Consider the following 243,793-nt stretch of genomic DNA (forward strand, 5'->3'; position numbering starts at 1 on the left):
ACCAAAAGTGATATATGTACCTGCAATTAATAACTGCGCCATTGCCAATATGACTTCTACAAGAGCCAGGCCCTTTTCTACATCTGAGCTTTTGGCCCTGGTGGAAGTGATGGATCGTCACCTGGGGCCCAGGGGCCCATATGTATCTAATGCGGACAAGCGGCGGGCGTATAATGCTGCCCGCCGCCTGATATTTTCCACAACCGGCGTCCGCAGAAGCCTGGGCCAGGTTGAGCGGCGCTGGTCCGACCTGCGCCGGCGGCAGCCGGTTCTACTCAGCAGCCTTCGCCGCCATATTGCCCGATGTAAGTTTTGATTACTAGTATGTCAGCGTTTTTTAGCAATGTTTGGTGTACTTTTTATAAATATGTTCCTGAGTATGGGGGTGTATATGGGGTGTATATGGGGTGTATAGGGGGTGTATAGGGGGTGTATATGGGGGGTATATGGGGGGTATATGGGTGTATAGGGGGTGTATAGGGGGTGTATATGGGGTGTATATGGGGTGTATATGGGGTGTATAGGGGGTGTATATGGGTGTATAGGGGGTGTATATGGGGTGTATAGGGGGTGTATATGGGTGTATATGGGGTGTATATGGGGTGTATATGGGGGGTATATGGGGGGTATATGGGGGGTATATGGGTGTATATGGGGGTGTATATGGGTGTATAGGGGGTGTATATGGGTGTATAGGGGGTGTATAGGGGGTGTATATGGGGTGTATATGGGGTGTATATGGGGTGTATATGGGGGGTATATGGGGGGTATATGGGTGTATATGGGGGGTATATGGGTGTATATGGGGGTGTATATGGGTGTATATGGGTGTATAGGGGGTGTATAGGGGGTGTATAGGGGGTGTATATGGGGGTGTATAGGGGGGGTTTAAGTAGTTGATCAGTTTTTGGGTGTAGGATATCAAATAGTTTGCATGATAAATGTCTGAAATTTCACAGCAATGATAATTTTGAAGGTTATGAGCATGACTAATGTGAATTTTTCTTTCCCCCTTTTTTATGAAACCCAATCTTCGATTTCTATGCCATCAACATGAACATTTCAGCACGGGCAAGGGCACGCATTGAAGCCCGGGAGCAGGCAGCCCGGGACCAGGCAGCCCGGGACCAGGCAGCCGAGGAGGAGGAGGAAGAGGAGGAGGAAGAAGAGGAAGAGGAAGAGGAGGAGGAGGAAGAGGAGGAGGAGGAGGAGGAGAAGAAAGAGGAGGAGGAAGAGGAGGAGGAGGAAGAAGAGGAGGAGGAAGAAGAGGAGGAGGAAGAAGAGGAGACCCAGGGTGCAGTTTTCACCCACACAATTTCCCCATCCCCCACCCCCTCCACAACCCCCCCCCCCTCCACAACCCCCCCCCCCCCTCCCCACCCCATTTCCAACCCCCCTACACCTCTCCACCACCCACCCCCAAACCTCTCCACTCCCCAGTAACACCCAGTACCTCGGGCCAAAGACCAGGACCATCCTCCTTGCTCCTGCCTTCCCCAACCACTCCACAGCCAACCAGCGGCGCCCAGGATGGCTCAAGTAGCCGTAAGTAAATAATTTGTCTAATGTTGACCTACACATTTCTACACATAAACAATCACAACAACCACATATGTGTATCCAACATCAACATTAGTTGCAACATATCACTGCAGGGCGACCATGAGGTGTGTCCTGTCCTTCTCCAGGAACAAGGGTCCCCTTGGTGGTTTTTTTGAGTGTGGCCATGCCTCACCCCTTGAATAATTGACATAACAGTACATCCAATGAGATATCCGACATTAGTGGTGTGGTAGTTATGTGGCTCCAGGTGTTGGGTAACTCCAGTTCCCAGCATGATGTGCAACACAGGGCCAGATTATAATGGAGGCGCAAGGGGTCAGTGCCCCTGGGACCCCCTCTAGATAGGGGCCCCCTGTGGTTGTCATTTTTTTTTTTTAAAAAGACAATGTTTAAGTTATGTGTTTTTTTTTTTGCTAAATGTTTTGTGCATGGGTGGGGTAGTGCTGCAGCTTCACCTATCTGCCAATGTGACAATGATTTATGGTGCTGAGCATCGGGAGGCAAGGCACACTGATTGCACAAGTGTGCAGTGCATTTCTGGGAGTTGACTAAGTCCCATGACACTTTGCACCAGAGGACAGAGGCTGAGAAGTTTGTGCTGAGCTCTGATTGGTGGAGCTCATTACATACTTCTCAGGTCCATGGAGAACAGCAGCAGCAGCTTAGTCATAGGAGGGTTTTTAATCAGAGGCAGCACTAGGACTGTGAGGTCTCCTCCAGAGTAAGGGGCAGAGGGACAAACACAGGCTTTTCATGTGGTGTGTGTATATATATATATATATATATATATATGGTGTCTATTATTATTCCGAGTGCCGCCAACCCCCTGTCTATATATATATATATATATATATATATATATATATATATATATATATATATATCCCCTGCAGGTAACCATTGACCAAGTTTATTCTGCCTTTACTCTATGTTTTGACAGTATAATATTCGGCCATGCAGTGTGCGGCCAGTAATGACAAGTGCAAGGGGGCCCCCCGCTCTAAAGTACCCCGGGCCCCCCAAAGGCTTAATCTGCCACTGGTGCAACTTAAATGTAGAGATTGTTTTGGTAATAGTGTGTGAGGCCATGCGGATGCATGCTTTACAAACATAGCTGTAGGCCTATAATTTGTACAGCAATGTCCTAAATTTAAAATAGTAAGGAGTGCTTAAGCCACAACAATGTCATAACCCTTAAATAGCACAGGCTAATTGTGAGGTTAGAGGACAGTCCCCCAAAAACAAAGTACCAATTGGGATACAGCATACATTCATTGATGAAGGAGTAATTGAATTAATGTTATTTACTATGTACAGTATGTGTGTGTTAACATATTTTTTTTTAGTACTGTGTTTACAGCAGACCCATCTTCAATGTAGTTTAAAAATGTATGTGCCCTTCACACATAACTCACAACTTTTTATTATGTACAAATACAACAAACATTTGTGTATGTTATATATTAATTTTTTTTTTTATCCCTTCACTACAGACACTGAACAGCAGCAGGAGGAGGTGGCAGCCCTTATTCGGGAGATCTTCCTGACCCTTTTTTATTTGCAACTTCTTTTTGGCCTACTGGAGGCCCGCATTTAATTTTTTTTTTATCCTCCCCCCCCCCCCTTATTATGTTTGTAATAAATAAAAGTTTATATTGTATTATAAATTGCCTGTGTTTTTAATAATAAATATGTTAGAGGGCTTGTAAGGGTAGGTACATACAGATGTGTAATGTAAGTTATATTAGTAATTTGAGGTGAGGGGTAATGATTGATGTGTAAATGTGTGTGTTTTTGAGTAAAATAACACATAGTGAAAATGCATGAATGTTTAATGTTTTTCGATTAAAACATCACACATAACATCAGGGTAGGTATACATGTTACACATTTTGGACAAACTAATTATGGACATAATTTAGTACATATACAGAAACACCAACATAACTTGATTTAAAAGTAACAGCAATATGGGGACACATAGATAGTGATTAAAATGCCACATTAGAACATAACAAATATACATGTAATGTGGTTTAAAATGTAGTTTTATTAGGTCTTTATTAAGGTAGACAATTGAGTTAATAGAAAACAATAAGTGAATAACAAATAGATTAATTAATCAATTGTCAGATTAGTAGTTGAGAGGCAAGATTTGCAGGTCCATATATGTGAAGGGTATGCCAGCGTGCACGGACGTACGCTCACTCTCACGAGCGGTGACATAAGCTGAGTTTTCCATTGAAAACAATAGGGACCCGTCCGTGCAAGCTGGCGTACGCTCAGATCGCCGCAAGAAGGCGGTGGGGAGACGGAGGAAAGACGGCCGTAGACGGCGCCGTACGCTCAGTTGTACGCCTGTTGTCGGAGTGCAAGGGCTGGCCCGTCCGCGTACGTTGCCGTACGCTCATTTGTACACCACTCCCCTTCTACGTTATTTCTGCCCGTACGCAAGCGGCTGATTTGTGGGTGGACTTAACCCTAACGGCCGCGTACGGCTAGCGTGCGGTAATTGTGAACGTACGCACGTTTGGCCGCTCCGATCAGAATAAGGCCCCAAGTGTGGGTGTTGAGTGTGCGTGTGAGTGCTGTTGGGGCTGTCCTGTTACTTCATCATGGTTAAAAAGTTAACATGCATGGTGTGCAGCACAAAGTTCATTCCAGCTTCACAGTCACAGGTTACCTGTGAACCGTGTATGATGCCACAACCCAGTGGTGTAGCCACTCAGGTCAGTGGGGTACCCCCACAACTTGTGGATGAGTCACAGGCTGATAATACAGAGCCTGCCTGGGCCAGCAGCATAAAGACGCTAATGGACTCTGTTGCTTCCCAGCTCTCTGCAAATACACAGCAGATGCAGAGGGTGCAAAGGGAATTAGCCATGTTGTCTGCCAGGGTGGATATTCTCACCCCTCCCCCTGCTCAGCCCCCAAAGCGGCCTGCTACTGCAGTGGCCCCAGACTCCGATGATGATGACATCCGTGAAGTGGGAGATGGGGCTGATGATCAGGATGCTGTTCAGGAGCAGTCTTTAGGTCATGGTTCTGAACCTTTAATTGAGGACATTAGGGAAGTGTTAGAGCTCCCTATGGAGGAACCCTCTGAGGGAGATTCCTTCTTCATGACTCAAAGAAAACAGCCAGTCTATTTCCCAGAACAGGCTGAATTAGAAAGTACCTTTAAGAGTGCTTGGCAGAATCCTGAAAAGAGGTTTCAGCTGTCAAAGAGGTTCACAAATACATATCCCTTTGATCCTGTTGGTAGGAAGAAGCGGGAGGAACCGCCAGTGGTGGATTCCTCAGTTTCCCGCCTTTCAAAGAAGGTGCTGTTACCAGTTCCTGGGGTATCTACCCTCAAGGATGGTGCAGATAGGAGACTGGAAGCGACGCTTAAGTCCATGTTCACGGCCAGTGGGGCTTCACAGCGCCCGTTTTTGGCCAGTTGCTGGATGGCTAAGGCCATTTATGCTTGGTCCACGCAGATCCAAGAGGGTTTGTTGGGGGACATGACCGTGGCTCAGATAGGTGAAAACCTGCGTCACATTCAGGACACAGCACGGGTGCTTTGTGAGGCACAGAAGAAATTGGGCGCTATAAATGTGCGGAATTCTGCAATGGCCGTGTCGGCTAGGCGGGCCTTGTGGTTGCGCCAGTGGGTGGCTGATGTGGATTCCAAAAAGAGTGTGGAAGGCATACCTTTCACAGGGGAGAGGCTCTTTGGTAGTGAGCTGGACGATTGAATTTCTAAGGCTACGGCAGGGAAATCCACTTTCCTCCCACTCCGGCAAAACGCCCCTTCACAGGACCCTCCCAGCAGTCCTTTCGTGGGTCCAAGTTCCGCCCTAAGGCCAGAGCCGCCTCTAATGCCAGCAGAGGCACTAGAGGGAAGTTCAGGAAGCCTAACTTCTCAGGTAATCAGGACCATTCCACCGTCCCTGCCACTTCCAAGCCGGCAGCATGACGGGGTGCACCCACCACGGGACTGTCTCGAGGTGGGGGCCCGGCTGCTACACTTCAGCAAGGTGTGGGACGCCTCTTGCCTAGATCCCTGGGCCAGAAGTCTTATTTCGCTAGGTTACAGGCTGGAGTTTGCCGGGCCTCCTCCTCGACGCTACTTCAAGTCGGCCCTCCCAGCCTCAGTGGAGGATCAGTTGCTTCTTCAGGGAGCAATCCACAAGCTCCTCCTGTCCAGGGTGATTATACCTGTACCAAAACAGGAGCAAGGCCAGGGTTACTATTCAAACCTGTTCCTTGTCCCCAAGCCGGACGGCTCAGTGAGGCCCATTTTGAATCTGAAATCACTGAACCCCTTCCTGCAGGTGTTCAAATTCAAAATGGAGTCACTCAGGTCGGTGATTGCCTCCCTGGAAAAGGGGGAATTTCTGGCCTCTGTCGACGTCAAAGACGCCTATTTACACGTCCCAATTTGGCCTCCCCATCAAGTCTTTCTAAGATTTGCGGTGGGAGATTGCCATTATCAATTTCAGGCGCTGCCCTTCGGGCTATCAACTGCCCCGCGCGTCTTTACCAAGCTCATGGCAGAAATGATGGTCCTTCTCAGGCTCCAGTGGGTAAATGTCATACCCTACCTGGACGACCTGCTGATAAAGGCAGGATCGGAGGAAGCCCTGGTGAGTGCGTTAGACCTGACCATGCAGGTGTTGAGAGACCACGGGTGGATTTTAAACATCCCAAAATCCTCGCTGCTCCCGAGCCGCAGAATGGTGTTCCTGGGTATGACTCTGGACACAGTAGAGCGGAAGGTGTTCCTGCCGGCCGAAAAGGCATCAGACTTACAGGAATTGGTAAGAGAGGTCCTATCAAGCCCCTGGGTCTCGGTGCACCTCTGCCTCAGGCTCCTGGGCAAGATGGTGGCCTCATTCGAAGCCATCCAGTACGCCAGGTTCCACTCCAGGACCTTTCAGCTGGATATCCTCACGAAGTGGTCAGGATCTCCCCGCCAGATGCACAGAAGGATTTGCCTGTCTGCAAAGACCAAACTCTCCCTGCAGTGGTGGCTAGATTCGCCAAATCTATTGGCGGGTCGCTGCTTCCAGATACAGGACTGGCTTCTGATTACCACGGATGCCAGTCTCAGAGGCTGGGGTGCTGTGATACAGGGAGTCCACCTGCAGGGCCGTTGGTCTCCAATGGAATCCACGCTGCACATAAACAACCTCGAACTGAGGGCTGTTCACTATGCACTTTTACAGGCGAGCCTATGCTGCGGGGCAGGGCGGTGCAAGTCCAGTCGGACAATGCAACTACGGTTGCCTACATCAACCGCCAAGGAGGGACAAGGAGCATGCCCTGTATGAGGGAAACCACCAGAATATTCTCCTGGGCGGAACGCCATGTAAAAGCCCTGTCGGCCATCTTTATACCTGGAGTCGATAATTGGGAAGCGGATTTCCTTAGCCGTCACGATCTCCACCCCGGGGAGTGTGGACTTCACCCCCAGGTGTTCCAGGACATAGTAGATCTTTGGGGGCTCCCTCAGATCGACCTTATGGCCTCACGGTTGAACCACAAGCTGGACAGGTACTGTGCCCGGACCAGGGATCCAGGGGCAACAGCAGTAGATGCCCTGACTTGGACGTGGGATTTTCAGCTGGTGTATCTGTTCCCACCACTCCCATTGCTGGCCCGAGTGCTAAAAAGGATCCGACACCAGAGAGTAGAAGCCATCCTAGTGGCCCCAGACTGGCCTCGAAGGGCCTGGTACGTGGTTTTCTGCAAGGAGTGCTGAGGATTCAGCCTCCGTTTGTACCACCCACCGCGCCTTGGGACTTGGATGTGGTCCTCACCTTCCTTAAGTCCTCTTGGTTCGTTCCATTGGAACAATCAGAGTTAAAACATCTTACATGGAAGACTGTTGTCCTACTGGCCTTAGCTTCAGCCAGGCGGGTGTCTGAGCTGGGGGCTTTGTCTTGTAAAAGCCCTTACTTGGTATTCCACGAGGATCGGGCAGAGCTTAGGACCAGGCCGCAGTTTCTGCCAAAGGTTGTGTCCGCATTCCATCTGAACCAGCCTATTGTGGTCCCTTCCAGCGCGGTACATCCTGATATTCCTCTCTCTTTGTATATGGTACATACCCTCAAGGTGTATGTAAAACGTACGGCTAGAATCCGGAAGTCGGATAGTTTGTTTGTATTGTATGATGCACAAAAGAGGGGCTCTCCTGCATCTACAAGAACCATAGCCCGGTGGATTCGATGCACGATACAACAGTCCTATGCATCGGCTGGTTTGTCCCTTCCTCCAGCGTTGAAGGCCCATTCCACAAGATCTGTTGGGACTTCTTGGACGGCTGCCCGAGGGGTTTCGGCTCTGCAGCTGTGCAGGGCCGCAACTTGGTCAGGGAGTAACACGTTTGTCAAGTTCTACAGATTTGACACTCTGGCCAGGGAGGATTCCCAGTTCGGACAAGCGGTTCTACAGCAAACTCTGCACGTTCCCGCCCGTTCTGGTAGCTTTGGGACCTCCCCATAGTATAACCCAGTATCCCATTGGACGGTAGAGAAAATAGGATTTTGGGTACCTACCGGTAAATCCTTTTCTCGTAGTCCATATGGGATACTGGGAGCCCGCCTCAGTGCGGCTTTCTGCTGTTACTAACACAGTTAGGGCTTGTTGCCCTGTTGTCATATATTGACCTTCTTCAAGAATTGTGGTGAACTCAGAAGTTGTTATGATTCACCTCTTTGTTGTGTTCTGTTTATTATTTTGGTTTGGGTGTGCTGTGAGAATCTCACCACATATTGTTCACATACCTCCTCACATAGCTCTCCTTCGGCACAGTTTTTCATTAACTGACTAGTGGAGGGAGATAGAGGGGAGGAGCCAGTGCACCCACACTGAAAACTTTAATGTGCCTGTCTCTCCTGCGGAGGATCTCTATCCCCATAGTATAACCCAGTATCCCATATGGACTGCGAGAAAAGGATTTACGTGTAGGTACCCAAAATCCTATTTTTGTCTATAACGGTTCAATTGGCAATAATTGAATTTAAGTGGCAGCAGAACTTTGACTGATAAATTAGAGTTTAATTTTTGAGTGGAGTCTCCAGCGCTTGGATTTGTTTTCCATTACAGAAGCGAAAATACTAATTTTTGTGTAACCATTTTGTTTATCTGTGCGCAATTCTGAGTTGGACTTGTAATCAGGCCCTATAGGATTGCCGGTACTTGTGTACTAGCACGGCGCCCATCGCATCGCAGACCATAAGGCATGGGATGGTATGCGATGCGATGTTGCGCGATGGCAGCCGATGTTATACAATTTTAAATTGTACACCATCAAATTGTATGGCATTGTATCGCATATACAATGGTATGCGATTTAAAATTGTATAAGCACCCTAAAGGGGTTTCCCATGTTAAAAGTGGCCCCTATAAGTTAATTAAACGTGTTGGGTGCTTACTATGTTAAAAGCACCCCCAATGGGACCCCCACTATCAACGCCAACCCGAAGAATGGCGAGCTGCGGCGGTATGCGTCCTACGACCTTTTCATACCCCTGCTATCCAGTGTAGTGTGTACATAGTGTGGCAAGCGCAGCGAGCCCGAAGCGTGGCGAGCGGACGTGTAAAGTATACACGTGCGCTCGCCACGCTTCGGGCTCGGTGGCTCGCCACACTGTATAAAATCAACTCCACGCCGACGTGGATAGTGGGGGTATGAAAAAAGGTCGTAGGACGCGTACCGCCGCCCTGCACCGGCTCGATGCGCTCGCCACGCTTTGGGTTGGCGTTCATAGTGGGGGTGGCGTGGGGATGCATTTAACATTGTAAGCCCCCATTAGGGTGCTTATACAATTAAACATCGTATAGGGGGCTTATACAATTTAATATCACATCGCATCGCAGTGTATCGGATGCGATTATATGTAGTGCGACCTATTATCGTGGGCATCGGGCTAGTACACAAGTACCGGATTGCCATATATGTGGGTGTGTGATAGGAATATATGTGAAATAGTCACTAATACTGGAGAGCCTGTGATGATGTCAGATGTGCCACATGGCTCAGTTTGGATTACTGGATGAGTGGAATGTATACCTGACAGTGAAGTAAGGTGCACCTGGATAAGAGAAGTGCCTCATACACACAGCCGGCTTTGTTTCAAGCTGAAACTCGCATGTTATATACAATAATGTACCAAAGCTGTATTTTACAAGAAGTGGTTGATATCGCTTCTTAACAAGCACCCTGTGATGTGTGGCCCTTCAACCAAGTTTGGGCCTGTTTTAGATTTACGCGGTCCCCTGCCAATTTGCTGCGGGGACCGATGTTTCGGGTCTGCACATGTGTATCAGTGAATATACGCCTTTGGTGACTATCACAGTTGTCAAGGTATTGGCACACAGCAGGGTGGGTAGTGGGAGGGCAGGGGGCTGTCGTATAAGGACGCCCAGCATTTCCTTAGTGTGCCCACAAAAAATGGTTGGTGTGTCCAGGAAAATGCTGGTCGCCCCCATGCGAAGGCGAGTGGCTGACATCACATGACTTCAGCGCCCGCCCCCTTCTCAGCCATTCCCAAGGCAAATCGATGTCAGTTTAGACTGACTCTTATGTGCGAGCAGAGGTAAAATAATTTGATCGTCAGCGATAAGCTCATGAGCCCGCATGCAAATGGATGTGTAAGTGTACACAGCCAGTCAGATGCCGGTGCAGACAGTCGCATGCCAGCACAGCGGTGGAGGGGCGGGCATTTGCTTGCCCGGTGGGCAATGTTTACCAGCTTGCTAAGCTCGAAAGAACACTGCTTAGCGAGCGGGTCTGAATCAGGCCATTTGTGCAGACTTGGGCGAAGGCAGGGGCTACCCTTTTATCTGCAGCAATTTCCACAATGCGGTCACAGTTAGATAGCGATTGCAGGTCAGGACTTTACATGTTGGACGGCCTTGCCCAGAGCAGGATTAAGGCTCTGGAGGACCCAGGGTACTTAAGACAGAGGAGCCCTTAGGTAATGTGATATCAATTTAGATTTAGTCCCTCCTTCCCTGCAACTCTACTTCCACCTGTTACCACTGCACCACTCACTCCTTCATCTCTCCATCCCCCTGTCACCCCTGCACCTCTCTGCCCCACTACCACTGCTGCACTTCCCAGTCCCTCCTCCTCTCCGTCCCCATCACCCCTGCATCGCTCATTCCCTCCACCTCTCTGTCCACCTGTCACCCCTGCATCTCTCACTCCCTTCAATACTTCGTACCCATCACCCCTGCATCTCTCACTCCCTCCACCTCTACATCCCGTCATCCTGCATCTCTCCGTCCCATTGTCACCTCTGCACCTCTCCGTCCCCCTGTCACCCTGTAACTCTGGTGGCTGGGTCCAGTCTAATGCCCAGCAGCCTGCGTACCTGGCACATAGAGGGTTACTCTGGTTGATTCACAAGGCTGCAAATTCGCAGCCTTGCAAGTCCACCAAACCCCGCCTTGCCAATGGTGGCCTGGCCTTCGCCCATTCACAGCATGTGTTCACACGTACTGGATGCAAATGGATGTTTTACATAAACATCCATTTGCAGGCTGTGGGGGAACACCCGCATCATTCTATGGTCGCTGACAATCGAATGATGTGGAAGGCACACGCACATCTGAAGTAACCTTAGATGTGTGTGGGCATTCTGAAGGAAGTGGGCGGGCAGCTGACATCCCCGCATGCTTCTGCACATGCACAGAAATGGGTCTGCCCATGCACAGGCGCAAAACATCGGCGAACGAAGGGGTTGGTGCAAATGTACCTGAATAAGGTCCATAGTGCTGAAGTCAGCCATCACAGCCAGTGCTCACTCTGAACACTGCAGTTCTTATTAACTATACATTTCTATGGATAGTGGCAGATGTTCAATAAGTTTAATAATATCACTCAGGTGTGTGAGAGGGAGGGGTTAATACTGAGTAAGCAAAACAAAAAACATGGTTTCCCCCCAGCTCAATAAATGGTATTAGTAACCAGTCTTGGACACTACATGATAATAGAATTCAGAGATATTGGTTACATATATTTGCACAAATGTTTAAGCCCCCAAGCCATCATCAAGGCTTCTCTGTATATTGGGGGTCCCTAGCGCTATATCTAGGTGCAGGGTGCGGCACCTCAAAAAACAGCATAAGCCAGAAGGCCCAGAGCAGCACACCAGTGAAAAAACTTTAGTGTTAATAAATATTAGTGATAGGAAGCCGAAGCTATATACTGTATAAGAGTGAAAAGGATGATGAAATGTAATTAAATATTAAAGGGATAGTGTTAGTGAAAAGGAAAAAAAATAAAGAAAAAAAAGGTACCTGTGTATTAGCAGGGCACCCAATTAGCACACGTACGCTAGCGCATGGGCCGTTTTAGTGCCGTGCGATGCGATTTTCCTATGTAATTTATTCACTGCTCTCGCATGCGGTTTGATAGGGTGCGATGCCATTAAATTTACTATACACTTGTATGGGATGCAGTTAAGATCCCGTCGGTCGGGATCCCGGCGTTCAGAATCCCGACGCCGGAATCCCGACCGCCGAAATGCCGACACTTTCTCCCTCCTGGGGTGTCCACGACACCCCTGGAGGGAGAATAAAATAGCGTGCCGAGCGTAGCGAGGCACCGGGCCCGCTGCGTGGCGAGCGCAGCGAGCCCGCAAGGGGGGGCGATCCACGTCCCCCCTTGTCGGCATTTCGGCTGTCGGGATTCCGGCGTCGGGATTCTGAACGCCGGGATCCCGACCGCCGGGATTCAATACTGAATCCACTTGTATGACATGCAATGAGGTTTTAGGCACCCACTATCCATGCCATCCTGAAGCGTGGTGAGCGCAGCGAGCCCCGCAAAGGGCGGCGGAACGCATCCTCCCGTCCTTTTCATACCCCCACTATCCACGTCGGCGTGGAGTTGATTTTATATAGTGTAACGAGCGGACGCGGATTACTTTACATGTATTCTGCATCCACTCACCACGCTTCGGGCTCGGTAGCTCGCTGCGTTCGCCACACTATATAAAATCAACTCCACGCCGATGTGGATAGTGGGGGTATGAAAAGGTCGGGAGGACACGTTCAGCCTCCGCTCGCCACGCTTCGCTTCGGGGTGGCGTGAATAGTGGGGGCTGCAGCGCCCATTTTTTCGGAGATCTGGACATGCACAGTAGTATCTGAGCTCCAGAGCGGCTGTGCACTAGAGCGGCACTGTCTAGTAAGAGATCCAGTCACTAGGTCGATCCTATGGATGCCAACCACTGAAGGTCGACATCTTAAATAGTTTGACATGGCTAAGGTCAACAGGGTCGGAAGGTCAACACAAGCATTAGGTCGACAATGGGAAGGTCGACAGTCAAAATGGTGTTTGATGAAGATTTATTTGAGACAGGAGGAGGGCTGCACTGTGGTGGGCGGGCAGTGCGGGAGGAGGGCTGCACTGTGGAGGGCGGGCAGTGCGGGAGGAGGGCTGCACTGTGGAGGGCGGGCAGTGCGGGAGGAGGGCTGCACTGTGGAGGGCGGGCAGTGCGGGAGGAGAGGGCTGAGCTGTGGAGGGCGGCCAGTACCATAGAAGAGGGCTGAGCTGTGGAGGGCGGCCAGTACCATAGAAGAGGGCTGAGCTGCGGAGGGCGGGGCAGTGCCGAAGGAGGGGGCTGAGCTGTGGAGGGTCGGTAGTGCAGCCGGGGGTCTGAGCGGCCTGCTGAGTCGCACAGTCATGGACGGCAGAAGAGGGGCAGTGTCTGGGCGAGTGCTCAGGCGCTGCCCGCCATTAGACTATGCATGTTCAGTCTTATCCCTGTATTAGAAAATCCAATCTCGGGATTGAAATCCCGGCAATTTTGGCCCTAAATCCTGGGATTCCACCGATCCTGGGATTTGCCACCCTAATGGCCACCAGCTCCATTCCCCCAAGAAACGACCCTGCATAGATCAAAAATCATCCGAGATGTGTAAACCTAATTTACAGAAACCTCTGAATAAGGCCCTCAATCCATAACTTGAGTCACATTTAATTAGTCTGATGTGAAAATAAATAAAATTGCTTAAAATCCTCCCATTAAAAGAAGACCTTGCGTTGTTAGGATGGATAAGTAATCAGTATCCAACACAAGCTAGTGCCACGTGTGTAAGAAATGTGTCACGCAGTTACATACTGTGTAAGTAAACTGAAAGAAAGTTTCCAGGATTTTCCAGTGAATAGCATTGTACCTGCCCAGAAATGCCTTTAGTGAATGGAATATACTAGAACGAAGTCTCATTACTGATGCAGCACACTTATGGCCCATAATTGTACCCTATGTAGAAAATAATTAACACCTGGAGGATTGCAAACAAATACCAAATGCTAGACCTCTTCATACAGGATTCACGTTTATTCCATCCAGAGATGACAGTAATGCTCTCAGAATCCCCTTAGACTTCCCCTTTTTCTCCCAATTCCCAGTTGGAGTAATTAAGCTATTCTATATCTTAACTAGAGAGGGAGCCATAAGTTCCCTACCAACAGGTTCAGCATCTGGGCCAGATGGTCTCTAAAACACATAGTGCCAGAGCATTCTACATCTTATTGGTTCCATACTTCACAAATCTATTTCACTTTATGAACAAATCAGAAGCATACTTGCCTACTCTCCCAGAAATTTCAGAAGGGAACCTGCACATCTCCTGCATCCTGCCCACACCTCAGTGAAGCGGCGCATACTGGCAGGGAGAGGGCAGGGCTAAAATATCATTTGCATAATTTTAGCTCCGCACCTCCCACAGACCTTCGAATCACATCATTTTTTCCAAGGTGGTGGTGAGGCTTGATGGTGCCAGAGGTCCAGCCCCCCCCCCCCCCCCCCCCCCCCCCCCAAAAGTTCCCTGCAGATGGTTTATCCGGGCTTCTCCCAAAGTGGAAAACATTAAAAATTAGGTAAGTATCATCAGATGTACTGCATACAAAGACAAGGTTGCAGGTGCACAATTCAAACTCCAAATGTATTAATAATTATTGCACTAACATTTTGCATTTTGAGCGAGGATCTTCGCATAATTATGGCGATAAGTGATGGCTTGCCCACCGCAAGCAGGTGACCTCATTAGTTGGGCAAGTCCCTAACATTTTTTTTTTGGAGGGGTACACATCTAGGGCAAGGGGCAACCCAATGTGAAGCAGCTGAGTGACCCCAGGGCAACACAAAAGTGGAAAAATATATAGTGAAAAAAGTGAGGATAGGTTAGTGAGACAGGCTGCTGAAAATAGCAGGGGTAAACTAGTGAGAGGTAACAAAAGTGCTCTCACGTGATCTCCTCTTCCCGGTGTCGCTGCCTCGGTGGCGTCGGCAGTCCCAGCAGGCACTGCTGCTCCCACAGTTCCCAGAAGAGACCTCATCCCCAACTCCAGTGGCACCAGGAAGCGATCCCACCAGAGGCGGATTTACCGCTAGGCAGCCCAGCAGAGTTATTTTTTCTCTACTGAACACCGGCCAGGTTCCTGCAGGCTGTCAGCCATCAAATAGAGAGCAGGGAGACCGGAGTAGAGGCAGCCTGCAGAACTGATCTAATAGTGAATCTCAGCCATTATACAATAGCTCATACTTACCGACTTTTAAAGTTGCCTCTCCGGGAGAAGCCTGGAGAGGAGACCCAATGCTGCACATCGGGGGGCGGGGACAAGGCTGATGTCACAAAGCCTCTACCCAACCAATACACATAAACTCCGTGATTCGCCGGTCCGTTAGGGGAGGAGGTGAGGCTAAATTATGCAAAATGATGGGAATAGTATAATTCAGGGGGGGGGGGGGGGTTTGCTGGGCTTTGAGGCACATTCCAGGACAGTAGGCAGGTATGCTATAGTTGCATGTTTGGGTGTGAGAGTGCTGCCCGCTGATGTGCTGAACGGCAGGGTGGGGGGTGCGGAATGCGGCCTGCTTATGTGATGACCTGCGTGTGTAGGGGTGGTGCAGGAGTGCGTCCCACTGATGTGCTCCTGAACTGCAGGGTCAGGGGCAATGTTCCCTCTAATTTTATGAAGGCTGTGTGCAGCAAAAGATTTTGGCTGTGCAACTTTGGAAGTTATATATAACTGGAAAACTGGAAAACTGGAAAATGACATTCGGCATTTGTGTTAACTGTGCTTCAAAATGATATTAAACATTTAAACATTCAAAACACAATACACAATGTAGTTAATGGGTGAAACACACATTAATTGTGTCCACAACTGCAAAAAGGGACCACTGCTGCTTTGAGCGCTCTGTTGTAATGTCTGTGCGCACGCTCGTCGAGTTGTGTGCGCACGCACGCGCGCACAGCTGAGAGGGAACACTGGTCAGGGGTGCGGGAGTGCAGCCCGTTGATGTGCTTACCTACGAGGTCAAAATGGGTTTTGTCCATGCCAACTTAGGGCATGTCAACATTTTGTCATTGTCGACGTTGTGCATGTTAATCTATTGACTGTTGACCTAGACACTGTTTATCCTATGATCCGTACCTGAGGGCGTGCGCTGTCCCTTTATTGCACATGGAAGGGAAGAAGGGAGCAAATTTATTGTTTGCAGGTGGGAACCAAACACACGAGCACTAATACTAACATGCCAAAAGCACCGGCCCTGCCTATTGAAAAGGATCTAGGAGTCCAAATAGACAGCAATCTAGGATGTAGTGCCCATTGTAATGTAGCTACAAAAAAGGCCAACAAAATTCTGGCATGTATTAAGAGGGGAATGGAAACTAGGGACTCAAGGGTAATTATGCCACTATAGAAAGCATTGGTGAGACCTCACCTCGAGTACAGAGTACAGTTCTGGGCCCCACACTATAAAAAGGACATCATAGAATTAGAAGAAATCCAAAGGCGAGCAACAAAGCTTATTAGGGGAATGGAGAATTTAAGCTACAGGGAGAGATTAAGCAATTTGGGACTATTTACATTAGAAAAGAGACGTTTAAGGGGGGACATGCTCAACATGTACAAGTATATCAAGGGCCAATATAAGGAACTGTCACACACCCTATTTTCTACTAGAAAGTAATCTAGGACGCGAGGGCATGAGTATAGATTAGAAGAAAAAAGATTTCATTCAGCTAGTAGAAAGAATTTCTTTACGGTCAGAACAGTCAAACTCTGGAACTCTCTTCCCAGAGAGGTGGTAACGGCTGGCTCATTAAATGCGTTCAAGGCAAAGTTGGACAAACATTTACTGGAGAAAAACATCCATGGGTACAAATAAGAAATATAATTTGTCTGTAAAATACCAGAACCTACCAAATCAGCAATGGATATCTATACCAGGTTGAACTAGATGGACGCAAGTCTTTTTTCAGCCTTACCTACTATGTAACTATGTAACTATACTAACATGCCAAGAGCACCGGCCCTGCCTATACTAACATGCCAAGAGCACCGGCCCTCCCTATTCTAACATGCCAAAAGCACCGACCCTGCCTATACTAACATGCCAAGAGCACCATCCCTGCCTATACTAGCTTGCCAAGAGCACTGGCCCTGCCTATACTAACATGCCAAAAGCCCCGTCCTTGCCTATACTAACATGCCAAAAGCCCCGTCCTTGCCTATACTAACATGCCAAAAGCCCCGTCCCTCCCTAGTATAACATGCCAAGAGCACTGACCCTGCCTATACTAACATGCCAAGAGCACCGTCCCTGCCTATACTAGCATGCCAAGAGCACCGTCCCTGCCTATACTAGCATGCCAAGAGCACCGTCCCTGCCTATACTAGCATGCCAAGAGCACCGTCCCTGCCTATACTAGCATACCAAGAGCACCGTCCCTGCCTATACTAGCATGCCAAGAGCACCGTCCCTGCCTATACTAGCATGCCAAGAGCACCGGCCCTGCCTATACTAGCATGCCAAGAGCATCGGCCCTGCCTAAACTAACATGGCAAGAGCACCGGCCCTGGCTATACTAACATGACAAGAGCACCGGCCCTGGCTATACTAACATCCCAGGAGCACCGGCCCTGCCTATACTAGCATGCCAGGAGCACCGGCCCTGCCTATACTAGCATGCCAGGAGCACCGGCCCTGCCTATACTAGCATGCCAAGAGCACCGGCCCTGCCTATACGACCATGCCAAGAGCAATGGCCCTGCCTATACGAGCATGCCAAGAGCAATGGCCCTGCCTATATGAGCATGCCAAGAGCAATGGCCCTGCCTATACGAGCATGCCAAGAGCAATGGCCCTGCCTATACGAGCATGCCGGAGCACCATCCCTGCCTATACGAGTATGCCAAGAGCACAGTCCCTGCCTATACTAGCATGCCAAGAGCACCATCCCTGCCTATACTAACATGCCAAGAGCACCGTCCCTGCCTATACTAGTGTAGAAGTACGCCCGGTGCAGTAGTACCGGGACGGAAGGGGCAGTGCCGCCGCCGGATGGCGCCGCCCCCTGCAGCCAGGGCCAGTGTACTTGTGCGGTCACTGGCCCTGCTGCTGGTGGGCGCCTGCTTCCTGGCCTGGGGTGGCCTGACGCCACCCCAGGGAGCCGGAAGCAGACCCTCCAATGATGCCGGGTGTGGGGGCAGCGGCGAGCCTTCGCCGCTGATCCCCACGAACAAAGGGAATTCAAATGTTACGCCAAAGGAGAGCCAATCATGGCTCTCGCTCTGGCGCCCAATCCTGGCTCGCCACGTCACGAGCCTCGCCCCCGGGCGCTGGTTTGAACTAACCAGCGCCGGGAGCGGAGAGGAAAGTTCGGCGACGGAGGAGGACGAGAGCGGAGAGCCCTGGACCGAGAAAGAGCAGCCGCCGGAAGCCCCGGGAGGCGGCAGCTGTGTGCGCAGGACTGCTACACGCTGCCGCCCGCCGGGCGAAGGACACAGTGCTGGGGACAGCCGGCGAAGACGGAAGAAGCCCGGGTGCGGCGGGGTGCAACGCAAAAGAGCTTGCCCCGGCGCCCGCTGCCCTGGTGAAGACTCCAGGAAGCCCGAAGGTGGTGGGAAGCATCCCACCTCTGGTGAAGACGGACCACCGACGTGACTGGACCAGGCTTGGTCCATCGGAAGTCCCTAGGACGGGTAAGTCCGCATGTGGGCCCCCCAGGTGTTCGGGCAGTAGGCCCATGGGCCCAATTCAGGCACTAGGCCTGCAAGACCATAGTCAGGCTCTAGGCCCGTTGGGGGCCTCAAGTTGGTGACGTTGGGCATTAGGCCCCTTTTTGTGCGTTGGGCCTTAGGCCCCTTTTGTGTGTCGGGCATTAGGCCCAGTTGTGCTCTGGGCTTTAGGCCCCTATATAGTTGGCCCTCAGGCCCAATTGCGTTGTTGGGCCCCAGGCCCATCTGTGTTACTGGGCACCAAGCCCATATGTGTTACTGGGCACCAAGCCCATATGTGTTACTGGGCACCAAGCCCATCTGTGTTACTGGGCCCCAGGCCCATCTGTGTAACTGGGCTCGAGGCCCTGGTTGTGTACGAGGCCCAGACCCTCCTAGGACTGAGGCCCCCCGAAGAAGTAACAGGCCTGTATCGACAGGCCGCGAATTCAGGTAACGCCACAAGGGTTATTGTGGTATGGCTGGGAGCAGCCGGAGGGAGGTAGGCCCTCGCTAGGTGTTGGTGCAGTGTTGTCTATTTACATTGTACTGTTTTACTTGACACCGTGTACTGTATGCTGTATTTGGGTCGACCGATTGTGGCCCTGTGCAGATTGTGTTCCTTCAGGTTGTGCGTGCGTCAAGCCGCAGGTTGCGTGACGCTAGGCCGTGGCATCGGAAGATCCGGCGCTAGGTCACCGGTTGCGCGGGCATTAGGTGCAAGGTTGCGCGACGCTAGGCTGTGGCATCTAGGGATCCAGCACTAGGTCGCGAGTTACGTAAGACGGCTTCAGGCCGCAGGGTGCGCGGGCGTTAAGCCGCAGGCGCGTTGGTGTATTGCCCTGCCCTAGGGAGCAGGAGGTTACATGAGTTCATTTTCAGGTGCCGATATCCGCATTGGAAGCGTGACGGCGGACCAGTAAACGACTGGTGAGTAGAAATTGTATTGCATCTGTTGCCGTGTTGTTTGTGCTCCTTCCCCTCCCGGGAGTGTTCCCCCACCCCAGTTACACCTGCCGTGTTCCACAAGCGGGTGTAACCATTCTGAGGCCAATAGTGCCTGTGATGAGCATCCCCTCCCCCCCTTAGGGGGTTTTCCCCTTTGCTTCCCTTACAGGTGCAGTCGCTTCCGGAAACTATTGGAGCAAGAGGAAGGTACCGGGACCGTCGTAGGCCCCAAGGTGAGAGACGGAGTCTGCGCAGCGAGCGATAGCGTGGGCGCGCGCGCGTCCCCGCGCCTCCCACACTAACATGCCAAGAGCACCGTCCCTGCCTATACTAGCATGCCAAGAGCACCGTTCCTGCCTATACTAGCATGCCAAGAGCACCGTCCCTGCCTATACTAGCATGCCAAGAGCACCGTCCATGCCTATACTAGCATGCCAAGAGCACCGTCCCTGCCTATACTAGCATGCAAAGAGCACCGGCCCTGCCTATACTAACATGCCAAGAGCTTCATCCCTGCCTAAACTAACATGACAAGAGCACCGGCCCTGGCTATACTAACATCCCAGGAGCACCTGCCCTGCCTATACTAGCATGCCAGGAGCACCGGCCCTGCCTATACTAGCATGCCAAGAGCACCGGCCCTGCCTATACTAGCATGCCAAGAGCACCGGCACTGCCTATACTAGCATGTCAAGAGCACCGGCCCTGCTTATACTAGCATGCCAAAAGCACAGGCCCTGCCTATACTAACATGCCAAGAGCACCGGTCCTGCCTATACTAACATGCCAAGGGCACTGGCCTTGCCTATACTAACATTTCTGAACCTACCCCAAAAACAGTAACTTGTTTTGCTATAGTCACCATTTATCAAACTATCTCTTATCTTCATGTTTGTCTTGAATAAATCATCTAGATTTGTACACTAATCCTTTTTTTTCATTTGTAACCTGATTTCCCAAATGTATGTAAAAATTTAAAGAAAAAAGAAAAATGGAGCAAAGACATGAAGGTACTGCAAATGAAAAATACTAACTTTTGAAACTTTTCACAAGAACATTGTAGTCTTGTACTATGGCGCCACCTAGTGCTTAATTAAAGGAATTTCTAGGCATACAAAATGGTCAACAATAATCCTCTAATTCTAGTGAAAGGCAATATTACTATTTAATCCAGAGTTGTTCTAATGTTGGATTTAAAATATAGTACTATAATTCCTCAGACAGTATGCAACATTTATATATATATATATATATATATATATAGATAGATAGATAGATAGATAGATAGATAGATAGATAGATAGATAGATAGATAGATAGATAGATAGATAGATAGATGAGAGAGAGAGATAGATAGATAGATAGATAGATAGATAGATAGATAAACAGCACACACTTACTGATATCAACTACTGCGTGCCCGGTCCAGATATGGTAATTAGATATAGAAGGGACTGGAGACCAGCAACAACAGATTTAGTTCAAGCTAAAAAGTTTATGGCATATAAAATGCAAGAGTGACAAAAATCAACAAGAGGAGTCCATCAAACAAATTCAAATGTATCCAAAAAATAGGAATACTTAGCAGACATGGTTCTCCCCCACAGATAGGTCATTGCACGACGGCCGTTTCGGTGCCAGTATGCACCTTGCACATGATTAAGGTGCATACCCCTAACACAGCACTCCCTTTAGGACGGGCGACCCGAGCAAGAACAGGGGGAAAGCTCTGAGCCGAACTCGACGTGGGGGCCAATCGCACAGACTCCAGAAAACCGCCGACAAACAAAAAGAAAAACCAAAACTAGTCTTCAACTTGTCCTCCCATAAGTTAACATAAACAGAAGAGAAAGTATTGAACCGCGGCCTTTCATTCGTTCCAACCACTCATCACAATGATTTCAAATGGAACGTAGATCTACATAGATTTGGGAGATCGCTAAGGGTCAAAGAATGTTTCCAAAATGCGGCTAAGCCCACACCAGACATACACGAAAGCTTCTTGTTGAAACATGGACATTCATCATTCGATCCTCAATCCCATAATCCATCTGTGAAAACATTCACTCGACTGATAGACGAAACAGTAACTAGATTTGACCAAACATCCAACAAGAAATGGTCTAATTTAAACAACAAAGAGTCCAGAGCATTAAGGGGGTTATTCTAGTTCACTCTTTCTGACAAAATTCTTCTTAGATGGACAAAACCATGTACACTGCAGGTGGGGCAGATGTTACTTGTGCAGAGAGAATTAGATTTGGGTGGGTTTTACTTCAAAGTGAGATCTATATTACAGTGTAAAAATAAAGCAGCCAGTATTTACCCTGCACAGAAACAAAATAACTCACCCAAATGTAACTCTTTCTGCACATTTTACATCTGCCCCCCTGCAGTGCACATGGTTTTTCCATCTAAGAAGGATTTTGTCAGAAAGAATGAACTAGAATAAGGCCCTTAAGTGATCTTGCTAAAAATCCGATGATTACAATACGCCCCGCCGACAAAGGCGGAGGCATTGTTCTAATGGATACGGTAAAATACATCAAACAACTGGATGAATTATTATCGGATCAGATGTAAAAACATACCGAAAATTACCAGGAGATCCGACCATTAAATTAAAAAAAGAATTGGATACAGTCCTCCAGTTAGCACACCAACAAGGACATTTCAGCAAGAAAACCCTCAGTACGCTCACACAAGAAGCGTCAGTATGTCCTGTTATCTACACGTTACCAAAAATTCATAAAAATCCCAGCAACCCCCCGCAAGACCAATTATCTCAGCCCGTCAATCTCTTTTTCAACCCATCTCTCAGTTTCTGGACACTTTGCTACAAATTTACATCACAACACAAAAAGTGGTACTTGTGTACTTTCACGGCTCCCATCGCATGCCAAATGTAGTGGCATGCGATTTTTTGCAGTTTTTAAGCATTTTTTAAAAAAATCGCATGCGATTTTTAACAGAAATGCATCCAAATGCATTGAAATTAGTATCAAACATGTTCAATGGCCCCCAAATTTCATTTTTGAGGCTGAACCACCCCCACTATCAACGCGAACCCGAGCGTGGCGAGCGCAGCGAGCCCGCGAGGGGCGGCGGTACGCGTCCTACAACCTTTTCATACCCCCACTATCCACGACGGCGTGGAGTTGAGAATAGAAAGTGTGGCGAGCGCAGCGAGCCACCGAGCCCGAAGCGTGGCGAGCGCAGCGAGCCCCGTGTGGGGACGCGGACACCTGTGAAGCCCGCGAGGGGACGCGTATACCTGTGAAGGTATCCGTGACCGCTCGCCACGCTTCGGGCTTGGTGGCTCGCTGCGCTCGCCACACTTTCTATTCTCAACTCCACACCGATGTGGATAATGGGGGTATGAAAAGGTCGTAGGACGCGTACCGCCGCCGCTCACCACGCTTCGGGTTCACGTTGATAGTGGGGGTGATACAGCCTCAAAAATTACATTTGGGGGCCATTGAACATGTTTGATACTAATTTCAATTGCATTTGGATGCATTTCTGTAAAAATTTGCATGCGATGAGATCGCATGCGATTTTTTACTATACGATGGACATCGTGGGAGCCGTGATTGTACACAAGTACCCAAAAAGCATATTTAAAGGACACCACACAATTATTAATACAACTTAAACAAATGGAACAGATACCCCAACACTCCCTGCTGTGCACAATGGACGTAAAAAACCTGTATACTGTAATACCACATGCTCAAGCCCTATCCGCAGTGAGAGCATTCTTATACAAAGTTAACTTTTCAGCATTGGACATCCCACTTTTTCTTGAACTACTACATCTAACCTTAACTAAAAATTATTTCTTACACAACGGTTGTTATTTTTTACAACTCACAGGTTGTTCAATGGGATCAGATGTTTCACCATCTCTAGCAAATATGTTTATGTTTGAGCAGGAAAATGATTTTTTCTTTACAGATCCATCCATCAGTTGTCACCTTCTTATGTACAAACGCTTTATTGATGACCTGCTCCTGATTTGGTCAGGACAGGAAAATGATCTTGTCAAAATCATCGAAGACATGAACCAGCAAGAAGGTCCTATTAAGTTTACTTACTGCATAGATAAACAACAAGTAAGTTTCTTAGATGTAAACATACAGCTAATGCCCCTTTCCCACTGCAGCTAAAAAAACGGTAAATTGCCGATTTTCAGCGCAATTTACCGTTTTAAGTGGGAAAGTGACAGAGTTGAAATACCGTTTAAAGTTAAATGGTATTTCAACAAGTTTTTAAAGCAGAGTCCTACACGTTAAAATAACGTTTAAGAGGCAGTGGGAATGCCTCTTAAACGTTATTTAGCCTCCAGGCAGTCCCAGTGCCTGATGAGACCTAGTAGTTCTCACTTTGTGCATGTGTAATGAGCGCACGTGCATAATAAAGAGCCGCTCATTACATATTAGAGATGTGCGGGCTCGGATTCCTCAGATCCGAGCCAGCACGGACGTCATCAATCCGGGCCCGGATACGAGCAGCGCTCGGCGCTTCCCGCCTTACTCGAATCCGGGCGCACGGGCAAAACGTCATCGCCCGGCGTCGGATTCTCGCGAGATCACGGAATCCTTAAATTCCGCAACCTTGCGCCGCCATCTTCACTCCAATCTCGGAGAAGGGTAGGGAAGGGTGTGCTGCTGCTGTGTGTGGTCTCTGCTGGGGCCTGTGCTGCTGTGTACTGTGTCTCTGCTCAGTGATCAAGACATCACCATTGCAAGGATGACTGGTGCTGTGTTCTGTCTCTCCTTTGTGCTGGGGCCTGCCTCTGCTGAGTCTGCTCCTGTATAGTCAGTCACAGTGTGATAGTCCACTGGTGCTGCTAGTGCCACTGCCTGCCCTGCACTGCCTAGTGTCTGCTGCAGTCTGCTCTCTGCTGTTGCCACTGACTAGTGCCTACCAGTACCTATTGCAGTATATAATTCCAGTGTGCTGTTGCCCCTGGCTATCAGTACCTATCACAGTATATAATTCCAGTTTGCTGTTGCCACTGGCAGTGGCTACCAGTATTTTATTTATTGCAGTATATAATTCTAGTCTGCTGTTGCCACTGGCTACCAGTATTTATCGCAGTATATAATTCCAGTCTGCTGTTGCCGCTGGCTACCAGTATTATTTATCACAGTATATAAAAATCCAGTCTGCTGTTTCCACTGGCTACCAGTATTTATCGCAGTATATAATTCCAGTCTGTTGCCACTGGCTACCAGTATTTTATTGCAGTATATAATTCCAATCTGCTGTTTCCACTGGCTACCAGTACTATCAGTCCAGGGGTGCCCACATGTGTGCTGTATCCATCCAGGGGTGCCCACATGTGTGCTGTATTTGTCCAGGGGAGCCCCCATGTGTCCTGTATCAGTCCTGGGGTGCCCGCATGTGTGCTGTATAATTCCAGGGGTGCCCCATGTGTCCCATATCAAACCAGTGGAGCTGCCCTTTTTTTTAATGAAAATAAAATTAAGGTGGTTTTTTTTTTTTACTGCAAGGGCTTTTAAATGCGCTGTAGTCCAGGGGTGAGCCAAGAGTTCTGTATAATTCATGGGGTGTTGCTAAGTAAGGTGTGCTGCTCTTGTTTATAATTAAAAGAATACACATTTTTATTTTTACTGCAGGAATTTGTCTGCCGTATAATTCCATGCCTGCCGCCATGTGTGCTGTAACAGTCCAGGGGTGCCGCCATCTGTGCCGTATAATTCCATGTGTGCTGTATCAGGTCAGGGGTGCCACCATCTGTGCCGTATAATTCCTGGGGTAAGCCAAGTCTGCCGTATAATTCATGGGGTGCTGCCAAGTGTGCTGTATTAGTCCAGGGGTGATGCTAAGCGTGCCATATCAGTCCAGGGGTGATGCTACTTGTGCCATATCAGACTAGAGGGGATGCTAAGTGTGCCATATCAGTCCAGGGGTGATGCTAAATGTGCCGTATCAGTCCAGGAGTGATGCTACCTGTGCCATATCAGTCCAGGGGTGATGCTAGGTGTGCCGTATCAGACTAGGGGGGATGCTAAGTGTGCCATATCAGTTCAGGGGTGATGCTAAATGTGCCGTATCAGTCCAGGGGTGATGCTACCTGTGCCATATCAGTCCAGGGGTAATTCTAGGTGTGCAGTATCAGCCTAGAGGGTATGCTAAGTGTGCCATATCAGTCTAGTAGTGTTTGTGCCGCACACTTGTGTGGCTTATCATAGTTATCCAGCTACCTCGGTGCAACCTTTTGCCCTAAAAACAATATTGTAAGGTGTGAGCTGTTCAGAATAGACTGTAAATGAGTGGAAATTAATGTTATTGAGGTTAATATAGCGTAGGAGCAAAATAAAATAAAAATTCTGCGATTTTAGCAGTTTTTATGCTTTTTTAACAAAAAAATCAGAACCCAAAACCCAAGAAATCCAAACATAAAACACTTAGGAGGTGTTTTGGCAAAACCCATTAGAACCCAAAACCTCAAGGTAATCGGAACCCAAAACCCGAAAAGTGGCCGGTGCACATCTCTATTACATATGCACATGTGTAATGTGTGCACGTGCATAATAATGAGTCGCTAATTACATATGCGCATATGTAATGAGCGGCTCATTAGTATGCACATGCACTCATTACATAGGCGCAAAGTGAGAACTACTAGGTCTCATCAGGCACTGGGACTGCCTGTATCCTGCATGGACCCTGCAATGACCCCCGCTGCCTCCCCACTGCCCACAGGTAAGTACAAGGGGAGGGGAGGTGGGGGCACAGGGCAGGTACGGGGGGGGGGGGTTAGGCACTATTTACACTGGGGGGGGGGGGAATTAGGCACTCTTTACACTGGGGGAAGGGGGGGTTAGGCACTCTACATTTTACACGGTTCACTGCAATGGGAATGGTACTTAAATGGTATTTAAAACGGTAATCTGCTGCAGTGGGTATGCTAATACCGTTTTAAATACCATTTAAGATTACCAGTACTTTAAACTGGTCTGCAGTGGGAAAGCAGCATAAAAGATGGTATAATCAGTACTACAGTCCATCAAAAAAGCACAGATAGAAACACCTTTCTGGAATACAGCAGTCGAAGGACAAAGGACAGAAAGGAACTCTATTAGTTGGGGCACTGCTTATGACTTACAAGATATAAGTATCTATATCTACGAATATTAAAATCTTTTAATTCAATTAATAAAACGAACATGAACAACATATAACATTTAATATATACAGTGTGCATTTATCATGTTAGGTTCAATGATCAAAGCACCGCGTTTTGCTGCGAAAAGTATAGCGTAATTAACAGATTATTAAGCGGTAATGTGCTAATTTCTGATATGTGAGGTATCCTTCCTTTATCTCTATAGTATTATCTAATTACTATCTCCAAATTGAGTGTCCAATTATCCAAACTACCACACAATCTGTGCTACATAGTAGTGCTCCAGTTTGTATACAATGTGATATGAGGTAGTACTGGTGTGCTTTAGAATAGAGTAGGGGAGAAAAGATATCGTATCAGGTGAAGAAATGCCTGCTGTGCAACATCTTAAAATAATTACATCAGATGTAGCATGAGTTTCTTCCAAGCACCTAATAGTCTATATAAAAGAAAAGAAAAAATGAGGTATTACAGAGAGAATAAAGTCTGAAAAGACCTGCGTAGAGCTAGCCACTTAGCACTCTTGAAAACTCTCTCTTATAAATTTTATAGAGGAGAGGGTAATTCTGGTGCCTGCACTCCGTGTCTCAGAACTCTTTGGCAGGGATAGAGAGTTACTGCTTTCGACTTATTGTATTTCTGTGGGAAGGGGATTGAAGTGAATTGCGCTGCTGGTTTAGAACATATAACACACTGGTTGGCTGAATAGAAGTGAATGCTTGGACACGCTGTAATGTTAGGTAGTTTTATATGAAAAACTGATAAAAATTAATATTACATATACATACATTTAATATATAAACAACAATGATATAAAAGCAGTGCTAACACCTGAATTGGGATCCCCAGCAGCTGGAAACTACTTCAATTAATATCCCTAGAATTAATCTAAATTTATTTTTACTGCCGAGCGCCAGGAGTTGTGTCTCGAGGTGACCCATTTGAGGGCCGCATCAAACCACACTTACCCCCCATTACTCATCCTTATTGTATTTCTGTGCCCGAAGCCGATGAGTGCACTCAAGAAATATTAGAGAGAATATATAATATTAGAGAGAATATATAATAAGATGAAAGTTAAATTGGGTACACTGTAAAATTGCACAAAAGTTATCACTAACTATTCATTAAATCAAAATGGGGTACCAATAATAGATCACAGATATCAAACAGTGTGTAACCTCTATGTGTTCCTCCTGCATCAGACTGGACCGTCTGTCTCCCAGGTCAGGATATTTAAAGATATATTCCACTGTATACAGTAAATTGTGCTTTAGTACCTACAAAGGTTCACAATTTCTCTATCACTGAATATAATAGACTGTGCTTTCAATCTCTCTAACTTGGTCTAGTATATCAGCCACTAGACATCGATAAATTGCTCTGATATGGTGGTATTGGTATACTTTAGAATAGAATATGTGAGAAAAGATATTGCATCAGGTGAAGAAATACCTGCTGTGCAACATCTTGTAATAATTACATCAGATGTAGCATGAGTTGCTTCCAAACACCTAATAGTCTATATAAAAGAGAGAATGAGGTTTTATAGAGAGAATAAAGTCTGAAAAGACCTTCATAGAGCTAGCCACTTAGCACTCTTAAAAACTCTCTCATATATAATTTATAGAGGAGAGGGTAATTCTGGTGCCTGCACTCCGTGTCTCAGAACTCTTTGGCAGGGATAGGGAGTTACTGCTTTTGGCTTATTATATTTATGTGCCCGAAGCCGATGAGTGCACTCAAAAAAATTTTTGAGAGAGAATATAATAAGATGAAGGTTGATTTGGGTACACTGCAAAAATAATAACCAACTTTTCATTAAGTCGTGTGGGGTACTAAATAATTGATCACAGATATTTAACAGTGTGTAACCTCTATGTGTTCCCCTTGCATCAGACTGGACCGTCTGTCTGCCCGGTTCAGGACACCTAGAGATATATTGCACTATATACAATAAACTGTACTTTAGTACCTACAGTTTTGGAATACAGCAGTCATCATGCCCCTGCCCTGAAACGGGGACTGCTGAAGTTCCAAATGATCAGGGTGGCTAGAATTACAAGTGTGCCCAATGAATTGGAACCAAAATTGGACGAGAGGATTGAAAAATTTGCCAGCAGGGGGTACCAGAGGCCTGTACTCATGAAACAAAAGAATGAAGGGTACTTATGTATTATCTGGGCTCCCATGTTAAATGCACCCCATTTTTTCATACCCCCACTATCCAACTACGCAGGGAGTTGATTTTATATAGTGTGGCGAGCGCAGCGAGCCACCGTGCCCGAAGCGTGGCGAGCGCAGCGAGCCCCACGAGGGGACGTGGCCTCATAAGAAAAACGGAAGCCCAGATATTACATAAGTACCGAATGAAGTATTAAATACCCCAAGGGAACAACTACTGACTAAAAACACCAAGAAAACAAATTCCAACAAAATACCCTTTGTCGCAACCTTTACATCAGCAACACAAGGGTTATCCAGGGCCACCAAGGCTCTTTGGCCTATAGTCTTGGGGGATAAAAATATTCCCATCTTCAAACAAAAAACCATCATGCCGAGCTACAAAAGAGGTAGAAACCTCAAGGACATTTTGATGAAAACAAATATTCAACCAAAAGACCCTCCCACTTTGTTTAACATCCAAAAGAAAAAACCTGGATGCTATAGGTGTCTATCATGCACGACGTGTAATTCAATGGAACCAGGGACCGACTTCAAACACCCACAAACTGGGAAAAAGTTAAAAATCTGACACGTACTGGGGTGCAAATCCCAATTTATCGTGTACATCATCATTTGCCCTTGTGGAAAATATTATGTCGGGCAAACCATCAGGACATTCCGCGAGCGAATGGCACTTCACCGGTCTGCGATCAATGCCTGCCTTAAAGGCGAGGACATTGACCAGCCGGTGGCCCGACATTTCAAAGAATGTGGCCACACTCTAGCCAGTTTGAAATGTAAGATCATAGATCATATCCCCCCCGCTGAGTAGAGGCGTTAAAAGACGTAAGCTGCCAACCCAATGGGAAACTGAATGGATATTCAGATTGAATTCCCTGAAACCTGCGGGTATAAATGAAAAAATAGACTGGAATGTCTTAATTTAAAATTTACTGTGGAAGTTGTCCCAAAATTACTGAGCTGTACTGTGATAATATGCATGATTATTCTAAACGGTTCTTGTTATGTATATATGAGGTCCAAATAGTGCTGAGCTCAACTAAGCAAACTTATTACATAGTTCAGTACATGTTTTAACCATTAACCTATCATTCTACAACTCCGGTAATACACTTTGCCTTACGATCAGCCCAGCAATGGGTTAACACTTTACTCTTTACAGTTTCACTTATGTGATTTATACTAAACATCAGACACATAGCCTGATCACAGTTTGCTTTACAATAACACGTTTTGTTCACACATCCAACTATGGCCCTTATTCTGATCGGTGCGTACTTTCCCGAATTCTTACGTAGCGGGCCGCACGCCACGCTGTGCGGACATCGTTCGTAGAAACGCCCCCACCGAGCCTCCGCATTCGGACGGACTCACTGTTTAAGAAGAGGGCGTGTCTACGGACGACATACAAACCTTGCGTGTGCGGTGGACACGCACAGATTCGGCACGGTCTTACAGCGTAAGCACGGTCTTACCACGTCAGAACGGACGGGAACCTGGCCGTACGCACCGATGCGGTGTATTTACGCACAAATCACCACTATTATCAGAACACCCAAATCTGTAACATGACCCACTTATGCAATTAGGCTACCTCATTCAAAAGGGATTGTTTTTAATGGTCATCTATTATTTATCTAATTGATAATTAAACACTTTAATACCACTTTAGATTAACCCTTTCATCATGCTAAGTTCACAACATTCTTTGTATGCATATTACATCATCAATTATTCTTCACTTGCAAACACACACATACACATCAACACACTATGTACATCTTTACATTACCCTTCACTTTCAACCACTTTTATGCACTAAACCCATCTATATATACTGTATATCCCTTTTGCACCTTACATAAATAAACACCACTATTTATACTTATATACTTATATTTATACTTATACTGTAAAATTATACAATAACACACAGACCACTTCTAACTTTTATGACAAAAATTTATTAACAACAAACAAAATAAATTAACTAAAGGCTTCAGACCAGGAGGTCGCACACATTCTGGACCTCTTCAGCCATGTGCAGAAGGTGCTGGCGCAGCCTGAGGAGGGCCCCTCTCAACCCCTCGCCTTCTTGCCTCTGGTCATCTGTGGGCATGTTAAAGGGGGATCAACATTAATTATGCTATCCAGGTCGACCTTGTACAGTCAATCCTAAGTACCTACAGCATGAGAATTCATACATACAAACAATTACATAGGCAATACTGTTTGTAATGGAAAAAAAAAAGATGGGCCCACACACACACACACAGTGGCTTACACTACACAATATGTGAGTGATAAAATTTCCAATGTATGTATCAAAATCATAACAACACTTGAGCCTCACTCACACTTGTCCTGCCTTAACACTCACCAATCTACTAGAAAGCTACATCCACTAGAACATGCCACATTTTGCCATACATATATACCTGCATGTCACTGCTTAATAGCTAAACTGCATGATAGATAGATAGATAGATAGATAGATAGATAGATAGATAGATAGATAGATAGATAGATAGATAGATAGATACATAGATACATGGATGGATGGATGGATGGATAGATACCACATTTAAAGGCTAGCCTAGTCCCTCTACCCCTTACTTCCTGAATCATTGTCACATTGCCAGATAGGTGAAAGTGCAGCACTAATCCGCTTCCATACACCAAACAATTTCTAAAGGCAATCCATCCTACAAAATAGCTTAGCAAAATTCATGGCAACAACACGGGCCAACTGGCTAGAGGGGGGCCCAGGGGAACTGGCCACTTGTGACTCCATTATAAATCACGCCTGACCATACTCCATTGATGTTTTATTTGTGCTTGTATAGAAAGGCCCTCCATAAATAAACACTCATCACCTACGTGAGCCTCCAGATTCCACGTTTTCAGCTTGGGCCTATAACCCCTAAGTGTGTCTGTTGTAACCCACTTTTGTTTATTAATTAATAATAGAGTAAAACACACTAGATTCAGCAGTGGTACCTAACAAATAGTAGTACCACCAATTATTAATGATGCCTTATGTTTACCTACCACTTCCTTCAACCTCCACCACCTCACACGCCTCCTCCTCGTCCACGACCTCCGAGGCCACCTCCTCCTGGCCCATCACCTCCGAGCCCACCTCCTCCTGGGCCGCCTCCTCCGAGCCCACCTCCTCCTGGGCCGCCTCCTCCGAGCCCACCTCCTCCTGGGCCACCTCCTCCTGGGCCGCCTCCTCCTGGGCCACCTCCTCCTGGCCCTGCTCACGGGCCTGTCTTGCACGGACACATGCTGTAAGAAAATTCAAAATGCAGAGTGTTAAATAAGGCACATGATTTGTTCATTCATCATGCTGCAAAAACAATGACATATTAGACCCACATTACAGCATGTCAAACATGAAGTACCACACATATAGTGTATGCCATGTTTAACTCGTGATCAGCCATGTTACCTTTTTGGCTTAAAAAAGGTCATGGAAGCATTAATGTACAATTGCCCATTTAATGTGTAAACACTCACATTGTGCAATGCTGGCCCTTATTTGCTGGAGCAATTCGGGCTGTCTGCGCCTCAGATCAGACCATCGCCGCTCCAGCTGTGCGATGGTCCTGCGCACCTGGGTGCGCGCGAATATGCGCCTGCGGGCCGCGGCATAGGCATGGCGCTTCTGCCGGTTGGTGATGAAAGGGCCCGCACGGCCCAGCCTGGTCTCCATAACGGAGACCAGTGCCCTCATCTCCGCAGCAGAGAATGGGGCTGCTCTCCAATAGGCTGCCATCTTAGCAATGGCACAATTCAAGCAATCATGTCCTGTAATTGGTTGTTCAGAGTGATATTTGGTATTATTTTTATTGTTCATTTTGTCATTAACAGCGTGTATGCGCCACAACAGACGGCTAAACCTTTGCATCGCAAAACAACACTTGCTGTAGCTTTGCATAGTTGAGCAGACCATGCCATTACTTAGTATCTCCAAAACAGTCAGGGTGAAAGAAGTTTGCAACCCATTATATATAATCTATTACATTCACCAAACATGGGTGAAAACAACAGGTGAAATAGTGTGCATCACTAGCCAGTTACACCTAACTCTACAAGGTACTAGATTGTAAGCTTCTCCGAGTAGGGCCCTCTTCCCTCCTGTTGTCAAAGCCCACTTCTCTTCACATTTCACTCACAGCTCTCCTTTACTCCAACACTCAGTGACCATCTTCATACTCATCTCCATCATTGGATCAAGCCTCTAGTTGTATGTTGATTGGGTCCTCACTACTTACATTTAAGCTGTAATGTGTATTGAACTGTGGTGCTCTTTATTTGTACTGTATTTTTGTTATTTATTCAATGTTATGCCAAGTTTTGTCTCCCTGTATTGTTCCTTTGTACGGCGCTGCGAAACACTTGTGGCGCCTTATAAATAAAATTATAATAATAATAATAATAAGGTACTAAACTAGACAGCTTTATTATAGTGAAAGCTATACACCAGAAACATAGCAAATAGTGCAAGACCTTTTCCCAATATTAGGCCATGGTGCCATGTGAACACTTACCTTCTACCGGCCCACACTAGAGATGTGGAATTCAATGTACCTAGCATCAAGCCAGTATTTGGAGACCTTTCACATGTGATTTGGATGCAAGCACTGATTACTATTGCCTGAGTGGTGGACTGGATTTACATATGGAATGGGTTAGTGTCATTAGTAGTACATACCAAACAAGTGCACAGTACAAATGTACATTCACATATACATTTCATGTCTGGCCACAGTTTGAGGTGTTTATTGGTGTTCAAATCTGCCATTAACTACTAAATCAGACTTAGCAAGTATGCCTGTTTTTTTTTCCGCTGGTATGGGCGTGGCCTATGCGCCGCACGGTCTATGCTGCCGCACGGAACGCAGGGTGTCGCTGATGTACGCCAATTACAAAAATAGTATATAAAGGTGTGCTAGAAAACCTAAATATTGTTGCAAACATGGCTGGACTCCAGCACCTCCTATGTGCCCCTCACCACAGACCAGCCAGTGGGAGAAGAGCAGGCTGCTGGGCCATCCACATCAGCCCAATCTGCAGCTGGCCCATCTTCTGCCTCAGCAGAATCATTGGGAACACAACAGGTGGCTTCCCAACAGAGTAGCCTGGCCAGCACTTCAAGTACAGCGACAGGTGGCCGTGGCCGAAATAGGCGAACGGAGGAACCAAGCAGCAGGAACATGGCATACGAACCGCAGGAGCTTGCCATACTGGTACCACGCGCACGGGATTGGATCGAGTGTCCACAGGACAGGTTGACACACACAAGGAGATGGAAGATTTGGGAGGACATAACTGCGGAGATTAATGCGGTGGCTCCACAAGTTCGTGAGGCGGAGCACGTTAAGAAGAGGCAAGTTCATGTGTGTTACATTTGACCAGTACAAGACCAGTAATGTTTAAAATAGATGTTAGATGGAGTTGGTAAATGGCCGGTCAAGTTGTTTGGAGCCACAGACATGATTGCCATGTCATTTAATCGGTAGTTATTGTAGGGTGAGTGTGAATGTATCTCCTAAGGGTTGTTTGTATATTTCAATAGAATGTAAGTTGTGTGTAATGAAGCACATGTTGTAATCTGTTGCAGATTGCAATGGTTGCTACAGCAAACATCAGGAATGACATGTAGTAATATGTACACTTTGATTGCAGGTGGCACGACTTTAAAACCAACCTCAAGAAGAAATTGACCAAACGGTGGGAACACAGCCACACCTCTGGGGATGGCCCCATGCCAGGCCGGCTGAAGCTCACCCCCCTGGAGGAGATGGCAGAGTGCTGCATTGCAGTAGAGGAGGTCCGGGGGGGGGGGGTGTGAGCAACATGGATAGCGAGGCCCCAGCGGAAGTCTTTGCTGCTTTTTGTTGAAGGTAATTATTTGCCATGGCATAAGTAGTTGGTACTAATTTGCTTGGAATGTGTTGTAATTGTAATTTTCTCTTTCACCAGCATCCCCACCGCTTGGTCAAGAATCTCTTGAGGAGGTGGCGGAGTCTTTGCCACCTGCCACCAGTGGCAGGCATGTGCAGCAGCCACCGGCCGACCCGGAATACGACAGGTGGGTGCAGGTGCTTGGGCAGATTCACCAGCAGGGAGACTTAGCATCAGAGCGGATGCGTAGGACCGAGGAGGTCATGCAGGGTTTGGTCAGCACCCAGCAGACAATAGCTGGGAGCCTGCAGGCTATGGCTGAGGCCCAGCAGGCCTTGGCTGCACGCCTGCAGGTGCTGGCAGATCAAGCCCTGCACCAAAATGACCTCCTCCTCCACCATAATGAGCTTATGGTGGAGCTAGTTTCCAGCAATAGGGCCCTATTGTCATCCGTTTCTGGTGCATTCCCACCAGCAGCACTACCAGCTGGCAGAGGGGGAACACCATCCCCCCCCTCACCAGCATCTGCTCCACCTGGGCCACCATCAGAACGTGGCCGTGGCCGAAGAGCTGCTGCACGTGGCAAAAAGCCTACCAGGGCCAAACGTGCCCGCAAATGAACTTGTGTCCGCATTAATCTTCACCCTTATGTCTTCCCAAATCTTTCATTGAGCTGTGTGTGTCAGCTTCCTGTGTCCAATCCCGTGCAGAGGGTACCCACATTTGCCCTCGTTTGGAATGTCTTGTTTGGTTCCCCTGTTGGCCTGTTTCGGCTACCATTACTGTCTGCTGTACTTGAAGTGTTGGTGCTATAACTTTATTTTTTAACATTCCTGCCATGGTACCTTTTAATTTTTTGCATGTGAGAAATAACATGCTTTCCATTTTATTTTTGAATTTATTGTAATAAATGTATATTTTTAACCCCAAATGTGTGGTTTAATTGTTACATGTAAAAGTGACATGTCTATTTCTATTAGTGATAGTAAGTTCTTTCTATTGGTTGCAGTGTAAATGTGTGTCCAAAGTGCAGCATATATTTGTGTGTTTAGTAATGGTCCATTTAAGCTGCAATGGTTCCAATTGAAGCACTGACAAGTGTGTAATTAATGAGTAATGAGTAAAGGAGTGGATTGTATTGTGTTCAGCTGAGGTGCGCCCGTAGTGATTAGGCGTTCCGATTGCCTAGCGCATGATCGAGTGGTGTCCCCAAAGCAATACTTGCTTATGAACCCCGCATATTTCTTGCCTTTTGGTTCGCGTGCATTCGGTGTGCTGTCCGAATGCACGCCTACCAGAAGGAGTGTACTCCCTCGTGTCCGCCCATGTTTACGCCCAGTTTAGCCCACTTTGAAACTACGCCCCTGTGTTTTTCCGAATGACGCCCATAATACGCCCACATCTCCCGAGTGATTGCGGTGCACATTTCTGTACGGTATTAGTGAGAACAAGTACGGAGACCATGCGTGGCACATGCGCATAGCGTTCCCCACGCATGCGCAGACAGCTAAAAAACGCCATCCGAAAGTATTCGGAAATTTACGCATCAACCAGAATAAGGCCCTATGTTATGTTGGTCTGATTTACAGCTGACTACACGGAGACCTGACGCGCACAGCTGGAGAGGCGTCCGGTAGTTGCTAGGAGACGGAGGTGTCCGGTGACGTCACCGGCACTTCCGGGGGCTCGACTGCGGGACGCTGAGGGAATCTGCACGCTTGCACCATTACACAGATCAGCTATTTAAGGTAAGAAAGTCTTTGCTTTCTTTTGGTCACCAGCACAGCACTGATTGCATTTTATGGTACTAGTCTTGAGGAAAAGACCTGTAGGTCTTGAAACGTCGACCATGATGTACTGTACCGAATACCTTTATGGATTAAAACACTTGTTTATATTATTGGAGTCCGGGAGTGCCGCTTTTTCCTACCTGGACCCAGCCAGGCCAGGAGGGATCGTGATTATATATATATTATATATATATTTGCTCTAAGTGTAAATTTTTAAGTGGGGGTATGGAGAAATAATGTAAGTAGTTATCGCTCCGGAAAAAAGCGTGTGGCCACTTTAATGCGTGTCTGTCTAGGTGTAATGCACCACACCACACCACATACCCCTTTTACACATTATACATCACAATAGTAGGAGACATTTTACTATCTAGTACTAGTGCCCCTTACACATTATGCCACATGGACATGGTACGAGCCAAAATTCAAGGACAGCAAAAGATAAAGAGAATGAAAGCAGGGACATAGAGGTGGGAGAGAAAAAGGCAACAGTGTATGATTACCTTACCTTAGGCTGTGATCGGCGGTGTGGAGGAGGCGGCAGTGCGGTGAAGGAGGTTGGGTAAGGCGGTGCAGAGGAGGCTGTGGTCAGTGGCAGCTGATGGGCAGAGGAGGCTGTGGTTGGCAGCAGTGGCTGAGAGAGGGGAGACACACTGGGTGGGAGAGGGGAGATGCAGACTGGGAAGGTGGGAAAGGGAAGGAACAGGGAGAGAGGTTGGGAAGCAAGGAGAGAAGGGGTCCATGGTGGGGGGGGGGGGTTGTAGGGTGTGAGAGGATGCATGGTGAGATGGGTGATGTAGGGTTGTATAAGATGCAGGCTCACAACGGTGAGGGGGGGGGGGGGTATAGTGTGCAGGATAGCCTGCCTCTGGGGGCAGCAGGGAGCAGAATCTGGCTCCCGCAGGGGCAAGCGGTGGAGCCTGACTCCGGGGTCATCAGGTAGGATAGCCGGGTTCTGGTGGTTTCCGCAGTGGCAGGCAGTAGAGCCAGTATATTCTCCCGGTGCTTTCGTGGGTTTCCTCCGGGTACTCCTGTTTTCTACCACAAAAATATACTGGTAGGCTAATTGGCTGCCAACAAAATTAACCTTAGAGTGAATGTGTGTGCGTGTACATGTGGTAGGGTATCTAGATTGTAAGCTCCATTGGGGCAGGGACTGATGTGGATGTTCTAATATTCTGTGTACAGCGCTGTGGAATATGTGTGCGCTATAGAAGAAACGGTTAATAAATAAATAAATAAATTGTGATGTGTGTCACCTCACCAGCCTAGTATATTGGAGGATACACACCCTCCAGTGGTGTGTGTGTGTAGGGATGCTATTTGTACGTGTTAATTTTTTTAACATTAATTCATTTCACTTCTAGCTTTCCTCCGGAATGCCTGTCTTCTTCCCCAACCCTATACAACAACATTCATGCACTTAACTTGTTAGTTACCACACTGTCCTTTATTACGTTTAAAGATGCTGATATACCCAGAACACGTAGCTTCTTATAGTAAGAAATCTTATTGATTTTTTGCAGGATCAAATATCTCAATGAGTAGGATGTTTAACTGGAATGCAACAGGTTAGGAGTATGGATCCTGGGTATGTAGTATAGTGAATGGTGTTATTTAGTAAAGGGTATTGTAATTTAAATATCACAACTTTGTCAATCAGGCGATGCGCCAATGGCTGACAATGCCTACCTCTCTCCATGGATGACCTAATACGAGGATTGCTGAGGTTGCATACACTGTTGACTGCTAGTTCATATAATAATATAAATGTATATCATAGGAAATATTTGTCGCCCCCATAGACTGTACAGATTGGGTTTAACGGATTATCACACTTGTCCTAGATGTGCTAGAAAAGTGGCTGACCTTTGTAATTTTTAAGAGTATCCAGTGGTCCAGGGCTTTTGAAGAAGGGTAGGTCAACCAGCTTATATTAGGCAGTCAGATGGTGTAGAAGCGGTGACAAACTGAAGACTAAGGAGTAAACTTTGCAGTGAAAGGATTTCATATAGGGCAGTATTCAATGAGAAAAGTTCTCCGTGTTTTGTGGAGAATTTGTGCTTTGTTCGCCTTGGATGGAGCATTTTGCTCTCCAAAAGCGAGCAACCCTATTCAATGTGAAATATTCTCCGTCTTTTTAAGTGATTTTCTCCGTCTCTCTCCGTGTAGCAATTCTCCATCTTTTGATGGAGAGCTGGAATGTGAACTTTTGAACGTAAAGGTTTTTTTTTTAAATTTTGGTGTAAAAAAATCAGGTTTTTTTTTCCTGTGAAGGGGCATGTTATTTTTATTCATGTGCTTATAGCACATGAATATATATTTAATTTTAAAAAAAATATTTTTTTACATTTTTTTTTTTTTTTTTACACAGTGCAGCCAGCAGGGGGCCCGAGCGCTCGAGCCGCTCATTAGATATTCATATATTCACTGCAGCCGAACGTAACTATGCACGAACGGTGCAGTGAATACTGGGTCCCCCGCTGGCTATAGGGGGGTGCAGCCTGGGTCCTGGAGAGCCCCCCTCCCCTCCACAGTCCTCTGGAGCAGCCAGGGAGACTTTAATCTCTCTGGCTGCTTCCGGCTCCCTGAAAGCTCCCTGCTCCCTGCAGGGGTTAAGACTCGCCGCGAGTGGCGGCGAGTCTTAACCACATTGAATAGAGGGAGCAGGAGTGGCAGCGAGCCCTCCGGAACACGGAGAGTGCATGGAGAGCTAAATAAAACGCTCTCCATGCACGGAGAACTTTTTCATTGAATACTGCCCAGAGTATTGCCATGAAACCGTGTCAAATGCTTTTTTCGCATCCAAACTAAGAAGCATATTTGGCTGTGTTGTATTCTACATGGTAGATGCAATTATTGCTGCAATAGCTGTTCTTATCCCATTCACAGAATGTCAACCACTCACAAATCCTAATTGATGTTCTGTCAACTATGAGGATAAGATACTATGTAAACAAGGTGCCATAAGTTTTGCTAATATCTTAAAGTCCACATTGAGGATAGTTTTTAGATGGCAGTAAGAGATTATCTCCCGGTTTTGGTATCAAAGTGGTATAAGCTTGATTAAAAGGATGAATATATTAAGCATTGCCTATGGATAGACCGATAGAATTCCAGCAGTCGGAGCCATCTCACTCTGAAGTATCTTATAATATTGATAAACCATCAGGTCCCAAGAGCTTTCTGTAAGGACATTTCTGAGAGGACACGAAAAATCTTATCTGTGATTTCTGCCTCCAGTAAATCACACAGGGGGAGGGAAAGTTCTGGAAGCCTTACCTCATCCAGTAAGTTGTCTAGACAGAGAACATGTCAACATGATAGAGTATCACCCTAAAGTCCAGGGGTCACTTAACTGGTCCTGGTGGCTGCAGAAGCTTCAGCGAATTTCTCCAGGTCCCAACAGTCATGTGTGTAGCACAACCTGTGGTGACATCTAAAGCAGGTGTGGTATTGATACGTATTATTCCCCGATCCTTAACCTCCCCGCTGCAGCACAACGGTTAACATTGTGAGAATGTCTACATGGTGCCTGTAGATATGTGTAACCATGGTGACCATGTGACCTGATCCCATATTTTTGTTATGATAATCTAGCAACTAGCTAATATAGATAAGAGGGTCTTTAGACGCAGGAGCAAATTGGCAATAGAGGCGACAGGAAAGAGCCCCGGTGGGTGGGGGCCCCATAGTGATACTTGTGAGCAAGGGAGAGTAGAGGGTGACAGACTGGTGGTTTGGGTATGTTAGGGGGGGGGGGGGGGGTAATTGTATGGAAATTTGCATAAACTGCAGGTGATGGCTGCAATTGTGTCCAACTCCACCTCAGGCCCTAAGAGGACGTATCTACCAATTTGACAGACCCCACTCGCTCAACTGACTCCGCCTCCATGAAGGCTGCTCCCAGAAATTTCCAGGGTTTGTTTTCCATCCCAATCTGCATCGTTTAGATGCTATCTATACTGCAGTATAGGCTTCTCAAAGCTGTATTTAGAACTATTAATCTTTAAAAGTATAGCAGGATGTGAAACCTCTACAAACGATAACATTTAATATTTTTCAAATGAAAAGGAAATTTCAGCTATTTAAAGTGTAATTTCATCATTAAATATTCATAGAAAAGATAATAACTGAACAACAAATGTGACATTTTCATGAGAAGCCTGCTGTAAGCCAGTACATTGTGTGTACTCTAAAAGGCCATGAATCTTTTTCCAAACACAATCCTGCTGGGGAACACAAACTGAGCAGAGATCACAGCAACCTTCTCAGGTTATAGTGAATGTAAACTGCAACCACGCCCATTCATTGCAAAGATGCATCCTTTAGCTGCAACAGAATAGGTCTCTGCTCCGTGAAGTACCCAGCAAGGTACCTGGAGTCTAGATCCATAAAAGTGGTGTTTAATTAGTACAAGAACAGGAGTGAGAAGAGGACCCAGCAGTCCCAAAGCTGAAGAGCAATGTGACCCAGACCAATCACACGGGATTTTAAGTATAGGTCAATGTCTCCTAGGTACCATGTGGTATTGACAACATTAATCATTAATGAGCGTTCCTTGTCTGGCAATGGATGTCTGTGTACCGCTCAAGTAAAACAATGTAATTCAGGAAATGAACGAAACAGACGCACACACCATTGCAAATGTAGACTTAACATTGTTTAATAGAGCAATCCAACTTCAAATACTGTACAGTCAAGTGTAATATAGTACACTATATACTATTATTATACACTATTGTTACATTACAAATAAAAAAAAGTCATTTAGCACAGCAATCACAGAACAAAATCAATGGCTGAAGAAAAGCCAGTGCAACAAATATAGTCATTGACTATCCTAGCAGTAATCACTCTAAAATGGTTTCCCTTCCACGTTATTTACATGACTTCTATGTACATATTGTGTTTTTATTCTGCATTTCCTCTCTAAAGTGCACCTCTTATAGAGGAAAAAAAAAATACCTGCCATACGACACATCTACAACGTTCTCCAAGTCCTACTGCTTTCTAAAGTGCTGAAAGCATTGTCTACATCAAACACACTTTATTGTACAGATCTATAGAAAAATGTACAGATCTATACTAACCTGCTTTTACAGGAACGTCTGTATTAGAATGCTGTAACTCACAGTATAAGGTTAAGATTTGAATGTGTATCCTATAAACCCTCCTCTTGCAGATATATCAGAACATCAGTTCAACCGACCCATGACATTGGCCACAGGAACCACTTATAATGACATCACAACTGGGTGGACAAATTTAAATGCATGTTCAGTTGCAAGGTCTGACCAGGCATTCCGCATGGTCAATTGGTAAGTGTGTATGATAACCGAAACGGTTGCTCGGTCAACCGATGGGTCAGGTCAGGTGTATGCACCCTGTCCAAGTCATGTCAGGTCCAGTGCTTTCAATAAATTGTGTGAATTCTATAGAGGGCCGATACTGGAGCCAGCCGTGAATAAAACACAGACACACGGATAAATCTCTGCCTAAAACACCACAAGAGATATGCAAGGCTTGTATGAATCTTCCCAAAAAACAGCTGGCACACTGTCACACACAAGTACGGTGCGCACAATCTTTTTTTTTTTTAAGCACAGCTTGCATAACAGATGTGGATGGAAGCATGGCATCAACCTAATACATTGAGACTATATAATGTAGAATTCGAGAAGCCAGCCATGCAAACTTAGAAGCCAACAGGATATTGTGACAGCAAAAGACAAGACCACAGCAGTAAGGTTTGTAGGCTCATTATGTAAGTTTCTGTGCAGTTCTTAAATAAAGATAACTTGCTTTGGGGTAGATGTAAGAAGCAGTGATAAGGGAGGAGAAGTGCCTGGTACATTATCACTGACCAATCAGCTTCTGACTGTTAAGTTACAGGCTGGGTTTAAAAAGGGACAGATATGAGCTGATTGGCCGGTGATCAAGTACCAGGCACTTTATCACTTCTCCTCCCTTATCACTACTTCATACATCTACTCCATAGACTGTAGATAAAGGCCAATGGGGCAGATTTATTATGCCTGGAAAAGAAATGAAATCGAAAGTTATAACGCACCAGCCAAACAGCCCCTAATTGGCATTCTGCAAATAGGTCCTGTAAACTTACAGTTAGTAGCTGACTGACTGCTGCGTTACCTTTGACTTTATCTTTTCTCCAGGCTTAATACATCTTCCCCTATACCCCAGAACAGTAGATGTACTGACAGATGAATCTCCACAGTGAATTAAAGTGGTACTGCCACCTTAAAGAATCCTCCCCTATTTATGGATGTAACCAGGATATCAAAAAGTGCTAGATATTCAAATTATAGTATTAAGTGTTAAAGCTTAAACTCTTAAGTGCTTCTACGAAGTGTGTTTATTAGCGAAACTAAAATTGCCCCAAGTTCTCATTCACAACAATACCTGGGAAAAATTAACTCGTCTGCATCTCCTAAGCCGGTATCGTCGTGCAGAAGTTTTTAATTTTTTGAATAAAAAAAATTCTATAAAGCATTTAATAACTAATAGAAGTGGGAATTTTTTTTTTAGAATATGCTTTAAGTTTTAATGGCCTTTAAGGTGCCCATACATGCTGCGATAGCAGTGAGCAATTCGCGCTCCCGCGGGCATCGCATCACACAGTACAAAAAGTATGTGCTGCCCGCGGATCGCATCAGATGCAAATCGCATGAGTTGGGATGCGATCCAGCCCATAACGTATCCCATTGCACGCGGCTATCGCAGCGTGTATGGGCACCTTAAAGAATTTATAAAAGAAAAAAGTTTTAATGGCCTAATGAAAAGCCATAATGGTGTATTCTCTGAGGAATGCAGTAAAACATATGTAGTGTTAGGCTAGAACATCAGTGAAAGTAAAAATATTCAGTACTTTTGATTATGATTATATAGGGAAGGGACTAGGGTTTTTAGGGTACCCGGGATTGTGCACAGGTGGTTTAATCACATCCAAGGTAGTAATTACGTAAACTGTGCTTAAGTATGGCAGTTCTAAAAATGATGACTATTAGCGTGCCTGAGGACTGGAGTTGGGAAACACTGTTCTAGATGGTAAAGGGGTAAGCAAAGTATTACTTCCCCTAGTAAGACAATCAAAATGAGTGTCCCTGGACAGTCTAGCAGTATGCGGTTTCCTCTCAGTTTGAAAAACAACAAAATAAAAGACTTTAAAAAACAAATTACTGTGAAGACCAAACCACAAAACATGACTCCATAACAGATAGGCTGCATTCACATGAATTCTGCTTCAGCCCATAAACTGGATGCCACTCCTGTACACTTACAGGAGGAAGAAATCTAGAACATTCTTAAATGTCATTTAATGTTCTATGCATAGGATGCAATGGTTACATAAAACTTTAAATAAAATAAATAATTTGTGCAGAGGTGTTAAATTAAATGAACTCAGATGTGTGCTTAACTTTATATTATTACAAAAATAAAAAGGGTAAAAAGCAACATTTAGGATTCTTTATTTTAAGTACACAAGTTGAGACCTAAATTCACTTTATATGATAAACGAATGGGTTTATTAAAATATTGCACATAAATGGCACAGCGTAGTTAAGGCCTGTTTAAAGGCAAATCAACAGGTTACTCCTGTCAAAGATCATTACTCCTGTTGCTCCAATTTGGCAGATATGCTCCAAGTCAACCTGATACAAGGCCAAAAGGACCAAGAGAGCTTCAGTGAGTATTAATTAAATGGTACATTTTTAAGTTCATATAGGTTACGTAAATATGTTGTGGTGTTCCACATATCCTGTAAGCAATAAAATATTTCTAGCAACATCTGTAACCAAGGAAACAAACTACGGCTAGCACTCTGTTTCTATGACTACAGCTGCAAAGACTGTACAGTTATTTAAAGTAAAAAACTGGAAGTGTGTTTCTGGGTTTATAACAGATAATTTCAGGCAGAAGCTCCATTTGTTCAAAGTCAAGTTACATTTTACATAAAGGATAAATTAAATAATTTTTTTCTTTACATCCTACAGTATGTATTTATAATAGTATAACCCAGCCCATTTCATAGGATGACAATGTAATAAACAGGAAAATGAATAGGCACCAGGTATACAGATAAAATCATGGGTCTTCAACCTATGGCCCTCCAGATGTTGTGAAACTACATGTTCCAACATGCATTGCCACATTTTTTCCTATAAGAGCATGCCAAAACTGTCAGGGCATGCTGGGACATGTAGTTCCACAACATCTGGAGGGCCACAGGTTGAAGACCTGTGAAATAGATGGTAAAACCCAGAGGCCAGATGCATCAATCTTCAAAAAGTGATCAAATGGAGAGTGATAAACCACCAGCCCCTAACTGTAATTCTTCAAACAGCCTGTAGCATGTCAGCAAGGAGCTGATTGGTTGGATGTTTATCACTCTCCATTTTATCAATTTTTGAAGCTTGATACATCTGTCCCAAAGTGTATTGTGCCAATATCACACATTAATATGGAGCTAGTTCCTATTTCTAGGCCTATGTAATAATTTATAAATTACAGCATTGTTTTGAGCATGTCTATATCAACAAATGCAACCTGAATACTGTATTTATATGTAACTGGAATGTGACAGCTGTGATATTTTATAAAGGGTTCAAAATATAGCATTTCATTCATTTCAACTACTTTACTATTAAACAAGGCAAAAACTAAAGTAACATAAAATTAGAAAAAGCAATACAATGCGCTAACATCTTAATATCCTGCGGGAGGCTGTAAACTCAACCTGTAAACAATATAACGTTCAGATTCACATTTACAAAGCTGATACTTGGTTTATAGAACGTACATGATGGTCAAATACCGAAGAAGAAAAGTTCAAAAACATCTGTTGGAAGAATAAGTAAAACCGCCTATGATGCAATATAAAGGCACCTTTACCAATACAATATATTGTATTGGTAGCAGATGTACCTAGCCTTGGAAAGTGGTAACTGGGAAAATGAAATTACCAACCAATCAGCTCCTAGCTTCAAGCTGCGTCAGTAGCTTATTGGTGGGTAGTTTAGATCTCTCAATTTAATCACCATCGAGGATTAGTACATCTGTGGCCCTTGTGTCACATTAAATACAAACTCCAAACATGGCGATAACCTTACAAAATGTTATAGTAGAAAAAAAAGACCATAAGCCAAAAACAAAACAAAAAATATTCAGTTTCGAATGTGATTTTCAGGAGTTGCTTGATTACAAGCAGTTAGACATGATTCAACCGACACGGGTAGACTAAGTTCCTAAAACGTACAATTGGGCTGATGTTGCCGATAGCAACAGAGAAATGACAGCTAGAATCTGGCTGGTTGCCATGGCTACCACTCATCTGTATAAGGAGCGTTGGTAAATCTACCCCACAGTGTTCTGGGAAAAAAAACACACACCTGACAGCCACAGGACATCGGATATCAACATTATGCATTTTGCTGAAGAATAAATGACAAAACTGTAAGATGAGATAAGAATCTAGTGTGAACAAACAATAACGCGATACAGCATCTAACGTAAGTGGATATCAGTATCTGTATGTCCATTAGAAATACAAACTCCTTACCTTATGGCTTATAGAGTTCCACTGAGTTTTGTGTTACAAATAAACCTTCTCTAGCATATGGAGACTAAAAATAAAGTTCCTATAATCACACAAACTTTATATTAAATTAGTTCAACAGGAAGCAGTAGGGGGCCCTATTCTGAAGTATGGTTACTTACATACCAAACATTCAAATTCCAAATGATTAAATGAATAAATTAAATTTGAAAAGCAGCCGCCTTAAAAAGGTGGCCAACATCCTTCTGTCTAAGAAGTGGAAAGAAACAGGGATCTATTTATCTAATAATATAAACAAATCAGGTGCAAGGAATAGAACAGTTAAAAAATATAAATATAAAATATGACCATCTAATTACCGTATATACTTGAGTATAAGTCGACCCGAATATAAGCCGAGGCACCTAATTTTACAACAAAAACCTGGCAAAACGTATTGACTCAAGTGGGACCCTCACTCGAGTATAAGCCGAGGGGGGCTTTTTCAGCATAAAAAATGTTCTGAAAAAGTAGGCTTATACTCGAGTATATATGGTAATTAATGTATATATGCAGCTCCCATTGGTAATCTGGGATATTACCAGGAATTTAAGAACAGAAGGAATACGAGAGTTAACTCTCAGAGAGCGCACTAATTCAATAGTAAATGATTTATTACAAATATGAATCAAAGTAAAAAACAGCAGAGTTAATAAGGGACAATAAAAATACACAAATACATATAAATGTAAAAATAATAATAAAATTACATATAAATTTAAAAATAAAAATAATTTGTAATTTTATTATTATTTTTACATTGATATGTATTTGTGTATTTTTATTGTCCCTTATTAACTGTGCTGTTTTTTACTTTGATTCATATTTGTAATAAATCATTTACTATTTAATGAGTGCGCTCTCAGAGTTAACGCTCGTATTCCATTTATTTATCTAGTAACATAAGAAAGTACAATTAGGGCATATAAAGGGAACATTTCAATAATCTATTTTGTTTTACTTGGATTCAAGACTACAGAGGACCAAAACGGTTAAAACTACCAAAAAAGCAGATGTAGAAGTTGTCTTTGGTACATTTTCACTTTGTATAGAGCACTCAATATTTGGATTACTCTGTGTTCTTCCTCAATTGATTATCTTATTTACGCTGCTTATCTGTTACTCTACAAGGGATTATGGAAATTATTCATGTTTGTAACTAAATCAAAAAGGCAAGCTACTGGACAAAACCATGTTACACTGCAGGTGGGGCAGATGTAACGGGCAGAGAGTTAGATTTAAGTGGGTTATATTTTTTCTGCGGATGGTACATACTCTGCTTTTGTATGTAGCTCACAATACTAGACTGCTTTATTTTACACCGCATTTTAGATTTAAGTTTGAAGATGGCCCTCCCAAATATCACTGCACCTGTTACATCTGCCCCATCTGCAGTGCAGCATGATTTTGACCCATTGCTTGTTTTTTTTTTTTTTGCTTGAGTTAAAAACACGGCTTGGGCCCTATGTGCATCCAGGCAAGGTTCCCAGGTACTTCCTCGTCTTTGCAGCCACCGCTACGCCAGTTACGTTAACCGCAACATAAGGATTTTCGGCAAGGGAAACGTTACAAATCTGCTTTAGAGGCTTTTTTGAGGTAAAAGATGTACCTTAGCAAGCACCATTGTCTCCTCGCGGGCTCGTTTCACTCAACAACTTTACTAAAGGTAACACATGGTGGCTTGGACCCAGGGTGGTGTTCCATAGCGTAAGCGGTGGCCGCAACCGTACAGCAAGTAAGTTCCGTAGCGTAAGCGTTGGCTGCAAAGATGAGGAAGTACTGGTTCCCACAGAGGAAATCATGAGTACAATCTCCAGATAAGACCTACAATTTCTATTGGTACACATGCATGTATATATGCACTAGTGCATTACGCACATATTACTGTATCACAGGTGCCTGGTACTTTCCTCCATTTTTAAGAAATAAATAAATCTGCAAAACTATTCTGTACTTTAAAAAAAACAGATTCCATAGTGAATATAGAAATGTGCTTTGTATGCGCAGTGAACATTTAGCATTATAAAAGTTACCAGTGTAATCCAGTTCAAGCTTTCAGCATCCCTTCCCACACACCATGCAAGTTATGGATACAGACATTTGCTATTTTCATATATAGAATGTCACATTTCTGTATATGGCTCAAAAGATTTGGAGGTAATCTTAAAAATAAGATAGAATGGACAATATAATTGTAAAGATCTAGGAAGACAAATCGAAGTTCCAGCTTGATCTTCTCAACTAAAGCCCACCAGATACCTGGTTGTGGCAGCAGAGAACGGTATAGTACTAGCTCAAGGTGCTAGTATAAGAACTCTAAGGAAGCACTTGAAGATGAGGTGGGAGTACCAAGGGGGATCCTGACAAGGGTGAACCCCTTTTTGGTATATGGAAAGAGTAAAGAAGGGGGTGATTAGAGATAGAACGCATTCAGTGAGATCTCGATGAATGCCAAGTAGTAATGTACATTGTGGCAATTCGGCGTCTCCATACGCCTGCCACTACAATTTCTATTTCTTAAAATGCCACACTCGAGTCTTTGAGCCAGCAGCTCCAGGTAAGTTTGTAGTCAGAATTATACAATAGTTACTGGTGATGTCCATCCCATTCATGCATTATAACCCACTTCATCTTACATGCTAAGATAGATCAGATGCCAAATTAATTAAATAAAAATAAGAAAAAAATTCTGACAACGATCGGTGTAGTTCTAATACTAGGTCATGTTTTTTGTAGGGTTCACAAGCAAAATACTAAACTATTTTTTTTTTTTCCTTTTTTTAAAATCATTGACCAGAAGTGAAGCACTATACAAACATATAAGTAGCATCTGTCAATGATGACATGGTATATAATCAACTATCAGCCTGAAATTCCCTTGTACTATTTACAGACAAAAGCTACTGCAATAAGTACCCACACATTACTTTGGTAAAACCAAGTCAGATTTGCACAGTGTTAAAGGGTAATTCTACCCAAAAGTATTTTTACTAAAATGCAGGAATGCTGCTAAGGGGATACCAATTCTCAGGGGATCTTGCATCTACAAGCGCTGCAATGCTTCTGATCCCAATGAGAAAGAGGCTTTCAAACATTGCTCAACTGTTATTGGCTTACAGATGCACGCAATGTTGTCTGAATGTCTCCTTGTCAAATCGAGGACAGGAAAGCTTTGTAGCACAGTTGAGATCTAAAGAACGTAGTCTGCGTCTTGGAATCCCTGCAGTTTTGCTAGTCATTTAAATACGTAATGTAGCATCTCTCTAAAGAGGAACAATCACTACCATTATCACTAATGACTGACTAACTTTGCTACTAAGAATACAATGCAATTAACTACAAAAAAGGGACAAAAAATCATGTTTAGAATACTGATGTATGGCAAAGTACCCAATGTAGAACACAAATGTTGGCTGCAAACAAAGATCAAATGGGTATAAATTGTGTAGCTTTCAGTTGGTCTATAAGATTGGACAGTGTATGATGAGAATTAGGCAGAATGGGAATCATGGTAAGATTATAGGTTTTCGGTATAAATGGTAGACAATGTCTAGGTCGACCATTAATGGTAGACACCTTGAAACGGTCCACATACCAAATGTTGACATTGACAAAAGGTCAACACAAGCTTATGGTCAACATGCTCAGCACACAATTATATTCCCACTCTATGTCCGCTTGGATAGTTAAGTATGAAAAAGCACCTAAAAAAAAAAAAAGCATGTGGACTATGTCTACGTCGACCACAAACTTGTGTTGACCTTTTGGGTATGTCGAACATTTCAATGCGTCAACCATTAGCGGTTGACCTAGTGACTGCTGCGGCCTAGACATTGTCTACCCAGTGACCGCATACCTAGGTTACAACCCCCACCGAATCAGCTAGAAGAATGGAACCACATATGCAACTTGGTCTATTACGTAGGAGGCCAAAATGACTACATATTGGGTTCTACAGTGATACGGCCAAATAAACGGATCTCACAGTGTGTGTGGCTCAGCATTTAATAAAGCACTTCCTTAAGATAAAGCCATGCTGTTAGTTCCCACAGCCATTGATCTGAATTGGCAGCCTACTACTACTTCACCCCATCTGCTTTATAAACAACAAGCCATATCCTGAATAAAAGATGTCCAGTAAGGTCCTGTATCACCCACTCACCAGCTGTATGTGCCAAGGAACGTTCTAGCTTATGCTACCAGATGTACAAAATATTTTTTAGATAATACTATTTCTAAAGTGTTAATTTTTTTGCATATACCATTCATAAATTCAAACAATAAGTGCAATAAAATAATTTTCCCTGCAAAAAGCAGCAACATAAAAGAGCAGCAAAAAAATAAAAATAAAAGGTCCATAGGCCTTTATTCAAAATTTACTCCGATCAAATCTTTTCTAGACATTACTTTCATTCAATGTTCAGACACCTTCTAAAGCACCAATAGAGCTGAATAGAAAATAGGGGGCAAATGGAGGCACTCTGGATTATCATTCAAGCTTTTAAAAGAGGTGCAACTCAATAGAGTTAAATGTACTATTTTGCGCCTAACTAGTATTGTGGAGCCCAGACACTTACATAGCCAGTTTACGGTAAGGATTTTCAACTTCTATAACTAAATACTGCAACTAAAGTTCTTTGTAAGCAAAGTGTATTTTCTGACAGTAAAACTGTAATTCAAATAGAAATCGAGCTCTGCCGAGACCTGTTTTTTCACAGCTTGGTGGCAGCCTCCAAAAATAATGCAGCCTATCAAACCACTGGGAGCAAGCGCCATTTCTGAGACATGAGGCTCTTTGTGCCCCAGCATATGCCAATAGTTACCAGTACAGATAGGTTTAAGATTCCACCATCACATTCATACTGTGCGTGTAGGCAAATAATCACATTGACATTCTCCTATGCATTGAAGGCAGCAAAATTGTTTTAGAATGTAAAGATCTTCATTAGCAAATTAAATCTGTCATTTAAAAGCTAAAATAACCCTGAAAGCTTTTTGTTTCCCTCACCCAAATTACACACATTTCCATGCAACGAAAAGGAGTTTAATATTCGTTTAAATGTACAAGAATTATGTAAAGGACTATCTCACACCATGGCCCAGCCATCTTATTACATATCAATATATATTTCTGATTTTTTTTTTTTTACTCTGAATCATTCACCAATCAAGAGTGATCCATGGGCTCAGTTATACTGGCTATTTGTGAGTCTTGGCTGTCCATCTCCTCTGCATCGTCTGTAGATCCGGCTGACTGAACTTTGGGCCTCACTGACAATGATGCTGCTATAGAACTTCCTACAGGCCCGGTAGTTGTGTCCCCAGTTACTCTTGAAGGACTGCTCCCAGACTTTGGGGAAAGCCATTCTCCCTTTTTGGGGGAAGTGTCGGACCCTGCTAACTGTTCAGCATTTTGATCTCGTAAGTGTTTATCCATAGAAGCCTGAATGGAAGAAACCATTTCTTGTAATTTTTTCCGCTGGGCCTCAATTAAGTTGGGGTCAAGTTGACGGCTATCTCTCATGGTGATCACACCAGGAGCCACCCTGATAAGCTCACTGTCGCTGGATGTAGACGTAAATGAGGAGGGATCGGAATAGGTTGGCAGGTTACTGAAACTAGTCGTTGTGCTTGGCTTTGACGCGGATCTTGTTCTCTGGTTATGTTCAGGAATGTTGGAGGCTGTTCCTAGTGAGTGCCCTTTGCCTTGAAAGACTGTTACGTTGTGATGTTGTTCAGATTTCTTTTTTACTACTCCGCCACTGCCCAGCTTCATCAGCCCGTGAGAGGGACTTGATTCCCTGCTTCTGGAAGCCGCCTCAGAACGCACTTGGCTTATTGCATCTTTCACCAAGTCTTCAACCTCAGGACCAATGGGAAAATGGCCGGCAGCATCCACACACAGTTCCAGCCGGTCTTCAGCCTCATTGTATACGAAGGTTTTGTTAGGCAGGTAGGGAAATGTGCAATGCTTTCCATCAACCACATCTACAAACAAATACAAAATATCTTATTCAAACGTTATTACAACTTTGTTTTATGCACACTATATAAATTATTTGAGCTTTTAGGGCCTGTTCCGGATGCATCAGTGCATACGCGAGAGAAGCGGCCATCATTTCCTGTATCATAGGATAAGTATACCTATCCTATTACAAAAACGTTTCAGAATCTGACGTCCAGAATGCATACGCAAAACAAAGCATGATAGATCTACAATGCAGTTACTGTGTCCTTTAGAATTTAAGCTCTCTCAGCAAGGTACCTCTCTCCCCTCATGTGCTTAGTACTGTGTACTAAGAGAAGTAACCTCACTTCTGCAGAATGGTCCAAAATAAGCCCTACCCTGAAAATAAGGCCTCGCTAAATACCCATTTTGCCCAGTCCCTGCGCTATACTACAGTGTATATTAGTGTATTATTCTCTCATGCACCCTGTTTTAACCTATTTTTCATTGCTTGTGTTAACTATTTATCTGGATGCTTTGCAACAGGTGTGTGGTAATTGCTCACCTTTAAAAGCATAGTCTGCTGTGAGCAACAGACCAGATAGCATGCCTGGAATCAAACATTAATGTGATAGCTATGTTTATTGCAATAATTTTAAACAATAGTGTTAGTACCTGCAGAAAAGTGGGGTCCCGTGAAGGGGGCTGCAGGCTTAAATGCATTGATCAATTCATGAACTAAATCTCCACTATTTATTATCAGTTAATTTAGTGAGTGCAGAGCCCCTACAATTCTGTTTAAACAATGTGGTCACAAGCTTTAGGGCACATCAAAACTAGGAATGGTGAGTGCCGATTGTTAGTGTATATTATATATTTGCATACATACACACACACACACACTAACCCAGGGGTGGCTATACCGGTCCTCGATATCTACCAACAGTCCACGTTTTCCAAATCACCTACAGTAGCTGGTGCACAGCTGTAGTCATTACTAACTGTCACATTTTCAAACATGCTGCATTCATTCATACTGTAGATCCAGAGGTGGCCTGAGAAACAGGAAATGTTGGTAGATCTTGAGGACAGGTTTGACCACCTCTGCACTAGCCCATCAAAAAATGGGAACAGGTCAAATTTCATATAAGAAGGTTTCACTGTACCCATGTTTTTCTTCATTATATTGTAGAATACGCCTCCTTGCTGGAACAGATGAGGGAGCCCTTTAGCGTATGACCAAACATCTTCCCCTGCAAGAGAAAGACACACAGATAAAGCATAAGTAACACTGTTACGGGCATCGGCCCATACAATACTTTAAAAAGAAAACAACAAACATACATTTAGGGCAGGCTATATAATCCAAACCAACTATATGAGGATCGTGTAATATGGAAGTGCACTTCCACTCATTCCTTCCTGGAGTCAGATCGTAATCTGTAGTCCAGGAATGGACCACTTCATAGTAGACTCTACTGCCCAATTGACTTCAGGTAGAGAAGACGGTTTCAAATGACATGAAGACAGGGCACAGCACTAATCTTGACCAAAGTCTTGAGGTGAAATGTAATGCCCTGAGAATTTAATGCACCTTTAAAAAAAATCCTGCATTGCCAACGAACTCCGAGGGCATTACTTTCTGCCCTTGGGTTTGGAAGCTGAACATCATTTCCTAATCATATCACAGTAGATGTCTTTGTACAGCTTCAGAGTCTCAAAGCCACATTACAAAACCTATTTTTACCCTAGCTTTCCCGGTCAACGCGGCAGCAATAATCAGCAAATCTAATCATGCTGACCCGGGCCTTGAAAGAAGGTGTCTCAGGAAGAAGCTAAAGGGCAAAACATTTGAGAACAAGTAAGGTTAATGACAGAATCAGTGTAACATAGTAATTAAGGCTGAAAAAAGACGCTAGTCCATCGAGTTCAACCTATCTGACTTGTAACTACTGACTTGAGTAAGTCAGTGTGATGCTCCATTATCCTCCTAGCACTCTTCATAAATGGATATCACACAGATGACTAGAACTTACTTTTGAAAGCTTAATAAGTAAATGTAACTTGAGGGCTAAAATTCTGCAGAAGGTCCCACAGCTAAATGAATCCCCCCCCCCCCCAACAGTAAGACAGTGTGGGGTGGAGCGCCCAAAAAACAGCGCTGGGGAGAACACTGCTTATATATTATTTCACCATGTCCTAAGCGACTCCGCTTTCCCCGAATGTTCTTTTTTGTGAGAACGGTATGATGAAACTAAACCACTGCACAAGTCTGCCATGATTCATTTTATTTGCAACAATTGTTTGTTTGTGTGCGACAGTGTATACTACGCGTTAGGGTGCAGCGGCTATGGCGTTTATACGCACTCAGTCTTGTTGTGCTTTGTATACACTGTGAGACTCAGTGGCACACAGATGTACGAGTGTTGCATATACATTAATTAGTGCAGTCTCCCAAAGCAGTTATGTGGTATCACATTGCAACTACGTCGCACATCCACGCAAAATAAACTACACCGTTCAACGCATCTCACTCACGTGTCATACACCGCATGACGTATTGCGGCTGGGTGCATTAAGTCACATGTGTACAGCTCTGAAGAATCAAACTAGCCTGTATAGCAATGACTGTGTAACTATATAAGGGCAAAGCAAAAGGAAACAAATGGTGAGATTTACCTTTTGTTTTTTTGCGATATATACACAGCAGTTTCCAGACTGATGCAGCATTACTTAATATAATAATACTAAAAGGCTGCAGGCGGATAATGCACCTGATAGTGATGGATCACTCTGCACAAAGCTGCACAGTCATCACGTGGACTCTAATGGGTAGAGACAATAAAACACTTTGGGCCAACTGTATTGCTGAATCCTAGATATCTATTCACTGTACAAACAGAATTGAAGTGGCTCAGAACTGGTTTATGCAAGAAATGTATATCTACAATATAGAACTTGCTTATAATATTTATTAACATTTGGGCAGAGAAAACTCCCAGAAGCCACCACTGATTTACAAAACGTAAACATTTTTCTAAACTGAAGTGAGGACAGTGGTGCACAGGTAGTAAGCTGCTGTATCCGTAAACATTTTTCTAAACTGAAGTGAGGACAGTGGTGCACAGGTAGTAAGCTGCTGTATCCATCGGTAACCTCATATTCGCTTCAACTTTCTCAATTCTTTCTGAAGACTTCTAATAGTGGGTACATTCGTGTTCATTCTAGTACCCGCCATCTTTGAAAACCGATGCAGTGCCTCTTCCCTGCCTAGTGCGTCGCTGTCTGCTTCTAGCACAGGTCTGGTTTGCATATCAGTGCTGATATACAGACCACACTGTGCTAGAAGCACTACAGCAGACAGCAACGCCCCAGGCAGGGAAGAGGAATTGCATGGGTTTACAAAGACGGCGGGTGCTAGAATGAACACTAGGTACATTTCGATTCGATTTCTGTTATATACTGAAGTCTTGGCAGGCAAAAGTCTGAAAAGTCTGTTGAATTGTCTGTTATTTTAGACTCGTCTCCACAATGCTGCCATGCATGTGCTGTCTTACTGGGGTGCTGTAATTATTTTTATTGTCTGATGGGTTCCCAGAGCAAAATAGTATGAGGACCCCTGATATAGATCAACAAATGTGTCCCACAGTGAAGATTCCAAAAAGCCAATTGAGCATGCTATGCCAGCCCCCATACTAACGCACTCCACCCCAAATGTTCCTAGTGTTCATTCTAGCACCCTCTATCTTTGAAAACCCATGCAGTTCCTCTTCCCTGCCTGGGGTGTCACTGTCTGCTGTAGTGCTTCTAGCAGTGTGGTCTGTATATCAGCACTAGGGTGGCCAATCCCAGGATCTGGATCGGCGGAATCCCGGGATTTGGCCCCCAAAACGCTGGGATTTCAATCCCAGGATTTCGGGATTAGACTGCGCATGCGCGCAGTCTAATGCCGGGCAGCATCTGAGCATCGCTCAGACACTGCCCGACTTCTCCCGGCAGCACTGCGCAGCGTGACGAGGTCAGAGGTCACGCTGCGCAGGCAGAGTTCGCGCCCGGCAGTGTGATGCCACGCCGCCCAACAAGCCCACCCAGCCAGCGCGAAGCCAGCCAGAAGCCAGCCAGCAGCATGGACGACCCGTCCCCCCACCCAGCAACCGGGCTCCTGGCAACCCTGCTGCACCCTCAAATGTAAGTAAGTAGGGTTTTTTATTAGGAAAGCCAATCCTGGGATCCCGGGATTGAGCATTTTTCAATCCTGGGATCCCGGGATTGAGCATTTTTCAATCCCAAATCCCGGGATTGAAAAAATGCCCCGGGATTGGCTTCCCTAATCAGCACTGATATGCAAACCAAACCTGTGCTAGAAACCCCACAGCAGACAGCGACACCCCAGGCAGGGAAGAGGAACAGCATGGGTTTTCTAAGATAGCGGGTGCTAAATCAACACTATGTCCCCCCATTAGGCACTTGCCTCACAAGCCTAATAAAAAATCCACAACTGCCACCATGCCAACTTTTATCAACTACAAAATTCCCTGTGGAAACATCAACCTGTCCTGTGTTACAGATATATTTTGAATAGGGGTTATTACTGCTCTTGCACAATAAAGCATGCAAAACTAGTATCGCATCAATAGTGTGACTGGTTTACATGTTCTCTTCATGTCCAAAGAAAGTAAGCTTTACTGGAACAATCAAAGAAAAAGTCCACAGCGCTTAACTGAGTGGCTGCTGACACACACTTAAATGTTTGTGTGTCTGCAGCCACTGAGATGAAGGTATGCCAGCCTCCAATTTAACAAATACACAACACTAGATCCAGTGACGCTTAAGACACAAAGCAACAATGTCTATTTAAACACATTTATAAATCAATAAAAATACACATATAAACATTAATAAATAAACATAAAAATAACCCCCACAACCACCACAAACCCCACCAAAGAATAACTCCTGGTTGACAAAGCTGCCTTGAGCACGGCGAAACACGTTCCAACAGAACCTCCTCATCCTCGTTATTGACCGGCAAACCCCCTGTGACTTTGGTTCATTTTTATGTTGAGTTATTATTTTTCTATATATTTGTGTATTTTTATTGATTAATAAATAATGTGTTTTTATTTAAAATAGGCATTGTTGCTTTGTGTCTTAAGCGCCATTGTGGCGGTACACCTGTCAAACCGTAACGCAGGTGTCCTAGGGCGAGCTCAGGGAGGACAGAAACCTCCTGTTGAGCAGGGCAAACTACTGAAACAATAGCTGATGGAATAAGGGCTAAATACTGGCTTTTATGAAAAAAGAGGAGTAATACATTGCAACTATATAAAAGTTATTAAGAATAAATAATCTATGTTCTTCTAAACTACAAACAAGGGGCGCTATTCAATTGTTCTTTTTTAACACGATGAATGTGCACCGCAATCCACTTTATGTGGCAAAACCCATCTAATATTCTGGGCACAACATGAAAAGTTCTGTTAAGGTGCCCACACAGATCACATTTCTGCTCTCAAGCATTTTCGCGCCTGAATAGAGTAACAATTGAATTACTCCGTTGGGTGTCTAGCAGGGACAGCTACTGCTGCACACAACTGAATTCCTCCCAGAAAGTATAAAATGTTTAAAACTAAAGGCCTAGACCCATGTCGACCTAATGGTGTCGACCTAATGACTGTCGACCATAATGCTGAAGACCAAATTATCCCAAACCCGGCTGGCCATACACTGCGAGAGATCGCAGTAGTGTATGGCCAGCTTAAACATACAAAGTAAGCATATCTGGCATTGTTGTACTAAGAAAAAGTAGAATATACTGTGGGGGATTATAACACTATTTAGAAAAAAATTCATGGTGATTGTTTTTAATGAGTGCACTAGAGAGTGCCAAGAAACAGCAAGGCTCTGACATGGCAGCCCTCCTTCCTGCTCCCGGCAGCTAGACCAGGGAAAGGTGCTCTGCAGAAAGAAAAGTGGCTCTGGACAGACGTTACTATGTACAGCAAGTAAGAATTGAAGCCGGCTCACACTAGGTTTCATTTCGCTCTTGTATCTTTGGAACATGGGGGAGCTGGGATTTGCAGGTGGACGGCAGCAATGAAGAGTCAGAATATACTAGCTTTACTATTTACTAAATAAGGGATAACTAGGGTACTCTCCTTGGTATTATAGAGGGATAAGAGACACAACCTTTTGCAATTCAAAACTGAATTAAAAAAAATCTCCCTGCAATCGCCAAAAATATCACAAACAATGGGTATATGAAGGTTTTTGTCAAGCTATGAAGTGCAATATCCTACTCTGATCATTGCCCCTGGGACATCATGCACTTGTAAGCACCAATATTATTTTTGTGCAGGTGGTGTAGGATCACTCCTGTCATGCAAATAACAATCGCGGCCCAGCTCCGCCCCCCTTCGCATACATAATTATCGCATATGTTCTAACATATGCGATAATTATGGCAAAGGACAGCTCTTGCATTAAGAGCTGTCCTTTGCGGTGAGAGTCGCAGGGTCCCAACGGGTCCCGGAGGCTCCCCCTCCCTCCCTTACCCGGCACTGCTGCTGCTGCACCAGGCTCTCCTCCTCCCTGCACCCGGAAAAGGATCATAGTGCAGGGAGGAGGTCACAGGTCCGGGCAGCACAGGTCTGTGCTGCCCGGACACAGGTGAGGAAGGGGGGGGTCGGTGCGGGGCAGAGGGGGGTTGCGGTAGAAGCGGGGATAGTGCATCACAAAATGCGGTAAAAACCAAGATTACTGCATTTTCAGTTTACAGAATCTCCCCGAGAGTCATAACAGGATGCGGTTAACATCCAATTGGATGGTATGTCTGCAGTCAGAATACCAATGCTCCAATCCCAACTAGCCGCCAGAAGACCAGCGCCAGATTCCCAATATCAGTTAGGATTCTGATGCCAGAATCCCGTTTGTATGTATGGAGGGCGGGCTACCGTTAGCCAAATAAGTTGGGGGTAGGGGGTATTAGGATGCAGGTTAGGAGGGTGGTTAGGCTGCAGGGTAGGAAAGCAGAACTAGCGTGGAGGGTGTTAGGGTTAGGGAAGGGCAAGGTAAGTATACATACTGGACCCATGTCAGGATTCCCCTGCATCCCGACTTCCAGTCAACCATATGTATTCCATCATAACATATTGTAAATAAACTCCAACCAGGAAACATAAATACAGGTCTCCATGCCACCACAGTAAAACTGCACAATTCTTAAGATGCCCACACGCTACAGCGTTTTTTTGGACCAATCGGACAATTTTCAACCGATTTTACCGCAAATCTTTTGCAATCGTGTACAATCACGATCCGATGCACGCTCCAGTGGATCTTTAGCTGCATCTTCTGATTTTCCCTTCTGGGGAGATCAGAAAATGCAGCTAAAGATCTTTGGGATTTAGGTGCTCGGGAGCTGAGGTGTTCAGGCAGGCTTGGGCACTCGAGTATATGGGAGTTGGGGCGCTCTGGCGATTTCAGGTGCATTCAGGCAGTTGGGTATTAGGGAGTTGGGACGCTCAGGTGTTCAGGTATGTGGGAGTTGGATTGTGCTAGGGTGTTCGGGCATCCAGACAATCAGCAGGGGGGAGTGCAGCCGACAGCATGAGAGACGTGTGTGTGCGGGGAAGCACAAAAATCTTCCAACGGCATACCACTAAATTCATATTTTTCTGAAATCTTAAAATAAATCTTTGTCAAAATGTACTTTTTTGCACAAAATCTTTCCTCTAGGACTGACGTGGAGTTCAAGGGAAATGTTAAGATCACAAATCTTTATAGTGCATGGGCACCTTTAGAAAGCAATTTAATTGCTAAGTAATGCAAAAAGTATGGCGTTTTCCTTATTAAACCCAGTACTCCAGAAGAGTTTACCAAATTTACCACAAATGATGCATTTGGACACAACAAGTGGGATAAGTAATGGGCACCCCAAAAAAAATTCAAAAGCTCCATCGGGCAGCCATTACTTACCGATGCTCAATAAATAATAAAATTACCACCTCAGAGAGCGTCGAACTGGAAACAAATAGTGTAGGCAATAGCATTCAGAGATCATTTCACATCTGTTCCACAAAATAAATGCCTTGTTCTGTATTTTGGACACATTTAGACATAAGTGTGTAATAGTGAAAGTGGAAATCATTGCATTGCTGGGACTTTGCACCCAATGTAAACTCTAACACCGCTTAGTTAGACATCTGCAAACTTTGTTCTTCTCTATTATGCAGATGTTAAATAATTATTCTTATTCTAAAAGATTCCTAATCCTTGGCTAAGTATAATAACTTGAGAGAAGCCAGAAGTGCTGAATTTTGTGCGAGTCTGTACAAAATTTTCAAAGCTGAAATCATTTACACAGAATGACCAGGTTGGTTTTGCCATGTAAAAGAACTGCCGCTCTAAAAATGTGTCCCACTTCCTGTAGGCTGTGGCATTTAGCCCTTAAGGTCGCCACCCACTAGTGCGATATGGCCACTTTTTATTCCATTCCAGATGAAAATTGACACATCGCATGTGATTTTCATGCGATGTGAGGCGCGTTACCATGCACCTCGCATCGCAGTCGTAGATCCTACGGGCTGCCATGAATATTCATGGCAGCCCTTGCTAGGCTCACAGAAGAAACTGTATGCAAAACGACCACAAACAATGTCTCATATGCGATCCTGCTGCCCAAAGCTGCCGGGTGAGTTGGCAGAGGTACTGCATGCGAGGTACCACATGCGATCCCTCGCCCTGGTAGATGGGGGTGTTTAGTGATCACCTTAAAGTGATGTTACAACGACTTAAACAACTAGACAAATTAACTTTTGACTGGTGACCCTTTATACCAGGGCTGGGCAACACCGGCCCTCCAGATGTTAATAAACTACACATCCCAGGATGCTTTGCATTAGTTTTGCTATGTGGCCATGTTGAAACTGATGCAAGGCATGCTGGTATGTGTAGTTCATCAACATCTGGAGGGCCGGTGTTGCCCAGCCCTGCTTTATACCATAACCAATTATAAGAAATGCTAATTACCGAAATTATGGTATTTGTGCGCCATATATGTGAAGTCACTGTGGGATCTTTATGTTGTACCATAGGTATTCCCAGCCTCAGTCCTTAATGCACGCAAAGGCAGATATCTTTCTAGACACATGTTTTGCATACACGTTTCTGATCAGTTATGACGGAACGAACCGGCGGTGATTGACAGTGCAACTTGGAGTGAGCAGGTAAATGCTCAGTCTGTTTTGAAAACAGGCTGGGCATTTTCCATGCGCCCGCCAAGTTGCGCTGTCAATCACCGCCGGCTCGTGCAGCTGGTATATGCACATTTGACAGATCACTATATAGACAGCATGATGCACAGATATACCTTTAGATATGATCGACCATCGGCTGTGCTGCACAACCAATACGATATGTCTAAACGACAGCGTTCACAGAAATATCGCTCGTACAATTTGGGCGGTGGACCAGAGATTTATGGGAAGTTCAATTATGACCTCAGTTATTTTTAATTTAACCATCTGAGATGAATCTGGATATCACTAAAACCTGCACTGTTATAGCACCAAGAGGACCTGCACTGTTATAGCACCAAGAGGACCTGCACTGTTATAGCACCAATAATGCACGGAAGTTGGAACGGGTCCTGGCAGATTCTGCTCACAGTCTACGGAGGTTCAAGCCAAATCCACTTAAGGTCACACATCAGCAAGGTGCAATCTGCAGACCTACTGGAAACGTTGACAGGATGTGCCGGGCACCGGATATCGACAATCATCGATCCATTGGCAGATATGAGGGAAATGAAGCATGTTGAAAATGTCCCATTTCTGCGATCCAATCCAGGATTGGGTTTTTCAAACATGTTTAATATCTCCAAGCCCCTGATGCTAGACAGGAAATCAGGTATTTTCCCAATATACCGTAGATGTATGGGCACCTTCAACGCAATAGGCAGAGAAGTGTGCAAGGCAAACTAACAAAAGCAACTCGCAGCTAATTGAATCAAACCGTAGTGTTCATTCTAGTACCCGCCATCTTTGAAAACCCATGCAGTTCCTGTTCCCTGCCTGGGGTGTCGCTGTCTGCTGTGGTGTTTCTAGCACAGGTCTGGTTTGCATATCCATGCTAATGTACAGACCACACTTTGCTAGAAGCATTACAGCAGACAGCGACACCCCAGGCAGGGAAGAGCAACTGCATGTGTTTTTAAAGATGGCGGGTGCTAGAATGAACACTAAAACCATAAAACTAAAGCAAGAGTAAGCAATATGTGTACGTTCCGCTGTTATCAGTGTTCCGTGATAGAGGTGAACTTTACATCTTAAGCACAGTTATCTATACCAGTTGCTTCCTGGAGATACACAGTAGACAGCATATATATTGAAATGTAAATACTTTTCTTAAACTCAAGAAAACATTAAGCATATTAGAACTTATTTTCTTACCCATAAGAGTTGCCAGTAAACACAAGGAGTACATTTCCTTATCAATCTGGTCTTGGAGCTCCTTGGAAACAGCATTTGCAGACTCTGAGGAATCGCCAGCTGTGATAGCGAAGGCAGAGTGAGAAGAAGGTTGCTGGACGGGTTTATCTTTGGCCTTCAAGATCTCCACAGTCACACGGTCACCATGTTGTAGTGGTACAGGCTCATTTTCCATGCCAGGTTTTGGCGGCTGAAGCTCTTTTGGCGGGAAACCATAACGAATGGACTGTAAGTAAGGAGGGATGTCTAACTCTTTGGCTATCCCTTCCTGAAGCTCAGAAAACGTGGTCGAGAATTTTAATGTGAGCATGGCCTGGCGTCCATCATTAGTCGTTATACGGATTTTCTTCTCTTTAGAAGATGTTGGGGAATAAGGCGTTCTTGTGGGAGTTGAAGAGCCAGACGATGGACTATCTCTGACAGTGCCAGGGGAGGACGCTCTTGCTTGCCCTTTCTGTTCTTGTTTTATCTGATCTGATTTGCGTTTTTGCATGAGAGAGGCTTGTTCCGCTATGTTCTGCTGGAGCTTCCTTTCTGTTTTGCTCATGTTTAATTCCTCTTTGTGTAAAGTCTTAGCCTTCTGGCCCGTGAGAATGATTTTTGTTGGGAGGTTTGAGTCAGAGTCCTGCTCCAGTTTAATATCTTCCATTCGTTGTACATGGGCTCCATCAATGGCTACGGGAGTATAGTCATCTGGATTCTTTTTGGCAGTCTGATGTAATATCGTGTTAACTACTTTCTGTATAAGAATCTCGCTACCAAACTCTCCGGGGAAATGCTTAGTGACTAGTTTCATCGCTACATCATACACATTGCTATTCAGGCTGACATCACTTTCATACTGGAACCAATATACACTTTCTCTCACTACTCTTCCTGCCCATTCCAGTGTTATAGGAAATGCTTCAGGCAAATTATCATACTCCTTACCATCCCAGTAATGTTTAAAACCACAACCACATTTGCCACCATAGGACCTGGTGTTCGTTCTGTCACCGTCCAAGTACACAATGGACGAATCGCTTCTCACTCTGCGTACAGAGTTTCCACGGCACCAATTGCAACCGGTTAAATTGCTCAGATTAAAGTCAGGTATCAAAATGTCGTTCACTGCATCATATGAGCACACAATGTTATTTAGGGGAAAACTGTAATTCTTATCTGGTTTCAGCTGACCGTGGGTTGTTTTTGCTAGGTTATACAACTTACCGCCTGGGGCTAACCACTCTGGAGGGACCAGAAGTTCTGACAGGGCCCCACATATGAGGCATTTGTAAAGGCGGTTTTCCAATACAGCTTTCTTGGCTGCAGCGGTCACTTCTTCAGGTTGAATGCCAATGACGCCAGTTCTCCTATAAAAATATTGATGTACATCTGCCACCAAACTAGGGTGGATGCCGTGCTTGGTCATGAACACCTCCTCCATTGCAGCAACCAACCGCAACAGATACTTGTCTTGTAAACTTCTGTCTCCCCCAATAACGCAACTTCCATCTTCCTCCAACTTTATGTATTTCCGTATCAAGTCTTGCGGAACCCCCCACGCCTTGGGAAGCAATTTCAAAGGAAGTTTTGGCAATGAACTGCCTTTGATACCAACCAAGGGGATGTAATGGTTGCGTCCTGAGCTACTCCAGGCAATACATATTGGCTTGTGGAGCTGTCCGTCTTTGCCCATACAACTCTCTGCCGGTATCAACCCAGGTAGGAAAGTAGCTGAATAGTCCCCAGAACTCCTCATGCCACTCAAGGAATCGAGCAATATGATAGGACGGTGAAGAACATTAGCCAGCCCAAATATGTGAATATTTCGTAGACCTAGGGGAACGCCTTCTGGCGGCACAAAGCACGGATCGCACTCATTGATGATGTCCTCCCATTCTGCCACATCAATAAAATCATGGAAGAGGGCCTTGTACGTATCCAGGTTCTCTTTCAGGTGCTTTTTTAGGTTCTCCCGTAAAGCATGCCAGAAGAGTTCCCTGCCAACCAGTGACCGCGATACAGCATGCACCAAGCAGTGCCCGTCACCATCCACATGCACAGGTATAAAGCACTCCTGGTTGCCGTTGGCCTTCTTAATGTCCTCCAAAGTGTCATGCAGGTAAAGCAGGCTACCAGAGCGGTCCTTGCCATAGCCCACCGTGTCTACATGCTCAGGCTCTATGAGGAAAGCCCTGTCCCCCAGAAGGGAGCAGTCAAACACATCCCCCTGGTTCATCTCCCTAAGCAGCTTGGCCTTGCCAGTCTGCTTGTCCATACCATAGCGGGCCAGGATGGGCGAGAGCAGCTTGCAGTGGTAGTTGGAAAGCCCCATCACCTTCACCATGTCCGCGTTTCTCCTGGGCGGCCCGGCCACGCCGAGCAGGGCGTTCCTCAGCAGGTTGTGGAGTACCACGTCTGGCTCGATCACCTCCTCCACCTCCAGCAACTTGGCCTGCTCATGCCTCTGGCCGCAGTCCGTGCACTCGATGCTGGCCGAGCCCTGGGCCGGGAAGAACAGGCGGGCCCGGCACTTGGGGTCCGGGCAGGTCCCGGAGAAGATGCGCCGATCCCTCCTCTTCTGCTGCATCTGAGACGGGGACTGAGACATGGCTGCGGGCACGGTCACCGCTGTCTCATCCTCCGGCAACTCCCCCTCTTCCTCCGCCGCGATCACAACAACGGCAAACCGGTCTCCTCCAATGCGGAAGCACTGCCCCTCCGCCGCTCGCTCGCCGCCAGCCGCAGCTCCGCCCCTTCTCTGGGACAGTCGTTGACAGACGTAACGGCCCCTTTCCACGCGGCCACGCCTATTTCTGCCGCTGTGGACCGTGGACGTCGTAGTCCTGAAAGCTTGCAAGGCAATAGAGCGGGAGGCCTTTCCAAACTACAACGTCCGTGATGCATTGCAAAGAACACCCGGAAGTCGCGGCGAGGTCTATAGTTCTCCCTAGCAATGTGGAGTAGCTCCCTGGATGTTTATGACAGCTGGAGGGAGGGGCTAGAGAGTTACCATTGGGCCAGGGAGATCAGATGTAACGGACCTTACAAAGAGGGCAAGTGAAGAAGTTGCCCTTAGCAACCAATCGGCTTTTACCTATCGTTTTATAGAACATATTAGATACATGATAGAATCTGGTTGGTGTGAGGAACTCCTCTACCTGTCCTCTGTATAAGGTCTGATACAGCTCCATATGTCACCTACATGAGCTTTATGTGAGATGGGGGTCTACTCCTAAAGCTTAGAAAACCCTGTTTTGTGGAAAACAGGGCTTTTCTCTGCTTTAAGTTATATACAGAGTGGGTCACCATGTTCCTGACTTCTCCTGCTTTGTGGCTGAATCGCACCATTGTACGTTTGTGTGGTACGTTATAGTATTCTGATCCGCTTTGGAACAATGGGCCTAGTTCAGCATATGAAGGAGTAATGAAAAAGAAGGGAGCAATTTGATTCATGGGGCGATTCAGACATACACAGTGCGGGCCGAATTCGCTACCCCGTCCGATGTTAGGGGTATGCGTACACACGAGAATATGCACATGTACAAACCCACGGAGTGAACGCCTTCGTCGAGTTTCAGACTCGCTGAGACGTTCGCTCCAGGATAGGTAAGCAGGGGGGGACACAAGGGACCCTATTTGTGGGCACGCCCAAAGAAAGGCCGGGAATACCCCTGCGATTACAGGCGTGTCAATGTCTGATTTATACTCCTTTTACACCAGAGGTTGGACCCGGGATATTGCCGCTCCAGTCCGGGGCAGGGCATGGTGTAAATGGGCTGAAAAAAAATAACACGGGTACTGTTCCCCGGGAATCTGACCCGGCAAATGTTCAGGGTAGGACGCGGGGCTTATCCGGGGCTCAGGGTGGTGTAAATGGTCATTATCCGGGTTATTTGGTGGGTAGAGGGGCGCGAAGAGCTGATTGGTGCTTCTGCGGCTCTGGCAGATGATGTCATCTGCTGGAGACCCGCACAGGGCGCATGTAGCAGCGCAGCAGCAGCAGCGTTACAAATATTGGTGTCGAGATCTAGACCTCTCAGCCAAGAATTGTGCTCTCCTCCTCCAAGTGTGAAGCAAGTAGCACAGGGTGAGAAGCTGCTTCAAACTCTCAATTGCTGAAAAGTACAGCACAAACTGCAACACAGCTACTCTGTCTGCCATCTTTGCTGCAATGCTGGGAGCAGAACCCACTCCCTCCCTTTTCCCTTTCTTGTGACCTCATCTCAAACAGCCCAAAGGTCCATTTTTAATGACACCAGCAAGGAACGACAGGGCTGATCCGTTTTCAGTGTGAAAGGGCCTTACCCGCGAATAACCCGGATTGAACTGCAGTGTAAATGGGGTCTGAGGCAGGGCATGCCCTGGCAATTTCCCGTGTTCGATTTCCCGGGTCCTACCCGGTATTCTGGTGTAAAAGTGGTATTAGGTGGATGGCTGGCGTCTCATGACATCAGCGCCCGCCCGAATTCGGCCATCTCCAGACAGAATGAAAGTCATTCTAGACTAAATTTTATTAGCGAAGGAAAAAAAAAATTAGATGGTGAGGGACCATCGAATGATTTTTCTTCCGTGCGGCTGCATGTGAGAGGATGTGTATGCAAACACATCAGTTTGCATGCTAGTGAGGGGATTTGGGCAGAGAAGGGGGTGGGGCAGCAAATATGCGCTGCCTAGTGAACGGGTCTGAATTAGGCCTCAAGTTTCCATACAATGATGACAAATGCAGTTATTTGCACACAGGGAAAAATATGTTCTGCTTTTGCACTTAGTGAACACATCCTGGTCAGCCATGGTTTTACACTGACATATAGAATCAATCCAATAATCTTCCCGACGCTAAAACATTTTAAAGTTGTCCCACCTATAGTGCAACACAGATGCCTGTAGTCAGGGCCACTGGAGGGTGGCAGTTCGCCCCCCCCCCCCCCCCCCCCGTGCAAAGGGGGTACCTGCTGCGCCATCTGGGGAGCGGGTAGGGGGGTCCATGCTGGCGTCTGACAGGAGCCTGCAGTGGTGTCCTTGCCACGCGGGTACCTGTGGCGCTGTGTATAATGCTGGCGGCGGTGGGGGGACCCTGCAGTGAATAAGAAATAACTAGCGCTATCCGCCAGGCTATGCGGCGGCGCGGGAAGCGCTGCCGGGTTTGAAAACACTGGCCGCATGCTGATTGGCTGAGATTCAGCCAATCAGCGTGCGGCCAGTGTTTTCAAAACAGAAGCGCTTCCCGCGCCGCCGCATAGCGCTAGTTATTTCTTATTCACTGCAGGGACCCCCCGCCGCCGCCAGCTTTATACACAGCGCCACAGGTAGCCATGCTGCAAGGAACTCCCTGCCCACTCCCCAAACGGCACAGCAGGTACCCCCCGCCCCCACCCCGACTCGCCTTGCACCGGCCCTGCCTGTAGTGCAACATAGATACCTGTAGTGCAACATAGATGCCTCTATTGCAACATAGATTTGCCAAAGTGTATATTTTCTCCTTTTTTATTTATTTATTTAAATGTACCCCTAACTCGGGGTTATTCAGACCTGATCGCTATTGTGTGAAATCGCAATCGGATCTATTATTGAACGACATGTGGATGTGTATGGATCATCACAACCATACGCAAAGCCAAACAGCTAAAAAAATAAGGAATTAATCTAATCGATGTCAGCTCCGGCCTCGATCAGTTTGTGTCTGTTGCACACTTGTGGAATGGTCAGAGTTACGCACACTTGCACAAACTGAGAAAATCATTCTGTGGTGAGTTGCAAATGAATTTGCAGCTGGCCGGTGATCGTCGTTATTTTAGCAAGTCTTTCGCAGACGGTGACTGTCTGATTGCAGGCTGCTGCAATTTCGCACAGCAGAGATCAGGACAGAGTAACCCCCTTCTGTTTGCACCCCCACTAAGCTACGACAATCAGGACATTTAACCTGAACAAATACACCCTATAAGGAGAAGGAAATCTAATGGGGAGATGGGGTGGGAGGGTTGCTAGGCACCTGGGAGTGAGATGCACCTAGTTACCTGTCCACCAGGTATTAACTGTGTCACTATAGAAGAGAGGAAGTAACAGATGTGAGGAGGGTAATATGTTACTAGAGATGTAAGAGGGTAATACGTTAATGTGGAGGTGACAGAAGGAATTGTATATGTAAAGTGATAAGCATTAGTATCGTACCACATAAGGGGGGATATGTTACTAAAGATGTGAGAGGGAAATGCGTTTCTACAGAGGAAATAGGGGTAAAAGTTGTTACGAAATTGTGGATTGTGTGGTAGATATATGAAGCAGTGATAAGGGAGAAGTGATAAAGTACCTGGTACATTATCACCAACCAATCAGCTCCTGACAGTCAGGGACAGGAGCTGATTGGCCGGTGATAAAGTACCAGGCACTTTATCACTTCTCCTCCCTTATCACTGCTTCATACAGCTACCCCTGTGTTACTAGAGAGATCAGAGGGGACACTGTAACTAGAGCAGTCAGAGGGGCGGATTTTTGCAGCCCTGTGATTGGTTAGCCCCGTCCCTGTCTGAGTAGGATCCTGGCCCTGTGCGCGGCAGCAAATGGCATCGCAGCCATGTGAAGAGGGGGAATTCCTTTAGTGATCACTCACTATCGGAAGGAATTCCCTCCCCCCTTCCAGTGTGCAGCACCGCGTAAGCCAATACTAATGTGGGGTACACACCAGGACAATATGGTCCAAAACGAGCCAATTTAGATACAATCTCAACCGATTGTATTTAAATCGGCCGTGTTTTGGGCCATTTCACTGCCCTTTTGATGCGATCCCGATCCGATGCGCGGCCCCGCGGGTCATTAGGTCTTTTCTGAGATCCTACCTGCTGCAGGTAGGATCTCAGAAACGACCATTGTAGTGGGTGCGGGTCGCGATCGGATTGCGATCACATCAGGGGCTTTTTCTGTACTGGTCGGCGGCTCCGTCAGCTCGTGAGTGGGTCGTACGTTCCTGTGACGACCCGCTCACGAGCAGGATTGTCCTGGTGTGTACCCAGCATTACTCGGGGCTCCGATGGCCATGGGGAGATTGAGGCCGCTGGTGACGCTCCTGACTGTGGCCACACGGAGGGCTTGTGAATCATGCACATGCACATTCCTACGGGGCAGTATGGACGGTGTAATGGTTAGCATTACTGCCTCACAGCACTGAGGTCATGGGTTCTATTCCCACCATGGCTCTAACTGTGCGGAGTTTGTATATTCTCCCCGTACTTATGTGGGTTTCCTCTGGGTACTCCGGTTTCCTCCCACAATCAAAAAACATACTGGTAGGTTAATTGGCTCCCAACAAATTACCCCTAGAATGTCTGTGTGTGCGTGTACATGTGGTAGGGAATATAGATTGTAAGCTCCACTGGGGCAGGCACTGACGTGAATGTTCTAATATTCTCTGTAAAGCGCTGCAGAATATGTGGCACTATATAAGAAACTGTAAATAAATAATAAATAAAATAAATAATTCCTCCGATAATCGCCAGGGCTGCTAATTTGATTAGAGAGAAAAAGGAGGTCAACACTAAGTGTTGCCCCTGGGAGCGCTTGTTATGAGCTGCTTGTTCAATAAGCTGCTGCTATATAAGGGGAGGGTCAGTCCCCACAAAGAGAAACAGGAAGAAAATACAAGGAATAGCAGCGCTAGATATTAATGAGTGAATCAATTATAAGGTAAAAAATACACTTATTTATTATTACCTGTTAAGGTATGATATTTCAAACATATAATAATAATGATAATAAAAATAATAAAAAAATATAATAAAAATGGACAAAAAATATATATAAAAAATGTAGATTTAAAAATAAGGTTGCCAGATCTCACGTTATAGGAGCAGTCCCAAGGCAAGGGATGGTAGGATTTGACCTGCACTGTCCTTCCAATTGGTCCCGATTATAGCTGGAGTCCCAAGAACGGCGATTTGTAATCCGAGTGTGCCACAGCGAGGGAGGAGCTGGTTGTTGAAAGCTCACCTACAACCTCGTGGCTGTGATATTTGCTTTTCTTGGAAATTGAGCCGTAGACATCCAATAAAGGGGGGGATAAGTTAGGCAGTCGATTGAGCAGGTAGATCCTCCGATGTAAGTCCTTTGATCTGGAACCCAACAGTAGCACAGCACCTACGCGTTTCGCTGGCCTTACACCAGCTTTATCAAGGTATGCTAATTTGATTAGGGATGAATCGTCCCCAGTGTGGGAAACTTTGTTATGTGAGAGGGGGAATAGATGGGAAATATATTACCACAAAGGTGAGGTGGGTATATGTTACTATAGAGCTGAGGAAGGACAGAAGCCTGATACTGAGTAACATGGGGCGGATTGGTAACAAAATCCGGGCTGGGAGAAATTCACACCCCCACACATCCCGGAAAGCGACCAGCGGCCATAGCAACACTTTAATACAGCTTACCATATTAATTAATAGTTTGAGCTAGCCTTCTAAATAAGGTCACAATTGTCCTCTGTATAGAACAAGCAGGATGTGTAAATATCACATACATTATGATTTACTGGCTTTATAGTAGTAGTGTCTTTTAGTCCACAGTGTCACCAGAATACCACAGTTAGCAAGATCCTGCTGTCAATTTAGAGACTAGTGATATGGTATGTCTCAAAGCGGTGGCTAACTGTTACCAGATTCCAGCTTCCCAAAGACTATTACAAACTTTCAATTGTCTCCTGTACCAGTTTTCATTCTATGCAATAAACATTACCCATTTGTATCCACGTGCCTCCGTCCTGTTTCCATTTGGTTGTCAGTTAGCCACCGCTTTAGGACTGCGCCAAAATTCACATCATGCCACCCAGACTGAGCCAACATGCACATCATGCCACTTAGACTGAGCCAAAATTCACATTATGCCACCCAGATTGAGCCAAGGTCACTCCCGGGTCCCAAATCCCTAGTCGTGACAGTGGACAATCTCAGGGCTATGGCTAAAAGCTCATGGGCCAATGCGAAACGTAATGGGGACATTGTTAAGCACTTGGGTGGCCGGGTCAGTGTATAGGAACCATATGAGCGAAATACATTTTTCTGGAATACCAATATCTGAGCAACGATTCAAACACATGGTACCATGTGATCAGGTCAAATGCCTTCTCCGCATCCAGAGAGAGAACAGCATTTTTCTCCCCAGTAGGATGGGATCTGGGACACTCCATAAGGGAGAACCAGCTTCAACCTGTCAGAAAGAATTCTCATAGGGATCTTATAATTGGTGTTCAGCAACGAAATAGGCCTATAAGAGCTCGGAATCTCCGGGTCTCTGCCCAGCTTTGGCAATACTCTAATAATTGCTCAGTTGAAATATATATGGGACCGGCAGTAGCGCACGCAGGGGGGGTTTCTGAGTACCCAGAAACCCCCCCAGGAGTCTAAGGAACCTAGGTTTAAAGCTGAGGGTCCCCTCTTTCCATGGGTGCAAGAATTTTAAAAATCGGCCCTTGGGAACCGGAGATATCTGACTTCAAAATAGTGGTTCCCATCCAAGCCTGTTATTTGCACTTCCCAGTCAGATATTTCAGGTTCTGTCTGACTTAAGGCCCCCATACATTAGTCCGACTTGTCCTAAGGACAAGTCGGACCTGATTTCCCCCTGCAGCTCCCCGGGAGGGGGACACACGATTTGGCACTTGATGTGCCAAGTTTTGCAAATGAAACATCGCATGCGATGAATCAGGGGAGCAACTCCCGGGGAGCTGCAATGTGGAGCGAGCAGGGGGGCCGGGGACATCGAGGTGGCGGGGGCGGGGGATGCTGCAAGGCGGCTGGGGGGGGGGACTGCTAGTAGTGCGGACGCTCAGCCAATCACAGGCTGCCCATTCATTGTATGGGCTTTTTTTTTTTCAGTGCTGACAGCTCCCGGCTCCCCCCGCCCGGCTCTATGTCACGCCGCAGCGTCTGCACTACTAGCGGCGTGTCCCCCCCTACCCGGAAGGAGCATGACAGCTCCCTGCTCCGGCTCCCCTCCCTCGCCGGCGTCTCCCGCCCCCCTCCCTCGCCGGCGTCCTCAGAGTCCTTATCTTATGTGCAGCCGGTCCGACGTCCCGACTCTGACCCGATGCGCACGGGACCGCGCATCGGGTCGGACCGGGTGTCAAAACCTGCGATTTGGTCCGATTTCACTGCCCGGTCCATCTGGATTGGGTGAAATCGGGGCCAAATCGCATAGTGTATGGCGGCCTTTAGAGTTTTTCTGAGGGTATATTACAAAAGCTGGGACTCTCCCACTTTGAAGGACACTAGTAGCTTGTCTCTACTGTTCCAAGAACCAGAGATATCAGCCTTCCAGCAGCTGGTTACTGCTCCAGCTCCACACACCTGGTATGTAGTTTTATATTCTCGTTGGCGGATTGCTCTGCCTCCTGAACTCTGATCCCCTAGTCCCCAGTAATATTTGGTAGGTGGGATTCTCTAGTTTTTAATTCCATTAAAATCTAAGAAATCTATTTCCGGGAACTGGAGATATCTGCAGTCAAGCAAGCTGTCCACCCACCAGAAAATTATGGATAATAAGCCCACTCCACTATACACCCCTCCTCTGCATATTAAACACTCTCTACCACCCTGGAAGTTATGTATCAGGCCCCCTTCATTCAGCCCAATGCCCCCTTCTCCCACCCCATCTCTCACCATCTGTGCAGTAAAGGGGTAATTAGTGGACATTACTGATCCAGGCCCTACATGCTGAGCGGTTGATATAATACCCCCTACCACCCGGCTTCCCCCACCCCTACCGCTGGAGGATCGGTAGGGGCCCCAATACATTGCTATGCCCAGGGGTCTACACCGCTGTTATATTTATATGTGTGTGTGTGTGTGTGTGTGTGTGTATATCTGTATATTTATTATTATTATTATTATTACTTATATACATTTGGTTTATCTATAATACTTTAACTGACCCGGCATATACTGGGTCACCTAAGTGTCCATCTCCGTGCTTTGCTCCGCCCCTCTGGAAACCCCCTTCTGAAAATCCTGCGTTTGCCCGCGACCGGAGCTGGAAGTCATCCAGTGAACATTTATGTCATATTTTTCTACTCTCCTGGAAGTCGCAGGAGACTCACAATATTTGTGCAGTCCCCCACTCCCATGGAAGAGAGGCCAGATCTCCCACCTGCTTCCTAATGAAGCAGACAGGTTGAGATTTTACTGGGAATTGCGGCACTGTGCAGGGTAGGGAACTAATTAGGCAAGTTTGCCTCACTTAGGAGGTTATTCTGATCGGAGCGGCCAAACGTGCGTACGTTCACTATTAGCGTACGCTCTCCATACGCGGCCGTTGGGGTTAAGTCCACCCACAAGTCAGCCGCATACGTACGGCCAGAAACAACGTCAAAGGGGAGTGGCGTACAATTGAGCGTACGCCAACGTACACGGACGGCCCAGCCCTTACACTCCGACAACTGGCGTACAACAGAGCGTCCGCCACCGTTTACGGACGTCTCTCGTCCGTCTTCCCACCGACTTCTTGCGGAAATCTGAGCGTACGCCAGCTTGCACGGACGGGTCCCTATTGTTTTCAATAGAAAACTCAGCTTATGTCACCGCTCGTGAAAGTGAGCGTACGTCCGTGCACGCTGGCATACCCTTCACATATATGGACCTGCAAATCTTGCCTTTCAACTACAAATCAGACAATTAATTAATTATTTTAATTGTTATTCAATTATTGTTTTCTATTAACTCAATTGTCTACCTTAATAAAGACCCTAATAAAACAACATTTTAACCCTCATTACATGTATATTTGTTATGTTCTAATGTGGCATTTTAATCACTATCTATGTGTCCCCATATTGCTGTTACTTTTAAATCAAGTTATGTTGGTGTTTCTGTATATGTACTAAATTATGTCCATAATTAGTTTGTCCAAAATGTGTAACATGTATACCTACCCTGATGTTATGTGTGATGTTTTAATCTAACAACATTAAACATTCATGCATTTTCACTATGTGTTATTTTACTCAAAAACACACACATTCACACATCAATCATTACCCCTCACCTCAAATTACAAATATAACTTACATTACACATCTGTATGTACCTACCCTTACAAGCCCTCTAACATATTTATTATTAAAAACACAGGCAACTTCTAACTGAACATAAACTTTTATTAAGAACAAACATAATAAGGGGGGGATAAAAATAAATTAAATGAGGGCCTCCAAACGTAAAAAAAGAAGATTTAAATAAAAAAGGGTAAGGAATATCTCCCGCAAGATGTTGTCCACCTCCTCCTGGTGCTGTTCAGTGTCTGTAGTGAAGGGATAAAAAAAATAAAATAATATATAACATACACAAATGTTTGTTGTATTTGTACATAATAAAAAGTTGTGAGTTATGTGTGAAGGCCACATACATTTTTAAACTACATTGAAGATGGGTCTGCTGTAAACACAGTACTAAAAAATAATATGTTAACACACACATACTGTACATAGTAAATAACATTAATTAAATTACTCCTTCTTGGATGAATGTATGCTGTATCCCAATTGGTAGTTTGGTTTTGGGGAACTCTCCTCTAACCTCACAATTAGGCTGTGCTATTTAAGGGTTATGACATTGTTGCGGCTTAAGCACTCCTTACTATTTGAAATTTAGGACATTGCTGTACAAATTATAGGCCTAAAGCTATGTTTGTAAAGCATGCATCCGCATGGCCTCACACACTATTAACAAAACAATCTATAAATTTATGTTGCACATCATGCTGGGAAGTGGAGTTACCCAACACCTGGACCCACATAACTACAACACCACTAATGTTGGATATCTCATTGGATGTACTGTTATGTCAATTATTCAAGTGGTGAGGCATGGCCACACTCCAAAAAACCACCAAGGGGACCCTTGTTCCTGGAGAAGGACAGGCCTCACCTCATGGTTGCCCTGCAGTGATATGTTGCAACTAATGTTGATGTTGGATACACATATGTGGTTGTTGTGATTGTTTATGTGTAGAAATGTGTAGGTAAACATGAGACACATTATTTACTTACGGCTAGTTGAGCCATCCTGCTCGCCGCTGGTTGGGTGTGCGGTGGTTGGGGGGGTCAGGAGCAAGGGGGATGGGATAGGACTTGGGATACTGGTAGTGGGTTGGAGTGGGGATTGGAGAGGTTTGGGGGTGGGTGGTGGAGAGGCGTAGGGGGGTTGGAAATGGGGTGGGGAGGGGGTGGGGGTAGGGGTGTGGGTGGGAGTTGGGGAGGGGGTGGGGGTTGGGGAGGGGGTGGGGGTTGGGGAGGGGGTGGGGGTAGTGGTGTGGGTGGGGGTTGGGGAGGGGGTAGGGGTGTGGGTGGGGGTAGGGGTGTGGGTGGGGGTTGGGGAGTGGCTGGTGGAAGGGGATGGCGAAATTTGGTGGGCCCCAGCTTGACCCATTGTCTCCTCCTCTTCCTCCTCCTCTTCCTCCTCCTCGTCTGGCTGCTCCTGGGCTGCCTGCTACTGGGCTGCCTGCTCCCGGGCTGCCTGCTCCCGGGCTTCTATGCGTGCTCTTGCCCGTGCTGAAATGTTCATGTTGATGGCATAGAAATCGAAGATTGGGTTTCATAAAAAAGGGGGAAAGAAAAATTCACATTAGTCATGCTCATAACCTTCCAAATTATCATTGCTGTTATATTTCAGACATTTATCATGCAAACTAATTGATATGCTACACCCAAAAACTGAGCAACTACTTAAACCCCCCCTATACACCCCATATACACCCCCTATACACCCCCTATACACCCCATATACACCCCCTATACACCCCCTATACACCCATATACACCCCCTATACACCCTCTATACACCCCATATACACCCCATATACACCCCCTATACACCCCATATACACCCCATATACACCCCATATACACCCCCTATACACCCCCTATACACCCCCTATACACCCCCTATACACCCCCTATACACCCCATATACACCCCCTATACACCCCATATACACCCCCTATACACCCCATATACACCCCCTATACCCCCCATATACACCCATATACACCCCATATACACCCCATATACACCCACATACTCAGGAACATATTTATAAAAAGTACAGAAAACATTGCAAAAAAACGCAGACATACTAGTAAATAAAAACTTACATCGGGCAATATGGCGGCGAAGTGTAGAAAGCAACACTGGCTGCCGCCGGCGCAGGTCAGACCAGCGCCGCTCAACTTGGGCCAGGCTTCTGCGGACGCCGGTCCGGGCGTAGATTAGCCGGCGGGCAGCATTATACGCCCGCCGCTTGTCCATGTTAGACACATATGGGCCCCTGGGCCCCAGGCGCCGGTCCATGACCTCAACCAAGGCCAACAGCTCCTGGGTAGAAAACGCCCTAGCCCTGGTTGAAGTCATAGTGGCAATGGCGCAGTTATTAATTGCAGGTACATATATCACTTTTGGTGCTTGCTGATTGGTGTAAAAAATTGTTTGTTTAGTATTAACTTTATTAATCCTTCTTACATGAACAAACTGGATGCGAATAGAAACTTACGCGGACCGTTCCGATATACACACACCATAACCAACAGCATGCATTCAATGTATAGAGAGGAACTGTATATACAGTGTGCGTAAAAGAATACACGCAACCGTCTACTAATAAATACGCTGCTAAAAGGGGCACAATGCAACATGTTGGTGTATGACAATTTCATACTCATTACATATGTAAGGAAAGCATTATAACGTGATGTTTTGAAATGTGACTCACAAAGCATACACGAACTCCAACAGATACCAGCTGACAACACTCATCATTGGAATGACAGGTGCACACATTTCACGATGTAGCACACAATGCTCCACAACCTGTGTATGTGCATATACAGGTGATTGATCAGGTGCGTTGAGACCTGCGTAATTTAAGCGGCAATTATCGGCGGGAAATATCGGCGTAAATTAGCAACTACATTGCGGGGAAAAGTATAAGCCCCCTTGTTTATGGCGGGAGATTAACATATAAATATTCAGTCAGATGCAGGCCAGAATTGCTGCAAACATGTCTAACTCAGATGATTCCGCAGCTGAGGACGCTCTACAGAGAGCTACAGCAGAATCCCTGCTTGAAGCTTTACAGAAGAGGGAACAGGAGCGGAGAAGGAGGGCTCAAGAGAGAAGTAGCCTGCAAGACCAAGCGGGCCCCTCACTAACAGGCCCTGTTCAACCTCCACCAGCTCCACAAGGGCCAAGCAACCAGCCAGAACAAGAGGTTGCATCTCTCCAAACAGGTGTGACCCAGCAGGTGCATGGTGAGAGAACTGGGGCCACCAGAAAACGAGCTGCAACATCTAGGGTGAGGACTGAGCAGGATACCACCACCAAAAAGAGAAACCCTGCATTTGTAGAGGCAGAATTAAGAATTTTAGTGCCCAGAGCACGTGAATGGATCGAATTGCCAACCAGGAAGCCGGGTGCCAGTGCAAGGAGAAACCTTTGGGACAAGATCACAGAGGAAGTGAACCAGGTGTCACCAGTGGTCAGAGATTGGCTAGCGGTGAAGAAAAGGCAAGTGTGTTTGTCCCCCTGATAATGTCATATGTGTGTACATATGTTACATGTATGTTTGGAGAATAATAGAAAGGTGTGTTTGTAGATAGTGCTACACTTCAATGTCACATGTGAACACAACCATGTCTAATAACCCACATTGATATATGAAACATGCACCATTGGTGTGATGTGAGGTCATGGGCACAGTTCTGCTCATGTGAAGTATGTGAAGTATGTGATGGGACAAGAGAAAGTGTGTTTTTGAAAGAGTTGTTGTAACATGTTCCATATGATGCTACTGAAACAAGAATGACCAAACTGTGCACATGTAGCTGGTGAGAAACTACACATCCCAGTATGCCATCCCATAGTTAAATTACTCCATAATAACCACACTGTCAAGCTATGGTGGAATGTGTAGTTTCACAACAGGTGGAGTTGCATAATTTGGCCATGGATGATGTCATTTCTGCATAGTGATCTATGTATGTGCATTTAGTGGCCTAATGAATGAGATGAGACACTGAAATGCCTCCTAATGGAGACATTAATGTGTGTGTGGGACACATATGGCTAAAAAACATAAGATCACCCACACTAGGAAATGTCACGTAGCACAGTGGTGCACATATCTCATGGTGATATTTGTATTTTTAAACTTGTAGGTGGACAGACTTCAAAACGACACTGAAGAGGAAGATGACTGACCGGTACAACCACAGCATGTCCACCGGGAGAGGTCCTATGCCTGATAATTTGGAGTATACCCCCCTGGAGCAGGACGCCTTGGACGTCATTGATGTGGCCGAGGTCAGGGGGATATCCAATATGGATAGTGAGCTCCCGGCGGAGGTCTTTGCTGCTGCTTTTGCTGGTAAGTCACAGTAATGCATTGTATTTTGAAAGATATTTTTTTGTGCGTATGTGATGGTGACATTGTTTTCAATTATTATCCTAGAAGAAGCAGAAACCCAGGATGAACCGGCAGCATCTTCCTCTGCAGAGCCACAGGTGGAGCAAGTGGTCCAGCCTCCACCAAGACGACACCCCCAGCCCCAGCCACAGGAGACATGGGATGAGAGCGTGATGGTGATGCTGGAGAGGATCGAGCAGCAAGGGGTGGATGCTGCGATCCGTCAGCAGCAGGTTGGGGAATTTCTGGCGGAGTGGAAGGCCACAAACAGGCAGCAGTGTGAGGCCTTCAACCGCATGAATGACACTCTGGCGGCTGGCATGCAAAGCATTGGCCAACACCTCAGCCGCCAGAATGAAATTCTTGCGGAGCTGCTGACCACCGCCAGGTCCCTAAGGGACAATCCCCCATCTGCTGGCCCACCCCAAGCTGCTCCCCAACCTTCCACCTCTGCTGACCCTCCTGTGTCCACTAGGGGAAGACGCCGCAAGCCATCTGAGCCAAAGGCCCCTGTCCCCAAGGCCCCATCTAAAAGGGGGAAAAAAGGGCCCAAATAATGAGACCTGGTTCACTTCCTCTGTGGTTGGACCCCAAATGTTTAAATTGCACTGGACATCCACTTCCTGAGTTGGCCATCGATCCATTTTCGTGCCATGGGCATTAAAGTTCTTATTTTGACCTCTACAAATGCAGGATAAATTTTTGGTGGTGTGTATCTTGCTTAGTATTCACCCTGGTTGTTGCAGTACGTATTCTGGTGTCCCCATTTCTTTCACCATTGCATTTGCAGGGTAACACATGTTTGGAGATATGCAACCTCTTGTTCTGGCTGTTTTTTTATTTTTGTGTCTATTTTATTTGTTTATTTGATTTATGACATTAAAGTGTCAAATAAGCTGTGATGCTGAACAGCAAATAAATTTATTTTACCAATTAAAACAAAATTGTTGTATGTGTAATTTCTTGTGTGATACAAATACTACATTTATGTGTACTTACTGACCAGGGTATTTTTGAACATTTGTTGAAGTGTGGTAGAAGTTTCCCATGTGTAACCCTCTCCATGGCCATTCCCATGTTCCTATCCAACTTTTCCCTGCTAATTAGTTTGTGTCAGCACATGTGCAGAGCAACTTAATAGGTGAGAAAGCAGTTTGTGTGCAGGTGAGGTAGCTCCTACAGTAGTAGGTAAAAGCAGGTCCAGAACAATGCTTTCCTCATGGAGTGGGTGAGGCAGACAAACAAGGGTCAAAAGGTACATTTGTGTAGGAATGCATATGTGTCCTCCCTAAAAAAAGATGTGTGAATCGGCCAAACATGAGAAAATTGCTTGTGAACAAACATGTATAACTTTTTAAATATATATGATTTTACAGTGTCATAAGCAGATGTAGGAATCCTTTGTTAGAGAGATGTGAGTGCAATAATGTGATTGGTGGCATCTTACATCCAGAGTGTAGTAAAATCCAATTCATAGCAGATCAGATAGTGGTACAGTTCTGTATTTTGGGTACTATACAAAGATTGTGTGCAAAATAGTGGGCATGGGCTTAAAACATTGCTGAAACATCCTTTGTAGGTGTTAGATGTGGTTTATGTTATTGTATCATAAATACAAAACCTATGTTTGTATTAGAGTGAACACGTTGACACATGTCGACTTGTGTAGATTGAGTGTGCTACTGTGTAAAGTCTATGAAAGCACGTAGTGAATGTGTCTAACTGTTTAACAAATACCTACCTTAGCATATATAAGCAGGTCTTAAAAAGATTCTTACCTTAAATTAAACAAACCTTTAAATGTAGAGAAGTATAGAAAGATAAGCTTCCAATGTGTTTGAGTGCTGTGTGTGGCTTGCAGGTAGTGAAATCATGGTTTGGACTTAATAGACTGCAGCATTGCTTATTACATTCAGGTGTATGTGTTTGAGTAGTAATCAGCGTAAATTAGCAAACCCAGGCGCACGCAGGCATGCGGTATCTGTAGGGGTGGTCTGAGCTGGCGGTTGGCGGCCGCCTGTTTTGTGTCCGAAATGAACGGTGCTTTAGGCGATCGTGCGGTAGTAGCACCGCTCATTTTTGGTGCACACCCCCGTGTACGCCCATATTTACGCCCATTTTCCCTCATTATTTCGACCGCTCCCCTCAACACGCCCCTATGCCGCCCCCAATGCCCGTACACTCGCGTACAGGTTTTTTCGCACGTAGAGACCCGTCCGTAAGCGTTGTGGAGTGTTCGCGCCTGCGCATTAGCGAATGTACGCATGCGCAGATCATGGAAAACCCCGGAACGTACGCGTACGGCCCGGCCGCACCAACCAGAATAAGGCCTTTAGCCCCGGTCCCTCCATGCACCCCCAAGAATTATAACATTTGGGGGGCAAGGCCTACCGAATGACAGCCCTCCCCCCGAAGTGTTAAGCAGAGTCGGTACTTATGTATTATCTGGACGCCCGATTTTTTTCATTGCATTGCATCGCATCGCATGCAATACAGTGGCATACAATGCAATGCAATGCGATTTTTCATTGTAAAGACCCAATTTTTAATTGTATAGTCACCCATGGGTGATTTCATACCCCCACTATCCAACTACGCATGGAGTTGATTTTATATAGTGTGGCGAGCGCAGCGAGCCACCGAGCCCAAAGCGTGGCGAGCGGACGCAGAATACATGTAAAGTTATCCACGTCCCCTCGCGGGGCTCGCTACACTCGCCACGCTTCGGGCTCGGTGGCTCGCTGCGCTCGCCACACTATATAGAATCAACTCGATGCGTAGTTGGATAGTGGGGGTATGAAATCACTCATGGTTGACTATACAATTAAAAATCAGGTCTTTACAATGATGCTCATCGGGAGCCAAGGGGGGCGGGGGGTGCGGGGCGCAGGTTAAATGACACGATTGCTACATTTTAGCCCGCACCCGACCGTGCAATGCCTGAAATACCGGCGGGGCCGATAGCTCTAGACACGCCCCCAATAGATCATTCTGTCCGTGGCTCCGCCTCTGAAACACCCCTTTGCCCTCCCATAGATGGGCCCCGCCCCCTGCTTCACAGACCTGGCTGCCCTCTCAGCCTAAAAGTCGGCAACTATGGGTAACATTTATCAAGTGCAGGGTCTCATTTCACCACTCTCCTCAAGGCTTCATGAATAGACCCCTCTGTTATGGAGTTGAACTTAAAAAAAAAGAAAATGAAACCATTTCCCAAGGAAACATGGATGTTATGAACCATTGGTTAGTGGTCTGCAGTTATATTGTGATGGCAAGTGATCTGAACTGGTATTTGGTGCGCATGTTTACAGCCCTCTTTTGTATGTGTCCTTTTCTTATGTAACCTATTCTTATGTAACCTATTCTTGCAAAGTATATAAGGAACATTATAGAAAAGTAAGGTAACCACCATAAGAAAGAAGAATAGTTATTTGCTTAATACCACAGTGCAGCAGCTGCATTTAGAACATTTAGGGGACCTTTCACCAAAGGATTGCATTTTCAATGCGAACTGGGCAGGATATACCGGCCAGGATCGCCTTGCAATAGGTGATCCTTTTGTGCCAATGAATGACCCTACAGATGAAGGGACAATGGCTCCGATCAGCTTTGCTGGGTGCAGGGGGTCTGCACATGCATGGCTAGCGATAACCCTCAGCTGACCCGTGCTTACCACACTGCCCCATCTCAGAATGGCGGTAGCACCAGTACCCGGTGTGATGCTGCAGGATATTGATACATCAGGCAGCATCGCCCCACCATAAAAACCTATGGGGGTTGCGGCCTCAAGCAGGGCAGGAAGGATCACAGAAGTGATTGGAGATTCCTGCTGCGGTCCCTCCTACATACATTCTGAGGATACTTAAAATTTGTGGCTATTCTCTGAAAACGGTTGTTATGGAGGAATTAGCCGCTATTATGCAATGGTAAATGGGCCCATAAGAATGAACCGTCCCAACTGATTTATTGACTGATCAGCTATTATCCAATTCAACACATTGAAGTTGGTTACACCATTATGAGTTGTGTTAGAATATAGGGCCCGATTCAGACCCAATCGCTCATCTGCAGATTTGCAGGTGACAGCCAGGGCTGGCATCAGAAATTTTGAGGCCCGGGACTCATTTCCAGTCCGGGCCCCAGGCCTCCCCTCCTCACTTGACTTACTGTAACCCGGCTCCTGCTCCCCCATCTCCTCTTCCGCTGAACTGCAACCTGGAGGTCCCGAAGTGCAGGCTTCTTCAGCTCAGGATGCCGGCGGCCAATTAAAATGCAGCACCGGCTGGAGAGCTAAGCAGAGCTCACGTATCGGTAGCCGCTCTGATTGGCTGCCAGTATGTGAGCTCTGATTGGCTCAAAAGCTGGTGCAGCATTTTAATTGACCACCGCCATTCTGGGTTGAATAAGCCTGCGTTACTGGGTCTGCTTTGTTCAGCACACTGAGTGCAGCGCAGCAGAGGCCGTCAGGGGCTAAATGAGCTGCCTGGGCCCTTCCAGAGGCTGGGGCCTGGGACAGCTGTACTCACAGTACCACCCTATTGGCAGCCCGGCCCCTGGTCACAGCAAGTGATTAGCCACCGCCCAGACAGAAAGAAAACCCAACCTGTGCAAATCTGTGAAAATAACACTATCTGCTATCCTGTCGTACATCCATATGCAAATCACAAACCATCTTAAGATTTTTACAGTCTGTGCAAATGGGGTGCCAGGTGATCTCCCGACAGTCAGGATTCTGACCGTCAGTAGGCTGACGTCAGAATCCCGACTGTTAAAAGCCTGACAGTCAAGATCCCAACTTACAGGGGCTATTCTCCCTCGGGGGTTCCACGACCGCCATTGAGGGAGACTAGAACAAGTGGTCAGGGCTGGATTATAATGGGGGCACAAGGGGTCAAGGACAGCCCCGGGCTTCAGCATGGGCAGGTAAGTTCTGGAGGGGGGAACCCTTCTTTGGGGTGGTCCCCACTTCCCCAGGACCCCAGCCCATGCTGACCAGTCAGGGTGGGGGGAATGCTTTGGCTGGGGGGACCTGTATAAAAAGTCTCCCCCCGGCTGTGGCATTACCCTGCTGGCTGGTTGGGCCCGGTGCTGGTTCTTGAAATACGGGGGACCCCTACTCATTTTGTCCCCCCCGTATTTTGGGAACCAGGACCGACCCTTGAGCCTGGTCCTGGTTTTATAAAATCCTGGGGACCCCTATTTGTTTTGCCCCGTGATTTTATGAAACCAGGACCGGCTCTTTGAGCCCGGGGCTGGTTATGCTCAGGAGGGGGGACCCCACGCCATGTTTTTTTTACATTTTTGTTTTAACTTTTTTACACCAGAACCATGCACAGATCGCAATGATCTGTGCATGTCTCTGACCAGTGGCGTGACTATAAATTTGGTACTTATGTAGTATCTGGGCTGCCGATTTTGTGATTGTATGCCTTACCTTAAGGCATACAATCAGATGCGATGCGATTCGATGCGATTTTGCATAGGATTCAATGTTAAGAAGGTCCTGTTCATTTCCCAACTATCCAAGTGGGCATAGAGTTGATTTTATATAGCGTGGCGAGCACAGCGAGCCACCGAGCCCGAAGCGTGGCGTGCGAAGCGTGCCCTGCGAGGGGACGCATATTTCTTAAAAAGTATTCTGTGTCCCCTCGCGGGGCTCGCTACGCTCGCCACGCTTCGGGCTCGGTGTCTCACTACGCTCGCCACAGGTTTATATCCAACTCCGTGCCCACTTGGATAGTGGGGAAAGGAAAAGGACCCCTTTTTCCCATTGAATTCTATGTTAAAATGGACTCAGACCATTTTAACATTGAATCCTATGGAAAAATCTTGACCATCGCATCGCATACAATTTGGTCGCATGCGATGCGATGCGATCCGATTTCTAAATCGGACGCCCAGATACTACATAAGTACCATAAATTTTGCTCGCCCCTGCCAAAAAGTTTCTGGCGTCCCCTTCCCTCCCACCCCCCCCCCCCCCTTCCCGGCTCCGCTCAAGCGTGTTTCCACAGGGTGTGACATGATTACGCCACATGCATAACGGAGAAGCTGATTGCTGATTCCCTTGGCTCCGACGCATCCCAGGCCACCCCAGAACACCCATCCGCCCACCCATCCTGTACATAGTAGCCAATAACCGGATCTGTGTACAGTCAATTGAATTAGTGGGGGGGATTTGTTGTCTCTGCCATGGCCGCACCCACGCTGCGGCTGACTCGCCTTCGGTGCCCAGCCAGTGGGCAGTGGAAGGCAGCAGCATGTCCAGTGGGTGCTGGCGCCCACATAGACCCCACTGTGGCTTGCTCCCCCAAGCGGCAGCTGGGGCTGCCTTAAAGTAGTTACGCCACTGTCTCTGACAAATTCGCCCATCAGAACCTGGTCTGAAAAGTGTGATTTTTAGACCCCTCAAAAGTGCAATTTCCATTTGCGCATGTCATTAAATAAGCGATTTGTATACTTTTCTATGCGAAAATATCTGGATGCGATAAAAATGCGAATTTATACCGGCTAATGAGAAAGTGCGAGTTATCGCCCAAAAATTGCAATTTACGGGACTTAGCGCACCCTATTAAATTGGTGATTTCAGCAAAAAATGCGAAATGTCATTTTGTTGCCTAAAAATCTCATTCTATTAAATGTCACCCTAGATCCAACCGGGCATCGCACAGACAGCTCTCTCTGCCCGGCTGTCAATTCTTTAAAAACCGGTACATTCGGTACAGGTTTAATTTGTCATTAAAAACGGTACTGTACCAGCAAATTCAGTACTATTGGAGGGTATGCAGGTTAGACCCCCCAAAACGCAGACTTCCTGTCAGAATTTTTGCTATCTTTTACGCTATTTCAGCTCACGCATATGTGCTACGATCCGTTATTCAATAATAAAACAGGTTGCGAATTTGCACAACAGCGATCAACTCTAAATCAGGACCATTGTTCTTGCTCTGATATTTATCTGAAAGTAATTATTTTTTATTGAATGTTTTGTAAAATTCTCTCTAGTGACACTAAAATAGTGTCACTAGAGGGCACTGTAGCAGTAGATTGTGTAAACGTATTCATCGCAAGTTTTATTACTGTGTTCCTGTCAGGAACTTTGGTAGAAGAGATACATGATTGAGTTGCTATAATCAAACCCTATAAGAACTAATATAGCAATACATTGCAGAGTAAAATGGTCCTACAGTACATTACTTACAAATAAAGCACACAATAAGTTGTGTTTAGTTTAAACACACAAAATTACACATAGAAACATAGAAACATAGGGGTAAATTTACTAAAGTTTTAAAAAATGAAAATAGATGATGTTGCCTATAGCAACTAAATTAAATTGTGTCTATCATTTCTATAACGCATCCTAAAAAAAAATAGACAGAATCTTATTGGTTGTTATGGGTTCTCTTTATTTTTAGAAGCTATATTAAATTTACTGCATAGAATTTAAAGGCCCAACTTAGTCTGTCCATTTTACTCTAATGGTGTGTACACACGGTACTTTTTGCCTTCCGATGTTGATGATATAGTCAACATCGGACCAGAATCGGATGCAGATCGCAAGGGTTTTAACTAGAGATGTGCACCGGCCACTTTTCGGGTTTTGGGTTTTGGGTTCTGATTACCTTGAGGTTTTGGGTTCTAATGGGTTTTGCCAAAACACCTCCTAAGTGTTTTGTGTTTGGATTTCTTGGGTTTTGGGTTCTGATTTTTTTGTTAAAAAAGCATAAAAACTCGGGGCGTGGCTACGGCGGCGAGTGAGTAGGACGTGTTGAAGCGGAGCTCCCCGGCTAGATATCCGTTACCCCATCCTGCTCCTACTGTGGCACCCGATTTCATCGCCGGACGCTGCCCGGTGCCTCACCCGTGCCCCGCACCAGCCGCCCGCCCGCCAGATCCCGATCCGGCGCGGCAGCCAGCCCGCCGGACCGAGGTGAAGACTGCGGCCTACCTCTCCTGCCGCGCAGAGTGCATCCGCCCAGACGCCAGACGCCAGACACTGCCGCACGCAGCTGAGATCGCGCCGTGGAGGTGACCCCCACGAGCGAAATACCCGCTGCCACCCTCCGCTTGTTAGCGGAGCCTGCTGAGAGGGGGACATCTACTATTTGGACACTCTTCTCCTGGTGAGTCCTGCGCTGCGGGCGCCATCTTGGGCTCCACGCAGCACACATACTGCATATAAGCCTGCAGCAGCCCATCAGAAGGGATTCACATACTCTGCCAGCTAAATCTGCTCAGGGTACTTGACAACAGGACTGCCAGTGCCTAAAAACACCTGTGGTAAGGGTGGCCCACAGCAACCCATACCTCACACCCCCACTAACAGATCCAGCACTATAATCCATACCAGCGGCGTCTGCCACTACTGAGGAGGGGGCATATATTAGACAATCACCATTCAGCATGGTGAAGCAGAATCACAGCGCCTCTGCAGCAAAGCTGGCCAAATTTGCGAGGGGGCAGGAGGCACAGGGCTCGTCGGCACCTCCCGGAGACTCCGGGCAGGGCTCTGGGGACCCAGCTGGCCCTGGGGCCCCCCCTGACGACACCTCACCTACACCCCCGTCCCTCCAACAAATCCTAGAAGCCATTGCTGGCACTGAGAAACGTCTGTCTGACAAAATGGAGAAGGTGCAGTGTGACCTATCCCTTCTCAGACAAGATGTGCAGCGCATTAGGGAACGTGTGGGGGAGGTGGAGACCCGGGTTTCAACGGTTGAAGACCACAGTTTCTACCCTGACACAGCAGGTCACAAGTATTCAGAATAAGCTAATGGACATGGAGGGCCGTTTGAGGAGAAACAATGTCCGCTTCGTCGGCCTGCCGGAAAGGGAGGAGGGCACGGCGCCAGAGGCTTTCTTGGAGGCCTGGCTGATAGAGACATTTGGCAGAGAATCCTTCACCCCTCAATTTGCTGTTGAGAGAGCCCACAGAATCCCTACCCGTCCACTCCCTCCGGGGGCCCCACCCAGAACTTTTATAGCCAAACTCCTACATTATAAAGACCGTGATACGATCCTGCGACTGAACCGCACCAAAGGCCCTATGATTAGAAATGGTGTCACCATCTCCACGTTTCCTGATTTTGCCATTGAGGTACAGAAGGAGAGGGCCTCTTTCTTCCCTGTAAAACGTAGGCTGCGAGACTTGGGCCTTCCCTATTCCATGCTCTTCCCGGCCCGGTTGCGGGTGGTGGCGGAGGGAGAGACTAAATTCTTCAGCAGCCCTCGTGAGGTGGCGGCCTGGCTCGATAGATTTGCGCCTGGTGCTCGCCAGCTGGCTCCGGCCTGATCCCCCACAAACAGCCAGGAAAAGGACTAAACTTACACCCAAATGGACATATTATTCCACTCTTTCATACGATCTTCAGGAGTTCCTGAGACGCCAGAGTGGTTTCGACGATGTCCGGTCAACGTGAATATTACTAGAAATATATTACAATTGATCTGTTTCACTATGCCTTAGCGGGAGGGGGGGGGGGCGGAGGGGGGGAATGTTACTAAACGTTGTGTATTCTATTATGTTTTTTTTTTGCATAGGTGTCGCTCTAGAAAGTCAAGGTTAATAGATAGCCGGGGGGCCCCGATGCTTGCATTGGTAGCTATTAATTGATTGCTCCCATAGTTCGTAGATATTGCTGACCTTTCTTGGTCTACATAGTTACTAGGTTAGGGTTACAAGTATGCCTAGGTTGGGGGAGGTATACAGGGAGGGGGTGTATTTTGTTGGGATTGTATTTTCTATGTCTTCTAGCTTTTCTTCTTTCTCTTTTTCTATTAGTCATGCAAGGTATACTGATTCGATATGCATACAATTGGAGGGTAAATCGTGTTTTGCAGCAATGGTTGCGGCTTACTCAGGTTCACAAGGTGACAGCACTGACATGACAGCCCTCTGCGGCCATGACGGATCTTAACATCTTAACCTGGAATGTCCAGGGGATAAATGATAGAATTAAACGTTCCCTAGTCCTAAAAATGGTTAAGCAGTACGGCTCGGACATCACCTGCCTTATTGAGACCCACCTGGAGGGAAATAGACTAATGTCCCTTCGCAGGCCCTGGGTGGGATGGGCATACCACAGCTCCCATACCACTCACTCCAGAGGGGTTTCGGTACTGATTAATAAATCAGTACAATTTGTGCTGCTAGATGTTAAAACAGACCCACTGGGTAGATACGTTTTCCTCCAGTGCAAACTATACTCCCAGCCCTTCTTTGTCCTGGCGGTCTATGTCCCCCCTCCTTTTAATTACGATGTATTAAAACAAGCGGCTGCTTACGTGGCCCAATCCCCTGACACACCAGTAGTATGCCTCGGGGATTTTAATAAGTTAATGAACCAACGGCTAGACAGATGGTTGCCCCCTGGCTCCGTCCCTGCTGTCGACCGCCCCACAGGCTTTGCAAAGTATGTGGAGTCAATTGGTTTGCGGGATGCCTGGCGGCTAAAACACCCTGTGGTCACCCAATACTCCTGCTTTTCTAAAACCCATAATTCCTTTTCGCGCATTGATCTGGCCCTAGTCACCCCCTCAGTATTGCCCAGACTTAAAAACATCTGCTACAAAGCGAGGGGTGTCTCGGACCACTCGCCTCTGATGCTGACGATGGGGATGGATTGCCAGAGGGGACAGACCTTCTGGAAACTACATCCCTCCTGGTTACTACAAATTGGAGAATCCGTAGACCTCCAGACTATGTGGGAGGGGTACTTTGATATTAATACGGGTACAGCCCCTGCCCCGGTAGTGTGGGAAGCATTCAAGGCATATATGAGGGGCACCCTCATATCTAAAATTGCTTCTATCAAACGAACACACAAAGCTAAGGGTATTGAATTGGAAGATGAATGTAGACACACTGAGATCACACACTTGGAGGAGGGCTCGGAGGAGTCCAGGGCAAAGTGGGAGTTAGCACAAAATACCTGGGTCTCCCATCTAGAGGAACGTAACGCACGCAGCCTGTTATTTAAATCCCACAAACTTTACATGAATGCTGACAAGACAGGCAGCCTTCTGGCTCACCTAGTACACTTGGATCGCCCTGCCAACACTGTGGCCCAAATCTTTGGCACCGACGGTATACTGAGGACATCCCCCCGGGAAATAGCTGACGTGTTTCTCACTTTTTATCAGGAGCTATACAGCTCACGCCTAAGATGTTCGCAGGGGGAACTCACCGACTATATAGATAGCATAGACCTGCCCACGCTGCCTGAGGAGGCGAAATCCTCCCTTGAGGCACCGCTTACAATTGTTGAAATAGAGGCTGCGATCCGATCCTTTCCTGGTGGGAAGGCTCCGGGCGTAGACGGGGTTCCAGTGGAACTATACAGGACACATTTGGACTTATTCGCCCCTAGGCTGTTGAAGCTATTTAATGATCTCCTTGAACTGAATGCCATACCGGACTCTATGTCCGAGGCTGTTATAGTCGTCATACCCAAGCCCGGCAAGGACCCTGAATATCCCGACTCATACAGACCTATCTCCCTGATTACTACTGACATAAAAATATTGGCAAAGGTCCTGGCCATTCGACTAAATAGTGTGATACTAACCATTATTCATCCGGACCAAACCGGCTTCATGCCGGGTATGTCCACCAGTATAAATTTAAGACGGCTGTATACACATATCCAGGCCACTCATGAGGAGGAAATGTACTCAGCTATTGTTTCGTTCGATGCCAATAAGGCCTTCGACTCAGTCGAGTGGCCTTATCTGTGGCAGGTAATGAGACGCATGGGCTTTGGCCCACAATACTTAAAATGGGTCCAGCTACTGTATCTCCACCCGATGGCCAGGGTCTCTGTTAATAGCCATGTCTCGCTCCCCTTTGCGCTGGGAAGGGGTACTAGACAGGGGTGCCCCCTTTCTCCTGGTCTTTTCGCTTTAGCTATCGAACCACTTGCCTGCATCCTTAGGACACACCGAGACATAATCGGGCTACAACTGGGTCAGAGGACGGACACGGTGGCACTCTATGCCGATGACCTACTTCTCTTTTTAAAAGACTATAGACTTTCAGTACCGATTGCCCTGCAGCTGATGGAGGAGTTTGGCGGTTTCTCAGGCCTCACAGTGAACTGGTCTAAATCCTCCATGATGCCCCTAAGAGGCCCACCACCGCTGGCCCAGGGCACCCCTCTTCCACTCAGCTGGGTCCCCCAATTCAAATACTTGGGGATTAATATTACTAACAACAGTCACGATTTTATTCCTAGGAACCTATACCCACTGCTGTCCGTCGTTAAGGATAAACTGTCGGTGTGGACCAAGTTGCCCCTGAATGTCATTGGCAGGGTCAACTTGGTCAAAATGATATTGCAACCTAAGATAACATATGTCTTGAATCAATCCCCGGTTTACATACCTGCCTCCTTTTTCAGACACCTAAATAGCTTACTATCCTCACTGATATGGGCTAATAAGCGCCCCAGAATCAGCATCAGCACTCTCACTAGACCACGGACTGATGGGGGTTTGGCTCTACCACAATTCAGACTGTATTATTATGCTGGCCAGTTCTCACACCTCAGGCACTGGACGCAGGACACTGACCAGAGCTCGCTCCCTACAACTCTTCTGCGCCAAATATGTCCCGACATCACACCCACGCAGCTATTGTTGGGTGGGATGATACCTAGGGGGGCCCCTCCATTAGTGGTCCAGGCCGTCAAGGTTTGGCAGGAGGCCCAATCCTTGATGGGATACACGGCTATAGATCCGGGAGCTCCCCTCTGGCATTCTACCAGGTTGTCTGAACTCGCCTGCTTGTCGGGCAGGAGTTTGTGGTCATCTGGGGGGGTGGTGACGATTGGACAACTATATGAGGCATCTCTGCTAAAAACCTTTCAACAGCTAAAGGAGGAGTACGGGTTATCTCAGATATACTTCTTTAGATACTTGCAGTTGCGCCACGCCCTCAACACCCAGTTTAATAGCTGCCCTCCTGTGCTACTATCCTCCCCGGCAAAAATATTCCTGGCCAATCTCGGACAGGTTAAAACCGTCTCTCTGGCCTATTCATTCCTGCTATCCTTTCTACATAAAGACTCGCTGCCCACCTTGAGGGCCAAGTGGGAGGTCGATGTGGGTGCCTTTGAAGAGGAGGAGTGGGAGGAGGCTCTGGCATCACCTCGGTATGCCACGGTCTCAGCAAGATTCCAACAAGTCCAACTATTTATCATACACAGAACATACCTAACACCGTGCACTATGGTTAAATTTGGTGGACGGGCCTCCCCGGCCTGCCCAAAGTGTGGCTTCACACAGGGGAACCTGTGGCATCTCCTCTGGGAGTGCCCCTTGGTTAGCTCTTTCTGGGGGACGGTTAAATCAGCTATTATATCGACTGGTATATCTGGGCAAGCTCTGACGCCCAAAATGTGCATCTTGGGAAGAAAAAAAAAAGTACATCACTGAATAATGCAGAGGGACAATATGTGACCAACCTGTGCTCTTTAGCTAAAGTTGTCATAGCCAGACATTGGATGGCTACCTCGGGACCTACGATGGCGGAGTGGAAGGCCCTGGTTAACACCACGGTACAGCATGAAAAATATGTATATATGTCCCGGGGTACTTTGCCCAAATTTGACAAGATATGGGGTAGGTGGCTGGAGTCTCCACATTCAGCACACTCCTGCTGATACATTGCTGGGCTGTGGTGTTTGACCGTAGAGGGGGATAACTATATCGCACATATACTTGTGTGAGCCGATCAACCCAAACCATGCATAGTTACATTACTCTAATTGGAAACGAACCCCATAGTATGCGCATTAATTAATGACTACTAATCTCTCTCTCTCTTCCATCTCTTATTCTTCTCTACTGTTTCTCTTAAATTCAAATAAATAAAATAAATAAAATTAAATGTTTAGATACTCAGTCAGAATAAGATGGCAATACCACTTCTCGTCATCAATTGAACTTTTTATTGTACCTTTTAATACATTGTAATAGGATGATATTGTATGTGAACTTTATGCACATTTAGATATCTAATGCCGGACTCTGATTGACTGTTCCACATGCACAGTACTTGATTGCTGTTCTGTTCTGTATTAATGACCTGTGAAATAAAAATACTCTATTTAAAAAAAAGCATAAAAACTGCTAAAATCGCAGAATTTTTTATTTTATTTTTGCTCCTACGCTATATTAACCTCAATAACATTCATTTCCACTCATTTACAGTCTATTCTGAACAGCTCACACCTTACAATATTGTTTTTAGGGCAAAAGGTTGCACCAAGGTAGCTGGATAACTATGATAAGCCACACAAGTGTGCGGCACAAACACTAGACTGATATGGCACACTTAGCATACCCTCTAGGCTGATACTGCACACCTAGAATTACCCCTGGACTGATATGGCACAGGTAGCATCACCCCTGGACTGATACGGCACATTTAGCATCACCCCTGGACTGATATGGCACACTTAGCATCCCCCCTAGTCTGATACGGCACACCCAGCATCACCCCTGGACTGATATGGCACAGGTAGCATCACCCCTGGACTGATACGGCACATTTAGCATCACCCCTGGACTGATATGGCACACTTAGCATCCCCTCTAGTCTGATACGGCACACCTAGCATCACCCCTGGACTGATATGGCACGCTTAGCATCACCCCTGGACTAATACAGCACACTTGGCAGCACCCCATGAATTATACGGCAGACTTGGCTTACCCCAGGAATTATACCATACCTCCCAACTGTCACGATTTTAGAGGGACAGTCCCGATTTTCGGGTCCTGTCCCGCTGTCCCACCCGCGGCAGGCATTGCCACGCTGCGGCGGGTGGCCGATTGGAGACCCCCCAATCTAGTAGAATAGACGCTGTGCGCATGCGCACAGCATCTATTCTCGTATAAAAATGAGGTCGCGGCTAATTAGCATAAGCCGCACCCTCATTTACATACGCCCGCCGCGCGAGTGTCCCTGTTTGTTCAGGGCAAAAGTTGGGAGGTATGTTATACGGCACAGATGGTGGCACCCCTGACCTGATACAGCACACATGGAATTATACGGCACAGATGGTGGCACCCCTGGACTGTTACGGCACACATAGCGGCAGGCATGGAATTATACAGCAGACAAATTCCTGCAGTAAAAATAAAAATGTGTATTCTTTTAATTATAAAAAAGAGCAGCACACCTTACTTAGCAACACCCCATGAATTATACAGCACTCTTGGCTCACCCCTGGACTACAGCGCATTTAACAGCCCTTGCAGTAAAAAAAAAAAAACACCTTAATTTTATTTTCATTAAAAAAAAGGGCAGCTCCCCTGGTCTGACATGGGACACATGGGGCACCCCTGGAATTATACGGCACACATGCGGGCACCCCAGGGCTGATACAGGACACATGGGGGCTCCCCTGGACAAATACAGCACACATGTGGGCACCCCTGGATGATACAGCACACATGTGGGCACCCCTGGACTGATAGTACTGGTAGCCAGTGGAAACAGCAGATTGGAATTATATACTGCAATAAAATACTGGTAGCCAGTGGCAACAGACTGGAATTATATACTGCGATAAATACTGGTAGCCAGTGGAAACAGCAGACTGGATTTTTATATACTGTGATAAATAATACTGGTAGCCAGCGGCAACAGCAGACTGGAATTATATACTGCGATAAATACTGGTAGCCAGTGGCAACAGCAGACTAGAATTATATACTGCAATAAATAAAATACTGGTAGCCACTGCCAGTGGCAACAGCTAACTGGAATTATATACTGTGATAGGTACTGATAGCCAGGGGCAACAGCACACTGGAATTATATACTGCAATAGGTACTGGTAGGCACTAGCCAGTGGCAACAGCAGACAGCAGACTGCAGCAGACACTAGGCAGTGCAGGGCAGGCAGTGGCACTAGCAGCACCAGTGGACTATCACACTGTGACTGACTATACAGGAGCAGACTCAGCAGAGGCAGGCCCCAGCACAAAGGAGAGACAGAACACAGCACCAGTCATCCTTGCAATGGTGATGTCTTGATCACTGAGCAGAGACACAGTACACAGCAGCACAGGCCCCAGCAGAGACCACACACAGCAGCAGCACACCCTTCCCTACCCTTCTCCGAGATTGGAGTGAAGATGGTGGCGCGAGGTTGCGGAATTTAAGGGTTCCGTGATCTCGCGAGAATCCAAAGCCGGGCGATGACGTTTTGCCTGTGCGCCCGGATTCTAGTAAGGTGGGAAGCGCCGAGCACTGCTCGTATCCGGGCCCGGATTGATGACGTCCGTGCTGGCTCGGATCTGAGGAATCCCGATCCGATTCCGATGCGCGTTCACGTATCGCAAGGCAGGCAGGGCAGAAAGTCTTGTCTGCCTTGACCATATAGTGCAGATCTGCACTATATAGTCAGATTTGTATGCAAATGGAATGTGCCTTAAGATACTATGCACAATCCGATCGGATCTTGGATAGTATCTTAAGGCACTTCTGACCGTTTCTACACACCGCCTTTACACCACTTTAAAGGGGGCCATACACTACTGCGTTGTATCGCAGCAGTGTATGTCCTTCCGACCCCCCCTGAGCCACCCAGGACTTAACCGGGCTGCAGGATCGCATGTGATACATTTATTTATCGCATGTCACCCTGTTAACCCGCCGCCAGGCAGCAGGTCTGACCTCAGGCTCAGGTCTGATGAGCACGGGACTGTGCTTCGGACCTGAGGGGGATGGCAAACATCTGATTTGGCCAATTTCTTGTCCCAATCAGTCGTTGAGATTCCCTCTACCGTGGTACAAACATCAATAATGTATGTGACCACCGGCAATCCCACTGCGGTAATCATTATGTATCCTGTACTCATTAACCTGTTCTTGCTGTAGAGCCACACAAACATAGTACAGCCTGTGCCTCTCTCAGGCTACCATGCAGTGCACAGCCCAGCCTAAAAATAATTTTATTTGGACTGGACTATCAACAGCAGTTGGTGTACACTGCCATTCTAGACGAGTCACATGCCACCCAGTTAAAGAACCACTGTACTAAAGGATTGCGGTGGTACAAGTACCACTGGATCCTTCTGAAATATGTCCTGTGTTCTGCATTGTGAAGCCTTCCCCCGGGAGATATGGTAAAAGCTATCTCTGGCAATGGATTTTTGGGGTTGTTTGAGATGGTGGGGCGCTCCTAAAATTCTGCTGCCTTTATTTCAATACCCTTGGATCAATCCCTATTGATCCTACAGAAGTATTTTTTGGACAAGGGGGTGGGTTTTGAAAAGATGGCGCTGAATAGGTATAAGTAATACTTATCTATCTCACACAAGACACTACTAAATCTCTTATCCATGCACTCATTATATCCCGCATTGATTATTGCAATAGTCTCCTAACTGGACTTCCCAAGAACGGACTCTCACCACTGCAATCCATTTTAAATGCTGCTGCTAGGCTGATCTTCCTTGCAAGACGCTCATCGTCTGCTGATCCGCTCTGCCAGTCCCTCCATTGGTTGCCTGTATATTACCGTATTCAATATAAAACACTTCTACTTGCATATAAAGCTATTAACCATACTGCACCAGCATATATCTCTGCACTTATCACACAATGGGGCAGATGTATTAAGCCTGGCGAAGAGATAAACTGGAGATAAAGTGGAAGGAGATAACGCACCGGCCAATCAGCTGTGTTTGAAATATGACAGTTGGAAGTTGATTGGCCGGTGCGTTATCTCCTTCCACTTTATCTCCAGTTTATCTCTTCGCCAGGCTTAATACATCTGCCCCATTATCTCCCATCTCGACCACTCCGCTCTGCACAAGATTTGCGTCTCTCATCTGAGCGGATCACTAGCTCCCATTCACTATTACAGGACTTTCATCGGGCTGCTCCCATCCTATGGAATGCCCTTCCATGCACAATTAGACTCTCCGCTAGCCTCCAAACTTTCAAGCGTTCCCTGAAAACTCACCTCTTCAGGCAAGCCTATCATATTTAAGTTCTACAGGCATAACCCTCTGAGGCACTTATGTATTATATAGCTTCCCTTCTGGACTTGTAACTTGGTGGGACTGCTATGCTATTACTGATGCCTGTCCTTGTGTTTCCCTCCTATATACCTAATAGATTGTAAGCTTGCAGCAGGGCCCTCTAATCACCAAGTCTGTCTGTTACCCAGTTTGTTTTATCACTGTCTACTATTGTAAAGCGCAACAGAATCTGCTGCGCTATATAAGAAACTGCAAATAAATAAATAAATAAATAAATATTCACGTTGCTTTCAGTGTTGGTGAAATCTCCTCCTCCTTTCCTACTTGCTGTTGGTATAGTCGATTCCGGTACAAGCGAATACCCCCTTGTCCAAAAACATCTCTGGCAATGCCCTGGATGGGGGCTTTATGATATCTTGTCTCTCCCCCCCAGGAGTCAGACTTTAACCCCTTTAGTGCCGTGAAAATTGGTCAAAAAAAAGTGTCAAAATTGCCAAGAAAACCGTTTTATTCATTATAATGACCTGTAATGTTTACCTTATATAGGAAATATCTTCTTTTTTTTTTTTTTTACACATTTTTTGTTTGATGAGCGACGCTGAAATTTTTAGCAGATATTTTGCGCATCTCTCACAGAGATGTTGGCACTCAAAGGATTAAGATTTGGATTTTGGTTTTGACCTAAAATGCAAGGAAGGCCCTCAGTGTGGGCGGTACAGTTCCTACTAATTTTCTGTATCCCCAAATCCCTATTTCTTCCCCCCTACCCAACTCCATTGTCTGCCTCTGTAAGGGATATGGTCACTGGGTTGACGTTGAAAATGCATTAGCTCGACCACGGAAGGTCAACATACCTTAGGTCGACACACTCAAAAGGTCAACATGGCTTTAGGTCTACGGGGTCATTAGGTGGACACAAGCATTAGGTCAACATGGGAAAGGTTGACAGTCAAAAGGTCGACGTGGGTTTTTCACTTTTTTTTTTTAAGCCGACATGTGCCAACAGCCGGTATCATACCCTAACATCCAATAGGGCGTGGAGGGAGAATAAAAGCTTGCCAAGCGTAGCGAGGCATCGTGCCTGAAGCATAGAGAGCGCAGCGAATGGCATTCTAGAGTACAGTGTCCATGTCAGTGTGTCTGTGTCGGACACACTCATGTGTCGTCATTCCGAACCAAAAAAAACTGGAAAAACTCATGTCGACCTTTTAACTATCGACCTTCCCCATGTTGTCCTAATGCTTGTGTCGACCTAATGACCCTGTCGACCTAACGGCATGTCGATATTTTGAGTGTGTCGACCTAAGGCGGGTCAACCTTGAGTGGTCGACCTGATGCATGTCAACCTTCCTGTGGTCGAACTAATGACCCACACCTCTCTGTATATACTGGGTATGTGCAATAAGAATCCCACGTCATAATCCTGGAAATCAGAACTTCACCAGGACAAGTCTACATTGGAAGAGCTGTCCCAGCAGGCAGAACTCTGGGAGGCAATGGAGTCATCTGCCGCCGGGCTCCTGCTCCCAAGGGGGCACCTCTCCTTCCCTGCAAGTTTAAATCAGTTAATTGAAAGCCAACAATATCACTTCTGTGGCTGAGTTCTGAGAAATATGTGTTCTCTCCTCTCTCTCTCTCTCTCTCTCTCTCTCTCTCTCTCTCTCTCTCTCTATAAATACAGACAAATATAGAGAGTGATATAGATATAAATTGAACACATATATTTCAGAACAGACATATATTTAGTGGTGGTGGTGGCAGCACAATACAGTATATATATCTTGCCTCCGGGCAACTGAAGCGATCTTACGCCACTGAGGTAAGTAATCATAAATACCGGCATTAGAAAGTTTGTGGTATGCATGCATATAGAAAAGGATGTACGGTAACACCATTTAATTGCAATACAAGATACAATACTTCCGCCCTGTATGTTTCGGCTGAAGCTTGAAGTAAGGTGACACAGAAATAAGGGGTTGTGGATTATTTAAAAAGCTGCTGACCAAACGATTAGGTCACTATTTTGCAGGAAATAGATAACATAGAAGATGTGCTGTTTGCAGGGCCTACAATCATGGTCCACACCCAATATTGACCAAGCAAATCTACTAATCTTTATGATTATTAGTTTTGGGAGATGGTCTGAGTGTCTTTGCAATGAGTAAAGGCCCATATACTCTCCTCCCCTCTGCAACAACAGCTTGCTCCTATTTCTGCATTCACTACTCCTGAGATGGCGCCGGTGGTATCACACCTGAACAGGGCCGGCGCCACCACTAGGCAAATCTAGGCATTTGCCTAGGGCGCCAGCCACTGGAGGGCGGCACTTCGCCCCTCGCCTCTCGCATGGAGGCTGTAGGGGTGTCCGTGCCGGGTACCTGCGGCGCGGTGTGATCTGGCGGCGGGGTCCCTGCAGTGATGCGCGCTATCCGGCAGCCAGGGGCCGGCGCGGGAAGCGCTGCTGGGTTTGAAAACATTCCGCATGCTGATTGGCTGAGATTCAGCCAATCAGCGTGCGGCGAGTTTTCAAACCCATCCGCCTGGCTGCCGGATAGCGCGCATCACTGCAGGGACCCCGCCGAGGTTAGGGTTAGGCTGCAGGAGGGGATGGTTAGGATTAGGCTGCAGGAGGGGGAGGTTAGGGTTAGGCTGCAGGAGGGGAGGTTAGGGTTAGGCTGCGGGAGGGGGAGGTTAGGATTAGGCTGCAGGAGGGGATGGTTAGGATTAGGCTGCAGTAGGGGATAGTAGGGTTAGGCTGCAGGAGGGGAGGTTGGGGTTAGGCTGCAGAAGGGGAGGTTAGGGTTAGGCTGCAGGAGGGAAGGATAGGGTTAGGCTGCGGGAGGGGAGGTTGGGGTTAGGCTGCAGGAGGGAAGGTTAGAGTTAGGCTGCGGGAGGGGAGGTTGGGGTTAGGCTGCAGGAGGGAAGGTTAGGGTTAGGCTGCGGGAGGGGAGGTTAGGGTTAGGCTGCAGGAAGAAGGATAGGGTTAAACTGCAGGAGGGGAGGTTAGTATTAGGCTGCAGGAGGGGAGGTTAGGGTTAGGCTGCAGGAGGGGAGGTTAGGGTTAGGCTGCAAGAGGGGAGGTTAGGGTTAGGCTGCAGGAGGGGAGGTTAGGGTTAGGCTGCAGGAGGGGAGGTTAGGGTTAGGCTGCAGAGGGGAGGTTAGGGTTAGACTGCAGGAGGGGAGGTTAGGATTAGGCTGCAGGAGGGGAGGTTAGGGTTAGGCTGCAGGAGGGAAGGTTAGGGTTTGACTGCAGGAGGGGAGGTTAGGATTAGGCTGCAGGAGGGGAGGTTAGGGTTAGGCTGCAGGAGGGGAGGTTAGTATTAGGCTGCAGAAGGGGAGGTTAGGGTTAGGCTGCAGGAGGGGAGGTTAGGATTAGGCTGCAGGAGGGGAGGTTAGGGTTAGGCTGCAGGAGAGGAGGTTAGGGTTAGGCTGCAGGAGGGGAGGTTAGGGTTAGGCTGCGGGAGGGGGAGGTTAGGGTTAGGCTGCGGGAGGGGGTGGTTAGGGTTAGGCTGCGGGAGGGGAGGTTAGGATTAGGCTGCGGGAGGGCAGGTTAGGGTTAGGCTGCAGTAGGGGAGGTTAGGTTTAGGCTGCAGGAGGGGAGGTTAGGATTAGGTTGCAGGAGGGGAGGTTAGGGTTAGGCTGCAGGAGGGGAGGTAAGGGTTAGGCTGCAGGAAAGAAAGGTTACTGTAAGGCAGCTCTGTTGGATCCTCATCATCTGGAAGAGATTGCTAGAGCCACTATACCTTAGAAACCATATTTTTCAAACCCATCCGCCTGGCTGCCGGATAGCGCGCATCACTGCAGGGACCCCGCCGAGGTTAGGGTTAGGCTGCAGGAGGGGATGGTTAGGATTAGGCTGCAGGAGGGGGAGGTTAGGGTTAGGCTGCAGGAGGGGAGGTTAGGGTTAGGCTGCGGGAGGGGGAGGTTAGGATTAGGCTGCAGGAGGGGATGGTTAGGATTAGGCTGCAGTAGGGGATAGTAGGGTTAGGCTGCAGGAGGGGAGGTTGGGGTTAGGCTGCAGAAGGGGAGGTTAGGGTTAGGCTGCAGTAGGGAAGGATAGGGTTAGGCTGCGGGAGGGGAGGTTGGGGTTAGGCTGCAGGAGGGAAGGTTAGAGTTAGGCTGCGGAAGGGGAGGTTGGGGTTAGGCTGCAGGAGGGAAGGTTAGGGTTAGGCTGCGGGAGGGGAGGTTAGGGTTAGGCTGCAGGAGGGAAGGATAGGGTTAAACTGCAGGAGGGAAGGTTAGGGTTAGGCTGCGGGAGGGGAGGTTAGGGTTAGGCTGCAGGAGGGAAGGATAGGGTTAAACTGCAGGAGGGGAGGTTAGTGTTAGGCTGCAGGAGGGGAGGTTAGGGTTAGGCTGCAGGAGGGGAGGTAAGGGTTAGGCTGCAAAAGGGGAGGTTAGGGTTAGGCTGCAGGAGGGGAGGTTAGGGTTAGGCTGCAGGAGGGGAGGTTAGGGTTAGGCTGCAGAGGGGAGGTTAGGGTTAGACTGCAGGAGGGGAGGTTAGGATTAGGCTGCAGGAGGGGAGGTTAGGGTTAGGCTGCAGGAGGGAAGGTTAGGGTTTGACTGCAGGAGGGGAGGTTAGGATTAGGCTGCAGGAGGGGAGGTTAGGGTTAGGCTGCAGGAGGGGAGGTTAGTATTAGGCTGCAGAAGGGGAGGTTAGGGTTAGGCTGCAGGAGGGGAGGTTAGGATTAGGCTGCAGGAGGGGAGGTTAGGGTTAGGCTGCAGGAGAGGAGGTTAGGGTTAGGCTGCAGGAGGGGAGGTTAGGGTTAGGCTGCGGGAGGGGGAGGTTAGGGTTAGGCTGCGGGAGGGGGTGGTTAGGGTTAGGCTGCGGGAGGGGAGGTTAGGATTAGGCTGCGGGAGGGCAGGTTAGGGTTAGGCTGCAGTAGGGGAGGTTAGGTTTAGGCTGCAGGAGGGGAGGTTAGGATTAGGTTGCAGGAGGGGAGGTTAGGGTTAGGCTGCAGGAGGGGAGGTAAGGGTTAGGCTGCAGGAAAGAAAGGTTACTGTAAGGCAGCTCTGTTGGATCCTCATCATCTGGAAGAGATTGCTAGAGCCACTATACCTTAGAAACCATATTTTTCAAACCCATCCGCCTGGCTGCCGGATAGCGCGCATCACTGCAGGGACCCCGCCGAGGTTAGGGTTAGGCTGCAGGAGGGGATGGTTAGGATTAGGCTGCAGGAGGGGGAGGTTAGGGTTAGGCTGCAGGAGGGGAGGTTAGGGTTAGGCTGCGGGAGGGGGAGGTTAGGATTAGGCTGCAGGAGGGGATGGTTAGGATTAGGCTGCAGTAGGGGATAGTAGGGTTAGGCTGCAGGAGGGGAGGTTGGGGTTAGGCTGCAGAAGGGGAGGTTAGGGTTAGGCTGCAGTAGGGAAGGATAGGGTTAGGCTGCGGGAGGGGAGGTTGGGGTTAGGCTGCAGGAGGGAAGGTTAGAGTTAGGCTGCGGAAGGGGAGGTTGGGGTTAGGCTGCAGGAGGGAAGGTTAGGGTTAGGCTGCGGGAGGGGAGGTTAGGGTTAGGCTGCAGGAGGGAAGGATAGGGTTAAACTGCAGGAGGGAAGGTTAGGGTTAGGCTGCAGGAGGGGAGGTTAGGGTTAGGCTGCAGGAGGGAAGGATAGGGTTAAACTGCAGGAGGGGAGGTTAGTGTTAGGCTGCAGGAGGGGAGGTTAGGGTTAGGCTGCAGGAGGGGAGGTAAGGGTTAGGCTGCAAAAGGGGAGGTTAGGGTTAGGCTGCAGGAGGGGAGGTTAGGGTTAGGCTGCAGGAGGGGAGGTTAGGGTTAGGCTGCAGAGGGGAGGTTAGGGTTAGACTGCAGGAGGGGAGGTTAGGATTAGGCTGCAGGAGGGGAGGTTAGGGTTAGGCTGCAGGAGGGAAGGTTAGGGTTTGACTGCAGGAGGGGAGGTTAGGATTAGGCTGCAGGAGGGGAGGTTAGGGTTAGGCTGCAGGAGGGGAGGTTAGTATTAGGCTGCAGAAGGGGAGGTTAGGGTTAGGCTGCAGGAGGGGAGGTTAGGATTAGGCTGCAGGAGGGGAGGTTAGGGTTAGGCTGCAGGAGAGGAGGTTAGGGTTAGGCTGCAGGAGGGGAGGTTAGGGTTAGGCTGCGGGAGGGGGAGGTTAGGGTTAGGCTGCGGGAGGGGGTGGTTAGGGTTAGGCTGCGGGAGGGGAGGTTAGGATTAGGCTGCGGGAGGGCAGGTTAGGGTTAGGCTGCAGTAGGGGAGGTTAGGTTTAGGCTGCAGGAGGGGAGGTTAGGATTAGGTTGCAGGAGGGGAGGTTAGGGTTAGGCTGCAGGAGGGGAGGTAAGGGTTAGGCTGCAGGAAAGAAAGGTTACTGTAAGGCAGCTCTGTTGGATCCTCATCATCTGGAAGAGATTGCTAGAGCCACTATACCTTAGAAACCATATTTTTCAAACCCATCCGCCTGGCTGCCGGATAGCGCGCATCACTGCAGGGACCCCGCCGAGGTTAGGGTTAGGCTGCAGGAGGGGATGGTTAGGATTAGGCTGCAGGAGGGGGAGGTTAGGGTTAGGCTGCAGGAGGGGAGGTTAGGGTTAGGCTGCGGGAGGGGGAGGTTAGGATTAGGCTGCAGGAGGGGATGGTTAGGATTAGGCTGCAGTAGGGGATAGTAGGGTTAGGCTGCAGGAGGGGAGGTTGGGTTAGGCTGCAGAAGGGGAGGTTAGGGTTAGGCTGCAGGAGGGAAGGATAGGGTTAGGCTGCGGGAGGGGAGGTTGGGGTTAGGCTGCAGGAGGGAAGGTTAGAGTTAGGCTGCGGAAGGGGAGGTTGGGGTTAGGCTGCAGGAGGGAAGGTTAGGGTTAGGCTGTGGGAGGGGAGGTTAGGGTTAGGCTGCAGGAGGGAAGGATAGGGTTAAACTGCAGGAGGGAAGGTTAGGGTTAGGCTGCGGGAGGGGAGGTTAGGGTTAGGCTGCAGGAGGGAAGGATAGGGTTAAACTGCAGGAGGGGAGGTTAGTGTTAGGCTGCAGGAGGGGAGGTTAGGGTTAGGCTGCAGGAGGGAAGGTAAGGGTTAGGCTGCAAAAGGGGAGGTTAGGGTTAGGCTGCAGGAGGGGAGGTTAGGGTTAGGCTGCAGGAGGGGAGGTTAGGGTTAGGCTGCAGAGGGGAGGTTAGGGTTAGACTGCAGGAGGGGAGGTTAGGGTTAGGCTGCGGGAGGGGGAGGTTAGGATTAGGCTGCAGGAGGGGATGCTTAGTATTAGGCTGCAGTAGGGGATAGTAGGGTTAGGCTGCAGGAGGGGAGGTTGGGGTTAGGCTGCAGAAGGGGAGGTTAGGGTTAGGCTGCAGGAGGGAAGGATAGGGTTAGGCTGCGGGAGGGGAGGTTGGGGTTAGGCTGCAGGAGGGAAGGTTAGAGTTAGGCTGCGGGAGGGGAGGTTGGGGTTAGGCTGCAGGAGGGAAGGTAAGGGTTAGGCTGCGGGAGGGGAGGTTAGGGTTAGGCTGCAGGAGGGAAGGATAGGGTTAAACGGCAGGAGGGGAGGTTAGTGTTAGGCTGCAGGAGGGGAGGTTAGGGTTAGGCTGCTGGAGGGGAGGTTAGGGTTAGGCTGCAAGAGGGGAGGTTAGGGTTAGGCTGCAGGAGGGGAGGTTAGGGTTAGGCTGCAGGAGGGGAGGTTAGGGTTAGGCTGCAGAGGGGAGGTTAGGGTTAGACTGCAGGAGGGGAGGTTAGGATTAGGCTGCAGGAGGGGAGGTTAGGGTTAGGCTGCAGGAGGGAAGGTTAGGGTTTGACTGCAGGAGGGGAGGTTAGGATTAGGCTGCAGGAGGGGAGGTTAGGGTTAGGCTGCAGGAGGGGAGGTTAGTATTAGGCTGCAGAAGGGGAGGTTAGGGTTAGGCTGCGGGAGGGGAGGTTGGGGTTAGGCTGCAGGAGGGAAGGTTAGAGTTAGGCTGCGGAAGGGGAGGTTGGGGTTAGGCTGCAGGAGGGAAGGTTAGGGTTAGGCTGCGGGAGGGGAGGTTAGGGTTAGGCTGCAGGAGGGAAGGATAGGGTTAAACTGCAGGAGGGAAGGTTAGGGTTAGGCTGCGGGAGGGGAGGTTAGGGTTAGGCTGCAGGAGGGAAGGATAGGGTTAAACTGCAGGAGGGGAGGTTAGTGTTAGGCTGCAGGAGGGGAGGTTAGGGTTAGGCTGCAGGAGGGGAGGTAAGGGTTAGGCTGCAAAAGGGGAGGTTAGGGTTAGGCTGCAGGAGGGGAGGTTAGGGTTAGGCTGCAGGAGGGGAGGTTAGGGTTAGGCTGCAGAGGGGAGGTTAGGGTTAGACTGCAGGAGGGGAGGTTAGGGTTAGGCTGCGGGAGGGGGAGGTTAGGATTAGGCTGCAGGAGGGGATGCTTAGTATTAGGCTGCAGTAGGGGATAGTAGGGTTAGGCTGCAGGAGGGGAGGTTGGGGTTAGGCTGCAGAAGGGGAGGTTAGGGTTAGGCTGCAGGAGGGAAGGATAGGGTTAGGCTGCGGGAGGGGAGGTTGGGGTTAGGCTGCAGGAGGGAAGGTTAGAGTTAGGCTGCGGGAGGGGAGGTTGGGGTTAGGCTGCAGGAGGGAAGGTAAGGGTTAGGCTGCGGGAGGGGAGGTTAGGGTTAGGCTGCAGGAGGGAAGGATAGGGTTAAACGGCAGGAGGGGAGGTTAGTGTTAGGCTGCAGGAGGGGAGGTTAGGGTTAGGCTGCAGGAGGGGAGGTTAGGGTTAGGCTGCAAGAGGGGAGGTTAGGGTTAGGCTGCAGGAGGGGAGGTTAGGGTTAGGCTGCAGGAGGGGAGGTTAGGGTTAGGCTGCAGAGGGGAGGTTAGGGTTAGACTGCAGGAGGGGAGGTTAGGATTAGGCTGCAGGAGGGGAGGTTAGGGTTAGGCTGCAGGAGGGAAGGTTAGGGTTTGACTGCAGGAGGGGAGGTTAGGATTAGGCTGCAGGAGGGGAGGTTAGGGTTAGGCTGCAGGAGGGGAGGTTAGGATTAGGCTGCAGAAGAGGAGGTTAGGGTTAGGCTGCAGGAGGGGAGGTTAGGATTAGGCTGCAGGAGGGGAGGTTAGGGTTAGGCTGCAGGAGAGGAGGTTAGGGTTAGGCTGCAGGAGGGGAGGTTAGGGTTAGGCTGCGGGAGGGGGAGGTTAGGGTTAGGCTGCGGGAGGGGGTGGTTAGGGTTAGGCTGCGGGAGGGGAGGTTAGGATTAGGCTGCGGGAGGGCAGGTTAGGGTTAGGCTGCAGTAGGGGAGGTTAGGTTTAGGTTGCAGAAGGGGAGGTTAGGATTAGGTTGCAGGAGGGGAGGTTAGGGTTAGGCTGCAGGAGGGGAGGTAAGGGTTAGGCTGCAGGAAAGAAAGGTTACTGTAAGGCAGCTCTGTTGGATACTCATCATCTGGAAGAGATTGCTAGAGCCACTATACCTTAGAAACCAGATAAATCACTGTTATATCTGCTGGGAAATTTTGTTGACATTCTAATGTTGCCGACATATAAATGCATGGCCAGTTGTTGTGATCATGTCAACATGATGTATCTCAACAAAATATTCCAAACTTAATCGAGCTGCTGTTTGTGGTCATTGGATGGTGTTATGGTTATGAGGTCAAGATTTCAATTCCCATTATGGCCCTAACGATGTATAGTGTATATGTTCTCCCTGTGCTTGCGTGGGTTTCCTACCACAATCATGGGTTAACTGGCTCCCTTGTGTGTGTATACATGTGTTATGGGCAGACCAGATGGGCAAAATGGTTCTTATGTGCCATCAAATTCTATTTTTCTTTCACTAATCCCAGAAGCGCATGAATAGGCACTAGAAGAACAATAGTGCATATTGGCCATCCACAAGAATGGCTGAGAGCTATGGCTGCTTTGTTATCATGCTAAATAAAAAATGTGTGCCCAGAATAAATCCTGCTCTTAAGGGAAGTATGTCCTGCTCAGTAATATTTTATTGAATATGTTCAGTTGCATCTAAGTCGTTTCTGAAAAGAGTCAAAAATATACTTGTATTGTAATACTGATAATATATACAATTCGTTATCATGTTCCCTTAAAAAAGTGGTTTTATTATTGTTATTATTATTGTATTTATAAGGCACTCCAAGTGTTTTGCAGCGCCATACAAAGGAACAGTACAGGGAGACAAACTTAACATTACAGTAAATTAATAACAAAATAGAGTACAGGTAAAATGAATGCCACAATTCAATACACATTACACATTATCTAAACACTTTACTGTCACCATCCCCATTTCTCATCATCTCCATCCCCGGTATTCCGGCACAACTATCAGCCAAGAGTGGACAAAATAACGCAGAGATCAAAATGATCATACTGTTATAGAGCCAAGGAAGATATGAAGAAGACACTGCCATCATCAGGCATACCTCACAGAAAGTAGTAGTGTTCAGGAGCATGGGGTATGAGGCTCCTCAAAGACAAATGAAGGGTGGGTTTTGGTTTCCTGGAAACCCCCCTCCTCTTATCCAGATACTGCCACCACAACATGCAATTAAAGGTACAGAGCGGAGCTGCTGCATATGCCTAGTGGAGATGCGGTCAACATCCCAGCTCTCAGGATGCCAACATTCAGTTTAGCGATGCCGGCATCGCGACTACCGCCAGAATCCCAACATCAATAAGGATATGGTGCCAGAATCCCAACATCAATAAGGATATGGCGCCAGAATCCCAACATCAATAAGGATATATACATAGTTACATAGTAGGTAAGGCTGAAAAAAAGACTTGCGTCCATCTAGTTCAACCTGGTATAGATATCCATTGCTGATTTGGTAGGTTCTGATATTTTACAGACAGATTATATTTCTTATTTGTACCCATGGATGTTTTTCTCCAGTAAATGTTTGTCCAACTTTGTCTTGAACGCATTTAATGAGCCAGCCGTTACCACCTCTCTGGGAAGAGAGTTCCAGAGTTTGACTGTTCTGACCGTAAAGAAATTCTTTCTACTAGCTGAATGAAATCTTTTTTCTTCTAATCTATACTCATGCCCTCGTGTCCTAGATTCCTTTCTAGTAGAAAAGAGGGTGTGTGACAGTTCCTTATATTGGCCCTTGATATACTTGTACATGTTGAGCATGTCCCCCCTTAAACGTCTCTTTTCCAATGTAAATAGTCCCAAATTGCTTAATCTCTCCCCATAGCTTAAATTCTCCATCCCCCTAATAAGCTTTGTTGCTCGCCTTTGGACTTTTTCTAATTCTATGATGTCCTTCCAGAACTGCACTGTGTACTCGAGGTGAGGTCTCACCAATGCTTTATACAGTGGCATAATTACCCTTGAGTCCCTAGTTTCCATTCCCCTCTTAATACATGCCAGAATTTTGTTGGCCTTTTATGTAGCTACATTACAATGGGCACTACATCCCAGTTTGCTGTCTATTTGGACTCCTAGATCCATTTCAAGTATGGAATTACCCAGTTCCTCTCCGCTAAGGTTGTAACTTGCACACTGGTTGTGTCTCCCAAGGTGCATAACCTTACATTTATCTACAGTACATTGAACCTCATCTTCCATTTTTTTGCCCACTCATCTAGAATTGCAAGATAATTTTGAAGCATGGTGACATCTTCTGATGATTTGATGACTTTGCTAAGTTTTGTATAGTCCGCAAAGATGGATAAATTGCTGAGTAACCCTATCCCAATATCGTTAATAAAAATGTTAAACAAAATGGGCCCCAAAACCGAACCCTGGGGCACTCCACTTAGTACCGGTATCGTATCTGATACAGCACCATTCACAACCACTCTTTGTTTATAGCCAATTCCCTACCCATCTGCAGATATTTTCACCCAATCCTAGGTTCTCCATTTTATTAATCAATCTCTTGTGTGGGACAGTATCAAATGCTTTAGCGAAATCTAGGAAAATCACATCTACAGCATTTCCATTATCGAGGTTTTTGCTAACCTCTTCATAAACCCTAGTAGATTAGTTTGGCATAACCGATTTGTCTTCTTCCAGGTCTGTGCTCATATTTTTCTCACATGATGTTAAGTTATTATTTACATATAGGCACACCCCCCCGCCCCTTCTATTTTCCCTGTCTTTCCTGTAGAGTGTATATCCCTCCATGTTTAATGCCCAGTCATGCGACTCATTACACCATGTTTCTGTAATACCAATGATGTCGTAGTCGTCCCTACTGATCACCGTTTCTAGCTCCCCGATTTTACTCATTAAGCTTCTTGCATTAGCCAGTAAGCATTTTAATTTATGTTTATTTTTAGAAATGGCTCTAATATTGTGATTAGTTTCATCCCAGGACCCATTTGAATTCTTTACTAGCTTCCTCTTTCCCCTCTCCCCTTCAATAGACTCTCTACAGCTCTCCCCACCATGCACATTGCCTGCCCTATTTGCCAGAATCCCAACATCAATAAGAATGAGGTGCCAGAATCCCAACATCAATAAGGATGTGGTGCCAGAATCCCAACATCAATAAGGATATGGCGCCAGAATCCCAAAATCAATAAGGATGTGGTGCCAGAATCCCAACATCAATAAGACTGTGGTGCCAGAATCCCAACATCAATAAGGATGTGGTGCCAGAATCCCAACATCAATAAGGATGTGGTGTCAGAATCCCAACATCAATAAGTATATGGCGCCAGAATCCCAACATCAATAAGGATATGGTGCCAGAATCCCAACATCAATAAGGATGTTGTGCCAGAATCCCAACATCAATAAGGATGTGGTGCCAGAATCCAAACATCAATAAGGATGTGGTGCCAGAATCCCAACATCAATACGGATGTGGTGCCAGAATCACAACTGTTGGGATTCTGAACAGTAAGTATGCAGTGAGTGTTAGCGTCAAGCCGGAAGGCTTAGGCACTAGTGAGTGCACTTAAGGTTAGGCTGCAGGAAGGGAGGGTTAGGGTTGGGCACCTGGAAGGGGTAGTTAATGTTCTGCTGTTGGGCAGGGGGGTTAGGTTTAGGTGGCAGGGTATGGGGGTTACTTACCTGTTCCTGACAGAATTCTCTCCTTCGGAATGCCAGCATTGGTATTCTGACCTCTGGCATCTTGACCATCAGTCATCCATCTTCTGACCAGTGGTAGCAGCTTTTTCTACCAAGTTTGCTTTGTGCGGATCTGAGCCTTTAATCAGTGCATGGGACCAGAGAGTAGTTGCCAGTAAGAAAAGACAGGAGCCTTAGCATGAGGTGGGAGAATGTGTGCCTAGAAAGTGCAGTTCTGTCTTCTACTGGATCTATTAGTTTGTGTATTTATTTATTTATTAAGAAAGGTTTAACCTTTTTCCTGACCACTTATTTATATTAGTTACATATGTGTTCTACAGCCTATATTATAGACTATCTATGGACTATCAATATTTCATATGGTATCCAGGGCAGAAAAAGACCAATGTGAACATTAATGTGCGGGGTCAGCACAAAGTTCGGTACTCTTTACCTAGAACGGCGCCCGTCGCGGGCATCGCGGGTACATTTATGGCTACCCGCGACGCGACCGACGCGATGCCCGCGATTTTCCCATTGAAAACCATGTTAAACCTGAAAAATCGCGTCGGTCGCGTCGCGGCCGGCCATAAATGTACCCGCGATGCCCGCGACGCGATGCCCGCGATTTCCCATAGGGAACAATGTTAAAAGGCAGATTGACCGCGATTTTACCGTTAAATGCCTCAATGACCGCGATTTTGACATAGGAAACAATGTTAAATGGGCCACAGAGCCCAAATAGTCCCCCTGAAGTCTTAAATGGCCCCCAAAATTTTTAACGCCACCCCACGATCAACGTGAACCCGAAGCGTGGCGAGCGCAGCGAGCCCCGCGAGGGGCGGCGGTACGCGTCCTACGACCTTTTCATGCCCTACTATCCACGTCGGCGTGGAGTTGAGAATAGAATAGTGTGGCGAGCGCAGCGAGCCACCGAGCCCGAAGCGTGGCGAGCGCAGCGAGCCCCGCGAGGGGACGCGGATACCTTCACAGGTAAACGCGTCCCCTCGCGGGCTTCACAGGTGTCCGTGGCGACGCGGACACCTGTGAAGCCCGCGAAGGGACGCGTTTACCTGTAAAGGTATCCGCGTCCCCTCGCGGGGCTCGCTGCGCTCGCCACGCTTCGGGCTCGGTGGCTCGCTGCGCTCGCCACACTATTCTATTCTCAACTCCACGCCGACGTGGATAGTAGGGCATGAAAAGGTCGTAGGACGCGTACCGCCGCCCCTCGCGGGCTCGCTGCGCTCGCCACGCTTCGGGTTCACGTTGATCGTGGGGTGGCGTTAAAAATTGTGGGGGCCATTTAACAATTCAGGGGGACTATTAGGGCTCTGTGGACCATTTAACATTGTTTCCTATGTAAAAATCGCGGGCATTGAGGCATTTAACGCTAAAATCGCGGTCAATCTGCCTTTTTAACATTGTTCCCTATGGGAAAATCGCGGTAATCGCGGGTACCCGATTTTGATGTACCCGCGATTTACCCGCGATTACCGCGATTGCCGCGATTTTACCCGCGATCCCGCGATTTCAATCGTGGGCGCCGTTCTAGGTAAAGAGTACCCAAAGTTCTTCTACGACTCTTCGCAGGGGAAGATATAGTGGATTATATTTAGTTAACCCCTCTATGAAGCCGCACTTATTCAACCCCTCACAGAGCCGCTAAGAGGTATGCCAGGCCCCGGCAAAATTTGGGGGGTGTCCACACTCCCAAGATGTTTAAGGTGGATAAAAAAAACCTCTAAAGTCGAGGCGGGAGCAGCAGCAGCACACACTGACAGCATGTGCTGTGCTGAAAGCAGGCTCAGCATGAGCTCTCACACTGTCAGTGACATACCTCCCAACAGTCCCGATTACCGCGGGAATGTCCCGGTTTTCATGGACATTCCCACGTCACTCTCGCGGCCGGCAGTGTCCCGTGGCGAGGGGGGGTGCTGTTGGGAGTCCCCCCTGTCGGTTGCTGAGCAGTGGGGAAAAAATGCTGTGCGCACGCACAGCATCTATTCCCGCAGCTAGGGGGCTGGGGGTATGGCTAGAGGCTCACAGAGCCTCTGGGTCATGCCCCCATAGTGGCAAAACAGGGGCGTGACCTCACGGGAGAGTCGAGAGTATAGACCACGCCCCCTTTAATTAGACAACGCCCCAAAATTTTAACCGCATTCCCCTATCCCTTCTTCATCGCTGCTCAAGTTGGGAGGTATGCAGTGAGATGCTCATGCTGAGCCTGCTGTCAGCACAGCACATGCTGCTACCCAGGAGGGACGGAGGAAGAAGGGGGGGGGGGTGGACCAGTGCCCCCGCCGGGCCCCTCCAGCAAGCCCCGGCCCGGGTAATTAGTACCCGCCCCCCCCCCCCCTCTCGGCAGCTCCTACCCCTCAGCCCACCAGAGCATTCTGTCTCGGCACGCTATTCACTGAGACAGGGACACGCCAGCATCTCACATGCAGGCGCCTCCCATTCTTGGAGGGGCTTAATGACATCACGATCAAGCCCCGCCCCAGGAACTCCAGCTGAAAGTCTCCTCTCCGGGCTTTTCCCGGGGAGAAGATTTAAAAAGTCAGCAACCCTGTCTTATATAGATTGTTACTATTTCAGGGAGTCTCCTGCAGAATTCAGGAGGGTAGGGAACTTTGTATCAAGGTTATGTGAGTGCTGCTTGTGGTAAGCCTAGATGGCTCCACTGTGCCCAAACCCTCTTAAATGTTGGGGTTTCTGACACCTATGTGTAGGATTGTGGTGTTTGCTAGAGATAGCTTATAAATGATTTGAAGCTGTGATAGGTATATTGCTAAATCAATGGGACAAATTAAAGACCATATTTAGTTATTTAGGGCTGCTATGTACATTTTTTATGAGTTAGCTTATTACAAATTGAGATAATAAATGAAGTGAGGGCTCGGGGTATTTCCCTCTAGTCTAACCCAGGGTTGCCTACTTCCTGGCTGTCCTCTCGGGGAGAGGACAGCCAGTCCAGGGGGGGGCGGGGCCACTGACAGGGTGGGATAGGGGCAGGACGGCTGGCGGATGATCAGTGTGGGGGCGTGGCCAACATGATTGCATCCTCGTTGCCACACCCCCACTGTGCAATGTCCAGCAGGTGGGTGGTGAAGTTAGGGGGAAGCAGGAGATAACTGTTGCTCTGCTCTGAGACCACATCCAGTCGGTTTCCGTCCAGGACATGCAGGAGGAGGTTCATACCACACTGGAAATTAGACCACCCCTGCCCGCCCCCCTGAACACCTCTGCGTGTCAAATTCCCCTTGAGCTCCTCCAGCAGCTCCCGGGAGGGCTCACTTACAATTTGGCACTTGATGCGCCATTTTTACATGTAAAGACTTTTGGGGAGCTGCAGCAGCGAAGGAGAGCTGGGCAGAAGTCAGCGTCCGGGTAGTCCGCAAAGGGGCAGACAGCAGCGGCAGCAGAATTTAAAAGAAACACTGTCAAAAGACTGTCCGGCACCCGCGATGTGCTGCTACATTTTATGTGAAGGCAGTATAGTCTCCAAGGTCTGACCCAATGCACACGGGACCGCACATTGGGTCGGATGGGAAGTCAAACACATCCGATTTGTGTCAATTTCTTGGCCTGATCTGTCACAATCGGGTGAAATCGGACCAAATCCTACTAGTGTACCTTTAAGCTGCATGATGTGGCCACAGTTCTAGTAATTATATACCATTGCTTTTGTGGCTAAAAATTGAGCCATTTGCCAAGAGGAGTGGGCTTCCGGGCAACTGGAAACCCCCCTGCTGCTTTCGACTATAAACTTTTGAGAGGCATAAGGTGGAGAGAAATCAAGCACAATCAGCTTCTGAACTTGTTTAAATAGGGCCTTATTCTGGTTGGTGCGGCCGGATCTGAATATGTGGCCAGGACCGAGCGTCCTAAACCCCCCCCTTTCGTACGGATCGCTCACTGCGTCCGAATGCGGTAAGCCGCTGACCGCACGGAGCACGAGTGGATTTCTCATGTATACACCTCCTCCATCTCTGGGAACCTCCCCCATCATTCGATGGTCGCAGACCATCGAATGCAGGACCGAGTGGTCAGGCAGCACCCGAGTGCTCAGACCACTCGGGCATTTCTCCGTGCAAATGAAGGGATCTGGGCGGGCAGCTGACATCCGGCAATGTCATATGTCCGCCCCCTACACGTGCGTCACGGCCGCATTACCATACGTACGCCCAGCGTTTTCATGGGAACGCCCATGAAACGCGGGGTGTATACATATGGTAATGAGCCCAAACAGCCCTTCACGCCCCTCTCCTCTCCCTGTTCGTAGTGTAAACAATTCATGCGGAATTTGGACGTATGTCCCTTTGGCACATGAGCAGATATGCGCTGCACATGCGCAAACACAAAACATCGGCGGACCGACCGCACGCGGACATAACCGCACCAACCAGAATAACCTCCATAGTCTGTGCAGTGGCAATGTGATGCTGATTGGTAGATACCTCTAAAAGTTAAGCTATAATTTCTCTGTTGCATCCTAGAAAATAATAGGCAGATTCTGATTGGTTGCTATAGGCAACATCACTGCTTTTCACTTTATCTCTCTCTCTATGCTACATGGCTAATATACACAATGTAAGCCAGGAACAAAGCAGCAAATGTTGGAGTATAGTATGTATAGTTTAATAACAAATCTTTTTTTTTTTTTGGGTAGTGAAAGAGTTAACTGAAATTCCTGATTTTTTTTCTATTTCAGCTATGAAACTTCCTGGCCAGGCAGAGAGGAGCTGTGATCAGTGTCAGGAAACGTGGGGGGACTTGGTGCAGGCAGAGGGCTGCTGTGCATGGTGTGTCTATGGCTGAGCAGCCACACAGGGGAGGAGCAGTGCTGACACGTCAGAGAGGGGACACTTGTAAACACAGCACTTCTAGCAGGCAAAGCCCAGTGAAGAGGAAGAGAGAGTTCAAACTTCATACATAGCAGCAGCAGGAGGAGGAGCAGGCTGACTGTCCTGGAGGTGCTCAGCTCTCTGGTATGTAACAAGCCCTTTTATATGATCTGATATATCTACAAGTGTGCATAGCTCCTGATATCTGCCGTTATACAACTTCATCACACTCAGCTGCCAGCTGTGAGAGCCGCTCCTCTGACCACTGCTTCCCCAGGCTGGGGTGTGCAGGGAGGGAGGTGCAGTGACTGCTTATTAAGTGGTGAATTAGTTACAATTAATAAACCTCATCTGCCGACATTCAAAAACATGCAGATCAGTATTGTGGCTGTTTGTGTTGGGAGACCGGTATTGTGTGTAGAACACTCAGCAAAGTGTATTGTATGTACTCCTGGCAGCTCTGTGCCAGAGAGGAGCACCCCTAGTGATTGCTGCTCACTATGGTATAATATTGTGGGCACATTGTGTAAGTGTTAGCAGTAATATGTGTGTGTTCCATATTTCGGATGAGTAATGGTGTAAGCACTTCCTGCAGTTCCAGTCAAACATGTGATACATATTTCATGTTCAGGTTAAGTGAGCGGTATACAAGGGGGCATCCATACCCTCTATATAATATGATCGGTATACAAGGGGGCATCCATACCCTGTATATAATATGATCGGTATACAAGGGGGCATCCATACCCTGTATGTGATGGGTATACAAGGGGGAATCCGTACCCTGTATATAATATGATCGGTATACAAGGGGGCACCCATGCCCTGCACGTGATGGGTATACAAGGGGGCACCCATGCCCTGTATGTGATGGGTATACAAGGGGGCACCCATGCCCTGTATGTGATGGGTATACAAGGGGGCACCCATGCCCTGTATGTGATGGGTATAAAAAGGGGCACCCATGCCCTGTATGTGATGGGTATACAAGGGGGCACCCATGCCCTGTATGTGATGGGTATACGAGGGGGCACCCATGCCCTGTATGTGATGGGTATACGAGGGGGCATCCATGCCCTGTATGTGATGGGTATACGAGGGGGCATCCATGCCCTGTATGTGATGGGTATACGAGGGGGCATCCATGCCCTGTATGTGATGGGTATACGAGGGGGCACCCATGCCCTGTATGTGATGGGTATACGAGGGGGCATCCATGCCCTGTATGTGATGGGTATACGAGGGGGCACCCATGCCCTGTATGTGATGGGTATACGAGGGGGCATCCATGCCCTGTATGTGATGGGTATACGAGGGGGCATCCATGCCCTGTATGTGATGGGTATACGAGGGGGCATCCATGCCCTGTATGTGATGGGTATACAAGGTACATGTATCACCTTTGAATAACTGGATTCTAGCACTTAGGTGGGGTAGTCAGTGGTGTCACTTTTGGGGGGTGGGTGAAGTTTACTCTGAATTACAGACAGATTATACAGTGAATTTGTGGAAATCTCAGTACTGCACACAAGGTAACTCCTTACTGTGGGAGAGACCAGAGTAGGACAGTGCATCAAAAATATTGTTCTTATAGAACTACCAATTTACAAAGAGAACATTCCTCTGTAATGTCAGCAGGGCCGGACTGGTCCTCAGGGTTACAGGGGAAATCTCGTGGGCCCTACTGCATTGGGGCCCACCTTATTCTCTACTTGACTGTGTACTTGAATTAGACCTATGTTACCGTATACCAGTGTTCGCCAACCCGTCGCTCGCGAGCTACCGGTAGCTCGCCTGAGCGAAAACGGGTGGCTCGACCACTGCTGCCTGCCCGGTTCGCCCGCACGCTGTTGCCGCTGGCTTGCGGCGCTATAGCCGCCGCTATAGCCACCGCCTTGCCCCGCTACAGCCGCCGTCACCTTCCCACCTGTAGTCCTCCTTGTTACGGGGACCAGAGGAGACAGCAGGCGTCTGACAGGGAGCACCGCGCTAAGCGCTCCCGGCACTTCCGGGTAACGCTGCAGCAGCGCAGCTCTGTGTTCCCAGTCATAGGCTAGAAGTCAAATATGACTTCTAGCATGGTGTGGGGGGAAGAACGGACGGACTCCAATTGCCAGCAGGGTGATGATGGAGCTGAGCTCCGAACGCACCAGCAGCCAGCAGCAATGACTAATTTATTATGCCCATGTGAAGACGGGCATGGTGGAGGGGGCAAGCAGTGACCCCCTTGTCAATGAGCATTAACCCCTGGCAACAAAAATGAACCCCTGACAGCAAGCAGGTAATTTACAATTTGTTATTTGAAGCCTTACTGTGGGACATTGTGTGCAATATGTGTAATGGGCATCATTTGTGTGGCACATGTTTAATGAGCATCAAGGTGTGTGGCATATGTATAAAAGAGCTTCACGTTGTGGGTCATAGGCATAATCGGCATCATGGTGTGTGGCATATGTATAATGGAGTATCACGGTGTGTGGCATATGTATAATGGTGCATCACTGTGTGTGGCATATGTATAATGGAGTATCACGGTGTGTGGCATATGTATAATGGAGTTTCACGGTGTGGCATATGTATAATGGTGCATCACGGTGTGTGGCATATGTATAATGGAGTATCACAGTGTGGCATATGTATAATGGTGCATCACGGTGTGGGGCATTTGTATAACGGAGTATCACGTTGTTGGGCATATGTATAATGGGCATCGTGTGTGTGTGTGTGTGTGTGTGTGTGTGTGTGTGGAAAAAAATGGGGGATGTAGCCTCGCAGGAGTTCCACGGTAGTAGCTGAACCTTCTAATTTTTGGCGCGTGCCTTCGGCACGCGCAGATGACTCTTTTACTCTGCCTCCAGTGTTGGGAGGTATGTTTTGGGGCATTGCAGTGTGTGGCATAATGTGTCAGGGGCATTACAGTTTGTGGCATGTGTAAAGGGCATTTTTTGGGATATTATGCAGATTTTTTTATTTTTTTTACTTTAGTAGCTCTTCGGGCGGTTTATTTTGTCGCGAGTAGCTCCCGACCCAAAAAAGGTTGGAAACCACTGCCTTATACCGCTTTCAGACCGCACTCCGAACACGGCATATTGCCGTGTTCGCGGGGCCTAAACACGGGTCACGGTGCGGTCTGAAAAGGGCAACACGGGTCGAGCAACACGGCTATTCAACCCTGGTAATGACCAGGGTTGAACACGGCTATGACCCGTGTCAACGGGTGCCTGGGTCGAGCGACCCGTGTCCCGTTCACAGTATGGAGGAGGCAGCACTGTCAGCTCCAAGTACTGCCTCCTCCCGAGCCCCCGATGACGCGCCGCCGCCCAGCCCCGCCCCCTGTGACGTCACCTACTCGGCAATATGCCGTGTCGGTGTGCGGAACTTTCAGACCGCATTGCCGTGTTGCTCTGGGGATGGGACCCGAGTCCTAATCCCGTGTGCGACACGGCATTTGCGGTCTGAAAGTAGTATTATACTGATCTATTGAATGGTTTTTTTTAATCTGGTACCTTATCATGCAAACACTAGTAGTATTCACTATACATTGATCAAGGGGCCGAGACTATGTACTGTCTACTGTTTAGATCAGGGATGGGGAACCTTCGATCCTCCAGCTGTTGTTGAACTGCACATCCCAGCATGCCCTGCGACAGTTTTGCTATTTGGCCATACTAAAACTGTTGCAAGGCATGCTGGAATGTATAGTTCAACAACAGCTGGAGGACCAAAGGTTCTCCATCCCTGGTTTAGATAAACCAATGCTGTGGCTGGCCACACCTCTCAACATGGGCCCCTATCACTGCATTCCCCCGTGAGCCCTCCATTCCCCAGTCCAAAACTGCATGTCAGTCCCTGCACCACTGGAACATGCAGTTCAGGATCCACAATAACCAGCCAGAATGTTTTTTGGACTTTGGGAGAAAAAGTGAGTGCATGTAAAAAAAAAAAGCCCATACAAACATTAAGACAACATACGCACTTGACACAGATGTGGTCCTGTCAGGAATTAAATTTATTACCTCAGTTCTGTGGTGCAGTAACACTATCTACTGTGTCACTGTGCTGCCTGCATGCACATTTGTCCCAATCATTGGTGTGCGTATATATGTGTGGCCATTTTTCCAGTGATTTGTGCATGCATCATAAAGAAGTCAACAGGAATGCGGCACGGGCACCATGTTTTTGGAGACCTTAGCAAGAGTAGTAGACTCTTGCACAAAGCCAGAGTTTTCTGTGCTGCCAGTTTTCTGTGCTGCCAGTGAGGAGGGGGAACTGCTCCGAGCCTGCACAAGGCCCCTTTCTGCTCTTAAACAGGCTCTGGTCCTGATTCTCCAACGTGAAAAATAGGGAGGTATGACCATGTCTTAATATTACATGTACTAGTGTTCCTTCTAGCACCCGCTATTTTTTAAAACCCATGCAGTTCCTCTTCCCTGCCTGGGGTGTCGCTGCCTGCTGTGGTGCTTCTGGCACAGTGTGGTCTGTATATCAGCACTTATATGCAAACCAGACCTGTGCTACAAACACCACAGCAGACAGTGACACCCCAGGCAGGGAACAGGAACTGCATGGGTTTCCAAATATAGCGGGTGCTAGAATGAACACTAATGTACAGTATGTCTCTTATGTCTCTTAAGTTATTTGTGTGCTGCCGATTCTCTACCACTGCAAAAGTAAATCGCTCCCTTGTAATTGAATTGATCCATATGTGTGAATTGGTTACATAGGGGCTGGGCCAAGGATGTTGCAGACACTAAAATGATTGCAGAATGATCGGCCATCAATGGCCCATGGTTTATAATAATCCATGGTTAGCCTCCGATGGCAATTGTTTGTAACCATCTATCCCTATTCTGCAAGAATGCATCTGCAATCGATAGTTTTCCGCTAATGGTAAGTTGGAGACCATTGATGGTGAGCATCCCTAAATTGTATTTTTAACAAATACTAATGATGTGGGGAGAGTTTCATCTGTTTAGTGTAATGGTGTGGTAATAACTCATATCTGGTCGACAGATCTACGATGTCTATATTGTCCATGTTATGGTTGACCACGATTAGTCGAACTCGTCTAGTTAGACGCCTAAAGATAGTTGACCATGTCTAGATCGACCAACATGAGTTTTTCACGTGTTTTTGGTGCCGAATGTCACAGGTCGAATTGGTTCATAATTTAGTTTCCAAGTGAACATAGGGTTAGATTATAATAGTGCCAAGTGTAGCGAGTGTACACGGGGATCCCTATGACAGTCGCACCAAAAAAACATGAAAAACTCATGTCGACCACTCTCCAATCGTTCTAACGCTGGCATCTAAAGGTGCCCGTACACCTCCGTCTGTCCAAGCGGCGGCGGCGGCTGGAGCATGTAGCCGCATTTTGCTGGGCGGCAGGATGCAACTGCTGAATATTTTGAAACGTAATTTCAAAATATTCGGCAGCTGCACCCCGCTGCTCGGCAAAATGCCGCTACAAGCTCCAGCCGCCACCGCTTGGACGGACCCTGCTGCCCGCCACCAGCTTGCGGGACCCCGCTGCCCTCCCCCGCCACTGCAGCAGCTCTCCAGGAGAACTACATGAAATAAATTGCATGCAATTTATTGCATGTAAAAATGGCACATCAAGCGCTAGATCGCATGTGAGCCTCCCGGGGAGCTGCCGTGATCGATCTAGACGTCTTTGATTCGCTAGACCATAACCATAATAACTATATAACCGCACTACAAGGAAATGTCAGGTCAACATAGAATGTATTTACCTTTATGGTTAATATCAAATTCTTTTTTTTTATTTTGGGAATTAGAGTTAGTTCACATTGCATTCCATTCATGACGTTTCCCTCAGGCTAGCTTTGGTTTTTGCCTCTGTACTGTATACCATTATTACACGTTACTATATCTGTATATTGTTGCTAGAAAATCCCTGTTGCGATAACTATAACCAACACGTTATACGTGGTATACGGTAACTTGTGTATTGCTGGAATGTTTCCTTCATCGTGAATTCATGGACGCCAGCGATCGTTAACCATTTCATCTACTGTCATTTCATAAACTAGAAAAGTAATAACTTCCTTTCCTGCCATCTCTAGTAGCAGCTGCGCTGACACCACCCATGTCCTTGGGTAATAGGACACGTGGTCTTAGCCTCAAACGTTACGGTATTTGTTAATGCTGGGGGGGATGCTGCCTGTTCTGTCGTGACTCAGCAAGCAGCGAGCCTGGTGTATCTGCCCATTCCTACAGCTGTGTTTTCCCAGATTACAAAGCGTTTGGTAAAACAAAACTTGTATGTTCTGTCATATTCATTTACAAATGTAGTATGCTTGAGCATTGCTAAGTCTGCACTTTGTAGGAACACCTGTATAACCCGTGGATACCTAGGGGTAAATTTACTAAAATGGAAGTTTTGGTACTCTTTACCTAGAAGGGCGCCCATCGTGGCCATCTCGGGCATTGAATGCACTAAAAAATCGGGTGCGATGCGACCGACGAGATGCCCGCGATTTCCCATAGGGAACAATGTTAAATGTCTCAATTGACCCAATTTTCCTGTTCAATGCCTCAATTGACCCGATTTTTCCATAGGAAACAATGTTAAATGGGCCACAGAGGCCAAATAGGCACCCTGAAGTGTGAAATGGCCACCCCAATTGTTAACGCCACCCCACGATCAACGTCAACCCGAAGCGTGGCGAGCGCAGCGGTACGCGTCCTACGACCTTTTCATACCCCCACTATCCACGTCGGCGTGGAGTTGAGAATAGAAAGTGTGGCGAGCGCAGCGAGCCACCGAGCCCGAAGCGTGGCGAGCGGACGCGGATACCTTCACAGGTATCCGCGTCCCCTCGCGGGCTTCACAGCTGTCCGCGTCCCCTTGCGGGGCTCGCTGCGCTCGCCACGCTTCGGGCTCGGTGGCTCGCTGCGCTCGCCACACTTTCTATTCTCAACTCCACGCTGACGTGGATAGTGGGGGTATGAAAAGGTCGTAGGACGCGTACCGCCGCCCCTCGCGGGCTCGCCACGCTTCGGGTTCACGTTGATCGTGGGGGCCATTTCACACTTCAGGGTGCCTATTTGGCCTCTGTGGGCCATTTAACATTGTTTCCTATGGAAAAATCGGGTCAATTGAGGCATTGAACAGGAAAATTGGGTCAATTGAGACATTTAACATTGTTCCCTATGGGAAATCGCGGGCATCGCGTCGGTCGCATCGCACCCGATTTTTTTTTTAGTGCATTCAATGCCCGAGATGGCCACGATTTTTTACTAACGATGCCCACGATCAAAATCGTGGGCGCCGTTCTAAGTAAAGAGTACCGAAGTTTTATTAAAGATGTCAAGTTGCCCATAGCAACCAATCAGAGCCTACATATTTATGTAGTGTATTCTAGAAGACAATAGATAGAGGGCCAGATGCACTAAGCTTCAAAAGTGATAAAACGGAAAGTGATAAACAGCGAGCCAATCAGCTCCTACCTGCCGTGTCACAGACTGTGTTTGCAAAATGTCAGGCAGGAGCTGATTGGTTGGTTATCACTCTCCATTTTATCACTTTTGAAGCTTAGTGCATCTGGCCCAGAATCTGACAGGTTGTTATGGGCAACATCCAATCCTCAATAGAACTTCCATCTTAGTGAGTTTACCACCTTCTCTCTATGGGCCAGATGTACTGAGCTTGAAAAGTGAAACAAATGGAGAGTGATAAACCACCAGCCAATCAGCTCCTAACTACCATGTTACAGGCTGGGTTTGAAAAATGACAGCTAAGAGATGATTGGCTGGTGGATTATCACTCTCCATTTTATCACTTTTCAAGCTTAAAGCATCTGGTCCTGAATCCCTACAAGTTTTTCATGTTTAGTCACCATTGTGCAAGTTACCCCCCACCCCCACCCCCACCCCTATTCCCAACGGCAGCAATTTCTCAGAACTTCTTTCACCTTGATAGACACTTGGCTTATTTATTAACCGCCTCAAGTCCTATTGGAAAAAAATTTTTTATCTTAAATAATCTACGTACACTGAATATTTGTGGAGGCAAATGTATAGTTGCTGTGTGTTACAGAATGTTTATTTAATGTTATGTCTTAGCGTGTATTCACAAAAGCATAGCGTTGTATAGAGGATATGGGGTCAGATGTATCAAGCTTCATAAAGTGATAAAGTGGAGAGTGCAAACAGTCAGCCAATCAGCTCCTACCTGCCATGTTACAGGCTGGATTTGAAAAATGGCTGGTAGGAGCTGATTGACTGGTAGTTTATCACTCTCCATTTTATCACTTTTTGAAACTTGATGCATTTGGCCCATGGTATGATAAGTACCCAGTCTTGGATATTTACAGTATGTGTCTGGACATTCTGTCTACATTGCAAGCTATCATCTCCTTGTTTTAATATATGTTCCTGAAATGTCATGGCTTGTTCTACCTACGTTTTCTAATTATGTAATGATATTACACATGAACATTTTACATCTGCCCCACCTGCAGTGCACAAGGTTTTGTCCATCTAAGAAGGATTTTGTCAGAGAGAGTGAACTAGAATAAGGCCCTACATGTCTGATGTATTGTATTACATAGACTGCTCTTTGTGTGGGGGAGACTATAGCTTGTTACATGCTACTGTAATTACACATCCTTCATGGGCTGGTGACAATCACTGTAAAATCAAAGATTTGTAAATCTCCCTCCAGAAATCGCAGACTTGCAATGGCCGCCATTGTCCGATATCACTAATGCCTCCAACTCAGGCCCATAGTGTTCTCCCACAATGCACTACTGTGGTAGAAAAGCACCAGATCATAGATCACCTCGGTGACCCCTTAATATCTAAGCAGTGTCACTGTGCAGTCCTCATGCCTAACAATGAATAATTTGGCTTGCAGGTTTCTGTGAGGCCAGTGAGTCTCCACATAGAGCTGCACAGGTCACTGCTGAGTAGACAGAAGAGCTAGCACATTTTGGAATTCACCTCCCCTATGAACATAAGGACCAATTGAATAATACATACCATCGTTATTTTGGACTAATAAATAAAGTATCAGAGACTTTACAATTCTGACTGTTCTAATGTGCAAAATGTTTTTTTTTTTCCCTTATTTTTTTTTATGAATGAATGTAGTTTACATGGTCAGCCATTGAGGGGCATTTACTAATGTTGCTCTAAAGGTGCCGATAAAGGTGCCGATACACGGTGCGATGATCGCACCAGTTATGGGCTGGATCGCATCGCAATGCATGCGTTTTGCATGCGATGCGAGGGCAGTACAAAAAGTATGGACAACACATACTTTTTGTACTGTGCGATGAGATGCCCCACGGTGCAAACATACCGTGTATGGGCACCTTTAGTTGCAAATCTATCATTAACCATAACAACCAATCAGGAAGTAGCATTTGTCTATCGCAAGTTAAGGCCCCATCCACTAGTGTGATATGGGCACTTTTCATGCGATTCCGCCAAATTGTTGTGAGGAATCGCATGAAAAGTGCCACATCGAATGTCCTTTTCCTGCGATTGTGATGCTAGGCATATTCATGAGCGTATCGCAGATCTCACGAGCTGTCAAAATAATCTATCGGATCTGGCAGCCATGACTGGGATTGCTCACAATACATCGGATACAATAGGACCGCATACGATGTATGGTATGCGGTCCAGCCGCTCTGGAGTTGCCGGGTGAGTTGGCGGGGTACCGCGTGCGATACCTCACACTAGTGGATGTGGCTTTTAGACAATGACAACCAATGTCTGATTGCTTGTTTTGGTTTTATTGCACTTTTTAAGCATTGTAAGTTAACCAATGACAGCCAACCAATGACAGCCAATCTATTAACCCTTAACGTTTGAACAATACAGTTGCTAGGGTGCTTGTGTACTAGCACGGCGCCCACGATATTTGGTTGCACACCATATCATCGCATCACATGCCATACACCCGATGCACAGCGATGCGATTTAAAATTGTATAAGCCCTCTATACGATGTTTAATTGTATAAGCACCCTAATGGGGGCTTACAATGTTAAATGCACCCGCCACGGCACCCCCAGTATGAACATGAACCCGAAACGTGGCGAGCGCAGCGAGGGGACACATGTTACTTTACATGTATTCCGCGTCCCCTCGCGGGGCTCGGTGGCTCCCTGCGCTCGCCACACTATATAAAATCAACTCCACGCCGACGTGGATAGTGGGGGTATGAAAAGGTCGTAGGACGCGTACCGCCACGACTCGCAGGCTCGCTGCGCTCGCCACGCTTCGGGTTCACGTTCATAGTTGGGGTGGCGTAGGGGTGCATTTAACATTGTAAGCCCCCATTAGGGTGCTTATACAATTTAAAATCGCATCGCATTGTATGCCATATACAATGCTATACAATTTTAACATTGTATGACATCGGGGGACATCTCGTCGCATACCATCGCATGCCTTATGGTCTGCGATGCGATGCACGCCGTGATAGTACACAAGTACCGTTGCTAGTGATGAAATTGCTTTTGCCTTTCTAAAATATGTGGTTCCTCAGCAGCAGACAAATTGCAGGATGTCTGCCTATGTAATATACTGTTTTCTTGAGAAAAGCCAGACGTAGTGCTGAACTATAAATGGCAAATCACAATATTAAATTAAAGATGACGTTTTTATTTATTGGATTAATAATTACTGGCATCATAACCTTTTAATAAGTCCTAGTAAGCTACAGTATGAGTAACCCTCGTTATTGATGTAGCTGTAACAAACCAACCCACGCTGTATTGTATAATATAAGTACGGTAGTAATCTGCACGTAATGTACGATGCCTGGCTTTCAGTTTGTTGCTCTTACTGCTGCGCTCTGATAACTGCTGCAGCAGCTGCGCTGAAGGCTCCTGCGCTAATAAATTCCCAGTCTTCCATTCCAGGCGTGTGACATGTTAGTATTTTATGCTCTGATGTTGCTATTGTCCTTTTATCTCTGGAGAGGAGGAACAGCTATTGTCTAAGGCAGTGGTTCCCAAACTGTGCGCCTAGGCTCCCTGGGGTGCCTCGGGACACTTGCAGGGGTGCCTCGGGTAGTCGTCCAGGACCAATTCAAATTATTTATGATCAATTATTTGTGGACAAAACCAGTGCTGGTGGCTGCCAATCATAAACTGTGTACAATCAGAACCAAATCTTGCCATTTACCACATAACTGAACCTAAGAAGCACATATGAACACAATCTACTTCATTTTATATATATATATTTTGGGGCCTAGGGGTGCCGTGGAAAAATTCTGATACTCTAGGGCAGTGATTTTCAACCTTTTTACCTTGCGGCACACTAAATAAGATTTTAAAATTGCCAAGGCACACCATGAGATCCCCACAGGACAAAAACATTGGCTCCCACAGGAAAAAAAACAACCTATTGGCCCCCATATAAAAAACAAACACACTGGTAACAAAATAAAATACATTGGCCCTTCACATGAAAAGTAGAGACCAGTAAATAACAGTTGAACTGGTGATTGCTGTAAACTGGTTTGGGCATCTCTAGATCTGGGGGCACACTTGAGAACAGCTCAAGGCACACTGGTGTGCCACGGCACAGTGGTTGAAAAACACTGCTCTAGGGTGCCGTGATTAGAAAAAGATTGGGAACCCCTGGTCTAAGGCCAGATATAGAAGTATTATTCAAAGAAGGAAAACATCCCTACATAATACTATACTGCTGCTCAACAAAATCTATTAAGGATCTGTTAAGAGGGCTGAAATACAATTGGTCAAGGTGAAATCAGTGTTTCTGTCCTTTCTCAAATTCTAGTATCTTCATATTTAAGTGACTAAACTGGGGGTCAGATTTTTAATTAGTGTTCATTCTAGCACCCGCCATCTTTTGAAAACCCATGCAGGTCCTCTTCCCTGCCTTTGGTGTTGCTGTCTGCTGTAGTGCTTCTAGCACAGTGTGGTCTGTATATCAGCACTGATCTGCAAACCAGGCCTGTGCTAGAAACACCACAGAAAACAGCGACACCCCAGGCAGGGAATAGGAACTGCATGGGTTTTAAAAGATGTCGGGTGCTAGAATGAACACTAATAATATTCGTTTCACTAAAATAAGATAAAAACTTTTCTTATTCTTTTAGTATCAAGTAAATGCATTAAAAGAATTTGGTGCAGTACTCTTTGGAAAAAACCCTGCAGTTAGCCAAATAATAAGGCCCCTAAGCAGAGAGAGCAGTGCAGAGACCATGACCGTGTGATCAGCTACAGTATGTGTGTCTGACACAAGCTGATCACTGTAGAGTCCTCCTCACCTTCCCAGGAACCAGTGATCAGTGCTGTGGTGTGGGCTCTCTGATGCTCCTGTGACCCCTGGTGCAGCAAAGTGCTCCTTAGCAGTTCCGGAGGTCTCAGCAGGATAGAGACCCGGAGATCGGCATACCCTCCAGGAGATCTGATCCTCAGGGTATTTGGTGGGTATGATCAAGGTTGGGTGGGTGGAGGGACTGCCATCACAATGGGGTATGCACAGCCATTATTTTCCCCCGAAATCTTATAGCCTGAGGGGGCTGGCATCACATGCACTGTCCCTGCATGCTATAATTGATACATCATGCAATGTAATCAATTATCACATTGCGGATTCGGCCGATATTATGACAGTGGATGGTAATAACTCAGCCCATAGAACTGATCCTTTTTACTGTCTTTTGAAGGCGCATTTAAACCCCAAACTGCTATTTTCGCAGACAACCATGGAGCTAAAAGAAAAGATATTTGGACGGCTGACCGATAATGTCTAGGTCGACCCCCATATGGTTAAAAGGTCGACACAAGAAGTAGGTCGACCTACATATATACCTGATCTATTGTTAACGACCAAATGACCAAACAACGTACAAAATATTGTTCTGCCGTTGCGCAGTACGGATCGTTTGTTCTGGAGGTTAAAGAAAACTGAGACGAGCAGTGCATTGTTTGCACATCATCTAGTGCAGTGGTAGCCAACCCTAGCCCTCGAGAGCTACCAACAGTTCACATTTTCCAGGCAACCTAGCTGCTGCACAGCTGCACTCATTAATCACTGACACATTTTAAAAGATACACAGATGGAGTTAATTAGCTCACTTGTGATTCTGTGAGGAGACTGCAAAACATGCACTGTTGGTAGCTCTCGAGGACTAGGGTTGGCTACCCCAGATCTAGTGTGTGCCCTGCCTAAGCCACTTGTGCTCTTTGGTCTAGGACAGTTTATGCATTTAACAATGCAAAGTTTATTTGATTTATCCTCCAATTATTTTTAAATTTTATTTATCAAAGTGGGAAAAAATAGAGCACAAATGACACAAATTGATAGTCTAGTCCGTTTTGTACCAATATAGATTTTGTTCATATTGGTATTTATGAGCTTTGCTTTGTTTTTCTTCTTGATAAACAATAAAATCTAATTGGCAATTTAGTAAAAGTCCTGTCCTCATTCATACAGTAGGTGGGAATTCAGTTTTTGCACCCAATCTTCGGTCTAGAGCGATGTGAGATTGCTGGGTGCAATTCAAATGGGTTTTTTTTCACGCTGATTACAGCCATTCCGAGCGGGTCCCGACAGTCGGGATCCCGACAAGCATTTACCCGACGTCGGGATCCCGACTGTCAAAACACAGACAGCCGGGTTATTATTATTATTATTATTAGAATTTTATTTATAAGGCGCCACAAGTGTTTCGCAGCGCCGTACAAAGGAACAGTACAGGGAGACAAAACTTGGCATAAGATTGAATAAATAACAAAAATAGAGTACAAATAAAGAGCGCCACAGTCCAATACACATTACAGCTTAAATATAAGTAGTGAGGACTCAATCAACATACAACTAGAGGCTTGAGGCCAATGATGGAGATGAGTATGCAGACGAAGATGGTCACTGAGTGTTTGAGTATAGGAGAGCTGTGAGTGAAATGTGAAGAGAAGAGGGCTATGACAACAGGAGGGAAGAGGGCCCTGCTCAGAGGAGCTTACAATCTAGTAAGAAGGGGAGACAGACAGATTACAAGAGGTGGTGGCTAGATAGCAGGATGTAAACAGGCAAGGGTTTGGAAAACCAGCTAGTTTATGCAGTGGGAGGGTATGCTATGATGAATAGGTGAGTTTTCGGGTTCCCGATGGCCGTCGGCTATTTTCCCTCGTGAGGGTCCACGACCCCCATAGAGGGAGAATAGAATAGGTGGCTCGCGTAGTGAGCCACCGTGCCCGCAGCATGGCGAGAGCAGCGTGCCCGCAAGGGACTTAGTTGCGCTCACCATGCTGTCTGGGTCCGGCCAGTCGGGATCCCGACGTCGGGCTAATGACTATCGGGATCTCGACTGTTGGACCCCTGTACCACACCCTTCCGAGTGGGTTTAGCAGGATAAAGCAGGTAGACCTGTTTAAAATTCTGGGCACGGTGTAATTGCCATTATCCCTGTTGCCGTGAACGCGTTAACCTATAGTTCTTGGGGGATGCCGATGATAGGGATGCTGATGGTTGAAATGCCAGCCCTGAAATCCCACATTACCGGTGCCGGAATTATAACATCAGTGGAGATGCCGACACTGGAATCCCAGCAGCCCGGCTTTCCCTTCAACTCCACGGGAGTGCTACATATATACGATTTGTCATTTTTTGCATGCAATACATCACAAGTGACATATCGCATGTAAAAAGGGGCTGTGGCAGGAGATTTGGCAACTCCCAGTCAAATAAATGGGCAGCCACTGATTGGCTGAGATAGCTATCTCAGCCAATCGGTGGTCTCCATTCTTTTGAATGGGAGTTTTCAAATCACCTGCCACAGCGTCACTACCGCAGCCTTTCTCCCTGGCTGCCAGTGGCAGGGGGAGGAAAGGGGGGGGGGGGGTCTCGGAGGCGTGGAGAGCATCTCCTGTCCGGTGATTCTGCAGACTGTAGGTGTGTGTCAGCGGTACGGCACCCCAAGCACGCACATACAGCCATGATTGTTTATAGTATTTGCGTTTGAACTACAGCAGAATTATTCAATTGTTTGCATGACCAGTCAAAAATGCATGGGGAAAAGTAACGCTAAGCAACTTTTAATGTGCTGGGTTTGCTCCAGTTGCAATGCGCGTGGCACACACAACCTACCACAAAGCCCCAATTTGTGGAGGTTGTGAGTCGAAATCTATGCTGAGTGCAGCTAAGCAAGGGGGGGTTGGTCACGCAAAACAAGTGACTGGCTCCTGCACAGTTCAGACGGGTGATATAAACAATTTAATCGCCCCCTTTAAGTCTTTGATGAATTGATTTAAATCTGAATTATTCTTAACATAAAGACAGGTTCATATATTACTAAAATGTATCCAGTAATGAATTTATACCTGTTTACAGCTTGTAAGGACTAGCGATGCCTCCTGCTGCATAATGCCCGTATTCTGGCCACTACATAGTGGGCAGTGTGGCTATGAAGATGCAGTTGTGAAACCACACCCCCATGACCTGTTCTGACGTGACACTCTTCCTCCCTGCCCAGTTTACCTTGTCACACCACCACATCTCCAGTTGCTTTGCCAACCTAGCTGCCCCCTGCGGGAGAAAGTCGGTAACTATGGCAGTCTATGGTATGGACTACCATAGCAACAAAAGCCACATGGCACATGATGTATTGAGCAGAGAGGCGCTGAAAAGCCTATTACAGCTCTGTTTTCTCTGTGACATCCTCTCTGACTCTTGCACCCACATCTGCCATCATGTGGCATACTGACTGAGAGCCTGTATCTGTGTGTAGTAGATTGACTTTGGCAGCATGACAATGTGTTTTGTGTCCTCTGTGTGCTGTACTCAGACCTCCTCCTACATCTTCGAACTTCTTCCATCTCTTAATATTAGATTTGACTCTGTGGCAGCCATACATTTCGGGAAGGCATGGAATAGTGATCTGTAGGACATCTGATGCATGTTTAAAAAGTTATTTCTTTAATTTAATGAGAAGAAAACTCTTCTCTTTGGGGTTGTTGCTTAAAGAATAATTTTAAATGAATCCTCACAGGCCTGAGAATTCTACTTTTAATTGTCAACATCCCTGTAAAAATCAAAGCTAGAAAAGTCTGCGTTCATGGGTCAATTTAAGATTGCTTTCAGGCAAAAGGGATGTGGCCATTGAAATCTGATGTGGTCATGCAAATGTCGGAGAGACTGTGGTTGTCCCCAAAATGTTCTTTGTCTACTCAAGCAGGAAACTTAAATACAAACCAATAAATAAAAAAAATAAACCTGGTCACCTAATACACCTAATACACTTGCTGTTTCTTCTGGGGCAGAAGATAGAAATGATATTTCCCCAGTCAGCCTTACCGTAAACTATGGGCTGACTATTTTAAACTTTATGCTTTCAATTTGTAATATTTATTACTTTTTCCAAAATAAAATTTAAGCCTTTTTTCTAAGTGTGACAGCTATGTTCTGCTTTGTTGCTAAATGGCATCTGTCATTATTCAAAGACATGCATTCATTTACTGGAAAACAAAGACCCTCTATAAAACAAATTTTGTGTTATCATTGCCAAGAATCCACAAATTATTCAACATTAATCTGAGAACAGAGACGTGCTTGTGGATATATTAGACTCGGGCAATGTTCTTTGCTTTTAGGAAAGAAAGTTTATTTTGATTTAATATCTTTCTTGTCCTGGGTTAAGAAACCTTTTGTATTTTTTTTTAGAATAGTGTGTGCGCCTTAATTTATAATCTTACATGACACTTATCACATGACCTAAAACTGTCCTGATTTACATGGAAGTGTAGCAATGGTATAAATAGCTGTAGAGAGTGCGATGTCTCGCAATAACAAATCCTGTGACTGAGCTAAGTGATCCACATGAAATAACTGAAGTGTTTAATCGAGCTAAATAGGCCTGTCACACTCTCACTAGACTCCTTAGAAAATGTACCTTGTAGGAGGGAGGTGCTTCTCTATTTAACATCATTCTGACTCAGCAGAGTGTGAGTTTCTAGCCTGTTGTGTAAGCGGTTGGATTCAAACACAGGAGCAGATATGTCAACTTTTGAATGAGACCCCACTACGCAAAGTGCAGAGGGTGCTGCACAGTTTTTGGCCAGGTGAAGGGTTGGGGTTGGCCTGGCAAATGAATCCACCCACCCCTCTTCTATTATAACTTTCAAATGTATTATTTCCTGAATTTTTGGGGACTTATAGGGTCTATACATGGGGCGACACTGCTGAGCAATGTAGATCGCAAACGCATTGCGCTGCACAGCTATGTGTCAGCGCTGTGTGCTGAGCGATCAATTGGGGCCATTGTTTGCAAGCTGGTGTTTCCCCTTGCACCAAAGTCCCAGTGGCTTAGTACGTTCAAAAAATGCGTCTGAAGTCCGAAAATTGGCTTTTGGACGCATTTTTCCTTTACCATATCCCGTCCCCACACTGGTGACTAAAGGTTGTGGAGACATGGAAACTGATACACTGGTGCCTGAGGGAGACAGAAAGACCTGTGGGCATAGGTAGAGGTGATCAGTAAGGAGGTAGAAACAGAGTGTCCATCTTCTCAGCATGGCCATCTGTGGTGGGAGGTCCAACTCCTGAATAGCAATCTCTTTCATTTACTGTACCGCTGTCCTAAGGGGTGGGGCACAACCCATAATAACTAGGACCAGCCTCTAATGCCGCTTCAGTGCTGGTGGCTTCCCTTCATGTCAGCCTGGTTCAGGTACCTTTTGATGTTTGCACACATTTCACTTCATCTGCACAAATATCTATCTTTTGATACCATTTGGAGGCTAAAGCTATTCTTAACCATTCAGACCCTTATACAGCTGTAAATTTACAAAGGCCAGTACACGGGCATTCATAATCTTTTCACAGGTGCATTTGCATTCCAGAATACATACACCATTGAAAGAATAGGAATACAAATCAGCATTCGGTCGACTGTTAATTCCAAATATACTAATTTGATCTGAAAATACTCCTCATTTTCCAGGCGTATTGGGCTGAGGCCTGCACGGATCAATCAGTCAGATCTGTGCAGGCTTCTCTGTGTAAAAAAAAAAAGAGGGAAAAAAATGAATAAATAGTTTAAAAAAAACGGCGTGGGGGTCGCGCCCCATGGCTATAACAAGTCCCGGGCTAGAAGAACCGGTTCTGGTTTTAAAAAGTCAGGGGCCAAAGAAGTTGGGATTTCCTGGTATTTCTAAAATGGCTCGAGGGCCGGTCCTGGTTCCCAAAACTCGGGGGACAAAATGAATAGGGGTCCCCCGTATGTTGACAACCAGCACTGGGCCCAAACAGCCAGAAGGGTAATGCTACAGCTGGGGGAAACTTTTTATAGAAGTTCCCCTGGCCAAAGCATTCTCCCCCTGACTGACCCTGGGGGAGTGGGGACCTCCTTAATAAATGGGTCCCCCCCTCCAGTATACCCCCTGCCTGGGCTGAAGCCCGGGGCTGTACCCGGTGCCCCAGGGCAGTGGGCACTGGGCTGATTGTATTGTTTAAAAAAAAGTAGATTAAACTATTGTGTTTTGCTGTAAAACTAAAAGTCCCAGCAAGCCTGCTCCGCATAGAGGGACTTAAAGAACCACAAGTCCCAGTATGCAGGGCATTAAATGGCCCACTGGTACTTGTAGTTCTACAACAGAACAAATAGTTAAAACACTGACACATTAAAGTAATAAAACTTTAATTCACACTACAAACATTCATACATACTCCCCTATGGATTCCAATGATGGCCCGTCCCCTTCTCCTCGAATCCTAGCGGTACCTGTGGAAGGGAATTATACTTACTGAGGCCACCAGCAAAGACTGCATCCTCTTCGGTCCATAGTAGGCATCCGCACACCTGATCCTCATTCTATTTGAACCGCAGATGTTTGTTTACAGTGACGGCTCCTCCCCCAAACTGGGATTGGCCGTCAGCTAGCCAATCAGCAGCGGAGCTCCCCCAGTTTTTTTTTTTTTTTTTTACACACAGGGCAGAATTCCTTGCAATTCTGCCGCTTCATACATATTTACAGCCACCAAATATGAATGATACGACGGCTACGACATTGGAAAATACGAATCCGGTAAAAACAGTAAATTTACACTATTCATGATTTGTACTTTCCCCGGAATACGGCCGATGCTGGTCGTATCCATTCCATTTGTACCCGGGATCGGCCGTATCCAGTGATGTTAGCAAATTTCCCCCTCTGTCTATCATTGTTCTATTGCATCCTAGAAAATTATGGACATAATCTGGTTTCTATCGACTTTCTAATCTACTGTATGTACATGTTTTTTCCCATGGGGAAGTCATAAAATTGAGAGAGAGTGTTGTCCTGATAATTCATTCTCCACTAGTGTCCACTCCACTCTCCAAGTTCCGTCCATGGGCGGTATTCAATGCCTCCATTGAGGGGGTTTGTGCGGCGAGGATGGCTTGGTTTGAAAACAAGATTTTGAAAAAGATTTCCCAGAACGGGGAGGTTCACTGCAAATTCAGCAAGCCTGCTGCATGTAGTGGTGAACCCTGCCGTTTTTACAGCCACTCTTGACGTTTCCACCTCGCTGAAAAGAACCAGCGAGGTGGAAATGGCGAATGAAGGGGCATCAGTTGAATACTGATCGCGAGCTATCGGCACTGCTTGCCGTCATAGCTCGCCTAAAGGGAATTGAATATAACTCCATATATAATCTTCTAATAATCACACTGCAGGCAGGTTGGAGATTTACACAGGCATTTGGGAATAGCAATTTGCTTGTCTAATGGTTAACTATAGGGACTTGAAAGTTTGGTACTTATATGTTAGTTGGGCGCCCAATTAGCATACGTAAGCTAACTTAGGAAAATTGCATGCGATGCGATTTTCCTATGTAATTTATTCACTGCTCTTTTAGCCCTGGGGGATCGCATTGCACCTCCCGCAAAATCGCATGCGGTCACATGCGATTTTATAGGTGTGATGCCATTACATTAGGTATACAATAATATGATTGTATGTCCTAAAAATAGCTTTTACGCACCCCCCCACACACACTATCCATGCCACTCTGAAGTGTGGCGAGCCGTGGCGGAACGCGTCCTCCGACCTTTTCATACCCGCACTATCCACGTCGGCGCGGAGTTGATTTTATATAGTGTGGAGAGCGCAGCGAGCCACTGAGCCCGAAGCATGGCGAGCGGACGGGGATTACTTTACATGTATTCCGCGTCCCCTTGCGAGGCTCGCCACGCTTCGGCTCGCCACACTATATAAAATCAACTCCACGCCAACGTGGATACTGGGGGTATGTCGGAGGACACGTTCCGCCGCCCTTCGCGGGGCTCACTGTGCTTTCCATGCTTCGGGGTGGCATGGATAGTGTGTGGGGGGGGGGTGCGTAAAAGCTATTTTTAGGACATACTGTACAATCATATTATTGTATACCTAATGTAATGGCATCGCACACCCTATAAAATCGCATGCGATTTTGCGGCAGATGCGATGTGATACCTTGGGGGCACATAGCGCAGTGAATAAATTACATTAAAAATCGCATCGCATCGAACATCGCATGTAACATGGCAGTTAGCAGGTGATTGGCTGGAAGTTTATCTCTCCTTATCACACTTGGATTTATCTCTTGTTAAGGTTTAATACATCTGCCCCATTGGGAGGTATCCCATTAGCCTTTAGGTTTGCTGGGGACTATGCAGTTAGCACTGATGTGTCTAAATCCCTGATGTTGGCATTTAAAAGTCAAGTCATTTAATGATGTTAGTATATATGTATTTGCTAGCTGTAGTACCCGTGGTGTCCAAGTATACATTTTCAAGTTCGCAATTAGTTGGATGGAACGAATTCTGTGCTGTCTTCTCTGTTCAGTTTTATGACTGCATTACCGAATTCTAGTTTAATCTGGAAGAGTAACATTGGGGTCCTTCTGTATTCACCAGTGACCCATGTAGACAAGTTTATTTTAATTTTTTTCTGTCGATCACTGTTGCCAGGCACTTTCACTTCTTCCGCAGACCTTCTGCTGCTTTCTTGCTGGTTGCCTGCTTATCTACATAAAGCACTTTACGTGCCCTTTTCAGCCAACACCATATGTCTCTGTACTGTTAGCTCTATGTATATACTCCATTATAGCATTAATATGCCTCACTGATCCCCGTAAATCTGTGGATAGGATCAGGTGGTACAGGTTGAATATCCCTTATCCAAAATGCTTGGGACCAGAAGAATTTTGGATGACGGATTATTCCGTATTTCAGAATATTTTTATATTTCAATGAGGTATCTGGAGGTATCTTGCATTTATGTTGTACAAACACATGAAATACACACAAATTTATTTTAGGTTTCAAAACCTGAAACAAAGTTTGTGTACTATCTCAGGTACTAAATTTAAATGCCAAGCAGTCATTTTCTTGCACTTATTTAGTGTCCGTTACATATCATGTCCTCAGTAGTGCTGTTACAGATGTCCTCAGTAGTGCCAGTTATGTATCTTGTCCTCAGTAGTGCTGTTACAGATGTCCTCAGTAGTGCCAGTTATGTATCATGTCATCAGTAGTGCTGTTGCAGATGTCCCCAGTAGTGCTTTTAGCAAAAAAAAAAATTTTTTTAACTTTCTGGAATGTATGGTTTTCGGAATAATTTGGATAAGAGATACTTAACATGTATACTGCTTGTACCAGTATTGGCCAGTGCCAGCTTTGCATAAACGTAGGTATCTGCTTACAAAAATGTTGCAGTTGCTTATTTCTACGACACGTTTGCTCTGTTATCAGACTTAAAATTGTGAAGTGGCTAAAACAAACTTTGCGAATGAAAGCATTTAAACAAACAAACTGTTGGGTAACCAACACTAATTCAGTTCTGCTTGGGTAAGTCCCATTTCATGCTTTCTGGTTCCCTTTTACTTTCATATCCACAAAGAACACATTCCCCGCTAATGGTGAGGGCCTATGTGACAGAATCCTGTGTACTTTCCAGTCCGATGGTCACAAATGGAGCTAAATGTAAAATCTGCTAAGACCATGGCTCTCCTCATTAGATCATGATTTCATGTTTGGTTAAATATCACACTGGTCAGATCTTATTAAATATATCTGAGAATGATCTTTTATATTTGAGGTATGTGTCACCATTAACCATTTATCTTTCAACCTTGCACAAAGATAAATAGGTATCGCTAGTTTGGGTACTTGTGTATTATCACGGCGCCCGCGAAATCGGCCACAAATCGCATGCAAAAATTTGATGCGATTTAGCGGCCTATTTTCCACGATTTTTGGCCGATTTGCATGGCCTTCTTATACTCTTGTGGGTTTCAAAGGATGCCTCCAGGGAAAGCAGGGGACTTGCCCACCTTCCTGGGGAGCTGGGAGGACCGCCTTACACCGGCCCTGTATATACACACATATATGTAATGGATGGACATAAAGGTTATTTTAAATGTTTAAAAAAATGTATTCTCTTTTTTTGTAAACACAATCACATAGGCAATATTGTGAATGTAAATGTAAACAATTAGACTATGTATTTTCAGAAATATCTGTTTGTACCACATATTACAGAAGTCATGCCCACTTTCCAAATAGGCCACACCCATTTTATGAAGCCACGCCCCCACTGTCACCATTAGGGTGAGGGGGGAAATCTCCAGGAATCGATGATGAGTGAGGTGGCAACCCTAGTTACAGGTGTCAGAAAATAATTGAAAAAGGATCTTTGGAAGTTCTAAATGTAAAAATATAGCTTTATGATATGCAAATGTACCTTGTTCCAGATATTAAAGGGTGTTTTAATCGGCTGTGGAGGAATAGGTTTATTCGTCCCCGATGGTGGGTGGGTCTGTGTATGCGCGGTGATGCTCATGTGCAAACCCCCGCAGCAAGCACCTTCGGCGAATAATGAAAATGTGGTACCGCATTTTCCTCTTAGTACATCCCGCCCTAAATACGTTGGGGTTTATATGTCTAGTCATTCTGACTCTATCCATAAACTGTTAATGGTACTTGTGTAGTACCAGGGCAGCCACTAAGCAATTTGCTTAGTGGGCTATTCTGTGTAGGGAAATCACTGTCCCGTTTTAGTGCTGTGCGATGAATGCAATCTTCCTACGTAATTTATTCACTGCTTTCTAGTCCGGTGCTTATCGCATCCGCCTGACTTTTACATAACCCCGCTATCCACGTCGACGTGGAGTTGATTTTGTATAGTGTGGAGAGCGCAAGGAGCCACCGAGCCCGAAGCGTGGCGAGCGGACGCGGATTACTTTACATGTATTGCGCTGCGCTCGCCACACTATCGACTCCACGCCGACGTGGATAGTGGGGGTATGAAAAGGTCGGGAGGACGCGTTCGCTCACCACGCTTCGGGGTGGTGTTTTTAGTAGCACATTCACACCGGCCATATCATACATCTGACACCGTAATGACAACATGTGTTGACGATTAACTTTAAATTTACTTAATAATGAATAAAAAATATAACACATTAATTAATAACATTTATAAAGAGAAATCGAGTGAAACCACAATTAAGAAAAAAATAAGAAGAATAGAGTCACTATGAAGACAGTGAATTTGCCTTCGGCAGCAGCGTCAGAGCATGGAGAATGCGGCGAAATGGATTAGTAGCGTCCAGAGTCTTTCTCCACATAAATTCCTCCAGGTAGGAATCCAAATGTTTGTGGGATGTGCCTCTTTGGCGCTTGTTTTTTCCATTTACACGTCCCCCACAGCTGCTCTATATTCTGTGTGTGAACCCCTGCCTCCGGGTCAACAAAGATATATCGATGGTTCACACGCGCGTGCTCATATCCGGCCTGCTGAAGCTGCTCCGTGTTGTAGGCCCTCCAACAATCCAAATAGATAATCGATCCAGGAGCTACAAATTCGTTGATGGCGGCCATCAATGTAGTGGCATCTCGCTTATCCACTGCAGTGACAAAGCAGGCACCAGTCTCCCTGCAGATTCCTCCAAAAATCCACTTCTGAGGCAGCATCCTTCCCACATGATTTTTGCGCTTGACGAAGAGACTTTCATCCACTTTGACCACCATGCCGGGACCACCAATTTGCCTATGGGGCTGGGAAATTAAATCCATAGTGCATGCCTCCCGCACAACGGTTTTATTCAACATGTGCAGCTCCCGGTCACAATACGCCACACTTGTCATCTCCTCTGCCCACAAGTAGATAAAGCGGACAAAGGTTGAGGAAGGGTAACCGGCACCCCGGGATCCAGTACGCCGCTCTAAAGGCTCACCTTTTTTCCGACAGGCCTTAATGTGGCAGCGCCACATGCTTTTCTTCACAGGTAGCCGCATTGGGTGCCCGTTCACACAATTTTGCGTGGCCGGCATCAACTGGTGGCTTGAAAAACATTACAGCCTCCTCCTCTGCGTACCATGACCATTAGAAGACTTTGAAATGGGTTTGTTTTTTGAAGAGCAACGTGGCACTATCTCGAGGGATCTGCCTGGTCTATGCCTTGGGTTTAAGTCCCAAAAAATACCAAAAAGACCTAAAACATATAGCAAAAAATGTCCTGGGTATAGCCAACTGGGCGCTCCCCCTCCTTTGTTTCGAACAGATTTGTATACAATAAATCAAAATATTACTTCCCTTCCCTAATTCTGTGCTGGTTCCTTGCGTGTCACTTCAGTTCTTGAATTTATGTTGTTTCTCACATGGGGGGATGGAAACAAAAAGTGGCAATGTGAAGTATTTACATCAATCATGTATAAATTTAAAAATGTGGAGGATGTGGCGTACCAAACTCACACAATTACAGGATTAATTGAGCACATTAATGCCTTGAGGTGCTTAATTAATTTTCTAATTGTGTGATAAAAATAACATACATTAGCCCTTTACATGAAAAGAGCCCAGTAAATAACAGTTGAACTGGTGGATGTAAACTGGTTTGGGCATCTCTAGATCTGGGGGCACACTTGAGAACAGCTCAAGGTGCAATAGTGTGCCATGGCACAATGGTAGAAAAACACTGTTCTACACTGTTCCCTTCATCACAAGCCCTTCACTCAACTGAAATGTTGCTTGTTCCCTTCATAAGGCTTTTCTTTTAATTGCAGGTACCCATCTCTTCTCACAATGCACAATGGCATTGTTATTGTACTTGTTAAATAGATTAACTTAACCGTTTATGGCTTTGCAGTCGTCTGGCGTGCCAGTGCATACCTCCCAACATGACCCTCTCCAGGAGGGAAAGATTGATCTATTCCTGGACTTCCCTCTGAATGTATGATTGCCATCACCTGCAGTGAAACACCTTTATTATCACTTAACCTATTCAAAACAGGTGATGGCAATCAAAAATTAAGAGGAAAGTCCAGGACCAGAGCATTGTGTCCCTCCTGAAGAGGGTCATGTTGGGAAGTACTGTGTTGAAGACTCTGTACCACTTCTGCTCGCAGTCATGTATCATTGGAAATCTTGTTCAACCATAGGGTTGCTGTAATGTCAGATTGGGCAGCCAATGGGCGGGATTCTCTAATCTAAATATACGGTAAAAACCCCTGATAACGGGGTTTTTACCGCATTTTGATATGCAGCAAAACCCGCACGGCTTTTGCTGGAGATACCCCATAGAAGCCTATGGGCTTCTTAATGCACCCAGGCCGCCCCGAACGGACTCCGGCTGCCTCGTGCCAACCACTCCAACCCCCCCTCACCTGTGTCCGTACCTGTGACCTTCTCCTCCCTGCATTGAAAATCCTCTACCGGGTGGAGCAGCAAAATAGCCGGGTAAGGGAGGGAGACAGGAGCTGCCAGGACCCGCTGGGACCCGCTGCGCATTGCTTGCTCACCGCAAAGGACAGCTCTTAACGCAAGAGCTGTCCTTTGCCATAATTATTGCATATGTAAGAGCATATGCAATAATTATGTTGGCGGTAGCCGGCGATGTACGGCAGATGGGGGGGGGCGCGGATGTTAGAGCATCCTGCCCAATGCCTGCCCTATGGTGACTATTTGCACACTGCAGCAGATTGGAGCCTCAGCCAGTGCACACCTCAGTAGACAGCTTCTATAGAAGCTAAGGGCAAGATACACTAAGCTTCAAAAGTGATTCAAATGGAGAGTGATAACCAACCAGCCAATCAGCTCATACCTGACATGTTTCAAGCACAGCCTGTGACATGTCAGTTTATTAGCTGATTGGATGACTGTTTATCACTCTCCATTTTATCACTTTTGAAGCTTAGTGCACCTAAATCTGCAGCTGTTACTGTATTACTGTCCACCTCTGTGTCAGGCCTAGAATGCTGAGGAAGTGAGTAGTGCTTACAGCATGCCTGAAGTGCATGTAAAGTCCGTGTAAGAGACCAAGACAAGTGTTTAGCTAAAGTGCCCTTTGTACTTTAGTGATGTCACTGGCTTCTGTAAAGTTGATAAGGCTGTATTCCCACACTATGGCAATCTCCGCTATGTACATACAAAAGGTATTATACATTCCATGAAAACCAGTAGATAGAGCAGGGGTCCTCAAACCCGCTCCTCAGGACCCCACACGGCTCACGTTTTCCAGGTGCATTTAGTTACTCATTGACACATTTTAAAAGATCCACAGGTGGAGCTAATTACTTCACTTGCGATTCTGTGAGGAGACCTGCAAAACGTGCACTGTGTGGGGTCCCGGGGAACGAGTTTAAGAACTTGTGAATTTGGGATGAGATGTGCTAAAGCCTTGAAAAGTGAGAAAGTGTAGAGTGATAAACCACCAACTTATCAGCTCCGACCTATCCTATTTCAAAGACAGCCTGTGACATGACAGGTAGAAGCTGATTGGCTGTTGGTTTATCACTCTCCATTTTATCAGTTTTCAAGCTTAGTACATCTGGCCCTTAGAGAGATGGGTATTATAAGAGCTGGTTAGGGATCTATCAAATACTGTATATCATCATGGCGTCAAATAGCACGCTATAAGAACCTGCTCCTTTCCTATATTCAGATTTCCTATCATAGCACAGATACGTCACCCTACAGCTGCTCAGAATGTCTTTGAACCAAGAAGCCGTAGTCAGTGAAACAAAGTCCAAAGATGGAGACACGTGCTGTGGCATGCCACAATACTGAGGTTATGGGTTTGAGTCTTACCATGGCCCTAATGGTGTGGAGTGTGTATGTTCTCTATGCTTGTACTGGTTTCCTCCAGGTGTTCTGATTTCCGCCAACAGTTGTATCCAACAAAAAGTATTCCTAGTGTGTAAGTGTGTGCGTGTACATGTGACTAGAGCAGATTAGATGGGCCAAGTGGTTCTTAGCTGCTGTCACATTCCATAAATGTATCAGCGTATTTGTCTTATTGCCACTGCACACAAGCAAGTCTGATGCCTTACATAATCACACATTCAGCCATTAGAATACAGCTGGGGAAATGTGATGACAGAACAACTAGGGACAAGTGTGGTTCTAAGGGTAAGAGCGCAGAGTATCTTCCTGTACTAAAGACCATCCCCTACACAGACACCACCATTTTGTTGGTGTAGGCACAGGAGTCACTAGGGAGGTGTAGAGGGTGTGGACTGCATGGTGGTGGAGGGGTGAACCCTAAAATGCAGACTCTTAAACAGTGACCAGAGTTGGGTGCTGGACTGTAACATTACATTATTGTGCAGTGCAGCCAGAAGTGTCTCCTGAGCAGCCCATCCTCTCCAAATATGCTGGGAACATGCCTGAAATTATAGAAAACGGGGGCACCCTGTGAAGCCACACCCCTTCCGCAAGGACACACCCCTGTTTGGACCTCCACACCCCATTCGCACTTGTGTGGGGGCATTCTTTTTTGCAAACTCTGTGTTACGATGCCCAGTATTATCTAGAAACCAGTTTCTGTAAAGGGGTGTACAGATGGTGTGATGCAGGGTGATTTTGGCTAAGACCATGGGCGATTTTGAATAAGGCTGATTTGACCATAGGCTACAGACACTGTGTAGTCAATATTGCCTTGTCTAAATGACTGGGCGATAACCACGCCACTGGGCCGTGCACCGCTATCGCCCACAGGGAGAAAAGCTGTGTACAGACTGCGCAATGCTGACTAATTTGCTAGCCAATTTTAACTATCTAGTCCAAATTGTATAGCACATTGCACCGTGTGTATACAGCTTTAAGGCCCCCATACACTGAGCCCATTTCGGCTAATTCCGACTAATCAGGCAGTCAAATCGGGTCATTTTGGTGTCCCCTCAGGTCCGATTTGCGGTCCCGTGTGCATTGGACCTGATTTGGTGTGAGACCTGCTGGCCGTCTGACCACAATCACCACAAATTGTGATGGATCGCATGTGGCTCGGGAGGTCCCGGGCGGCTTGCAGGGTATCGTGTGGCCGTACACTACTGCGCTACATCACAGCACTGCATGGCCACCTTTAGTCTTCAGCAAAATCACTGGTCTCCAGTAAATAGCTAGACTGAATTATCATAAATATTGTTAGGTCATCGTTCCTTCAAAATGGCGGTGTCTGCTTTGTTTCAGTAGCAGGTGCGTATTAAAAATGTAACATTATTATTATTTATTATTATTATTTGCTTCTATAGCGCAACCAATGTAAGCAGTACTGCACAGAGGTCATTCATCTCATTGGCTGTCTCACTGGAGCTCACAGCATTCTAGCCCTTGGAAGAATGACAGAGACATGCAGGCTTAACCCTTTGCGTGCCAATGTAAATAACTACAAATACAGCCAAGTCAATTAATTGAAGTTTAGTTAAATATTGAACCCAAAAAAAGAACACGTCGCTGTGAGCGGCACTGGCAAATTTACAGTACCGGATATTTTGAGGATCTCTCTCCGCAACGGTGGCACTCAAAGGGTTAAACATAGCCAGCCACAGAACCTGTGTATATCATAGCTTTGCCAGAGTAAAGAAAATATGTTGGCAAGCCTGCCCATAGTGCCCACTTCATTAGGAAGAAGGCAGGTTGTGGGAGAATATTATGCCAACCCTAACTATAGGGTAGGATGATGCAGTGAATCAGGGGCAGTATGACTTAAGCGGTGTACACACGGGGGGGGCGATTTCAGCACATATCGCTGGCAATATGGTCGCTGAGCGACCATATTGTCAGTGATTTGTGGGAGAGATATTGCTGTGGGAGAGATATTGCCAGTACACTGAGCAATATATTGCTGAGCGATTTTAAGCCAAAATCACTCAGCGACCAAATTGCACTGTGTGTACACAGCTTTATTGCTATAAAAAGTATCCTTGCTTGCGACCGCCAGTCATCCGTATGCATCCCCGACCTACACCACCAGTCGGCCGCAGTGCATCTCTCATCTGGGCTTCTCCTAGTTGGCATGACAGATGATCAAATGGGACTAGAAATAAAATGATATGAAACAAAATATCATTAAAATGCTAATCTACTGTATCAAATCTGAATCGTGAAAACGAGAACTTGTCACATATCGGTTTCTTTAAATCTTCCTATTAGGATTCCAAGTCTGTAGGATAATTGGGTATTTCTCAAAAGAGACGGAGAGGCTGAAAATGAAAAGACGCATTCAGCGCATTATCTTTTGACCTTTATTATCCTTAACATTTTCAAAGCTGACTCTATTTAGGAAGGGTTAATTATCTGCATGACTAATGCATGCAGACTATAATCCCATGTGACGTCCAAGTAGATGGCTCTTAAGGGGCCTACACACGGGGCGACACTGCTCAGCGATGTGAGCAATGTGGATCGCTCAGCACACAGGGCTGCACAGCGATGTGTCAGCGCTATGTGAGGAATTACCAGTAGACTGAACAGCTTTCCATAGCGTCCTGGGCAGGGGGAAGATTCAGCCCAGCGATTTTAGCGATTATCGCTGTGCATACATGCTGGGAAAAACCGCCCAGTGTGTAAGCACCTATACATTTATTTAACACTTCATTTTCTCCCTGGTGTTTTGCTCTTGACTTTCTGTTTTTTACCTTAGTGCGGAACTGTGCTTCTTATCCTTTTTGCAGTCTGGCTAAAGCTGGGTACACATATATACAATCGTCGGGCCGTTCTTCCAATCTGGGGGCAAACGGCCGTTCGATTGTATAGGTGTGTACGCTGTCCCAATTGCTGATGTGCGACCGATAAACGGCCAAAAACGCTCTTGGCCGTCCACGGTCGGTCGGTCGAAGGTTCTTTGCTGCTTAATATTTCATCCGACAGGACGGCTCCATATCGGAACAAAAGTGAAGTGTGTACGCACCTTCGATCGATATGCTTGACAGTTTGACAAAGCACGGTGGTATGCTGCATTATGAGAGACCCTGTAACCCTTTGCCTGCTGTTTTAACTAATGTGTGTATAATGCCTCACTGCCCAACACTTTAGACGCATCACTTTAAGACATTAATCAATGTTGAAGTTTTAATAGTGTGAAGCTGGTGCCCTGAAAAGAGCTTCCAGCCCACTCTATTAAAACTTCAACATTGATTAATGTCTTAAAGGGATGCGTCTAAAGTGTTGAGCCACTGCTCAACATATATACATTATATACACATTAGTTAAAACAGCAGGCAAAGGGTTACAGGGTCTCTCATATACTTCTTCTTGCGATTGTTTGGACGGGAGTACATCGGACGTCGCAAGTAAAATTGTACATATGTGTACGCGCAGAACGGTCTTATGTTTTGGACGGCCGAACGTGTATTCGGTCGATCGAACGGTCGCAAGAAAAAGGAAATTGTACATATGTGTACCCAGCTTAAATCAATTGAATCCCACACGCGGCCTCTAGGTCAACAGTCCGTAGGTTGACCACTATTAGTCAACAGGTAAATAGGTCAACATAGACAAAAGGTCAACACAAAAATAATGTCGACATGTCCAAAGGTCGTCAGGGTTCTAAGGTCGACAGACAGAATGTTGACAGGGTTCAAAGGTCGATGGGGTCAGAAGGTCGACATTGAAAATGTTTACATGGTCAATAGGTCAACATGAGTTTTTCATGAGCTCAATACCCTAGTATATCCTCCCTCCACGCAGTACCGCCTGTCGGCTCAAAATGTCGTTAAAAAACACATGTCGACCTTTTTCATGTCGGCATATTGACCATGTTGACATATTGGCTGTCAATCTTTAGACCACGTCGACCTTTTGGCTGTTGACCTTTGAACCCTGTCGACCTTTGGACCCTGTCGACCTTTTGACTGTCAACCAATAGTAGTCGACCTTATGACTGTGGACCTAGAATCTATCTATCTATCATCAGTCCGGATACCACTTACAAGGGCTATTCTTCCTCATGGGGGTCCACAACATGTACGAGCGTGGTGAGCCCACAAGGGGCTTTGTATCGCTCACCCAACTGTCGGAGTCCCACCTGTCGGCACCCGCGCTCAGAGTAGGCAAATAGGGAAGAGTGTAAGCTTGCAGCAGGGCCCTCCTACCTCCATGTCTGTCTGTTGTTACCCAGTTTGGTATCGCTGTCTACAATTGTAAAGCGCAACGGGATGCCTGTACTCTCATAGCTTCACATTAAAAGATCAGTTCTCCAGACAGTGGAGACCATTATAACCTGCCCTTTGTCCCAGCCAATAACCTTATTACAACTAGAGATGTGCGGCGGGCACTTTTTCGGGTTTTGGTTTTGGATCTGGATCTCCCTTCGTGTTTTGGATCTGGATTGGTTTTGGCAAAACCACCCTTGCGGGTTTTGGTTTTGGATCTGGATTTATTTGGAAAAATGCTAAAAATTGCTAAAATAATAGTTTTCAGGCCTGTTTTTGACCCTAAAGTGTTATTAAGCTCAATAACATTAGTTTCCACTCATTTCTAGTCAATTTTGATCACCTCACAGCTCACAAAATCGTTTTCATTTACTGTAGTAGGGCCAAAAGGTTATCCTGAGGTAGCTGGATGTCTAGGCTAGGCGACAGCAGTGGGCATCACATACAGGTGGACCTTACACTTCCAACCTGGCACATGTTAGAAGCAGAGCAGCACTGCAGGGGCAGATAGGGTGGCAGTTGAAATTGTCCTTGTAGCTGCGCTCCTCTGTTAGAAGAACCTCCACACAAGTACCAAGAGCCCAATGTGGATTGATTTTGCAGTTTGGCATGTGCAGCCAAGGAACAGTGGGCGTTTGGTGCAGCATTGACTGTGTCTGCAAGTTATTAGATATTAAACTGATACAAACAGATACTAAGACCACTATCTGGCGTGAGGTCAAGTGGTTTCTGGATGCTGGGAACAGTTGCCTGCTTATCAAGCTTGAACAGACTGGATAGGCGTGCATTCCACCACTTCACCACTTGACGTGTGTTCCTCCCGAAGCCACGCGCTTGGTCTAGTACGCTGACCATCAGCAGCTGTTGGGCCTTCTTCTTCCCAACCAACCATCCATCAATCCATCCATCATATCCCAATGATATGACCAATTCATGTGTGTTCCTCCCAAAGCCAGGCACTCGGTCTAGGAATGGATAAGACCATGGATGTGCCTGAGGACATTTTTTCATCCATTATGGATGAGGTGGAGAGCGAATCACCCATCTCCCCACCATTCATCCATCAGATGCCCAAAAAGTCTTTCTTGCTCCGAAGAGCCCAAAAAGACGAGGAAGGAAATGATTGGCGGTGGCCCCCCCACCCAATAAATATATATATATAATAATAAGAGGAATGGCGAAGACCACGGATGTCTCTGAGGACATATTGTCATTCATAATGGATGATGATGGAGAGCGAATCACCCATCTCCCCACCATTCATCCATCAGATGCTCAAAAAGTCTTTCTTGCTCCGAAGAGCCAAAAAAGACGCAAAAAGACGAGGAAGGAAATGATTGGCTGTGGCCCCCCCACCCAATAAATATATATATAATAATTAGAGGAATGGCGAAGACCACGGATGTCTCTGAGGACATATTGTCATCCATAATGGATGATGATGGAGAGTGAATCACCCATCTCCCCACCATTCATCCATCAGATGGCCAAATATTTACTCTTGCTCCGAAGAGCCAAAAGACACCAAAAGACGAGGTAGAAAAAGATTGGCTGGGGCCCTCCCACCCAGCCCGACATCCGGGACATCCCATCCAATAAATATATATGATAATTAGAGGAATGGCGAAGACCATGGATGTCTCTGCTCCAAAGAGCCAAAAGGCACCAAAAGACGAGGTAGGGCCCTACCACCCAGCCTGACATTTACATGTCCGATTGTACAAAACAGAAAGAAAAATGACCAAGCCATAGTACAGAAATGCAACAGAAAAATCTACCAAATGATCAGTCTCCCAGGAAAAGGATCTACAATGGAACCTCTGCAGAGAGTACAACTTACTCCACGCCCAAAAAGCAAAAGGTGATGAAGTCTTCAGAAAAGTCTTCCGAAAAGAAAAGTGAGGAAACCAGGGTGAAACGTCGATTAGGTGCAAAATCACCAACTGCTTTCCAACGTATCGACCAAAGTCCTGTAAAAAAGAGTCCTGCAAAAAATTCTGTACAAGAGTCCTACGAAAGACTCACCACAAAAGGAAAGCAAAGCGCTTGTCAATTCAAGTCAAAAAAATAAAAGGCGAGAATATGTAAAAGATATATTTAGTATCTGTTTGTATCACTTTAAAATCTAATAAGACCCCTATCTGGCCTGATTTTCTGATTAATTATTAATTGATAATATAATAAACTGATTGGTGTACTGGGGAACATTTCCAGTCGCCTTTTCATTTATCACCTAATTGGTGGAGGGGAGGGTGGTTGTTGCTTATTAATAAAGTTGTTGCTTATTAATACTCAGACTATTGGGAGGGAGCTCCCATTACAGTAAAATCACTTAAGTTATTGAGAACTGTTTGTAAGGTATGAATCGCTTGTCATCGCTTACTGTAGTGCAAGATGTGTTTTTTTTTGTATTGGTCACAATGATCCTACTATTAGATAGTGATGTTTAGTGCTGCAAAAGTTTGTTATTTATGTATTACATCCTCTAAAGATTAATCCGCCTCTGCTTGCAGTAAATAAGTGAGCCCCTGGACAGTGGTCACTGCAGCCCCTGCGTGGGAGCACTGCAGCACCTAGTTAGTTAAATGACTCGAGTCTACAACACAGGGCAGTGAGGGCACAGGGCAGGTCACGGAGCACAGCACAGGGCAGTGAGGGCACAGGGCAGGTCACGGAGCACAGCACAGGGCAGTGAGGGCACATGGCAGGTCACGGAGCACAGCACAGCAGGGAGCACATGGCACGGAGCACAGCACAGCACAGGGCACACGGAGCTTCCCAACCACCCTCTTCCCTCTCCAAGAGTGAAGATGGCGGGGCGCGCGTGCGTCTTTTATAAGATCCCGCGAGAATCCGACAGTGCGATTATGACGTGTGGGCTCGTTATCGGATCCCCGTTATTCTGATCTGTCGGATCTCGGGTATCAGGACCCGCTCATCTCGAGTTAGTATCTGTTTGTATCAGTTTAAAATCTAATAAGACCCCTATCTGACCTGATTTTCTGATTAGTGATTAATTAATTATCAATTGCTATAATAAACTGATCGGTGAACTCTGGGAACATTTCCAGTCGCCTCTTCATTTATCACCTAATTGGTGGAGGGGAGGGGGGTAGTTGGTGGCAGATGAACAAATTCCTCCACCTCTCTAGGACCCCAGGTTTGGAGATCTAGTCCACCCTAGACTGTGGTGTTTGTGAGGTCAATGAGTCTGCGACATCTGTCACCCAATTTACCGCTAAGGTTAATTTGTTTGGTATGGCTGGCTAGAGCCAAAAAAAGATGAAAAAAGAAGAAAAACATTTGCTGGGGCCCTCCGACCCAGCCATCCATCCGGGACATCCCATCCAAAAAGAAGTACGATAATAATAGTTAGGGTGAGTTCATGGATGTCCCCGATGACATCATTGAATCTATAATAGATGAGGTGGCGAGATAAATCGCCCATCTCCCCACCATTCATCCATCAAAGATTTTAAAATTAATGACGCTCCAAAGAGCCCACAAAACGACGCAGAAAGAGGTGCAAGATGACATTGTCCTTGGGCCCTCCCACCCACCCTTATGTTGAATACAGGACATGCACAGTTTAACAAACCAATCATTTCAGCGACAGGGACTGCAGCGGGAGGGACTGTCAACTGTGGCTGAAATGATTGGTTTGTTTGGGCCCCCACGAAAAATAAAAAGCAATGGGCATTGCACAAACTGGCTTTACAAGAGGTCATCCTCAGCGTCAGATTCCTCAGCCTCATCCTCTTCTTGACACACAATTAATTCGTCGTCGCTGGAATCAACCAATACAGGAGGACTGTGTGCAGTAGGAGGACGTAAGTGTTGGCGAAGGAGGTCCAGTTCGTGGAATTTGAAATTCATTTTTATGAAGAGCATCTTCTCCACGTTTTGTGGAAGTAACCTCCTACGCCGATCGCTAACAAGGTTCCCAGCTGCGCTGAAGACTCTCTCAGAATAGACACTGGAGGGTGGACAACTTAAATAAAGCAAAGCCAGTTTGTGCAAAGGATGCCACATTGCCTTTTTTTCCTGCCAGTAATGGAATGGACAGTCTGACATACCTATATTGATGCTATCAGCAAAGTAGTCATCCACCATTCTTTCAATGGTGATAGCATCATAGTCTGTGGCAGTCGACGTGTCCATGATGCTAGGAAGCTCCTTCAGTCCGGACCAGATGTCAAATAGATTTCCGGACTGAATAGCAGTCGGTCTTTTAGGAAAATTGAGCTTTTTCCTCGCAACCCCTGTGGTAGAAATTGAAGGAGAAGTTGTGCGCCTGCCACGTTCCGCTTCAGCTGACAATTTTTGGACCAAGAGGTCTTTGCACCTCTGCAGATTTGTTCCCATTGGTAACAAAGACACGATGTAAGACTTAAACCTAGGATCCAGCATTGTCCCCAAAATGTAAAGATCTGATTGTAAGACATCCGCGACCCTTGGATCGTTGCAAAGGGAACTAATGGCGTGATCCACTAGCCCAACATATCTAGCAGAATCAGTGTACTTCAACTCCTCCTTCAATTTCTCCAACTGCTTCTGCAAAAGACCTATCAAGGGAATGACCTGGCTCAAGCTGGCAGTGTCAGAACTAACTTCGCGTGTAGCAGCCTCAAAGGGCTGCAGGATCTTGCACACCACGGAAATTATTCTCCACTGAGCTTGGCTCAGGTGCATTCCCGTTCCTCTCCCTATGTCATAGGTCGAGGTGTAGCTTTGGATGGCCTTTTGCTGCTCCTCCATCCGCTGAAGCATATAGAGGGTGGAATTCCACCTCGTGACCACCTCTTGCTTCAGCTGATGGCAGGGCAAATTTAGCTTTTCTTGCAAGTCTTGCAATCTCCTGCACGCACTTGCAGAATGGCGAAAATGTCCACAAATTTTCCGAACAACGGACAACATCTCTTGAACACCCCTGTCCTTTTTCAAGAAATGGTGCACCACCAAATTTACTGTGTGAGAAAAACATGGGACATGTTGGAATTCGCCCACATGTAATGCACTCACAATATTGGTGGCATTGTCGGATACCACAAATCCCGAGAAGAGTCCAAGTGGGGTAAGCCATTGCGCAATGACTTCCCGTAGTTTTTCTAGGAGGTTTTCCGCTGTGTGCCTTTTACTGAAACCGGTGATACACAGTGTAGCCTGCCTCTGAATAGCAATGGGAGATGATGTTGCTGTTGCTGCTGCTGCTGTTGGTGCTGCTGCTGAAGGCAATACATCCACCCAGTGAGCAGTCACAGACATGTAGTCTTTTGTTTGCCCTGTTCCGCTTGTCCACATATCCGTGGTTAAGTGGACAGTGGGTACAGAGGCATTTTTAAGGACAGTAACAACGCTTTTTTTAATGTCCGTGTACAGCCTGGGTATTGCCTTCCTGGAGAAGTGGAACCTAGATGGAATTTGGTAACGGGGACACAGGATCTCTAGCAACTGGGTAAAACCCACAGAATTAATTGCGGATACTGGACGCACGTCTATTACCAACATAGTTGTTATGGCGTCATTAATACGCTGTGCAACGGGGTGACTGCTGGCATGCTTCATCCCCCTTTCAAAGGATTGACTTACAGTCAGTTGCTTGGCTAAGTGATCAGGACTAGCATTCCTGGTCCCTTTCCTTGAAGCAGCAGCAGCAGCAGAAGCAACAGGTGTACCTGATAAGGATGCTTCTGAGGAATCCAGGATAGGAGAGGATTCAGTCAGGATCATGACATTGGGTGCAGGACTACTTCCCAATCCCATAATCTCTGAGGATGGGGATGATGCAGTTGTTTGAGGAGATTGCAGGACCTTGGATTTAACAGAGAAAGGGGAGCAGGACGGTGACGCTGGGCGGGCTGCTACATGTTTGTTCACAGTTTCTTTTGACAAAAACTTCTGATGGATGCGCTGCAAATGCCGTAACAGTGAGGAGGTCCCAAGGTGCTGCACGTCCTTACCTCTACTTACAATAGCTTTGCAAACGCTACACACGGCTTGACAGTTGTTGTCCGGATTTGGGTAGAAATAATTCCATACATACGAGGTGGATTTTTTGGTCTTTTGCCCTGGCATGACAATGGGCTTTTCCACACCCCGGACAACAACTGTCTCCGTCGGTGCCTTAAAACAAACAACATCATCCCCAACATCGTCATCATCCGCATCCCTCTGTGTGCCAGCTTCACCAACAGAATCCACATCCAATTCCTCAGAAGCATCCTCAATAACCAGGTCAAAATCTTGACTGGGGATGCTCTTGCACACACTTGCAGAGGGCATGCAAATGGTGGAATGAACCTCCTCTTCACAAACAGTATTTGAAAGGTCCGGCTCACATATGGCATCCACGGACACACTTAGACTCTCCTCTGGGATTTGTGACATTTGTGAACTCGCCTTTGTCTTAAAAACTTTCATTCTTTTTTTTGTAGTAGCAGAAGGGCTACCATCATTCTTCTGAGACGCTGTACCATCAGTCAGAAACAAAGGCCAAGGCCGTAGCCTTTCCTTCCCACTGCGTGTGGTGAACGGCATATTGCCAATTTTATTTTTCTCCGCACGTGACTTAATTTTTTTTTATGGACCATTGTAAAATTTGATTTCTGCTTTGCTTTTACATGGCCTCTAGGCCTTTGACCATCGGCCTTGCCATCATGAATCTGACTGGTGGTAGCAGCTTCAGAAGTTCTATCAGGTTGCTGATCTCCCACTATTTCCTCCTCCATCATCCTCCCCCCCCAAAAAAATTTTTTAATACTTTTATTTATTTTTCTGATTTTTTACACTGGACACTGCCCCTGGTCACTGGACACTGCAGCACGACACAGCCCGTTACACTGGATATATGTCGTCACACTGGATATATGTCGTCACACTGGACACAGGATATATGTCGTCACACTGGACACAGGATATATGTCGTCACACTGGACACAGGATATATGTCGTCACACTGGACACTGGATATATGTCGTCACACTGGACACAGGATATATGTCGTCACACTGGACACAGGATATATGTCGTCACACTGGACACAGGATATATGTCGTCACACTGGACACAGGATATATGTCGTCACACTGGACACAGGATATATGTCGTCACACTGGACACAGGATATATGTCGTCACACTGGACACAGGATATATGTCGTCACACTGGACACAGGATATATGTCGTCACACTGGACACAGGATATATGTCGTCACACTGGACACTGGATATATGTCGTCACACTGGACACAGGATATATGTCGTCACACTGGACACAGGATATATGTCGTCACACTGGACACAGGATATATGTCGTCACACTGGACACAGGATATATGTCGTCACACTGGACACAGGATATATGTCGTCACACTGGACACAGGATATATGTCGTCACACTGGACACTGGATATATGTCGTCACACTGGACACTGGATATATGTCGTCACGCTGGACACAGGATATATGTCGTCACGCTGGACACAGGATATATGTCGTCACGCTGGACACAGGATATATGTCGTCACACTGGACACTGGATATATGTCGTCACACTGGACACTGGATATATGTCGTCACACTGGACAATGGATATATGTCACGCTGGACACAGGATATATGTCGTCACACTGGACACAGGATATATGTCGTCACACTGGACACAGGATATATGTCGTCACACTGGACAATGGATATATGTCGTCACAGTGGACACAGGATATATGTCGTCACACTGGACACAGGATATGTCGTCAGTCGTCACACAGGACAGGACACAGGATATATGTCGTGAGTGACTTGTGACACTGGACAATGGATAAGATATAGGCCGTCACACTGGACACAGCCCCTTGTATTAATGCTGCCCCTGTACACAGTGTACTACTCAGCAGCACTGCAGCCCCTGTGTGTGAGCACTGCAGCACTGAGTTAGTTAAATCACAAAAAAAAACACAGGGTTCAGGGCTAAATAAAATAAATCACAACACAGGGCTTAGGGCTAAATAAATCACATCAGGGCACGGGCCACAGGACAGCCCCTGGACAGTGGACACTGCAGCCCCTGCGTGTGAGCACTGCAGCACCTAGTTAGTTAAATCACACTACAGGGCTCAGGCCACAAGTCTACAACACAGGGCAGTGAGGGCAGGTCACGGAGCACAGCACAGCACGGAGCACATGGCACGGAGCACAGCACAGGGCAGTGAGGGCAGGTCACGGAGCACAGCACGGAGCACATGGCACGGAGCACAGCACAGGGCAGTGAGGGCACAGGTCAGGTCACGGAGCAGATGGCACAGAGCACAGCACGGAGCACACAGAGCTTCCCAACCACCCTCTTCCCTCTCCAAGATTGGAGTGAAGATGGCGGGCGCGCGTGCGTCTTTTATAAGATCCCGCTCCCGCGAGAATCCGACAGCGCGATGATGACGTTCGGCCTCGTTATTGGTCCGGAATTCAGGCGGGAACACCCGAGCCGGCTCGGATCTGGCCCGGATCCCCGATATTCGGATCTGTCGGATCTCGGGGATCCGGACCCGCTCATCTCTAATTACAACCTGTGCTTTGTAAATGCAGGGTGAAGTGGGTGTTTATAAGGGTGCTCAGATTGGGAGGACAGGCTAGTCTGACGTCTCCAAGTCTTTTCCTCATGCACATGATGCAGTATCTTTAATTCACTTCTCCCTTACATCTCTTCCTCTTCTCAGTTTCTTTGTTTTGATTTATATGTTGAGGACTTCTCTGTTGTTCTTCTGACTTCCATATATTTAGACTAAACCAGTGGTTCACCATCCCAAGACACCCCTGCAAGTGTCCCAAGGCACCCCTGCAAGTGTCCCAAGGCACCCCTGCAAGTGTCCCAAGGCACCCCAGGGTGCCACGGCACACAGTTTGGGAACCACTGGACTAAACTCTATGGTGAAAATGATGTATGTATAACTGGCTGCCTGTAACCATGTTAGAAGTATGTGAGCACTTGACAAAGGCATTTCTTGTTGTATGTCTGTATTTCATATTTTTGAAGGATGTGGAGCTGAGTTTTAATATCTTGTTACTAATGAAAATTATTTGGACGGGTCACAGAAAACTACTTTAGATCTGTTACAGTGTTTTAATTCTGGGAGATCTCAGAACAGATTAATAACCACAGATCATGTTTCTGTCTTCTGCAGGTGACAAGATGAAACGATAAAGCAGCTGGGTAAATACTGGAATTCTGGAACTCCTCCGATCAATTTGGATTTTAATATTCCAATGCAAGTTTGCTGCCAAAGCTCTGTATAAGGGCATTCTAAACAATGGACCAGAATGTAAGCTGTCCCAGTGTACATATCCCCAGCTACGATGAGCACCGAGAGAAGAAGAAGAGATTTACTGTAAGTTTATACACGGGTTTGAGAATTCACCAAACTCCAATGATAAAGACTGCAGAGATAACTTGAGATAACACGCATCCAGGGTCAGGATGAAAACACATCTAAAAAATACAGAGAACAAAGGGGCGCTCCATGGTGCACGTAAACGAGATTTAATAGAGTATACACTCATAAAACACAGATAAAAGCAGATGCTCGTACCAATGAGTACAACACTGTGGGCTGGTTACCACAAGATATAGATATAAATACCCGGGGCACACCGCTCCGATGCACTATCCACGAGCTCCAGGACAGAGGGAACCACATGCGCTGGATTGCGCTGCCAGGACTCCTGAACCACAGGCCGGGGAAGCACACGCCGGGTAACACAAGGTGCGGGTATCACTGGCCACGCCCTAACACATTTTGTCAGAGACTTTGTCAGAGGGCGTGGCTCTGAATACCCGAAGCAACTATAACAAGGATTTCCTCCAATGAGGATCTCATATCGGCAGATGACATTTTGAGGAAATCCTTGTTATAGTTGCTCCTATATATATGTGTGTGTGTGTGTGTGTGTGTGTGTGTGTGTGTGTGTGTGTGTGTGTGTGTGTGTGTGTGTGTGTGTGTGTGTGTGTGTATATATATATATATATATATATATATATATATATATATATATATATATATATATATATATATATATATATATATATATATATATATATATATATATATATATATATATATATATATATTAGGAATAAATGGAGTCACTCACCAGTCTTCAGATAAATCAAAGAGGGTTTAATCAGGCAGCATGGCAATAGCGGTGGGCATCGACGTTTTGGTCCGCCTCTGGGACCTTTTTCAAGAAAAAAGGTCCCAGAGGCGGACCGAAACGTCGATGCCCACCGCTATTGCCATGCTGCCTGATTAAACCCTCTTTGATTTACCTGAAGACTGGTGAGTGACTCCATTTATTCCTATTTATTCCTATTATGCAAAGTAGTGACCTTCTAGCAAGCTCTCTACATTGGAATCTCACCCCAGCAAGCTGTTTTTGTTTATGTGAGTGCCAGTAATATATATATATATATATATATATATATATATATATATATATATATATATATATATATATATATATATATATATATATATATATATATATATATATATATAATATATTGTAGATGGCAAAAAGGCGTCACTCGGAGACTGGATACAACTTCAAAAATTTATTGTGTGGTGACCGACACCAGTGTTTCGAGACAACAGCTCGTCCTCAGGGTTGTCTCGAAACACTGGTGTCGGTCACCACACAATAAATTTTTGAAGTTGTATCCAGTCTCCGAGTGACGCCTTTTTGCCATCTACAATATACTTGGTCTTTGACCTGGGAGGGCACCGGAGCAAGTATCGTTTATATCTAACTGTGGAGTGCCGGATTTCTTGTTTGGCTATATATATATATATATTCGCAGGGATGAGCGTCACTCCAGGGCTTGTGCAAAATATGTCCTGATGACGGGCTGAGGCCCGAAACGCCGTAGACACTAAATAAAATATTTTGCACAAGCTCTGTAGACCTCTTTTATTGCATATTAATGTTAGACAAGCGTATTTGTCGCCGAGGTGTTTGCATTGTGAGGGGTGGGTAGAGGTGGATAGTATGCTGGAGCAGGGAAACAGCCTGTGTTTCCTGGGTCTGCCCAAAGAAACGGTGGATGCGCCCTGAAAAACCGATGGGTGTCCCACTGCTTAGTGAGCATGTCTGAATCGGACCCTTAGTATCTCCAGCGAGGGAAGGAGTAGTATACGTAGATGCATGGAATGGGGTGAAAGAGGAGGATAAGGAGGAAGGGGACAGGATAGAGCACAGGTTCTCAAACCTGGTCCTCAGGACCCCACACAATGCACGTTTTGCAGGTCTCCTCACAGAATCACAAGTGAAATAATTAACTCCACCTGTGGATCTTTTAAAATGTGTCAATGACTAATGACTGCACCTGTGCACCTGCCGGTTGACCTGGGAAATGTGAACTATGTGGGGTTCGGAGGACCGAGTTTGAGAACCCCTGGGATAGAGCAAAAAAAAACGATCTTCTCTTTCCTATACACCCTACCATATTCTGAAACTATACCTGTTCCTCAAGCTCATTACCAAAGGATTTAATGTGTAAGGAAGGAACCACAACACTTGGACCTTACATAGCCTTTATTTCTGAAGCTCTGTGACCTGTAATCCAGTAAGACTTTATTGCAAGGGCAATGAAGTATCCACACACTATTTAAGAACCATCATTGATGTAATGTCAAGTGTGAACTCCGGACATCTCTTTTTCTTCAACTGAAACCCTGTGAAGTCTTGTGGTGTGCCAGACAGCAGACAGAAGGGCACTTCCATCTACTCTACACCCCCTCAATGCAAGTTCCTCTTCCATCTACCCAGCCTTAACTTCACTCACAGCAACAATAGGAGAAAGGGGAATCGCCATTCTGCTGCTGCTGCTGCTACTGCTACTACTGTCAAAAGTTTTGACTTTTCCAACCCCAGAAATTGGTATCTATTTTGGGTGAAGTTAATCAATTGCACTTTTTTAAATGTCACAAAAAAATCCATCATGGAAAAACACATCTTATATTGCTGGCAAAAAATAATGATTGCAATATTAAAATACCACAGTAAATATGAATGAAACTGGCTTTTAACAGGGGGAAATGTAATAAGATGGGAGTTCTATTTCAGATGGGATGTTGCTTCAGGGCAACCAATCAGATTTTATGTATTTTTTTTTTTTTTAAAAGTGGTTCTCAAACACAGCCCTCAGGACCCCACACAGTTAACGTTTCTTTAAGGCCACCCAACAGGTGCACGCATTACTGACTGACGCATTGTAAAAGATCCAGAGGTGGAGCTAATCATCTCATTCTGTGATTCTGTGAGGAGACCTGCAAAACATGCACCCTGAGGACCGACTTTGAGAACCTGTGTTCTAGAAGGTGCTAAACAAATAAGTAGAATATGACTACTCAGCTCTGTCCTCACATAGTAATTGCCTTTGTCATTAATAATTGTAAATGTTAAAGGCCATATAACCAAAAGTTAGCCCTAGTAACTTACTATACAGTTGTGTGCTGTACAGCCATTTATCATACTTCTTTATAAAACTATGAAATTCCATTAATTTTCTGTACCAATACTTCTAAAGCTTACACTTCACTAAATATAGCACCACAGGGCAGCACTGTGTCACAGTGATTAGCATTGCTGCCTCACAGAACTGGGTTCCAAGCCAGGGAATTCCACCACCCCCCACCCCCCCCCCCCCCCCCCCCCGGAAAGGTGGGCAAGTCTCCCGCATGCCCCCCAGAGCTCCTCCCCCCCCCCTCCCCCCCCTACTTGCAGACCCGCGAATCATGGTGTCTGCTTGGGTTGGGGGCGGGGCTTTGAGTCATCAGGCTTGTCCCCGCCCCTCGACCAGGAGATCCGGCTGTCCTCTCCGGGCTTCTCCCGGAGAGGCAAAATTTCAAAGTCGGCAAGTATGAGTTTAATCATGGTGCTCTGGTTTCTTTCCGCACTCCCAAAGCATAGTAACAACTAACAACACAAAAATACAAGTGACCACAAGAGGAAATAAATAAATAAAGTTGCTAGGTCTTTGTTTGCCATGAGATCATCAGTCAGAAAATCACCATCTTGTCAGTAACTGAACATCTTTATTTTTTACAGAACTGAAGAGATGTTTTGTTTTGACAGGTTTACAAAGTTCTAGTCACTGTAGGACGTAACGAATGGTTTGTCTTTAGACGGTATGCAGAATTTGACAAATTATATAACACGGTAAGTTCAGTAAGTGTGTTGCCTGCTTTCTACTTAGATGCTTTGTCTTACATACTGCTTACGTGCTTCATTATATATCGCCCAGGGCCATAGCAGGGCGTAAATGTGCCTTTAGCAGGCTCCGCCCCTGAATGTGTGAAATCATGATGTCATGTTAATGAACGGGGAATGCCGGAGGCTTTCCAGCAGGGACTTTGTAGGCTGCAGGGTACAGTTCCAGGCACACTACATTCCAAATACAGATGCTAGGGTGCGCTATTACTTTGTATTACGATTTGCCCAATTTTAGGCAACTTTAAAATATTGTGTTGTACATGCCAACCTGAATTGTAAAGGATGATTTATTTGTTTTGTTTTTTTGCAGTCTGATGTATGTATGTATGTATGTTTTTTTGGATCTCTTCTCATTATAATCAAAATGATTGTGTCATATAATCGTGTAATTAATGCATTGATACCATAGTAAATTGCAATTGATGTCTGTACCCTGTTGTAAGGTGTTCACTATGCAAGGATGGCTATAAGATAATAAACGTTTTCCTTATTGTTTAATGCAGTTACACAGTGGCTTACATGTAATGGGTGCAGGGTGTGTGGTTCCACCTGGGCCCATGCCACACACCCTGCACTCGTGTAATATACTTACTGGAGTCTAGCGGGGGTGGTGCTGCACGAATTACCAGGAAAATGGCATTGTGACCAACAGACCAACAGATTTGCACGTGTGCAGTAGAAATGTCACCGGGATCATGGTGCCCACCCATGTTCCCAGACACTGCACAGGCGCTGCACACTCGGTGCCAGTATTCTCCTGAACCACCCTCTCCAGAGAAGAGGGCCCCCATGTAGACTGCATATGGGCCTCTCTAATGCCACCCCTAGAGTCACGTCGCTGGTGTCAGTCATACAAACCCAAAAAAAACACCGGTACACCAACATACTTTTATATGTTTCTGGCCATAATAAATAATTGCATCTGTGCAGTCACATTAATATAATTAATTGTAATTCGTGTTCTTTTAAGAGGCATGTCTGTAGTTTGCTACCCTGAGACTGTGTTCTTATTTTAATCCTAATATGCTGCCAGAGGGTATGGATCATATGGTCGACCTAAAGATGGTCGACAGTCATTAGGTCGACATACTGCAAGGTCGACATGGGTCTAGGGCGAAAGGTCATTAGGTCGACACAAGCATTAGCTCGACAGTCAAAAGGTCTACATGGGGGTTTTCACAGTTTTTTACCCGAATGTCGACACAGGCAACACGGACACAGGATTAAGTGCACCCCATCTCCTCGCATGGCTCGCGATGCTTCGGGCACGGTGCCTCACTGAGCTCAGCAAACTATTTTATTCTCCCACCGCGCCCTGTTGGACGGTAGGGCATGAAATACCGCCTGTCGGCACATGTGGGTACAAAAACAGTAAAAAAAAAACATGTCGACTTAGACCATGCCGCCTTACAACTTTTGTCGCCCTAATGACCTGTCCACCTTGTCCCATGTCAACCTTGCAGTATGTAGTGGTGTCGACCAGCCGACGGTATTCCCTGCCAGACATGACTGCTCTGTCATATGCACACAATTTATTACCTGTTTGTAGTAGACATGGTTCTGTGGGTTTAAGATGCAGAATTGCACAATAGATGTGCTGGTGTCTATCTACAAACATTAGATTAAGCCTGATATCGTCACTAGAACACTGTCTGTACCTGTCCTGATATCTTACTACTCTTCTAGCTTAAGAAACAGTTTCCAGCTATAAATTTCAAGATTCCTGCCAAGAGGATCTTTGGAGATAATTTTGATCCAGGTAAAAAAAAATTAAATTATTATTATTTATTTATTATTATTATTATTAACATCATAAAAGCAACAGTGCTCATGCAAAACCAACCCATAATTGTATTTTTGTAATTTAGTTTATTTTATTAAATCACTTTTAGTAAATATATATTGATGGCTAGTGAAGTTCTGTTTTTATAGTTGTACTGTCTACAGCAGAGTTTTTCAACCAGTGTGCCACTAATTGTGTGACAGATTAGTGGGGTGCTAGATACACAACGACCCTCAGTTGGACCTAGTTATTACATATCCTACACACCATAGATACAGCCTTTGGTCCTGATTCAGACCTGATTACTGATCTGTAAAATTTTTGAGAAATTTGCCAATGGATCGCTATTCACTATCCACTGGCAAATCCATGCGCAGTGCACGCACCATCAAATGATTGGTACTTGTTTCCTAGCACGGCCACAACGATCATGATCGTGGGCATCGTGAGGAAAAATCGGGGGCATCGCGGCCATCGCAAGCACTAAAAAATCGGGTGCGACGGTTGCGACGCGATGCCCGCGATTTCCCCATAGGGAACAATGTTAAATGCCTTAATTTAGCCGCGATGCCCCTGATTTCCCATAGGAAACAATGTTAAATGGGTCAATTTACCCAAATCATCCTAGGGAACAATGTTAAATGGGCCATAAAGTACTTTTGGGGGGACATTTCACTGTTCTGGGGTGTTTTGGGGGCTTTCTGGCCCATTTACCATTGTTCCCTATGATGATTTGGTGAAATTGAGGTATTTAACATTGTTCCCTATGAGAAATCGGGGGCATCGCGGGTACATTGAGCCATTTAACATTGTTTCCTATGGGGAAATCGTGGGCATCGCGTCTGGACCATTTAATGCTTTTTAGCCGCATACGACGCAACCGACGCGATTTTGACTATTTTCAATGCATTTCGATTGTGGCCGTGCTAGGAAACAAGTACCAAATGATTTTCCCAGTCTGTGCAAATCTCAGTCTGACCCTCCCACATCTCTGCGACATACAGGCATTTTCGAGGTGTCACAGCCCCTTCCTTAAAACCCTTGGGCACGCCTGTGTTTTTTTGGGACTCACCCGGAAAACGGCAGGTTACCACCCACAGACACTGGCTTCCTGTCCGTCAACCACATTGTGTTTACGATCTATACACCATTCCTGGCGCTGTTTGGGCTTGCGCATACACGATGCATACCGTATACATGCGCAGTCTTTTGATAATCGCTCGGTCTGCGGATTCTTTTATCAGCAATCCACTCTGAATCAGACCCTTTTTTTTTTTTTACACTGTGCCACCAACGGTTGAGGGGAGAGGGGGATGCCACACTATACCACCAACGATTAAAACTTTTTATATGCTGGACTATGATTAAAACTTATTATGGGGGACTATGATTAAAACTTATTATGGGGGACTATGATTAAAACTTATTATGGGGGACTATGATTAAAACTTTTTATGGGGGACTGTGTATGTATATATATATACTGTGTGTATATATATATATATATATATATATATATATATATATATATATATATATATATATATATATATATATATATATATATATATATATATATATATATATATATATGTGTGTGTGTATATATGTATGTATATATATATATAGCGCAGTCTGGGCAGGCACATCCAGAGTAGCCAGCTGCAAAATGTCGTGACAGTTGTGACAGATTTGAGATCTCCCGTGCTGAATCTCCCAATTTGAATCTCTGACCCAAATCTCTCTGTATGTGACTCATTGTCTGAAATGAGCCACAAGAGTGAAATCTCTTGTGCTGAATCTCCCGTTATGTATCTCTGGCACACATCTCTGCGTATGTAGGGCCCTTAAGACCATATTTGTAACTGCTACCTATTATCCTGTACTAAAACAGCGCGAGGGGGGGGGGGGGAATTATTAAGATGGGACTTCTATTTCAAATGGAATCTTGCTATGGGCAACCAATCAGATACTATTGTGTATTATCTTCTAGAAGGTGCTAAATCAGATACTATTGTCTAATCAGATACTATTCAGATACCATTGTCTATTATCTTCTATAAGGAGGTAAATTAAATAAGTAGTAGATTGTGATTGGTTGCCCGTAGCAACATCCCATGTGAAATACAACTCCCACCTTAGTAAATGTCCCCCAGTATGTAGTACATTGGTGTTGCGCTCACACAAGCCACATAGTTACTGCAGGTGAACAACAGACTGTCAACTTTTCTTTTTCGCTGCCTTGATCTGCTCACCAAGATATCCTGTGGCGCGCACGTGGTAATTGCTGTGCAGACACACTGCTGTGTTTACCCAGCCAAGGACTTCAGATCTGTCATTCAAGGGTTCCTTTTAATAACATGTTACTGCTGTAAACACCGTCAGGGTTACGGGGCTGCAGGTTTAGGAATGGGTGCTTTCCTCAGACCCGTGAGCATTATGGCTGGGGAACCTTACAAAACAGGAAAAGTTGTCATATTGCAATAAGGTACATTGGGCCTTATTCTAGTTCACTCTTTCTGACAAAATCCTTCTTAGATGGACAAAACCATGTGCACTGCAGGTGGGGCAGATGTTACATGTGCAGAGAGAATTAGATTTGGGTGGGGTTTTATACTATATAGTGAGATCTATATTGCAGTGTAAAAATAAAGCAGTCAGTATTTACCCTGCACAGAAACAAAACTCACCCAGATCTAATTCTCTCTGCACATTTTACATCTGCCCCCCTGCAGTGCGCATGGTTTTGTCCATCTAAGAAGGATTTTGTCAGAAAAAGTGAACTAGAATAAGGCCCATTGTGAGTGTGATTGTGCTAAGATTGGGTGCCAGGCTGAAGGAACAGCAGCAGTGTACACATAAATGATTTATATCGGCCCCAAGATTACATCTGTCTGATGTGTAATGTAGGGTACACACCAGGACGACCCGCTCACGATGCACATCGTGAGCGGGTCGTCAGTGTCTCGTCCGACCCGCTCACGGTGACGCGGGGGGGAACGACCCGCTCACGATGTGCACCGTGAGCGGGTCCGATCCGATGGCGACCCGCACCTGGCTGTATGGTCGTCATTGAGATCCTACCTGCAGCAGGTAGGATCTCAATAACGACCGACCCGCGGGACCGCGCATCGGATCGGTATCGGTCCACAGCAGGTCAGAAAAGGGCCCAATCAGCACACAATCTACATCCAATTGATCGGAATTGGATCTAGATTGTGGGGATCGGGCCCTAGTCGTCCTGGTGTGTACCCAGCATATGTTGTCATTGAGGGTAGTGTTACTAATGCATGTAGTAGAGGTTTGTCATAACTTGCTATTCACTTCTACATTCCAGAATTTATTCAGCAGAGACGAGCAGGACTGAACGAATTCATCCAGAATTTACTTCAGCATTCTGAGTTATGCAGCCAGTAAGCAGGTTTTATTTACCATTTACATATTAATATTCCCGGCAGCTCTGAAGACAACGTGCAGTATTTAATGTAGAAGACTGATGTAGGAAATCTTCTCTTAAGGCCCATACACACTAGGCGACTTTGAGCTGGAAGCCGCTCAGTTTTGTCTGTTGTTTTTTGAGCTTCTTTCAACTCCAAAGCCGCCCAGTGGGGGTTATTCAGATTCAAACGGTGCTCCGTGCGTTCGCACAGGGGACTGATTGTTTGCGACTGCGCATAGGTTTTTATGCGCATGTGCAGCCGCTTGTGCGAGCGAGACACAGAAGTCCGGGTCGGGTGGCGGGGTGGGCAATTTGCATATGATGGGCGTTCCCATGAGAATGCTGTCAGCTGCCCACCCTGTCCTCGCACAGGGCACTCGCAGATCAGAGACACCATAGAAGTATCTCAGATCTGTGAGCGCTGAAGAAATCATTCGATGGTCGCTGACCTTCGAATGATTTCTCCGCCGCACCGAAGGCTGTGAATGGATGATTATTAAAATCATCCATTCGCATTCCTGCGGAGGGTCGGGGCAGGCGGCCCTTGGTGGACTCGCAAGTCTCCGAAACTCACAGCCTTGCGAGTCAACCCGAATACGGGCAGGTGTGTGTGGGGCAGCGATGAGCGCTGATGCGTGGTTCCTTAGGAAAAGCACTCAGAAGGGTGATAATCGCTCAGTGTGTATGGACTTTAACATATCTGAGCTACAGCTTCTGGTAGTGTTATTGGGCCTCAGGGCCGGCTCTACCACAAGGCAGCTTTAGGCAGCTGCCTAGGGCGCCAGGATCTAGGGGGCGCAACCAAGTCTGCCTATAAAAAAATCAAGAATGTCTGTGAGGATCCTTGTTGTACTTAATGCAGGTGGTTGCTGTGGAACCTCTACGACCTCACCTCCATACTTTCTCTTGAGGCATACGTCCCTATATTGCTGCCCTATCTTCCTGTACTCTGTTGTGGGCGGCAAAGGGGAGGGTGAAGGGGAGTTGCCAGAGAAAGCAGGGGTCTTGCCCACCTACCTGAGGGGCTGGGAGGACCACTCAATTTTGGGAGGCACCCTGCTATTCCAGAATGTTAGGCAAGTATGCATCAAAGTATTGGTAAATGGTTATTGGTGGCAGTATGGGGGGGGGGGGGGGGGGGGCGGCAGTAGGTTGATGTTGTGCCTAGGGTGCTAAGAAGCCTTACACCGGCCCTGTTGGGCCCATATGAGACTGAAGAGAGATTACAAGGGTTTGTCTCATATGTACTATTTGTATGAAATCATGTAATATTGTATACCTTTATAACGTATGCTGTAGCTAATGCAATCAGTCCCCTTCCTTCACCTTAATATAGCGCATTCAATATAATATGATCTGCCCCACCTGCAGTGATCAACCGAATCTGGCCCTATATACAGATACTGGAAGAAAGTCAGAAAAGCCTTCATATAATTTTAGGATACAGCTGTGCTTTACTGGTCAGACATGCATCCACTTTAGAGTTTTGCACAGGAGAGGGGGATTCACGCACATTCAAAGATTATCGGGAATCTGCGGTTTTGTAAGGTCCATTTTGCACATGCGCACAACGCGCCTGGTGTTGCCACCCATAGTTTCCCTTTTTCTGCGGCCTGGCGGTGTTGGATCCCAGCTTGTAGCTGCAGCCCTAGGACTGTGCAGGAGGAGTTTCTTCTACTGGGAAATCTTCGGAATTCCCAGTCCTAGAGCTCAGACGTAAATTTAATGCTGCTTTGCATATAACCTGAAACTTCCATCCAGCTCTGGTGTAGCCATATATACTCTTATTCAGAGGAGTCCCCAGATTAACAGATATGGCAGTGAGCAGCAGAAGTGTCTTCATCTGTGCTGCCGTACCATCCATAATCCTTCCTTTCCCCCAACAGTCAGTACATTAATACAGTTCCATCTCTTTGTCATATGGATTTTGCCAGTCATTGAAACCGCTGCCTTAACCAAAGGTGATGCCCATTCATAATACATTCATTCAGAATGCCAGAATGAGCAAAAGAAACCAGAGGCTGCCTTATGGCAGTTACCCCATGGCGTTACAGAGGCATCTTGTAAAACCTTGTCTGGTCCCATAAATATTCCTCAAGATGTTTTGACTATTGATCATTATTTATTTTGGGATATTTTCAATTCTGGATCCTTCTGCTGAAAGTGAAAACAGCTCTAGATAAACAGACTTATGCAATGTTCTATGCTGACTACATGCTCCCACTACAAGTATTCAAGTGGTTTGACAAGTTCTCCACAAATTCTCCACTCCTGTGGATTGCTCTAGGGCCCCGGGGACTGCAGAATATTTGGGTTATTAGGCAGTCTGTTTATAAGCCAAAGGGTTCATATGATTTACTCATTGGCAGCAGTCTGTCTCCTTTATTTTGCAGTGTTTTCTGCTTGTCCCTGCATGTAATGCATGTCCCCCTTGCCTTGATTACAGCTCTGTGACCTTATTTATAATATATTATATATATTTCTTATATAGCGCACACATATTCCGTAGCACATTACAAAGAATATTTGCACATTCACATTTGTCCCCGCCCCAGTGGAGCTTACGATCTATATTCCCTAACACAAATACACGCACACACAGACATTCTAGGGGTGATTTTTTTTTGTTGGGAGCCAATTAACCTACCGGTATATTTGGGAGGAAACCGGAGTACCCAGAGGAAACCCACGCAAGTACAGGGAGAATATACAAACTCCACACAGTTAGGGTCATGGTGGGAATGGAACCCATGACCTCAGCGTTGTGAGGCAGTAATGCTAACCATTACACCATCAGCGCTACCTCCTTGTCATTGATAATGACTTTACGATATATGCACATCACTGGAGAACAATTTATTTACAACTTTGTTCAGCATTTTACTTTTTACGTGTTGTGTTTCTTTAGCTTTATTTTAGTGATTTAATATTCAACCAGTGTGCCTGACCGTTTTATATTACTCATGAGATAAACCAAGCCCATACAACTGATTTGCGGCCCTTTAAGGGGGTGGAGTTTCAATGAAAGTGGGAGGGGGTTTGTATAAAGTGGGCAGTTCAGATGGTATTAAGACCCGTTATTTAGTCCAGTTTTTCTGGATCTGACTTTTTTAGATGTATGATCGACCCAGGCATCCTAATCAAAACTGCACTGCCACCTATGTAAAAAAATGTATTGGTAACCAGGCCCCCACTAAACAAATACCCTGTGCTGCTATTTACAACCGTTTCCCACATACAAAACTGAAAAATATTTAATCAGCAAATTTAAATATACGGAAAGTGTTGATGTGAGTGGGAGGACCAGTCACATAACTGATCTCAAGCAATTCCTAGCATCACTGTAAAATCTTTTCCCAGTGATAAAGAACCAGCCAATCAGCTCCTAACTGCCATGTTATAGGCAGTGTTTGGGAAATGACAGTAGTGCCCCTGATTTTTTTTACCTGTAGCCTATGATCCAGGTGTTCTATCCAATTCAAATTACTATCTAAAAACGGCTCAGTAGTGAGACCAGTACGTCCAAGTGGGCTTAAGTCACCGTTTGGAATGCAAGTAACACAACCTGTTTAGTGAGCCCCTTCCAGTGCAGCCTGTGTAAACATGACTTGCTTTCATCAGTCCGGCTTCTACCCCTGCAGTTTGTGGGAAGTGTGATTGTAAAAGCAGGAGAACCTGTGGACAAGGTTACTCTCTAACTCAGTGTGTCTCCAGTTGCTCACACATGTGCAGCACAATTTACTGACTAGGGTTATAGAAAAGTCCCCTTGAAATCTACAATAAGACCCGATTCAAAATGGACTGGGACTCCCATTTATAGTGAGTATAATTTATTTGCCTCCCTTGTTACCATGTGCTGTTTCCGGTATAGTGCGTGAGACTAGGCCTCACCTCCTGCAGTGTGAGTGTCAGCGATAGTTCCATGCTTCTGGGAAATACTGTAATATTATTACAGTTACTGTAGAGTCGTAGAAACATAAAGACCTGCGATTGCAGTTTAATGAATTGATTTTTATTCTTTAAGGTTGCAATCCCGGGATGTTGTGTGGTGCGGCATGCCCATTAACACGGCAAAATTGTATATATTTATAATGACATACTGTAGCATAAACTATTAATCTGTCTAATGTATCCCATTGCAACCAATCAGACACTAGGGGTGAAATGTAATAGGATGAGAGATTCAGAAAGTGAGAGATTTGGTAAGAAATCTCCAGTTTTTTTAAAGTGGCAATCATTTACACAGCAAAACCAGTGTGATTTTGCTGTGTAAATGATTGCCACTTTAAAAAAACTGGAGATTTCTTACCAAATCTCTCACTTTCTGAATCTCTCATCCTATTACATTTCACCCTAGTAGTCCAACTAGAATCCTATGAAATATTTGGGGTAGTAGGTTCATGTAGGGGGTTACTATTTGTATAATATTGATAATTGCAATATCTGTCCATATTATCCTGTATTTGTCCAAAGGAGGTTTAATGTCAATGATATCCTTGTCGGATTTTTCAACACTGCATGATTACTTATTTTATTATTAGTTAAGTGTTTTATGTGTATTTAATGGTCTGTATGATCATTAATAAACATTAAGTATAATATAGTGGTAGACCTAATTGTACATATAAGTATTGTGTTCTTTACTTGCATACATTTGAGCTTCCATATTTTCATGATCTTGTACTCCATTACAACAGCACCAAGTAGAGAAACTATCAAACTGGTGAGTGTTTGTTTTCTGGACAAAAATTGTCTATAGAACTAAATTACCAGCCCGATGATTGAGTATCCCCAATGTGTCCCCAGCCAGCTGTAATGGGTGCTTTAGAATTAAGCACTTGTACAAAGTAACAGTTTAGTGCAGTGGTTCCCAAACTTGTTTGATTCACGGCACCTGTAGGCCAAACGTTTGTTATCGGGTATTTCAGGGAACAAAATGTAATTAAATAACTGGGGCTTACATGTCATCCTTAGGTCTAGTTATGTGAGCAGGAACATGATTCACTTCTATTTATCCACATATGTTATAACTGGAAGTCACAAGCACTAATTTTCCTTATTACATTGAACATAAATAATTTGAATTGGTCCTGGACTACCAACCCAGGGCACCCCTGCAAGTGCTTCGCGGCACCCCTGGGAGTCACGGCACATAGTTTGGGAACCACTGGTTTAGTGTATTAGTCCTATACACACTTGGCAACTTTGAGCTGAAAGTCGCTCAAAACAGCATGTTTAAGCGGCTTTCAGCTCAAAGCCGCCCAGTGTGTATGGCCCGGCGATGAGTGGCAATTTCCCGCATCATCGCCAGGAAATCTGTTCATCTGCTGATTATACCAGCAGATGAGCGGCTTTGAGGACGGCTTTGCATAGCGCTGCGCTATGCAAAGCCGTCCTCTCCCTGCTGACGATGCCAGGCAGGGGAAAAGCCGCTCAGTGTGTATGCACTGACCGGCTTTCTCCCCAGCAATGAACGAGATCATCGCTGTCCATACACGCTGGGCATAGTCGCCCAGTGTGTATGGACCTTAAGCGTCTCATGATGCAGGGTTATAGTTGTCCATTCTCTATAGCTTTTGATCTTTGTTATGCTCTTGTACTCAGAACAATGAGCAAATCTGTGTGTTTAGGTGTAGCTGAAGACTCGTTACACCTCGTGGTTCTGAGCCTTATATTGATGTTTACTCTTCATTGTGCTGATCACAAGGCACCTGACGCCAATAAATGAAATTGAAATTGTTTAAAACAACACATTTTTAGTTGGTTGTTTATTGAAAAGTTGAATCATTTGTTTATCATCTCTTCATGCGGTTACGTTACTGTTTTCTTTATACTGTTAGAAAATGCGCTATCGCAAATTTGGAAACCTCATACACTTGTATTTTAGATGTCCTGGTGGGATAAGAGGAATGATATAGCCATACATTAGGGTCAGGGGCAAAAGCAGGATTTTCAGAAGGGGGTTTCCAGAGAGGGGCGGAGCAAAGCACGGAGATGGACACGTACATAACCCAGTATATGCCGGGTCAGTTAAAGTATTCTAGATAGACCAAATGTATATAAATAATAATAATAATATACACATATACATATATATACAGTACACACACACACACATAACAGCAGTGTAGACCCCTGGGCATAGCAATGTATTGGGGACCCTACCTATCCTCCAGCGGTAGGGGTGGGGAGTGCTATGAGCGGAAGCTTTGATGTCCTGCGGGTTGAAGGGGGTATTATATCAACCGCTCAGCATGTAGGACAATATACAAAAGCATATACAATATACATAGGGTATGATCTTTCTATGGCGCAATGCAGCCTCTAGTCCGTACTTATCCTCGGTTATCACCCAATAACCAAAACAATAGTAAGAAGAAACAAGAAGTGGATTTTCCAAACTTTTAAGGCGCAATCAGTCCAGATATTTTCCGACCGTCAGAAAGCTTTATTCAGTCTCTCTTGTCTGATTGGTCCAGTGTTTCTCGGGAAAAATAAGAAACAATGAAAAACCATCAATTAGATATGAACCCAATAAGGGACGGTTTCAACTGTTAGTGAGGAAACAAGAGGATGTAAGTGGGCGTACCCTACTTACAGTGTGACGGATGGTGTAAATACACGTAGCGGGTACTTGTCCTGCCGGTAAGTCTTCTATGACCTCTTTCGATGAGGATGGCAATACATATATATGTGGCGGGTATTTGTCCTGCTGATGGATTTCCTATGATTTCCACTTTACCTCTCAGTGACGTATATGCCGTGTAAAATAAAAAATAAACAACAATGTGTGACTCTGTTTTTAGTGCTCAAATTTTTAGAGTGTGTTTTTAGCACAAGAATGTCTCCATAGGCGCACCTCACTCACTTGAAAACAGGGTGAGGTACACGTATAAAGGTTTCTTTATACTCGAAGGGTGTTTAGTGCAATGAAGGTAATAGGCGTACCCCACTCACGGTTATTATGAAGATTTCTAAACCCGTAGCGGTTTCTTTGCCTTTACGTGTGTTTTGTCAATACTTTCTGGTGATTATCAGGATTTTCTCCATCCGAGGTGTGTATATAAAAGTAAAAAAAGGAACAGTGTGTAGACCTACAATAGGCTCCCCATATATCTGTTATAGTTAAAAATTAATTCACCCAATGGGATTGTGGGAATCTCAAAGTACTTTCGTACCGGAACTCACACTGGGTGGTGTTCTTAGCAGGTGTGTAAAGGTATCTTTTTTTTTAAAAAGTGCTCACAGCTCCGTGAATTCTTATCCTTCACCAAGAAGAAATCTATAGTACCCCGTGGTGATGGGATGACTTGGAATTATAATGATGACGTACCCGGACTTACAGTTAAGCAAGTATCTGGACTCCTATAATGGTTTCTTTAGCTCTGTATCTGCTGGTCATCTGTTTCAGAGATAATTATCCAATGTTGGGCATAAAGAAGTGATGGCTGCTCACTCTCCACACTGGTTGTCGACGCGTTTCGGTGTTACCACCTTTCTCAAGACATCTCATGTCATCTCATGTCTCTTTAACAAGAGATAAATCCAAGGGTGATAAGGAGAGATAAACGTCAAGCCAATCACCTACTAACTGCCATGTTATATGCTGTGTTTGAAAAAAAGTCAGTAAGGAGCTGATTGGCTGGACGTTTATCTCTCCTTATCACCCTTGGATTTATCTTTTGTTCAGGCTTACTACATATGCCCTACCACATGTACACACACACAGATATCCTAGGGTTCACTTTTATGTTGGAAGCCAATTGACCTACAAGTATATTTTTGGATTGTGGAAGGAAACCGGAGTACCCAGAGTAAACCCAGGCAAACACGGGGAGAATATACAAACTCTGCACAGTTAGAGCCATGGTGGGAATAGAACCCATGACCTCAGCGTTGTGAGGCAGTAATGCTAACCATTACACGGTGAAGGCTACATTCTACAGATGTCTTTCCGAGGATGCAGTTCTAGCTAGAATTTGAACTGGATTTGGACTACTCAAGAATCTCAAATGAAACAAGGCAGCTCAGGACCGAGCCGGATTTAGAACTGATGGGGCCCAAGGCAAGATATCCGTTTTGTCTGTCTGCCTCCACCCCCTTTTTTTTTTTTCTTTTTTTTTTTTTTATATAAATTACACTTTTTTTTGTGGTAGGGGGTGAGGGAACAGGACTGCCCTATGTTACAGAAAACAATAAATCACATTGACCTCAGTAGAAAAAAAAAAAACATTAATGCCCCCTATAAGAAAAAAAAACATGTTGGCCCCTGACAGGCACACATCAGATCCCACAGGGGGAAAAAATGGCAACCACAGAACAGAAAAAAAAAAAAAAACCACTGTCCAACAGGGAAAAAAAACACATTATATATTATACCAACTGCTGTGATGAACTACATATAATACCAGTTTTATGGTGCCCATCACATTACACTGCCAGGGGAACACGTCATTTTATATTGTTGCAACAAGACTGCAAAAGACAAATTTTTGTATAAATAAAAGATAAATTATTTCTCTTTGATTTGTGAATATATTCTATTTACCTTGGCCTGTGAGGCAACATACATTTTCTGTCCATTACTGATCTCTCATTAAAGTAAAGGTTTCTAAATATGTTTGCACTATTTAAATAAAAGATAATTATTATGTCTAACGGGAATTTCTAACATTGGTGTTCTTTGTTTGCAGCCCTGACGTCCAGGCCTTCTTAAAACTGGACTGTGCCAGACATCAGACAGTTCCTTCAGAAGATGAGGATGAAAGGGGCGATCAAAAGGTAAATAAAACTATCCCCACTTTGAAATGATTACAGCAGTAAAGATATAGGGGGAAGTTTACGAAGTTGGGAATAAAGGTGGCCATACACACGCAGATTTATCTTCAGATCTTGCTGGTTGGAACAAAAACCTGGTTATGGATGAGAGCAAATGACAGTTGACCATTTGCTTGGAAATGCTGGAAACCTGACAAACTGTCACTCATCCATAACCATGTTTTTGTTCCAACCAGCCAGATCTGAAGATAAATCTTACTAGTGTATGGGCACCTTAAGACTTCACATGTGATGTTGCTATGGGCAACCCATCAGATCCTGTCTGCTATCTTCTAGAGGGCACTATATAAATAAGAAGTAGATAATGTTTTGTTTTTATTAAGAATTAACTCTGTACAGAGTCTGTGTGTTCTTTTTGTGTTTGCATGGGTTTTTTCCAGCCAGTGGTGCCACAACGGAGGTGCAGGCTACACCCGGGTGGTGACACCAAACTGACAACCCCTCTTCAGTGACAGGAGCAATTTGCTGCATTTTAAGATGAAATGCAGCATCAGGCTTCTGTCAATTTGTAGGAGCAGACCAAACAGTTTCAGAGGGCAGCCACAGCTCCAGGACTCCCAGAATGAAGAAACAGGGGTTTAGACTGCAAGGCCACACCCATCTTCGGTCCACTGCACCAGGAGCCACCAGCATTAGTGAGGCCCCTGTCTCGGTGCTCCGGTATTCCACAACACCAAAAATTATATACTGTTAGTTACTTCTTGCTACAAATAAAAAAGTACCAGTAGCATGTATGTGTATTTGTTATTGGGAATATAGATTATAAGTTGCACTGGTGCAGAGACCGATAGTGAATATTCTTATTTCATAAACCACATTAGAAATTTGATTTGTTTTCCTTTTAATTAAAGTTTTTTTAAGTGAAAAAAAGATTATCTGATTAATGTCAGTGCTCTATATTCAAGATAATACAATATGTCATATGTCATGCATCTTTTACAGAATGGGTCTCCTTCACAGAATGTCAACCTGGGACCATCTGGAAATCCTCAGTATGTATAAATTTGTAACTTGTTTTAGTATTTATTCGCGGAAATAACTTTTTGGACCCTATAGCAACATTTACCATGGACCCCTACCCTATTCTGAAGAGACATCTCTCTATGCATTAGCAATTTTTGAGCCGCCATAGTAGTGCCCTAGACAAACTTATGCCCCATAGTAGTTCCCTTGTTGACCTTCTACCACACAGTGTGGCAGATGTATTAAGCCTGGGAAAGTGATAAAGTAGAACCAGTGAGGGGTAGATGTATGAAGCAGTTATAAGGCTTTTGCCTATTCATTGCTCTGGTTTTCCAACTGTCGAATCCATCTCGCCAGTTTTTGGTTTGCGTTTCTCTCAATGGTCGAAATGTGTTTCTCAACTTTTTTTTACCATTTTGTCGAGTTGGAGTTTAGAAAAGGGGAATGAACCTACTCAATGTGAAGTTGTAGAGTTTTTTTAGACCGTTTTCGGTAATGACTAGACTTTTTTTTTTTGTCGGGAGCAGTCTTTGTAAATCAAAATTTTGATGGATTTGTATTCTTCGACCTCTCCTGGTCCCGGTTCTGAATCTGGTCCTGGTCCCGGTTCTGGTCCTGGTTCCGATTCTGAATCTGATCCTGGTGCCAGTTCTGAATCTGGTTCCAGTTCTGAATCTGGTCCTGTTTCCAGTGCTAAATCTGGTTCTGATACCGGTTCTGAATCTCGTACCAGTACAGGTTCTGGTCTTGGCCCTGCTTATGCCCAGATTGCCTTCTCGATTTCCCTATTCTAGGTCAGTTTTCCAGGTTCTTGGGAAAACACCATGGCTGTCATAAATTACATTATCTTCAGTGTAATTGTATTTAACCATCTTGTGTGCTTAAGCTGTATGGTATTTGACAGCAGGGTTAGCATAGCTTATGTAAATGTTAAATGACCTAATTGATATAATGCCCTACATGTGTGTACTGCTTACACTCTATACTTTGTATAGTTTGCGAGCTTCTATGCTTATTAATTAATTTGACGTATAGTCACCTTAATGCAAGGGAAGTTAATGTATTACATAAATGCAACCTATTCAATTATTCAATTAGTCACTTTTTTTTTTCAGTTCGCTGGAAAAACGAGACTAATTTGACCCATTTCTGTTCAATTGCGGCCATTGTTGGATGTGTTTTAGATATTTTTCACCGCTTCACTTTTAGTTTTTCATGGGTATAATTACTGCACTGCACAATCCACTTATTGCAGTATCAATTATATCAATGGTACTACAGGTTGAGTATCCCGTATCCGGATATCCGTTATCCAAATTATTCCCAAAAACTTTTATTTTTTTTGAATAGTTCTAATTTTTTTTCTTTTTTCCCTCCCGCTGACCCTTTTTTTATACTTACCTAGTCCCAGGGCATCCACAGCAGGCCTTCAGCTTCATCTCTGGTGTCTCCAGTGGTCCCAGGAGTGCATTGCGCAATGGGAACTCGCGCAATGCACTCCTGGGACCGCTGGAGACGCCGGAGATGAAGCTGAAGGCCTGCCATGGACGCCGGAGGACTCCATGGATGCCGAGGGACCGTCGGCACCACCAGGGGACAGGTAAGTATGTAAAAAAATATATATTCCAAAAACCGTAAAAATCCCTTATCCGGAATGCTCGTGGTCCCGAGCATTTCGGATGAGGGATACTCAACCTGTATTACATATTAATAAAAATAGATCTTTATTTAAAATGACTAGTTTACCTAATGATAATGCTAACAACATACAACATGATTATATTTTGTTATATAATATAATAGAACACACACAAATTTGCCGTTTTTGTTTTACAAATGATATAATGGGAATCGCCAACTTTCAACAAATGGAACGGTCATAGGGTCGACAGCACCAAGGTCCACATGCGTTGGGTCGACCACTGAAGGCTGGATTTATAACTTGAGCAAACTCCTTATAAATGTACTTCAGGTGGTCCTATCAACATACGTCGTCAGTGGGGGTTATGGTATAAATGATAGATTCACTCTAGGTCATCCACTAATGGTCCACAGTGGGTAGGTCGACATATTTAAATGGTCAACATACTCAAGGTTGACCTAGACATGGTCGACACTGCAAAGGTGACACGAGTTTTTCATGGTTTTTGGGTTTCTATGTCGACATGGACACCGTATAAGTGTAACGCGTCCCCTTGCTTTCGGCACACTATTATATTCTCACTCTATGTCCACTTAGATAGTAAAGAATGAACCAAGTTGGCCTAACCCCCCCCCCCCCAAAAAAAAACATGAAAAACTCATGTCGACCTTTTCAGTGTCGACCATGCCTGTTGACATTTTGCTTGTGTCGACCTGTCAATTTCAACCTTGAGTATGTTGACCATTTAAAGGTTGATCTAATGACTGTCGACCAAGAGTCAATCTATCATGAGTCTGGGTATCCCCTGTTAGCGGTGCATTTGGGGGGGGGGGGTTGTTGTTTTGAAATCTGAGACTCTGCACAGGATTATGAAAGGCTTCAACAATTCGTTTCGTTATTCATGAATGTCACACTGCTGTATAGATACACTATGTACCAGCGTGACCCCATTGCATCACAGACATCTGGATTAGGGCGATGTGGTAAATATGTTAGTTTCTGTTCCAAAGTTCTCTATTTACGTGCACAGTGTGTTTCCGGCGCAGCTTGAGAGGTTTTAAGAGAGAGACAGATCTTTAAAGAAAATATATGTATATTTTATATGTGTAATATATATATATATATATATATATATATATATATATATATATATATATATATATATATATAATCACAAATACACTGGTGCGCAAGTCCTTTCTCCTTAAGAGGAACTACAAGTCCCAATAAAAAACGTAAATGCACTTCAGGTTCTGTCTTGAACCGGCAGCTCCTGCAATCACCCTCACAGGGCACCTGGATCCACAGGTCACAATTTCTAGAAAAACACAAAAGCGGAGCGCTCCATAGTGCAAGTATTGTTTTAATGTTTAAAAGTGGTGATAAAATCGAATGTAAAATACAGGTGGGTCACGTACCACAAGCGGCGGTTTCACACACCGCTGATGTATAACGCATAAAGAGCCTCAGGCGGCACGGTTGGAGAGGTTACACTCCTTCAGGAAAGATCAACGCCAGGCCACGCTCCAACGCGTTTCGTCACACGGACTTCGTCAGAGGGCTGGCCTGGCATTGGTCAGCACTCACTAAGTAGCGTCACTACATCATCATGTGACAAAATATGCAAATTCCGCCTATGTCTTGTATATACACTCTAAGCCAATTGCATAATTACATTCTACAGGAATCTACTTTAAAACATTGTGTGATTGTGGAATTTTCTATTCATTGCAGTGCTAAGCCTTCAGACTTTGAATACCTCAGACTGATTGGTAAAGGAAGCTTTGGGAAGGTGAGCTTTGGTTATACCAGAAATGAATCAATTAACGCAAAGACAGCTTGTCAGTTGTTGTGGAACTACAAGTTCCAGCATGAGACATCAGGCTTTGACTTGCAGTTTTCCAGCCCTGTACATGCTACATAGCATTAACATTATATCGACATCTTGCCATATTACAGCTAGAGTGGATGATTTCATAACCTCTTTCTAATTATTCTAGGTCGTTCTTACAAGAGGGAAATCTGATGGTCGGTATTATGCAGTGAAAGTTTTACAGAAGAAAGTAATTCTCAACAAAAAAGAGGTAAATATAACTCCTATTAGGGCAATGTGTGAAATGTTCACATTGAATAATTCATTTCAAAAAGCATTTAGACAATTCTAAAGATGTATTCACATACATCTATACTCCAATCGATATAAGTCGCGTTCTACTGTACATAACGTCTGCTCTCCGAGTGGGATGCAGTTACGATCCCGGCGGTCGGGATCCCGGCGTTCAGAATCCCGACGCCGGAATCCCGACCGCCGAAATGCCGACACTTTCTCCCTCCTGGGGTGTCCACGACACCCCTGGAGGGAGAATAAATTAGTGTGCCGAGCGTAGCGAGGCACCGGGCCCGCTGCATGGCGAGCGCAGCGAGCCCGCAAGGGGGGGGTGATCCACGTCCCCCCCTTGTCGGCATTTCGGCTGTCGGGATTCCGGCGTCGGGATTCTGAACGCCGGGATCCCGACCGCCGGGATTCAATACTGAATCCCTCCGAGTGACTCTGCAGCACCGGGCATCTATTTTGCAACGTTTTCCATTCAACACTGTCTTATTTGCAAAATGCAGCAACATAATACTCACAAGAAGCTTCTGCTGATTAAAATGATATGCAGTTTATCTATATTCAGTATATGACTGCTACTCTATCTGAAAAATATCCCTTTTACGCCGGTGTAAATGGGTCACGCCGTGTCCCTTTACACGGGACTTGGGTAGCACATGGCTAGGACTTGGGTAGAGGGCGGTGTAAACGGGTACTCCGGGTCATCCAACGTCCGCAGGTTGAACGGGGGGGGGGGAGGCACACACAGCCTCTGCTGTACTCTGCAGACAGCAGCGGAGGAGGTGAATGGGTGACTGTGTGCAGCATCCATTCACCTCCCGGACGAGGGCTGGGGCAGTCCACGGGGGCTGGGGGCAGCCCAGCAGCTTACCTTGGTGCTGAACAGCCCCCAGCATGGCGAACCGCAGTCCCAGCGCTTGGAGATGATGTCATCTCCAAGCGCCGCCTCCGTCTATACTGCGGGTAGGCACCGTAGTGTAAATCGGATAAATCCGGCTTCCATCCTTGTTCCAAATGCAGGGTCAGATCCGGGATTTTTGGTGTAAAAGGGGTATTAGAAATGGAACAATACAGTGTTTTCCCTGTAAAAAATGTACATTAACATTTCGTATCCAGATACAACCGCACTCATACACACATGCCACATATTTTAAGCAGCAGATGCTGCTTGTGCACCCTATTCATATTTCAAGTAAGACACTATTTTATGAAAGAAAGTTGAAAAAAGACGATGGCATGTCACACCTAGAAGTGCTGTTTAACTTGGACAGAGGCTATACATTTGTGGACAACCTGTACGCCAGAAAATTGTGATAAACTCTGTCAAAGCTCTCTCTTTTCTATCATTTATCCAGCAAAAACATATCATGGCTGAAAGAAATGTGCTGCTGAAAAACATAAAACACCCATTTTTGGTGCATCTCCATTATTCATTCCAAACGTCAGACAAGCTTTTTTTCGTTCTGGATTTCATCAACGGAGGAGAGGTAGGATTGTGCGCATTTATTTATTTTACACTTTAGAAGTTTTCCCACCTAAAGATTTTAATTTTACATTAAATGATACTGTACAAGTACCTGCAAAATTAGTGCCTTATATTTTCGACTGCTTTTGTATTATTTGCTGTAATCAGAGTTGCTCAGCTTCATTGGCCTTGAATATGATACATAGCTCCTCTATGCTCAGCTGCACTCTATCGTATCCAAGGGTAAAAACCGCTCTGGTCGGGCAAGGTCATGCCGCACACAGCCAGGGGAAGGAGGCAGGGCCGGTCAGCAGGAGCCAGGCAGTGGCTGAAGCTGAGCGCAGCGCTGATGTCAGCGCTCAGCTCAGCGGCGCTGCCCGGCAAGAGGGAGCGCAGGCAGTGGTACTACATCGAATTTTTCTGGTTTGCCAGTCTGCGCACTGGAGCACAACCCGGAAAATTCTCGGGAGTACCAGGGAAGGGGTTAAGGTTGTTAACAGCTTTTTACGTTTGTGATATTAAACTTATTCTAATGCAGTGATACATTTACAAGACTCTGAGGGGGGCGATTCAATTGTTTTTATGGTCGCCCAACCGGAGCAATTCAATTGTTGTTCTGATTGGACACCCATTACTTTTAACAGCCGCCACTCCAAGCCCCGATTGAACGCCCAAACTGAACATTATTTGCACGTTTTTGCTCGCCACCTTGGTAGGCTATGAGCAGAAATCCTGGCGCCTGGTGCATTCGTGCCCATGCAGCAGAACAAGTGAATTGCTAGGGGTGGGCACATAAATAATAGAATCGCTCCCCTGTGACCGAAAATGAGAGCTCTGATATATTTATTGCGTCGGATCGTGTTTATGCCCAATATTTAAATGGGCAATGCTTTTACTAGAAAGATACAGCTATTAAATCATTTCCATTGTAAAGATCAGGCACAAAAGCAATAGCAGCCCTGGATTTTTAAACCCAACACGTCATAAATAAACCTCTCCGTATTTGTGGATGACGTTCTCTCCCCTGCAGGTGTCTACAGTGAAATGCTAAATGCACATTACATTTTTGCTAAGATTAAGTGGCATGGCTTTATTACAGGTGCTTATTATTGTGTTTAAATCCTTTTATTATTCTTGTGTTTGCACTGCATGAAATGTACATGGGTGGTATTGGAAGTTAAGGATGATTACTGTGTAATAGCACTTTCCTTACACCTTTAAAAGTCCATGCTTTGTGGGGGGCAGAGATTCTGCAGTCTCAGAGGTCATTATATACTTTATCCTTTGTCTTTTATACAACCAGGGAACACACCTATAAAATCAAAGAGAAATATAATTTATGCATGTCATGATGGTTTAAGGCCCACTTTAAGCTAGGACTCTAGGATCTACCCCGCACCTCCTGTCAGGGGAAGCAATATTATACAGTCCCAGCAAAAGCCGCCATCTTGACATATGTATTTTTCATAAAAATGGTGCATCGTCATAATACTAGGGAACTGCCTGTAGATTGAAAACCAAAAGATGAGATGTAAGCAGGAGTGCTTTAATAGAGGAGGGGCCCCGTATGCAGGCTCTGATTGGACCCTCTCCTCTCCAGCTGTGCAGTAGACTCTGGCACAATGCCAGTCAACTGCGCATGTGCAGGTCTCTGGGAACATGGCTCCCGTGCCACATTCCAGTGGACACCCCTATTGCTCATGCAGGAATCACCGGAAAATGGCCACGGTGGCCATTTTCCCAGTAATTTTTGCTGTTGTGCTGGACAGACAGAGAGGTGAGTATTACATGCATGTAGCAACAAAATAAATACTAATAAGCATTTTCTGTTTATTATTATTATTATTATTATTATTATTGCAAAATGTGTTTCCATAGGCATATTGCCTGTATTCTTCCATGACCTATATAATATACACAAAAGCTGGGTTTGGAATTTTGTGATGGACATGTAGTAATCTGACAAGGCTTCAACAATACATGTTCTTGTAAAAGCTATATAAACGAGGGGTCGGGACTCTCGGACATGGGTGACTAATGTATTCTTCACTTACAGCTTTTCTTTCACCTGCAAAGGGAGAGATATTTTGCTGAGCCAAGGGCACTTTTTTATGCTGCTGAACTTGCCAGTGCCCTGGGCTACCTACACTCCATGCAAATTATATACAGGTAGGTCATTCATATAATATATTATTAGATATCATTAATCAAGTCCTGGTTTAAGGATGTCTTCCAATGGCTTGTGAATTCTAACCTGATGTTACATTTCATCATCAGAGACCTGAAACCAGAAAATATCCTCTTGGACTCTGAGGTAATTATTTTTTTATTTTACAAGTATATATTTACAGTGCCTGATTAACCAATAGGGCATCAGGACTGGGGTGGGGTCACCTTACAGGTGACAGCCGAGGAATAAAATGAAGGCCTAATTTAATCCATGCTTATTAGCTATCACCTGTCTTGATGTACTGTAGGGGGGTGAAGTTTTTGATTTGACTGCCAGGTGGCTGTGGCAATGTAACTTACTGATAGAACCATTACATTATCTACATTGTGCTACAGTGCCAGCCAGGCAGCCTAAAGCCGAAGACTCCGTCACACACCAGAAGCATTCGATCCTACATTGCCAGTTGTATAACCTTTGTTACATGCACATGGGCAGTATGACTGGCGAGTACCTGAGCACTCATACACTTGTGTATAGCAGCATTACAAGGGGAGCTACATCTGTATTAGCCTAGAGCACCTGGAACCTTTAATCCGGCCCTGTATATTTATATGTATAGTTGTTAATGGGTTGTGTCACTTAAATGACCAAGCTTGAACTTGCTATAATAATTATTCAGATGGTTGTTCAGCATTTAATGGGTGATTGTTTATACACTTTTATATAGTGCACAGATATTACACGGCAATTTACAGAAAATACTTAGTCCCTACAGGGGTGGATTAAGAGTGGATGGGGGTCCTTGTGCCGGATCCTCGGGCCCCCTCCTCTCTGTCATCAGTTGCAGTGCTGTAGATTCTGGCTTTGTACCAGTCTACAGCGCCTACATAGGCTCTCCAGGAAAATGGTGCCAGAGCATTGTTCCAAGGGAGATATTTACTGTGAATGTGCAAATCACTGGGAAAATGGCCACCACACTATTTTCACATGTGATTATGTATCCAGCGCCAACCTCCTCAGGACTCTGGACGGGTAAGTATAACTATAGGGGCTATTCTGATTCACTCGGAAAGGCACAATCACTCTCTAATTGACAAAACCATATGCACTGCATGTGGGGCTGATGCAACATGTACAGAGAGAGTTAGATTTGGGTGTTTTATTGTTTCTGTGCAGGGTAAATACTGTTTACACTGCAATATAGATATCAGTTTGAAGTACACCCCCACCCAAATCTAACTCTCTCTGCACATGTTACATCAGCCCCACCTGCAGTGCATATGGTTTTGTCCATTAGAAAGTGATTGTGCCTTTCCAAGTGAATCAGAATAATCCCCTATGTGTACGTTGTAGATTCCCTAAATCCAGAGGCCCATTCTCCAATTCTAGATACACCAATAAGTCTCTTCCCCATTGGACTTTACATTCTATTTTAGGAAGTAGAAGAGGGACAACAATACAGGTTACTTAATTATAATAAAAATTAATAATATAGAAATATTGATTTTGATCACGGGGGAAAAGAAATCTCAGGATGTGTGTGCTTTAAATTATTCTATTCTCTTTGATGTTGGATTTTACAAACTGATTACATTAGTCTGTTGAACGCCTATATGTTACAGCTGTCGGTTTCTTTTTTTTTATATAAGCAAATTATGTTGGAGTGATTTTCTTTTTCTTAATTAAGATGATCAAGTGTTGTGCATTAACACTCCTCTTTCTTTTTGGTTTAGGGACATATTGTTTTAACAGATTTTGGACTTTGCAAAGAAGGAATTTCAAATTCTGACAAAACACTCACCTTTTGTGGGACGCCAGAGGTAATTAATGTCCCAATAGAGTCCGTTATAATAGGGTGAATTATATGATCAACTCTCATATGTAGCCACCGCCAAATCTCTATTATTTAATTGAAACCGTTATAGGGGAGATTTATTAAAGTTTCGAGATAATAAAAGGTGGAGAAGAAATAAAGTACCAACCAATTGGCTTCTTACTTGTATTTATCATAACTTGTGAAATGGCAGCTAGTAGCTGATTTATCTCTTTTTTACTGTATCTGTTTCAGAGCTTTCAGAAATCTCCCACTATAACAGGTTACACCTCCTCTATTTGTGAAAAGAGTGTTCTTTCTTGTTCCATTACCACATCTACGCTGACAGCCAGCTGCCCCAGAAAGGGCCGCTGGCTGTCAGCCATTTTGCAATCAAAGCCAGCGATGACCAGCCATCGCTGGCTTTGTGCACATGGACGGTTTACGCAGCATCCCGTGCGCATGCGTGGCCCACCGATAATCGGTTGGACTGTGAATTCTCAGGCTGACCAAACCTTGCTTTAAATAGCACTATTTAGGCCAGGCACCCTAGCACCCTGTAGTACAGCCCGTCAGATAAATTGTATGGTACAGTAAGTATATGCAGTAATATAAATTGCATGCTATTTGTCACAGGTTGATGAATGTATTCTGTTTGTGGGCCCTGTCTCTGCGCCCTCAAACATAATACATTCAGGTGATATGATCGCATTTTACAATGCGATCCTGGGAGGTAATATTCCGCCCAGATCGCATTGTAAATGCGATCTTGATAAATGTGCCCCTTAATGTTAACAGACTTCCTCTTTTGGTTGTAGTAGATGCATTGCTAGTTTTCTGTTTCACACAGATAGTTTTTTACTTTCACTTTGATTTATGTGTACTTTTTTTTTATTTCTTTAGTATTTAGCCCCAGAAGTAATAAAGAAGCAGCCATATGACAATACTGTAGACTGGTGGTGTCTTGGTTCTGTCCTGTATGAAATGCTACATGGTCTGGTAAGATTGTTATTATATGTTTGCAATCTGTTACTATATATATTGGATGTCATTAATGTTGTATCATATTTTAGCTTTCCTCCAGAATTGTTGTACTGTATCTTAGATAAAGTCTGGCAGCAATAGTAACCTATAATGTATGTCAGGATATCTCAGGGTTGCCTAGTTCCTGGCTCTCCTGGAGAGGGCAGCCAGTTCAGTGAGGAAGGGGGTGGGGGTGGTGCGGCTGGCGTGTGACCAGTGTGGGGGCGTGGCCAATGCATCCTCGTGGCAAACACCCCCACCCCCCACTGTGCAATGCCTGTATAATCTTTTGATGGAAAAATGTCCGAATTCGACAGGTTTTGGCCTCGTTTCCAGCGCTCTTAATCCGACTTGAAAAAATGACGGATTGAGGCAGGGGGACGGTGCCGGGTGAGCAGCAGCAGCTCACCCGGTGCCCTCCTCCTATCTGCCTCCCACCAGGTCCTGTGTCGCTCACCTGTCCCACCACTGGGCCAGAGGAAAGCAGTTCACAGGACGACGTCCTGCCTCCCAGCCGCCTCTGTCACCTGGTCCCTGCGCTGGCCATGTGAGCAGCAGCAGCCAAGTCCAAAAAGTCTAATTTGGCTGCTAATTGAATATCCCAAATTGGATCCATTCTGACATAAGAATGTCGGAATGGATCAGACTTTAATTGAATATACCACGTAGTCTCTTTAGTATATAATATTTGTTTATGCTGCCTGCCTATGATCGTACATATATTTTGGAACCCTGATTTCCGTTTCTTTGTTGCAGCCCCCTTTCTACAATCGTGATACTGCGATCATGTATGAGAACATTCTCCACAACCCACTGATTGTGAGGACAGATATCAGTTTGACAGCATCATCTATCTTGGAGGAGCTGCTTGAAAAATACCCAAAACACAGACTTGGGTCAAAGAATGATTTTGTATGTGACTCTAAAAACATATATTTAATTCGGTACTTGTTTAGTTTCACAGCGGCCGATATATCGGATGCGATATTGTCTGATATATCGGCCGATCCGATGCGATTTTTTACCTGTTCATAACCCCACTATCCACTACGGACTTGATTTTATATAGTGTGGCGAGCGCAGCGAGCCACCGAGCCCAAAGCTTGGCGAGCGGACGCGGATTACTGCACTCGCCACACTATATAAAATCTCCATGCGTAGTGAATAGTGGGGTTATGAACAGGTAAAAAATCGGATCGGCCGATATCTCATCCGATATATCGGCAGCCGTGAAATAAACATGTACCTTTTAATTCTGCTGTACTTCAGTAGATTAGTTTTAATAACATATATAATAATGTTTGGTTATTCTTTTTGCAAACATGTATTAGTTATTTGTGGATTTTACATACCAAAGGTTGCATAGAGTAATCTATAGATATTGCATAACATAATTTTAATATTGATATTTCAGAGAATTTTTTTTTCTATTGAAATATGGTCAAAGTGCCCTTTGTAGCATTTTGCATAGATTGACCAAACCACCAGGGGGGTTGGGTTCTGCCATTTATTTTTACATATTACATTTTCTAGTTTGCAACAACGAAGAATAGTAACAAAGCTCAGAAATTCTTCCCACCAAAACACAAGGAAAAAATGTATGTTATGTAGGAGATTTCATTTTGGTTTAAAAAAAAAAAAAAAAAAGCTTCTAAGGCTTTACAAACCATTATGGGTGGTATTCAATTAGTGCCGATTTTTCACCTAGACACTTTTCTCTGTTTTTTTTGGGCAAATGGGGTTTTGTCCTATTCAATTGGTACGCTGATTTTTCACCTAGGAGAAAAATTTAAAAGTGGCGAAAAACTCCAGAATTGACAAATTAGCTGCCAATCCATTTGTTTTCGCCACATTGCCGGCAAAATCTTTTTTTCTATGCTTTTTGCAGAATTTTTCGCCATTGCCCTTTTGCTTAAATGAAAAAGTGAAAAGGCATTGGTGAAAAATTCCTTAAATAGCTGGAAAACATCCTCAATTGAATAGCCGGGGGTCGGATTTGTTCCTTTTATTTTGCCTATTTTTTTAAGTTTTGTGTGAAGGTGGCGTCATTTTACTTTAAATTCAATTAGAAATGAATTTAGTAATCTATGTAAAACAATAAATCAGTGAGCACATTACAGTATATGCATGTTCAAGTACTAATGGGTCCTACACACAGGGCGATATTCCGGCTTTTCTAAACGTTTTTACTGAATCACTCAAAAAATAAGTGTAAATCGCTGTGTGTGTAGCCGGTCTGAATCCGTCGGCGACTAATAACCTGCACGCAGGTTATTAATTGGTCGGAGCCAGTTCTACCAATGGAGAACACTGACCCTGACACCTCGCTCTGCACACAGCGCTCTGCAGTGCTGTGTGCTGAGAGAGAACGAGTGTTCTGAGCAAAGTAGCTACGCTCAAAACGCTCAGCCTACATCACAAAATGTACCAGGAAAGACTAAAATATCTTAATATGTATACTTTAGAGCAGAGAAGGGAAAGGGGGGACATGATAGAAACTTTGTAATATATCAAGGGTTTTAACAAGGTACAGGTGGGAGACATTCTTCACAGGAAGAGGAGCAACAGAACACGAGGACATGCACTGAAACTAGAGGGAGGAAGATTCAGGGGAAATTTAAGGAAGAATTACTTCACAGAAAGAGTAGTAGATAAGTGGAATAGCCTCCCATCAGAGGTGGTAGAGGCAAATACAGTAGTACAATTTAAACATGCTTGGGATAGGCATATGGATATCCTTACACAGTAATATGTATCAAATATGGTTTGAGGTAACATGTTTAAAAAAGGGGCAGACTAGATGGGCCAAGTGGTTCTTATCTGCCGTCAAATTGCATGTTTCTATTTGTGTAGGGCCCTTAAGAGTTTATGTAGCCAAATAGTACAAATAAGTCAGGCAGGAGTTTGTCAGCTCTGGAGAGAAATGCAGAAATGTAACTGATACAAGGAACACCACGTCTGTGGGTCTTCTGTCATGTGCTTTCATATCCAGTACCGTGCTGCTCTACCATACAGTATGTCATATACTGCACATTGCACTCCTCATTGCTACCCCACCTGCTGTTTGTGTATCCTACCTGAGCAATATAAATACAATGCATGCAAAGGGCGTTGATAACAATGATTGTTCTTATGATATTTTTCTGAGTCGGCCATAAACGTTAATAAGTCTTTGTGAGTTGATTACCAGCAAAGTGCAAATGTACTGTATAGTAACCAATAATTACTGTTAATCACTGTAACGGTAAACAATGTTTTTGTGTTGCCATGGGTTACAGCCCATTTGCAAAGTAAATAACGAAAATGAATTTATTATGTTTGAATATATTTTTCCTGGTGCAAATTTTGTTCTAGCCAATGTCATTGTATCAACGGCATATGGTCATATGATCGAGCCTGTGTAGGTCAACATGTGTTGGGCAGGGCCGGTGCAAGCCCACCCCCCGCCCCAGGCAAATCCCGCCCGCCCGCCCCGGCGCTCACCAGCTCCAGGGAATGGGGGTGTTTGATGCGGCCACGATGGGGGGTGGGAGACAGGGGTGCCGGGCTGCTGCTGCCGGATCTCTCCCTCCTGTGGCTGGGACGGGGGTGCCGGGCTGCCTATGCTGCCGGGTATATCCCCCATGCAGCTGGGACGGGGGTGCTGGGCTGCCGCCGCTGCCTGGTCTCTTCCCGCTGCTGCTGCCGGGTCCTTGATGCGGCCGGGAGACAGGGGTGCCGGGCTGCTGCTGCCGGATCTCTCCCCCATGCGGCTGGGACGGGGGTGCCGGGCTGCCTCTGCTGCCGGGTATCTCCCCCATGCAGCTGGGACGGGGGTGCCGGGCTGCGGCCGCTGCCTGGTCTCTTGCCGCCGCTGCCTGGTCTCTTCCCGCTGCCGGGTCCTTGATGCGGCTGGGGAGACGGGGGTGCAGGGCTGCTGCTGCTGCAGGATCGGGAACGCAGGTGTGAGGTGTGTGGGTGCACCACAGGGGGGCGGGGGGGTTGGGCAAAGTCGCTCCATGGGGGGGAGCTACACCGCTCACCTTCATCCCATCCAGTGGAGTCCCTGCTCCAACTTTCGCCCTGCAGTGGCCGGCGCCCTAGGCAAATGCCTAAAGCTGCCTAGTGGTGGCGCCGGCCCTGGAGTTGGGTCAACCACTGGACATGGAAAGGGCTTATGTCGACACCTGAAATAGGTTGACATGGCTATGGTCGACAGGGTTGGAAGGCCGACATAAGCATTAGGTTCACAGTCAAAAGGTCTACATGAGTTTTTCAGGGGGTTTTTTGAGCCGATATGTGCCGACAAGCAGTTCTTCATGCCCTACCATCCACTACGGCGTGGCGAGAATAAATAGTGTGCCAAGCGCAGCGAGCCATTCCAGGGGACGTGGCACACTATCACACGCACGAGGACATGTGTGTGTTGTTCCCTTTTATCTTTCATAAATTCTACTGAGATATCATACGAGAGGAGGAGGGACCCCAAAAGACATTTACAGGGGAGTAAGAAAATACCCTTTATTTATTTATAAGCGCCACTGTCAGTGACATAGAGATTTTCTTTTCTTGCATATCCACACTTTCACAGTGTCCATGTTGACTAAGTCGACATTGGGGGACACAAAATCTTGACAAATTCATGTCAACCTTTTCGACCTTGCTATTATGTACCTAAAGCGTGTATCGACCTTCCAACCCTGTCGGCCTTAGCTATGTCTACCTATTTCAGATGTTGACCCATCCCTGTCAACCTTCAGCAGTTGACCCAATGCATGGGAATTGAATTGGGTCGATCAAATGACCAATACCCGTATCCATACCTGTAAAATCCTTGTTTTGTTCCACAGTCATTGAGTACCTGAGGTAAATAGATTTCCAATGTTTTTATGTCTGTCTTTCTTTTTCTGTTTCTTTACAGCAAGATATTAAAAGTCATCCATTCTTTTCCTGTATAAACTGGACTGATCTCGTTGAGAAGAAAATCCCACCGCCATATGACCCTCATGTGGTAAGCTAAACTCAATCACCATGGTTCTAAATTTCAAATTGCAATAAATCGATTTTACTAACGCACTCTTATTGGTTTTCTTATCAGGACGGCCCGGATGATATTTCTAACTTCGACACCGAATTTACAGATGCTACGGTTCCGGATTCTGTGTGCATATCTTCTGACTATTCTATCGTTAATGCCAGCGTGGAAGAAGCGGACGATGCCTTTGTTGGGTTCTCCTATGCTCCGCCCTCTGATGACTTTCCCTTTTAGAACTTGGACTTGTAAAACACACTATCCATGCATTTGTTCAGGGTATCTAGTAAATGTTGCAGCTGTCCCGTACATGCAGATATGACAGCCATCGTTTGGGCTGGACCAGGATTCATGAGAGTGCAGCCTATTCTGTCCCTCACACTTACAGTATGTGACCTCATTAGTTCAATGGCTGCATTCTCAGAACTATTTAGCCCATAAAATGCCTATTCCCACTGCGTGCTGCCAACAGGATTGCTAGATGCTTTCACTAGGTCCTTGCCTTGCTCGAACGAAAGAACTGCCAATGTTACCCATTAGCCAAATATGTCAATAGATATTGACTTCATAGAATCATTGCTTTTGTGTGACACATTTTATCGTACTGATATCAAATTTGGGCCTTTTAATGTGTTACAACGGAGAACATTTTTAGAGGTCCAATGTGAACATTTACAATGCCTTTCATTCACTTTTCTAAGCAGTGGTAAAGGGAGGTTAACTAGAACTGAATTGCGCAGGTTTTTTTTATAGGGATCCCCCATGTACTGTACCTCTACATTCCACTCACTTCCTTAGACATTTCCAATTCTTTTAATAGAATAAATATGGCTGCCGTGCAAGCCTCACACTCGCTGGCCAATAAGAATTCATGCTGTCATTGGACACAATATTGGTCATTTATGACATTTCTCTTTTGGATATTATTTTAAAGCCTCCTGCATTTGAAAGCTAATGAATAGTGTTTTGTGGCGTAACAAATAATACAGGTCTCTTCCTTAGCATTTGGTAACTATGTAGGACTTCCGGCCATACAAATTTTTATAGATGTTAAAAAAAAAAATACACAAAAAAACCATATGTCTGGACAGCATCTGTGAAAACTAATACTCAATGCACATCGCTCAGTGTCCCGCAGAATAAGTGCACAGAAAACGCGCTAAAGGTGCATACACACGGAACAATGCTGGAAGCGTTCTGACATTGTTCACGAGTGTATCAAATCGTTCATCATGCATACACACGGAACGATTTGATACACTTCACAAACGATTGGTCTATGATATTCCTGCATGCATCGTTAACGATCGGCTGGTATGTGCATCGTTAACGATGCACAGAACGATTGGTTGTTCCCATCAATCGGGAACGCCCATATTGTCCTTCTCCTTGTGTATGCACCTTAAGATATGAGGAGTCCATCAAATAATTTTTTAATGTGGTGCTTTACTTTTCCGTCATCATTTTGATTGAAGCGTTATTCAATGTTTGCTGTTATTTCCAATAGGCGGAAATATCAGTATTCAGACATTAGTATTCAATCCCGTCCATTTTTGGCGAAAATTTCGTCCGGGATTGAATACCGCCCTCTGTAAATTATTTCAAATTCAGTGTGAATTTCAGAACAGCTCTATATTATGTCTGTGTTCAGTTGTGAGCCATTTTAATTGGCAATGAACAATGATTTTTCCATGACACCAATTCATTGTGTCCACAATGACGATAATCTTGTGTTATCCTAGATATCCCAAGTTTAGCTTTGTCTTATGAACTGCATTGATAAACACTCCTGAGAACTACCTAAAACTGGAAACCAAGCTAGAGTAGGCTGCTGCTGCCGCCTTCAAAGCAAACCTTGTGTGCTTTATATTTACTATGCAAAATATATTTTGTAAAAGAGATATAAATCATATTGTTTCTATATTATATGTCATTTTATAATACAAACGCAACTAGTAAATAACAAAGTTAAACTATACATCATTGGTATTGTTCTTTCTATAGATGTTTTTTTTTTTTTTTAAATGTGTATCATTATATTATATTATATGTACTTTCATTTTGAGCTGTGATAGTTTTTAGTCCACAAACTCTCCACACCACCCTCAGTCCCTATCTGCTCCTACCTTCAATCTCTGTCTTCACAGCTCCCTCTCTCCATAACCAGCAAGTTTGAAACAGACCAGTGTCCCTGCAAAAAGTGCTTTCATTTTGTTTTGACAAAGGAGTTATTTGGTTGTTGAGTGACCTCTAGTTGTCAGTGGTGGTACTTCCCGTCATAGAGGTGAGGAGTAATTAGCCTTTTATATATAAGACTCCCTCACCACCAAACACAATATAAGATGAATGCACCTATAGCTATCTCTGGGGCAGATGTATTAAGCCTTTAACAAGAGATAAAGTGGAGGGTGATAAAGAGAGATAAAGGACCAGCCAATCTGCTCCTGTCATGTTACGGGCTGTGTTTGAGAAATGAGTTAGGAGCTGGTTGGCTGGTCCTTTAGCTCTCTTTAATCACCCTCCACTTTAATTCTTGTTAAGGTTCGATACATTTGACCCTCTGTTTGGCTTAATGGAAACAGCAGGGGCTGTTCCTCAAGGATGTGAGGGCAGGCAGCAGCGCTCCTCACAGCTGTCATCCTGCAGCCTGGCAGAGCTGGCGAGGTTAGGGTAGATATAAGGAGCCGGGAGATAGCAGAGAGGCAGAGTTACACAAACGGGCAGGCTAAAGACATGCAGTGAGGGGGGGAGAGAGTCTAAAGTTGGCTATACATCTACAGATCCATTGTCAGATCTGGCTGGTAGGAACAAAATCCTGGTAATGGATGAGAGTAAATGACAGTTGACCATTTGCTTTGAAATGCTGAAAAACTGTCACTCAGCCATTACCAGGTTTTTGTTCCAACCAGCCCAATCTGACAATCGATCTGTAGATGTATGGCCACCTTTAGCTGCACTGGGAGAAGGGGAGAAAGAAGTTTCTGCTGCTACTGCCTGACTTTCTAGTAAAGGCTACTGCTCTCTTAAGGTGCCCATACACTAGTAAGATTTATCTTCAGTTCTGGCTGGTTGGAACAAAAACATGGTTATGGATGAGTGACAGTTTGTCAGTTTTCCAGCATTTCCAAGCAAATGGTCAACTGTCATTTGCTCTCATCCATAACCAGGTTTTTGTTCCAACCAGCCAGATCTGAAGATAAATCTATGTGTGTATGGCCACCCTTAATCTGACTGCATTTAGGATCAAACATTGAAATACACTACTGTATGGGATTCTTATTTGTTGATGTGACCGGACAATATAAGTAAAAAATTTTGTAAGCTTTTTTGAAAAATTAACAGTGTTTATTTGGCTATCACATTTATTGGGATTATTATTGGACCATATTTCATTGTCCTGACTACCCATAAATTATTACCTCATACTAGTGATAGCAAGGTGCATCCTCATTTTCACCAGCTCCCCAATGCTGGATGAACTCCATTGAGTTCTACCTCTGATGCACCCCACCTTTTGTGTTGTCTGTCAGTTTGTCAAAATAGTGTTCTTTTTTTTTTTTTTATATTACATATTAAAAGTTATGTCTTAAACAGGAAACCATTTCATTACTATCAAGCTTTTCCTTTCAAGCGTGCCCCCAAACAAAGTAGAGTACTCTGCCTTCCTTTCCCCTTGAATTTCTAGTAAAGGCAGCCGTTACAGGCAGCTATGGAAAGCCCCATTTCTGTCCGTCCGGAAACAACATTGGGGGGAGCTGCACTTTACATTTCCAGCATCACTGCCTGCACCTGTCACACTGTATGAAAGGCTGCTGGAACTAACACTGTACACCAGGGATGGGGAAACTCCGGCCCTCCAGATGTTGTTGACCTACGCATCCCAGCTTGCCCTTCAACAGTTTTAGCATGGCCAAATAGCAAAAATGTAACAAGGCATGCTGTGATGTGTAGGTCAACAACATCTGGAGGGCTGAAGGTTCCCCATCCCTGCTGTACACCATCAGGGTTAGCAGCGGGATGTGGTCCATAGGTTGACAGTAATTAGTTCAAAAGCCAAAAAGTTGACCATTATTGATTGACAGACAAAAAGTCGACATGAAAATGATCAATGTGCATTAGGTTGACATGGTCAGTAGGTCGACACAAGCAATAGGTCAACATGAAAAAAGGTGCCATCCCATCTTCTAGTGGATGGGAGATGCAATACTCAGAAGTGCGCGCACAGTGCCTGGCGGACGTGCTGACCGGAGCACACAGCAGCAGCTTCTAACAATCGGGATGTCCAAAAACGGGGCATTGCACACATGAACACTGCATCTGTTCATGTATGTCGACATGGACACTGTATAAGTGTACCACCCCTACCCGTGCCCAGGGTAGCTGCACTTGTCATGCTTTGGCACGGTGCCTTGCTGCGCTCGACACCTATTATATTCCCCCTCCACATCCACTGGAATGGTAAAGTATGGTAAATAAATAAATATATATAAATAAATATATATATATTTCCTCTACCTCCCCCATGGCAGCCCTCACTCATGGGTTTCTCCCTTCTGGGTAGTGCATTTGGAAAGGAAAGAAAGACACCAGTCCCAGCCCCCATAAAAGGGCTCCTCCTCCTTCCTCCTGTGTCTTTTTTTCCTTTCCGGGTAAGTGCAGGTGTAGGAGGTGGACACTGGCTACCTGAGAAAGGCTTCCTGGAGGTCTCTGCGGCGGTTCTTACCCCCTGCAGATGACCAGGTCTCCCTGTTCGTTGGAGACAGATTTCATGGCCGCATGCGGTCCCCCCCGGGGGCAGCTACAGGCGGTGGCGTCCGCAGGAGTGACGCGTGGGGCGGCGCGGGATAGCGTTGCCGCGTCACTGCCTGGCCCGTGTGCTGTGCACAGAACGGGCGGACGTCGGCGGCAGCGCGTGGCAGCGTGCGCGGCGCCGGCGTGTGACGCGTTTCCGCTGCGAGCGGAGGCGTACATTAGCCGGCGCCTGCAGCAGGACAAGGGAGTCAGCGCGGGTGTCACCACAGGATCTGAGGTCTCACAACTACCGGGTAAGGCGCCGGTGGCGCACGCTGCTACACAGTTCTTTCCTCAAGTAGCGGACAGATGTCTTAGTGCTGGGAGCTTACTATTTCATTTTCTCCCTGTCAAACTGTTAGACGGTTATTTCAGTGACTGTGCGCTGCTGCCATGGAGGAAGAGCGCAGTATAAGGAAGTCAGGGTAAGCTACTAAGTGCTGTGTGTGTCCACCTATGTTAGAGTTAGTTTGACTAGCTTACTTAGTGAGTTGTTTTGGTTTTTTTAGGTCAGAGACCAGCAAGGATAAAGAAAGTAGATCTAAGCATAAGAAGCCACATTTGGATAAATGTGCAGCATGTGAAAAGGGGTTACCTCAAAAGCATGTCGGCATACTGTGTGACGGTTGTAAAACCCCCCAACTGCAGCCAGCTCAAATGGCAGGCTTGGTAGAGATGTTGACTGCTGCATTAGCTGAGAAGTTTGTGGCTAAAGCAGATGTGGAGAAAAAGTCATCCAAAAGAAAGCATATTATTGCCAGTGAGGACTCTGATGATTCAGTCCGGCAATCTACCAGTGCAGCTGTGCCAGATTTTGATCTGGATCAAGGGGATGAGGAGCCTAGCCAGGATAAGGTGGAGGCTGAGGTTAACCCCGATATGATCGATAATCTGCTAAACTTGATATATAAATCATTAAATATCGATGATCCACAAGAGGATCTCAGTCTACAGGAAATGCTGTTTAAGGACAAAAAGCGCAAAGGGAAAGTGTTTCCCCTATCCAATACCCTGAAAGATGTGATTTCAGAGGAGTGGAAACACCCAGATAGACGAGTGGTGACATCAAGCAGAGTCAGCAAGATGTACCCATTTGATAAACAACAGGTGGCCTCTTGGGAGGTACCACCGAAAGTGGACGCAGCAGTGGCGAGGTTGTCCAGAAAAACCACATTGCCTCTTGAAGAGGCCAATATTTTCAAAGACCCTATGGAAAGAAAGATTGAGTTGGGTCTTAGGAAACAACAGTTGGTGGCAGGCACCGCTTTAAAGCCAGCAGCGGCTATGGCCGTGACATCCAGAGTGCTGAGAGGATGGTGCCAGCAACTTGAAAGTGACATGCTGGATGGCCTCAAGAGATCTGAGTTACTCAGAATGGTGCAGGATGTACAACTTGCGGTTGAATTCCTATGCGAAGCATCATTAGATTCTGTGCGCCTGGCGGCAAGGGCCGGAGCCACAGCGGCTGCCACTAGAAGAGCCCTCTGGCTAAAGCCCTGGGCGGCGGACGTACAGTCTAAGAATAGACTATTATCAATGCCTTTTCAAGGGGACTATCTTTTTGGAAAACAATTAGATGATTTAGTGTCCAAAATTTCAGGGGGAAAATCAGTGTGGTTACCCCAAGACAAGGCGGCTAAGAAGACACCGCCACCGAGGTTCAATAGATATCAGCAGGAGTTCAGAGAGTCACGGGCATATAGGCCAGGAAGGCCGTACAGAAGGGGATCTTGGGTTTCCAGGGCCAATTTTCGAGGCCAAGGGAACAAAGAGAGCAGGTTCGCCTCCAAAAAAGACCCCCAATGACGCCAACCCACAAAAAGTGGGAGCCAGGTTGCTGAAGTTCCAAAGCGCCTGGCAGGAATCCACATCGGACGAGTGGGTTCTGGAGGTAGTCCGTTCGGGCTACAAGATAGACTTTTTAAGGAAACCAGGCGACTTCCTGGTTCAGTCTCCCATTCCAGAGGATTTGGAAGAGAGGAGAGCGCTGTTATCCAGCTTGGAGGAAATGCTGGACCAAGAGGTAGTCAGCGTGGTGGCAAAACCGCAACAGTTTCAGGGATGGTTCTCCCGATTCTTTGTGGTGAGGAAGGCCACAGGAGGATTTCGGACGATTCTAGATTTACGCAGACTGAACAAATTCATAAGAATAAAGTCGTTCAGGATGGAGTCAATAAAATCAGTTATGCTGGATCTCAATCAAAGCGACTTCATGTCCTCAATAGACCTCAAGGACGCTTATCTTCACGTCCCGATCTTCGAAGGGCATCGGAAGTTTCTGAGGTTCAGGGTACAAGGGGTCACCTATCAGTTCAATGCGCTTCCCTTCGGACTGGCAACGTCGCCCAGAACGTTTACCAAGGTGTTGGTGGTCATAATAGCATGGCTAAGAAGAAAGGGGATAAGGCTGTACCCTTATCTGGACGACATCCTGATTGTGGCAGAATCAGAGGACCTTCTAATACAACACACGGCGGAAGTGGTAAACTGCCTAAAATACCATGGGTGGCTCATAAACGAGGAAAAAAGTCATCTCGCCCCAACTCAGAAAATTCAGTATTTGGGAGTAATCTTAAATACTCGAGACATGAAGGTATCTCTGACAGAAGTCAGGAGAAACAAGCTGTTGAAAAAAGTAGAATGGATGAGAAAGAGGTCAGTGGTCTCATCGCGGGACTGCATGGAGACCTTGGGGCTCATGTCAGCAGCCCTAGAAACAATACCATGGTCCCGGTTTCACATGCGAAAGCTACAGGCGTGCTTCCTGTTACAATGGGGCAAAGACAGCAAGGAATTGAGCCAGCGGATAACACTGTCAAAGGCCGCCAAGAAAGATTTGGATTGGTGGTCCGATACGGAACGTCTGGTACAAGGAAGAAGCTTCGCCACCAGACAGCAGGTGGTGATCACGACAGACGCCAGCCAGTATGGCTGGGGGGCAACCTGTGCCGACCAGATAGCTCAAGGCCACTGGTCGAGAGAATGGCAAGCGTCCCACTCCAACCTAAGAGAGATGGAGGCGGTGTATCGGGCATGCGCTCACTTTCAGGATCAAGCGCAGGACAGAGAACTGGTTGTAAGATCGGACAATCAGGCGGTGGTGTCCTATATAAATCACCAAGGGGGCACGAAAAGCAGGGCACTATTAGAGCAGCTCTCCAAAATCGTCGAGTGGGCAGAAACCAAGGTGGTAGGCATCTCGGCAGTATTTCTTGCAGGCAAGGACAATGTGATAGCAGACCGGCTGAGCAGAGAGAAATGCTTGCCAGGCGAGTGGGCCCTCAACAGCACAATCTTCGACAGTTTAGTGAGAAAGTGGGGCAGGCCACAAGTAGATTTGATGGCAACAGAAGGGAACAAGAAAGTACCAGTCTACTTTTCAAGATTCCGGGAGCCCCAGGCCGCTCAAGTCGACGCCCTGACAGCAGTTTGGGACATGGACACGGCATATGTCTTTCCTCCAATACCGGTAATCCCAAGACTGCTAAAGAAAATTCAAAGGGAGAATGTACAAGTCATAACGATTCTTCCTTACTGGCCCCGGAGGCCATGGTTCAGCACGGTGTGCAGACTGGCAGTAGACGGCCCGTGGAAATTGCCAGCAATTCCAGACTTGCTATCGCAGGGACAAGTAACGAGGGCACAACCCCTGTCTTGGAACCTGACGGCCTGGTTACTGAGACCAAGGCATTAGAGGCAAAAGGATTTGACAAGGAGGTTATCGGGACGCTACTCCAAGCCAGAAAAAGTTCCACAATGAAGACATACTATCGAATGTGGAAGAGGTACATATACTGGGCAAGAAACGAGCAGAAAGACCCAAAGTTAGTGGCGACAATATTGAGCTTCCTACAGAAAGGCCTACAGATGGGCCTCTCAGCTAGTACCCTGAAGGTGCAAATATCAGCACTATCCTCTATGCTAGACTGGGACGTGGCAAACAACAGGGATGTGCGCCGGTTCATGCAAGCAGTGAAAAGACTGAAACTAAGGGTCAGAAATCCGTTGCCACCGTGGGATTTAAACCTGGTACTGGGTGTTCTCATGGAGGACCCTTTCGAACCAATACATGAAATACCACTCAAATTGCTATCTTGGAAAGTGCTATTTCTGGTGGCCATAACTTCAGCCCGCAGGGTCTCAGAGTTGCAGGCACTATGGATAGATGAACCTTATCTCAATTTCTATGAAGATAAAGTAACTCTAAGAACAAATCCACAGTTTGTGCCGAAGGTCGCATCAGAATTCCATGTAAATCAGGAAATTGTGCTCCCATCCTTTTGCTCCAACCCGTCGAACAGCAAGGAGGAGCGTCTTCATATGTTGGACGTTGTCAGGGCCCTGACAGTGTACAAACAGAGGTCAGCAGCAGTGCGACAAGCAAGGAACCTGTTTATACTGATGGAAGGACACAGAAAAGGTCAGGCGGCGTCCAAACAAACGCTATCAAGGTGGATCAGAGAATGCATCTTAAAAGCATATCAAATAAGAGGCGCAGTACCGCCTGAAGGACTTAAAGCTCACTCCACAAGGTCGGTCGCCTCATCCTGGGCGGAGAAAGAATCCGCTTCAGTTTTAGAACTATGCAAAGCGGCAGGGTGGTCGTCGGTGCATACCTTCACAAGGCATTACAGAGTCGATGTGATGTCATCATCAGATGCCAAGTTTGGGAGAAGAATCCTGAGCGCGGCAGTCTTGTGAAGAAGTAGAAGAAAAATTATTATTATTTGATTATTATAGCCGAAATAGGCTCATGTTTCAGTTACGTGAGTATTAACCCCCCCTGTGTTGGCATACTGCTTGGGTATGACCCATGAGTGAGGGCTGCCATGGGGGAGGTAGAGGAAACACCGGGTTATTACCTGGTAATGGGTTTTCCTCTACTCCACCATGGCAGCATATATTCCCGACCCTCACTGGTTGTTATTTTGTGGTGTGTACTAACCTGTTATGTTTTTTAGCTGGAGAATTTAAAGACACAGGAGGAAGGAGGAGGAGCCCTTTTATGGGGGCTGGGACTGGTGTCTTTCTTTCCTTTCCAAATGCACTACCCAGAAGGGAGAAACCCATGAGTGAGGGCTGCCATGGTGGAGTAGAGGAAAACCCATTACCAGGTAATAACCCGGTGTATATATTCTAAAACACCTTTTGCATGTGTCGACATTTTAACCGTCGACCAATAGTAAATCTTTTGACACTCGACCTAATGACCGCATCCCCTAGTAAAGTGGATGTGGATATAATGCCATCATTCCTAAATGTGTACATAGGAGGCTGAGCTAATTATGCAAATTGAATGTAATTTAGCCATGCCCCTTCATACAATCCCAGGAATACTGGCATCTTCATGCTATGGGGGCAGGGCCTAATAACATAACAACCTTCCCAGTTACTGGTTTTCCCGCCAAATGTATTCTGCTGCTGCTGCAGTCAGTGTGAGGCAGAGAGCTGTGTGGCTGGAGTGTGATTGTGACAGGCTGCCATGAGCTGTGTCCCTAGTGTCAATCACATGAGGCAGGCTGCACTCATCTATATGGACAGGAGCAGAGGTCTAGAGAAGTTTATAGAGGACTGTAAGAGATACAATGGTACATAGATGTTTTATTATAAGGAGACCATATGCTGGCTTTATATACATTGCTGAGGTTTCTTTTGTCAGATTAAATATTAAAGAAGCGAGTCTGCGAGCACCGTACCTTCCATTTGACCTTAAAGCTGACCTGGCTTATTTTAATTCTATATTTTGTTAAATATGTTGAGGAAGCCGGACAGCAAACATCCGGGGAAACGCGTTGAGCTGCATTAAATTCACCATCTTCCATCTCTCCAAGTGATGTCCCCTCTCCCACAGACGTCCACCATCTCCTAATTTCCATATTGGATTACAAATCGTTTATGGGATTTAAGCCAGTTCCTAATCATCCAGAAAAAAATAAGGAGAAGACGCCAAATAGGGAGAAGCATTTCTGCACCCCTTTTCAGGGTATTTATGTGGGCCCCATAGCAAAATTGTCAAAGGGCCCTTTTTTCTAGAAGGGAGGTAGTGGGTGACACACACAGTTAGAGTGGGGGTACAGGGTGACGCAAACAGATACACAGAGTAAGTGGGGTACAGGGTGTCACATGGGGTTGGAGGTATACACTGTGAAACTTGGGGGAAGGGGGTACAGAGTGTTTATATAGTGTGGCGAGCCAAGCAAGCCACCGAGCCCGACAGGGTCAAAATCGAAACAGTCTACATGACTTTCAGTCGACAGGTGCGAGGTCGACATGGGTTTTTTCACTGTTTTTGGAACCGACATGTGTCGACAGGTGGTATTTCATGCCCTACCATCCACTACGGCGTGGTGGGAGAATAAAATAGTGTGCCGAGCGCAGCGAGGCACCGTGCCCCAAGCATCGCGAGCGATGCGAGGGGCTGCGGTTCACTTGCAACTGTCCATGTCGACTGTGTTAACATTCAGCTCAAAAACCAGTGAAAAACCCATGTCGACCTCGCACCTGTCCACCGAAAGTCATGTAGACTGTTTCACCTGTACATTCTATATGTCGGGATTTTGACCCTGTCGGGATTTCAAATGTTGGGATTTTGACCCTGTCGGGATTTTAAATGTCGGGATTTTGTCCTTGTCGGGATTTTGACCCTGTCGGGATTTCATACCAAATCCCTTTACATGTATTCTGCGTCCCCTTGCGGGACTCGCCACGCTTCGGGCTCGCTGCGCTCACCACACTATAAAAAATCAACTCCACGCCGACATAGATAGTGGGGGTATGAAAAGGTCGGAGGACGTGTACGGTGCTTATACAATTATTTATCTTATAGGGGGCACATTTAACATTGAAAACACCCATTAGGGTGCTTATACAATTTTAAATCATATACCATTGTATACAGTATGGCATACAATGCGATGGTATACAATTTAAAATTGTATAACATCGGCTGCCATCGCGAAACATCGCATCACATACCATTGTATGCCTTATGGTATGCGATGCGATGGGCTCCGTGCTAGGAAACAAGTACCGTAAATGTGGGGAGGAGAGTACAAGGTGTCAGAGACACATGGGTAGAGGAGTTCAGGGCCCCTTCCACCCCATTATGCCCAAGCTGTAGTAGTGCACCTTGCTTACACTGACTATTATGCCACAGCAATCATTCTTCAAACCTTGCAAATGGCAAAAAAGCGTGCACACACTGTAGAATAATAATCTGTGGAAAACATGGCAGTTAGCAGGTGATTGGCTGGACGTTTATATCTCTTTATCACCCTTGCATTTATCTCTTGCTAAGGCTTAATACATCTGCCCCCTGGAGTATACAGAGGTACTTTCTTAGAATGGACATAAAATAGGTGGGGGGGGGGAGTGGATATATACATGGTCAATATTCATTAGTCGACAGCATAATGTTGACATACTGTATTTAGGGTGCTGATGTTGACTTTGCCAGAATGACAACAATGTGATTTGAAACCTAACCCTAACTGCACCCCAATCCTAATTTTAGTCTAACCACAACCATACATAATATGTGGGGATGTGATATATGAGGTCAGGGTACTTGTGTACTAGCACAGCGCCCACGATATTTGGTTGCACACCATATAATCGCATCGCATGCCATACACCCGATGCACTGCGATGCGATTTAAAATTGTATAAGCCCTCTATACGATGTTTAATTGTATCAGCACCCTAATGGGGGCTTACAATGTTAAATGCACCCCCAGTATGAACGTGAACCTGAAGCGTGGCGAGCGCAGCGGTACGCGGCCTCTGACCTTTTCATACCCCCACTATCCACGTCGGCATGGAGTAGATTATATATAGTGTGGCGAGCGAATCGAGCCACCCAGCCCGAAGCGCGGCGAGTGCACGCGTACTACTTTACATGTGTTCTGCGTCCCCTCGCGGGGCACACTGCGCTCGCCACACTTCGGACTCGCCACACTATATAAAATCAACTCCACGCCGACGTGGATAGTGAGGGTATGAAAAGGTCATAGGACATGTACCGCCGCCCCTCGCTTCGGGTTCACGTTCATAGTGGGGGTGGCGTGGGGGTGCATTTAACATTGTAAGCCCCCATTAGGGTGCTTATACAATTTAAAATCGCATCGCATTGTATAGCATTGTATACCATATACAATGCTGTACAGTTTTAACATTGTATGACATCGGGGGACATCTCGTCGCATACCATCGCATGCCGTATGGTCTGCGATGCGATGGGTGCCGTGATAGTACACAAGTACCGAGGTCAGTATATATTTTATTGATAGTATAATGTTGAGATGGTCTGGTTGTCAACATGTAACATATCAACCCATCATACAAACCTTTATGCAGTAATATATAATGGTGGGGGTGATTCAGAGATCGACGCAGAACACACCGTTCCCTTTCTGGCACAGGGTTGTGGAACTGTATACCCCTGCTGGTATGCCAAGCATTTCATCAATGTTGAGGTTTTTTGTTTTATTTTTGAATGTTATATATATTTTTTATACTTAGAATCCACTCATAGTTATGCTGTCTATCGGTTTGTAATCTCTATCAACCCCATGGATATCACAGAGCTGGACTCCACGCTTGGAAATTATGTACTTCATGAGCCAGTGAGAGCTACTCAGATCTTCCAGTCGGTATGGCTTCATAGACCTACAGAATAGTACTGTCCCTGATAATATTCTCTCCGCCCTTAGTACATATCACAAAGTAGTAACCTTGTATTTTAGGTTTGTGATGCTGCAATCAGAACCCTTTCTCTCATTGGACAGTACCAGACTGAGGCTCAGGTATGATTTTCCCTGTGTATTTAAAATCATTACAACCATTTAATTTTCCCTCTAAAGGGCCAACTATTTTGAATCAATATTCAGCAGAAAGCAGGTGCATGGTACAACATGCCTACATTCAGAATGTCAAATCTCACCAATGCCAGAATGTCAGCATTGTATCAACATTCTGTCTGGTGTTATTGTGGCCATGTTGAGCAGCTGCCAATGTCTACATTTTGAATGCTGAGATTTTGGGTGAATGTTCAAGCTTACATGGCAAAACCAACCTGTTGAAATAAAGCGTGCATACTGAATCCTCAGGGGGTTCCTTAGTCCTCAGGGGCTCCGGTGCACTGCACCTGCTGCATCAATGGTAGTTCCACCTCTGCTAGAGTGTATAAACTGGTAGATTATACTGCATGAACTGTCAGTATTTACTATGTATTTATAATAAGACCCAAACACTGTAGTACCCATGTTGTCTGCAGGCTAATGCTATGGTTTACCAAGCCTCTGTGGTGGCTAGACACATCCATCCACCTTCTCTATCTCTACATGTCCTCTCTGGGTGAGCTTATTTGCTCACTTAACTTCCACTATCACCTCTATGCTGATAATACTAAAATCTACCGATCCTTTCCTGATCTCTCTCCCTCTATCCTTACTCATATCTCCAACTGTCTCTCTGCGGTCTACTCCTGGATGGCCCAGCGCTTTTTTAGACTTATAATATTAAAGACTAAGCTGACCTCTTCCCACCCTCCTGCATAAAACCTGACAATCTCTCAACCTAACCTGTTTAAGCTCACTTCTTCGCCTTCTGTGTCACCCCAGTCTGTCTAACCCTCCCCTTTTAGAATGTAAGCTCTCACGAGCGGGGCCCTCTCTCCTTATGTGCCTTTCTTAGAATATATAAACCTCTGCCACCCTGATAATTGCTTCAGTGTCCTGTCCCCTGGTGCAACTATCCATATTAACCATGTACTTGTCCTAAACTGTCTTGTACTGTAATTTGTTATGTGTTTTTGATTGCTGCGCTATATAAGAAACTGTTAATAAATAAATAATAAATAAATTAGGCATAGGCTCCTCCACCACTGCATTCCCCAAAGGGCCCTTTATGCCCAAGTCCTACAATGCTTGTAGATGTGATCTAACTCCCTATAATATTGAATGATCTTGCTTTTTTAGATAAATGTGGTCCTGAAATTAACCCACTTGCCGAACTTACCTGGCTATCGCTTAAGCCTCAGTGAATTTCCCTTGGACTACAGGTCTCAGAGACTTTACATGTTAGAAGGAACAGTAACTGCAATGTCTACAGTGACCAAATATACTCAAGGAGCAAGGTTTCTGTGCTCAGACACAAAGTGCCCTTTTTCTGAAGGTACAACCTAACTTTCTGAAATTCAATAACTAAAGCCACTTTAAATACATATTTTAGTTCTCTGTTCTTTCAATATTGAGTTGTTGTTTTTTGAATTTTACTGAAATGTACCCTTGTTAGCTACTACATCATTGGCATTCATTCTATTTTATGTACCAATAGTCAGACAAGTGAGTGTGTGTCATCCAGTGTGTTTGTCAGATGCAATATTTTCTACTTTGAAAGTTGTCCAAATCAGGCAATGTATGCCACTGCCGATGGGCATTATCCCTGTTCCTTCACATGGGAGACAACTGGGAAATATCTCTTCCCCAGAGGCCAGAGCTGGCCCTAGCTAATTTGATGCCCTAGGCAAGATTTTAGTTGGTGCCTCCTAGCACTGCTAGTTTCACCCCTGACCCATTGCTCCTTAGTCACATTACACCACACCATATTGCTCCTTATTCACATTACATTGCTTTTTTTTTAACACTGCAACCCCACACAATATTGCACTTTAAAGACATTATACCACACAGTAGTGCACTTATTATACATAATGCTACACAGTAATAGCTTCACTTATCCACATAGTGCCACACAGTATTGCATCATCTTACATATTATGCCAAACATTATTAAATGCCCTTTACACATATGGCCCAATTCAAACCTGCCTGCTGTGCTGCAAGTGTTTGCAGCCCAGCGAACAGGTAGACGCTGCTCCCCCTGCCCTGCCAAATCCTGCCTTACACAAGAGCCCGCTCAGAGGTAAAATCATTAGATGTTTACTTACTACAGTATCTAATGATTTCTCCTCCTCTCCCTGCTGCTTGCAGCCACTGCATAGCCCAGGAAAACAGGGGCTTCCAGACAGGCACCAACATCATGCACCTCCCCTTTAGTGGTCACTCCCACCATTTTTATGGGACACTCCCATCCCCTGTCAGTCAGGCTGCAAGTGCCTTGCAAACACAGAAATCTGCCAAAGGTGCTTGCAGCTGGGTCCTGCACATGCGCATTGCAGAAAATGCACATGTGCAGTCCCCAAACCATCAGACTGAAGACGAATTCAGACCTGTATGAACAGGTCATAACCTGACAGATTTCTTCCCCCTGTTACAAAGCAAATCCAATAGCTAAGCCGCTGTCAATGTGCTGTAGAGCGGAAGCCTTGCCCGGATCACTATATACAAATATACGCATAGATCTGTAACAGCCAATAATTTCATTCATGTGCTTCTTACATTTTCAATTTATCGATTCATCCCTTCTTCTTTGTGTAACTGAGATTCCACATTTTCTTTGTAACACCGCTGAGTTTTAATTGGCACTCACTAAAATATGTAGGATCACACTAGTTTCTAAATGCTGTTCTGCTCCCGGAGTGCTGTCTTTTACTTGGATTATATTACTATTTTTTTGTGACATGTGGAAAAGATACTAGTAAAAAAAAGAACCAATGTCTCTGCAGTCCACAACCTCACTGCTCCATACTCCCTGCTCCTCCCTGTGTACCTTTCTGAACCACTCTGCCCAGTGGCATAACTAGATACAGTACTTGTGTATTATCACGTCGCCCATCGCATCGCATACCTTAATTAGTGGTATGCGATGCCATGCGATTTTTAATAGTACAAGCACCCTGATGGGTGATTACTATGATAAATGCACCCCCATTGTTAACGCCACAGAGTTGATTTTAGATAGTGTGGCGAGCGCAGCGAGCCACCGAGCCCAAAGCCCAAAGCGTGGCGAGCGGACGCGGAATACATGTGAAGTAATCTGCGCTGCGCTCGCCACACTTTGGGATAAAATCAACTCCACACAGACGTGGATAGTGGGGGTATGAAAAGGTCGGTGGAAGCGTACCGCCGCCCCTCGCGAGCTTGCTGCACTCGCCGTGCTTCTGGTTGGCGTTGATAGTGGGGAGGCGTTAATAATGGAAGTGCATTTAACATAGTAATCACCCATCAGGGTGCTTGTACAATTAAAAATCGCATGCCATAGCCATACAATGAAAAATCTCATCACATGCGATCGCATCGTATGCATTGCGATGCGATCCGATCAGATAAGATGCCCTGTGATGAAAATCTTGGGCGCCGAGATAATACACAAGTACCCTAGATACATGTGGGCCCCATAGCAAAAGTTTGTAAGGGCCCCAATTCATGTATATAATGTATATAGAACATGATACTCTGACAGGCAAAGTGGGCCCCTCTCAACTCTGGGCCCCATAGCAGCTGCAGCTATGGTAGTTACGCCCTTGACTCTGCCCTCTTTCTGCCCAATCCTCAGCTCTGACTCACTTTCTCCATCCCGTGTCGGACATACTCACCTCTCCAGCTATGATCTGTACCGTTTCCCCAGCAGCTGAAGCCGTTGGAGGCCCCAGCACTAATTGAGCAGGCATGTAGGAGATGGGGCATTACACAGTGGATTATGTACAAGGTGAATGAAACTGGGGATGGAAAGGTCAACAGTCAATAGGTCAACACCAAAAAGTTAACATGCAAAAAAGGTTGACATTGTCAAAAGGTTGACCCAAGCTAAATGTCAACATGATGAAAGTTGCCATATGAAAAGGTCGACATGGACCCTCAATTCGTTTCTTCACTCACCATGCTTCGGGCATGGTGCCTCGATCCGCTACCTTTTTGGTCAGTACAAGTAATCATTCTCAGTCAGATTCCACATTGATGTTAAAGTATGGAAAAAGACGAAAAAAATTAAAAACATATGTCAACCTTTTGTCAAGGTCGACTTAGACAGTGTATCAACCGGATACTGGTAAGGAGAATGAGCATAATGGGAGTGGGGACACAGGAGGGAAGGGGGACATTTCTATATCAATATAGAGCCACGTGCCTCAGTGAGAGAATTGATTTTGGTACTCCCACAAGCAGATGTCTCCAATGTGTTCCAAAGCAGGGGCGAACTGGCTATCTGGCACTTCTGGCAAATGCCAGAGGGGCCGATGGCCAGGTGGGCTGATTTCTTCTTCCCAATCAGCGCACAGAGAGAGCTGCTGGACTCACGGCAGGTCCGGTGGCTCTCTCTGTGTGCCGCTGAGGTCCAGGAGAGAGGGGGCCATCACACACCGCTGTTCCCTTCTCTCCTGCAAGCCAGGAGAGGCAGAGCGCGCGTATGCACATGTGCACAAATGCCAGGGCCAATTCGGCGGCTCATTCCGTCGCTGTTCCAAAGTATCAGCGATGGTCCACTTGACCAGATTTATTGTTAATTATGTTACTATATAAAAATGTATTTAAATTATTTCTTATGTATATTTTCTAGTCCATGATAAGTTAGTGATGTTAGCAGATGGTACTTATTATACCATGCGTTCTAATAGCTGCTGTTATGTATTATATACATATATTCTATAGATTGTAAGCTTGCAAGCAGGGCCCTCCTACCTCCATGTCGGTTTGTTTTTACCTAGTTTGTTTAATCACTGTCGTCTCCAATTGTAAAGCGCAACGGAATATGCTGCGCTATATAAGAAACTGTAAATCAATAATAAATAATATTATACTTTTGTTTAATGGGATGGGTGCTTTCAGTTGATTTCCCCATGTATTAAACTGACTGTGGCAAACTTATTATGTCAGATTTCCGATATATCCGAGTCCACGTACCAGGGGCTACAGAGTCAGCAACTGTAAGACAACACTTTGTGTGTGATTTCTGCTCCGCACCCCTAAAGGAAGACATGAAATACAGAGTTCTTGGAGGTTTGTCAATTATCTCAAAAGTTTCACTATAATGTAACCATGAGAAACATAAGTGACCTGTGAATCTGTGGTGTTAGATAAGCAGGTGGTCGATTTGATGGACTCAAAGTCGCTACACGTTTTCCAAGGACGGTGTGGAAATCACCAGAATTACCGCTTCCAATCATATGCCGTGTTTGCCAGAGGTACGTCCCGTTTTGTGGTTATTTCATTAATTTGCCAATACTGTATCCAAACTATCTGCATATATTAAGTAGTGACTCTGGTACTTGTGTAGTTTCACGGCGCCACCAGTCTGTTAGAAACTTGGCAGCTTGCCAGACTCTGTGCGCGTGCCGCTCTAGCTGTTATCCTAGCTGTTCTCAGCGCTACGTTACCAACGTAGCGCGTGCCACTCTAGCTGTTCTCATTGCAGCGCTACGCTATCAGCGTAGCATAATGTACACGCTACAATTGAGACACTTTAGCGTCTGAATCCCGAGTCCTTGCAAGCCGCTAAGAAGGGGGTTATCTAGATTCAGACGCTAATGCGTCTGAATTTGGTAGGGTGTAGGGGTACATAGGGGTGCACTGTGCAAAACACTCCTAAACCTGTTCCCAATGACACTAGTCGACATAACCCGAAGCGTGGCGAGCAGCGGCGATACGGGTCCTACGACCTTTTCATACCCCCACTATCCACGTCGGCGTGGAGTTGAGAATAGAAAGTGTGGCGAGCGCAGCGAGCCACCGAGCCCGAAGCGTGGCGAGAGCACGCGGACACCTGTGAAGCCCGCGAGGGGACGCGGATACCTATGAAGGTATCCGCGTCTGCTCGCCACACTTCGGGCTTGGTGGCTCGCTACGCTCGCCACACTTTCTATTCTCGACTCCACGCCGACGTGGATAGTGGGGGTGTGAAAAGGTCGTAGGACGCGTACCGCTGCGCTCGCCACGCTTCGGGTTGGTGTGGATAGTGGAATTAACAAGGTCGACAGCTGTTATGTCGACTAGTGTCATTGTGAACAGGTTTAGGAGTGCTTTGAACAGTGCACCCCTATGTACGCCTACACCCTACCAAATTCAGATGCATTAGCGTCTGAATCCAGATAACCCCCTTCTTAGCGGCTTGCAAGAACTCGGGATTCAGACGCTAAAGCGTCTCAATTGTAGCGTGTACATTACGCTACGCTGATAGCGTAGCGCTGCAATGAGAACAGCTAGAGTGGCACGTGCACACGCTACGCTGGTAACGTAGCGCTGAGAACAGCTAGGATAACAGCTAGAGCGGCACGTGCACAGTTAAACAGAGACAGTTTCTGAAACAGACTGTGCGCGCGGTGGCGCCGTGAAACTACACAAGTACCGTGACTCTTGCTTGGTAATAATGCAGTGCAACATAAATAGTTGATTTATTAATGGGTTTAATCATGCACAACAAGTTCTACTTACTTGCATAGCAGTACTGTACATACATATGCAAGTTGTTTTATATTATACATTACGGACATTATTCTGAGCAACTCATGTTGGACGCCAAAGTCAGATCTTTCTCCTACACCCAGCCTAGGTAAGAGTTAAGGCCCATATACACTGGGCGACTTTGAGCTGAAAGCCGCTCAAAACAGCAAGTTTGAGCGGCTTCCAGGTCAAAGCCGCCGAGTGTGTATGGCCCGGCGGTGAGCGGTGATGCACACCATCGCCGGGAAAGCCGTTCATCTGCTGGTATTACCAGCAGATGAGCGGCTTTGAGGAGGCTTTGCATAGTGCTGCGCTATGCAAAGCCGTCCTCTCCCCTCCATCGGCACCGGGCAGGGGGGAAAGCCGCTCAGTGTGTATGTACTGAGCGGCTTTCCCCCCCAGCGATGACAGCGATCATTGTTGTCCTTACACGCTGGGCATAGCTGAACAGTATGTATGGACCTTAAGAGAACATTTATTTATGTACTTTAGATTTATAAGGCTTGGGGGGACAGGATGTGACTGCGCTTGGTTTTTACCATCAGTAGATTTTTTGTGCATGTATAATTTGTTTTTGTATAGGAATAAATGTAAGATTACACACAGCTGATTCTTTAACATGGCACAATATGACTGCCAATTCTGGCCAATAACATTCATTTATCACTAGGCATTGATCACATTGTTGCACTGTTGTCATTATAACATATACATCTTCATCCTTTTTATTATTTAGATGAATTAATCAACAGAATGACAATAGGAGGCCGGTATAGAGTTGTAGGAATACCAGTGTGTGGGCCTAATGGTTCCCAAGTCACGGTCTGTATAGAAGCCAATAATATCCATCAGTACATTGCAGAGAGTAAGTTTGTTACATGGCGAAGCACAAACGATGTATCCTAACTGATGTTCTGCTTAATGCATTACATACAGTATGTTCTCTGTACTATGCTATTAAGCATGCCTCCCTGCTGCCCTGATTTAAAGGAAGACTGTCCAGCTATCCTGGTAGTCATCACATTTGTTCTGACTGGTGGGAATGTCGGGAAATATGTCCCCATACATGATGAGCAGGTGCTGGGTATTCTTGTCACTTGTGTATGCTACAAGTCAAGGGTTATAAAGGAGATAGGAGGATAACTTTGGTTATGCAGGGCACATCCAGTGTTGATACTAATTGCCCCCCCCCCCCCCCCCCCCCCCCCCCCCGTTGTTGGATGACCCCTTTTTGTGTGCACTTTGTGATAGCAGGTATCCGGATGGCTGACAGACAATATTTAGGTCAACACCTAAAGGTCAACATTGATAAAAGGTTAAAATAAGTCATAGGTCAAGACCGCAATGGTCAACATGAGTTTATCACAATTGTTTACATTATTTTGGACTTTACCAACCACATGGATGGGACCATAAAGTGGCCCAAAGGGTGGCAAGTGTAGCAAGCCATGCGAGGGGACGCAGTACACTAATTGGGGGCCCACGTGCTCAGGTGTCGATATGACAAAAAGGGAAAAACTCATGTCAACCTTTTTTCATGTGTTTCATCATCTTTTTATATGTCAACATTTACTTGTGTCCATCTTTTCTTATTGTCTTACACCCTCTCTTGGTGTAAGTTTAACCTTAATACACAATTACAATAAACAACCATCTGCTACATTAACCAACATATATTTGAAAAATGTACAGATATCTCCAGTTCTCCATCTTTTCAGTAGTCATTTCAAAAATAAATGACTGCTATATTGTGAGAAGATCCTTAGAGGTAAATTTACTAAGATGGGAGTTCTATTGAAGATGGGATGTTTCCCATAGCAACCAATCAGATTCTATCAAATATCTTCTAGAACGTGCTAAATAAATAAGAAGAAGAATCTGATTGGTTGCTATGGGCAACATCTTTAATAGAACTCCCATCTTTACTCATTACGGCCCCCATACACAGGTCCATCTACAAGTCGGACCTAATTTTAATTGAAACCCTCCAGCAGCTACATACAGTGTATGGCGGGTGGCTGCTGATTCATTGGAGTTTTGAAATCTCCAGCCCAGCAGCCGCTACCGCAGCCTCTTTCCTGCTGTCAGCCGTGGGGGGAGGATTGGGGGGGTTCTCAGAGATGCGGAGCGCACCTCCTGCCCAGCACTTCAGACTATGAGCAGTGCTGGCTCAAAACCTACAGCCCTGATCAGATGCGATACATCACGGGTGCTAAAAAGCACCCACAATGTGCCATTCATAGGTCTGATCTGATAGGTCATACGTGCTGCACCATATGATCTACAGCAGGCATGTCCAAACTGTGGCCCTCCAGCTGTTGTGAAACTACACATCCCAACATGCCTTGCAATAGTTTTAGCATTCCCTAATAGCAAAACTGTGGCAAGGCATGATATGACTTGTAGTGTCACAACACCTGGAGGGCCATAGTTTGGACATGCCTGATGCACTGGATCCGACCTGCAGTCCAACACCTCAGATTTGACCAGTTTTCATCCATTATATCAGGATGATCCATCCGAATTGGATGAAAACAATCCAAATCGGACCTGTGTATGGGCACCTCTAGTGTTTAAATACTGAACATGCGGATGGTTGAAGCAACTGATTCGTGTCAATGTTTTCACTTGAGCAAGTCACACAACACTTGTTGTTCCGTCTTACTTACAGCTCCACGTACCATAAGCCAGGCATTTCAGGACCTTCACTCTAACACTCAAAGATCCCCATGGATTTTCACAGGCATCCTTGCAAATATGTTTGCTACCGAAATTGTCCCAATGGGAACTTACAATACTCTAAAGTTCTGCATCCTGCTCAGCCTTGTTCAGACATGCAATGAGGACAAAGAAATTGGGAATGCCCTCGATCTCCTGGTTGTAGCTAGTGACACGATGATTGTGGAGCGGTGAGTAAGGATGTCATTATATGATATAGGTACTGACACTGTACTTTAAAAGGTGAGTTCAACTGTTCTGCACGCCCCCTGCTGGCTGCCTATGGGTGTCTATCAAACCAATTCAGTGGTTGCTCTGAATAGACATCCAGTAACATTTTACACAGATGAAATCTTTGCGTGGAGAAACACATCTAACTTTGCTGCATGGGAGTCTAAACGTCTGGATTCGGGCAGTTTGGGCACCCAGACTACTGACTTTAAACTAGGGATGTGCACCGGCCACTTTTCGTGTTTTGTGTTTTGGGTTCTGATTACCTTGAGGTTTTGGTTTCTAATGGGTTTTGCCAAAACACCTCCTAAACGTTTTGTGTTTGGATTTTTTGGGTTCTGATTTTTTGGTTAAAAAAGCATAAAAACTGCTAAAATCGCAGAATTTTGGGGAGTTTTTGCTCCTACGCTATATTAACCTCAATAACATTAATTTCCACTCATTTCCAGTCTTTCTGAATACCTCACACCTCACAATATTGTTTTTAGGGCAAAAGGTTGCACCGAGGTAGCTGGATAACTATGCTCAGCCACACAAGTGTGCAGCACAAACAAGTGGCTCATGTAAGAGTGGCACTGCAGCAGCAGACAGGATGGCAGTTTAAAAAAACAAGGCCCCAGAAAGACCCCTATCTGGCTTGATCATGCACTGTTTACCATGTGCAGCCAAGGAGCAGTGGGCATTTTGTGCAGCACGGAGTTTGTCTGCAATCACTTTAACATCCAACAAGACCCCTATCTGGCTTGATTGTGTGATTATTATTATTATTATTATTATTATTAATTAATTAATGTATGATTGTTTAATTTTGTGATTATTATTCATTTGGTACAGTGGACTGAGTAAATAATACTGGCAACCTCTATTCACAGTTTTCAGTGCAGGCAGCACCAGTGGACTATATATAATTAAATTAATTAAGTATTAATAATATAGCAGCCTAGTAGGTAGAGAAGCTAAACTACTAGGTAGGTAGGCAGTAGCACTGCCAGTGGTCACCACAAAAGGTAGTTACACACCACCAGTAGCAGAGTACACAGCAGCACTGAGAGACAGCCCCAGCGAATAAAAAATATTGCGTTCAAGGTCAAGCTCAAGTTTAAGCCCCAGCAGCAGCACCAACACACCCTCTCCCAACCCACTACTAGACTGGAGTGAAGATGGCGGGCGCAGCAGCCACTATTTAAAGCCTCGCGAAATCCGGCGCCGGGCGATGACGTTCTGCCCACGCGGTCGGACCCGAGTCAAGCAGGAATCTCTGAGCGCTGCTAGGAACCCGGCTCGGAATGATGATGTCCGTGGGGGCTCGGATCTCTGGAATCCGAGTCTGCAAATCTCTACTTTAAACACATTTTTTATTGCGCCTCTAGAGGCTGTGGGTAATGGGAGTCTTTTTGGATCAACAATTGAATAGCTCCGATAGACACCCATTACTATAGATGGCCAGAAGTGGGTGCCACAGGAATTTAATTCTCACAAAATTGTTTTGAAAAATAAGAGCTGTAAAGTTGCAGGTAACATAAGGCTATGGTCCAGATGTATCAAGTGTCAAAAAAAAACACTTGATACATCTGAGCACAAGTGAAGGTCCAGCTGTTGAACTGTTTGGTTATATGATGGAACAGAGACTGTAGCGGATCAGGGTTGTGTGTAAAACAAAGAGTTTTTAGAGGGCATATACCATCACATACAATGTATGAAGTTCTGAAGCTGGAACCCCAAAATGGAAAGTCCTGTTTTTCTCTTTATATTACAATGTATACTTTAGCTCCCTCCTTCTAGTGTTCTCCACAAACAACGTCTTGACTATTATTATTACATCTATTTGAAGTACGGAAAGCTTGTATGCACCCACTGTTTTTCTGAAAGACGGCTCATATAAGTGTTCCCATTACTTACAGTCACTACATAACAATAATAATAAAACGACATATCCCTGACTGGCTTGTAAAAGAAAATGACTGCCTGTTCTCCGGTCATTACTTTGCGAGGTAACATACTGACAAGTAATCATCTGCTTTTTCAGACTACTGAGATACAGTATTTGTCTTGTACCACGTGGAGTCCGCCATGCACAATGCAATGATGTGTTTGCTGCTGTAACTAAAGATGAGCGTGGAACAGGGACGGCCATTATCCATGCTGGCAGCGCTTTACTGGCCAAAGGGGGCGTCTGTTTCATCGGAGACATCAATTTGCATAAAAAAGATAAACTTGATCACTTACTATCAGGTAACTGTGTCAAATAAGTATCTTAAACTAATGGATATCATCAAACATTCAGATTAGAATGAACAACTAAACCATTAAGCTATAAAGATGTTAATTATGTAGAAAGACATGTAAATGGATTCCGGGTTAAAAGTCCTACAGTGTCAGTATGAGCCAGGTCAACACCAAAATGTCGACAGTGACAATACGGTCGATATAAGCCAGGTCAACAAAAAAGGTCGACACACACACAGAAAGTCGACACGTGAATAGGTTGACATGAGTTGTTCAGGGTTATATCAACACCTGAGCACGTGGACACTCAGGGGTAGATTTATTATCCGATACTGTGGGGCATCTGCGCTATCCACCTGTGCTAAAGCAGGGGATAGCGCTTCACTACATCTATGAAACCCGATGCCCGGGTACTTTAACGGCAGCAGTGTAAGGCAGGAGGCATAGCGCAGCTACGATATTTCGTGCTGTGCGCCTGTCTCTTGCCTAATTTATGAACAGTCAGCATCGCTGACCGTTCCGCCGCCTGCAGCTATCGACTTTGACAGCTGCAGGTGGCGATGCCCTATGCCCACAGCAGGGACAGCGATGTCCCTGCTACTGGCTCTGAGCTGCGCTGGGGATCTCGCGAGAGTAGCGAGATCCCACGCAAGCGCAGTCCAGCCGGCCAGTGGGAAGGAGACAGTGCATCAGTATTAATTGATGCGCTGTCTCCAGGAGGGAGATCGCCGGAGGGGGGAGTTAACGCTCCCCAGCTTCGGCCGGCAAGATGTTAATACATCTTGACGGTGTCCCCTCCTGCTTCGCCTCGCTAATGAGGCGAAGCAGGAACTGTTATAGCGGCGCGTTTAGCGCCGCTATAATAAATCTAGCCCCCAGTCCGTGCAGCACATACTCTTGCATGGATCATTTTCTTTGCGAAGCTTCGGGCCATATGCCTCGATGCGCCCGGCAAACTTTACCGCTCCTACTCGCAGTCTACGTGGAAGTAACTCACATCGCCCTCCTCATGTGTCGACTATTGTCATGTCAACATTTAGCTAGCATTGACCTTTTGGTGTCGACTTATTGACTGTCTAGCTAGAAACTGTCGACCTAGTATCAGGATCCCACGTAAATGTTCGATTCTAGAGATCTATACTGTTTGCTAGTTAAATTGGAAAAACAAGTTAGCAAAAATGGCATGGTATGGGGCTACTAGGCTGAGCCCTAATATGCAGTATTTCCATGTTGTATGAGATCAGGTAAGTTGTGTGTCTAGTGTTTTCTGCTTACAGTACTTATCAAAGCCTTCACTATCTACATTTTTGGGAAAAACAGCAGGACAACAGTAAGATCTATTTGGAACCCTAGACTCAAAAATCTAGCAAAGTACTGATATAACCAGTGAAGGTTACCACTGAATTTTTGGGAAGGTGCCTTTTAGCAATCCCAAACATCTATAAATTGAAACTACATCTGTTGAGTTGTATTTACCATGGCTGTCCCATCCCACACATCTTCATCCTAAAAACATCCCATCAATGCTTCATTTATAGGACATGGAACAATGGAACAGTCATATCTAAGTGGGTTATTCAGACCTGATAGCAAAGTTGCTTTTTTCTCAAATGGACAAAACCATGTGCACTGCAGGTGGGGCAGATGTAACATGTGCAGACAGAGTTAAATTTGGGGGAGTTGTTTTGTTTCTGTGCAGGGTAAATACTGGCTGCTTAATTTTTTTACGGCAATTTAGATTTCAGTTTAAACACCCCCCCCCACACACACACACACACATCTAACTCTCTCTGCACATGTTAAATCTGCCCCACCTGCAGTGGTTTTGTCCAAAAAAAGCAGCTTTGCGCTCAGGTCTGAATAACCCCCTATGCCCAGTGTCATGACTGTTCTGCTGACACACCTCTATTTCAGTCTTGTTGTTCATTGTTGGGATATAAGTTGTTGGGATATAAATAACATATGCTTAGCGCTATCCTCTTTAGTTTTGGAAAGCAGAAGCACCACAGTATTTATACCTGGGAAGAAATATGGTGACGGCATTGATCAGCAGATATTTATCCCTGTCCAGTGCAATTTTTGGTCATACGCAGATTTTGCTTTGAAGAAGTGCAATCAAAGGGAAAATATTTTCATTGGTCAGATGGTAAGTAACGTGACCTGTGGATTCTTGATGAAGGGCCTTTGTGGGAAAGACCTATGCAGCATATTTCATTGAATTAGGAACTTGGCTCCAATAGAATATAAGCTCTCACAAACCCTCATGTCAGCGATTCCCACACTTTTTTGAATCACGGCTCCCTAGACTAGAGCATGAAAATGTTTTCAAAGCACCCGTAGGCTAATAGTTTCTTATTGAGAAATTCAGAAAAAAATATAACATTAAGTATATTGTGTTTATATACAGATGGGTCTTGTCCCATCCTTGCTGGCGGGTCGCCATGGCGTCTGCGCTGGCGACCCGCCAGCAGCCACGCCAGCGAATGCACTGAGACGCGCGTGCGTCTCACGCGCACGCGCGTCTCAGTCTCCGTCGCCAGCGCGACGGAAACCCTGTCCGTCTCCGCCTCAGGGAGACGGACAGGGTTAGGGGGGGATGCGGGCAGGCGGCGGGGACCCCGGGTTACCGCCGGCAAGCCGGCGGGGACCCGGGGAAACGGATGGAAGCGCCGTCGGAAGGGGACGCGCGCGCCTCTCGTGCGCGCGCGTCCCCTTCTCACCATCGCCATGGCGCTGGCGGGGGATGGCGGCTGGCGACGCCAGCGCCATCCCCTGCCAAGATGGGACAAGACCCATCTGTATCACAGTTATGTGGTGAGTCAGGATTTGCTTCAGTTTATCCACATATGTTATGATTGGCAGCCACCAGCACTGGTTTTGCCTGTTACATTGCCCAAAAATAATATGAATTGATCCTGGTCCACCAACCCAAGGCACCCTTGCAAGCCACTGTCACCCTCTCTCCCCATCGCTGTTCCTCCTCTGCCTCCCCATCGCTGTCCCTCCTCTCTCTCCCCATCGCTGTCCCTCCTCTCTCTCCCCATCACTGTCCCTCCTCTCTCTCCCCATCGCTGTCACCCTCTCTCTCCCCATCGCTGTCCCTCCTTTCTTTCCCATTCGCTGTCCCTCCTTTCTCTACCCATCGCTGTCACCTCTCTCCCCATCCCTGTCCCTCCTCTCTCTCCCCATTGCTGTCCTTCCTCTCTCTCCCCATCGCTGTCTCTCCTCTCTCCCCATCGCTGTCCTTCCTCTCTCCCCATCGCTGTCACCTCTCTCCCCATCGCTGTCCCTCTTTCTCTCCCCATTGCCATCAGCTTCTCTCCCCATCACTATCCCTCCTTCTTTCTCTTCCAGACATTATCTCTGGGTGGCTTTTAGTATTTGGTATGTAGTTACGCCCCTGGTATCCAGCATTACTCTGTGTTGATTGGTAATATACATTTTCACTTGTAACCAAATAATAATATTTCTAAACCGCCACTGATGGTATGCAACATGTGGTAGCCATTTTGTGGTTGGCAATATCCTTGCTGTTGATGAATAACCAACAGGGACACAAATTGCACTGGAAAGCTACCGTGACACTTATCAGCTTTATACTGTAGAAAACCTTTTAAATCATTGACTGCATGTTATTTGTAATAGTAGCTGAGGGCAGACTTCTGACATATTTGTATTACTTTCTTCTATAGGATGTAAGTGTTATACCGGCCAACCTCATGGATGCATTTGGTATGTTAGTATACTGCAATGAGACATCACACAGTCCCCATGCTGTTTCTCTTTCACATCACACTCTGGTCAGAGCAGTGACTCCTGGAGAATCTCTCTGTTCTGCATTCCAACAGTTTAAGACACAAGACTATGAAGAGGTAAATATCAGAGGTACAATAATACCATGATCACTGTCCTGGAAAAAAGCAAACATACATAAAATGCCAATATTTATTTATGCCTTACTTTCATAAACCTCTGAGAATTTATTCTGCTAAAAGAAACAAAGGTAATCCTCATCATAAATGTAAGTTATTGTTAACTACAAGATGAAAAGTGTAATCCCAATTAGATGTGTTTTTTTTTTTAATACAAACGTGGTAGGTTCAATTTGTGACACAGATTGAAATCAAAGTAATTTGCATATCAGGACTTGTGTACACACTTGTACAATTTAGACTATATTACAATTTAGGGTACATGTGTACTAGCACGGCACCCACGATATTTGGTCGAACATCATATAACTGCATCGCATCGCATGCCATACACCCGATGCACTGCGATGCGATTTAAAATTGTATAAGCCCCCTATACGATGTTTAATTGTATAAGCACCCTAATGGGGGCTTACAATGTTAAATGCACCCCCACTATGAACGTGAACCCGAAGCGTGGCGAGCGCAGTGAGCATGCGAGGGGTGGCGGTACGCGTCCTCCGACCTTTTCATACCCCCACTATCCATGTCGGCGTGTAGTTGATTTTATATAGTGTGGCGAGCACAGTGAGCCTCCGAGCCCGAAGCAGGGCGATCGTAGCGAGCCCCGCGAAGGGACGCGTATTACTTTACATGGATTCCGCGTCCCCTCGCAGGGCTCGCCACGCTTCGGGCTCGGTGGCTCACTGCGCTCGCCACACTATATAAAATCGCATTGAATCTCATTGTATGCCATATACAATGCTATACAATTTTAACATTGTATGACATCAGGGGACATCTCGTCGCATCGCATCACATACCATCGCATGCCTTATGGTCTGTGATGCGATAAGTGCCGTGATAGTACACAAGTACCCAATTTAGACTATCTGCATAAAATATATACAATTTAGACTATCTGCAGACAATTTAGACCAGGCCTGGCCAACCTGTGGCTCTCCAGATGTTGTCAAACTACAAATCCCATCATGCCTTGCCACAGTTTTGCTATAAGGGAGTGATAAAACTGTGGCAAGGCATGCTGGGATTTGTAGTTTCACAACATCTGGAGAGCCACAGGTTGGCCTGTCCTGATTTAGACTATATAGTGCAGATCTGCACTATATAGTCTATGCAGCCAAGACTTTCTGGCTGTGATACGGGAGCGCGCATCGAGATCGCATCTGGATCGCAAGGGATAAAACCCATACAATCTGCATGAGATCCAGATGAGATTTTGACTATATAGTCAAAATCTCATCTGGATCTCATGCAGATTGTACAAGTGTGTACACACCATAAGGGGTCTAGTTATAATATTAAGTAGCCAACTTGCTATGAGCAGAAGCGGTGAATATAAAATCTTCAGAGCAATTCAACATTGCTCCGGTACTGAGACCGCTGATCTGATGATCAGCTGTCCCCGCGATACCATGTTTCAGGATTTTCTTTACTTGCTTCCTCCACCTTCAAATCCTACCATCTTCCTCCCATCACCCTCATTTCCATCATCTTTCACTCCTCTCCATCATCTACCCCCTTTTTCTGCCATCTCTCTCTGTCTCCCCCTCTTCCTCACATCTCTATGTCTCCCCCTCTCATGCTGTTACAATTATTATTAGTCTAAACCAGCGGTTCTCAAACTGTGGGTCCCGACCATCTCAGCATGGGGTTGCTGACCATCAGGCTGATGACTTTTCTAATCTCAGTCAGTGATCCAAGGAGTCTGGAAAATCTGTGAAATTGTCTGTTATTTTAGACTCCTCCCATCATTTTGTGCCTCCACAATGCTGCCATGTCTGTGCTGTCTGCTGACTACACATGTGATGTGATGACCTTCTGCAGTAACTTGCTGGGGTCCTGTAATTATTTTTATTGTCTAATGGGGTCTCAGAGCAAAATAGTTTGAGGACCCCTGGTCTAAACAACAATAGTTAAAAGAATAGCACATCTATAGATTTCCACAAAGATAAGATAACGTAGAGAACATTTTTCTGAAATTAAGTGAAATATGGATTCAGCATAGTAATATATACTTATTTTCCACAAGGGGTGCTATTCTAAGGCCCATAGAACATAATATGCAGTCTACAAACTTTAAAACAGACAGCCATTTTGTAGAAGGCACATAAACGTGAATAGCTGTCTGTTTCAAATGTAGTTGACTGTATTTTACTATACAGTCAACTACATTTGGTCACTTATACAGCTTGTCAGTGCCAATGTGACTAAAACTCTGCTCTTACATTTCCTGTTATAGTATGTAGTACATAGAGTAGATAAATGAAGATCAATGATCAGCGATCAGTCGGAAAACTGGATGTAGTCTTCATGCTACAAATCCCTGATTTGCGGAACCCATCCATTATTGTTAAGGGATCAGGGATTTGAGATCTTTTAGCCTATTGAATATCCCCCATTCCCTGACCAGTTGTATGGGGGCCTCAAGGCTATACAGATCCTACTAGCTGTATAATTCATGCGTTAAATATAGTATACCCTAAGTACTTGCAGAACAATTGGCCAGATTCTTGTCATTATGGTACTTGTTTCCTAGCACGGCCACACCGATTTCCATCGGGGTGGTCGTGTCGGAAAAATCGCGTCGGTCGCATGCGATGCGACCGACCCGATTTTTTAATTGAATCAAATGTGAATAGGGTCCCTGGGACCCGATTTTTACATTGGATTCAATGTAAAATATTCCCTAGACCCCCAATTTTATATCGTAAACCCCACCCCACGATTGACGCCAACCCGAAGCGTGCCGAGCGCAGCGAGCCCGCCAGGGGTGGCGGTGCGCGTCCTCCAAGCTTTTCATTCCCCTACTATCCATGTCGGCGTGGAGTTAAGAATATAAAGTGTGGCGAGCGCAGCGAGCCACCGAGCCCGAAGCGCGGCGAGCGGACGCGTATAACTTCACAGGTATACGCGTGCGCTCGCTACGCTTCGGGCTCGGTGGCTCGCCACACTTTATATTCTCGACTCCCCACCGACGTGGATAGTGGGGGAATGAAAAGGTCGGAGGACGCGCACCGCCGCCCCTCGCGGGCTCGCCACGCTTCGGGTTCACGTTAATTGTGGGGTGACGACGGGGACATATATAATGTGAAATGGGTCATATTGGCCCATTTCACATTTTTTACTATGTGAGATGGACTTATTCAAGTCCATCTCATCTTGTGCCATTATAATGGCACAAGACCGACGCAATGCTCATGATTTCAATGTTAAAAAATATTTTAACATTGAAGCCTATGGCAAAATCGGGGCATCGCGTCGGTCGCTTCGGGGCCAATGTTAATGGTCCCGACCGACGCGATGCCCGCGATTTTCCCTTTAACGGCAAAATGGACCTGATTTCAAAGGAAATCGGGTCCATCGCGGGCATCGTGTACCTTAACTTAAAGGTACACGATGCCCGCGATTGTGGCCGTGCTAGGAAAAGTACCGTCATTATTTATAATTGCATTTATACATTCTTATAACATTTATTATACAGGTTTAAGGTGACTGCTGAATCTTATCTCAATGTTACATTTGCATTAATATCTTACTACGTCTTAACCAAATGTTACCTTTGCTTGTTTAGCTCATTGCTTACGCAAAGAATTTACATGTGACATTTAGCTCCCAATCAGAAGCACTGTTACATGGCTATTACTTGGCAAGCAGGAGAGTGAGAACAGATATGACTGGATCTAAAATGTCCACATCAGCCCTAAGACATTTGTGAGTATGTTTATCCTATGTGTATGATGAATACGATGCCAGTGGTGTAGCAACAGCCAGAGTATCTAGCTATGTAGTCATAGGTGCCACAATACACACGGTAGCTCACAGGGATGCCATCAAATAATGTGGGGCACACAACCTGTTGCAGCTCCTGATTGGCTGCCGGTCCACTAGTGCCAATTGGATTGCAGATAGTGCCAATTTCAACATGCCTCCAGCACTTTCTCCATGCAGTGAGTTTGCAGTCTGGCACCAATCCAGGGCTGGGTCCTCTCACTGCCTGGGACTGGAGTCCCAGCAGCCTTCCCTGATGGCAGCCTGTGCAGCTAGCTACAGTACCTTGGGACCAGAGGCAATAAGGAGATCAGTAATATTCAGCCTGCTGAGACGAGGGCTTATGTACGCTTTGTGCGCCATGTATGTTTGCTTCAGAACCTCAGCACTTTTATATGGTTTTCCTGTATGTTGCAGACATATTAAATTCCTGACACCACATTGAAAGGATGAATCTGTTTTTCTGTGTCAGGAATGAGGTTGTGCTGCCTCCTGTGTGCATAAAACAGGATATACTGTAAGCACAGTTATGCAGGCAGCACAATGCAGTTGTCGCTCGTAGCACTGGTGTTTGTATGCATCTGCTGCAAACCATCTGTGGAAGTGATTTTAACTGGTCATTGTTAGGTGCCTATGGGCCAGCTGGCCGTCCAAACTATGCCCCCCCCCCCCCCCAGCTGTGGTGAAACTAAACATCCCAGCAGGGGCGAATTTAGGGGTCAGCCCCCCCCCCCCTATTTTAATGTAATCATAAATGTATATACATTGTTATTTATATAATTTTATTAAAATTTAACTGTAGCCCACCTTAATATTTTTTTAAGCACTCTGGACTGCTAACTGCACAGAGGACCCGGAGGGAGGGAGGCACTTATTAGTACAGTGATTAGCACAGTGTCTCTGTAAGTCTCTCTCCGGCTCACACACTGTGACTTACTGAGCGCAGGGAGGATCTGCACGCAGCTCAGCTCAGCTGCTGGATACACAGCACCCAATAGACTGTGTGTGTGTAGAGTAGCCAATGGGCGGGAGCCGGCAGCAGTGAGCCTGAGCTATTTCCGGATGCGCAGGGGGACCGTCGGAACCAGCCACTAAGCGGTGATGTAATGTGCATGGCAGAGTGGGTGGGCAGTGGCGGGTGACGAGCGGCGCTGCCGCCGACATATGATAATTCATGTCTGCAGCGGTGGCACTCGTCACTCGCCGCTGCCCACCCGCTCTGCCATGCTGCTATTTAATAGAATGTCAGCCTGCCTGCCGCCCTTAATTGGTGCCGCCCTGAGGCCGGTGCCTCACGGGCCTAGGCACAAATCCGGCCCTGCATCCCAGTATGCCTTGCAATAGTTTGAGCATTCCCTAATAGCGAAACTGTAACAAGGCATGATGGGACCTGTAGTTTCAGCAACAGCTGGAGGGCCATAGTTTGGACATGCCTGCCTTAAGGAGTGTTTTGTTTTTACCCAAAATACACCATTATCATTGAAATAAGTAGCAACTACTGGTAAACGGTTTGAAAATCCCATTCAAGCACAGTTCCGCTGACCCCCCTTACCTCATCTTTAACTTCTACCTAAATTTATAGAATTTCAAGCCAATTTATAACATTTCTGCTAAAACATTTCCCAGGTATTCCATATCAGAAGCACATGCAAAATTAAGTTTGCGAAGAGAAGTGACAGAGGAGGATGCTTTGATTGCCATTTTATTATTTGAAGCCTCTCTTACATTGAAACACGGTAACATGTTGTATTGTTCTATTTATTTAATCATTCCTCTGTACTGGAGAAAATATGCGAGAACATATAATCGTTGCTATATATTTTTGAATGTTTGTGTTTATAAAATGGCTCTTTAACCACGGACATTTAAAGCTGTTCCAAATCTTAGAGATCAATCCTAGTTGGCCTACATAAGGTTAACCGTTGTTGGACAGTAAAATAATTATAGAGCATGGCTTAAATTTCATGCATTCTAAATATATATTTAAAATATATATTGTGGTTGTACTGCTTGGAACACTACAGTCAGCATCCTAAGGTCCTATTGCTTATGAAGAGTGTGATTGTACCGCTGCTGCAGTGTTTCAGTGCTGCAATCACTATGGGGTAGATGTTGTCAACATGCTAGCTATCTTCGCAACATCCCTAAAGCCCCGTACACATGGGGGAGATATATTGCTCAGCCATATATTGCTAGCAATATATGGCTGAGAAATATATTGGCCAGTGTCTCCTTTTCAGCAGCGACCAGAGATGGTCGCTGATTAAAGGGAACCTCTGCTGGCGGTGCCGCAGAGGTAATCAGCTGGTCGCAGGAGCAAGCTCCGAAGAACCAGCGATTTAGAATGGGGCTGAAAACGGGAGCGCGCACCCAGCGATTTATCGCCGGGGCACACTCCCATCACTGGCAATATGGTCGCCTGCGACCATATTTCCAGCGATTTCAGCCCCTATCGCCCCCGTGTGTTCACAGCTTTACAGGATAACATATTACAATTATTTTGTTTTCTAATAAGACCATTAAAAATTCATGTAAACATATATATATCTTAAATATTAGCTCTTTTGTGAATTTTTTTTTTTTTAAATAGTTCTGTAAGTGCTGTAATCGGTGTGTTTCTGTGCAGGAAGCTCTGTGTTCTATGTATGCCAGAACCCCATCTTCCCTGTTGATGTCCTTGATGAGAGAAGCTTACATCAGAGAGATAAGTACCTGTGGGAATGCCACCAGCAGCTGTTACAGTTTGTCACCACCTATGGACCCGCTGTTTCTATTGAAGAATAATATAGGTCACAATATTGCCTATTGTGTTCAAGGAATATTAAAAAGTACTTTAATTGTTGTATGGTTCACTCCATAAAAGGCTGTTGCACCAACAATTTAAATAGAAATAAAGATATTTCCTTTATTTAAAAAAAGTATAAAGAATTAATTTGCCCAACTCAGTGTTCTCCCCAGAATTATTTTTCCAGCTGGGTGGCATCAAAAAGTAGACAGTGGGGGTCTTCTCAGTAAAATGGTCCATTTATGACCATATTGATTTACACTTGAGATTTTTATATATTAATCACAGTTGTATTTTTATAATCAACCTTTATGATACTTGCCCACACTGGGTGGCACCATTGTTTTTTAAACACTTTTCAGACACACTGACTGCCCCTACACATGTCCCTCAGATATTTAAACAATTCTTTGCCCTCACTTGCTACCTCCACAAAGTTTAATAGCTCATGTGACAATATAAAGAACAGAGAGTGGACGCTTGACAACCACTCTTTAATATCTTCAAGCATCTGTTCCCACCCATACAGCGCACCTCTTCTTTAAAAGCAGTGGGAGGGATCTCTGCCCTCCATCGATGTCACAGTGTACACGTCCCCAGATGCCGAAAGGAGTGCTAGAGATCATGTCACGGTACTTGTGTATTTTGGCGGCGCCCCCGATGTCCGTCGTACGACGAACAGATCGCATCGCATGCCATGCACCCGATGGCATGCGATGCGACGCGATTTTGACCCCCTATACGACCAAAAATCGTATAAGCACCCTAAAGGGTGCTTTTGAGCACCCAAATGGGTGCTTACAATGTTAAATGCACCCCCACGCCACCCCCCACTATAAACGTGAACCCGAAGCGTGGCGAGCGCAGCGAGCCCGCGAGGGGCGGCAGTACGCGTCCTACGACCTTTTCATACCCCCACTATCCACGTCGGCGTGGAGTTGAGAATAGAATAGTGTGGCGAGCGCAGCGAGCCCGAAGCGTGGCGAGCGCACGCGGATACCTTCACAGTTATACGCGTCCCCTCGCGGGCTTCACAGGTGTCCGTGGCGACGCGGACACCTGTGAAGCCCGCGAGGGGACGCGTTTACCTGTGAAGGTATCCGCGTCCCCTCGCGGGGCTCGCTGCGCTCGCCACGCTTCGGGCTCGGTGGCTCGCTGCGCTCGCCACACTATTCTATTCTCAACTCCACGCCGACGTGGATAGTGGGGGTATGAAAAGGTCGTAGGACGCGTACCGCCGCCCCTCGCGGGCTCGCTGCGCTCGCCACGCTTCGGGTTCACATTTATAGTGGGGGGTGGCGTGGGGGTGCATTTAACATTGTAAGCACCCATTTGGGTGCTTAACATTGTATAAGCACCCATTAGGGTGCTTATACAATGTTTAATCGCATCTCATCGTATGGCATCGTATGCCATGTACAATGGCATACAATTTCAAAATTGTATGCCATCGTGCACTATAGTACGATATCGCGTCGCATCGCATACCATCGTATGTGTTATGGTATGCGATGCGATGGGCGCCGCCAAAATACACAAGTACCCATGTCACTTAAGCCGATGTCACATCCGGCTTCCATATCTGCCGGAAACAGGATAACGTTGACCAGGTTGCCTGGCTAACAACCGTCCTGTTGTTCGCTCAAAACCCTCAGCAATGAAAAGGTGCATACACACTGTACAATGTTTTTGACCAATTTTTTTGAAAGACATTTCCTTTAAACTCAGTGTCCTGGACAAAAGATGTTGACGAAAGATATTAACGACAGATGAACGACGAATGATGATGCGCATACCCGCCAGTATCAAGAGTGTTCGTCAACTGTGCATGCAATTCAATTTGGATAGCTTTCAAATAAAGCCTATAAACTGTAGCTAGATCTTTCGTCAGGACACTGGGTTCAATGGAAAGTATAGTGTGTATGCACCTTAAGAGCTGCTGGATGACGGGGTTTTGACTGCCCGTAATTTAAAGCGTGGTAAGAACACTGCAACTGTGTATTCATTAGGGCAGGGGTGGCCAAACCTGTCCTCAAGATCTACCAACGGTGCATGTTTTCCAGGCAACCTGTGGATCTATAGTAGGAATGAATGCAGCAGGTTTGAAAATGTGATAGTTAGTATTGACTACAGCTGTGCACCAGCTAGGTGATCTGGAAACATGGACCGTTGGTAGATCTCGAGAACCGGTTTGGCCACCCCTGCATTAGGGTAATATAAGGAGAGTTATGGTAGACCTACCTTTGTTAACTCCCTTTCCTTGAAGTCCATGGGAACCACAGGGGACATCGGGGTTGTAGGCGGATCCAGGGGGTCCGAGGCACCAATCAGCGAAGCTCTTAAAGGTTTTACCCAGCATGCCCGGGCCCTCTCCCCTACAACCCCGCCTCCAGGCTACTGCCGCCAGTATTTGGTAACAAGCCGAGAGCAGGAAGCGGAGAAGAGAAGAGGACAGAGAACACATATGCCCAGAACTCATACATACATAGCATGAATATAGAATGGTCAGAACGGGTCACAGTATCAGAACATCACGTAAAGGTGAACCTCAGTGGCAAATTTAAAAGGGTGGGCGCCCTGTGGTTCCCATGGACTTCAAGGAAAGGGAGTTAACAAAGGTAGGTCTACCATAACTCTCCTTTTCCTTGTCAGGGTCCATGGGTCCCACAGGGGACATCGGGGATGTCACAAGCCGTAATTAAGGGAGGGAATTTGTCTGAGGTGTTAGCAGAACCCGACGACCGAAGGAGGCATCCTGGGAGGCGAACGTGTCAAAGGCGTAGAACTTAATAAATGTCTGGACGGATGACCACGTTGCAGCCTTGCACCGCTGTTCGGCAGAAGCACCCCTGCTTGCTGCCCATGAAGGACCAACCGCTCTAGTAGAGTGTGCCTTGATAGCAACCGGAATGGGCCTGTTAGACAGAAGATATGCCTGTTGTATAGCCATGCGGATCCAGCGGGCAATGGTTTGTTTACCCGCTGGCCAACCCTTTTTGTGAAAACCATATAACACAAAAAGGGAATCTGATTTCCTGACCGATTTAGTGCGGTCGATATAGATGGTCAGAGCTCTGACCACATCAAGCAACTTTTCTTCAGATGAGAGGTCATCTGAGGTGAATGCAGGTACCACGATCTCCTGGTTCACATGGAATTTTGTCACAACCTTGGGCAGGTGGGAAGACTTCGTCCGTAACACTGCCCTGTCACTGTGGAACACCAGGAAGGGTGATTTACACGATAGTGCGGATAGGTCCGACACTCTGCGTGCGGAGGCAATGGCCAGGAGGAAGACAGTTTTGACTGTCAGCCATTTAAGCTCCACTGATGATAGTGGTTCAAACGGTGGTTTGGTTAAAGCTTGAAGCACTAAAGATAAGTCCCACGGATTCGTGGGAGGGACAAAGGGAGTCTGTATGTGTACCACTCCCTGTAAGAATGTGCGAATGTCAGGTAAGAATGCAATCTTTCTCTGAAACCATACTGAAAGGGCTGAGATTTGGACCTTCAGAGAAGCCAGTCTAAGTCCTAGGTCCAATCCATTTTGAAGGAAGGCCAATATCCTGGCTGTTTTGAAAATCTTGGGATCATATTTATTAGAATTGCACCAAGAGAAAAAGGAATGCCAAGTCCGGTAGTATATCTTTGAAGATGCTGGCTTGCGAGCCTGGATCATCGTCTTAGCCACCTTGTCTGAAAAACCCTTGCTCTTTAATAAGGCAATTTCAAGAGCCATGCCGTCAAAGACAGGCGCTGAGGGTCTGGATGAAGACATGGCCCTTGACTCAACAGATCTTGACGAAGAGGCAATGGCCAGGGGGGCTGGTGTGACAGTTGTTGTAGGTCCACGTACCAGTGTCTGCGTGGCCAGTCTGGCGCGATGAGAAGGAGGGTTCCTCCTTCTTGCCTGAACTTTCTGATCACCCTGGGGATCATGTTTATCGGAGGGAACGCGTATGGGAGGTGAAACTTCCACGGTACGGACAGGGCATCCGTGAAGTAGGCCTGAGGGTCCCTGGTCCTTGCTCCGAAGCAATGGACCTTGAAGTTGTGTCTGGACGCCATGAGGTCTACGTCTGGCGTGCCCCAGACTTGCGTCAGACTGACAAACACCTCCGGGTGTAGGGACCACTCCCCCGGGTGGATATCCTTTCGGCTCAGGAAGTCCGCCTCCCAGTTCAGGACTCCTGGGATGAAGACTGCCGACAGGGCTAGGAGATGTTCCTCCGACCAGGTGAGGATCCTGGAGACCTCCCGGAGAGCGGCGACACTTCGTGTTCCTCCCTGGCGGTTTATGTATGCCACCGCCGTGGCGTTGTCCGACCTGATCTGAACAGGTTTTCCCTGTAACAGATCCTGGGACTGAAGTAGGGCATTGTAGGCTGCTCGAATCTCTAAAACATTGATGGATAAGCGAGATTCTGGTTCGGTCCACACGCCTTGCAAGGACCGGGATCCTACTACTGCCCCCCAGCCTCGCAGGCTGGCGTCTGAGGTTAGTACTATCCATTCCCTGAACCAGAATAGTCTCCCCTGGTTTAGGTGGTCCATCTGTTCCCACCATAGGAGTGAGTCTTTACCTCCTGTGTTAGAGAGAGAAACGTCGACTTGACGTGTTGTGGTAAGCCATCCCATTTTGCCAGGACAAGACCCTGGAGTGGACGGGAGTGGAACTGGGCCCACTCGACCATGTCGAATGTGGACACCATCCGTCCCAATATTTTCATGGCCCAGTGAACCGAGACTCTTGGTCTCTGAGCAAAGGTTTGGATTCTCTGTATTAAGTCCCTGGCCTTGTCGTTTGGGAGAAACAGTCTCAGGGCTCTGGTGTCCAGTAGAGCTCCCAGATGCAACATTCTCTGGGAGGGGATCATGGAAGATTTCTCCCAGTTGAGGAGCCACCCGTGAGCCTGTAACATGGAGATCGTTGTCTGCAAGTGAGATGTTAGGACCTCTGGTGACTTGGCTACAATCAACAGGTCGTCCAAGTAGGGAAAGACCCTGATTCCCTGCTTGTGTAGAAGCTCTGCCATTATAGCCATCACTTTTGTAAAAATCCTTGGCGCTGTTGCTAGTCCGAATGGGAGGGCCTGAAACTGGTAGTGGCTCTTCCGAATAGCAAAACGCAGATACTTCTGGTGGGCCGGAAGGATGGGGATGTGGAGGTATGCGTCTCTGATATCTAGAGAGACCATGAAATCCCCCTCCTCTAGGGCCAGGATGATGGTCCTCAAGGTCTCCATCCTGAACTTTGTGACTTTTACCACCTTGTTCAGAGCTTTGAGGTTTAGAATGGGACAGAACGTACCATTTGGTTTTGGCACCAGAAACAAGGTTGAGTAGAAGCCGAGGCCTCTCTGGTGCCCCGGCACGGGAACAATGACCCGCGACCGAAGTAAAGTCTGTAGGATGATCCTCATATGTTCTGCTTTGCATGGGTCTTTTGGGAGACCTGTGCAAAAGAACCTTCTTGGGGGAGGCTTTGAGAAGGATATGGCGTACCCCTGCGACACTACCTCCCTCACCCAGGCATCCTTTGTGGTGGATAGCCACTGGTGAGCGAAGTACAGGAGTCTGCCTCCCACTTGGGGGTCCGCCTGTGGGAGGCTGGCCCCGTCATGCGGAAGGCTTGTCGGCCTTGGGAGGAGCCTGTCTGGCGGCCCAAGGCTGCTTGGGTTTGGGTTTGCCAGTCTTATGAGCGGGCGAGGGTCTGGTGTAGGACTGGCCTCTGGCCTTGCCTTGAGGGCGAAAGGGCCGAAATGACTGGGTCCTAGGCCTTTGAGGTAGAGCCGTAGGGAGGCAGGCTGTCTTAGCTGACGCCAAGGAGGCCACAATTTTATTTAATTCCTCCCCAAACAGGTTTTCCCCTTTAAAGGGTAAGAGTTCCAGAGTCCTTTTGGATTCTAGGTCCGCCTTCCATGACCGAAGCCAGATAATCCGGCGTGCCAGCACTGAACTAGCGGAGGCTCTGGCAGCTAGAGTGCCGGCGTCCGACATAGCATCCATAATATATGTTGCTGCATGTTTAATGTGTTGCATACACAGCCTTGCATCCTCAGATGCGACTGGGGCTAACTCATCTTCTATCACTTGTAACCAAGGTGAAATGGCCTTTGCCACCCAAGTAGCTGCAATGGTAGGCCTCTGAACTGCCCCTGCATAAGAAAATGCTGCCTTGAGAGCATTTTCCAGACGCCTGTCTGTCTGGTCCTTCAGGGCTGACCCTGAGGCTACCGGGAGCACGGACGGTTTAACCAGCCTGGACACGTGCGCGTCCACTGTGGGAGGGATTTCCCATGGAGTACAATCCTCTGGAGGGAGCGGGTATCTAGCCAACATCTTTTTAGATATATTGGCTCTCTTCCCCAAAGCCTCCCATTGATCTCTCCTGATTTCTGATAAATGATCAGAATGAGGGAACTGGGCTTTAACTACCTTCTGCTTTTTAAAGACGTCCCTGGTCTTAGCAGTGGGTTCAGGTTCATCTGCATCTGACAGAAGAACCTCTCTGATAGCATAAATAAGGCCTGCTATGTCAGGGGTCTCAGCCTGAGAAGCGAGAGGATCAGTAGGCATAGGGTCATCCTGATCGTCAACAGGTATGATGTCATCCGCATTATCAGGGTCTGCATTATCGGGGTCATCCCCGCCATCGTCTGTGTCATCAGAGCCATCCCTGGTTACCGGTAGCAACGGATTTATCAAGGATCTACTGGGTTGTGCAGCATGTTCTGCGTAGCTGCCGTAGTCTGCTGCAAGGTCTGCACCGTGGTTGACAGAGCATCCACCCATGGTGGGGGGGGGCTGTACTACAGGGGGTGCTACAGTATTAGGGAGACGATCCACCAGGGTGCCCAACAGCTGTTGAAAGGCTGCCCATGGTGGTTGGGGGGCCCCCGAGGGCTGGGATTGGGCAGGAGGTGTAAAGCAATTGACACATAGCCCATCCTGGATGACATCCATTTCAGACAGACCTGCAGCGCAGCTCTTGCAAGACAAGAGCAAGGGAGATTCTGTCTGGCTGCGCCCCCGTTTGGACATAATGAGACCAATAGGGGGGGAAACAGTGCACAGTAGGTAACTCAGAAGAAGAGGACCTAGAGTGATCCACTGACAGTATGTGACCTCTGAGGTAAAAACCTCACTTAGAAATAGTGGACAGTTTAAGAAAAAAACTGACAGAGGAAAAAAAAAAAAAAGTACTAGCACAAAGTCACATACACACTATATTAGGCAATATAGATGAACTAACACACCCAATATCAACCACAGTACTCTATGGAGCAAAGGGGGAATGAGGGTGGCTGTGAAAAGTACTACTTAGCCTGTAGCCGGTTTCACAGGGGAGAGAGAAGTGCCCGACCTCTGGAGACCTGCGTGTAGCTGTAATGGCGCTGGTCCAAGAGAGGGGGGGCGGGCACAAACAGGTTCAGCTAATGGACGGCAGATCTCGTGGAGATTGGCGCCAAAGCTGGGGGAGGGACTGCAGGCCAAGCGCCACCTCCCCTTGCTGGACTTCCCCCACCGGAGCATAAGAGCCATGATAAAATGGGTCCCCCTAGGCCCAGCCTGCCGCTCTGTCCCCGGTGGTCTAGTGGGGTCCCTAGCCGCAGCGAGTGCCCACGCCAGCTACCGCGGTGCTAGGCGCTGACGTCACCCCCGTCTGCCTTTGATGTTCTGAGGAGGTCGGCGCCGGGAGGAGTGATGGAGACGCTCACTCCGCTGTCAATCACTGACAGCGGGGAACGTCTTCTGCCGCAAAGCGGCTTCTGCCACTGGAGCGGCAGATTTAAAAGTAAAAATAAAAAGCTTCTTATGGAATCACCTCAAAGAGGTGATTCCTGCTGATTACAGGTGCGTCTGCTTCCTGCAGGCACCAACTAAAAACTGGCGGCAGTAGCCTGGAGGTGGGGTTGTAGGGGAGAGGGCCCGGGCGTGCTGGGTAAAACCTTTAAGAGCTTCGCTGATTGGTGCCTCGGACCCCCTGGATCCGCCTACAACCCCGATGTCCCCTGTGGGACCCATGGACCCTGATAAGGAAATAGTAAATATCAGCCTTTTATTATGTAGAATACATCACACAGGTGTTACTTGGTCATAAAATAAATTACGTGAAGCTAGACTATAGTGATACTCCACTCCCCAACGATACGGGCTGACAGTGGTAAGAGGAATTACAGAGTCACCGTCTTAATTTTTCTGCATATGCTTGATGTTTCTTTACTGGATCACACCTGCAGTGTTGTAAGCAAAACAATGAAAATTAAAAGACTAAGTACAAAAATGGGTGCTTTTGATACATGTACAACTCTATGTGACGGGATACGGTCATTGGGTCACCAGAATGATAGTCGACACCATTAAGTAGACATGACTTAAGGTCGACATACAGGAAAGTAGACATGGGTTTTTTACTGTTTTGAGTCAAAATGTGCCGACAGAAGGGGACTGACTCTAGATCCAAGTATGCCTTTGGTGGTTACCATAGTCAATTACCATTTTAATGAAACCAATGTATTCTTTAAGGCTATGCAGCACCACAGCCAATTACTTTTATAAATAATGAATGTGTACAATAGGATTTATAGAGTTTAGATTGCTTCCACTGAGGCTATTGAAGGATTAGAGGGGATTTCCAATTAAATTTAACACTTTACTGCATTCAATATTTGCCATATGTTTGGACAAACCAGCTAGCGTTAAAAGTAGGTAGAAAACCTTAGTAATATGAATTATCCATGTTCCTTTGCCCAGACAGGAGTTTAAGGATCAGACTTTCCTACCCACAAGGAAAGGGACAAGGATGGAAAAAGTCTAATGCAAGCATTGAAAGACTACTTCTATTATACTCAAAGTGTGGCTTTTATTTTTGCACCTGTCATTTGTACATTTCCTCATTGATACCTTGGTGAGTGCAGCTATAGAGCCACTGATATTTAAGGTGCATACACTGAGCGATTTTCTCTAGGGTAGACAAACTTGGAAAGTTGTCCATCCAGTCGCTCATTGCTGGCCCTTACACACTGGGAGACTTGAGCTGAAAGCTGCTCAAAAGACATCACTGAGCTAATTTCAGCTCAGAGTCACCCAGTGTGTACGGGCTCTAAGACGGAAACAGATTGGCTAAGAATTTTTTTTTACTTTTGATGTATGCAGACAAAGTAATGCAGGACTATTTTGTCACTTCCTTTCCCACATAGACATTGCCATGGGGTGCATCTGCAATCAAAGCACTGTATAATACAGCAATAATTTCAGATTTGGAAATGCTTTGATGTGTCTGTATGAAACCTTTATCCATTTGAGACAGATTTTATCCCAATGAATGGTTTCTATTGTCTTCCTAGGACTCAAGCAAATGATTAGTGGGGTATTATAAAGTGTACAAGCAAATTGCTTGGAAATATACAGAACTAGTATACAGATACTTCTTGACAGTTTTAATGTTGATCTTCATTTTGAAATATAGATACAGAATTTACCATCTTATATAAAAATAAGTAACTATGAATCACCGCAGGATTTATCATCAATTGGCGAATTCTGAATGACAGGACTTTAACATGTAACATTACAGATCCAGTTTAATGGCAATACATTGTTAGGGAAACGTTTATAAGGTTCCCTTTCATACAGCCATATGAACACATGCAGCTGCCACGTAACATACATCCTCCTACAGATGTGCTCTTCCCATGACTGCCACCATCTTTCTCTCCAAGCAGACTGGCTGTGTGCACAAGCATGGCAGTGTTCTGGTGCAAGGAGCACACCTTTGTCACCCCTTCATTTGTCAGATTCTCATCAGTAGATTAATCCCTGAAGTGGGAAAAACAAAATTAATATTCAATACATGAAAATGATGAGCCAGTGTATACAGCTCAGATACCATATTGACCTCCTCAGATATTTAAAGCATCAACATTTACCATTCAGATGGGTAAACGGCAAAGATGAATCATCATGGAGTCTGGTAGAGCAGAATGAATCAATAGCCGTCTATAGATCAATTACAGGCAGACACCTAGAGCAGAGGTTCTCAAACAGTCCTCAGGAACCAAAGCAATCACTCCAGGGAGTATAGAGATAAACTTAGCAATCAGGCAGCTAGAGGACAGCATTTTCTAAAAGCCTCCCTAACTGATAATCAGTTGTAGGGTTGAGTCTCCTGTGTACAGTAGACAAATGAGCATCTCTAATTCCTTACACTGGAGAAGATTCAGTCAGTCTAAAAGCTGGGTACATAAATTCTGTCCAATGCAGTGGGAACAAAGATCTGGTTGTGACACAAAACACAGTTGCTCCCAAACACTGGGAAACCCCCCTACTATGCATCCAGAAGTCTGCCAAGTGAGAGGAGCTGGAGATCAGACATTCGGATGATAACTAGAATTGCTAGTGAAAGCTCTAGGCAAGGAAGAGCTTTTGTCCCTCTAGCTGTTGAACTGCACATTCCAGCATGCCCCGATACGCTTTTGCGATTTGGTCATGCTAAAAACCTGCTGCATGGCATGCTGGTATGTGTTCAACAACTGGAGTGGTGATTGTTCCCTATCCCTGCTTGAGTCAATCATACACGACATGGGGAAGAGGGCCAGGCTTCAGCCCTGTTATGTATACTGTCAGCTGATCGGTACTTGGGTGTGCTAAACAGTCAGTGAAGATGCATCTTTCTAATTGTATCCAATTGCTACAGCCAAATAGCTGGTCAGGGATGTGAGTGATCAGTCACTTCACTGGTGGGAAACTACAAAGCACACAAATCTTTAGTGTTTTAGATGTTGTATTAACAACTTTGTTGGACAGGACTTGTCCATTATAGCAGTGAATGGAAATGGCATGTGCAGCCTCCATTAAAGCTGCATAAGTTTATATATTGTACCGACAGATTCTCTCACTCACATTTTAATTATAGTTACCTTTCCCTTTAGGCTAGACCCCATCTGGCTACAGCACTGCCTGTGTCCGATTTAATCACTCACGAGGATACACTGCCTCTTATGGTTGTATGTTCCGGTATCTAGTCTGTTACCTTTGTTAGGCATTTGTATGGTTTTCCCTTCACAAAGGAGACCTACTGGTAGGTTAATGGCTGTCAGCAGTAAACCTAGTGTGTCCGTGTGGTATGGAATACAGCTTGCAAGTGCCGCTGGGGGCGAGGACTAGTGTGAGTGACTAAATATTCTTAGGCCCCTTTTGCACATGCAGCTATATCCCAAGTTTAGGCACAACTCACATTAACCCATGATTTCTGCATGTGGAAAATGCAAGCAACCTGGGCCAAGTCCTGGGTCCATGATCCTGCTCATGACCAGGGCCAAGGAGTAGAGACCCAGCACTCGACTGGCTTGTAAGACCTGAATCTCATGTCTGAATGCAGCATGACAGAACAATAAGTGTTCACTACATAAATAGCTATGCAGGGTGTCACCTCTACAGACTGAGCTGCAACAGAAAACATATTCTAGGTGTGCAGCCTGTACTTGTGTCTGATATACAGCACATCTCAGTACTCACCATACTGCTGCCAATTCTCACATGATAACAAGCCTTAGCAGAAGACTTCTGCATGTCATCTCACAAGGAGAACACCCAAGGCCTCACATGCCTTCATAGGACAATCCTGTAGAAAACACAAATGTACACATTTATTACATGTGCTTGCTATGTTATACACATTAGGTAATATGAGCATCTTCTGGGAGATTATTATATGGCCCATTGTCTACGCCTCTGATTATTCACACAGCCACATGTAGTTAAGCCCCTCTGCATGTACAGATGAGGGAGCCGATAGTTAGCCAACGGTCCCCGCCATCAGCAAGGACTACCAGTTCCAGTAGATCTATAGTGCAGCACTTATGGTCTAGGGACTGATAGGATGCGCACAGGATCTAAAACACATGCAGTTTACCATTTTTTTTCAACCAATTCCTCAGCCCAAAGCATCAGAATAGTGTGACTGCAAAATCATGTAATTGTATGGCCAGATATACATTTACATAATGTAATGCTAATGGCTAGGGGGAAGCCTGTTTGATCAAAGGTTAAAGATGCTTCTGTCTCAGGATCCACAAACCCAGGATGGATGGCATTGTAGGTAACAGTACTGACCAAAATGTAGCTCCAATAACACATGTTCATTTCAACTGAAAGCCCGTTCAGATGAACAGAAATAGATTGACCTCTAGAAATATGCTGGCATCAGTTTATATGAGAGTGTCACCACAGTCAATCTGATGGGTAAACGGCAATAAATCATCATTACCAGCAATATAGTGAATCTGCCAAGTTGCTCAAACGTGAAGCATGTGCGTGTGTAGAGACCATATTAACAGTTTGTCTACTTGGATGGGACGTACACCAGCACTTTTGCTTTGGGTCCACAGAAGGCTGCTATGCAAGTAATACCTGTTTCACACTGCATATAGTGTCCACACTAGACTGTTTCAGCAGGGCACCACCTTATTTTTAGAGACCAAATGTGCCCTGCCACACTAGCAGCACCCTGCTGTCTGTCTCCACGGGAAGCCCAGAGCTTCCCTAGAAGGATCACTAGCATCCTCAGGTTATCGCCAGGTTGATGGCGTATCAACCAGGGTAGAGGTTGAGTGTAAAAGCACTAGAACCTAGGTCAAGCAACCTGGCATGTCGACCTTCTGGGTTAAACCCAGGTTTAGAGTGAAAGTGCCAAACCTGGGTCAGTGCCAGGATTGTGATCCCGAGTCTGACCCAGCACTGCGACCAGAAAGGGGTATAATGATCAGCCTTAAGTGTACATTGGCCACTATTAAACTGGAGTGGGGGTCAGTGACAAAATATATAGCGCTCACGTACCTGCAACTTACAGCCAAGACGCAGTCACCCAGAGATGGCCACATATAACACAAAGCACTGTCCACATCTGAAAACAGAAAGGGGAATATAGCAGTTACTTGTTTAATAAGCATGTAGGTCACTGCTCAGCAGGACAGGTACAGACATTGGAATAAACAGTTAGGAATTCACACATCTCAACCCTGGTCAACTCAGTAATAAGCTGGGTTATAAGTGCAGTGTGAAAGTGGTTTTAACCCTTTGAATGCCAAGTGAATTTGTCAAAATAGGTAAGAAAATTGCCAAACATTTGTATTCATCACAATGACCTTGACCTTATATATGAAATATAATCTTATTTCACAACATTTGAATTTATATAAATAAACGTGAGCAATGCTGGCATTTTCATCAGATATTTTGATCATCTCAGTTGGTGGCACTCAAAGCATTCAATACTAATACATCTACCACAGCCAAACGTTTTTAAATTTTACATATGGCTAAAGACTGGGTTCTGTCCCATTACTTACCAGGAGTGACCAAAGGCCCACAATCCACTTGGATACAAGTCACACCTGACACATAGCACATCAGATTTATTGTCTGTCAGCACATCATCAATATGATGGGTAAACGGCATATAGAAATCATCACTGTGACAGTGCAGTAGCGTGGTATGTTCAAGAGCATCCAAAGCAACAGTTATTGCCCCTCCCAGGTTTCTAGATGAATTACAGAATTATACTACATGGAAAGCAGGACAGGGGGAGGCCACCTCAAACCTGAAATGCAGATTTTCCAGAAAACTTCAAGATTTCTAAGTCCAGTCTGCCTCATCTTTGCGTAAATGTGACAAATCTCTATTGAATTTTTTTTACATAATGACCAGACACTTGGCTGCCCTATCACCATAGCTTACATTGTAGAGCTTTAGTAGAAAGTAGATCTGTTTCTCATTTAGCCGCATTGGTCATAAAGCTTACCAGAACACTAATGGTGTGTACACGCGGTGAGATTCCCTTACTATTCGACTTAATGGTGTGTACACACGGCAGATCCTGCCGTGAGATGCGAGTAGATCGCATCGGGACTCGCATCTCACAGGCATGCTAGAGGGGCACAATTTACACTATATATCCTGCCGTGAGATGCGAGTAGATCGCATCGGGACTCGCATCTCACAGGCATGCTAGAGGGGCACAATTTACACTATATAGTCTTACCTGACGATTTGCGCTCACACGGGAGCGCGCAAGCCGTAAAAAAAAACCATGCAATATGGCTTCCGATGTTCACTATATCGGGAACATCGGAAGCCAAATCTAACCATCTTTACACTGTAAGATGAGAGTGCTATACAATCTTTGCTATCTCTGTACTTTTTACATACAATCTGCACTATATAGTCATTGCTGCCCTGTCTATCTGGGTTTCGATTTGTGTCATCACGGGAGCGCGCATCGGGATCGCAAGGTAAAAAACCTGGTGCGATCTGCATGCGATTTTGACTATATAGTCAAAATCTCATGCTTGATTGTACCGTGTGTACACAGCATTAGACTGCCAACCCAATATTTAGTAGATCGGGTTGGAGGCTATCCAGGTGTGTATTCCAAGGTATTGGCCAATATATAAACTCAATCTCAACATATGTAGGTTGTAGACTGTTTCAGAACGCAAGTCATCTTAAAAGTATGGGAAGAGGGTGCCAGGGCTGTACTCAAAAATTGTGGGGTCCGGGACTAAGAAAAGGCAGGGCCCCCTTTCCTTAACACCTGTATTTGCAGCACCGGCAACACTACACATTGATTCAAGTAACATGTGAACTTTGTTTATAACAAATTATATTTTGTCAACGCAAGTTCTGGGCCTGGAGTCCGCCCCTGGGTACTACAAATGTAAGAACAATGATCACTCACCTATTTTGGACTGTGCTGGCTTTAATACCAGTTACACAAGCATCAGGTAATGAAAGATCCATCTTCCAGGTCACAATAGGGATGGCACTAGATCAGGTTCTGGCTTGTCTGGTAATTACTACAAGATAAAAAAGCCAGTCAGATCACATTTTACACTAGCAACATAGTTTAAATGGAACTGTAAAATATAAAAAACAACAAGCTTAAGACTTACTAGTGTACTACATATAAATATGGGGACTATTGTCCTGCTGAGGTGTATTGAACACTATACACAGCTGTAATGTCATTAACACAGGGCAATGAAGGTGGGGTACTGGTTCTACAAAGAGGGAAAAAATAGGTCCAGGAACTCCCGGTCTTGGGGAAAGGTAGATAATATTTAGAAACCAAGGCATTCACAGCATACTTTAAAAAAAAAAACTTATAGAAAGTACATTTTGGTCCAGAACAGTTTCAGGAACCAAGTTCCTCATGATGTCAGATCTAATTAGAGATTTAGGAACTGAGGGGCAAATTTGTTGTACCCAAGTTCCTGCTGAAAAATAGCACTGCGGACACCCCAAACCGTATGTCTTCTTGACAATAAATACGTCGATCACACAACTAGCTTAGATAGAAAGGTTATATACAGTCCCCCAATATTTCCTAAGGGAAACAGAAGCAGGGCGCAGCTGCAGCACGTGGTGGGGCGCTGCAGCCAGTGCGGTCTGCATTAAACCCCTTACAGCTTGTGCCGCCTGAGTATCCACAGCTACACCGTGCAATAAGCACAAGCTGCCGGGGGAAATCAGTGCAGCAGCCGCCGCCGCCGCCGCCCGCAGCTCAGTGCCCGGCCCGCAGACCCTACATTATAGCAGCGTGTAAAGCTCAGCCCGGCCCAGCACATCCTACCTGCAGCTCAGAACAGCACAAAGAGGATGGGGGTAGGGCCGGAGCTGCGCTTAAAATACACGGCAACCATAGAGCTGTGCAAGGGCCAGAGCGGCCATGACATAATCGGCCATCTTTAAGACTGGCAAATGAAGCTGCGCTGTTTGTTACACATTATTGCGAAATATTATAATTAGTGGACGTAAGAAAAACATTGTTGTAGTTACCAAATCATAGTGGGAGAAAGGTCATTTCACAATAAATCACATGACACGCAACACCAGGGGGAGGAGCAAGGCATACATGCATACGTGGGCAATTGGGAGAGAAAAGAGGACTCTTTTTGGGGGGCACTCGTATGACATGATGATATTATGATACAAATTAACTTTTATTCATAGTATTTTTAAGAAAAAGGGGTTCTTTTGGACGAATTGGCCTGTGTCCCAAAGTCTAACACCAGTCTTGCAGTGAGCTGTTTAAGATATATGCCAGGGTTGCCGACCCTCCCGGAATTTCCGGGAGTCTCCCGAAAATCGGGTCCCCCTCCCGGCCCCCCGGAAGGGTGGGCAACCCTCCCGGATTCAGGGGGGACCCCTGCTGACCCCCGGATCGCGACATTAAAATGCCGCAATTCTCAGGTCTCAGAGGAGGGGGCGGAGCTAAAATGGCACAATTGCGTCATTTTAGCCCCGCCCCCTTAACGTAGATCCCTGAATTCGCTGGTTTACCAGCATGGGGCGGGGCTTAGTGATGTCACGCTTAAGCCCCGCCCCCTGAGCGGCAACTGAAACTCTCCTCTCCGGGCTTCTCCCGGAGAGGAGAATAAGAAAGTCGGCAACCCTGATATATGCTATGCGCTGGGGATTTGGGTTTGGGTTAAGTTGGTTCCACAATGGGACCCAGGGCCGGTGTAAGGCTTTTCAGCACCCTAGGCAAAACTTCAACCCACTGCGCCCCCCCATGCTGCCACCAATAACCACTTTCCAACCCCTTAAGGCGTACTTGCCTAACATTCTGGAATGGCTGGGAGGCTTCCAAAAACCGTGTGGTTCTCCCAGCCCCATGGGAAGGTGGGCAAATCATCTGCTTTCCCTGGAGGCCCCCAGAACCCTCCACTTTACCACCCACAACAGAGTACAGGGAAGAGGGGGCAGCAATGTAGGGAAGTATGCCTCAAGGGAAAGTATGGAGGTGAGGTCTTAGAAGTTCCACAGATGCCACCTGCATTAAGTACAACAAGGATCCTCATAGATATCCTTGATTTTTTTTGATAGGCAGACTTGATGGCGCCCCCCAGATCCCGGCGCCCTAGGCAGCTGCCTAAAGCTGCCTAATGGTAGAGCCTGCCCTGATGGGACCAATTAGGTTGTGATGTGTTCCTAGGGAGCCTTTGGGCTTATTCTAACTTGGGCTCGTTAGAGGCAAATTGAAGAATTTTAAGGGTTTTATTCCCTGTTCTTGTGGAGACTGCTGTGTTCAATTTAGTTGACCTTTCATTGGTCAGTATGCAGAGGTGTGCATAAAATCTCTGATCCCTTCAAATGCTACCTCTCGATTGGCCCAGAATGAGTGGTTGCAATTTGGAGGAGTCCCCCAATATCTTGCTCTTTACAATGGCACAATAGTATGTCAGAAATCTACAATCTCTTTCAGTGATAGAATTGTTACTTTATTGCAACAGCAGTAACCAGTTACTCAGTGGTGGAATGTATAACGCTTAGTATCAGATTAAAGAGTTACACAGTTCTAGATTGCTAAATGTGAATACTTCTGCTACCTCTCGATTGGCCCACAATAAGTGGTTGCAATCTGGAGGAATCCCCTAGTTTCTTGCTCTTTACAATGGCACAATAGTATGTTAGAAATTTGCAATCTCTTTCAGTGATAGAATTGTTACTTTATTGCAACAATAGTAACCAGTTACTCAGTGGTGGAATGTATAACGCTTAGTAGCAGTTTAAAGAAATACACAGCTCTAGATTGATAGATGTAAATACCTTTGCATGTATCTACTGTAAATAGACAGTGATCGGGGTGCATAGCTTATTGTCTGTATAGACTTCCTAATTTGTGCTTATCCCAATCTGTTGTGGTAGATAAACCCTTAAAGCCCCGTACACACGGGGGAGATATATTGCTCAGCCATATATTGCTAGCAATATATGGCTGAGCAATATATTGCCCAGTGTCTCCTTTTCATCAGCGACCAGAGATGGTCGCTGATGAGAAGGAACCTCTGCTGGCGGTGCCGCAGAGGTAATTAGCTGGTCGCAGGAGCAAGCTCCTGCGACCAGCGATTGGAAAGGGGCTGAAAACAGGAGCGCGAAAAAATGGGTGTACTCGAGATGGGATACTCAGAGTAGGAATAGGCGCCCTGTGGGGTGTGTTACTAAGCTGCTCCTGCTTGAGAGGTGTTAACCCTCTAATGAATAAGATAAAGAAAAAAGGTGGTGGAGCACTAGAAACGGATCAATTGGATATTACAAATTTAATGAAATATATAAATAATTAAAATAATAACTGAAATGACATACCAATAAAAATGACAATGACAATAAAATTAGTAGGACAAAGGAAGGTGATACTTAAGTCTCTGAGTTGCTGCCGTTTGTGTCCCTGGAATTGGAGGGCTTTAGATTCCCTGGAAGATACCCAATGTAGATG

At 45.8% G+C, this 243,793-nt stretch overlaps 3 protein-coding genes and 1 long non-coding RNA gene across 7 annotated transcripts; 2 read left to right on the forward strand and 2 right to left on the reverse strand.

Annotated features, from left to right (window-relative positions):
* Positions 1 to 51,221: 51,221 nt before the first annotated feature.
* VCPIP1 (valosin containing protein interacting protein 1) lies at positions 51,222 to 65,419 on the reverse strand. Its single transcript, XM_083187203.1, has 3 exons — positions 62,592 to 65,419; positions 53,307 to 53,393; positions 51,222 to 52,181 (listed from the first exon to the last, which is right to left on the reverse strand). The coding sequence occupies exons 1-3, from the start codon at positions 65,221 to 65,223 to the stop codon at positions 51,361 to 51,363; spliced, it is 3,540 nt and encodes a 1,179-aa protein (XP_083043329.1). The 5' UTR covers positions 65,224 to 65,419; the 3' UTR covers positions 51,222 to 51,360.
* Positions 65,420 to 114,718: 49,299 nt separating this feature from the next.
* SGK3 (serum/glucocorticoid regulated kinase family member 3) lies at positions 114,719 to 191,701 on the forward strand. 2 transcript variants are annotated; one of them, XM_083187204.1, is made up of 17 exons: positions 114,719 to 114,937; positions 155,377 to 155,580; positions 159,326 to 159,409; positions 161,150 to 161,222; positions 164,584 to 164,659; positions 173,379 to 173,466; positions 174,466 to 174,515; positions 177,863 to 177,920; positions 178,129 to 178,212; positions 179,597 to 179,728; positions 181,763 to 181,875; positions 181,984 to 182,020; positions 183,610 to 183,696; positions 184,593 to 184,688; positions 185,469 to 185,624; positions 189,613 to 189,702; positions 189,790 to 191,701. In XM_083187204.1, exons 2-17 carry the CDS (start codon positions 155,503 to 155,505, stop codon positions 189,958 to 189,960), a joined length of 1,473 nt encoding a protein of 490 aa, XP_083043330.1. In that variant the 5' UTR covers positions 114,719 to 114,937; positions 155,377 to 155,502; the 3' UTR covers positions 189,961 to 191,701. The 2 variants fall into 2 exon arrangements, with proteins under 2 accessions (XP_083043330.1, XP_083043331.1); XM_083187205.1 differs by lacking the exon at positions 114,719 to 114,937 and adding an exon at positions 116,933 to 117,074.
* Positions 191,702 to 199,960: 8,259 nt separating this feature from the next.
* On the forward strand, positions 199,961 to 225,601 carry MCMDC2 (minichromosome maintenance domain containing 2). 2 transcript variants are annotated; one of them, XM_083187206.1, is made up of 14 exons: positions 199,961 to 200,102; positions 203,035 to 203,165; positions 203,259 to 203,318; positions 204,492 to 204,687; positions 208,287 to 208,409; positions 208,487 to 208,594; positions 210,586 to 210,714; positions 212,521 to 212,758; positions 214,825 to 215,030; positions 217,010 to 217,170; positions 218,717 to 218,896; positions 222,531 to 222,670; positions 224,354 to 224,463; positions 225,354 to 225,601. In XM_083187206.1, exons 1-14 carry the CDS (start codon positions 199,997 to 199,999, stop codon positions 225,509 to 225,511), a joined length of 2,046 nt encoding a protein of 681 aa, XP_083043332.1. In that variant the 5' UTR covers positions 199,961 to 199,996; the 3' UTR covers positions 225,512 to 225,601. The 2 variants fall into 2 exon arrangements, with proteins under 2 accessions (XP_083043332.1, XP_083043333.1); XM_083187207.1 differs by lacking the exon at positions 210,586 to 210,714.
* Positions 225,602 to 234,782: 9,181 nt separating this feature from the next.
* On the reverse strand, positions 234,783 to 241,227 carry LOC146080209 (uncharacterized). Of its 2 annotated transcripts, none has more exons than XR_014474839.1 (5): positions 240,468 to 241,077; positions 240,254 to 240,371; positions 238,353 to 238,419; positions 237,033 to 237,138; positions 234,783 to 235,334 (listed from the first exon to the last, which is right to left on the reverse strand). It is a non-coding gene; the product is annotated as an uncharacterized LOC146080209 (long non-coding RNA). The 2 variants fall into 2 exon arrangements; XR_014474838.1 differs by lacking the exon at positions 240,468 to 241,077 and adding an exon at positions 241,148 to 241,227 and having other exon boundaries at positions 234,785 to 235,334.
* Positions 241,228 to 243,793: the final 2,566 nt, after the last annotated feature.

The sequence above is a fragment of the Crinia signifera genome, chromosome 5, assembly GCF_055691185.1.
Source record: "Crinia signifera chromosome 5, ASM5569118v1, whole genome shotgun sequence".
In the NCBI taxonomy this organism is placed as follows: Eukaryota; Metazoa; Chordata; class Amphibia; order Anura; family Myobatrachidae; genus Crinia; species Crinia signifera.

What these genes read in the sequence shown, in the direction of transcription:
- VCPIP1 (XM_083187203.1), bottom strand. Translation starts at nt 65,223, where the DNA reads ATGTCTCAGTCCCCGTCTCAGATGCAGCAGAAGAGGAGGGATCGGCGC. An exon ending in TTTACTGGCAACTCTTATGG is followed by an intron (nt 53,394 to 62,591) that starts GTAAGAAAATAA and finishes TTTCTCTTGCAG; the next exon opens with GGGAAGATGTTTGGTCATAC. An exon ending in TATAATGAAGAAAAACATGG is followed by an intron (nt 52,182 to 53,306) that starts GTACAGTGAAAC and finishes ATTTGTTTGTAG; the next exon opens with ATGTGGTTGATGGAAAGCAT.
- SGK3 (XM_083187204.1), top strand. Translation starts at nt 155,503, where the DNA reads ATGGACCAGAATGTAAGCTGTCCCAGTGTACATATCCCCAGCTACGAT. An exon ending in AGAAGAAGAAGAGATTTACT is followed by an intron (nt 155,581 to 159,325) that starts GTAAGTTTATAC and finishes TTGTTTTGACAG; the next exon opens with GTTTACAAAGTTCTAGTCAC. An exon ending in CGCCATATGACCCTCATGTG is followed by an intron (nt 189,703 to 189,789) that starts GTAAGCTAAACT and finishes TTTTCTTATCAG; the next exon opens with GACGGCCCGGATGATATTTC.
- MCMDC2 (XM_083187206.1), top strand. Translation starts at nt 199,997, where the DNA reads ATGAGCTGTGTCCCTAGTGTCAATCACATGAGGCAGGCTGCACTCATC. An exon ending in AAAGTGCCCTTTTTCTGAAG is followed by an intron (nt 204,688 to 208,286) that starts GTACAACCTAAC and finishes TTATTATGTCAG; the next exon opens with ATTTCCGATATATCCGAGTC. An exon ending in ACTTGATCACTTACTATCAG is followed by an intron (nt 215,031 to 217,009) that starts GTAACTGTGTCA and finishes TATCCTCTTTAG; the next exon opens with TTTTGGAAAGCAGAAGCACC.